The sequence below is a fragment of the Andrena cerasifolii genome, chromosome 11, assembly GCF_050908995.1.
Source record: "Andrena cerasifolii isolate SP2316 chromosome 11, iyAndCera1_principal, whole genome shotgun sequence".
In the NCBI taxonomy this organism is placed as follows: domain Eukaryota; kingdom Metazoa; phylum Arthropoda; class Insecta; order Hymenoptera; family Andrenidae; genus Andrena; species Andrena cerasifolii.
The window spans coordinates 4,237,722-4,518,786 of NC_135128.1; the positions used below are offsets into that span (position 1 = coordinate 4,237,722).

At 38.6% G+C, this 281,065-nt stretch overlaps 7 protein-coding genes and 1 long non-coding RNA gene across 32 annotated transcripts; 2 read left to right on the top strand and 6 right to left on the bottom strand.

Annotated features, from left to right (window-relative positions):
• Nucleotides 1-17,207: 17,207 nt before the first annotated feature.
• On the top strand, nucleotides 17,208-31,039 carry LOC143374554 (facilitated trehalose transporter Tret1-2 homolog). Of its 6 annotated transcripts, none has more exons than XM_076822776.1 (12): nucleotides 17,228-17,385; nucleotides 18,401-18,747; nucleotides 22,941-23,194; nucleotides 24,336-24,525; nucleotides 26,223-26,358; nucleotides 27,389-27,597; nucleotides 28,022-28,291; nucleotides 28,534-28,756; nucleotides 29,063-29,259; nucleotides 29,661-29,840; nucleotides 30,031-30,165; nucleotides 30,630-31,039. In XM_076822776.1, exons 3-12 carry the CDS (start codon nucleotides 23,178-23,180, stop codon nucleotides 30,702-30,704), a joined length of 1,632 nt encoding a protein of 543 aa, XP_076678891.1. In that variant the 5' UTR covers nucleotides 17,228-17,385; nucleotides 18,401-18,747; nucleotides 22,941-23,177; the 3' UTR covers nucleotides 30,705-31,039. The 6 variants fall into 6 exon arrangements, with proteins under 6 accessions (XP_076678890.1, XP_076678891.1, XP_076678892.1 ...); XM_076822777.1 differs by having other exon boundaries at nucleotides 23,069-23,194; XM_076822775.1 differs by lacking the exon at nucleotides 22,941-23,194 and having other exon boundaries at nucleotides 17,208-17,354.
• Nucleotides 31,040-31,142: 103 nt separating this feature from the next.
• On the bottom strand, nucleotides 31,143-31,698 carry LOC143374600 (uncharacterized). Its single transcript, XR_013086700.1, has 2 exons — nucleotides 31,588-31,698; nucleotides 31,143-31,337 (listed from the first exon to the last, which is right to left on the bottom strand). It is a non-coding gene; the product is annotated as an uncharacterized LOC143374600 (long non-coding RNA).
• A 2,705-nt stretch (nucleotides 31,699-34,403) lies between these two features.
• Eno (alpha-enolase) lies at nucleotides 34,404-38,551 on the bottom strand. Its single transcript, XM_076822799.1, has 7 exons — nucleotides 38,288-38,551; nucleotides 37,641-37,752; nucleotides 37,278-37,451; nucleotides 37,017-37,174; nucleotides 35,924-36,224; nucleotides 35,525-35,811; nucleotides 34,404-34,993 (listed from the first exon to the last, which is right to left on the bottom strand). The coding sequence occupies exons 2-7, from the start codon at nucleotides 37,701-37,703 to the stop codon at nucleotides 34,672-34,674; spliced, it is 1,305 nt and encodes a 434-aa protein (XP_076678914.1). The 5' UTR covers nucleotides 37,704-37,752; nucleotides 38,288-38,551; the 3' UTR covers nucleotides 34,404-34,671.
• Nucleotides 38,552-40,540: 1,989 nt separating this feature from the next.
• Nucleotides 40,541-42,505, bottom strand: Brms1 (breast cancer metastasis-suppressor 1-like protein). Its single transcript, XM_076822948.1, has 3 exons — nucleotides 42,340-42,505; nucleotides 41,721-41,938; nucleotides 40,541-41,641 (listed from the first exon to the last, which is right to left on the bottom strand). The coding sequence occupies exons 2-3, from the start codon at nucleotides 41,936-41,938 to the stop codon at nucleotides 41,167-41,169; spliced, it is 693 nt and encodes a 230-aa protein (XP_076679063.1). The 5' UTR covers nucleotides 42,340-42,505; the 3' UTR covers nucleotides 40,541-41,166.
• Nucleotides 42,506-44,039: 1,534 nt separating this feature from the next.
• On the bottom strand, nucleotides 44,040-53,505 carry LOC143374548 (kinesin-like protein Klp61F). The gene is made up of 15 exons (XM_076822748.1): nucleotides 53,349-53,505; nucleotides 51,289-51,439; nucleotides 51,067-51,216; nucleotides 50,475-50,635; nucleotides 50,208-50,357; nucleotides 49,898-50,134; nucleotides 49,444-49,819; nucleotides 49,106-49,377; nucleotides 47,448-47,587; nucleotides 47,261-47,382; nucleotides 46,830-47,171; nucleotides 44,868-45,095; nucleotides 44,578-44,757; nucleotides 44,279-44,501; nucleotides 44,040-44,210 (listed from the first exon to the last, which is right to left on the bottom strand). Exons 1-15 carry the CDS (start codon nucleotides 53,465-53,467, stop codon nucleotides 44,074-44,076), a joined length of 2,988 nt encoding a protein of 995 aa, XP_076678863.1. The 5' UTR covers nucleotides 53,468-53,505; the 3' UTR covers nucleotides 44,040-44,073.
• A 4,867-nt stretch (nucleotides 53,506-58,372) lies between these two features.
• If (integrin subunit alpha inflated) lies at nucleotides 58,373-224,449 on the top strand. 2 transcript variants are annotated; one of them, XM_076822718.1, is made up of 13 exons: nucleotides 58,373-58,902; nucleotides 109,908-110,029; nucleotides 122,779-122,897; nucleotides 159,572-159,743; nucleotides 184,429-184,490; nucleotides 209,786-209,834; nucleotides 211,748-211,828; nucleotides 215,562-215,737; nucleotides 216,558-216,796; nucleotides 217,916-218,531; nucleotides 219,009-219,911; nucleotides 220,500-222,578; nucleotides 222,904-224,449. In XM_076822718.1, the coding sequence occupies exons 1-13, from the start codon at nucleotides 58,727-58,729 to the stop codon at nucleotides 222,994-222,996; spliced, it is 4,887 nt and encodes a 1,628-aa protein (XP_076678833.1). In that variant the 5' UTR covers nucleotides 58,373-58,726; the 3' UTR covers nucleotides 222,997-224,449. The 2 variants fall into 2 exon arrangements, with proteins under 2 accessions (XP_076678833.1, XP_076678834.1); XM_076822719.1 differs by lacking the exon at nucleotides 211,748-211,828.
• Nucleotides 224,450-226,189: 1,740 nt separating this feature from the next.
• Nucleotides 226,190-242,469, bottom strand: Pan2 (PAN2-PAN3 deadenylation complex catalytic subunit PAN2). Of its 2 annotated transcripts, none has more exons than XM_076822731.1 (21): nucleotides 242,016-242,469; nucleotides 240,689-240,876; nucleotides 239,080-239,249; nucleotides 238,871-238,991; nucleotides 238,604-238,800; nucleotides 238,134-238,347; nucleotides 237,916-238,052; nucleotides 237,386-237,532; nucleotides 235,742-235,838; nucleotides 233,547-233,780; nucleotides 233,191-233,436; nucleotides 231,955-232,201; nucleotides 230,998-231,177; nucleotides 230,749-230,915; nucleotides 230,504-230,672; nucleotides 229,328-229,859; nucleotides 228,893-229,110; nucleotides 228,677-228,806; nucleotides 227,933-228,154; nucleotides 227,600-227,861; nucleotides 226,190-227,525 (listed from the first exon to the last, which is right to left on the bottom strand). In XM_076822731.1, the coding sequence occupies exons 1-21, from the start codon at nucleotides 242,095-242,097 to the stop codon at nucleotides 227,511-227,513; spliced, it is 3,975 nt and encodes a 1,324-aa protein (XP_076678846.1). In that variant the 5' UTR covers nucleotides 242,098-242,469; the 3' UTR covers nucleotides 226,190-227,510. The 2 variants fall into 2 exon arrangements, with proteins under 2 accessions (XP_076678846.1, XP_076678847.1); XM_076822732.1 differs by having other exon boundaries at nucleotides 231,982-232,201; nucleotides 242,016-242,468.
• A 1,997-nt stretch (nucleotides 242,470-244,466) lies between these two features.
• LOC143374653 (uncharacterized) lies at nucleotides 244,467-249,694 on the bottom strand. Of its 18 annotated transcripts, none has more exons than XR_013086723.1 (7): nucleotides 248,629-249,694; nucleotides 247,968-248,068; nucleotides 247,661-247,849; nucleotides 247,517-247,587; nucleotides 246,351-246,414; nucleotides 246,056-246,270; nucleotides 244,467-244,811 (listed from the first exon to the last, which is right to left on the bottom strand). XR_013086723.1 is itself a non-coding variant. In XM_076822941.1 (4 exons), the coding sequence occupies exons 1-3, from the start codon at nucleotides 249,199-249,201 to the stop codon at nucleotides 247,702-247,704; spliced, it is 822 nt and encodes a 273-aa protein (XP_076679056.1). In that variant the 5' UTR covers nucleotides 249,202-249,692; the 3' UTR covers nucleotides 244,467-244,811; nucleotides 247,661-247,701. The 18 variants fall into 18 exon arrangements, 2 of the variants coding, with proteins under 2 accessions (XP_076679056.1, XP_076679055.1); XR_013086724.1 differs by having other exon boundaries at nucleotides 247,517-247,592; XR_013086713.1 differs by having other exon boundaries at nucleotides 247,921-248,068; nucleotides 248,629-249,693.
• Nucleotides 249,695-281,065: the final 31,371 nt, after the last annotated feature.

Sequence of the window (281,065 nt, forward strand, 5' to 3'; positions counted from 1 at the left end):
TGCACCCCTGGCATAGAGGCTCGGCACGGCACGGACGGCCCGGTTCGGTGGCTGTATAAACCGACCTTTATACGCGGGGATATTAGGAGGTAGGGTAAACGAGAAAACTGGTACTGTACTTATTATTAGAAGTGATATAACGCGGTCGTAAACCTGCGGGAGTCTCCAAGTTTACAGCTTTGAGGTTTCTGAACAACAGGTCTGGAAACCTCCCCAAACAGTGCCAAACCACTTGTTCCAAAACCCCAAGGCTGCAAACTTTGAGGCTCCCACAGCTTCTACGACCCATCTAGGTACAGTAAGAGCACAGGACACACACAACGTAGCACAGAAGCTTGACTCTCTTATCGAAAGAACGAACTGAAATGATTCATAAAGCGTTAAGATAGCCTTTACTAAGCTAAGCTAAGCTCTATGCTATGCTGTACTTAGCTATGTTCAGCTGTGCTATAAAAACATATAAAATATAGCAGAGCTTAGCTTAGCTTTTGGTAGATACGGTCCCGTAACGCTGGGAATCCACCTGGAAGCTAAGCTTAGCTAAGCTGTGCTATGTTTTAGCTTAGCTTTTGGTGGAAATGCTTCCATAAGAATGTATTGAAGCTAATTGTGTTAAAACGTAGCATGGCATAGCATCGCGTATCGTAGCTTAGCTTCCAGGTGGATTCCCCTTCAATACATCATTTTCCACCGAAAGCTACGTTTCTCTGCTATGTTTTGCCGGGTTAGCTTGACGTAGCACGAGATTGCCCCCAGCTTAAAGCCGGGAATCCACCGAGAAGGAATGCGATGCTATGCGATGCTGTGCTTTGTCATGCTATGTTTTAACAAAATTAGCTTCGATACATTCTTATGGAACCGTTTCCACCAAAAGCTAAGCTAAAACATAGCATAGCACAGCTTGGCTTAGTTTCTCGGTGGACTCCCGGCTTAAGGATGTGTTGAAGCTAATTTTTTAAAACTCTGCATAGCATAGTATAGCACAGCATAGCATAGCATAGTTTAGCTTAGCTTTCAGGTGGATTCCCAGCTTAAGACATCGAGCATTATTAGTAAACAGTTGAGCTGAAAGACTAGTACCAGCTTCGTTTGTCGGAAGAATAAATTATTACAATGCAAAGCTTGATAAAAATATGAACTTCTTTTCATTGTTTTCAAATGCGGGATCTATCTGTAAAGTGGGTCACATTAATTTGTGACCTGCAATCAGGACACTCTGTATAATCACCTCCTTCGTGGTACAGTACCTACCTTTATGGGACACCTTTCATAAATAATAGACTTATGTCATATCATCGTGTTGATATGAATCAATTGATGCGCTGGGGTCTAACAATGCAGTGGGATTTCCTATAACGAACTGATTCGTTATAGAACTTTGTTCGTTATATCATTCATCAGTTATAGAATACATACGTGTACATATATCTATACGTATTTAAGGACAGTAGCTAGATATGTACATTGTTAATACGAAATTTGTGAAATAAAAACATGCAAATATACTTATTATAAATTTAATTTGTTATATTCAAATTTTATACATTGCTCACATTTGTACGTAGTGGCGGATTTAACGGGGGACCCATGGGCAGTTGCCGTCTGGGCCTCTACCCAGGGAGTCCCCCCAGGGCCCCATCTTCAAGAAAAAGAAAATTATGATTCTATCCAAACACTATGTTTTTTTATTCTACATCGCTACACTTACAATTAGCTTGTTTCTAGTAAACTACGTCTTCCTTCCCGAAAAAATGGGCCCTTCGCAACGTTTGCCACCTGGGCCTGTTTCCTTAAGTCCACCCACTGTGTGGCCAGCCGATTGTAGAACATATTTCTCCGCGTTCGTTGCAAGCGTTTTGACTTAATGAGAGAAACTGTTCGTTACAGCATTTGTTCGTTATAGGATACCCCACTGTAAGTCTTAGTATCTGCGAACTGGAAATATCGTTTTACGAAACACAATAGATATCCAGTTTACGGACTCGTGACATAACAGCGATGCTCTGTCAGTACTGAAAATTCAGTTCAACAGGGATGCTGCATTGTTCTGCAAATCACCAGTGGCCCTGCTTAAGACCCGTTCTATTATGTTCCTCCGAGCTGTGCTACGTACCGCACGCTACTGCTGACTGGGTACTGTCGAAGCTTTCCGCATCAGGATAAACGAGGCGACATTTTGAGAAAACCCTGTGATAACCCTTCATCGCAGCCATTACTTTGTTAAATCTGCAGAGGGTTCTTGCGCGAAGGCATCGAAGTCCAGGACAAAATATATACCTAATAAGTATGTATCTATGTACCAAGTAAGTTTTATCTAACTGCCCTGCTAGACAGTAGAGACGAATAAAAAGGTGAGTTCACTGATTCCATTGCCTAATTATCACAGTGAAAAATTGCGGATAGACGTTTTCCTATAACTTATCATCATTGGCCTCCTCACAACTCACAATCGCTGAAGTAAAACAGTATGGCTAGAAGGTATTCAAATTTCTTTAACATTTGGAGAGATTAATATAAAATTTTATCCAGATAATCGAAATTTCATCGAAAAATTTAAAACGTAAGGAAATAGATATACGGATAAGACAGGTGTTTTTGACCAATAGGAATAAAATATTGGTTACTTATCTTGATTATTACCTTCATAAGTTTCAAAAGTATTAGCCTGTAACAGTTTTAAATTTTTACCGTGTACTTAATTAGCGAATTTATATTTCACCACAGGATTGTCTCGCTCAAACAATGCAGCTAGGTCATTGTCAGAAAGGAATATGCAATATTAGCTACCGTGTAACAAAATTTTAAGATGGATGGTGTCCAATGAAGACGCTCCCCAGCTCTCGTAAGAACTACTTTTTGCACAAGGGACTCGGCATTAGGAATATTTCTTCTAAATCGTCGGGGCCATTTATCAGGACCATGTGCCAGGACCTTACTCAGGATCTTTAGGAACGCAGCCTGCTTGGTATGTTTCTTACGCGTCGCCAGCCAGGTGATGGATGATGCTAGGACGCGTAGATGCGGCTAGAAGGATAAAAGATCATTACGTGTTATCGACTCCACCGAGGGGTGATCGCTATGAGGGAAAAACTCCCCCATCTATTCCAATCTCGTTAGTTCTTAATACGACCGTTATTGGATTGCACCAGAATTAAAGTTGAACTTGTTAATAATTCTTCTCTTGGCCCAATAGTACCTATATTAGGTACATTAGGTCAAAAGTAGATTTTTTTATTTTATACTATATTATTACGATATTATTTATCCCCCATCTATTCCAATCTCGTTAGTTCTTAATACGACCGTTATTGGATTGCACCAAAATTAAAGTTGAACTTGTTAATAATTCTTCTCTTGGCCCAATAGTACCTATATTAGGTACATTAGGTCGAAAGTAGAATTTAATTATTTTATACTATATTATTACGATATTATTTATCTACAATCGATAAAAATGAAGTAAATAAAGGCATGTAACTTTTCCTTGATTCCTGAAGTAAAATCCAATTTGTTTGGAAATCGAGGTCGACAGAGTAGACGTACGACGTTGCATTCCTTTCCTATTCCACCAAGGAAAATCGGCTGCAGACAGAAACGGATCCAGGAGCCTTTCTTGAAGAGAACGAAATTTGTAAAAGTCCATGAGTACATTTTTTAACCTTCTTTTACAAGATTTAAAGTTTGATTGTAATTTATATTTTAACCCTTCGTTGACACTCTGGGTGTGAGCCACCCATAAGCTGATTTTGACGCCCTGTACCTTCTATATGCAATATAAATACCTTTTCTCCAAAGCTGACTTATAGACTAGTGTTTTCTCAAAATATTATATCTGAACAACAACTCCGTAGATTTTTAGAGTCTGATATTGAAATTTGTAAAATTTACAATTGTCTGAAGATTTTCTTCGTTTTTTCTCGACATATGGTAATCGAAAATTTTTCCACAAAAACTGTGATAAAATTTCAATAAAAAAACTATTAGAATACATTTTACAGACCTTGAAACTGACCCATGATTTTTTTCATAACGATTAGATTCTTCAGATAAGAATGACAGTCGTTCAACAATTGCTCTGGGTGTGAGCCACCCAAGTATGTCAAAGTTGATCGAAAAAAAAGGTGAGTCAACAAAGGGTTAATATCTCTATCTGATACTGTAGCCTAAATATTTAAACTCACATTAATTATTTATAAAAAAAATCTGAATAATTACAGTAGCTGCGATTAAGTAAAGTGTTTTATAAAGAAAACATGACTGTGGATCTGATCGACGTACATTTGTTACAAGAGGAGACAGGCGTCGGCTCCTAAACGCGACCGCGATGTGCACTTATTTCTTCGCACGATTCGTGATATGTAGTAGCATTGTTTCTGGACATTTTCACGCGATATTCTTGTTAAACGTTCTGAAAATTAAGCTTGCAATTCGCGAACAACTCGACAAATATACGCACAATAAGCATAAACCTAACAAGTTTTTCAGAATGTATAATTCTCACTCACATTTTGTTACTCTCGGTGCTGCAGAAGCAACTAGTTCTATTTTTGAGAATTATGGTAAAGGTGTTTTATCCGAAAGGGTGTGTCAAAATTGGTTTAAGGAATTCAAAAGTGGCGATTTTGGCGTTAGTGATAAGCAACGTTCACGGCAGAGCTGAGCAAAATGTAATCTAATTACAAATTACGATTAAAACGTAATTGTGTAATTGATTATAAATTATTTTCTGTAATCGTTAATTTAGGTAGTCGACCACAATTTTGTCAGCCACCTAAATTATCGATTATAGAAAATACTGTGTAATCAATTACATTTTAATCGTAATTTGTAATTAGATTACATTTTGCCCAACTCTGGTTCAGGGTGACTTCAGGAAATGCAAACAAACGATCTACAGATATTGTTGGGCGAAAATCCTACACAGTCGTCTTATGAGCTTGCCAGACAGTCAGAGGTTGATCATTCAACAGTAATTCAACGCTTACTGTAATAGGAAAGATGCAAAAGGAAGACTTAATGACGAAAACCGAAATTACTTATGCACCGAACTAACAACTTTCAGATGAAATAGTAACGCAAAGCTTTCTTGCGAGGTAAGTCGACTAAAGAAGGATTAGCGTAGACAGTAGAAATACATAAAGCTTTCACTAAAGAAAATAAATATTCTACTTTATACACTTGGCGTCAAAATTAAAGGATCCCGAAATTTTCGCCGAAAAATTGTCGATCTTTGAACCCTTATAACTTCGCGAAGAAAGATCGTACATTTTGAAGGGCGAGTCCTCTACTTTCACCTCCCTAAGTTGATTATCCTCGGAGACGCTTTTACCCAAGGAAGCGAGACGGGAACGTCAAGATGGTTTCTTCTCTTGAAAATTTTACAAAATCATTACGACTTTGCTGTGCTTAAAAAAAAACTTCGCGTCTCGAAATCTCAGGAATTTGAAGATTGAACCCTCCCCTTTGCAACGACACCTTAAAAGGTGATGTGCGATTTTTATTCGCCGTTTTATAGCATTTTGGTTTCTCGACATCATTCAAGTAGTAATTAATTTTACAAGAAACTACTTTTATATTATTATACATGCTAAAATTTTACAGCATCTCTTGCTTATCTGGCCGAAATTACCCCGCTCCCCCTACACATAAATAATCGCGTGTGTGTGCGCGCGCGTGGGTGATGTAGGCGTTGGAGGTGAATTTGTATAAAAGTATATTCACCCTCGCTACTTGACAATCCCATTGGGCGCTCAATTACCTTATCAGCGGGTGTCTATGTGAGTTACACGCTATATTGTCCCGCCCGCAAGTGGAAAACGGTTTTAAAGTTTTTATAATGACTCTTGTATACTTGCAAACTTTGCGTCTATTGCTTTTTAGCCAATGAGTGCGAATGTACATTTTGAGAACAATTCACACAGTAGTTTATTTTCCTTATATTCCTAAAAAATACCCGTGTTCTTCAGGCCTCCGAAGTGAAGACCCCTCAAAAAGCCCGCAAAATTTAATTCAACCGATTTAAAGCCCAAGTCGAACTGATTGGGAAAATAAACATTTAGGATAATAAATGCGGCAGCTTTAATTAATTGTTTGGAGGGTTGCACATTTTCTATTTTAATTACGTTGGCGAAACTCAATAATTAAATTCTGATAAATTGCAGGAAGCTTTCATGCCTTCGAGTCTGTAAAAAACATTGCACGAATTTAAATTATACACAGTACCAAGATTGTAAACAGGGACTGATAAAAAGCACGAGGGAATTAGCTGGCAAGGTAGAAAGTCTGTCCTGCGATGCTTTTCCTGATCGCAAGACAGTGGCAAGACGGCGATGTTTTACTTAATTCTGTCAGAGCTCCAGTAGCCTTTTACCGTTCGTAAGTCCGTGCTCGTAACAATATTTTTTATTTAACACAGTACGAAGGGAAAAATGACGTGACACGATAGAATTATTATTTAGCAAGTATGGCAAGGTTGTGCCTGAAAACACGCAATATACAATATTGCAGGCTTTAGAATTAAGAAAAAGATATTCTGAAATACAGGAACTTTCGTGTTCCAATTCAGTGAAGCAATTTTAGTGGCCAGAAATTTTAAAGGAATAAGCTGAAGTACAATTCTCATACGGCATTTAAGAGGACGTCTTAAGTAATTATAAAAGAATTATCATTAACCAAAAATGTGATGGACAAGTTGCAAAAAGTGTGAAAGAGTTAAACATTATTTCACTGAAGCGCCTAAATTTTCAGAATCACTGAAAATTTAGCAAAAACTGATTTTTATTTACTAATTATTATTGTTTATTCGATAAAAACTAGGAGGGGGTATTAAGCCATTTGCGACCTATAGAACTGTTTTGTTAAAAAAAAAATCAGAAGAATAATAAAATACTTTTCCATGAACTGTCTATTATCACCAAAACCATTATGGGTGCGATTCAAACCCTACCAGAACATTAGCTGCATACAGCTGACCCAGGTCATTAAGAGTTATTTAGTGGAGAATCTCGTGTTACGGTGTAGTTTCGGAAAAACCTGCGGAGATCTTAGAAATAATTACCCGTTGCGCCAGTAAAAGTACTGAAGAACCTTCCGGAGATTGGTTGCTCATCACTGTTACTTGCGTTCCAGCCACACATTCGTTGCACCTGTGATAATGTTTACGACCGTCTCAATATGAACCATTGCGCACCCCCAGCTGCTTTTAATGGCAGTTGGTAAAAAAAAGGAAGACTTATAGTCACACATAACTCATTTGAGGTGATTTCTTTGAAACGTACTAATAACGTATAGGTATAGCCAAAAGCAAAGCTTTTTAGAAAAATTAAAAGTAATTACATATTGATATTTTAATGCGGAATATCCGGATAAAATAAACTGTGGATGATAAACGAATTATGTGTAAAAGAAATGAATGTACAGGGTGTTTCACTTGAAACGGGGCATTTAATTATCTCCTTCAGTTTACACAATTGCTCACAAGAGTATCTGTTCAATCAATATGTAACATACATTACATATTAGATCCTAATTCACGTTAATATAAACCTTGATTAATATACTTTTATTTTGAGTGGATTCAGTTGAAAAATTTTAAACAGTTTTATAAAAAAAGTATTATAATCCGTGGAGGTAGGAAAGATCGTGCAAAAGAATTTTTTTTGAAAAAGTGGAAGCATATATTTTTACAAAACTTTTTGCGCTTAAAAGAGCAACATTTAAAGAACATTTGGTAATTTTTTCGTAGAAAAATATTTACGTTTATAACAAAGTAACGACCGACATCCAAGAAGCATTTTTAAAAATTTGAATTCGCGGCGAGCACTGCCATTCGGAACCAGATTATCTAAAATCAAAGAAGAAAAAAGATTTCGTTAATATATTAATGTATTTCCGAAATATTAATTTAAAACAAAATAGCGGTTATTTAAAGTTGAAATCATGATTTTTTCCGCGGGATTTTTGCAGGAAAAAATCAGGATTCTTCTTTTCGGCTGCCTGACTAGGTATACCCCCTTAAGTTTAATTTGTATTCCTGGTTAGCAAGCTGAAGAGATGAAGTAATAAAAACAAATTCAAGGCGGAGGCAAACTGAAGAGAATGGTGAAATTCTGAACTCAATACTAATCCTGCTTAGAAGGTGCAGCATGAGTCTTCCAGTGCAGTATGAGAAATGTGATCATAATGGTTCCTAGATAATAATACAGGGTCGAGCAGCCGCTTTAAATCCCGTATAATAGTGATCCTCGAATAGCCTCGTCACATAATATGTATGTAAGGGAATATTTAAGGCTTCTTGCCTCTGTGCATGTCTCGCGACGTTGAATTTCTTAATAGTAGGATGGAAACTGTTATAGTACATCAAGGATGAAGTAACTATGAATTCGTTGGGAAAGTATGTCACACTTTATCGTTTTTGACTGAAATGGATTTTTATTAGCTGGCTAGAAAAGTTCTTTGGGTTTATTGAACCAAAGTTTATATTAAAAGTAAAAATATGTTATAGAGTTTTTTAATCAAAGTATTTTCCCTGGCATTCTAGAACAGTTTGCCAATTACCCAGACCTAACCCAGACCTAACCCAGACCAATTTTCTGGTAGAACCACAAGTAGGTGTAGCAAAAAATGCCATTCCAGTACACCTAACATCACCTAACAGTGAGCGAACGAACTTTTGCACTGACCTAATAATTTCTTAGGTCAACAGGAAATGACAGGAACTTGCTATGAAGGGTGTACTGACAGTGCCATTAAGTATTTAACCAGCAGAATTGCTAAAGAGCTCCTTAAATTTACTACACCAGAAATTAAAAACCAAAAACCTGCTCTCTACTGCTGTAGAAAATATTTCTCTGCGAAACGACATGTTTACCATTTAAAAGAGAAAATAAAAAAAAAATAGGGATATGCTATGCTATTAATGTCTTTGTTAAAAATTGTATTCATGATCTATTTCCTGCAGATACCCCTGAAGTTGATATTTAGCGATATTAAATTGAAATTAAGGAAACTGGTTCTTAATTAAAAATTCACTTTTCTTAGGTAAAAATTTCGAAGGGAGGTGGTGTGTTTGGCGAAAATAATGATGTCTTGAAGGGTTTGCATGCGATGGTATATAAAGTGTATAGAAAGTGATTGCTCTCATACGCATTTGAAATCGTAGAAGTTCCGGAAGGAGAACTGCAGATTAATTTTCATCACCACAGCTTAGCCGCGGAAATGAGGATTACTTCCACGTTTATTCAGTAATAAGGCCGACAATACTTCGTTACTGAGAGATACAGGTAGAGGGGATTTCCCCAATGTCCTTCACTTTGAGAGGAAAGAAAAAGGTTCATTCAACTGTGGCTTTGCGAAGGGAAAATTTAATTAACAAACGGAATTAGCCATTTTTTTTAAAGCACGCATTTTATTTGATAGCTAATGTTAGTGAGAGGCATATTTTAGAACAGGGAGATATGATTAACGAAATAGGTACCAAGATACTTATTAAGAAATATCACTATTCCCTTTCAAATGTTATGAATAGCAAATATCTATGAACAATAAATTTATATTATTCATAGAATAGTATAAAAGTAAGGGGTTAAATGTTTTATAGAAGTAGGTAATGTTACTGCACAAACTTCTTCAATTTGTACCATTTTTTACGAATTAATGTAATCGTAATAATTAATTTATACATACGTATCTACTGGTATTGTTCTTCAACTTTCAAATTTGTTTTTATACTTGCGTTTTGAATGAGTGAACAAAAGTTATGTGGCATTTGGAACAAAATTTATTTGGGAAGAATCGTTTTACAAAAAGGCTTGTACTTAATAGGTACTTCAATTAATTTCGAAAATAATTTTAATCATCACTTTTATTACAAGGTCGGAGGTACTATCAGGTAAAAATGTATTTCTATTCCTCCATGTATAAGATTAATGTAAATTTTTGTTATTTATGTTCATTTGGGATGGCTTTTTTAGATAAATGGTGTCAAGTAGTATATAACTGTTGCTGAACAGACAGCCAACATTGACTCGGTATTGGATTTCGTGTATTGAAACGCGAATAAACAAATGTCTGTCTCTTAATGGCATTTTAAGGTATTTAAAGAAAAAGAAAGAAGTATTGAAGAATAATTCGTGGAAAAAATATCACTATATTAGTGTAAACAAAACGTATTTTACTAATTCTGTAAACAGAATAAATGAATAAGGCCAATATAATATCTATCATTTGTACATATTTTGAATAGATCTTGAATAATACTTCAACAACTTTTGGTTCGTGAAACAAAAGTTTCTTAAAATCCCCCATTAATCCTCTCATGTTTTTAATTAAGCTATAACTCACAAAATACAATGCAATATACTTAATAAAAATCAGCATTCTAGTTTTTGTACGCACATGTGTTCAGAAGTGTTATTTGCAATACACCCTCCACTTTGAGTTTGAAAAGTTAGGAAATACAGGCAGCAAGAAACTTTAAGGGGAAGAAATGCCAGTGGAGATAAAGAAACGAGGGAAGAAGTGGAAAGAGACTTTAAGCATTACGCCAAATGCTCAATCATTGTCAGCCTGCCTCGTGCTATCATTTCTTCTGCACTGAGAAACCACATAGAAATTTCAGAATTCAAATTGCCATTAAATTGAATTGGGAAAGTAACACTTGAGTCATTAATAACTCAGCAGCCCTTACTAAAAAATGTACTGCTCACTATTTCTTATTATAACCTTCACAGCATCCTCAAACATCGAAGTAACTCATCAATTGTTTACAAGTTAGAGTAGTCGTTGCAAACTATTTTGCAATAACAGCGACTTTATGTTTTATGCAATTTTACATTTATACGTTATTTTCCTCAATGTTTTTTCATAGCTGTCAATTAAAAGTGATTATTGTAAACTGTTTTACAAATATTAGTGAATTTTATTATTTATTTAATTTTCTGGTTATACAGTGTCCTGCTTAAAAATTAATTTATTCCATTCGCGTGATGAGTCGTTGAAATATATTTGAAGAAAAAAAATATATATTGAAATCCATTTTCGTTAGATAATTGTGCTGAATGAAACAGGCGCGAAAGATTATTCAATCTTGTTGCACTTTCACTACCCGTATTATGTAATGGAGCAGCCGACGTTCTAGGTCAGCCTCCACAACAGAAAACGATCGCTTATGCAGCTGACCGCGAACACGAAGTAGCTTCAATGTAATCGGTCAAGTTGAGTCGTCAGCCTTGCTGGCCAGTTATCTGAATACAATTGGGTCAAGGTTACCGTACGCCAGACAAATACACCCGCCTTCTGGTCGTTTATTTTTGACGACTGACAACGAGCATGTCACATCAATGGATGACAACTTGTGTTGGTGATTTTCTGCGGAGCAAGGTAGTTCAGTATTTTCATTGCCATTAAAGAAAAGTGAAATGAGGAGTGATTTAAAACTATGAAAATATGCTCTATTACATTAAGGGGTTACTTTGGGATTCTTTGGGAATTTATTTCAGAAAGTAGGGGAGACCGGGGCTAAAAGTTGGTTATTCTCTTCACTATTGACTAATTTCTTGTTAAATTTATTATATTTTCTGATTTTAAGCTTGTATTCAATATATTGTAATAGGTTTTTCATAGAAAGTAATTTATTTGTGGCTGATCGAAGCGAAACTTCTTACCCCTTTATGGGGCAAGTTATCGCATTGGGGTAAGTTGTTACTAACAAGGGAAGATCCCGAACCCGAAAATTCAAAAAATTCTGAAACTTTGTGAATATGTAGGGGATTTCCTCCTGATTACAACGCAATTTTTGTTTGCTGCCGAAGTTCACTCGAAGCGGGTGAAATTAACCCCTGAAAATTCGGCTATTTTTCCGATTTTGTGGTATATAACTCGCGAACTGTAAGAGATAGAAAAAAAGTTTCAAGACAAAAGTCACTTCTCTTAATTAGATCTAGCATTTGGTAAAAAAATATTTTACAATTCACGAGTTATAACACCAAATCGGAAAATAACCGGATTGTCAGGGGTGAATTTACACTCCCTTTTAGTGAATTTGGGCAGCAAACAAAAATTGCGTTGTAATCAAGAGGAAATCCCCTACATATTCACAAAGTTTTAGATTTTTTTAAATTTTCGGGTTCGGGATCTTCCCTTGTAAGATATAAGAGTTGCCTTTTAACGAAATATTTCATTTTCTAATGAAATAAAACAGAATTTTATTTATAATCTTTATTTATGAAGGTTCGGACCAACAAAAACGTATTATCTCTAAAAGAAAACCAAAACAATATAATAACCATAAATATTATCTTTGGTATAAAAACTTTAATCTACTATAATCAGTCTTACATTCAACTGTATGTAGGTACCTACTTATTGAGATTTGTACTTATAGCCTACTGTGGCCTCTTGTCCACATTGTAGTATTTTAATAAATCTCGGTAGAATCATGTGGCAGATATTGAATTCTCTACCGACAGTTTTTATTTATCTTTACGCATAACTTCGACTGAAGTCCTATCCCTTTCCGCCTTTCATTCATATGTTCGCGTCTTAAAGCACAGCAGAAACAATTTAAATATTTGCGGTGGGGCAAGTTTTTACGGTAACAATTAGCCCCTACCGACACATGTAGCAATTTGAAACACTATTCTGCTTATACATATATTCAAACGATAAACGCTATTACACCATGTTCTTAAATATCATTTGATCCATAAGAACGAATCAATCTATAATATCGATGTTAAATAATTTAAATAGACCAAAAAATAATGATGAAATTTTTTACTTATCTGGTACGCGACTAATAGGTCCTTGCTTACAACCACACAATTCGCTGTCGCGGACGCTATTAAAGTGGGCGACAGAGTGGCGTGATCAACTCGCACGGAAAAAATAATTTAAAGTTCAACGCTCTTTTTACTTTGAAGATAGAGCCGTCGGAACAACTTACCCCCGGAATTTTTAGCCCCGGTCTCTCCTACATGCATATTTTTATGTAATGGTTTTTGTATTCAGATGACGGACACTTTAACAGGTTATTATATTATGTTTTGGTTCACTCCTTTTCACCACCCCCTAGGGGTTTTGAAATTCTACCTGGAAGGGGGTAAAAAGGGGTGAAATATATTTTCTCGAACTCATTATTATTTCTTAGGCCCGATTAGATATCAACTTGGTTTTTACTTACAAAGGTTACCCACCCAAATGCCTAAAAACCAACTTCACTCCTTTTCACCACCCCCTAGGAGTTGATTAGGGCAAAATCCTGAAGTTGATTTTTAGGGATTTGTGTGGGTAACCTTTGTAAGTAAAAAACAAGTTGATATCTAATCGGGCCTAAGAAATAATAATGAGTCCGAGAAAATATATTTCACCCCTTTTTACCCTCTTCGAGGTGGAATTTCAAAAAATCCCTTCTTATCGAGCACCTACGTCGCAAAAGGAATACACTCTCCGAATTTCATGTTTACTAGGGTCACTGGTTTGGACTGGACGGTGATGAATCTGTGACACTATTCTATATAAATATAGATTTAATATTTTATAATATATCTTCATATATAAAGCAGAAAGCTTCTACATGCTTTGTGTTTGTCTGTCGCCTAAAAACTTTCGAACGATAAATTCTGGTATCACGAAATGTGCCTCAGCTCATTATGCCTGACTAAGCCAGATGAATGTGACCAATTTCACAAAAAAAACTAAAAAAAAAAATATTTTTTTATAAAATTAGAATCTAAATTTCGGGCGAAGCCGAGTAGTGAAGCTAGTACTATATAATTATAATGTGTAATATATTGTAACATAACTACCAAATGCAATCAAATTTGTTAAAAATAAGTTTGCACGAGTTTCTTTATAAATATGAAATACTCGGTTCGCAAAAAAATTTGGTTATTGTTCCAATAGAAACGACATATTTTTCAGCCATAACGATATTAATCGAAAGGAAATTACAATTATCGAAGCTGAACCGAAACGAAACAAAACAAAATTCCTCCCAAGTCCCTGGTTATATACCAGTTATACAGTAAATTCTCGAAACCGACGCATACCTAAATTACTGTTATAAAACCGATATATAACCGTTATGTAGAACTGTAGCTAAAATCTATATAGTCAGAAATTTCGGTTCCTTGTAACAGTTATTCAGAATATCGATTTTTTTGTAACTGTTTCAGTCAGAATCGATATACATATACCTAACAGTTTGAAACTGTCGGTTCCGACCCAGTAAATTGACTTTATGACACATTAAGGGTAGTATTCACACTATCCGACCGTCGAAACATTCTTCAATGGGTTTAACAAGATAGCATTCACATTGTTCCGTCCGGCGATCATCTAACGACCGGCAGATAGTGGCCAGCATGTTCAGGAAAAAGTTGGAAGGTGCATTGACACTAGCCGTCTAGCTAGGCGGCAGGCTATCTGTACGACAGCCTAATGTAACTTCAAACATAAAGGCCACAGGTAAAAATTTATCGCAGCGGGTCGCGGCGGAACTCAAAATAATCGGCAGACTCTTCGCTTTAAAATGAGCTTAAGATAATGATGCTCCGATCATCCCTCGCAGAGATACACCGAGTTGAAGAAATAATGGAATTTGTACAATTTCTGAGCATATGTTCGAAAGGACGTGGTATACCGAAATATTAACCGAATCGAAAAAGCAATATACGAGTTTAAAGAGGAAATTCTGATCTTTCTGTTGCTTTTTTCATGAACATCCTACGATGATTGCATCGCTTGCTAGAAGCAACAAAATTAAAAAAAAGATTTCTGCTTCAAAGTTGATTAACTCGGCCCAAAGAAATCGCGCAAGAAATTTATTACTCTGCTTTTTCACATTTTATAGACAAAAGTATGACCTTTCTATTGTATATAATGTTTCTTTGATAAAACACATTTCTCCACCGGAAAAAAATTCTTCAAATCCGTCCTACTTTTTCAACTCCTAGGTTCACGTGGCCGCTTAAATTTTTTGTTGTTTAACACGAGATCTGCCAGAAGGGTAAAAATGACTTGTTTTGTCATTTCTTATAATCATTACTCATTTTCAGTATAGGTGTCTTATTTTCTCAATTTTTTCGTCACCTTTATTGAAATATATAAATGATTCATTCTGTAAAACAGTTTTCTTCTTCGCTTGTTTTTTCTATAAAATTTACATGTACTATATCTACATATACCGAGATGAACCATTTTGACCACTAACGTAAATCTTTGATTGCAGAAGTTTCTCATATTTGCACACAGTTCAAATACTTCTTTAGAAAACTAAATACATTTCAGTGCATATACCTTCTACAAAAAATTCCAAACAATGCTTGTTTGTTCTTCTTTTACTGTTTCCATGCCTTCGCTTGTTCATAAAAACAAATCTAAAAAATTGAAATTCGGAATTCGGAATTCTATCGTGACCTGCAAAAATATTTCACGCATAAAATTACCTAGGAATTGTGGAAAGACATTCGCGAAGCGTGAAGTTACTGGAAAGAATAAATAATTTAGACGAAAAATGTTCTGACACTGACTGTGATGAATGCAATCATTAGACTGTGAAAGAGATATCCACAATCGGACAACCGGAGCAAAAATAAATCAACAGATACTGACAGCAAAATAAAGATTTCGTCGTTTACATGAAAAAGGAAAAGAGTGTGAGTTAAATAAAGCAGAGAAATATATAAAACTGCAAGTCTTTTCTTAAATGACTTGTTCCTTTCAAAAACAACTCATTTTCACCCCTCCGATACAAGTAGCTGTTTTTGTTTAAGAACATAATGACGAATCCATCTGTGTAACGGGATCATTAAAATATTATTTAATTTGGTTACACGATTTTTTTCTCCAAATCCTATTCTTTGTGCTAAAAACACAGCAAAATTTGGGATTTTTTTTTTAAGAATCCAGCGCTTCGATTCATCTGAAATTTGGACCATGTTTTGATGCATCTTTGAAGAAGCTATAGGTTTTTTTTTATTAATTTTTAACCGTAAATATAGTAGTTATGCATGATCGACCATCACGCCGCGCAAAATTCGCCGACCGTTGGTGTGCATGATATTTATCTACCAGGTAATCTGAAACAGCAAAATGAAACAGCGTTTTATTTTATACATATGTAGCTTGGAATTGATGAACCAGCAAAAAACAAAAAAAATTATTGAGCAGTGTGGAGAGTTTTCAAACTGAAAGGTCTGAACCTTTAATTTTCGCTATCCAATTTTGCGCCCATTTTCTGAAAAGAAGTACAGAACTTAGCGGTATTCTGGTTCATCAAATTCAAGCTACATATGTACAAAGTAAAACGCTGTTTCATTTTTCAGTTTCAGATTACATGGAAGGTAAATATCATGCACACCAGCGGACGACGAGTTTTGCGCGGCGTGACGCATAACTCCTATATTTATTATTAAAAATGAATAAAAAAAAAACTGCCACTTCTTCAAGGATGCATAAAAGCATGGTCCAAATTTCAGATAAATCTAAATGCTAGGTTCTTAAAAAAAAATTCCTAAATTTTGGTATGTTTTTACCCCTTAAATAGTATTCCCCCCTTAAGTTCACGAAATTCGTAAGAAAATATTTATATGCCTTCGTAATTCATGATTTGCCTCCGAGGTTTACACAGACATATGTATATGGCATGTTTCCGCCAAGTAGGGTGGTAAGCCTAGTTTGCTTTGTGCTGCTGCAATTCCACTGAACTCGGATCTCTTGAAACCTACGACATGCTAAGCACACTGATTACGCGTAACGCTGGGGACACCGTGGATAATTGTCCGCGTCTCCCGTGGGAGCGTGGGACAATTTATCCTTGTTACGAGGGATTCCTTACGATCCCCTAACTGCGAACAGGGATCGTGAATACATACCTACAGTGGCAATTTGTACGTCAGAGTTTTAAATGCTTTCTTTGGATAAGTACGATTTCTGACAAATCCACCAGAAATTTATTTCATAAAATTTTAACTTGACACTAAAATTGTATAATATTCTTATAATATGTAGTATTGAAATCCACTTGCTATTGTATCACTGTATATACGTATATATACACAGTATGCAGATGGGCAAATGTTATCGATTAGGTAACCACAAATAATTGCTAATGAAAAGTTACTGTCCAGTTTTTGTAAGATAAAACGTGTTTTCCTTCGTAGATATTGCTGATTTAATACGCATTTCCGAACAACCGCGCCGACGTAACAGTAGGACGCGCTACGTTGATGCCAGAACTGCGAGTTGTTCGGATAAAGTGACAGTGCGATGTGAGCGTGTGCAGTGCGACTTAACGCGTTACTTTGGTGCCAGAAGCATACCCATAATCAGCAGCTGTTGCTGGAAATGAGTGGGTATGTTACAAATATCACAATTGTACAAAATGTAATTAACGAATTCACACAAACACCTTGCGTCAAGTATACTACTGTAGTACTTGTTAGTCTTTAAAACCATGACTTTTCTCAGTTACTTCTGAATTATAGTAACTGTGCATAGTTAATTCGAGACTTCAGTAGTTAAAACTTAAAACTGATATGAACAAAGAGCTTTTCTGAGATATATATAGATTTATCTATTTATTTTCTTAACTGCAGTATTTTGTTTGAAATTATATTCCCAGCAAAATGTTACGTAAAATTATGGTATTATAAAAGTACGTAGGATATTTTACAAAAATAGATGCTTTGTACATTTCTTCAAAACTGAAATCAATTTTATTAATCACAGTCGTATTAAATTGTAAATTTTATTTTGTCACAGTCGTCAAGCTTAAATAATATTTTCTGTGATACATTTCCTCGCCACCTATTAATTTCGCAGATATTCTTTGGGAAAAATTAAAAAGACCACCCTCTATGTAGTATAATAGGATTTCATTAAATTTCAATTAATAATTTATATTAAATTTTACCCTTGTGCAGCCGCCATTGTTTCAATCAGTTAGTAAGGGTCGAGGGCGTCCGCAGACGTTTTTCCCGGGGGAGGGGGCAGCTTTAGGGTGACGGTAAAGAAAAATATAAATGAAAAAGAAAAATGAAACACGTGGTGCGAGTGTAGTACCCCTCCTGCTTTCTTGAACCCCCTTTTGAAGTGCCAATTTAATTAAAAATTTACAAATATCCACTTTTTTAGTATAACCTTCGTAAAGACCAGTTTTTAAAAATAAGCAATTTTATCTGAAAATCCAGGGGGCAACTACCTTTCGCGCCCCCCACCCCGGATGCCCATGGTAAGTGTTGATGAATATTCGAGGGTGGCTTGATTTAATTTTAAAAATAAATTGGCTACTCCCAAGAGGATGTTGAGAGAAACGAAAATAGAGCAATGCGACACCCTGTCGATCACAGTTCCGCAATCCCGTTGATCCTCGCTGAAATTGATCTCGAGATGTTTCCAGGCGAAGGTGATCGAGTTAGGGCACGTCGCGGCTCCGCCATCTGTACATCCGCGATCGGCGCTGAGAAAGGGACCTGATCGAAGTGAATGGCTTATAAAGGCGCGCACGGACGAATGTTTCATTCAGTTCAGCCAACGTGACCGGAGCTAAACGAGTCCCCCCCTAGTGCATCTGTACAACAAGCGAGCCGCTTGCTACTTCCCACTTTTACTACGCGTCGATAGAAATTCCTTGTGGTGCCAAGTCGGTCGAGCTGCTTCCATGACTCGTTCTCCAAGTGGTGCAAGTTCTGAATCGAGAAATCACATTCCCGTCAGCAGTAGGAAATTATTCTATTTCGTTCCACGGTAACCGCAAATTTATGCCGACTGATACCACTTTCCTTTCGCGCATAGCGAACTTCAAGGCGAAGCATTTAGCATCCGAGAAACAGTGAACGTGTTCGCTGGAGTAGGCGCAGACTTCGCGTTATCTGCTGTATGATTACAATGTGAATTATATTTTTTGAAGCAAGTAGAATACATCGTAGAGGACTCTGCTGTTCTAGACGCGTTTGACACGGTGGTAGCTTGAAATTAAAATTGGGATAAGCACGAATTCAACGCACACTGATCGGGAATATGCAAATTTCACTCCTTCCTTCGAGGAACTGATCTGAAATTGTGGCAGCTGCAACGTGGTTCTAATGATGCGAATGCTTGGGAGAAACAGCTGTATTAAATATACGTAGGAACTAGCTGCTTAGCATGTTTTGCTAAAAAATTTACGTTTCAAAAATCAGCATTGCTCTTACAAAGCAATAACGTCGAAAGTGAACTCACGTAAAGAAATGAATTGGAATTTAACAAGGTCGAAGAGCCCTCTTTTTCCTAACTACTACCTAGTCCGAAACAACATAAAGCATGTTAAAATCGAAAGTACAAGGTGCAACTAAATATTTGGAAAAGGTGGAGAAAATTTAAGTGTAAAATCGAATAATACTTTTAGATTATATTAAGGATTATATTACATCCATTACGTAAAATTAATCAAATTCAACGTAGCAATAAGATTCATGAAAATATATTACAGAGGGATATAGGATTCTTTGAATCTCCTGATTGAATCAAGTACCTTGTAGCAATCGAAAAATCATAATTCCAAAATTTCTAGAAGTATGAGATTCAAAAGTGACCAATTACATTGGGAAACGTCCTCGACTATCCTCTGTAAGTCCATAAGTGCAACATACGGAGAGTAATGAATTAACGACTGTCAAAATTGATACCTGCACCTCCATTCCATCGAGGGCTTTGACCTTCTATGCAACTATATAATCTCAATTGACGAAATTATTTTGGGCGCCGTTAAGCATTCACTGCATCTCGTAGGAAATCCATTCACTCGCGGCACATATTCTTTGCCATTCAGGCTGCCAGACTTGATCTTAGAAGTCATTAAGACCAGTTGACCCACCGAAAAATCAGTTTGCGGAAATCAATTTAATAGAATACAATCGAAAACTTTACAAACACGAAATATTGCATCGAAGTGTGAGAATTAGACTAGACAGAACGAGATAAGATAAGATAAGACTAAACAGAGATAACTAGATAAATTGGTATTCTAATGCGTTATTTTCGGGAACATTAAATTAAGGAATCTCGAATAGGTAAAAGAAAATTTATTACGCGTACGGCAGTAAAATGCTGGATCAGAAAATTATCGAAATTTTCCTTGGAAGAATTGTTTGTGTAGAATCGAATGAAAAGTCCGAAAAATGCTGAAATATACGGAGTGAACCGCGTAACATAACAACCTCTGCTTTTGTCGTTGTTAATGGATGGATAAAAATTTGTTTTATCACAGACCTTCTATGTATTTCTTTAAATAAGCTTTCAACGTCACTTTTTAACTGTTTTTATATATAACCCTGCAGGTTTTTTTGTCTATGAGTTAGGCATTGAGACAAATTCAAGGAGCTTAATAAAAAATATTTGTTTAATCCGAAGCAATGGTGGTAAAAACGTTTCTTTGAAAGACGTATGCATTCATTTCTTCATCGTCTATACAAGTGCATACTAGGGTGGCCCCTATTTTCAACCTGCGATTTATCTTGCTCTCACCTTCTAAGTGAGTTCCATTTGATAAAAAAATAGTCCCTGAAAAAGATTATTGCCATCGGACAACAGGAAGGGGTGCCGACCAGGCCTTAAAGTTTAGAATTCATGAATGGTTTGAATTTGAAGAATTTTTCAAAAATGGTAAGCCCTATCGAAATTTTGTTCAAACAGTATTAAAAGAGCATTCAATTTTCTACAATTACTGTATATATAATTTTCTCGTGCTTCCTACCGTTTTTAAGATAATAGCGTTTGAATGTAGAGAAGTCTGCACTTCGCACGTCCTATCTGTACGCCGTGACTATATATACGCGCACAGTGCCGATCGCTCTATATTCAAACGCTATTATCTAAAGAATGGTTGGAAGCACGAAAAAATTATATACAGAGTAATTGTAGAAAATTGTATGCTCTTTTAATATTATTTGAACAAAATTTCGATAGGCCTTACCATTTTTGAGAAATTCTCAAATTCAAACTATTGATGAATTCTAAACTTCAAGGCCTGGTGGGCACCCTTTCCTGTTGTCCGATTGCAATAATCTTTTTCAGGGACTATTTTTTTTATCAAATCCCATCGTCCTATGTGGTAATTTACATAAGTTCGAAACTTAATATTAGAAACATGGCATGCCATTCAGCTTGTATAATACATACATCACTTTTCTCCTGAATGTTTTTGTCGTCGTATCATCCCTTTAGATAAAAAAGAAATATATCCTATTAAATTTGTTACGTTCCGAAACCGTCTGTTGGCATTCTGACCCCTTCCGTGGTCGGGAGTGCACACGACCCGGCGCACAGTGGTCCGAATCGCCGAAAACGTGATAAAAAATCATTACGTTCACATTTCACCCTTTATCATTATGAAGATGGTCATTCCAGGGGTTTTTGGGGTCGCAAAATCTGATTCCGAGGTCAAAAATTTTATTAGATTAAAACTAAGCCCTGTAGGGGGGAGGAAATGGGGGATTTTTTATCACGTTTTCGGCGATTCGGACCACTGTGCGGCGGGGTCATCGTTTCCTACAGTGGTATAGTGCAGCCGAGGTTTTCCACGAATATTTATAACTGACAATTTTGTAGCTGCCCTATAAAAAGAACCACGGATGCATACCCGGGGACTCAAACAAAAGTTTAATGGTACAATAAGCGCGGCAAAGTTGCGTTAACACAATTTTGAGAAGAGTTTAACCTCATGAAAAAAAACTGTTCTCAAAATTTTGTTAACGCAAAATTGCAGTGCTTATTGCACCATTAATCTTTTGTCTGAAACATTTTTTTCTGACTCTTGCACTTTAGGAGTTATACGTGAAAAAATGGAAGTGGCTATTTTACTATGAGGTTAGTTTTCGCAACCTTAAAGGGCCATTGGGTACGAATGAAACATATCGTTGTTCTTGTCTTGACTCACTGTATAAACCCACAAAGTTGCGTTCCAATCGGTGGGTGTGGGTTCGCGGTATTCCCTTATTAGCCAAACCGAGTTCAATTCCCTTTCCAGCAATTACACTGAGTTACCATACAGTACGTAAAGTTGCTGTTAGGTATTATACATTCATTATCCTCTTAGGGACCTTCGAATTCCCAGTGCGTCAAAACCGAGAGGCGGAACTAGGTACCGCGACAATCACGCACTAATAGAATGTACTTTGTTATGTCTTACTCAAAGTTCTTTATTACAATCCGCACGGAGATATATATTTACCGCTCTGGATGTATCACATTATAAAGTTACGACGCTAAACTAACATTCCTAGTGGCTCCCGGCGATACCAGACACTGGTTCATCCACGACATCCACCTTCCTATACAGGGTGTCCCAAAATTGCGGGATTTCCCGGAACATGCAATATCCTCATGTAAAAAGACATCGAAAAGTCCTTTACCGTTTTGGGATCCGAGGCTTCGTTCTCGAGATATTAACAGATGAATATTAGCGGTCCAACTTCCGGGCCGCGCAGTTTAAATCCGAGGCGGCCGAGTGCGGAGCATTAACCCATTTTCATGGTTGGAACCAGCGCGGCCAACTCCACTGTGTGTGTGCGTATCTATCTACGCATGTATCCTGCGTGTGCGCGCGAGCATACGCTGCCGCGCGCTCAGCTGACTCGGCTTTAAACTGCGCGGCCCGGAAGTTCCACCGCTAATATTCAACTGTTAATATCTCGAGAACGAAGCCTCGGATCCCAAAACGGTAAAGGACTTTTCGATGTCTTTTTACATGAGAATATTGCATGTTCCGGGAAATCCCGCAATTTTGGGGCCTGTACAGTAGCTCCCGGTGATAAGCAGGCACCGGATCGTCCGTTACTAACAAAATCTAAAACTGGCACAAGTCCTCGGCTTGGCAGCCGCGATAGACAAAGAAGCTACGGTATTATACGTACTTAAAAAAGGTGAAGTTGACCTTGAAAACTTATTTAAAAAATGTATAGGGGGGGCGTAATGTCATCACCTTGAAGGACCTTCAAAACCGCATCATCTAGGATAAAAAAAAATTTTTGATTGGTCCACTAACAACGCAAATAATAGAGATGACCACGGTATGCTGTTCACTCTGCAGAAAAAGCAGAACAAAATCTGCACATAGTTATTAAATCCCGTATTCGACAACGTTAATGCACTATTAAATTAGTATTTGGAATTCGAAATTCTACCAGTCCTAACTCAACATGGCGCCTCCAGGAATGTAAGTTACTTAATATTTACCTATTATGCAAACGTTGTTGCAAACGTTGTTGTATACTAACCAAACTATTCATACTTCTTTTAAAATTTCCAATTTTTGTAATTTGATATCGAAACAGTAGAATATTAGAACAGCCCTTCAAAGTTATAAAAAATGAGGCTTTCTCAATTTTCTAATTATGTATATACATGAATGCAGTTGCAACAAAAATTTCGTAATCAATTTATTAATAGATCCGCGCCACAATTATGGAAGGACACTTTAAATGTCACGAACTATACAAATTTTATTTTCAAATTTACAATTTTAAATTCTATCACAAACATTCATCTATCACGAACATTGTCAATATTCACAATTAACTACTGCATGGCTAACAACATTCTGTAGTTTGAAGAAGAAATTATATTGGGTGTTCTATGAAGATCAACTATAAACGCTTTGTTACAAAGATTTAAACAAATGTTTAATGCAATACGAAATATAAGAAAATGGCTTTCCCACTGCAGACTCTAAAAAGTAGATTATATTTAGCGAGTTTATATATGTGAATGTTTATTACAAAGTTCATGAACAAAACGTTTATAGCTGATCTTCTTATCTCCTCTTGTAGAATAAACTTACGCAGTTTGTCGCGAAAAGCTCGGGATGCCCTGCATAAAGATATGAAAGATTTCATACAGGGTGTCCGATAAATCATAGTACAATCGACAAAAGGAGGTGATTCCTTATAAACAAAATAAGTAAAAAAATATAGAACAAAGTTTATATAGCTAGTATAAATAATTTTAAAATTAATGTTTAATCTTTGAATATTACATTATTCCTTACGAAATATGTTAGAAGAATATTATTCTGGATATTAGTAGGTAGTCTAAATATTTTTCATTTTCAACGAATAATAGTATTTTTATACAAACTTGTAATGCTTGAATCAAATTCGATTAACTGAATGAAAAACACATGAATGTGTTTTATTAATATCCACACCCTCTGAAACCTTTTATAAGATCGATTTCAATGAAATAATTTTAGTGATACTATATACTCCTCTTTTCTGTGTTTTTTATTTACGTTTATTATTTCGCACATTATTTTTTCTTAAGCTCTTTATGCAATTTATAAATTATATTCATTTTAGTGACGAGCATTTTAGTGAAGAGCATCAGTCAATGTTAGGATTCCATCCAGATGATTACACGAAGGTGGTAAAAGTTACACGTGTTTGTGAGGATGTTGAAAATAATAACACTGAAAATAAGGATAACACTTTCGATGACAAAACCGTTCTGACACAATATTCCTCGAATTCTAAAGGCGTATTTGCACAGGTAAGAGTAGGAGTAATGTACTTGCCAGAAAATATAAATATGTATCATCTTATCTGGCATGGTAAACTGAATAGTGTTTAACTGAAAAAAATTCAAAATAATGTGTTTGTTGGGAGCCATGAATATTTCAACTAGATGAAACTTACACGAAAATGACAATAATTTTGAGCATTTTTAGTACTAAGTAAATTAATATGTTTGCAGAAAAATGTGACACAATTTGTCTCAGGTTGTACGCAACTTGTTGCAATTTGTTAAAATGTATAACATGCCAATTTTCATAAAACTTTGCAAATTATTGACTGGTCCAACCTTAGAATAGTTCCATATTTCGTTGATTCTATTTTGTGACTTTAAAGGAGAAACCACATTCTTTATCCATGTCACACTTTTTACTTATGGGTACTATAAGTATAACTCTTAAGTTACAAAAGATCGGAAAATGCATCAAATAAAATTTGCACTATATTTATAAAGGCCTGTAAATCGGCGGAAATCGGTTCTCTTCAGTGTTCTTTAAGAAATTTTGAATTCTTCTTCAGGAAGAGGAAGGATTCTGTTTATTATAAAATCAAGGATATATAACAATGTATAATTAATAATTATACAATGTAAAATTATTAAATTACCACTCTAATTTTGAGTTTCTCGATGTTCCCGTTAACGTAACTCGAATAAATACACCTTTGCTTCTTAGATGTTGTGTAGTATGCATACATATAAGAGCACAGTAATCTTTTCTCAAAGCGTGGTACGAAAAAATTAATTTTATATTTTCCACTTATTTTTTCTCTACGATTTGTTACGAGACACCATGTAGATCATTTACGATACTACAATATCTCAGTGTCCCTCAAACTTTTTCAAGACACCGCCCCCTTAGTGCTATCAAATTATTCTAATCGCCCCCTGCCATACAGAGATGGGCACCTTAGAATAATTTTGTAATTGAAAATTGAAATACATGTATACATGTAAAGTACTGAATACCCGCATTGAATAGATAGATAAATTGACGAATAATCATGTAATTTCTATTCTGTAGTGATCAAATACTCAAATTCACCTGTGGATTGTTAAATACTCCCGCAATTTACATTCGACGAGTCGTCGAATTTCGAATATAATAGCATTTTCTATTGGATATCTGATTAAACAAGAAATACTTTATTCAGTATCATTTTCGAATAGAAAGAAAATTATTGTCTCAGATACGATAAGAATTAAACACTCCCCTTTTGTGTGTGTTATTGCAATCAATCACAACTTCCAATAAACACATTAATCTAAGAAAATGTTAACACAACTGCTATTCACTTTTATTACTACTCCCTTTCGTTTACCCCTGCTATTATTATCATCGTTGTTTGACTCAATGGAAGAAAAATTTCCTGAATATTATGTGCTTCTGTATTTGTGATAAAAAAAAATGAAAATTATTTTACAACAGATCAATTTCAAGAAATCAGATCGATTCAATTTTGAATGGTACCTACTACTTGTTCTTCCAGCTAGCTCATATCAGATACAATAAAATAACAGTCACGTACATGCCTCAGTTTTAGGGATATTAGTCTGCAACACTTAATTCTATGCACTGCTAATTCTTCAGTAGGTACATCCAAATCACAATCTTCTATTGGGTTGCATATTACTTCGAGTAGCTGCATAATATGTTACATAATAATCTGTTGCAGTGTTTGGTATCTGGTGCAATTTTGTTACTCGCAGCTGGTGGTGGAATGCCAATTGGTTACAGTGCTATACTTTTACCACAGTTGACTGAAGATAATGGCACAATGCACGCAGATCGAGAGCTTAGTTCTTGGATAGGTACGTGATCGCTTTAAAACTAATTTTTATTTTCAGCAGAAATATATTCCGCTTTTGTTCGAAGATCTATTATCTGTCCTGAAATGCCTGCTTATCACTTTCAGTGACGTCGGCGTGTTTCGAACATTCGCGAGCCGAACAGTTTTACATAACAAAGAAATGGACTTACAAGTAGTAACTGGCTTGAAAATTTCTAATTTCTAATTTCCAAACGTTATATTACACGAGAAATGAACATTCTATGTAATAAAATCTAATCGCTACTATATCGATTACTGACTTCTTCAGCTAATAAAGATCCTACTGTCCTCACATTCAATTTTTTTTTTAAAGTTTTCTGAAGAAAATAAAAAGGATTTATTATGGTACTTAACATATACGCTACTATTTTCCAAAATCAGATTTCTGTTTATTGCTATAATTTCCCTAAAACTGATTAGAATAGAAGGAGTTACGTATTATAATGTTTATTAATGTGCGCGGCACATGTTTCACACCTTTTTACAATATTTCGAAATGGGCGATAATTTATGCTTCGCGTAAGCGTCAATGGCGTTTAAAACCCTGCGAGAAAGTTCAAGAACCAGTTGTCAGGTTCAAGGGTACTTTGCAATCACTGTAGGATACATTACTGGTTAGACCGAGTGTGCCATACAGTGCGATTGACCTACATACCGTCTGATTGGGTAATTTTTATCAATGAGAGTAAAGGCCAAGTGTAATCGCCAAGGACTTCGCCTTGTCATTTAAACACCTTTTTTAAGTGTCACAATATTCTCGTGTTATAGTCGAAGAATATCACACAATGCAATCCCGTACGAATAATAACGTATATATGTATAATAATAATAAGAATGAGAATTAAAATAATGAACAGTGATTGTGAACAATATTAAAAATATTTAATCCTTTTTTATTTACTAAACGCCAGGCAATCGAGTAGGTACTCGAATATTCGAGCAGCTTGTGATATCTACCAGAAATGTATGTTCCATTCATTTTTTATGGATTCCAATGCGTTATTTTGCAGCTTCGGTTCACAGCCTCGCAACACCTATAGGATCTCTGTTGTCCGGCGCACTTTTGGATGGGATCGGTAGACGTGGCTCTTTGCAGTTGTCAGCTATCCCACTTTGCGCCGGTTGGGTCATTATAGGTTTCGCTAGAAGCATACCGTGTCTTCTAATAGGAAGAGTCGTGCTGGGTTTTGCTGTAGGTCTAATGGCTGTACCAGCTCAGGTATAAAGTAACAATATTATATATTTCTCACAGAACCTTTAAGTACTGAGCCCAAGCTGTTGGTCTCGGACTAATAACAAATAGGTACATAGTGGACGATAACCGATTAAGGAGATGAAGCAGAATTAGACCTCGGAAATGTAGAAAACTCTATTTTCCCTTTCTGTCGGATAGTTGTGATCAGATAGTCGGTGATCAGATAGTTGTGATCGGCGGTGCATAGGCAATAGTCTTGGATAAACTTTTTCCCAATTTACTTATTTCTACTAATCATTCAGATTATCATACGGTGTCCCTAAAATATAGTCTATACAACTGTCACGCTAGTTTAATTGATATATTCGTGCATTATTAGACAATTTGGTGTGAATGTTTAGAATATGCACTTCTCTCGAAATTCAAGTGTTGGAGTTGATTCCAATAGGTTCTGCTAGGCGAAATGGCTGATCCAGGACTCCGTGGGTTTCTAACGGGCGGCTCGCTCGCGTTTTACTGCCTTGGCATCCTTCTGATATACGCCTTGGGAGCCTCGTTTACTTGGGATATCGTTGCTTTCTGCGCTACTATACTTCCTGCTATAGCACTGATTGCGTTAACCTTGGTACCTGAGAGTCCCGCTTGGCTCGTGAGACAGAAGAAGCCCGGCAAGGCGAGAAAAGCTCTGCTGTGGCTGAGAGGAGGAAACATAGAACAGGTACTATCTTTTAAATAAATAATGAAAACAGAAGTTTACTTAGTTTTAAGAAGAAAATCTAAAAAATTTTTTAACATTAATTTTTAAATTAATAACAAGGATCGGTGATGTAAAAATTTGTATCAATTCGTTTAATCGTATTGCATACAAGTGCTATTGCCGTGTTTGAAGATGAGATGTTTTATATTACAGATTAATTCTGAAATTAAAAGTTTTGTTAAAAGTGGCGCTTTATCTCGCAGGTGAATGCCGAGGTGGCTGTTTTAGAGGCCCGAGCGAAAACGGATTTAGCGCGAACGGTCACGAACGTGTCATGGATCGAGCAGGTTTCCTCAGCGATTTACACAATCCTTGATCCGAGCGTCTTAAAACCTCTGACGATCATCAACATTTTCAACATTCTTCAGCTAATTAGTGGGACGTACGTCGTCGTTTTCTACGCAGTTGATCTCGTCCAGGACATTGGTGAGAGTAGTTGTGACATTCGAAATTGATGTAGAAATACAGAAACCAGAAAGAAATAATCCAAGTATGAATTTAATGAATTGTTTAGCTTTTGAAATTCTTAAAACTTAAAAGTAAATGTTATCGGCGCACCGGTTCGGTCTATTTTGGACCGCAAAGTAGACCGAACCAGTGCGATGATAACACATTTACTTTTAAGTTTTAAAAATTCTTTAGGGTCGAAATTCTAAATTATGTTTTGAAATTCTCGTAGTATTACAGCCACGTCACTTAATGTTATAATCTTATTAATATTGTTGTGTACAGGTGGGGATGGTATAAACAACTATTTAGCTGCTGTGATTACAGCAATTGTCAGACTTTTATTCAGCTTGGTGGCAAGTGCTCTGTTGTTAAAAGTGGGCAGAAGACGTCTGGGGATGTTATCAGCACTTGGAAGTGCCTTGGCCTCCTTAATTATTGCGGTGTACATGTTAACCAGGAAAGAATCCTCTTTTCTAGATGTAAGTTACCCATTTTTATACAGAAGCCAATATGTAAAACCTGCCGGAAAAATCGTGTTTTAATAAAATAAAAGACGATGTAATGATTCTTCGTGCAAAAATGAAGTGGAAATTTCGAAATAAATTTTTTTCATGCGAGGCTTTATTTTTGTAAATAACAACTTTGAAATTTCAATATTATAAATGTTATGATTTATGATGAAAAGTATTTTAAGGTTTGGATGTTAGATGGTTATTTAAAATTATGAAAGAGACAAGCGAGTTTAATTAAAAAAATCTGAGTGAGCTAATAATTTTATAATTCGCTGTATGATATAAGAGTTATGTTTATTTTAGGCAGAAGCTCTAAATATATTAAGTTCGTCATTTTATCAGTTTGATAATATATGTATGTATTTCAGATTTATGTTGTTGGCATTTGTCTTCTGGTATACGTGGGTGCAAATACTTTGGGACTGATGACACTGCCAGGTTTAATGGTTGCCGAGTTACTTCCACAAAGAGTCCGAGGTATTGGCGGTGGTTGTAATTTTTTCCTGTTCAATTTGCTCATCTTTATAACCACGAAAGTCTTTCCTATGGTATGTTCACAATTATATGTAATTTATAATTAATTTTACAATTAATAATTAGGTCTTAAGAAATTAATCATTTTTAAGTTACATTTCTGACAACATTAAGTTAATTCCTATTAACTTAAGTATATCGATAACAGATGGTTACGACTTTGTTACTTATGAATTTTCTGTCTTTTATTTATTATCGAAAAAGGTGAAGGAAGCAGTAGGCGTTACTGGAATTTTTACAATATTTGGTACTGCCGCACTCTTGGAGGGCGTCTTCATTTATGTTGCCTTACCGGAAACAAAGAATCGTACGCTTCAAGAAATTGAAGATTATTTTCAGGTAAATCACTTCATTTTACGTGACATTTATTATTCAAATAGTTATAATAAAAATTATTTACGATTAACAAGCACGAAATTGACTATTATAAATATAGTTCTGATTCCGCATTGCAAAATTCCGTAAATTTAACAATTTCTTTCCTATTCGTATTGAGTCCTTGCAATTATTCTAAATCAAATTTCACAACCTATCACAAAAAGAATAATTTTATTCTTTTGCAAATTTCTGCAAATTGTAGTTGCTTTATTCTGACAATTCAGCTCTGGGCATTACTGACATAAAAATTAATCTGGTTATTATAAAAATATAATTATTTGAAGATACTCCCTTCTTTTTTCCACAAAAGAAATAGAACTTATTTTTGTCTCATCGCTTTATAATCATTCGGTGAACTGTATTCGAAAATTTATTATTCCTTTTTTACTGTTTTATTAGAAATCCATATTTAATCTTTATTTCAGGAAGAAAATTTACTTTGGATTACCCGATCAAGAGAAAGGAGAAAGGACGAGCCGTTTATTATAAATAATACTTAATACTTTTCAATGTGTGAATGCAACATTTGTCTATAGATAGCTGTGATCAAGTGAATGTTACATAATTTTATATTGTTTATTGCACATATAATGCCAATAACTTGCTTGTACCATGTAATTTAAGTAGATGTAGATTTTAAGGTAATTAAATTTTATAAAAGGATTGTATAAACGACCGCTGGCCAAAAGGCACGACCTTGGTTTTGTGGGGTTCACCACGACGTCAGCGTGTCATGGTCGCCTCTTTGGACGGGGACGCAGGGGCGTGAAGGGCCCATACGCTGTCCAGCGCTGTTCTACAAGCCAAAATAAAACGAACACGAAGAATGACGAAATTGCGTTTGAGGCTTTGTTTCCGAGTTATTAATTGTTGATAATATGCGTAAGAAGCGCCTAAACGCGAGAGAATTATTGTTAAGAACATTAAAGGTCGTCGCGTATTTTGGCGAAGCGCGGTGATACAAAGAGAAAAGTTTATAAACAATTGATGACCGGGACGCAGCGACAATTAATTAATTATTATTAATTTCTTCGATTCGATTCGCTTCGCTCCAGCGCACTTCGTCAAAATGCGCGACGGCCTTAAGACTACTGCCGGTGCGCATTAGACCGCATCCACATTTGTTACCGCACCTTGCTCTGTTAACCAGCGGCCGTAGCCGTGATGGAAAACCTGTTCTCGTTAGATCACCGAAGTTAAGCATCACGGAGCGGTGTACTGGGGAAAGATGGGTGACCACCTTTTTCTCCCGGCGCGCTGCTACTGGGACCCGAAGGAGAGAGGAGGGAACAAAAAAATGGGACTATAGTTCGTTGGGCAATATAAGCAAAAATAAGCTTGAAACGCCGCCATCCTGCTTAAAACACAGGAAAACAAACAAACCTTACTCTGTTACCGCGACGTCACGTTGCCAGAAAGTGGGTTCGGGCCGTAAGTGCTCCCCCTTCACTACGAGACACGAATAGTTTGCAGGAACCCACTTCCCGGCAACGTGTTAGTACAGATCACGCATTATAACTCCGACCGTCAGCGTCCTTTTAATTCGATTCGAAAAACATTACGATCGCATAAGTACGCGTGAGTATCACGCTACCTGTTGTGTACCTTGTATGATATTCGTCCGTGTGCGATCTCATGTTTTTTGGAACGAATTAAAAGAACGCCAACGGTCAGACTCTCTAGCACGCACGGCCTATTCAATGGCCGCTCGCAGGCAAAGTTATAATGCGCGATCTGTAACACGGTGTTACCTACATAGCCATCGGGTAGAGGTAGGTAAAGACGCAAATTTTTTATTTTATACACGACACATGTCATAAATTGATCAATTACTAGCAAATTTCTTTCCTGGATGTAATGTCCCTTTTAGCGCAGGCGAATCAGAATATTTTAAAAGATTTCTTAATGAATTGAACAATCAACATATAAACCTCCTACAAGGAAAACGCTGTCAACAACAATTTTGGATGCACAATATAATGAACTTGTTAATTCTATAAGGAAAGATGAACCACAAGATGGGGTATTAAAAATTCAACAACTAATACAAAAACAACATATTATACATACATTTACGACATGTCATAAATGCATTTACGACGCGCTGTAAGTTACATATATACCCACCTCTGCCAACGGGTCATGGTAAGTAACTAATGTAGACGACGATCTGTTACTGAATACTGTGACTCGTTACTTGGTTCGGCCGTGCCGATAAATGTCGGTAAAATGACTCGCGGCAAAGGAAGCTGCACGTTACCTCTTGAACAAGTTTGGACGTCTTCGGGTATCGAGATTCGTTACCCTCCGCACAAAACGCAAACATAATTTCATCTGTGCTTTGATTGGTGAAATTCTAGTAAAGTTTTTATATTGTCCGCTAATTGTATGATATGTTAGGTCCGATAATAACGTTGCACCACTACAAACATTTCTTGTAGCATATAATTGTGTTTGCCACCACCTTCGCGATTTCTTTTTCTTATTTTCTAAGTCTAACCAATGGTGAATATAAACGTAGACTGCTGCAGCCACTTTTAAATCCATGTTTCCACTTCTACAGTCTGCAGACAACTGGAGCGCGATAAGTAACGTTGCGAGTAACAATAAACAGATTAAAAAACGAGTCCTGCAAGGAACCTCGTTACCACTAAATAAAGTAACCCGGTAACAGACCAAGGTGCGGTGACAAATGTGGACCCGGCTTTAAGCAGGTCAGGCACGGTGGGGGGCGAGAGCAGTACCGTAGCTAGATGTTATGAAAATATGAAATAATTTTAGTAACTTTTTTTATAAAACTACAGTTCAGTCTCCCAAAGTGAAAATGGCTCGGTACCGACCAGAATCAACTTTCGAATCGAGTATTCTATTCGGCTTGTCTTTATTCTCTGCCGCAGTGCGTAAGGGGGATTGAAATAAGTTGTTCTGAACAACACTCGGGAGGGCAGGTGACAGCGACAAGCCATAAATTACGGTGCCCTCTCACTCGTTTTCAGTCTCTCGCACTCGCCGCGGCAACTATAGAAGAAGCAGTGGGGATGGCGGATTATCATTCATGGAATCACGAAATGTATCAGTTACGGAGACAGCACTGTAAATGTATTTAATTTTATTTCAAACGGAATAAAAGTTTGTTTGATAACAACGGCATTGCACGAAATGACAATTTTATTAATATTTATATTAGATTATAATTTTATTTATTAGTTTCCCCTTACAAATATGACCTTGACAACGCCATTATGACAACGGGATTTGTATTTCTTTTTACGAATTCATATAAATCATGGACCTGAGAATTAAATGGACGGGGCACAAAGCTGCAGGGCCTAAGATCGTGTCAGTAAGGGGGTGTATGATACTGCGCATGTGGTGGTGGACGATCGGTGATTGGTTGATGAAAGTGACAAATCATCGGTAAAAGGCATTGCCTCTTTTATATTTTTTTATGGTTAAGTTTGTCGTTGAATCTGAAACGTTAATGCGTAATTGCAACATTATATTTTGGTTTCTTAAGACTTGGTAAAACTTATGCCACTCATCAATTGAGGGGCTCATATGTAAGTACATATATATATAAGTAATATATAAGTATACATATATATGTATGGCATATGTATATTTTTATCATACAAGGATATTTGAATACACCCTATATAAGCATTCCGTTTCAAATAAAGCGCGTCGCATGCGTACTACTCCGCCACTCACAAACCATCCAGATCCACCACGACTCTCTCCTCCCGATCGACTGGCTCGGCCCCCCTCGTCAATGTTGAGACTTTGTGCTCCGTCCATTTAATTCTTAGGTCCATGATATAAATACGTATTAACCTTCAGGCTAACGGTAATTCCTAATTAAAGTTACTGTCTGTATTACTATGCGTGACAATCATACATATAACATTTAGTAACCATCCCTATTGTTTGTCTATAATTTATTATTTGTGCTTCTAGTTTGGCAAACAGTAGGCTCTGTTATATTTTTGTATTTTTAATTACGAAATCAGACCTACCTCAATAAAGTACCGAACAGGATCCAAACATTCACAATACATATGAAAACGAAAGTGAAAATAGAATATTACACAAATTGATGTATCTCGATGATAGATACTTTCTTTGATACACTGGAAAACTGCCCGTTGTTGTGCTCTTTACTCGAAACATCAGTAAATAATAATTATTTTACTAAACGATTAAATGTTGACGAACACAATTTTATTGTGTATATTAATCTTTTGGTTACATTTCATGCCAAGTTCCTATATCTTACACTTTGTATCTGATTCTATTTCAATAATTTAACAAACTTCCATAATCCATTACGCTACGATTACAGCAAAGCCATTAGACACTATATTCCATCAGCTCAGTTTCGACTGTCGCAGAAGTATAGGTTCGATTTATAATATATAGTAAATATAACAACTATAGTCTCGCGTTGATATGAACAGGTAGAATGACTTAAGCTTGAGGATTACGGAATTTTTCGCCAGCGAACTTGGCAGCCGCACCCAATTCTTCTTCGATGCGAAGTATTTGATTGTACTTGGCCAAGCGCTCTGAACGGCAAGGTGCGCCAGTCTTAATTTGACCGGTCGAAAGTCCAACGACTAGATCGGCTATAAATGTGTCTTCTGTCTCCCCAGAACGATGAGACACCATGGTACCCCAACCAGCGCTCTTGGCAAGTTTGTGAGCCTTAATCGATTCCGTGACGGTACCTATTTGGTTGACTTTCAACAGCAGAGCATTGCAAGCCTTCTTGTCGATAGCTGTTTGAATCCTGCATTAAGATATGAATATACCGTGTGTTAATATTACGAATATAAAGCATATTACGGCAGTTGATTACCTTAAAACAGACCGACTGAATTTATAAATTAAATATTAATAGAAAAAAAGAAGTAATGGCAAGAAATAAGAAAAAGTGAAGTCATTAAACTTTTTAATTTATAATATGCTACTTTACGAAAGTGATATTAATAATAAAAGAAGTCATCCCTAGTAGCATTTCTGATCGGCCCGCAGTATCCCCAAGTTCGGAATTAGTTGGCCATCAATATGCCGACAATAAATGCTACTAGGAATGATAGTATTAACAGGGGCGGCTTTAGTATATTTGGCACCCCGGGCAAGATTATCATGGCGCCCCTCCAAGGGTACGAGAATCAATCAGCAGAACGGATATAAATGAATAAACGCATACAGCCGCGCCCCTACAGATTTAGCGGCGGTCGCCCTGCATGCCCCCCCCCCCCCCCTAAAGCCGGTCCTGAGTATTAATATTAGTAATTGTTAGCAATTGAAGCTTTACCTTGTAGGATTCGTAACAGTAAGATCATCACCCACTATCTGAATAGGCGTAGCAGCAGTTATGGCCGTCCACGAATCCCAGTCATCCTGGTCAAAGGGATCCTCAATGGAAACAATCGGATAGTTTTTAACAAACTCTAAATACAAATTCTTCAAAGCTGTTGGCTCCAAGTACGTACTGGGATCAGATTTCTCATTTTTGAAATCCAAATCGTATTTTCCGTTCTTATGAAATTCGGATGCAGCGATATCCATACCAATTTTAACTTTTCCTTCATAACCAGCGGCCTAAATTTGAAGTAATAAATAATACACGCATAAGAACATGCTAGATATTACCGATCCAAAGTAATTTATACACGGAATTGAACAGGAAGGAACATAATTGCGGGATTCTTACTTTGATGGCGTCTACGATTGTGTTCAAAGCTTCATTGTTCGCCAAAATGTTGGGAGCAAAACCACCCTCGTCACCGACTGCAGTGGCGTCAAGACCGTACTTCTTCTTAATACCAGCCTTCAAATGGTGGTAAACCTCGCTACCCATTTTCATTGCTTCCGTGAAGCTGCTAGCACCTGTTGGTAGGATCATGAACTCCTGCATTGCCAATTTGTTTCCAGCATGCGAGCCACCATTGATAACATTGAAAGCTGGAACTGGTAGGATTATTTTGTCATTTCCTGATATCTCTGCGATATGTCTGTAATTAGAAAATAATTTATATAATTGATTACTGTACGACGAACCAACAAACTTATAATCGATAGTGAATATTAATACACATATATCTATCGCTATTTCACTGAGAAATATACAGGGTGTTCCAAAAATATTGCATGTCCTTGAAAGGGCCGACTCGTGGGGTGATTTGAAACAACTTGTTCCTTAGTGAAAATGTTTTCCGAGGCTTCATTACAGAGATATTAACAAAAAAAAAAACGCCAATCAGAGCGCGAATCTGCCGGCCGAGCTCCGCGGTAGCGTGGCTTCGCGCTGCGCTTGTACTACGAAGAAGCAAATCGGCATGCATAGAAGGAAATTGCGTAGAATAGCAAATGAAAACGACGTAAATTGAACTCTTTGTCGTTGCATTTTATTTGTTACATCTTCTTCATTTGCTATTCTACGCAATTTCCTTCGATGCATGCCGACTGGCTTGTTCATAGCGCAAGCGCAGCGCGAAGCCACACCTACCGCGGGAGCTCGACCGGCGATCTCGCGTTCTGATTGGTCGGTTTTTTTTGTTAATATCTCGTTAACCCTTTCGTTACTAGGATTGGCAGGTCGTTCCGTGACGCCGGATATATCCGGCGCTCATAGCGAAAGGGTTAACGAAGCCTCAGAGAAGATTTTCGCTAAGGAAAAAGTTGTTTCAAATCACCCCCGAGTCACCCCTCTCAAGGACCAGCGACATTTTTGGGACACCTTGTATAAAACAGCTAGATCAATTATTATTCATGCAAAAGAATTATAAATATCTATATTTGCTTACTTATACAATGGCATTCCCTTTTTAGCAGCACCTGCTTTACAAACTGCCAATGAAACACCCAACAGTGCATTCGCACCAAGCTTCGACTTGTTTGGTGTGCCATCGAGTTTCAACAGAAAATCATCGATCTCGGATTGCTGTGTGACTTCCAAGTTTGCCTGAATAACAAATATTTTTTTTATCATTGATTATCCATAAATTACTGTGTGAATGAAATGGATAATTTGTAAATTAAATTTACAAATTATTCATATTGCATACCTTCAACAATTCAGGTGTAATGATTTTATTAATATTGTCTACAGCTTTAAAGACAGACTTTCCATGATACATAGATTTATCATTGTCTCGAAGCTCCAAAGCTTCGTAAATACCAGTGGAAGCACCTGAGGGTACCGCGGCTCTGAAGAGTCCATTTTCGGTCACAAGATCCACCTGTAACGAAGGTATTACATCATGTACAGTCATAGAAATATGTTCCATTATTTACTAGAAGAAGACTTCTTACATAGTGGCAAGGAGTTAAAAAGTAACAGATTATGCATATAGCATTATTCATTATATGCTAAATATTATACACTTAAAAGATAATTACACATATTGATACATTTAACATGATCTTACCTCTACAGTGGGATTACCACGAGAGTCATAGATTTGACGAGCCTTGATGCTTTGGATCGTCATGTTCTCAGAATCACAATAATTAAACGTGCTATACTTAGAGATTGAAAGCCTAAAACAGATATAAATTGCAATGACGAGATATCCTTAATTGTTGAGAAGGGATTATTCGAATCTCTCAAAATTATGCAGCCACAATTAATCCAAGGGTCTAAAAATAAATTCTGCCTCTACTTAACCTTAAGCATCAATATTAAAATGCCAACGAATTTAGACATTTCAAAGATTTGCCAGAAAATCGAAACACCGCTATTTGCAGTTAATTTTTGGACAATGTAGTGTTCGACCTTGTCAAGGTCACTGGAGCGAACGTAAGAATTCGAAAGAAAATCAAGTTTTCCTTCGATTTAAAGGGACTCAGAATCTTGAAAACTGATTGAGATACGTTCGAAATCTTAGGAGTAATAACCTTGCGGTATAATTTCGGCACGTAGCACACGCGGCACGTATTACGAGCATTTTCCGCTATTGCCAGGTAAAAATTAATTCGCAAAACTTATGGATTTTAATATTTTCTGTAACAGGAAGAGGATCTTGGAGAGGCGATTTCTTATACATCGAACGGAACATAAAGGAAATTTGCTCACCCAACGAAACGCGCGACGATCCTCTTGCAATGTTCGAAGAAGAATGAATCTGTTCTGTTCTGCTTCTGTCCTACAGTTGACCCCGAATCATGAGCTTTCGCGAGCGCTCTTCTATCGATTCTGCACACCTCACGTGCAAGTGTAATCGCAGACGCGACGGAACTGAGTTGTTCGTTCTAGATCATCGATTGCAGATGTAAATATGTATCTCTATAAGATTTCAAGGAAGGTTCTTAAACGGCTTATCGAATATAATAACGCTGAGTTTTCGGGCGATTAAATAATGAAAGTTACGTAATCCCTAGTATTTCTGTCGCCGGCTGTTTATGAGCTTCAGTACGATCTACTATCTCTGTTTTGTGTTATCTATGCTCTTTAATAACAGTTATTAATTCGCAAACGCTGTAGCTTGCGAAATATTGTTACGTTAATCACGAAAACCTGGGAATTTTTATTATAATTGCAAATATTTAATGTTGGTCATTGATGAGTAATTCTATCTCAAATACTGGTCAAGTACTATTACTGCGCGAAAAGAAGGCTCCTGGCAGGCGGTGCAAACCGCCGCTATGACGATTAGTTTTTGTCACCGATTGGTGCACACTCGTAAAGACAGGGCACACGTATATTTGTTATTGGCGGAATCGGCCACATCTACTTACTACATGTGCACAGACATGTGTATCAGTAACGATGGTAAGAAATAATATTGCAAATTAATTGTAATAAGTATATGCATATGGTTGAAACAATTTATATTATTCGGATATATTATCAATATATTTATGGTTTCTGTGTAATATGTATATGTTACAGTCAAAGCGTTAATTTAGCGATTGTATACATTTACTAATCTGCATTCCACTTAACAGTAAACTCGTTCCGCGCAGGGATATATCTCCTCTTTGCTATTACAGTGCCCCTCGGTGCCCACTACTGGCTCCTTCTGTAACCGCTAAACCTAACCTTACTTTCGTTTCTCAGAACGGGTGAACAGAAATTTATATTCGCATATTTTGCTTCTGTAATGAAAAGGTAATATTAAAATTACATACAAACACCTCTCATAGAGAAAAAAGTGTTTTGAACAGTTCAAAGTTCGAACACATAACTTAACCGCGGGAATGTTATTCAAAAAGGGCATCGTAATACGGACAACGCACTTTTCAGGGCACCGTAATTGGGACAAAAACATGTTTTTTTATTTCAATTAAGAAAATATGAAAAATAACAATTTTAACCCGAAAAAATGCCTTAATAAAGAGAAAGGTTCAGAAAACCCATATAAATTTTCACCAAGCAAAATTAAAGTAAGAGAAGTCAGTAATTAATTCCTTCATGAGCAAGTCGGCGTCAAAGCGCCGTAATCGGGACACGCACTCTACCGTGCAAGGTTGTCAGATCAAGCCTGATCTTTTGCCGCAGATTGCAATTTCGTTGAGGATTGCAGTCGGGAGAAGGAGGGAGGGGGAGTGAGAGAAAAAAAGGGCCAATAAGAAAACAGACATCTAAAATTCATTATAATAATGGCTTCTTATAAAGGAGTAATAATAATAATAAAAGTATTATAAATATTAGAATTTATTACAGATTTTAATAGTTTTTAATTTTGTATGGCATTCTACACCAGTGCAAGTGCGTGCCTGCCGAATTCGCTAATATTCTCTATTCTACCGGAGATTTTTATTGTGCCTGCCTAAGGCCGGAGACAACGGTTCAAATCCTGAGACTCCGGCTGAATGCCACAGATCTGGCAACCCTGCTACCGTGTGTTCCCCACACTAAAGGTGCGATTTCACGCTGACGCTCGACGCTCGTTTTGAGCGTTAAAACCAGTCACGTGATCGGTCCACGGGACTTTCAGCGTTGACGCCCGTTTTGAGCGTCAAAATCAATCACGTGACCGACACTCAACCAATGAACGAGCGAATCAGAGCAAGTCAGAGTGAACGAGCGTCTAGCGGAAAAGCTAAACTCGGTTTGATGCAGAAAGTCACGTGGACCGATCACGTGACTGGTTTTGACGCTCAAAACGAGCGTCGAGCGCCACCATGAAATTGCACCTTAAGGATAAACATAAAAACATTCTTATTATTGGCACTCAACAGTGTGGTTCAGCAATCTGCAGCAATTTTATTTATAAACATACATCTTTTTATAATAATTATAAATGTAGCAATTAACAAGTTATTATCAATATCTATGTATCAAGGGATATAATATAAAATTCATATTTACAAATGTTTTTTGTTGAGTTTATTAAAAAATATGAAATATACATATTTCATTATTATGATACAATTTGTACAAGGGTAATGATGTAACATCATTAAAAGTTAATTGAATTTTTTTCTAAATATGGTTTTGTAAATAAATTTCGAATTGAAGGCTTCTACAGATTTAAAACTGCTTATAACATTAAACAATTTTAAGAAATTTATTTTACAGAATCCGTAATATATAAATTCATCGAGATTAATTTCACAGGCGATAATTGCGTAAACTAATCTTTAGATTTGAAAATATGTAATTTTCATACATAGACTACAACTTGTATTCTTAAACTTGGGACTGCGATAGCTCTATCCACAATCACTTAATATCGATCAGTTCCTAAATCGTTTTCTTAAAGGCATAAATATTGTATTTTTGTGAAATTTCTCCATAAGTCACACATATTTGAATATCATTCAAACTGGTTTTCTAGAGATCAAAGTGGTATACCGAAAGGCACCCTATACAAGTACTATAAATGTACAAAACGCGCCAATGTCGCAAAATCAGTGTTCCGTTCGCCGTTAAATTGTTCAATCATCTAATTTTTTATAAAACAGCAATACATTAAGATCATTCAAATTTGGTCGTTATTGCACTTAACATTATATTATTTCAGCTTTTCGGCTGCTCAGGCTTTTCTTTATTAATGCCCAATCTTCAAGAATATCCGCATCACTAAGCATGTAAACTATATAAGGCCCAGCAACAGAAACAGCCCTTCTTCTTTCTGTGTGATTTCTGCGCCTTTTACCAGTTGTATTTAGCCACAAATCGGCATGAATATCAACATTATTTCTATCTTCCTCTAGTCTCCGAATCTTTTCCTGTAAGTCGTTATGAATACAATCCCAGATTAATTCCTTTTCGCTTTCAAAATTTTGCAGCGCGGCTTGCTCTTCAGCCAGGAATTTGTTTTGTATATTTTGTAATCTATATTGTCTTAATATCCCAGCTACTTCCATTTTTGTTTTCATATTCTCTTTCAAGCGTTCCAGGGGCACCAAATATTCCTCAGATTTTCCAACCCGAACTTCTCCTTCTTTTGTGTCTACTTGAGTAATCCTTTCACGGTAGAGTCTGAAATTTTGTGTAAATTTCTCATAGGAAAGCATACTTATTTCCTACAAAATTTTACAACAACAAGATGATTACTTACTGCTCCTTGAGCAAAGTAAATTGTCGTTCTAAATCTACTAGGTTTTCCATGCATTCATTGCGTCGCCTTTCGCATTCATCCTCATCCATTTCCGAAGAGTCATCGCTGTCGCTATGTTCCGCACTGCTGTCGCACGATGCAGAACTTTGATTACTATCGTTACTGTCGTGTGACATTTCTTCGCCTTCCGCCTCCGATTCATCTTTAACGCTTGGCATCTGTGTAGGTGTAAAGCTCACTTACATATATAATTGAATAACAAGAGTTTGGTTATGAATTAAAAAAAAAAAGAATTTCTAAAGCAGGATGAAAATTAAGTGGATATCTCTTCGTTGTGTACTAAATTTCACTGTATAAGTTGGAATTATGTTAATATAACCTCAAATACAACGTTTACAGTATGTCGAAAATATTCAAATAACGTCGAAAGGAAATAAGTAATTATAGTGCTAAATATTTATGAATCCTAGTCAAGACATTATATAAGGTACATGTGTTCTATAAGTACTGGACTTTCTTGTAGTTAGAAGTTCGGAAAGTTTCTTCCGAAATGGTAAAGTATATCATTCAAGTACACCAATAATTCTACTGCTTATGCAATAGTAATGTGCATACTCACTGTCAAGTAATTGTATGTTATTTTTAAAAAATATCACAAAATATTTAGTGCGGCAAAAAAAAGAATATCGTCTGTCAAGTCTCCCGTGCAGACAACCATTTGGATCTGGTCAACTGTCAACTGACCGCCCAAACATGTGGAGATCTGTTGAGCATGCACATTGCGCAGTGAGTTTTTCAAGCGATGAATGCGCTCTTATCGCTAAATACACATATTGATACTGTAATTTATTTATTTATATAAGTTTTGTTTATTTTGTGTATTTATTTATATAAATTATAATTCATGTATAATAATACGTGGCAGGACATTTCATTGACATGCTAGGTTGAATTTAAGCATCGCATAAATGTTAATATATACTATTATATAAAATTCAAGTTGCATACTTTGAAATGCGGTTTCTCAGTAAATATGAACTGTATCCAGAACTGCGTTACATCACTTTGTTCGCCTTGGCGAGAGGAAGGTTCTAACGTTTTTATTTTTTTTAAATAATGATTTTTAAATAATAGTAGTTCGCGACGCGACCGCCAGGCGGCGACCGAGCGAGCGCTTCTCGCTTGCGAAATAGTACCACGGTGGAAATAAGTGGCCAAGGGCTCGGTTCGAGTACCGCATGTATTCGCCGGCATTTCATTGCAGAATTCATCTTTTATATATTGTAAGCGGTCCAGAGAGTTTCATAGATCTTCTCTTAAGAAGGTAATTGAATAAACACCATTACAACAGCAGTAATTGCTCCTGCGACCTATCGTGGCGCACCATACTCGCAATTGCCGCGATAATCATAGGCTTTTAAATAACTGCTTCGCGACATTTCCTGTCGTTTTTATTATTTCACGTTTTAAATTAAATGAAGAAGTGTGTCTCACATCTTACCAAATATGTGTATGTTTCCTGATGTATTCGGAAATAATTTACTTTAATGACTTAACCCTGAATAATCGATTTTTAAATATTGTAGAATCAAAGATTTTCGCCATTTTAGAAAAATCCACTAATAATATCTAACGTTTCACAAAGTTAAAAAAATTGCACTGAAATATATATATATATATATATATATATATAGTCATTAAGTCTTAAGTTATAAGTTTGTTCCTGGTTCATTAAATTTTCTTTTACGTCTTTATTCTATATATATGTGTGTATCTACTAGCAAAATACCCCCGCGCTTCGCTTCGGGCCTAAGATATATTAAGGACTCAGCAAAAACTCAATTCACCCCTTTTCACCACTCTCTTAGGGGTTGATTAGGGCAAAATCCTGAAATTGGTTTTTAGGCATTTATGTGGGTAATCTTTCGAAATAAAAACCTAGTTGATATCTCATCGGGCCTAAAAGAGTTTGAGGAATTCGTGAAAATACATTTTACCCCGTTTCACCCCCTTAGGGATTAATTAGGGCAAAATCCTGAGATTGGTCTTTAGGCATTTGTGTGGGTAACCTTTATAAGTAAAATCCAAGTTGACATCAATCGGGCCTAAGAGATATTAAGAAATCCGTGAAAATACACTTCGCCCCTTTTCACCCCCTTGGGGATGGAATGTTAAAAAATCCCTTATTTTCCAGCACCTACGTTGCAGAAGGAATACACTCTCTGAATTTCATATTTCTAGGGTAAGCGATTTGGGCTGGGTGATAATGAATCAGTGACACAACGATTATATATATATAAAAGAATTAACTTAATTATTGTCTTACAATTAGTATGTATCCTATTGATACACGTTATGATTCATCTACTTCGACTTCTGCTGTTTCAACGAGTTGTCTCACTTCTCTAAACCTCTGAAGAATTCGTTCATGCGGAGACGTTACCGTAAATTCACGAGGGTAGGAAAATTCTTTTCTGGCAGGCGTTGTTCCTGAAAGTAGATAAGCACAACGATGTAACCTTATCCTCCTTTTGTTTTCTACTTTGCATGTCATATACCTGTCGGTACGTCGCGTTGTACATCTTCATCAAGAAACTTGTCAATTTCGGACGCTGTTGCATCTAATTTTTCAACAACCTTATTACTCCATGCATTTGATTCTGCAATTCGACTTTCGAATTCACTAGACATTTTCTGAAAAGTATCAGAAGTCTTCGTTGCTTGATCTTTCACGACTGTCACTTGTTCTTCGCTTACATTTGCAATTGCGCCACGCATGTCCTATAAATATAAAATTTCAGTCATAAATACTTTCAAATGTTACTAATAATTAGGTTTAAAGTATCATTAAATTTACATTGATTACGGAAAGCTGTTCATTCTTATCCACCTCCATTGACTGTTGCATTTCTTTAAGATTGCATTTAATCAGATCCTGATACTGTTTCGATGCACTGTAGCTTGTATTTACACGCGAGTCCAATTCGTCTAGCAGAATCTTCCCTTCCCTTTCGGTCCTATTTGATAACTCTTCATTCTATTATCGAAGCATAACATAACATGAACCTTTTGATATGTAGACAAATTCTTCTTACCGCAAAATAGGCTTGAAACGCTTAAAATTAGTAAATTAAGGGTAGATGTCACCTTCTCTGTTCCAACTGTAACAGTGGCTTCAACTTTTTTCAAATCATTGTCTGTCTGTTCCTTTAAGTTATTCCTCATTTTACGGATCACGCCAGAAGCATGCGTCGAGCGATCATTAACTTTCTTAGAAATTTCATTAATATTATCACATTCGTTTGTCGTAGCAACATAATGTTTCCTTTCACTCTCAGTTAGGCGCTTGAACTGAGCAGATACTTCATCCAGTTTCTAAAAAATAGTGCGCGTTAACCCTCGTCAGACGGCATAGGTACAATTGTAACTTTTGCGTTTTTAAATTGCGATAACTTTTTTTCGAGAAGCCGGGGACGGCTGAAGTTTCGTGACATCTCTAAATTTTTCGTCTAGATTATATAGACCAAATTTCAGAAAAATATCTCAACCCCCTTGCGAGATAAGGGGTCGAGTTGAGGGTTGCATCGATAACAGCGGCATAGGCACAATGGCGCACAGTGGTTCAGAGGCGGAAAAAAAGTAAAAAAATCATGTCACAATTTCGTATTGCTTTTTTTGGTATGTTTTTTCATCGGTTATGTATTGATCATTTCCTCTCACTTAGCCTCTAAAACCGATTACAAGTGCGGAAAAACTCGCACTAAAGAAGTACGGCCAAAATTTCTACGTATCGCTAAGTGGACCTGTTTTTTCCGGAGTAGTTTTATTACTCGTTTTTACACAGTGTAGAGCAAAAAGAAGCAGAATTGAAACTGTTGTCAGAATATAACAATATCTCAAAGAATACCGAGGCGTTTTAGAAATCACCATTTTTTTCAGGTACCTCCATCTACCTCCGCAACGAAACTGGAAAGGTTTGAAAGTACATATTTTGAGGTACAATTCCCATTAAAAAATTTCACCGTCCATCACCGTCTGTACCCTATGCAAACGTTTTTGTAATTTTTTTTTCGTAAAAAAAGGTTAATACCTAATTGCTACTGTTGACCGTCGATCCCTCCTGTGGGTGTCGCCTTTCAATAGAAAATTTTGCGCTGATTCCGAATATATACCATGTTCCTATACCTAAAATAAACGATTCATGTGTTTTTTGGCCAAAAACCATGAAAAATCACGTTTTTTCACATCTCGAGAGGCAACAAATGAGGACATAATGCATACGTTACTAATTTCTTCTGATCCATTTATATCAAAATTACGACCGGAGTTAAAAATAAGGAAACTTGCTTTGAGTGAAGAGGCGAAATGTTTATTGCAGAATTAAAACGATCAAGGTTAGTATCAGTGATCATTTTACGTATTTTGTTTCGACAAAATTGTCTAAATATTGTATAAGTACAAAACCCGTTCAAAAAACGAACATTGACAGTTAAAAATAAATTTAAAAAATTTAAAAAAACCCATATTTTAATTCTATACGTTTCTATTGGACAAAATTACATGGAGGCAGAAGAAAACTGCTCAATATCGCAAAATATGTGAATAAACGTGATTTTTCATGGTTTTTAGCCAAAAAACACATGAATCGTTTATTTTAGGTATAGGAATATGGTATATATTCGGAATCAGCGCAAAATTTTCTATTAGAATAAATAGAGAACCCAATTTTTTTCCAAAATTTCCCATTTTGGAACCACTGTGTGGCGCCCCTATACATTTTTTATAAAGATAATGCAAGAAAAAAAGAATGCGTTTTTTTTTAATGACAATGTTATTTTATTATAAAAAAGTGAAAATATAGATAATTTACATTATAAAAGAAAATTTGGGAATTTTTTTTATTGATTTTCGTTGAGTCTAAATGTTATCAATTTATAGTATAAGTTATACCGATAGTGAGAATATTCATATAAAATATGTTACGGTGCAATTGTGCTTCTGCCCCTTGTTAATGTTGTAAAATTGTGCCGTCTGACGAGGGTTAAAAATGTGTAATACTAAAAACCAATACAATATTCAAATTATAAGTAGTAATTTCTTTATTCATACCTTTGCAAACAAACGTTCTTTTTGTGTGAAGTCTTGTTTTTCCCTAAGCTCTTCGGCGGCTACTTTAATCTTATTAATGTCGGTTTTCATACGGTCGCAAGCTTCCAGTTCACGCTTACGCGCAGATTCTACCATTTCGGTCATTCGAGTTGAAGCGTGTTTTAATTTTTCATGCAAATTATTCCGTACAGTATTCATGTTCTTAGCTACTCCAATTTTAATTAAATTGTCGATATCTTGAGCCAATTTCATATGCATAGTGTTCAACATTTCATCTTTCTGTTTCATTGTGCCATAGATGCTTTCGGTTTCGCGTTTTATCGAATTTTGATACCTTTGATACTGGAATATTTCGAGACATAATTAATATTTAAAGCGGCATAAGAATGAAAAATTATTTTTGCAGATTTCATATTATATTATGCACATACACATTCACGTATACTTTTTGTTAAATTATTTGCCATTATTGAATATTTATCATCAAGATTATTTGGCATTTGTGGCATCCCAGTGCCAATACTCGCGCACTCCCTTTGGCTCGCAAGTGCACCTAACGGTGACAGAAATGTAAATCAATATTGGTAAGAATTTATATTTTATGCTAGATTATATTACCGATATCATTTTTCATGGATCCGCAAAACTGCTTCAATGCTTCTCCGTGTGAAGAAATCTCTTTTTCAATGCCTTGCTTGCACTCACGAAAATTACGTTTGAACTGTTCTTCAATAACTTTAAACGTTTCTTCTGATTTGCTATAAAAAGTAGTATTTTTGAGTTCACTCTATGAATGTACGATTACTATCTCTAAATTAAAGCCGCGTACCCACCTGCGCATTCGCCCCGAATGTGCATTCGGCGCGCACCGATTTTTTGCTCGTTCGGAGCTCAGCGCGCGTCCAGCGTGCATTAGGCGCGCGCGTTCAACGTGCATTTGGCGCGCGTTCAGCGTGCATTCGGCGCGCGTTCAGGGTTGAGTGAAATTCGCGGCGTCCATTTCATGGTATTGTTCGCACCCGAATGCACGCTGAACGCGCGCCGCGCCCCGAACACGCGCCGAACACCGGCCGAGCAAAAAATCGGTGCGCGGAATGCACATTCGGGGCGAATGCGCTGGTGAATACGCGGCTTAAGGGGGGAGCCTGGTGTAGCGGATCGAAGAAATCGATTTTTTTTTGCATAAATCAATAGTTAAACATCACGATAATATGCTCCCAAAGCAGCAAAACGAAATTCGAAAAATTAAAGCGGATATAGCCGATTTTGCTACGGAGCGCCAGGCTACCACAAAACTTGAAATGTGTTTTTCTCGAAACGACAGTTATACTTTGCGGGCAATGTACCTAAAAAAATATTCAACCAATCGACTTGGCCTTGTGCACGGATATTTGTGAACATTGTCTTCATAGTACTAAGTTATTAGTATAATGATATTGTTTAAATAAATAACTTTTTTTTAGACATTTAAGGCAAAATTTCGTTGGAAACAGTGATCTTTTTATTCAAGAGGCCGACATTTGTTCATTTTGCATCTTTTAAGTTTCAAATTTCTTCATTCTGTGCGTACACTCATAAACGAAAAGAAAATTGTTCGATTTTTGGTTTCAGATGAAACCAAAAGACGCTACGTTGCCCGCAGTGCAATAATTGCGTCGCCAACGGACCGGGCATAACTTTGTTATTTGCCGCTCTTTTTTAATAAAATTTTTTTGTTATATACCTTAACCTGTTAATACAATATCCTGAAAGTTTCAGAAAGATTTATCAAATACTTTCTTTAAAAAAAATTCCCGAAAAATGCCTCGATTTTCATTTAGTTACACCAGGCTCCCCCCTTAAGGGAGACCGCACGTCAGTCCCATAAATCGATAATACGTAATACGTATTCCAAACGAAGAGAATTCCAACGTTACATTAGTATCGTAATTCTAGATTTCATCGGAGCCTGAGAATATACTAAAGAATATAGTAGTTAGTTGAATATGCCTCGAATCGTTGTATCTATTGCACACACTACGATATCCCGATGCTAGCTATGTCAGCTACCCTCGGACATCTGATGCGAAGCTTTTGCACGCCTGACGTAACGTCGGATCACTATTCAAAGAAGATATTCGCGAACTTTATATAGTATCGACTTAAAAACTAATATCACTGTTTGATTATTTAGACAAACTCTCCAGGTTATCCAGAGAAGTAACAGAAGAGGGTAGCCTAATAATAATCAATGCCTGGACAAAGAATCTGATCGTGTACATATACAGTTATCTTACGTTTTGCGGTCAATTTTTTCATGCAATTTCAGGGAATCTGTAATTGCTGTATCTGCAACATTTAACAGGGTACGACCATGAGCCAATAAAACTTTCTCTGTAGAAACATGCTTCTCTACTAGGTACTTCTGTTCATCACGCTCTTGCGACGTCACTCTTAATCGATAATTTATTGACTTTAGAGCATCGGTAGTAGTATCTAGTTTCGCCTTAGCCTCGCGCAACTCTTCCCTTTGAGCAATATTTTCTAGTTCAAGTTCCGCAAGTATTTTCTAAAACCAATGACAGTAAAATTACTAAACAGTCACACCGATGAGAATAATTAACAAGAAATGTACCTCTCGCTCTTGCATCGTCTCTTCCAGTGCTTTTATATGATTAATCTTCTCTTCTATTTCTTTAGTCTGCTGCGAAATTGTCGCCTGCATTTCATTGTAATTTTCGTCTGCAAGATAAACGCCACTCTTTTCACGCGCTGTCAATAAATCTTTTCGCAGTCGTTCAATTTCTTCCGTATATTGATTAAGAAATTCTGTCTTTGTAAGCTTCTGATTTATTTCTGGACGATTAGTAACGTGTTTTGCGCGATGTGCGTAATCTAATGTCGACAGCGTCTCTTCAAGGTTAATACTGCCAGGGGATACAGTAGCGATGATCGAGGTTTTTGTACGACCACCTAGCGACTCTTGCAGCAGTCTCGTAAGTTTGGATTCTCTGCGGGATGTAAGAGATAAGGAAATAAAACAGAGTATTCCTCTGCTTCGCAATGCAAAAGTGAAATGTTTCTAGTACCTATACGGAATGTGAGGTGCTCTTTCAAGGAGAGCTGTTATAACTCTGCCAAGGGCTAACAGAGACTGATTAACGCTACCGGCTTCTCTTGCTCGTTTGTCAATAGCACCGGATCGCCCAACGTTTTCACTGCCTGCTAGATCGACCAAGTTCAGTTTCCCCGTTCTCAAAACTTCTTCACCCTCGATGGTATGCTCTTTCATATGCACAGTGATTGAGAATAGTGTATGGGATCGGCTGGTAATCATTTTCGCATTATTAATAATAATTTATACGGATAAAATGATAAATTTAGTATTATGATAATAACCTCGAGTGAGCATTCAGCAACGTTGCAGCAGTTTGTCTTCTTTCCGACCCCTTTTCAAGAAGTTTAGAAACCTCGCTTTTATTATGTATCGTCACTTCTTCCAACCCGTGAATGATTATCGCTCCTTTCTTCGAGGCATCCTCGTATAATCTGCTCAACCAGTATTTATTTTCGCATATTTTATACAAGCTTGTTCGAGCAAACTGTTCGATTAAGAAAATACGCAGATATATATATGTATAATTTATATAATTTCTTCTGATATACCTTATTTTAGATGCATCGTCATTAGTTGACAGAAGATCAAATAATTCTTCATTGTAGAGTTCTAGAAAACTGACTCTGACTGTGTACTCCTGTGATTCTATTAATTCCAATTTATCGAATAAATGGCTTAAAGAACGTGGAATCATTCCAGCAGACGAATCCTATATAGTATATTGTTCCAGATCAATCTTAGTAATGCTTTGTTCTGTATCTTATTTTATATCATATGCATGCATTTATTTTTCTTTATTTTATGTCTGGTGTAATCGGTAAATACAGACACTTATTATATGTGCTGCATTTATTTTTCACTGACGCAAAGAATATAGTAAAGACGTGGCATGTCATTATTATTTATCTTGAATGCCCAGTAAAATAAAGAAAAAAATGTTCATAAGAAACACTTTGTTAGTTGGGAATATACAGTATGTAACATCTTTTTAAATACTGCAATTTGTTTATTGTGATGTTAGATTCGTTAGGAAGAAATTCATTTAACATAACAGTCCTACTGCATAATAATTCTTAATAATTTCATTCGCGTAGTTTTTATATCGACAAAGGTACTCGATTGTATAAATAAGTATCTTACAGTTTGCCAATGCAAAGTTGGATTCTTGTTGATTCCTTCCATTGTGAAAGTTTTTCCTGTACCTGTTTGCCCATATGCAAACACTGTACAATTATATCCATCCAAAACTTGTTGCAATAATGGACTAACGACAGCATTATAAACGTCGATCTATCAATTAAAACATACATATGTAACGAAGATTTTGTATAAACATTTATGTATAGTAAAAAGTACGTGTACCTGCTTCGAAGAAGGCCCGAATACACTATCGAATTTAAATTTCTTTGAAACTTTATCTGGTTGTCTTTCATGTACTATCACTTCTTTACCATTGGGTGGTGTTTCTATTACATTTTTGGATTTTCTTTTTATTTCGATCTTATTTAGGGGCCTACGAAGAGTAAAGAAATTTATAACGATATAAGAGTCTTAAAATATTACCAGCAATAATGTTTTGTATTAGGATCATATAACATTTAGCAATTTCAACATATACTTTAATAAAAAAAATTCTTGTTTCAGAATAAAGTAGATAGATCTGGTAGTATTAAAATCCAATTTGATATTCTCTATAAGATTCTAAAAAAAAAAAACTGTAACTGTATGGGCCTAGAATTGAATTTTCATTACAAGCTCACAAAAAAAGTTTAAAAATCGACCTTTACTATTCTTTTCGCTATTCCAACCAAATACATTTTTTTTTCAAAACGACGAAACGCGTCAGTTAGCAAACTAATCCTTCTAGCTTCTGAAAAAAACTCAAGTTGTTTGGATCAATTCTAAAAAAGTTATGCGATTTTAAAAAGTGTCCGAATATTATTGCGAGTCACTATATGGTCTAGCAAAGCTAACAATTCCTTATGATTTTTATTCATATGAAAATAAGCTATTCCTTTTCTCTTTAAGCAATTGCTTTCTAAGCAATACATAGCATAGAAATTCATATGTCATAATGCTAGAGGTCTTTGAATGCGTCTTTGCAATAGAGACGAGGCTGTGCAACAAGTAGTATTATGACTGTAATTGGTTGAGCATGCGAAACAGTTTTGTGCAGAATAATACGAGCACTTTACGGCCATTTTTCGAATTATGAATATTTTTGTTAGAGTAGTATCAAAACATAAATTATGTTAGCAATTTTTCAGCGAATAATAATTTATGCTTCTGTTATATTTTGTATTGCGCTCCATCATACAAGAAACAATTTTAAGTCTATGCAGAGAGTAGTTATCTACTGAAAATCTTGTTGCGATTTTTACAAAAGAAAATGGAGTCATAGTTCATAAATTGCGACTGACTGACAAACAGAACAGTAGCAAATTCAGATTTTGGAAAAAGGACTTCAGCAGGGTACTTGAAGCAAATATAGAAGATGTGGTAGCAATCTGTTTAACCCTCGCATGGCGGACCGTAAAAGCCGATGGCCGAGTCGCTCGTGACCCGTAATATACACACGCCGATTTGCTTCCAACTGTAAGACAATCGCGGCGTTACCGCTACGAATGTAAACAGTCGACAACGCACGGATCTCCGGTGACCTGTCCGCCGTTATGCGAAGGTCAAGGATCAAGCTGCCAAACGTCTATATCACGAGCATATATACAATATAGAAATAGCGTAGGAGAAAACACAATTTACAACTTGACCTCTAAGTGCGTCAAGCCATCTTGTTTTTAAAATAAAACTGATATCACGCAATTCATGTAACGTGTAGTAATCCTCTAATTTCAAATGAGTGTCTGGATTTAACTTTTTCCTTCTTTAGCAAAATAATGTTTACGTAAATTAATAATGCGTAGCAACCTCTAAGAAACTTCTGTGATATTGATAAATAATAATAATTGTTAAAGAAATCGCATTTAAAATAATATATATAAAGAGCATAAGCGCTAATGGAAATTCAAACACACGGAACCTCTCATTCTCAAGTCTAATGCAGTCAGTGTAAAAAGTATTTTATACGGTAATAATTTTCTAAAAAAAAGCTATGGGACAATTATGGGATAAACTTTTTTTTTTAATTTAGGTAATCAAGGTACGCAACTAGTTTGCTAAAAACCTTGGTTTGGTTTCGAAATTTTTAAATACTTTTGTCGATAATGTAGTTACTTTCGTTTTCAATTCACTGGAAATTCAATTGGAATAAGTAACATCATTGGTATGACCACTCTGTGTAAGTGTTTCGTAAAAATTATGTGATTACCCTTACTTATTATGGTAAAAATGCTTAACAAAATTCATTGCGGTAAGCATTGCTCAACATTAATATATTTAACTTCACTGAATAATTAAGTGCTTACCGAACGCGAATAAATACTTGTATATGCTGATATTTTTCCTTTTTCCCAACTCGTGTATCACTCATGTTGCTCGCTATTACGTTGCTCACTGTACCTGGAACCACTTCCATATGATTCATTACAGTTTCATTTCAGGGAATTTAAAATGTATGATACCTGCGATGGCCAGTAGGCGCGCTGTATTCCATTCATTATGCGTAGATAATGTGAATCCAAATGTGAAAGATGCGTTTGCATGAGAATGGTTGAGAACGTGTGTATTGTAACAGCGAATTCGGTATCTCGCGCTACCGAAAAATGCATTGGTCGAATATGAACCAGAAATATTTCGTAGAAATGGGTCACTTTCGTAGGTACCTCCGCGTTGGTGTGGCTGGACTTGGTGACATTTTCCAATGCATTGCGTCTTGCAAATCGTTATCAAGCTGAAGCCTACGATCTAGTTTAAGAGTCCAGATCGAGCCAAATTTACATTGAGTGAGTTTGGTTCGGTCTAGATATTTAATCAGAATTTTATTCTCTTTCAGGTAGGTATTTCCCTGTCATGCATCTTACCGATGTTTCCATTCTCTCGTCTCTTTTATGCATCTCTACGATGGGTTTTTATGATTCATTCTATTTCATGCATTTCTTAGATGATTTTGCATGATTTATTTCATTTCGTCGATGTCTTCAATGGTTTTGAACTCTGTACGTCCTTGGCGAGGTATTCCACGTTACATCATGAAAGCATGTCTTCCCCAAATAATGTTGTTGTTTATATAAATTTATATGTTAAATAAATCTGTTTTGCGTTAAATAAACCGGTGTAGGACAGCAAGGTTAAGAGGCGTATGTGCTCTTGTTTTGTTGTGATCCTATAAAACGGTGTTTAAATTGTTACTCTAACAGAATCATTTGTAAATCGCGGGTTTCGAATGACCTAGTTTTACCCGTGGTGAATTCTAATTCCTACCACGGGTAGCGTTACAATCTGTTTCGAGACTCCACCGGTAACGTAGCACGCGACACGAAAATGGTAAGGGGTCTCGCGAGCCTCCCGAGCGTGTAACGCAAAATTACATTGCGTGATAGGTCTATCCTATACCTAGTCTGTGATTCTCCTTCCGTCTTTTGCCCAGCTCTGCAGTTTTGCTTTAACCCTGCGTCCATAAGTCTAGCTTCGCACTGTCCATGCGGCCCATGGTCTGCGCTGTAGTCGATTGCCGGATATCGGCACTGTTGATCTCTATTTGAATGACAGTGGGCATAATAGGGGGTCTTACACAAGAATGTGAGATGGAAAGCAGAACGCAACAGAAGTAAAATGGTAGAAGAAGCGAAGCAAAAGGCGATACTTCCGCAAACCGGTCAAACCCGATTGGGCTGAAATTTTGAAAATAGCTTCATTTTGCATAAAAATAACGTTTGCGAGAAGGATTTTTATGCAAAATGAAGCTATTTTCAAAATTTCAGCCCAATCGGGTTTGACCGATTTTCGGAAGTACAGCCAAGAAAGATCCTGCTTCTGTGGTGGGAGTCGTTCATCATAACCTCTCTTCTCCTATTGAGACATCTTAAGGTCTGGGCACACTTATCAGTTCCGTGACGACACAGTACCGGCGTGCCAGTGGTAAGAAGAAGAGATCCCCTACGCCTCTTCTTCTTACCACTGGCACGAGTAGCTGTGTTAGAGCTACTGCGGCGTCTAAGAAAATATATATAGACAGTATGTTGACATTACCGCTCCCCCCCCCCCCCTTCCAGTGAGTTCCAAGTGCTACAGCGAAGATTAATGAAGAAAATGCTTTCAAAGAATTCGATAAAGGATTCCAGAAAAAAATTAAAATTCTGTTACATACGAAGAAAAAAATTCAAAAGAAACCAAGAGAATGAGGAGCAGGCTATTGCTTCTGAAGAGTATAAATTTAAGGTTCCAATAGGATTACCCCACGTGTTATTGTTTGGTAGAGTAACTGCTGAAAGCATACCTGGTTATATTAGTGCATGTATGTCACCTTCAAGAGTAAAAAGTGCGAGCAGACAAAGTGGTAGGTGCTCCGAAATTTTCTGTTGAAGAGCTTAATGACAAAGAGCACAATGCATCAATAATTGATAATAAAAAAGCTAGCGATTACACAGAAAATAGCCGTATTGAAACTGTATCGTTTTAAAATTGATATTTGATGTCAAGGAGAAGATCCACTCCACGAAATAAAATTCGATTAGAGCGTACTTCGCGAAGAAGAAAAGGAGAAGGGCACAGAAGCGAGTAAACGATGATGGTACGGAAGAACTTGAGATTGTGAGTAATAACGTTCTAAATGATATGTTAAACAAAAACGAAAATAGTCCCAGCAAAGAATACAAAATACGGAGATCTCGATCAGTCGGTCCCAATGATAACAAATATACATCCGCCAAGCGTTGAGGAAAGAGAGATTAAGTCTATTACAAAAAATACAATTGAGCATCTCGCAGCAAGACGGGTGCAGCTCCATTTTTTACTGTTTCTGAGTTATGACGTGTAATATACGTAAAAAGATTCTACATCGTTTGGTGCACGTTGGGTGCAAATTCGATTTATTGCAAATAAATAAACATAGAAATATTAATATTAATATTTTTATTATAGAATATCTCTTCGCCAAAAGCAGAAATAAAAATTCATCAACTCAATAACTACTACTTATTGTGTGAAAAAATATATTTTTCGACTAGTGTTCTCTTTTTAACGTCAAAGCAATAATTTTATAAACAGTTATTTCTAATTTACTCGAAGTTGCTAAAGATGGAGCTGCATTCCTCTTGGCGCAAGGTCCTCAATTGCCAAAAACAAATGAGGATGAGAAAGCCATTATCTGTCACAAAAATAAGTCAGATGTGTAAAACAGTAGAAGCTCAGTTAGACAGTAGGTACGTCTACACGACGACAGTTTTGTGTCTAGATCAAGTGTATGCGACACTCAAAAAAATTTCCGGAAGATTGGAAACTGGCAGTCCGTGGCATTGAATTCGACCTATCGTCATGGGAGTAGCAGCTGGAGCTAGACTGAAGACACTGCAACTAGCTCTAGCTAGACCCAAAAGACACTTGATCTAGACACAAATGTGTCGTCGTGTGGACGTACCTTTATAAACTCGGATCAGACGCCAGTAAGAACTGTATTGAAACAACCAAAGATTTTATCCGAGGATGACTCTGGTTTAAAATCGACGATCATGTGCATGTGAACGAAACTCGAGTTGATCCAAGAACCACAGCTGAAACGTGGTTCAGCCGCAGCATTGACAAGAATAGATATTTTAGAGTTTGGCGGACCTAGCGATGAGGAACCGATCACCATAAGAAACTTACCTTCGACGATAATAGTTCCGTAGAGTCTGGAGATGCACATAGTGCGAAGCAATGTTGTGAATTGAAACATACTACAAATAAAAGTTGGAACAATGAAAAGTTACCGTGCCCCGATGGGAAGAAGTCGGTCGAGGAACTCTGCGGTCCGAATATCAGGCCCGAATGGTGTATCCCTATTGGCCGACGCGGCAACGTCGACGAATACAAAGTAAGCGAACGGGACACGGCCGGCGGGAGCCAATGCGAGCGAAGAGCCCCTCTTGCCCCTGTGACACTTCAACCGTCTTCTTTCCATCGGGCCACAGTAGTGTCTAGCAGTACCGGCAACATTAAGTCAGGTCACACCATTTCGATGGAGGAGCTTGAGAAGACAAAATGCTCTGAATGAAGATAAAGAAAGCTCTGACGAAAGTCCGCCTACGAATGTTGCAGCTTTTATTCCGTTCAAAGAAATTACGGGTTGCATCGATTTCAATGTACGAAAACAGAAATTAGAACACAGTGACTCATAACTAGAGTATTAGAGTCCTCAGGAATAGAAGTATTACCTTCATAAATACTCCGGAATGTCAAAGGATATCATCAAGGAATATATTAATACGTGTACAGTAGGGTGGCTCTTATTTACTCGTGGTGAAATTTATTTCAAGATTTTCTTCCCGGCACCACCCAGAAAAGTTAAAAAAAAATCTGTGTTAAGTTTGAACCCGATTGGATAACGGGAAAAGGTGCACCTGGGTTCTTGAATAATTTAAATAATTATTTAACACATCACAAATTCGATTTTATATAATATCCTCCAAGTTATTGATTAAATAAAAAAATATGTCAAACAAAAACTTTGTTGTGAAAAATTGGAAAAAAAACTTTTTCTTTTCAAATTCTGACAGTTTAAATCCTTCTCGATCACTTTTCATTTACGAAGCTGAAAAAATTGTAATTTTTATTTTCTAGGACTATATTTAAAACATTGAGGGGAGGGGCGCATTTACCGAGATATGACAAAAAGATAAAAATGTTATTTTCCATATTTTCAGTGTTTGATATGTCAGGAATGTTTCCTGAAAATTTGGGACCGAAATTCGCAAAAATATCGAAGATATAAAGTGTTCGAGAAGGATTTACACTATCAAAATTTAAAAAAAAGTTTTCCCCCCACTTTTTTGGACTTTTCTCGAAAACCCTTTGTCGCACGAGAAAAAGTAATACAACATAAATGAAGCTCCTTGCCTGGATCTACAACTTTTGTTTGACATACTTTTTCATGAAATCAATACCTTGGAGAATATTACATAAAATCGACTTTGTCAAACAATTATTTAAATGTTCGAAGGCCCAGGGGTACCTTTTCCCTTTATCCGATGGGGCTCAAACTTTGCACAGATTTTTTCTTTATTATTTGAACCTATCCTGAGCAATGCCGCGCAGAAAATTCACAAAACGAAAATAAGAGCCACCCTACCGTACAAGAATCGGAGCGGAAAGAAACTAAGACTTTTCCCTTCCTTTCCCGCCGTTTCCCTTGGTAAAAACGCTGCGCGATATCCAGCAATTAAGAAGAGCAGCGGAAAAATCGGCGGGGGCACGCGGGGCGGAGCAGAATCGGGCCGCAGTTGCGGTAGGCAGGCACGCCGTAGCAGCGCGCAACTTCGGTACCGCGTGCGGTGGGTGGGAGTCGCAGCCCTCGTGAGTCAAGAGAGTGAAGAGTAACCGAAAGAACGGACTTCTACTCAGTCTGTCCGCGACCGTCTTTCAAGCAGACGTCTCCGGCTCTTTGCCCGCCCCACTTCCACTCGTCGGTCGTTTACGGAGTCGCGTCTGTTTCGCAGTGTTCCGAGGGTCATTGAGTTTAAGCAGAGGCCACATGTCGTCCGCGGTGCAGCTGCTACCGTCACCCTGACCATCTACCACCGTCGATCGCGACGATTCACCGCGCCCTCCGCCCGCCACCGATCTCGATCGCGGTCGCGTGTGACAGTTCAGATCGCAAGCGGTGCATGAAAGCGTCCGAACGCGGGGACCAGCGGCAAGACGTGGAAAAATGTGGTTCGCGAAGTTATTGGCGGGCCTCGCAGGCCTGATCCTCGTCGGCTCGCCGCCCTGGTACTCTGACGCGTTCAACGTCGACACGAAACACTACACGGTCTACAGGAACCAGACGAGATCTATGTTTGGGTTCGCGGTGTCGGTGCACAGGGATAAAGACGGCCGAGGCTGGTGAGTGTAATTATTTTCTTGCCATGTCCGTGGGACTAAGATGATCCTGAGCGGCGAGTCATTCGTGGGCGATGCTGTCCCATCGATACTCACTTTCTGGAGCGAGGAGTTCTTCGACACTGGGATTACTTGTTGGGTTCTATTCAACTCTGTCGTGTGCTCGTTTTCAGTAGGTTTCGATTGGGGCGTATTTACGCGTACAAAAGGAAAATCATGGGGTTTTTAAAGCCTGATGGCTGGTGTTTGATTAGAATGTAGAGAAGGGAACGGCATTTTACTGAGGGTGAAGTGGCACGCGGTGGGTGCAACTGGGCTTTTGGGATTATAATTGTAATTTCGTAGGGTTGATGTCTTTGTTATGAGTAATTATTATTTATCACAATTTACACGCTGGAAGGGTAGTTAAAAATTAAAGAGAAAACAAAGTGAAGTAGTTACTTACTCACTTTGCGTTTTACTTTGATATTTTTTTTTATCAAAACACGTTTCACTGTGAGTTATCAAATTTCACGTATAAGTTTAAAAATACTTAATAATCATTTAGTCACTTTTGCAATAAGTTTGCATCATGATAAACTTATTGGATACCTAAACTGATCAGGAAGTGGGTGCTTGACGGTCCCTGGAACCTCAAAAGCCTTCCTTCATAGGGATCATCAGAAATTGGATATTTTATTCCGGTCATGAATATCTTCGAAATTTCTAAAGTATTCATTGGTTCCTTAAGACACTTACAATCACATCGAATAAATAGGCAGAGGCGGATTTAACGGCGGGCGCGCGCCCGGGGCCCTAGTGTCTGAGGGGCCCCACAGAAACCAACTTTCCACTGTTTTTTAATGACACCAAATTTGATTTCATATTGTAAGCAGATCGTAAAATTGTAATCGAGAAAAGTATAAGACTGTGCAACGCTGCGCAATTTTGAAGTAACTATTGCTAAGGAGGGCATTATGAGTACATAATCTGTTTATGTGTTTAAAAATATGGTCGACGTGATTTTATTTTTCCTGTTTTTCCCTTTTTTGTAAGGGGCCCAATATTTTCTTTTGCGCCCGGGGCCTCAACCGACCTTAATCCGCCTCTGTAAATAGGGGTTGTAATTTTTTAATTATACTATAAATAAACCAGCGGCTACAGAAAAGAACCAGTGAAAGTGTTAACAGTTAAATTGCGTAGGTATATAATTTTGGTGAATTTTCGATAAATTGACGAGGAATGATTTCGCAACCTTCAAGTGGATAACAATCTTATACAAAACCATAGTTTCCCTTTGAAATTGTACATAAAATATCCGTGAAAGGGTTCAAATCTGTATCATAAAACACGAATCACTGGGTGCGCTATTGATCAAAGACAAGTTTGTTCATCGATTTTAAGAAGATGACGCGTAACGCGATGACACAGGGAATTCTGAGAAATAGGTATAACGTAACGCGTTGACGTGTTACGCATAGGTACTGTTTACTATTCCACTGCGTATCAGACTCCCGAAATAGATATACGGAAGCTGATTGTATATAAATTTCATTACACCGATTTCCCTGTTCAACATGATTTTTTCAAAAAATCGAGGGCGATAGAGCAATTCTGCTTGCGGATTCGTGTTCAGGGCGAAAAACTCTACAAGAGCCACCCAGTAGATATTGCGGAACAGAAAAAAAGTTTCATTTTGTTGGACTGTGTTTCCCTAGATTTTTCCATGCTGTTATAACGATTCTCTTGATTAAGGGGTCATGCTCAGCCAGGAGGCCGAAAAAGGGTGGTCTTTGGAAATTTTTTACTCAAAAGCTATAACACATTTCTTAAAAAATCTTTTTCCTCTTAAGGATTGCATCTAGTACCGTGCATCGTAATTTTTTTATTTAAAAATATTTATCTATAACTAAGTTATTGTCCATCACTCGAAGGTTCCCTAAAAAAAAGGCTTCTGCGGTGACCACTGCTGATCTAAAATAAAAAAATTCAAAAGAATTTACTTATTATATTATCTAGTATTTGAACGAAGGATTTTTCGAAATATTGATTTGGGAAAAAATGGCTGATGTTTAAAGTAAAAGTTTAAATTTTTATCATAAATCGTGCCTGATTTTCGTCAATTAAAAAAAAAACTAAGCATCGGATAAAAAAATCCTTCGTTCAAATACTAGACAATATAATATAATAAGTAAATTCCTTTGAATTTTTTATTTTAGGTGATCGACTTTCGAGCAGCAGTGGTCACCGCAGAAGCCTTTATTTTTAGAGAACCTTCGAGTGATGGACAATAACTTAGTTATAGATAAATATTTTTAAATAAAAAAATTACGATGCACGGTACTAGATGCAATCTTTAAAAGGAAAAAAGATTTTTTCAGAAATGTGTTACAGCTTTTGAGTAAAAAATTTCCAAAGACCACCCTTTTTTCGGCCTCCTGACTGAGCATGACCCCTCACGAGGTAGAAAAAGAATCGATTCTTTGGGAATTTATTTCAGAAATTACATGCATATTTTTATGCAATGGTTTTTGTATTCAGATGAGGGGCACTTCAACAGGTTACTATATTATGTTTTGGTATAAAAGTATTTAGTTATTGCAAAATTACAACTGATTTCCCGGAAGCTGTTTAAGGGGTAGGTAACCCCTTAAGGGGTTACGCCACCCTGAAAGTTTTGAAAACACGATTTTTTTTTCTTTGCATTTTCTTATTACGTGAAGTTTTAAGAATAATTTAAGTCATTCTACTTCTCTTCTTTTGCGTTTTTCTCGAAACTACATTTTCAAAGATGACCTATCAAATATCTCCAAAACTATTTGTCCGATTGAGTTCAAACTTGGCACGCATATTCCTAATGGTATTATCTACGATGTAGCATATCAGTTTTTCCATCCTATACCCCATTCGTATATAATTAATAGTTTAAATTCGTTTTTTCATGTGAAAAACGTATAATTTTTTTTACTTTGCTCTCATTTATGCAATAATTTTTTTTTCTCAAATCCCTATGCTACATCGTAGGTATTTTATTAAGGAACACGAAAATCATCGGGTTTTTGATTTCAGACGAACATGTTCGTTATAATTTGTTAGGTTAGTCACGCGTGTAACGGCGGACGAGCTTCGCGGGAGAACAAATAACTCGGTCATTTTTTAACATTTTTGTACAGTATTTATACAATATATGCACTAATACATGCTCCACCCATAAGAAGAAAATAAATAATTTTCAACCTCATAGTATCAGTAAAAAAAATTCCTCTAGTTTAGCGCTGTTTCGAGCGCCTCAGGGTGGCGTAACCCCTTAAGTAAGTGAAAGCTGTGCGCGTATTCTATCACTAATTGGTCCCGTTGGTTTCCAAAAATTGTTTAGCTAATAAGCCTTGGCCTACGTAACCAAAAAAATCCGTGTACCGAACGATTCGCGGGCCTGAATCATCCTCATTCAAAGTCGTTTCCTCGTTTGACTCACACGTGCCCGTTGTTCCTAAAAGAGAGAACTTTTAATTCCGCTGACGGAAGAAGCTCTGCAACGCCACGCAAGTGTCATTTCCGTAGGTGTACCTCGCGTGTGTCTTATTCATTCCAGCGGAAATCGATGACGCCGCGGAATTACGGTGTGGCAAATGAGACGATCGTTTCGTAGAAAAATTCGCCGTGCTTGCATGGTTTTTAACGCGAGGAGTTTTCTGTTGGATAAACACATTGAAATAAAGAGGGACACGCCGCGCAAACTCTGCGCCCAGAGGCGCAGACTTTATCGAAACAGAGACGACCAGTAGTACACCCACGAGTTTAGGACGACCACGCTCTCCTTTTAAGTCCTCGTCCCAGAAGCAGAAAGTTCGCAGCAAGGTGGCTGCTACCACATCGTCGCGTTGGTTGGAGCCTCGATAATGAAATATTCACTTCCATTCGCCGGCAATCACTGTGGGAGAGCGTAACTTCTTCTTTCGCAAACGCGCGCTGGTATCGAGCGATTAGATTCGATCTCTCCGCAATCACGCTGAAATTAGATTTCCAGATAGAGTTGCGTTAGCTTCGTCAGCGACGCTCGTCTCCTTTAATTTTCTCGGGCAGCGTTGCTGGATGTAAATGAGTTGTTAAATTTAATACATGTCTGGGTAACACGATACAGGAGTCTTACAAGGAGAGTATTTTAGGTGTCCGCCTCCGATCATTTTGATTTTTGGATATGTTATAGAGGACCGAGAAATAAGAAATACGTGTTTTTTTATTTTTCCCTGTTTTCATATTTGGGGGCTGAAAACTGTGTTCAAAGTTAGGGTTGAAAATTTGTTTTTGTGGATTTTTGAAAATCTGGTGAGTCAGTCATATTTCGCATTCAAAGACACAAAATTCGTCCATTGACACTATTCCCCTATCTCTAATAGTTCTCGAGATATTCCACAAAAATTATTTTTCAACCCTAACTTTGAACGCAGTTTTCACCCCCCAGATATGAAACCGGGGAAAAATAAAAAAACACGTATTTTTTATTTTTCGGTCCTCTATGACATATCCAAAAATCAAAATGATCGGAGGCGGGCAACTAAAATACTCTCCTTGCTAGAGGCTAGCGACACATTTTGCTTTTTCCATTCACTGGCCGATAAATATAGCGTCGTGCACCCACTTTCGTAATTCACTTTGAATGATGTGTGACGATGGTGTGTATACATGTTTTAGTATTTTCACATGGTGAAGTGTTGCCGCTACAATTCCCCGTGAAATTCAGTTTAGCTGTTTCTTGTCTTCCACCAGGGCTGCCATTTTTCTAGTCTCTGCTAGGAAATTCTGAGCTTTATCAGTTGTACGAATTTTGATTAGGAGAATGAATGAACCTGTTGCATTTTAATTAAATATATTTATTGCCCTCAAAGTGATCGTGTTTTTACTGTGGTCGAATTGAAGCATAATTGTTTATATTTACACACTTCATTACAACAGGGGCGGATTTGGGATTTTCGGGAGGGGTGAATCCAAGATTTTTTGCAGGGGTGAATCCAAGATTTTTTTGAGGAAGGGAGGCGTAAGTCTGAGAAACAAACCAGGGACCTTCCCGATAATATTTTCCTGCTAAATTAAAGTGTCCTTTTTGGTATCAATTTATCATATTTTCTCTAAAAAATTGCTAAGTTAAAATAAGTATTTTGCAAATTAAAATAAGTATTTTTCCCTTGAGGGAGGGGCGCGCCTCCCCCCTACCCCTCTGAATCCGCCACTGCATTATAAGTTCCCAATCTGAAAAGATAGCAACGACACGATTTGCTATAGCTGCAGAATTCTTTCCACTTCGGTTGCTCATAAACTTCCCATGAAATTTATGCGACAGAGTTGCTACTACTTCTCCTCGCCAAGCTTAACTGCCAATCAACTGACAAATTTTGGGCATTCGACCATTTGTTACAATACTAAAAATTCTACGAAATGCAATTGCAACAGGAACGCTGTTCCCCCTTTTTTGAGGCAAACTACCTCGACCCTGTTCCATTTTTAAAACTCTCTTCGTCATCTCCAGAACTGAGAAAATATCTCAGGAATATTGCATCGAAAACGACGTTCTTCACTTTTCAAATAGGGCAACAGCCTTCGTGACACATAGCCTACTTCAGCCTTAAATAACAACGTCTCAGCAATTAATTACCACCAAGGCAATCGATATGAATTATTCGCCATTCAAGAGGGAGATCCTTCGTTGAAATGTGATCCGACCCTCACGGTCCATTTTCATCGATTTCCTACGACAGTGGCCCGATAAACAGGTGCTTCGGCGCGCTTAGAACCGCTCGCCTTTTATGTCCCCCTTCGGGACCAAGGCAAGTGGGTCTCTGCCGTTTCATCGTGTTCCTGTCGTGATCGCTCGGTTGACGATAAACTTTCATCTGTCAGCGATAACAGGTATGATCGAGGGCCGTTTCTCTTCGCGGTGGCCCCGGCCACCCTTCTGGCGTGTCAGAAGTCAGGGTTCAGCTCAGCGGCGGCCCAAAGTATCGCTGGGGGAACGGAGCTGTAAGAGAGAAGAGGAGATGAGAAAAGGTGTTCGTTCTGTCCCGCGAACAGTCTCGTGAGTCACGCGGGCCACGAATAAACGTTTCTGCTCCAGCTCCTCCGGCGACGACGGATATAAATAATGCCGACAGAACGAGGAAACGCGGGTAATGGCATCGGTTACGTCGGCCGCTCGTCCGCGGAAAAATCTGCGCGAAAGGTCAACAGGGGTCCGGCCGCGTAATTTATTCGAACTAACGGACGTTGAAGCCGATGGGCATGCCGTTCAGCTCGGCACAGACGCCACTCGCCCCTGTTCCCTTCTCTGACACGCGAATCAATCTATTCGCAGATTTTGTATACGCGTGGCTCGCGGGTACGTGCCCACGCTACCGCGAACGTGCGACGAGGAGCGAACCCAACTTCGCACAGTTGGTAACTGTTCGGCAATTTCTCGTGGTCATGATCTAGGCAGGAGCTTACGGCGTCACTTTGATCTAATAGCATGTCACGAAATATTGTAAAAATGTTTGTGAAATGAGTGCCGATCCTTCGAAGTATTTATTAGTTGAGAGTACTGTAACTTTCATTTCTGCAAAGCGAGATTTTTGAGGGCAGAAGTTAGGGCTGTTCTAAGTATTCGAATACCAGAGAATTCGAATTTGTGATTCCAATATTTGAATACCAGAGAATTCGAATTTGTGATTCCAATATTCGAATACCAGAGAATTCGAATTTGTGATTCCAATATTCGAATACCAGAGAATTTGAATTTGAGGTTCGAATATTAGAAGACCAGAGAAGTTGAATTTGAGATTCGAATATTCGAATACCAGAGAATTGTGATTCCAATATTCGAATACCAGAGAATTCGAATTTGTGATTCGAATATTCGAATACCAGAGAATTCGAATTTGTGATTCCAATATTCGAATACCAGAGGATCTGAATTTGAGATTCGAATACCAGATAATTCGAATATTCGAATACCAGATAATTGGAATATTCGAATACCTGAGAATTCGACTTTGAGATTCAAATATTCGAATACCAGAGACTTCGACTTTGAGATTCGAATATTCGAATACCAGAGAATTCGAATTTCGGATTCGAATAATTGAAGACCAGAGAATTCGACTTTGAGATTCGAATATTCGATGCCAGAGACTTCTACTTTGAGATTCGAATATTCGAATACCAGAGACTTCGACTTTGAGATCCGAATATTCGAATACCAGAGAATTCTACTTTGAGATTCGAATATTCGAATAATTTCGAATACGAATAGTTTGTTCAAATAATTCGAATATTCGAAAATTCGACATATATTACTTATATATAGAATATTCAAACATATTTACAAGCTCTAGTAGAAACCACCAAATGTGTTATTCGTTACTTATTACAGGGCTGCACTTGTTTTGTCAGATCTCTACTCACTTGTCGGCCTTAGAAGGTTAAATGTGCAAAGGGTGCGTTGGATATACAGGGCGGCTCAGAAGGAGAGTAAAAAGCTGTGATAGATGGTTTGGCAGGTCATTTTAAGTAAAGAATGTTACACAACACATGGATCGTAGTCTCAGTACTTGCCTCTGTAGTTACAACAGTTTAAAATTTTATCACATTAAATCATAGTAAAATGGCAAGCTTGAGATTGAAGTGAGCTTTCAGATATTAAATCACAATAGAAGAATATAAATTATAAAATATCATTTATTTACAGTTAAATTTGAATACAGGCATTGCATCGACGAATCAAAGAATCGTATACACGATATTATTCATTGAACCAGTAGAGAAATTAGAATACATTATTATTAATTGTTAATTCATCTTTTCTTTCAATTGTAAACAACGAATACCTAATATTCATTTATTTTAATATCGGAAAACTCACTTCATACCAAGTTTGCGATTTAATTATGGCAACAGTGGAAGTTAAACGCGAGTATTAGGAATAGTATCTATAACCATGTAACACTTTTTATTCAGAATGACCTTCCAGATAGTCTGTCGGGTTTTTGCACCCGTTCTGAATCACTCAGTATCCCTGCAACACAGTATACTGTTCTCTGCGATTAAATCAATTGGCACGAAGTAATCCATCGAGCAATAGAATTCTGAATAGTGTGACAGGTTGTTATTGACTTGTATATAGCAATAGCGTGCTCTAATTGGGGTTACGATTCTAATTTCCACCGTTTGCGCAGGGGGCAGAATCGCTCGGAATTTGGTTGAAACTACCCTAACTAGATCGCGATGTATTCCTTTACTTAGAGAGGTGTCACCTTCGACGCATGAAAATCATAAGTTTTGTTTAGAATTTTTTTTCTTTTAAATACAGCACTCAATAGAAAATCTGATTAATGGCATTTCCTATACATCTTTTGAAGATTAAAAAAATAAACAATTTTTATTTTAAGATTAAAAAAATAAACAATTTTTTTAAGATTAAAAAATAAACAAATTTTTTTAAGATTAAAAAGTAAACCATTTTTTTTAAGATTAAAAAAATAAACAATTTTGTTTTTAAGATTAAAAAAGTAAACAAATTTCTTTTTAAGAATAAAAAAATAAACAAATTTCTTTTTAAGATTAAAAAATAAACAATTCTTTTTTAAGATAAAAAAATAAACAAATTTTTTTAAGATTAAAAAAATAAACAATTTTTTTTAAGATTAAAAAAATAAACAAATTTTCTTTTTAAGATTAAAAAAATAAACAATTTTTTTAAAATCTTATTTCGATTTTCTATTGAGTACATTAATTAATAGAAAAAATTGCTACATAAACCTACGACCTGCTTCTGTAAATTTTTCTTCTTCCGTGTAGTGTATATCGCGATTCCCTTAACTTGGCGACCTTTATACTTTATCTGCTGCTCTGCATGCGCGAGGAGGTCACGATTTCAAACCACTATCACGCGTGAGCCTGAGACTTCCATGTTGATTCATATCCATTAACCAGCAGACTACAATCAAAAGATTCCTCTTTCTAATAAAGTAGTTACTAAACAACTCGTCAGCTGCTGATTTCATGAGAAAGTATCCCCAGTTTGTACAGCTCCTCCCAGAAAGTCATTTCGTGTGGGGGGTTACTGTGAAAAAGTTCCTTGCTTCATCAAGCATCTTACGCCTCCTTAGCTCTCTGCTGCTGACACGAGTCCTCGTACCTACATTGTTTTCTGAAACACAATAGGCGACCATGAGCCGGAGAAGAATAAAGGATGGAACGTACTCGCGTTCGGAATACCAAAAGTCGCAGGAAGTCCGGATTACATCGTTCGTTACGAGCCAAGCTTCGTGGGCGCTTATATTTAGGCCAGCCTGTAGAAGCTTTACGAGCGTTCGTCCTCGTTAATATAACACGAGGTGAACGTACCCGATCGCTATTACGTTGCTATCATTCGCGTTAATTCCCGAAATAGAGTGTAAACTCGATATATATTATTAAACATTGTGTCTACACGATTTATGCCCCACTATACTTCTTTAACACTTTCGGTGGCGTGGGCGTGTTTTCGCGCCGGGGGCTTTGCATCACGTGAACAGTTTTAGAGTGCCTTCGCGTCGATATTTTTTGGGAAGCGTCGACAGTAACGTCCGAGAATCCTTGACACTTTTTTGTAAAAAGAAAAAGAATGGATTTTATTCTTTTAATAAATTTTCATAATCACCTAATGAATTTTATTGAATTAGCGGTAAAAATATTTTTATCGGTTCAACTCGACTCCCCCCAAGATTAAATCCTGAGTACTGGAACAAACTAACGGGCTCGAATTTCAGAAGCGATTTTTTTGAAAGGCTTGTCCGAGTTTAAGTGGCATTTTTCAGTGTCGCAAATTGGCTTCTCTGGGGTGGATAATATTCGCGAGTTGCTGGTTCGAGAAGTTTTATAATTGATTCGTGTTCGAAGTAATTTAATAGGTGCCTGTGATTTGATGTTTGAGGTATTAGTGTCTGAACATGTCTACGTCAGCAGGGTATTTTATTTAATTTGATAGCATGGAAGATTCTAAACACAGTTTCTGGTTTGAAGTGTCATCGTTCCTTTGACTCCTCAGATTACTGATGAATGTATTTCGCTTCTGTCGCCAGCTTGGTTAATTCTGCAGAATCTTAATTTCTGCAAATATTTTGTCTCGGCTTGTGGGATACGATATTTGAAATTCAGGTCTGGAATTTTTAAATTGGAAACGTGGTATATCGTTTCAGTCGAAAATGCAGATATCTCAGAAGCTTGTCTTTCCATTTATGAATTTTCTTCTGCTTGTCTAGATGATGTATAGGCAGAGATATATAGTTAGGTGTAATGATTTAACCAGACACGTTTACTGCACTCCAAGCACGAGCTTTGCTACATCACAGTCAATCCAAGATGTTAAATCACTAACAGGTAGCTCACATTTTCAATGTCAGAAAGCTACACCCTAATTCAAAATATTAATCTGTTGCAATGTTGCAGTACCAGATATATATATATATATATATATATATATATATATATATATATATATATATATATATATATTAGTGTAGTTTAACCTAAGTGCTTTTTAAAATCTGATGATTCGATGATAAAGAAATGTAAAATATAAACTTGCTATTACATCCTAATATCAAATTTTACAAATAGGGATATCAGGGTAAATAAATATATATAAATATATATATATAATATATATATATAATATATATATATTTATATATTTATATACTCTAATATTTCTATTTGTAAAATTTGATATTAGGATGTAATAGCAAGTTTATATTTTACATTTCTTTATCATCGAATCATCAGATTTTAAAAAGCACTTAGGTTAAACTGCACTAATGCTGGCACTGCACTAATCATTGGCACTCTTGAGTAAAAAGTCAAATATTAAGAAGTACAAGCTGAGAAAGTACTTTTTTACAATTTCCTATTTTTCTTTCACTACAACACTGCAAAGTGGGACAAAGTGCTGAGTTTTAGGTGTTTTCTTAAAATTTTGATAAGGGGTAGATAAGTATATTTTGTCGCTTTATAACTAAGTAATGGATTGAAATACAGATTTCCTAAGTGTTGTATGTATTTAATAGTGAACGAAATAATCTGTTTAAACACTTCAAACTTCGTTTTTAACTACATATGTTTTTCTATACAACCTCAAATTTTAGAGTGCCAATGATTGTACTTCTATGCCTATTTTTGTTTTTCATTGAATATTTTTAAAATAAAAGACTTAATAGGTACTCACGACGTTTTATTTTAATCAGAAATCCATAATCATTGATAATAACTGAAAATGAAGACCATATAAAAACCTCACAAAAAAATATAGACATTCCAATTCGGATTTCTGCTTAGGGTGCCAATCATTGTATAGTTTTTACCCTATGTATTTTAATCCTTCACTCAATTTCAACCAACGTTTTCCTCCTTTTTTTTCAATCATGTTCATATTATACTAACATATTCAAAACGTCAAACTGTCGTGCGCTGACGCAAACAGATGTTCTTCCGCTCAAAGAATCTCACCTTCATTTCCCAGCTTCTATCGATAAAGCACGCCTATGTATAAACACCGTCGCAAACACGTTCGACAGATTCAGAGCACGAGGTTGGCTGTGATACAGGATGTTAGGTCATCGTGTTGCTCCGTTACGTGGGCGGCTGTTCGCTCTCGCTTTGCTCTGATTAATACCCGGCTAATCTCCGCGTTCGATCTACTATTCCATTGCTACCTCCGCTCTTCCTTCGATCCTCCTCAATGAACCACCTTGCCTTCCGCGCGCATCCCCGATTGCACGTCCCCTTCGTGGAACACGAAATTGGGATTCGACCTCCCGTTGCGCTCTATGCATGCTACTTGGAGCGTGCTCCGCGTAGATGCCATCTAATCTACAGTTATATCAGCCTGTACGACCGTCTGCGACATCCAGCAGGCAGGCTGATCCTCCTTCTATCTGGGCCAAACTCCAGTATTCTTACGAGCCTCGGAGCAGTTTGTTCGCGTACGTGTAATAGGATTATCGTTGTGTCAGGTCCGGGCTTTCAGACGCTCAGTTCGGGACTTCTGATCGTATGAATAGGTTGTTCGATATATTTCCCATGTTTGTGTAATTCTGTAATGCATGCGGTGGTGTAATCTTTTGATGGTGGGGTTGTCATCTTTTCCATTGCTCCGTTTGGAGGCATTGAATTTATTTTCAGTTTTTTATTTTCGTTTTCCGATTTAGCGCGATACATGTCTGACAAGGGAAGTTCGGCAACTCGAAAATTCGAAAAAAATTAGAAACTTTGCAGAAACGCAGCTCAAGTGATGCTAATAAAGTAACTACTTTTTGATTCGGCAATAAAACGATCCTAACTTAGGACTCCTAAGGGTGAAACAACCCCTTACAAAAAATTGTGAATTTTCATATTATCGTGAATATCTGTGAAACCCTAAAAGATATCGAAAAAAGTTCAATTCGTAGTTTTAAGGCTTTCGATATCTTACAATATGGTGATAAAGAATTTTCGAAGAAAAGGGTGGTGGGGATAAATTTTGAAAAAATAATGTTTTTCGCCGCTTTGTGGGATATAAAAAACCATAGAACTTTGAAGTTAACTTCTTTTTGATATCTTTTACAGTTGCGTAGATATTCACGATAATCTGAAAACTTACCCGAGGGTTTTTTTTCTCGAGGGGGTGTTTTTACTCTTAGAATCGTTTTATTACCGAATCAAAAAATAGTTACGTTATTAGCATCACTTGAGATGCATTACTACATAGTTTCAGATTTTTTTAAATTTTTGAGTTGCCGAACTTCCCTTGTGAGTCTGAAGATAATTCTTATTTTAAAATATCTAATTTAGGAATCTGCTTATGTCGATCTATTAAGCAGAGAGTTTCCCCGGGACCCTGACCATAATAACCGCGAATATGTTTTAATTCTAATGCAAATATAATGATAAAATGAAAGACAGGGATTCTTAGTTAAATAAATGACCAATTATTTTAGAAATATTATTGTTATTCAGTTTACTTTATACGATATAAGAGGCAAAGTTATTTGTTATTGCAATAAAAAACAGAAACGTGAAACGCAAGTAAAGCGGAAAAAACGTCAGAAATACTACCTCCATAGTGGGAATGAAAAATGTATATGTTGACTTTTTCCGTACGAGCGTAACTTTTAAATTTTTATGACGAGTTAATTCGTCCCGCCCCTGGTAGAGGCTTTTAACTCGCCTTCCCCAGTCAACAGGTTCAAATTAGGGCTGGGACTTTTCGAATAATTTAATATTCGAATATTTTACAAGTATTCCAATGCTACGAATAAATTTCGAATATTTGAGTATTCTAATATTATTCTTCGAATATTATGGTGTAAAGTGGGTCAAAATTAACTTACAAGATTTCACCCTGACAAATGAACCTAAAGAACATGATTTATAATTCACACCATAGTATTCGAATGCATCAGTATTCGAATACTTAAATATTCGAATAGTATTCGAATACTTGGATATTCGAGTACCTAAATATTTGAATAGTATTCAAATACTTGGATATTCGAATACCTAAATATTCGAATAGTATTCGAATACTTGGATATTTGAATACTTAAATATTCGAATAGTATTCGAATACTTGGATATTCGATTACTTAAATATTCGAATAATATTCGGATACTTAAATATTCAAATAGTATTCGAATACTTAAATATTCGAATAATATTCGAATACTTAAATATTCGAATAGTATTCGAATACTTGGATATTCGAATACCTAAATATTTGAATAGTATTCAAAGACTTGGATATTCGAATACCTAAATATTCGAATAGTATTCGAATACCTAAATATTCGAATAGTATTCGAATACCTAAATATTCGAATAGTATTCGAATACCTAAATATTCGAATAGTATTCGAATACTTGAATATTCGAATTATATTCGCCAAATAATTGAGCAACTGAAGTATTCGAATATCCGAATACCGAAAAATTCGACAAATAGTATAATAAAAGAATATTCAATGGCCTTAAGCAGTCAAATACAAATCTCTCCATCGCGGAATTAAAGTGGAGAAGAAATTACAACCACAAAAATGGTTGAACGTTACACTAACAGTTGTGGGGTCAACAAAAGGTAATTTTAAACGTGACGAACAGGTTGCGCTCTGCCGTAGGTCGTATATTTTTCAGCAGGATGTCTCGAGAGGCTGTGCAACCGAATTATGAGTCAGCCGCTCTCGCTTAAGCCTTTAAAAGACACGTTAACTCACGATCTCGCGTACCGGGATAAGAAAAAAAAAGAAAGAAAGAGAAGAACGACGCCAGTCAGGTACTAATCGAGGCATGACGCGTCTCATTGCAGCTCCTCGATGACTCGTTCTTTTCCAGGATTCGATTACTCGCGCCGAAATCGGCGAATCGAAGCGCGCGCTAAATATAAAAATTACATGTATTCCGCGAGGCTGAAGACGGCCGTTGGTCGACGCGACGATAAAATCCGTTACGACTGTCGAAACGACCGTCGAGACCGAGAGATAAGCTCGCGGCTCGGTTCCTCTCCTCTGTCTGTCGATGGAATTAATTATTATTGTCGAACGGATAACGCGTCCCCGATTGTTTCTCCTCGCGGGCGAAACTAGTTCCCCCTTTGTCTGCTAAATTTCTATTATACGAGCGCGCCAGACTTTTCCCGGAGAATTCCGGGAAGCTTGTGCTTCTTATCACAGCCCGCCTCCACTTGATAAGACCTTGTCACGGTTTGCGAATTCGCCGCTCGCACTTGCGTTCTCTGGACAGTCTTGCAGCTCGATAGTGGCAAGAGAGGAAAACTGTATCTCTGTATTCTCTCCGGCTTTATGTTCGCTTATTTCTTGGTCTTTGTTTACATCTCGCGTTCTTGGGAATCGCGTTAGTATTATGCAAATAATAGTGTCCATTTCATGCAGTAGTAATTGGGCCAAGCTGTGCAGAAGGCTACAAACCCTCGATGATTTGAAAGTGATTTTTAGTTTGAAGATTTTAATTCTGAAATAAATGTAGCATATTTTATTTTTTGTTATTATTGTTTATACTATGTTGTTTAATGGGTTATTTAATAGTGAGTTGTATAATTAGTATTATTTTCAATTTTCTGTACTTTCTGATTTTTATGCCCAAAATGGAACTGTGGCTTGGTAGTTTTAATAATTGTATAATCTAAGAGTTGTTCTATGGGTTGGTAATTTCTGCAAAATATAGATAGAAGATTATAGGATCTGTACTGGGTTTGATTCATTTTTTGTCATTTTGTGGGTTGGTATGTAGGTGTTTGCATAACTTGGCCCAATTAAGGGAATGTATATGTAGCAGAGGGCAGAAGAAAGTTTAGCAGCTATATCTTTGTTTGCAAACATTTTTTATAATTATTTTTTAATCATTTTAATTTTATAAGATGTTTGTATAAATTTGTATCAAAATCGTTTCCAGTGTGTGTATTAAATCTGTCTATATTCGACAGTAGGTGTAGTTGGATTCTATGTAAAGAAATAAGTCGAAAGTGTGGAGTAAAATTCTGTTGCGCGAATTTTCGATCTCGAGAAGATTGGGTCCAAGTAGTATTTGCAGTGGGCCAATTTGTATGTGTGTAAATATGAATTTGAAATTTCCTTTTTTTCACTATCCACTCTGTGTAATTGCCTGTAACTTTCCCACGGTCGCGTCCTTCGTAAAATCTGTTGTCCTGTAAGTGCACAACGTGTTGTTCCACGTTCGAAACTGTTGTGCTCACGGAGCGTGTCCATGAAAGAGGAAGCGAGGATTCAATTTCCTCGTTTCCGGTCGGCGAAACGAACAAAGGTTAGGGTGCACCACTGTCTATCGGCCGTACACTTTCCTGCTTTTAAGTAATTAGCCTGCAAAACGCACAATGCTCTTTTTCTTATCGCTCTTCATTCTTATTCTGCTCTATCGTTTTATCGACGCCTTCCGTGAGGTACGCGAAGAGGAACCGTACCAGGGATGTCCGTTATGAGAGACAGGCTTCTTGTGCCATTGCCAGAATGGTTTCGATATTAATGTATAACTGAAGAAAGTTGCACTTGTCTAAAAGCAGGGGCGGGTTTGTGTTTAGGTCCTAGGGCGGCAAATTTTGGGGAGTAGCGAATTTTGGGGAGTGGCAAATTTTGGGGAGAGACAAATTTTGGGGAGCAGTAAATTTTGGTGAGTGGCGAATTTAGGGAGCGACAAATTTTGGTAAGCGGCAAATTTTGGAGCGCGACAAATTTTGGGGAGCCACAAATTATGGAGCAGAAAATTTTAGGGAGCGGCAGATTTTGGGGAATGGCAAATTTTGGGGAGCGGTAACTTTTGGTGAGTGGCGAATTTTGGGGAGTGGCGAATTTGGGAAGCGACAAATTTTGGTAAGCGGCAAATTTTGGGGAGCCACAAATTATTGAGCAGAAAATTTTAGGGAGCGGCAGATTTTGGGGAATGGCAAATTTTGGGGAGCGGTAACTTTTGGTGAGTGGCGAAATTTGGGGAGTGGCGAATTTGGGAAGCGACAAATTTTGGTAAGCGGCAAATTTTGGGGAGCCACAAATTATTGAGCAGAAAATTTTAGGGAGCGGCAGATTTTGGGGAATGGCAAATTTTGGGGAGCGGTAACTTTTGGTGAGTGGCGAATTTTGGGGAGTGGCGAATTTGGGAAGCGACAAATTTTGGAGCGCGACAAATTTTGGGGAGCCACAAATTATGGAGCAGAAAATTTTAGGGAGCGGCAGATTTTGGGGAATGGCAAATTTTGGGGAGCGGTAACTTTTGGTGAGTGGCGAATTTTGGGGAGTGGCGAATTTGGGAAGCGACAAATTTTGGTAAGCGGCAAATTTTGGGGTGCGACAAATTTTGGGGAGCCACAAATTTATAGAGTGCAAAATTTTGGGGAGTAGCGAATTTGAGGAGCGGCAAATTTGGGGGAATAGGAAATTTTGGGGTGCGACAAATTTTGGGGAGCCACAAATTTATAGAGTGCAAAATTTTGAGGAGTAGCGAATTTGAGGAGCGGCAAATTTGGGGGAATCGGAAATTTTGGGGTGCAACAAATTTTGGGGAGCCACAAATTTATGGAGCAGAAAATTTTAGAGAGCGGCAAATTTTGGAGAGCGGCAGATTTTGGGGAATACCGAATTTGAGTAGCGGCAAATTTGAGGGAATCGCAAATTTTGGGGAGCGACAAATTTTGAGCAAAATAAATTGGGAAAGGTTTAGACACAGAGGCTTGACGCAACTTTAAAAACAATTCACTTCTTCCTCATACAGCGAATTAGCAATAACTCATATATGAATTGCATATTGAATTAATTTTGAAATTGTCTCGACTCTTTTAAATTAAAATATTTGATGACATTTCGCGGAAAAGGTGAGAGACACTTGTTAGCCTAGGCGCACCAAATCCCCAAATCCGCCTCTGTCTAAAACAAATACAAATTCGCTTAAAAATTAAGAAGTAGTCATATGAAGTATTTCTTCATTAGGAAGTCCACCCTTGAAACTTTGGAAATCCTTAGTGTCCTATTGCAAATGCTATTTCACAAACTAAAATACCACACATATGAAATACTTATATACAAAAAGACTATTTAATCACCGCGTCATCTTCACTTTGAAGCTCTTCTAAAATCGTATTAAATTTTCAAAAACTCCACAGAAATCCATAGTAGTATCATAAAGAAATGCCAGGAAAATCGTAGAACACTGATAGCAACTCGTCAACTTCAATCTCGCCCCCTCCAGATCGACATATCTCGAAAAGCATCAGCGAAAGTGTTCTCCGGCTGTTCGCAGTCGAGCCTCGATTCCCCAGGCGATCGGTAATCGCCCGTTTAAATTTCAGTAATGATCTTCTCGCGGAGATCGGCCCAGGTTAAATATGAACAGGCCCCTCTCGTCTCAATTTTTCGAAACTCCTTGGCGCCAAGATGCTCCACGGTCGCGGCGCAGTAAAACCATGATATACGATGATCGCGCGAGGAACGACCCGAAGAGCAGTGTAAACGAAGATTTAAACGGTAGCCGTGAACGATCGTGAGCACCGTGATCTTTCAGCCGAGTTAAGTACGAGGGTCCTCCTAAGACAGCGCGTTATTCATCGCTTTTTATCATCTCGCCGGTCTTTTCTCTTGCCTGCCGCCCACCTTTGCATACCTGCCGGCACACCTTCCAATCGGTTATCGATTCGCGCGTGGACGGCTTTAATACAGATGGATCTCGACGACGCTATTTACCTGATGCTCCGTTTCGATCACTCGCCCCGTCAGCGATTCCTGACCTGCGTCTCGATCCAGATGAGTCTAATTAGAATGGTGATTTATTAATTTAAGCTTGAATACTCTTGGGTGCTGATTGCTCTTCTTTCATTTCGCTGATATTGTAAGACTGTTGAGTTAGTGTGGCTTGTCGAAGGAGTAACATAAACAGGACATTGTAAAATTGTTTCTGCTTATAATTCTTCATGTTTCGAAAATGGGGAAGGAATAACTTTGTAGTTTAAATAAAGAAAAACGTTCCCCGCTGCAAATTTTAAAGAATTCGATTGCATAGTTTTGTAGGCCATACAAATCCGCCAAGTTTTCGTTGCAATTATTTTTTTATATCTACTATAGTTTTCAAAATATACAGGAAAGTAGGAAGTCACATATTAATGTTTAAGGGGTGTTTTCACCCTGGAGAACTGAAATAGGTCACGAACGAAAAATTACCTCATACTTCTATTGAGGTCCTCTACAAACTTGCAGGGTTTTAAAACAATCGGGTAACCGAACATGTGTGTACAAAAATACTGTAATTTTTGAAAAAATCCTAAGCAATTAAAAATATTAACAATTAAATTATACTCCTACTGAAGGAGTCGGTACCAATACTGTTTGCCCTAAGTAGATCTTGTAGAAAACACTGTGACTACCAAAATTAAACAGAAAAATTTATTGGAAAATGTTTTACGTCCCCATGGCATACTATCCCTAGTAGCACGAAATATTGAATACACATGTATCCAATATTAAAAAGAGGTTCAATAGCTTTCTAATATTTAAATACACATACAATATTTATTCTAGATTAAGAAGCAAATATTTTTTTCCAAATATACTGGAAATATTCATTTTATATTAGAAAACAATATTTTTGTCCTAATATAAATAAAATATTTATTTAATACTAGAAACAAAATATTTTTTCCCGAATATTCGGGAAATATTCATTTTATATTACGAAAAATACATATATTTCAAATATAAAGTAAATATTTATTTAATGGTAGAAACAAAATTATAAAAAAAATATATTTTTTCAAATATAAAGTAAATATTTAATTTAAATTTTTAAAATATATATTTTACATTTCCTGAATATTTATATCGGAACTCTGAATATTATTTTCACATTTCCAGAATATTTGCTTTATATTTTCTGAATATTTCTTTTATATTCCACGAACATTTATTTCACATTTTCAAACCATTTATTTCACATTTTCAGTATGTGTATATAATATTTGTAATCAACATTTTTGTCATATTAAAAAGTGTGGCCAAAAAAATATTTTTATAATATTTGGAAAAAATATTTAACCAATATTTGGAAAAAATATTTAACCAATATTTGGAAAAAATATTTAACCAATATTTTGTGCTACTAGGGTATAGTATAGAATTTGATTTTGGGGACTTACAGTGTTTTCTAAAAGGACTGTTCAATTGTTGAATACCCAGGGGTGTGTTTGGCACACAAAATCATCGACTTAATAGGTGAGCTATTAAAAAAGTCAATTGACTACAATACTGCCTAGATAAAACACGGTGGTAATCGTTTCCGGTGATGAACGATATGACTTTCGTAATGGTCGTTGGGAAAAATGGAACGAAATTGGTAGAGAGGAAGGATGGCGCGGGCAAAGTTGGCCAGGAAAAGGGAAGAAGAGGAAGAAAAGACGGAGGGGAATCGAGATAATGGGGATCGCGTGAGGCACGTGCCCGAAGCCTCTGCCTGTGTCATTATCCAGAAGAGAACCGACAGCCTGGGGCCTATTACCTTTACCTGGGCGCATGCAAACACGTGTGCAAATGCTCCTACACACGTGCGCCACACGTTTGTGCACGGCTGTTGGCCAGACCAGGTGGGAAGGCAGGCTCTGGGTGCTAAAATAAAGAGAAACAGAACTTTCGCAAATGAGTTGCCGCTTTGCCACCGCGCACAGTGCTTTTGTTCTCGTTTGCAGCCTGGTCAATAAAGCTGCAGGCTTGGAACGTTGTTCACCCATTCTCGCCTTACTTCGAATATAATCGTTTGTTAATTTTCGTAACTCGTATTGCAGAATTACTGCGGGCATTACACCGTGTAACTCCTGTTGTTACTCGTGTAACAGCCCCCAAAGTAACTGATATTTATGAATTTTTTTTTAAAAAACTATTGTTAATATTGGATTAAATTCTTTTGGGGTATAAAGAGGCATCTTTGAAGTTGTAGATTTTTTTTTATGTCGAGCCTTATTTATTGTCCAATATTTATTAATTATTGTGGAATCTTATTAACCTCTTCGACGATGTAACTCCTGTTGGCGTGAAGTATAGCGCCTGTCAGGCAGCTGATAGCAAAACGAATTTTTAAATTTAGATACCTCGCGCTGAGACTGAACCTGAAATTTTAATTTTAGTTTTTATTTGTAATACTTTTTTCATCGATATAAAGTAAATTTATTTAAGGAAAAAGGTCAGTTTTTCTTTCAGACGTTATAAATTTCTCAATTTTTCATTTTTTTTATTTTAAATTAGAGAGAATTGATGTTCTTTGATTAACTTAGGTATAGTTCGTAGATGTATTTGTTATAAATTTGTGGTACAGTTGTAAGGAAAAAATGAATTGCATTCGAATATAATAATGAATAATAACTTTTATCAATTTTATGCAGAATCATTGGAATATTTATTATTGAGTTACTGCAGAAGTTCTGTCTCTTATTGATTAGTCGCTTAATTTCCGAAAGTACCGTTTAAAATATAATTGTACAGTTTTGTCAGCTCAGGCTTCGAATATTTGAATACAGAAATTATTACTTATACCTTCAAGGACCCAGTTCCTGATCACTTAAGAGTAGCCACCGCGGATTTTTAAACGTGTGCAGGGAGAACTTATCCAAATTTAAAAGATTTTTTATATCAGCAAATCTATGTTTTATCTTTAATTTGGTATTAAAAAAAGTGCACAAATAATAATTATTTTTTTTTAAAAAATTAAAACATGATTTCAGCGCACAGTTTCGGTGAATTAAAAGAATAAAAGCTAATTTGCAAATAATATCTTTTAATTGACCGAAACTGTGCGCCGAAATCATGTTTTAATTTTTAAAAAAAAAATTTACGGTCGAAATTTCAACCTCATAATAATAATTATTTTATAATTTAACTTTGAAAGTGAGAAGTGCAAAGGGAGCAGTTTCTGATCACCTTCACACGTTTTACTATCAAATTTTGCGTATAAATGTCAAAGTACTTCATAATTATTTAGCAATTTGTTAGAATAAATTTGTATCGCAATAAGCTTAATATTTATTTTCCTAAACCGATCAGGAACTGGATCCTTGACAGTAAATGCCTCACTAACGCAGACAAACGTGTCTTTGTTTAAAGATCGATTATTTTATCGTCGATCGTTTATGAAACTCAGAATTAGTATTCTCAATGCATTTCCAATTGCTTCGCTAAATACAATCGTACATTAATTCGACGAGACGGACGACCGTGGTCAATTTCTGTAATTAATCGATGCCAGCTGATGCTCCGTAATTATTCTTCGAGACACACTGCTAAACGTGACTTAACAGATGATAGCCGGTGTGTGTTTACGAGATTTTTACGTCACGTGCGTAGCGCAGCATGTTTCCTAGTGGCGTGAGTGACGTAATGACCGGTACGTGAAAGTCATTAAGCATCGGCAACGTGAGAGTGCAATTGAAGCGGCTCGTTAAGTGATTTAGAGGCACAGGTTCTCGACCACCTTCGAGCTGACATGCCATTTGAATCGTGACATTGTCTCGTGTAATTTTATACATATATATATCTTCGAATGGAGGAATGAATGTGAATTGATTTCCCCGTAACACGATGACTAATAAGAACATTCAGGCCTGCAAAATTGCTATATAATTATAAGCTCTATACAGGAAACAGGAGGTGGTAGATTTTCGGGTGAGTGAAGTTAAACGGGGATTACGATTTCTGTGACTCACTTCTATAAGATTTTTTCAATTCCTCTGGCTAATTTTAGGAAATTGTTTGTTTACAAAATATGTAGTACTTTCAGGTCCTGTTTTAAATTAGTTCTAGAAGAATTTTTCATAAAGAAATCAATCGAATATATTGGGTAATCTTTCTTTCCTTTTTCGAATTAATTGATTCGGAAAATTCGTGGAATACGTTCGTGGGAGTCGCTAAAAAATATTTTTCTGTGCCTCCACTTATTTTTCTTTTTTGTTCTGTCTGAAAGTTTTTAAAGATAGGTATATAAGTACAGTTAAATCTATTTATAATTTTTCAAAATCTCGAACAATTTCGTCCGTTAATTGTGGAAGATTTTCAGATTTTTATTGGAAAAGTAGGTAAATTTTATATCCCTCACTCTATTCCTCAGAAATTGAGGGGTTTCCCACAATAGATTTCTTGGTACCAACACAATCCTGCGTACACATATTCTAAAGTATCACTTTCAAACTGTCCCTTACCCACCACAGTGGATATTTTTAATATCACTCTACTGAATTCCATACCAAGTTCTTTCATTAATTATTACCTCCCTAGGAAGATTCATTCATCACAGGGGTAATCTCGAAGCTTCGAGATTAGCAACGTAAACCTATTTTGATGAAATTTTCAGCATGTATAAAACTTACTTAAATCTACGAAGGGATTTTTGAATTTTCATTACAGGCTCAGAAAAAAAAGATTAGAAAACGACCTTTACTATTTTTTTCAATATCCCGACCAATTGCAATTTTTTTCTAACGCACAAGAAGAGGAATTTGAAAAATACATTAGGTATAGGTTGTAACAACATTTTTTAAGGGTTGATTTAACACTCTATTCGCGATTACCCTACGGCAGTCGAGTAATCACTAACACCAAGGGTTTTGCTTTTTCACTATAAACTTGATTTTTCTTATAATTTTTAAAAAATTCGTCACAGTAATTTATAGACGAATAGTTTAAGTACGTTTGTAAATAACAAACAAATCCATTTCTCACATAGTTTTCGTTTTCTCTGCTTTTTTGCTTAGGTGTTCGAAATTACCCCACTCTCTCTTACATATATGCACTACAAACTTTCGCAATAAATTCCATCAGAAGCGCTAGTTGCACGTAAATTGGTTTAATTAATCGTGTCTTGTCTCCCCAAAAGTGGACTCGAAGAATTTTGAAAATAACCTCGGCAACCCCGTCGAACATCTAATTTCTTTCGCCCAGTCTAATTAAATTCGCGCTTGCCCACTCCTCGAGCTTGATTTCGCAAAAAGCGCAGATCCCGCGGGGATAAGGGGTGAAACGATGCAATTAGAGCACAGTGTTTCATTCCCAGCCGATCCATTTGGACCGCCCACGCGCGTCCCCGTCGCGTGCGATCCAAGGGTGCTTCCTTCGCGGTTTTCATATCAATTCGTAGATCACCGTCGCACGGGGGCCATCCTTGCTAGTAACACGAATTGACAGCGGGTATCGCGTGTCAGTATCACGTTCCCTCGCGGAGTGATTCACGATACACTTGAAATCACAATTGCGAGTACGTGTGCCGACACAGGGGCATCATCCCGGCTATACGTGCCGCGTACAATAAACATACCTTAAACAGCCGTCGTGTGGGTGTACCGCGGGCTATTTCCATTGTGCAGTCCGCTACGCGAAGCTTTCGAATGGAAAACAATGCGACTACTGTGCTGAAAGCTGAAATGATACATAGCGCAGCTCAGATCTGGCAGTGTTTATGGGAAATGCTGGATATTTTTTAGTGAAAATGATTTGTACGTTAAGCAGAGGATTTATAGTTTGCTAATACAAATTCAGTTAAATTGAGACGCTTGTTCTTTGTTGATTGATATTTGTTTTATTTCTAACTAGCATTGCTCGTAGGATTGTTAGTTATTCTTCAAATACGGATGCTTTAAATTGATATCGTGGTGGCAGGGATTCTTCAAACCAAATTGTTAATATGGTTAAAAGAGTATTGACATTTTTGAAAAAAAAATAGGAAAAAGTAAATACATGTACTTTGTGTTTTGAACAAAATATTCTTAAATATATTATCCGTATTAATATATAAAGGTGAAACGATGTCTGTTTGTTTGTCCTTCTCGAAATTTTGAATATACGTTACATACGTTCTAGATTAGATTATGGGTTATTTTTTTAGGCTTTTTTATTTTGGAAACGTCATAAATAATTTCCGGGTGAAACCGGGCACGGGTCAGCTAGTTTAAAATATATTTCAAAAACATTTTAAGCAGTTTCATGATGTCAGGCTGTTAAGCTGACAAATATGCCTATTTATATTAATTTATTTGCTTTCTTCAAACGCCTCAAATTAAAAAGAAGGAATTAATCCACTGGGTTCTTATAACAAGCCTTCAAAAATCAAATCTTCTCTGTCCCTTTTTATCGACCTCGAATATTATGTAAAATTTCCCAGCCAGACAATTTACAGCAAATTTGCGTAAAGTTTATCGAATATCAAATCACGTAATGCAACAATGTTGTGCGCTTTGTGAGTGCTCACCTTGGCGTTAAATTTAAGACATGTAATGATGCAATTAGAACAGAAAGTATTGTAGCAATCTTTATACACTCGATGAGGATATTCTGTTCAGGTCATATTTGAATAATATTTGAGTCATGACGTGCTGCTAATATTTACACAAAATGAAAAATTATCCGATCATTCTCGAAAGCGGATTGCGAACGTTCCCGCGTCAGACCGTCATCTATTTACCTTATATTTGTGCAAAATTTACCTACGGTTGTGCATTGAAAAATAGGGATCATATTTGAATCACATTTGCAGCAATCAATGCAGCACACAATCATTGCAAATTGCCATCGTCACTTTACATTATATTTACAACATATGTTTTAGTGATATTTAGTAAATTAACATGATTCTAACGATGTAGCAATATTGATCAAACATGTAGTAAATGTATTGGTTCATTGCGTGATCAAGAATTTAACTCATGATACGATGTAAAATTTGTGTAAATTTGATGTTATATATTTATTCAAACAGAATTTACCGTACACTGCTTCAAATTTTCGATAAATTCATTTCGGCATCTCAGGACGATCTCATGAATTCACTTTAAAGTCTATCTGGGTTGCTAAAAATCTACATACTCAATTCAATATAATACGAAGGAAGATTCACTTATCCGAATCCTGCTTGCAAAACCACCAAACAAGTCGAATTCCACACAGATTCTCAATCTCTCACTGACGACCACCACGCGATATCAATTCTCATTTTTTGACACAAATAACTACAAGCACAGATAACCATTTCGTATCACACTGCACTCATTTGAATTATTAGAACGCGTGCAATCAATGACACACTATTACCATCATCTTCATCGTCATCCGCATGAGCAGAGCAATGAACCCGTTCTCCATTGCCGAGGGATTAAGTATATTTTTACGTGGTACCTACTTTTTTTATGTGACAAATAATCCCTCCCTTTTTCTTTCGTATGTTTTTGTACTAACGGACTCCAACGGACACATAATTGCAACCACGCAAAAAAAACACGTGGAACGAATAGTCCTCTTAAATCCAGGGACGAGTGTATTTCCTTTTTCTCCTGAAGGGATTGCGGGATTTCCCCTGAAGGGCACGAAATACTTGAAAATTCCCTGTCAGATAATATATTACCTACACTCGACGCCGGTAGAAACTCTCTGGGGTCCATGGATATCCAAAAATCCGCTCGGCCCAGGGGTCCCTTCACTGGGGATCTCCCAATATGGCTCTTCCTTCTTCCCTTCCGTCCACTGCTCCTCGAAGCTCGTCTCTGTCAGCGGTCCTGTCCACCATATGGCGACGAATCGTTCGCCTACCGCGCCATCCTGCCGAAATTGCATTGTTACAGCCGACGGACATAGACACGTGCTTCCTTGCCGCGGGTGCAGCCGAGTGCCGCAAATGAGAATAACGTGACTCGAAGGTCGGGAAAAGCGTTTTATGGCCGCCCGCCTCGAAGATTTATAGTTCCTCTGGAACTCTCCCTTTTTGTTCTATCGATTAGGCCACGGTTATTTTCGTGGGTGCACCGCCCGAATTCGTATTCCACGTATTTTCTGTAATCCCTAGCGGGTTGAAATAAATTAAAGGAACAGGGATGAGAAAGGAAGGAATGAGGGTGATAACAGTAGGCTGAAATTCGGTTTCAGAAGTAGATAGGTAACCTTCAGTAATATCAGAGTTGGCCATTAACTGAATAAAAAATTATTTATATAATGGGTCGAATAACAGGTTAATGTAACTTTAGATTGTACGAAGAATAAAGCTGATTTTTTTTTTATTCATATCTTTTATTCTTATATTTTTATTATTATCAATTTTTCAAGTTTAACTTTAACTTTAACTATAACTTTAACTTTAACTTTAACTTTAACTTTAACTTTAACTTTAACTTTAACTTTAACTTTAACTTTAACTTTAACTTTAACTATAACTTTAACTTTAACTTTAACTTTAACTTTAACTTTAACTTTAACTTTAACTTTAACTTTAACTTTAACTTTAACTTTAACTTTAACTTTAACTTTAACTTTAACTTTAACTTTAACTTTAACTTTAACTTTAACTTTAACTTTAACTTTAACTTTAACTTTAACTTTAACTTTAACTTTAACTTTAACTTTAACTTTAACTTTAACTTTAACTTTAACTTTAACTTTAACTTTAACTTTAACTTTAACTTTAACTTTAACTTTAACTTTAACTTTAACTTTAACTTTAACTTTAACTTTAACTATAACTTTAACTTTAACTTTAACTTTAACTTTAACTTTAACTTTAACTTTAACTTTAACTTTAACTTTAACTTTAACTTTAACTTTAACTTTAACTTTAACTTTAACTTTAACTTTAACTTTAACTTTAACTTTAACTTTAACTTTAACTTTAACTTTAACTTTAACTTTAACTTTAACTTTAACTTTAACTTTAACTTTAACTTTAACTTTAACTTTAACTTTAACTTTAACTTTAACTTTAACTTTAACTTTAACTTTAACTTTAACTTTAACTTTAACTTTAACTTTAACTTTAACTTTAACTTTAACTTTAACTTTAACTTTAACTTTAACTTTAACTTTAACTTTAACTTTAACTTTAACTTTAACTTTAACTTTAACTTTAACTTTAACTTTAACTTTAACTTTAACTTTAACTTTAACTTTAACTTTAACTTTAACTTTAACTTTAACTTTAACTTTAACTTTAACTTTAACTTTAACTTTAACTTTCACTTTAACTTTAACTTTAACTTTAACTTTCACTTTCACTTTCACTTTCACTTTCACTTTCACTTTCACTTTAACTTTAACTTTAACTTTAACTTTGACTTTGACTCTGACTCTGACTCTGACTCTGACTCTGACTCTGACTCTGACTCTGACTCTGACTCTGACTCTGACTCTGACTCTGACTTTCACTTTAACTTTAACTGTGACTCTGACTCTGACTCTGACTCTGACTCTGACTCTGACTCTAACTTTATTCAACGTCGAAGAGAGTTGCAGTTAAAATTAAAGGCAACTCGAGTTAACTTTATTCGACACATGACGAATAATTTTTTTTAACTTTTATTCGTTACACGAAATTTTGCTTAAATACAAATTTTGCCCGGCTCTGAATAATATACGTTAATCTGGGAACATTATTTCTTTAGCTACACGAATTACTTTTGATTCTTCAGTCTTCAGTGAATTTTAATTATTTCATTCTCCTCCACTGAAGAGTCTTCCTATTTTAACAACCTTGAAAGCAGAAAATCGACTTAGACAGTCACAATCTTTTCAGTAATTACAATAAATCAATCCAGTAATTAGTCTGCAACTTGATTTTTGCCTGTAAGCAGTCCCGCAGCTCGTTGCCTTATTTTTCACTGGCTCCGTGTACCAGTAAGCAAACGACGCGGAAGAGGCATGCCTCTGTAGCACAGGATGCGCGCAATCGTTTCTTCGAAATCAATAATAAAACCATCGAGTGTTTGCTCGTCTAATTGGTCGATTGGCTGATAAACTGGACAAATAAGACCGTAGGAGATGTCATACTTATGCAACTGCAATTGCATTGTCCGTACCGCGGATGGAAGTGGGTCGTACGCGTCTCGACCCTAGATGAGGCGATGCTGATTAATTTGCTCTTTCATTAATGCGATTAAGATCGGCCAATTAAGTTGCTTGTCGAGACCCAGTTCCTTCCGTGATTGATCTCGCTCTGCGAGCCCGATTTTATGCTCGCTCAGGCGTATTGCGGTCATTTATTTGTCGCACAATAAATAGACAGCACCATCGCAGAATTTATTTTCTCTTCTGACTACACAGAGATGGACAAAGTATTAATTTAAATAAAATTTCGAATGCGGACTAAAAGTAAACGATTATTCGTCACCTGTCGATTAAAGTTAACTCGGCTTAACGAACGAATGACGAATAATTTGTTTACCTTTTATTCGTTATTCGAAAATTCATTTAAATAAAAATTTTGCCCATCTCCGTTTTGTCATAAGTTGCATAGTGTTTTCTTTGTGAAGAAATGGAACGGCTGAAACTTTGGATAGCTACACGCTGAAAAAAGTATCAGAAGTCAATGGAAAAGTACTGTGCTCATATCTTTATCGCATAAAATCGAGAGATTCTTTATTAATCAATTGTAATATTATCAAGCTGGCATCGCTTGTGATAAGTAGACTCTTGTATTAAAATATACATCTTCAGCTTTCCCTCGTTCACGATCAGATGTACCACGCACAGAAATATCTAATGAAAATATGCCCGTGCTTCCAAAATTAGAAACGTTTCGCAACGTTGAAACACTCATTGTTTGAGGAATGAAATTCTGACAAGCGCTAAAGATATCTTCAGCCTGGAACACGATTTGCTTCTTCTTTGAAGCAGGGAAGAGCTCTCTCCGTCTTAAAGTACAGTTTAAAGAGTAATCGTTAAAGGCTAAAGTGACTGCGAAGGAGTCCCCAGTGTTTGCCGCGCGGATATCTTTCATTAGCGGCGAAGCTGGCGCAAACAAGTAAACGCAGCTGTCTGATAAGGACAATGCCAGAGGAACTGACGAATTCGCGGGGTTTTAAGAGCGACCACCGGAAAGGTCCCTCGTTTCACGGAGTTTTACCGTGCCTGGTTCCCACATGGACCACGAATGGTCCTCTGGCCATTCTTTCTTTTAGAAAAGTCATAGGCGCAGTTTGGAAGCGAAAGTCGTTTGTCGCCTACGCGTTTTTTTTTTAAATTTCTGGGTTTAACGTGGTGCCAGTATCTGGTAACAAAATTAACAGCTTTGGGTAATGATTCGTTGAAGAATAATTCAGGGAATAATTCCTAAGAAATGCGCAGGAGTTTGAGACAGAGAACTGACAAAGGAAAATTAAAGAAAAATTCAAGAAAATTTCAAGAAAACACTGAAATTGGCAAAATTGATACAAAAAATTGTTGGAATTTTTTGTATGTGTCAATGGTAATATTGTAGTATAGAATTTTATTTTTGACGTTTACAGTGTTTTCTACGAGGACTCTTCAAGATTTTTAAGGGGGCGATTCTTATTGTTAGTGTGAAAGTTATTGCTACTCGAAATTGTATAATATAATATGTCCCGCGTCTCTCTTTTTAACCGACTTCAAAAAGAAAGAGGTTCTCGGTTCGATGTTATGTATTTATGTATGTTAGTTATGTTTGTCCGCGAATTTCTCCGTAACTACTGGACCGATTTTCGTGAAACTTGTTGCATTTAGTTTAGCTTCAATCAACTTAGGTCATGGCGAAAGGATGATCAAAATCGGTTCAGTAGTTTTGAAGTTACATAAAAAATAAGAAATTTATTTTTAGCAAACTGTTCTTTTTTTTACGAGCAACTCCTTTTGTAGTCCTGCCATTTTTTTGTTTAAATAAATGTAGCTATACAACTTAAGTAACTGAAATGTAAAAATTAAAAATGTAAAAAAATTTAAAACTGATTTAAAAAAAAATAAAAATGCATTGAAAAGTAAAAAACAAGTTTTTTCCTTATTTAATCTATGACTCTCAATTTTTCTAAGTCGGCGCCAGATTTATACAGTGCAGATGACGAGGCCCCGACATAAAAAATTGAGATTCATAGATTAAATAAGGAAAAAACTTATATTTTACTTTTCACTGCATTTTTATTTCTTTCAAGTCGGTTTTAATATTTTCTAAAATTTTTCATTTGAAAAACCAATTGGTTGAATATGATATGTGCACGCAATTGACGAAATTGTTTTGATGATTATTGAATCTGGCAAGTTCTGTTTGCAGTTTCTCATTTCCACCTGACGATATTTATTTTGCTATCTCAAGTCTTTGCTAATTTGGTTTTGTTAGCTCGTAGCAAGCCATGGCAGGGGAAAATATCTTTTCGAAATAGATAAATAGAAATAAATATATTTATTTCTTCGAGTTATACAGGATTTGACGACTAAATTTTACTTTTAAATAACAGTTACCTAAAGAAATAGTATTTCAAGTATATATCTTAATACCAACTCATACAAATACTATTGTGAAATTAGTATTTCATTGAATACTCTATTAGTATCACAAAGTAGTATTTCAAATAATAAAATATCTGCGTTCTTAAGAAGGTAGCGAACGACATTTAGGAGATCTGTTTGGTTTTGAAATTTGTATCTCCCACATTCGAATCCGAGTGTAAATAGCAAATAGTATTTGCTCATGATTTCAACATTTAATGGAATAGAATTTTCAAAAAGTATTTAATTCCAGCATTAACCCTTCGTTGACACTTTGGGTGTGAGCTACCCATAAGCTGATTTTGGCGCTCTGTACATTCTATATTCAAAATAAATATCTTTTTCCCAAAGCCGACTTACAAACTATTTTTTTCTCAAAATATTATATCCGAAAAACAACTCCGTAGATTTTTAACTTCTAATATTAAAATTTGTAACAGTTACAATTTTGCAAATATTTTCTTCGTTTTTTCTCGACATACGGTAATCTAGAATTTTTTTTACAAAAACTGTGATAAAATTTAAATCCAAAAACTAGTAGAATACATTCTAAAGATCTTGAAATTCACTTATGATTTTTTTCGTACCAATTTGATCCTTCACGTGAGAATGGCAGTCGTACAAAAATTGTTCTTGTTTTCAAGCAGTATTTGCTCACGGAAATATTCCAGTTTTTAGTATTTTGCCCCGACCTATTTGAAATTTTTCCCAACCCTGCAGCGAGCCAACGAAAGGGAAAGCATGTAAGACGACCGTGGAGTCGTTGTCTTTGAATTGTAAATTCACGCAAGAACAAGGCACAGTTAATCTTGATCGCTAATCGAAACCGCTGAATGGCCTTGAATTCATTCAACGGCACTCGTACACCCCGTCCCGCATGCTTACACTGCCGCCAGATGCAAATTACGCTCGAGGAATATTCAGTCGGATCTATAATTGCTCGTGACCGAGATAGAGTTAAAGATTTTGCGATCCTGGAAAGCTGGACCGTGTCTAATTTCGAATGAATTTACAGTTATCGAATTAACGAGCTTCGCGAGGCTTACACGGTTTCGATTAGAATAGCATCTTTGAAGATTAGACAGCGATTTACTTGGAAGCTGAACGAGAGAAATTAAGTGGTAATGTTAATTCAGTTGCAAGGCTTGGTCGAAGAATCCTCGTGTGTGGCAATCAACAGGGAGAACCATTTTCAAGAAATGGGTGGTTATTGAATTTAGTGGTTAGGGGGTAAGTGGTCGGGGTAGGTGGTGGAGGTTGGAAATGATGTAATTGCTGTTGGGAAATTACGTAATGATTAAATTGAAGTTTAATTTTCCAATCTGTCTTGTTTAGTTTGTATAGAATAATGGTCGGAAAAAGATTTATCATTGTTGAATTAGGAGAATGCAAGGTTAACGTTGTGAAGAATCAGGGAAATGCTGGAGAAACTAGAACGAAGCTAAATGGAAAATTAAATAGAAGATATTGGACAATATTTGATGAGTTACATGGTTTGCCTAGTCGAGAAGTCGTCGCCAGGTTTACCAAAGTAGAAGACTACTGTAAAAGCAATGTGTGCTATAGAATTAACGAGTTAGGAGGGTAACGATTAAGAGTTGAAATACTACAGTTAGTAAAAACAGTGTTTTGACGCTATTTAAAATCGCATAACTTTGTTAGAATTAATCCAAACGACATGAGTTTCTTTTTAGAAGCTAGGAGGATTAGTTTGCTAAGTGAAGTGTTTCGTCGTTTTGAAAAAAATGCATTTGGTCAGAATAGCAAAAAAAAAAAAATAGTGAAGGTCGTTTTTTAAACTTTTTTTTGTGAGCCTGTAATGAAAATTCAAAAAACTCGTTTCTAGATTGAAGTAAGTTAAGTTAATGATGAAATTTTAGGCACGTATATAACTTACTTCAATCTACAAACGGGTTTTTTTGAATTTTCATTACAGGCTCACAAAAAAAGTTTATAAAACGACCTTTACTATTTCAAACGTTTAACATACATTTCTATATATATATTTTTTATTTTCAAGCAGTAAAAATACCGCTGTTTTAATAAATACGTACACAAACACGTACAAGTCCCTGTTTTAAAGAACCTATGAATTAAAAGAATAACAAAAGACCAGCATTTGGAAACGAATTTCGCGGAGCAGCTAATCATTAACTCACGCGCGGAACGCGTGAAAGTAATACCGAAATTATCGCGGTGCATCGACACGCGCGGATTGTATTCTAATTATCAGCCGACAAAGAAGCGGTTTCCGGGTGCTTGATAATTTTTCGATGGTATCGACAGGAAATATCTTCGGCTAAGGCGGAATTTCAATACTCTCTTTGACGTAGGTACGACATAAGAATGAATTCTGAACGCGATGTAGCCTGCGTGTGAATTTAAATCATTCTATTCATTTCCTTGATCATTATTTAAATCAGTTAATTTACGTTCACATAATATTTATTGCAACAGCTTTCTAATCTTCAATACCACTCCCCTGATCCCTAATTACATTACTTCTGCGATCTATTATTTAACATCAATCAGATTTCGTTCCTTCCTTCATTTATTAATTAATTTTTTAAATACAATTAGATAACCATCGGATTATTAAAAGTTACCATTTTACGATCTTCTTCCTCGTTTTTTACTTTAATTTAGCAATGGCAGATAAATGTACATTTGTGCATTTCAATTACATTGCATTCCAATTACATTGCATTTCAATTACATTGAATTTCAATTACATTGTATTTCAATTACATTTTATTTCAATTACATTTTATTTCAATTACATTGTATTTCAATTACATTTTATTTCAATTACATTGTATTTCAATTACATTGTATTTCAATTACATTGTATTTCAATTACATTGTATTTCAATTACATTGTAATTCAATTACATTGTAATTCCAATTACATTGCATTTCAATTACATTTTATTTCAATTACATTGTATTTCAATTACATTCTATTTCAATTACATTGTATTTCAATTACATTGTATTTCAATTACATTGTATTTCAATTACATTGTAATTCAATTACATTGTAATTCCAGTATTTACTAATTGAATCAATTCAAAAGTTTGAATTGTGTAATTGAGTTACAACGTAATTGAATTACTATGTAACTGAAATACAATCTAATTAAATTACGTAATTAAATTACAGTGTAACTCAATTAGCACAACTGTGGTTGAGGCACAGTGAACCTCGTGTGACCAATTTGTGATTATAAGACGATGCGACCACGAAGGGTTATACCCAAATTGATTGAATGCATGCGTGAAGTGTGCACGCAATTGGCAAAATTATTTTGATCGTTTTTGTATTTGCAAAGTTGTGAACCACACATTTTTGCAATAAATAAATTTTGCAATGCTATTTTCCTAGTGCTAATAATAAAATAGGTAGATGTTAATTCGAGCGATGCCATAAATATTTCCAGCCCTGTGTATTGCAATCTGAAACAGTATTGCTGATGCCTTCGTTGGTGGATGACGAAAAGCCCCAGCCTCTGTCAGCTGCTGAAAATCCGTGACACGGCTTTTCTCGCGGCATAAATCGAGTTAGCCGCGTGTCACGCACTCGTGTACACACGATTTCGCTTCGAGTGATCAAAGCTTCTCTCACAGTGAAAGCCGCTTGGTGTTGGTGAGGAGGTGCTCCTTATAAAGTAGCGGAGCCTCGACGTCGATACGCCTCCGTGCGCCTTGCGTCATCGACTGATCGCGCGTCGAGACGCGCGCTGCGTGTATATTTGAATTTCCATCGACGAAACTTCGGGAGTTTGTCGGGCCGCGTGTGAAATTTTCTCCACCGATTCCTCAGGAAGCAAAGGACGGAAAACAGCGGTGCTTTATCAAAATTTGACGCGTGTATTCATTAATAAAATAATAGAATCTCTGGTGGACATGCTTCTAAGGGGGATCCATGTGTTGAATTAAATTTAAAAAAAAAGTTGATATATAGCGCGTTATGTACCCAGAATTTCGAGATGCCAGTGTCATTTTTCAATCTCTCGTCTTTCAAGTAGGTTATTTTGTACTGGTCAGTTTAGAAAGTACGCCGCTCACGATGACAATTTTTTTTCCTCCATCCAGCATAAGTTGGAGCGAGATTTATCTCGAATCACATATCACTGTGCTCTACGGCATAAACAGGAGATAAAACAGTACCTTAATGCATTCATGCGACATTTCGAATTGAGAATATAAAGTGGCAGCAAGAAACACGATCATGAAATATTTCAAGGAAAACGATAGAAAAACATAATTCTCTATTGACTTTGCAGGTTTCTTGTGGATGCTTTGTATTTGTCCGTATCTTTGTTGATGGGACTAGAGCTGCCACTAGGGCTGGGACTATTCGAATAATTTAATATTCGAATATTTTACAAGTATTCGAATGCTACGAATAAACTTCGAATATTTTAGTATTCGAATGTTATTATTCGAATATTTTAGTATTCGAATGTTATTATTCGAATATTTTAGTATTCGAATGTTATTATTCGAATACTATTTGAATACATCAGTATTCGACTGAAATATTCGAATAGTATTTGAATACTGAAATATTCGAATACTATTCGAATACTGAAATATTCGAATAGTATTCGAATACTGAAATATTCGAATAGTATTCGAATACTGAAATATTCGAATAGTATTCGAATACTGAAATATTCGAATAGTATTCGAATACTGAAATATTCGAATAGTATTCGAATACTTGGATACTCGAATTATATTCGCCAAATAATTGAGTAACTGAAGTATTCGAATATTCGAATACCGAAAAATTCGACAAATAGTCCCAGCCCTAGTTGCCACCTGTACTATACTTATACAGTATTGTATTATATACTGTTGAAACAAAATATCGTACGCAAAATACTATATTTTCACACCCTAGTTAATTAAAAAAAAATTAAATATCAACCTAACTATGCTAACCGAATTGCAGCGAGTCTCAATGCTCAGAACGCACCCTTAGCTATTACGCGACACTATGCATTATTAGGAACCTTTTATTATTTATTGCTAAAGGTGTAACTTATCTTAATAACTGCTTTGACTTTGAATGGCGAGAAGAAAGGAATAAAGCTACAATTAAATTAAAAAAAAATTAATTTATATTAATATGAATATAGAATGCCGGGGATCTTATAGTTACTTTGTCAAAATTAATTCCTTGATACTGAAAGCACAAACTGACAACAAATATACTTGGAAAAATAAGTAAAATAAAAAAAAAAGGATCTGTGCCTATATTTTTCTAAATTTCCCTGGAAATATTATATTTTTTCAAGTTTCCACAAAAATACTACATTTCCCCCACAGAAGGTGGCAACCCTAGGTGGGACTCACCATTCTTCTGTTTTTAAACGATTTTATTCAGCTTCGATCCTCTGTTTGTATGTTTGGTTCAATTCTGGCAACTCAAATTTAACCAACTTCCAACTATTCAATTGTCTTGAAACTTTGCAGGCGTGCGTAGTTTGGATGATAATGCAATATTTAAAAAAATAAAATTAACCGAGAGGGGGTGAAAAAATTACCCAATCAATAAATATAACCCATAACCACAAATCAAATCAATTCAATTGACATGAAATCAGCATATTACCACAAATAAAAACTTAGCCACTAAAACGTAAATAATAAAAAATATATAAAAAAAATTGTATGTTAAACGATTTTATTTAAAATGCACTAAAAATTAAAAAACAATCCATTTCTTGTGCCCAATTTTGATGGTGTTTTTCACTTTAAATAAAACCGTGGAGCAGGATATTTCAATATGAATCAATTTAATACAGAACCAAGTTGCTGTGAGATATCCTGCTCCACGATTTTATTTAATGTGAAAAACACCATCGAAATTGAGTACAAAAAATGGATTGTTTTTTAATTTTTATTGCATTTTAAATAAAATCGTTTAACATAAAATATTTTTTTTATATATTTTTTACTTTATTCCATTCTCTTCTCTCTTCTCTCTATCTAATCATCCAAAAATCTTCAGAATTTCCCCATCAAGCATATTCTCAATACTTTTCCTACGACTTTCCTCTCTTCCAATCCCTCTACAACTTACAACCATAATCTACCTGCAACCTCCTCTCATTTTTCTATATTTCCACACCTGGAAAACACTGTGCAATATCTTAACGCTGATAGACACTTCTCAGTTCAGATTCTGGGACGAATTAAAATCAAGAACCAGTGCTTGAAACGCAAATTCCCATTCTGCTGATTGCTCCGTTCCCTTTTGTCAGAAATAGAGTTCGTTAACAACTTGCCTTTAAATATCCGTATTCTTAATTACAACTCTTTCCCCCCGCATAATTAATGGGGGTCCGAAAAGGTCAGGCAGTTGCATTTCATTAATTCTATCCGGGTAACTTATACCTACCGCGGCAGCAAATGAATTTCGCAATAATTTGGCTGGTCGCTATCTTAGCGGAGTTTCGTTATGCTCGGTGATAATGTATCCGCGTTGCATGTGCATATCGTGTGGAAGGCGTATTCCACCTGGTTTTAAATTTCCTAGCACGCACGGGCTCATTACCATATGCACGTTCCCGGAGAAGATCTCGAGTTCGCTGAACTCTACACTTTAATCGGGGACTTCACTCCAAAAATCTCTTCGACGTCCGTCTCCGACTGCGTTTGATCTTCCGATTGATAAATATTGAAGCGTCGGACGGGGGCAAGAAACTGCTTAAAACAGTGGGCCACGTTTGCCTTCGCTCTAATTCCTCTTCGAAATTCCATTTGCTTAGCGTGCAGATTAATTTGTTTCTTAAATAATTGATAGCGAAGTCACGTGGAAGTGGGAAGCAAAGCACAGTAAAAGCAACAGGAATAAAGTAGTTTGTTCACGAAAAATTTTAGCACCAGAATTGGCCAAATTTCTTTCGAAATTGAAGGTAGGGGTGGGTGAGGTATTGGTGAATTTGAAGCTGCAGTGATTTCAGGTGAAGAAACTATTTTCAGTTTCTTATATTTCGATTACTTGGGAACAGAATGGTCGCTGAGACGATACCCTTTGATGCTCCGAATTGATCTCGCGTAGCCACGAAATAAAACGTTATCTGAACTGGTAATTGAAAATAATATTGTTTATTTAACTCTCTGCTTCTTCCCATTTCTTTCGAGATATTCCTGAGCTAATGCTTGTTTCTTGACTGTTAAAGGAAAAGCTAATGGATAGAAGTAGAAATTTCTGATTGTCTCGTTAATGGGTGTGTTAGAGACGTCAAGTCCGACTTTTACTGTGCTCCTCAGGATGTATCGCACGATCGTGAATGAAATTCGTTATAACCGAGACGGTGTGAGATTTCACGTGACTTGTCGAGTTGTACGTAATAATTTCCATGGATGTACAGAAGGTACACTTCCCTTTGTAGGGTCTTAAAGCGTTACGTGATTTCCGGCTTGAAATACCGAGGCTGCATTACAATCGTGATTCTTCATGCACGTACACGTGTTTCTGCGCGATTGTAATAGTTGTAGCGGAAGTGAAGGAATCGGACGCGCGTTTCTAATATAATATTGTGACGATATCCACTTCGAGAAGATTATGTCTGGTATTGCAATGTGCAAACGTTATCACACGTTTGCTTCTCACTTCTATTTAATTTGTCAACGCGATGCCAGGTTTCTGAATTCCTGTGGAATGATTTCTTAACTCCATGCCAATACTTTAGAATTTAGGGTATCTATAAAAGTTCGCACTTCTATCTTTTTTTTTAATTTGTCAACGTGATACCGTCTTTATGAATTTCTATGGAATGATCCTTAACCCTTAACTGCTGTAGTGTTTATTTTTTTTTAAAAATTGGTATACTGGGGTCGTGACAGATAACAAATAAGAAAGGACACAGAAATTTGTAAAGTCGACACTAGATTAACCTCTATGAATATTTTGTTCTTAGGTAATGGAATAAAATAATAGAAACGGAGAAAGTTAAACTATTATTATAAAATTAAATAGAAATTCAGTTTACAAAGTTAGACAACCAAAAATTCTGCAGCGAACTTTGCGTGCTTGGGGTCATGACCGACCCCAGGATACCTGTTAAGGGTTAACTCCATGCCAATACTTTAGAATTTAGGGTATAAAAGTTTCCACCTGTATTTCTATTTTTTTTAATTTATCAACGTGATACCACTTTCCTGAATTTCTATGGAATGATTATTAACTCCTTTTCGATACTCTAAAACATTTTAGAATTTAAGGCATAAAAGTTCCCACTTCTATTTCTCTTTTTTTAATTTATCAACATGACACCACTTTTGTGAATTTTTATGGAATGATTGTTTAACCCCATGCCAATACTTTAGAATTTGAGATATAAAAGTTCCCACATCTATTTCTTTTTTTTTAATTTATCAACGATACCACTTTCCTGAATTTCTATGGAATGATCATTAATTCCTTGTCGATACTTTAAAACAGTTTAGAATTTAGGGCATAAAAGTTTCCACATCTATTTCTTTTTTCTAATTTATCAACATGATACCCCTTTTCTGATTTTCTGTGGAATGATTATTAACTCCTTTTCGATACTTTAAAACAGTTTAGAATTTAGGGCATAAAAGTTCCCACTTCTATTTCTTTTTTTTTTAATTTATCAACGATACCACTTTTCTGAATTTCTATGGAATGATTATTAAATCCTTGTTGATACTTTAAAACAGTTTAGAATTTAGGGTATAAAAGTTCCAATATCTTTATAATTTCTCACTTCTATTTCTTATTTTTTAATTTATCAACATGACACCACTTTTCTGAATTTCTATGGAATGATTGTTTAACCCCATGTCAATACTTTAGAATTGAAGGCATAAAAGTTCCCACATCTATACCTTTTTTCTAATTTCTCAACATGATACCCCTTTTCTGAATTTCTATGAAATAATTCTTAACTCCATATCAATACTTTATGTAGTGGATTTAGAGTATACAATTTATAAATTCTTTTACTTCCATCTTTTTTTTTAATTTATCAACATTCTCACACTTTTATAAATTTCTATATTTTACATCAATACCTTCGGGTTAACATTCAAACACCTCACCAACCTACAAACGAACCTCAACAGAATCTCAAACCCTCCCGCAGTCTTCCTCAGCACATCAAGCAACCCGCACCGAACCACACCGAACCTTATCCCAAACCCCGAGCCCGAAGTGGCCAGTCGAACATCTCCAAACTCCAGCAAACAATCGTCCCCTCGAAGCACAATACCATATCAGGCAGCCGCCAATCCATGCCTTTTTCGTGTCACTCTCGAAAGAATTCAAGCTTACCTACCCTTCCCACGCGTTGGGCAACGCCGCGCGTATAAATTTGTCGCGTACGTGCGCGGATCCAGCGCGTTTTCAGAGATCAAAGCTCGAGATTCCACGTGGAAACGGTACGTACGTGGGCCCCGTTGCATTGAGCAACCCGCCGCGAATGGAGCCGTCCGATTTTGCCAAATAGGGGGTTACAAATGCGCGTCTGTCCTGCGTCGGGATATAAGTCAATACGACGGTCTCGCGTGCCGCGAATAAAAGGGGCGCCGATATTCGCCTCTTCGCCGCGGAGGATTGAAGCGGAGCTTGAATCACGCTCGCCGCGACAAGCTCTCTAATTCATGGGGAAAGGATTAACCGGCCGGCGACTCTTTTTTGCCGCGCAGTGCGCGCCGCTATCTTTAACGCGAGTAGCAAAAGGGCAGAGTTACGCGTGACCGAGAGGTGTTTTTACAGGCGGAGGCTCGGTCCAGTGATCGGCGGATGGATTTATTTATGGGCTCATTGATGCGTTCGCCGTGGCCGATAGCGGCTCGAGGTTGGAACATGTTTGACGTTGTGTGTAGTGTTCCTGATTTCTCCATATTTTTTGTCTCTCGAGAAATCAGATGTGAGATCGTATTTCTCGAGAATCCTCGAGAAATTGAGAAGAAAATATTGCAAAAATTATATTTTTGGAATAATGTTGATAATATTTATCAAAAACGCAAGGAAACTTTAACTAAATGATTATTCCTGTCTAATTTATACAAAATTTTGTGTAAATGAGAAAATAGATATTAAATATAATTAGTAAATTTATTTATTTAATACAAAATTTGTACAAAGCGAAACAATACTTTTTGGTTTTAAAATTTATTTTTAAATAGCAAAATGCAGCTAATCTATTTTTTTTTTGTGGCAAAATCTGTTACTGTTATATTTTTACTTTTTATATATATCTATCTTGGCTGTTAAATGAAAAAATGCGTCTTTTGACCCTTTTGGAAGAAATTCTGGATCATGCAAAAATTTTATACGGGATACAATAGTCTTATCTCCTCTTCTCTATATTTCTTTTTTAATAGCCACAAGAAACTCATTAGGTACTTAATTCAGTATACAATTTTTCTAAAATTTTAAATAAGAATTTAAGAGCACCTTCAGCAGTTAATAATATCGAATCTTCTGTAGTGTGATTTCCTATTGGAATTCATATAGGTTCTAATGTTATTAATAAGATGATTTATAAATTGTAGATGTGTTTATACGTTCGCGATTAACTAGTAATACATTCGTTTACGAAAATAAATGAGATTTATAATATTTTTGCTAGACTTAAGTTTCTAGAGAAATTATAGTATTTCTCGAGAAATAAGAAATAAGCAATTATAAAATTTCTCGAGAATGCTTTCTCGAGGAGGAACACTAGTTGTGTTAGCTGGTGTGTTTGATGAACGCGTATAGTGAAATTTGTTTGCCACCGTTATTTGGTAGTATGTTAAATGAAATTGTTAACGAGATGAGGAGCACGGTGGAGTTTTAGGTCCTCGCCAGGAGTTTGAGAATATATCGAATGGTTGATGTTGGGATAAATGCTTTGTACCTTCTTCTCCTCTGTTTCATTGCAATATCAGATTGAGGAATATGATTATTGCTGTGATGGAGAGTTTACTTGTGAGAGAGATTGGTGTCATCGTTGAGTTACATGTTTGTGTATGAATAAAAAATATATAAACAAAATATAAAAAAATATATAAAAAAATTATGTTAAACGATTGTAGAATTGTTCAAATCAATTGTAAAGAAAAATGATGATCACAGTTTTTATGATTTTATTTAAAGTCACAAATCACCATCGAGATTTTAGTACAAGAATTGTACTCTTGTAAAGAAAAGAATTGAATTATTTTTGAGTTTTTAGTGCATTTTTAGCTTTTATTAGTTTTTACTAAAAATGCACTAAAAACTCAAAAATAATTCTATAAAAACTAGTAACAGCTAAAAATGCACCAAAAACTCAAAAATAATTCTAAAATCTAAAAATGCACAAAAACTCAAAAATAATTCTAAAATCTAAAAATGCACAAAAACTCAAAAATAATTCTAAAATCTAAAAATACACAAAAACTCAAAAATAATTCTAAAATCTAAAAATGCACAAAAACTCAAAAATAATTCTATAAAAACTAGTAAAAACTAAAAATCCACTAAAAATTCGAAAATAATTCTATTCTTATACTAAAACCTCGATGGTGATTTGTGACTTTAAATAAAATCATAAAACCTGTGATGATCCATTTTCTTTACAATTGATTCGAACTAAATATTTTACCCACGAAATTTCACCAGCACGGTACGTTCGCGAGCTAATTCAGAAGACGCTAAATCGCTGCACCTGCGAGGCGCGCGATGCAGCTGCTGGCTTTCATTAGCACGTACCAAGGTTGCAGCATCCAATAAATCTAAAGGGGTCGAACACAACTGACGTACCATCGCGCACGGGTTCTAAGTACCGCGGAAAGAGTGGATTTGCATTTCCCTTGTAATTTCACTCGGATTTCTATCGGAACACCAAGTAAGGCTGCGCGTAGCTGCATAGTAGTTTGTTCGAATGATAGAGTTACGCGGCGAACCGATATCACGTTCCGTGAACGTCATGCATATTTGCATTTCTCGTAGAATGCGTGTATGCAGTTTATTGGCATGACATATTCGCATTCCTAACATTAGTAAAGAAAGTAACGTTATTCCCGCGTTTGACTGGATTTCAACATCGTAACCTCTGTGCCTTTTAATTTTCCAAGTTGAATCTTCGGCTCAAGACACACTTTCGGATGTTAAATTTCAGGCCAATCTACGCGATATGAATTGCAATAACTGATAAAACGACTAAAGCTGCGAATCCACGATGAGATTTTACACGAGCCTTTTCTATCGCGAGATAAAAAAATCTCAGCAGCAACTAAATGTAAATAATGAAAATAGTCGTGGGAGATGAGATTTGTGAAAATGAATCGTGAAACTTGTCTCGTGACTCACGAGAGTCTAGTAATTTCGTGAAACTAAGGTGAATGTCCCAATTTCAATTCATAAAGGAGGGGTAAAAAATTTGTTTCTGATTAAAATTTGCAGAGTAATTGATTAATTCTTTAATAATAAATCAACCAGTTCAAAAACTATTTAAGAAATATATTTCAAGCTCGTGCAACACTCGCGTAAATGTTTAAATAATTTAGAATTATTCTGTTGCAATTATAGCACAAACGTAACGCATATAATAATAGGAGAAATACGAAATGATTAGAAATGGGGACGTGAGCAGAAATTGGGACATTCACCTTAATGACAAAGTAATTAAAAAAATAATAGAATAATCAAATAATTGTCGCGTGTGAGACACAATATTTTTGTCTAATCGTGGATTTGCACCTTTATGCATTAATGATTAATGTAGACCATCGATGTTACCTTGTCTGAAACTACAGCATTGTATAAAAATTATATGGAATTACGAAGCATTTTTCGACTGTGAAGAAATTGAAAATAATTTCGACGATATTCACTCAGATCAATTGAAATGGAATGCCTTATATACTTGATAATATTTTTGCTCAGATTTCACAACATTTAGAAGTTACGAACACTATTATTTGAAGAAAAATGTTTTTCTCGGGTTGCCTTTCTATTGTTCACAGTTACCTGTATGGTAACACTAGTTACCTTAGAAAATGAAAGATATTCCAAGACGTGCAGCTTCCATTAAATGGCCACCGATGCCAATTCCTTTCGAAACGGACGTTTTTATCGTCGATCGTGCCCAAGACCGGATCCAAGTGGCGATCAAATAAAAAAGGACTCTAAATTGTTCTTCAAACCTGCACTGGCATTGTAAATCAACGCATTTCAACTTTCCCTCGATGTCAAGTCAGGTTGCCAGTTCTCGTTTAACCTGCCCGTCGAGACGGACCATCTTTGCCGCCTACTGTCACAACTGACTGCCGTATTACCTCATTGAACCCTATCACCGAATCCTGTTTATGACAGCTGATAATGGCGCAACACAGAAAAGGGGGCAGGAATGGGATGGAATGGAGAAGGATTGGTAATTGAAAAGAATGAGGAAATACGAGGAAGTATGAAACGGAATGGGTAGAGTGCAAAGCTGAAAAAACACGTATAAGTTTTGTAAAAAAATGAGGAATACGAAGTTATAAAAAGACAGCATCCTTTTCTCCTTGAAATATTGGAACACTAGAACTTACAAATATATAAAAATATAATTAAACGATTTTACTAAAAATGCACTAAAAACTGGGAAATAATTATTTTCTTGTACTACAATTTCGATGGTGATATGTGGACACCTACTTTTTCGAACGTCGTTGTCACACTGGGTTAATTTGACCCTGCCGATTTTCAATCAGTTGTTATTTAGAAACTATTTGTTAAATTAAGTCTCAAAAATTCTGGGATAAAGTTTGAACATTGTAGAATACATGCCCATCGTTGAAAGTTGGCATTTAAAGTGTCATCATGCTTAAAAAAAAATTTGAAGCAATAAGAGTTCGGACAAAAAGTTTTTTGCTTAAAGAATTACAGCGTCAATTTGACCCAGTGTGACAACCGAGGGTTAAATAAAATCATACAAACTCTGCGATTATCCTTCTTTTTTACAATTGATTTGAAAAATTCTACAGGATAATCACAGAGTTTTTATGATTTTATTTAAAGTCACGTAACACCATCGAAATTGTGGTGCAAGAAAAGAATTATTTTCTAGTTTCTAGTGTTTGTGGACTTTTTTCATTATTTATTTTTTATTTATTTCTAAATTATGTCATCACACCCACGCTCGCCTACAAAGTTCCAAGACAATTGGACTGGTGGAAGTGGGTGAAAATTGAGTTGCCATGTTTGAAGTAAGTAAAATCAATTAAAAACTTGAAGCAAAAAAATTAAGCTTTTTTATGGAATCGGATTGCAGTTCAAAAAGGAAAGAAGTTGCATAAGTTAACAGTTGAGGAAATTAGAGTTCATGGATGAAATGATTAAAAACTTACAATAAAAGGTCAAGAATTAGCCTGATTGTGCAATAAGGAAAAGTAATTTTTTTCTTCTAATACGAATAATTTGCAGAAACAAAGAATCATTAAAGGAGAGAATATTAGTGACAAGGTGTAAGAAGTTTAAATTGACCTAGTGGACGGAAGAGGACAGGGAATAGGGGCATCACAGTGAAATATGAAGGGCTGAAGCTTAAGGGGTTATACCTAGTCGGTCGAAAAGAGGCGAATGTTTCTGATTTTTTTTTGAAAAAGCGGAAGCATATATTCTTACAGAACATTTTGCACATAAAAGAGGAACATTTGAAGAACATTTGGTAATTTTTTCGTAGAAAAATATTTACGTTTATAATAAAGTAACAACCCATATCCAAGAAGCCTTTTTAAAAAATTTATTTTGCAGTGACCACTGCCATTCGGAACCAGATTATCTAAAAACGAAAAAGATTTCGTTAGGATATTAATGTATCTTCCGATTGACGGAGAGAATTTTGCGAAATATTAATTTAAAATAAATTGGCGGCTATTTAAAGTTGAAATTAATATTTCAGAAAATCCTCTCCGTCAATCGAAAGATACATTAATATACTAACAATTTTTCTTTGCTTCTTGGATGTGGGTTGTTACTTTATTATAAACTTAAATATTTCTCTACGAAAAAATTACCAAATGTTCCTTAAATATTGCTCTTTTAAGAGCAAAATGTTCTGTAAGAATATATGCTTCCACTTTTTCAAAAAAAATTCACAAACATCCGCCTCTTTTCGGCCGCCTGACTAGGTATAACCCCTTATTACGTAGCGAGGGAGGCGCGACAACTGAAGTCGCAAACACAACAATTGCAGCGGTAGAGGGAAAACGAAAATATTGAAAAAGGCTCGCCAGAAGGAGGAAACAGGATAATGATAGCGAAAGAAAAGAAAGAAGTCTCTAGGCGTTTGTATTCGTGGTATCTTGTGGGACCGGTTCGCCCCTGCATTCCCGTTCTGGTGCATGCGTCACATATCGGTGACCGTAGTTCCTCGTGATTGCAAAAAAGATGAAAAAATGGAGTGGGCGAGCTTAAGTTCTCGTCAGAACCGACCCACGTTCGCTATTACCGCGACATGTCCCTGAATCCTGAATCCGCGGAACATCGAGGTCCCAAATGTATCGGATTTCGTCGACCGGCAGCTTCGCGGTGAACTTGCTAATGCGAATGAAACTTATTTCTCGTCCTCTGCTGGCCCGTTTCTACCTTTTCCGTCTTTTAATGCCTGAGGAACTTTGGATGCCTTTCAATTGCGTGGAGCTTTGTTCAGAATTTACTGAAATATTGTAACCTGTTGGCTCCTTATTGATTGAAACAGTGGAAACAATTTTAGTATGGAAAATATTTGGATAAGTGGAAATAGCGCGAAGAGAAGAATTCAAAGAATGAGGGAATACTATACTATTGCAAAACAAAGCCAACGATAAAAGTTTGATGAAGAAAAGAAATCGAAAACTCCTTTACTGTTTTCTGATCTGGGATTCCGTTTCCGAGATACAAGCAATTAAAATTGTGGGTCTTTAAACTTCCAGCGCGCGCTATTTAAATCCGAGGCGGCTGCAGGTTGTATAGTTCGAGTTTCGCGAGCTCGTATCTTGAAAACGAAGCCTCGGATTTTAAAATAGTAAAGGACCTTTCGATTTTCTTTTCCCTGGAGCAGAGATTCCCAATCTGTGGATCGCGACCTCCAAGTGGGTAGCGGAGTGTTTTCCGGAGAGCTGTCACGTTTTTTTTTAATATAATTAAGTTAGAATTATATTCTGAAATATCTATTTTCAATGTGTTTTCTTTACCTTATTAAATTTACCTTAGCTTAAAGGGTCGCAGGTTATTTGAATATTATAAAAGGAGATCGCGAATTAATAATTAATTTAGTTCAGTGTAATCCATAAATCTATCAATAATAGTTTAAATAGTTCAATATATATATATAGGAATATAAATAATTTATATACCTATAGATTATCTATATAGTGTAATATAAGTATATATAGGTATATACATAATTTATATACCTATAGATTATCTATATAGTATTATATATATATATATATATATATAGGTATATAAATTATTTATTATAATAATGAGTTATATTAGTTACATGATTCTAATTATTATTACAATAAAAAAAACTCCTTCATTATTATATAAAAATAATGTTAAATAGATTTAATACAAATATATAGTTTTTCTGAGTGTTTTAATACAATATAAAATGTACTCTAATTATAAGCATGGATTAAAAATTAATAATAAGGTTGGGAAACACTGCCCTGGAGAATTGCAATACGAAAGAAGAAGAATATACATCGTGATTCAGCTTTCGCACGCCAAACTATTAATAATATTACAAATTATGTTACTTTTTATTCGAAGCGGGTTCATATCAATCGTCAAGGAAAACCGATCGCATTACTCACGCGCTAAATAAAGAACGATCTTTTGTTTTCCATGATATCGAACAACTGTTTTCTTTGTTACATAATCACTCTTCGTCTCTTCGCTTCGAATATTAAATTTCACTTAAAATCCACCTTCCATTCACGAACTACTTATAAATTTCTGACACCTTTAGAATCCTCAGCACAGCGTTTAAAGCCGGGAAGCAACGAATCAACTGCCAACGATTTTCGCACGTACGGGACAATTAAATAGAAATCATCGGTTAGATGTCGTTAATCACGCCTCTTTTGTCCACTTTTAAAGCGCGTCTCTGGCGGAATCTTGATTAAAGACGCTTGCGCGTTAATTGACTCATCTCTGCAATTTGCCGCTCCTTGTCGTTTATTGTTATCAAAGCGGCAGTTGGCGATTCCGGCGACGTGTTACGCGCAGACTTGCGAATCGCTTACATAACTCGCATAATCGTCGCTCCTCTGCCTCCAGCCGTTTTCACGCATTGCTCTACACGCGTGTGTGACTTTTACCTACACGTATCTTGCCTTGCTGCAGCCTAGAAGCTAGAGTATGCCAAGGTTGCTCCGTAAACGATGATTTTTACATTTCAAGCTGACGGCGACACCTACCTCCGACAATTTCTACAAAAGATTCTCAGTTCTTTTCTAGTACGAACGGTGGGCATTTTATTGTTTCTCGATTTTTGGATGTCGCGTGGGTTGGGACACTCCTATATGTATCGGGGAATTGACTTTGGGGATATTTATTTATTTATTTATTTAATGAACCAGTAACAGGATTTAGGGGAGCCCCTAAATTTTATTAAAGACCTGATCAGTTTAGAGGAATAATTGCACTCCTTTTTGATGAGTTCATTCCTTTTTTGGAATAATGAAACTTTAGAAAACAGTACATGGACCATCAGAGGGAGAGTCAGTATTTTAAAAATATTAAACATTAATCGAAACTGTACTATGCTAGTACTGTAGATTTAAATTTTAAAGTCCCTGTAGGTGGATTTATAGCGGTACTACTATAATATAATAATATCATCATTAAGAGACATCAAGTTTAAACTGTTGAGGATATTGGGAACTGTGTTTTCCAAAACGTCGAGCATTTTTCAAACTGATATTTCACCAAATTATAGTTACGAATCACCTGACTTCTAATAAATTAAGTTACGTAGTTCCTTTAAAAAGTTTCCATTGCAAAATTCAACGAGTACTTGTCACTCTCCACAGTGCACTATGATTGTGCTACTTTTGCACTTCAATTTTCTTCCAATAACTTCAATAGTGATTTAGTACCAGAGCCTCCGGGAGAACGGTTCATTAGAGAACTAGGGCAGACCTTAAATCTTAAGCCAATAAACACAATGGACGATTTAGCACGCAAGATGATGATCGTTAAAATAATTGCACGCGCTGAGGCCTTCGTTAAGTTGATAGTACTGTTAAGCTCGTAACCAGAATGGTGGCTCGTCCGACGGTGAAGATAAGATATCTATCCACTGTCAATTATTCTGGCATAATGCTATCATTTTCAAACGACAGTGTCACCTCAGATCCTTTAAAAAAATAGTTTAAAAATTGTAGAACAACTACTACTGTTGCCAGCCTGACATCTTCCTTTGTTTACAGTAATAGCATCGATATCTTTCATATAATAGCGTCTGTGAAATCTTTACTCCTATTCAATTTCAAGATATCAATAAGGGAGTCAGAAGCGATAACCATATTTCATTTTGTACTACCTGCATTAAAGGGGGAATCCTATTCTTTGGTCTAAAAACATAGCAAAATTTGGGATTTTTTTTTAAAGAATCCAGCGCTTCGATTCATCCGAAATTTGGACCATGTTTTGATGCATCTTTGAAGAAGCTGTAGGTTTTTTTATATTAATTTTTTACCATAAATTTAGTAGTTATGCATGATCGACCATCACACCGCGCAAAATTCGTCGTCCGTTGGTGCGCATGATATTTTTTTACCAGGTAATCTGAAACAGAAAAATGAAACGGCGTTTTATTTTATACATACGTAGCTTGAATTTGATGAACCCGCAAAAATCAAAAAAATTTATTGAGCGGTGTGGAGAGTTTTCAAACTGAAAGGTCTGAACCTTTAATTTTTGCGTTCCAAATTTGCGCCAATTTTCTTATGTAACAAAAAAAGTATAGAACTTAGCGGTATTCTGGTTCATCGAATTGAAGCTACATATGTACAAAGTAAAACGACGTTTCATTTTTCTCTTTCAGATTACCTGGAAGGTAAATATCATTCACATCAGCGGACGACGAGTTTTACACAGCGTGATGCATAACTCGTATATTTATTATTAAAAATGAATAAAAAAAATACTGCAACTTGTTCAAGGATGCATAAAAGCATGGTCCAAATTTCAGATGAATCGAAATGCTAGTTTCTTAAAAAAAAATCTTAAATTTTGCTACGTTTTTAGCCCATAAAATAGGATTCCCTCCTTAACTATTTGTCCTTTAGACCTGTCATGCTTCTCTTTTCTTTTGTATTAAAGGCTTTATTCCACAAAAGAAAACAACTAAATAAATAAACAGTATCAAACCTTCAACCAACAACATCAGCTCGAAGCAATATTTGAAAACCTAAGTGTACAGAATATTTTTAACAATAAATGCCGATACATAATGTAAAGGACCCAATTACTGACACCTAACCAATTACTGTCACCTTAAGCTAATTTACTTAAAATAACGAACAAATAAACGTTGTAAAGTCATACACAAAAAGAATTATGTAATTCAACCTATAATCTATACTATAGTTTATTTATTCGTTATTTTAAGTAAAATAGTTTAAGGTGACAATAATTGCTTAGGTGTCAGTAATTGAGTCCTTGACCCTACAGAGATCTAATCAGATCCCTAAAATTCAGAAGTGTCCATCAAACCCACTGTGACATTTAGAAATACCAACGCACCACGTACTTCCATCGCACACAAGCTGACACTTGAGCAATCAACATGATTCGCACAGCTAAACGTTATCCACGAATCGACCTCGCGCGTTTATTTAATTTAGAATTCCGTCGCGACGATACAGCCAGCTCCCATCGTCATTGTGCCGCGCGTGTGTCGTCGGAATAGTAAAAATTGCGGTAGCAACTGCGTTACCTGGTTTAATAACCCGTCGGTTGGTCGGATCAGTTACAGTCTTGCGCCACTGTTCAAAATAGCTCGTGACCACTGACCTCGATCTCGGAAATACGCTCGCATCATCATCATCGTCGTCTTTCCTTAACGATACCGATAATGAATATCGAACGATGACCCGGTAACATTGCTGGCAAGATGAACGACGGAACATCTAGGCGTTCCGCGAGCATTTCGTTACGCGTCACCTGTTTCCCTTCCTCTTTCGCTTCTTCTATATCCAATCGTTGATCGTCGTTGCACAATTTCATGAGATTCCAACGTTTCCTTTTGCAGGGCGATCGTGGGTGCACCGGAGGCCGAAACTCGGCAATCTGGCGTTGACAGAGGCGGCGCAGTTTACAAGTGCGACATCGCAGCCGATGACCAGTGCGCGATGATCCATTTCGATACCAAAGGTGAGGATTTGCTCGTGACTTATCGAAATGGGACCCCTCCATTCATTATTTTGTCGATATTTGAGAATACTGAATTCAAGGCTTGGGCAAAAATTGTTTATGATATAAAATGAAAATTATATTTGCATTAAAGAATTATTTGAATTATTTTATTGGTTTTTGGATATGTTTTAGAGGATCGATAAAGAATAAATACGTGCTTCTTATTTTGGCCCGTTTGCATATTTGAAACCACCCTCAATGTTTATTAGATGAGGTACAAAAGTACCTGTTGTTGGTTTGTAGAATATTGTAACATTGTGTTGAATAAAACTAGATATGAAACTTGTTATACACGATGTTATAATATTCTTTAAAGTAATTATAGGAAGTTTTGTACCTCATCTTATGAACTTAGAGGGATGCTTTCACCCCCTAAATATTTATCATAATTTCGATCCTCTAAAAGATATCCAAAATCAAAGCAAATCGGAGGCGGACACCTAAGAAACTCTCATTGCTAGAAGAAGTAACCTTGCTTTGTGCCAGAGCCAACTAAATCATTTCAAAATGATTTTTTACTTTAGATAACTGTTTTAAATAAAATAATAAATGATCTTATTATTGTTCAGCCTCGGGACCATTCTGGTTGCAAACGTCTCGTTTAAAATACAACCGCAGATAAAGTAAACAATCCTTTGACTAGTAACTGAACAACGAAATAATTCCAAGAAAAAACATTTGCTTCTTCAAATATACTAACCTCGTGTATTTTAAAATAACCTTCAGTGGAATAAGATAACAATTTAATAAATGGACCGTCCTCGTAGAAAACAATGTAAGAGCTAATTAAGCGATACGTAAATGTTTCTTGACTTTCGCTTATTCCATCAATTTGTTGTTTACTTAATGCTGGCAAATTTAAATAAATGGCACATTTAGTTTTCTCTACAATTAAGAGGTGTCTACATTAATTAAAAATATAGAAATTTCTGTGATGCATTTGGGTTATTGTATACTTAAGCATATATAGCAAACGAAACAAAATAAATTTCCTAAATAATTTAAAGTCAGAGAAGTTTCTTCTCTCTGCTGAAAAATTTGATTTTTGGCACTCAGTTTTTTCTGCAAGGACTCTTCAATTACCTCTAATATATTTTATCCAAACAATGCCCAAGCCTTGCTGTGTATGATCGAAAAGGAGAGCGTTTCCAGAACGATAGAATAGAACAGACTCTGACGAGGCAGGCCAACTTGGCCAATGTCCTCAAGAAGCTATCCACCGTTAAAGTCTCTCGTGGAAACACGAACGGATTAACTCTTCCAGTCCCGATCCGATATCTGTTTTCCGGTTCTTTCTTTCACTTGTGCCCTAGCACTTGCCGTGGGCTTTGAAAGGCACCACTCTAACAGCGTGTCGCTAACTTCTCGGCCCCGTATCTTGTGTTCCACTGTGCGCAGCCGCTGACCCACATTCAGGCTTTCCACCCGCTGTCAGAGCCCTCGAGGAGCTTCGTAATCTCGGGAACTGCGAAGTAACCAGCCGACTGGTTACAGAACGGTTCTATTCTTGGCGACTTTCCACCCACCCTGCCGTTGACCCTTTCATATTTCACGGATTCGTATTCCTTGGCTGTGGGTACCGGTCGGAGGTATTCCATAACGGACTTTTAAGGATATCGCGGCTTTATTGTGTATTGAGTGGACTGCGGAGGGAGTCGATGATCGGGGGGGAAGGCTTTTTAACGAAATCGTGGTGGAAATGTGGGGGATGATGAGTATAAGGAGATTGGAGAACCAGAGATGCTGACGGTCATGCAGTTTAATTAAAGTTTATGCATTTTAATGTTATGGCAATACAATTTAGAAGGCATATCTAGGAAAGAATGGAGAATCTAATTATGTGTTTTGTGGAAAAAGGGCCTGAGTGTGTTGAGGCCGTTCTTGCATCCAACAGTACTTACTAGGGTTTATACAAAAACCGACTTTTGAAAAAACCGGTTTTCGAATTCTACTATTCCCCCAAAAAACGGTTAAACCGGTTTTCGAATTTTACTATTCCCAAAAACCGGTTAAACCGGTTTTCGAATTCTACTATTCCCAACAACCGGTTAAACCGGTTTTCGAATCCCACTATTCCCAAAAAACCGGTTGAACCGGTTTTCGAATTCCACTATTACCAAAAAGCGGTTAAACCGGTTTTCGAATTTTCACGAAAAAATATAATTAAAATAGTAAATAAATACTTGCACCTATTTTAAAAATTTTCAAGTTTCTTAATATTATGGAATTACAAAAATATAACCAAAAAATATACCCTATGTATAAAGAACCAAATAAAAAAATTATAATAACTAAAATCCGTACAAAATATAAATCTTCTAAAAGGTGGTACCCAATTATAAATCTTTATTCCATTTAGTATTTTTTTTCTGAAAATATGAACTCATGAAGAGCTGTTTTACAATAAACTGTTATCTATTACAATATGCTTGAGTCCGTGGCAATTTCCAGTCAAAATGTTAACGTTTCTAATTAAATAATTAATTCATTTCTGCATATTAATTCTAGTATATAAAACCGTTTTTTTTTTTAATTTAAAACCGGTTTTCGAATTTTACAAATTTATCAATAAAAACCGGTTTTTAAACCCGGTTTTTTTAAAACCGACAAACCCTAAACAGTACAATTGTTCTGCGACACATACACGCTTGAGATAATACTATGTAGACTCTTAGAATTTAATATACTCTTTCAAGCAAAAAGTATGTAAAGCCACTTTAGTGTTTCCGAGAAAAGCAGATTTAAATATGCAATGGTACATAAGATTCAGGGTCATTCAATGAACAAAAATATCATTTTTGACAAAGAGTGACCCAAAAATGAGGCCTTTTCGCCTCCTTTTGGTCCCTCCCATATGTCAGAAACTAATTGTCACCTCGACTTAAAAATTTCGCGTGATTGATGTCTCATCATAAGTTATCGTTTGGCACAAAATTCTGTTCCAAAATCGTGGAACCAAAAACAGGCGATTTCTTGGATCACTCTTCATCAAGTATGTAGAAATAAATGTGACTTTTATACATCGTAAAGAAAACAGTCGAGAATTATTCGTTCCATATAAAAACCCAAATTTCACAAAAAGTGAACCAGAAGCGGATTCAGGAGCCTTTCTTGGAGAGGGCGAAATATGTAAAAGCACCTAAGTACATTTTTGAACCCTCTTTTACAAGATTTAAAATTTGCTTGTAACTTATATTTTAATATCTCTATCTGACACTATAGTCTAAATAATTAAATTCACATTAACTTTTTATACAGAATAATACACAATGTCATAATATTTTTCTATTTTATTACTTTTTGGGGGTGGGGGGGGGGGCGAACACCCCCCTCTGGATTCGCCCTTGAAGTGTATACACAATATTTGTGCACTGAGTCATCGATACGGAGAATCACCTGTATCCTGGAATCTTAAAAAGTAATAAGTACTGATACAGTCGCTGTGATTCAAATACTACCATCTGAAACACGGCACTACGTATTACTTTGACTCCAGCCTACCGTGACAAATTTAACTACCACCAATCTAATCTCAGATATTAATCTAGCGCTAACCAATCTGAAATCACGTATCTCCTCAAAGCCACAGGTTTCAATCAACTCAAGCAACCCCTTCCTACTAGCACCCTCCTCCGTTCATATTTTACTGTTAAATGTACGCGATCGTTATCCCGGTTTCCGGAGAGCGTCGAGCGCGGCAGGAAAAACAGTCGAAAAACAAGGGGGATCGTAATGACTCAATCCGTGGCAAACAAGCGCCAGAGCAAGAAAACCGGGCGGCCCGGCGGAGTCACGAGCGCGCATAAATTTCCGCGCGGACAGCCATTCAAATTAATAATCACGCGGCCGCGATAGGATCTCCGGGCCGGTGCCGCGGAGGCGCAAGAACCGACGCTAATGCGTCGATGTAAATTAGTGGAATCACGCTGGCTCGTATTAGACGTGCTTGCGCACCTCGTGGCGCGGCCCCGTATCTCGATCGATCGACCACGATTCCCGCGCCAGTAATTTGCCCGCGCGAAAGTAACCGACCGGTCGAAAGCAATCGGCGAGAAATCGCCGGCGCTGATTCCCCCGCGCTTACCTCGAGCGGGGCGCGTCGAATCGATTGGTAGCGGCTGATCGAGATGAAGTGTCGATTGAGACGCGCATAACTCTTGGTGCTTTCGTTTCCTATGGTCGTGATTAGCCCCAGTGTCATGGGAAGATAGTTTGCTCGAGAGGACTGAACGATGGCTGCTTGGTAGATACTTTCTTGCACGCGCGGTTGAGACAGATGCTTGTTAAGGGTTAAAGCGGGGATGCGGTAGATCTCGGGTCGAAAATTAGGCGTTGTTGTCCGATTCTTTTCTGGCAATGTCCCGTTAACATTGACAGTTACTTGACATGTACACTGCGTTCCATATAAGAGCGTACCAACGCCCCTACCGATTTGCGACCGATCTGCGCAGCTCCCACGGATCTGGCACACGCGATTGGCCGTAGCTCTTTCGCGATTGGTCGTGGCGCTTTCTCTGCTGGTTTGCTACCAATCAACAGTGTATCCCTGCGCGAAACGAGTACGCTCTAATGCGGAACGCAGTGTAGGTATTAAACAAGGGAAAGGACAACAGTTTTGGGCATTTTTATAATTATAGTACAATCACAAATGATGCGATGTTGTAATAGGATACCTTAAGCAAATTTAAAAATGTTAAAGGGTCATTCCTGTAATCACGCCGCTAAATTTGGAAACGTTTATGTTTTTTTTTCTTAGTGAATTCAATTAATAGCAATGTCCAACTTTTTTTCATTTATTAAGCTACTTGTAAGGTATATGGAACAATTTTTTAAACACACTTTTAATTGTGTTTTTTTTTGTAATGTTATCTGCAGGTAAAAGTGACGCCTTTGAAAAGAAATACACGTTAAAAAAAATAATAAAAATAAAATATAAAAAATAGTGCATTGAACATAAAAAGAAACAAATGTAAATTCAGTTTGGTAAAACTTTAGCTGTTAGTGCTGGTTATATCACGCAGGAAGCTAATTAACATGTAGTAAAGAAGGAAAAAGATACAAATTTTATTGATTTTGACACTTATAATACAATCACAAAAGATGCAATGTTACGATAGGATACTTAAAGCAAATGCAAACATATTAATTTTTATATTATCTAGCACAATGTTAAAAAAGTTTACGGTACTGCATAAAATTCTGCGGCTTTCCGTGTGTTCATTAATAGATACTTATAGTGCAAGGAAAAAATTTAGTTTCGTTGCGTATTTACTGTATTAACACGCAGGCCAAGTGGACTGTGTAACAATTTCGTTCAACTGCGGTGTGGTGGAAAACTTTATACTGAAATATGCTAGATCAGAGAGGAAAGACTTATATTACTTATTACAACTACGGAAATTGAAAAATTTTCATAATTAAGAAGATCGCAGTGTTTAAAAAAAAAAGAAAGGTTTTCTCCTTACAAACATTCCGTTTCTTTCAAGCACCGAAGGAAAAATAATAAAAATATCATCACCGTCGTAGTTCCACATCTCTGATTTGCGGGCAAAGGAGTAGGTACAAGTCAGAATTATTAGTTTTGCAGGAAGGAAGTTAGAATATCTAAAGTGCTACGTAAGATTAGGTGTTCAATTTTGAACATACATGTTCAAAGAGACTTTTATTTTTAACTTCGATTCACAAAGAAACTGTTCAAGCTTGAGGTAAAATTTGACTTACAGTGACTCGCATTAATATTCGGACACTTTTTAAAATCGCATAACTTTTTTAGAATTGGTCCAAACAACTTGAGCTTTTTTGAGAAGCTAGAAGGATTAGTTTGCTAACTGACGCGTTTCGTCGTTTTGAAAAAAAAAAATGTATTTGGTTGGAATAGCGAAAAGAATAGTAAAGGTCGATTTTTAAACTTTTTTTTGTGAGCTTGTAATGAAAATTCAAAAAACCCGTTTGTAGATTGCAGGAAATTGTATACGTGCCTAAAATTTCATCGAAATCGGTTAACGTTGCTCCGAGCTACAAACGTTTAAAGATCGCAGAATAAGGTCGAGAATCGCGAAAATTCCCGAAATCAGCGATTACTATTTTTTTCGCTATTCCGACCAAATATATTTTTTTTCAAAACGACCAAATACGTCATTTAGCAAACTAATCCTTCTAGCTTCTAAAAAAAACTCAAGTCGTTTGGACCAATTCTAAAAAAGTTATGCGATTTTAAAAAGTGTCCGAATATTAATGCGAGTCACTGTACACTCGTTTGCCCGCCCGCCAGAGATATTCTATAAACATTGCCACGTGATGGAACCGTTTACAGGTTTCTGATGCAAAGAATTATTTATTATTATTCATCACACCAGGATTTCGTTGTGGCCAGTTTGAATTTGAGTCAGAGAGAGAGTAGTTGGTGGGGTTCAAGAAATGTTCAAGCAGACCAATCCTCTAAAATTTGAAATAACATTGATCTATTTCAGTTCCTAAAAATGTGTCAAAACAGATTTAGCCAGTCATTCCTGATAACACTGTCTGCGCAACGACTCACGTTCAGAATTCTTCTTTTAATCCAGCCTTACCATTTTCCTCCAACACTGTGTGCTTCCAATGCACAAAAGCAGTTCCTTTCAACAAGCTTTCGCAACAAGGTACCTACAGTTTTGAAGAATAGGATTCCTCTGAACATTCAAATGCAGGGATTTCATGACAAATTAGCTTTCACCTTATTTCAGAAATAAAATCTGAATTTACCCCCTAATTTTATAAAATGTCATAGACTGTCATAAACGCTGGCAAGTTTCTATTTCGAAGATTGAGGCCTCGCGGGACGAGTATACGTAGAAAATCCAGAAAAATGCTTCTCCCCTCTTCCTTATTAACGCAGTGCCAGCAGGAGTACTCTTGCTTGACAGAGAAACGTTTTCACCGACTACATACACAAGATCGTGCCCCATGCTACGTCCAATTAGTCGGCTCTCTTCCTTAGTCAACGCTGCTCGCCCGGACACTTCGCTTTGATCGATAATTAGCCTGCTCGAATGCTCGATCTTGTCTCGATCTTGTCCAATTACAGTCTTGCTCGATAGTCTCGGCCATTTATTACATTCGCTGCCCTCGCGCAACGTTGATGGGCTACCATTTTGCATTGAATTTCGTGCTCTTTTTAACCATTAAATTGCCCCGGCCGTTTAGTTTTACTTGTTTCTAATGGAACAGCCATTTACGTTAAATTCCATGCTCTCTTCGGGAATTACAGTAATCGCTTCGCTTTATTTACCCCTTACTGGACCACAAGCTTGTCAATTTCCATTTAACGACACCACCGGCTCTCAGATCTCCGCCCGGGAATTATAATTCACTGCAAAGTAGCTCATAAATTTCGCTTGTCAGCGCAGGTGTAGCTTTTAATTAAATGTCATTCCTCGATTGTAGCTTAGTAAATTGTGATGGGAGCATTACTATGTACGATATGCTTACACTGCTTAACAAAGCTTCATCGTTACGGGCAGCTTTATTATTCAGAAGTTCCATACAAGCATGGTGGTTCATTAGGAACTTGCACTTTTGCACGAATTAATCTTCATCAGTTCTTTGAGCACGCATTTAAAATTCAAAGTGTTACAGGATACAGTGCCTGCGTGGTACAAATGCAAGTTCGTCTCAATAATGATAGCTGCACTGCTGCAACAAACGCTTGTATAAATGCTTGTCTTATGTCCAGAGTCTCTACACATTTCGTTCGGATTGTGCGATGTTCTAATGTAAGAGAACTGCTTTCGATATTTCTATTAAAAGGAAAATATGACACTTGTGTGCATCATGAATTTCTTTTAATTTTATTGGAACATGCATCCGGGCTAACAAGGGAAGATCCCGAACCCGGAAGGGCAAAGAATTATGAAATTTTGTGAATACGTAGGGGGATGTCCTCCTGAGTATAACGCAATTTTTATTGCGGCCCAAATTCACTCTAAGAGGAGAGTGAAAATTTTCCGATTTTGTGTTACTAACTGTAAAGATTCAGAGAAGTAACTTTTTCCTGAAAGCTTTTTTTCTATCTCTTATAGTTCGCGAGTAATAGCACAAGATCGGAAAAATGACCAGCAAAAAGATTGCGCTGTACCAGTGGTGGGTCCGTATTTTACCTATCGTAGGAAAGTGAATTCTCCACGTGTAGAATAAGACGTAGTAAATAGCTTAACTTTATTACGTTCATGTATTTTACTGTATAAAATCATATTTTTTTTGAAAAGCAACGTTGCAGACTGTGGGACGCTAAGGTGAATGTCCCAATTTCTGCTAATTTAAGAAGTAACTCGTCATAAAGAAGGTGTAAAAAATTTGTTTGTGATGAAAATTTGCAGAGTAATTGATTAATTCTTTAATAATAAATCAACCAATTCAAAAACTATTTAAGAAAGATATTTCAAGATGTGCAGCACTCGCGGAAATTGTTTAAATAATTTAGAATTATTTTCTTGCAACTATAGTACAAACGTAACGCATATAATAATAATAAAAATACGAAATCAGCAGAATTGCAATAACATACTTATTGTTGGATGATGAATTTTTCCAACCATCTAAAAGTAGAACTGCATCTTTGGATTCCACAATGATTATTGACTTTTTGTGATCTCGAAATTTTGCGTTAAGTAAATTATTCGAAAATGTCTTTCGAGTTGGAATTTGATGAGCTGGATTCAATTTATGAACAAAGTTCCTTAAATGGCCAGATTCAATAATACTAAATGGAATGTTACATCCAAAGGAATAATAATTTCGATATATGTAAAAAGTCGAGTACCTTTTGCACACCAAAGATATGATATTTACTAAAAAATTTCAAATTTCAAATTTTTTATAACTAAAAATTATAAATAATTAATTACTTAATTACTTAATTCAATAATTATTTACTATTTTAAAAAATTATAAATAATTAAAGGAAATAAATAATCAAAGGAATAATAATATCGATATATGTAAAAAGTCGAGAACCTTTTGCTCACCAAAGATATGAAATTTACTGAAAAATTTAAAATTAAAAACTTTTTATAATTAAAAATTATTTTTTAAATTTCATATCTTTGGTGTGCAAAAGGTACTCGACTTTTTACATATATCGATATTATTATTCCTTTGATTATTTCTTTGGATGTAACATTCCACTTAGTATTATTGATTCTGACCATTTAAGGAACTTTAAAAATATAAATAATTAATTATTCATATTTCTTAAAAATTATAATTAATTATTCATATTTCTTAAAAATTATAATTAATTATTCATATTTCTTGAAAATTATAAATAATTATTTATAATTTCAAAATTACATTCCAGTCTTCCTTCTTAAAGCAATTTAAAATATTGTGCAGTAAAATTCAATGCAATAGGTAGAAGTTAATAGTTTGTATTTGAATTTTTGTATCTCAGTAAAGGCCCCGGCGCAGACAAGCGGTTTGCGGGAGTTTGCCGCTGCGTTCATTCGCGGTGAAGCAATACGTGCGTTCGTCAAAACGAACGCAAACAAACCGCCTAGTAGCCGCAAAACTTTGCGTCCCGTGTGAACTGCTTCATATTGTTGCGCCGGGGCGTTTTCACCGCAGGCCACCCCGACCTGCAAAGGAGTAGAATAATTAGACAGGCACACACGACACAACTATATTTCCGATGTACAGGGCAACAGCAATAGATTACAATGTTAAAAACGCAACCCGTACGTCCGAACGCCAGGGCGTTCGGTTCAGGACCAGTCTTCTGGTCGGCCTCCCGATCGTCCTCTTGAAGGGAGCCGACCTTCTTCTATCTTCAGCTGCGAGCACCAGCAGGCTATGCACGGGCCTATACCCGGTGCTCGCAACAATATAATTACATGTTCTGCTAAAACGCGGGCGGCAAACTGCCGCAAACCGTTCCTCTGCACCGGGTCTAAACCCACCACTGCGTTGTACTCACGAGGACATCCCCTAAATATTCACAAAGCTTCATAATTTTTTGTAACTTCCCTAGAAGAACCCTAGATCTTTCCTGTTTCCCAGAAAACTGAGTACCCAATGAGTCCAGGTTCGTTTCAGACCTACCTTACCCTCTGTTAGATCTCATAACGATCCTCCACCCCGAATCGACGGACCACCATCCCCGAAACGCGCGCAGTCGCCAAACGTCACCTATTAATCCCGTATCGCCGATTCTGTTTGCGCACGAGGAAGCAGACTCCTATCTCGCGCAGGTCTTCGAGGTCACTCACTTCTTCGCGTACTCGACCGAAGAGGTCTTGAGGAACTCCTCCAGGTATACACCCTGCAGAGTGTCGGAGTGGCGTGGTGTGGCCTGTCCCGAGATACCGGGAACCACGTACGCGCAAGAAGCAGCCTCTACCTAATACAGAAAACCGTAAGGTCGTTCTACCTACGGCCCTGCCCCGTCGCAGGGTTTGGCATTTCTTGCCGGATGCCACCTGAGGATCTTCGGGGAAGGTCGTGCGCATCGCCGCGCTACCGATACCAAGTGGTTAATTGACATCCCCCGTTAATGAGACGGGTGAAATAATTGGGCCGCGATAAACGTCGGCGTTGGCAGCGGATGATTCATACTTGGGCCCATCAGGGTCCGCGTCTCCGTAGATGTACTGCGTCGGGACTTATAGGTAAACAAGAGACACCAATTTTCAGCAAACGTCGTATAAAGCAATTATCACAGCATAGGAATTCACTAGCTTCAGAATTGACACTTTCGATATTCGAATAATTGAATGTAGAGACTAAATAGATCAGTGGCTCACGCAGTATTTAATCTCGGGGGAGCCGAGTTGAATGGATAAAAATATTTTTAATGCAAATTCTATAAAATTCATTAGGTGATTCTAAAAATTTTGAAGAATAAAATACAGTTTTATTTTCTGTTTACAAAGCTCCTTCTTTGGGGGTGCCAGTAATGTTATATTGAATCAAATTTACTTCTAATCCCCTGGGAGGAATTGAAAGTATAATAAACATACTTTGAGTCAGTAAAGAAAGAAAAATTTGGAATTTATCATGGTGTGTTATAAAATATGGTAAAGTTCTTTCTTTTAAGTCATCAGTTATATAAAGTAATTTAACAAAATTACATTCCATTTGGATCTGATATTTCTACTGTTATTCTTCATTCCAGCAATATTTCTTCAACATAAAATTCTGTCTTATATATTTCCGTAATATTATTTATCGTTTACTTATGCTTTGCTACAGGCAATAGCTAAAATCACCAGATTTAGTCAATTTTTTAAAAAATGATATTCATGGATTTACCCAGTGTTTTTGTATTCCAAGTTTAATTTATAACATCGGCGAAAATAGTGTATAGTGCAGTTGAAAATGTTGCAATTCTTTGTTGCGAGTCTGTCGATTACAGTCGAGCTTAACTGAATTGTAACACCAGGAAGATTTTCCGGTATCCCGGCATCGACACACTCGCGTACCTTTAGCAGCGTTGACGAGTTAAAGGGTGGGAAGAGAAGGACAACTTCCCTTTAAGGGCCAGGGCTGACCGATACGGCTAACGGGTTCATTCCATTGGCAAAATCGAGAAAGAAAAGTCCAGGGTGCACTTGCTGAGAATTCTCTACGATGACACCTGCTCGAAGCTTGGTTTTTAGAGGAATACTTGGATGACGCATTGCGAGACTGCGTTTATTGGAAATTATTTTACTTATTGCTCCGTACAACAATTTGATGAACGAATTTGTAACTGGTCTTTAATTACAGGCTTTAGGTTGAATGAAAAGGTGTATAACGGTGTGGTTTGCATTAGAATTCTACTCTTCTGACAAACTAGTATTTTGTATTATGTTATACCACTTTGATAACTATATGGTTTTACGTTGGAAGCAGTGGCGGTTTTAACAGGGCGGCTAATGAGCAGTTGCCGCCTAGACCCCTGCGCAGAAGGCCCCCGCAGGGCCCCTTGACAAAAAAAAAATTATGATTAGGTATAGGTATCCAAACACTACATTTTTTTTCGTACTACTACATTTGGCCCGTTTTTAGTAAACTACCTCTTCATTTTCCCCCAAATATGGGACCCTGAGAACGTTTGCCACCTGGGCCTTTTTTCTTAAATCCGCCACTGGTTGAAAGTATATATTTATTAAAGTATATATTAATATATTAAAGTATTAACGTATTAAAGCATCATAGTATCAAAGTATCAAAATATCAAAGTATCAAAGTATCAAAGTATTAAAGTATCAAAGTATCAAAGTATTAAAGTATTGATATATTACAGTATTGCTATATTAAAACACTGATATATTAAAACACTGATATATTAAAGTATTGATATACTAAAGTATTGATATATTAATGTATTAATATAATAAGGTATTAATATATACTTTAATATATATGCATACTTCAAGTATATATTTTTCTTGGAGCTGATTAATTTTTGCCCTTGAATTATTAGCTTGACCGTGAGAAATTTTTAAAAATTAAATTGTTATGCTTACAAAATAAAAACTACTATAGAAAAGTGCAATAGGTACGGGGTACAACTATAATGCACTTAATAATCTTTTGTTGTGATACACGTCACATTTCTTATACGTGTATCAAGATCAGAGTGTAGAAATCGAGTGACATTTTTTAAACCTGAAAGAAATAGTCTTCTTCACAATTGATTTGGTAATTATTAATGCCACGATGACTGATAAAAGATGATCTCTCTGTTACAGGAAACAACTATATTAGAAATCCAAATGTGGCAGGTGGTTTGAGCCAGATCGATAACAAGTCGCATCAGTGGTTTGGCGCTACGGTTTCATCTTCCCTTAAAGACGGAGGGCCTATTTTGGTGAGTGATTGATCGATACATTAAAGTAACACTGCCAAGCGTACGAAATTGTCTCTGTTTAAGTGCAGCCCAAAATAATCACCCGATTAAAATATTCTATTTAGAATAACCTTGATTAAGATTATCTATATAATATAAAATCTACTCTAATTAGTGGCAGAGGTTAAAATTAAATAATAAAATTAAAAATTTGAAAATCTAGAATCCGATTTCTGGAGGGTAAGCGAGTTCCTGGATTTTCACAAATTTAATTTATTCCCTAAAGTGGAGGTGGTCAAAATTAGTAGTTTAATTGAAGCAATAACCATTTCATCAGCAATCATTTCAAACACAAGCTCTAAATTATTCTTTGTGCCACGGAAACGCAAGGGAACGTAAAATAGACTATGGGTTCGGTGGAAAACAATTTTCTTCGGTATCATTCCCCAGGATGTGGTTATGTTTATGCGCGCAGAAGAAAGGGAAGAAGTTCTAAGGGAGGTAATAAAGGGTAGCGGGTAAATACGAGCTGTTACACACGATCCCTTTAATGCTTCCTTTTTACAACTCAAAGGTATTTATGAAGATACAAAAGGCAGTGGTTACGAATAGATGAAGGGGTTTTGTGAGAAATTACAGGCGCGTGTATGTTCCCAGAAGACCGGGCCTTCTATTTCAGGCATCGAAAACAAACGAATTCCCGTTTGGTTCTATGTTTCCGTTGCGACGTTCAAAACGCCTACCCATTATATCCAGCCATCTTGGATACTTTGCTCGGTTGCAGTGGGTTTGACCATTGCTTTAATTAGATATCACTATTTCTGGTTAATCAACATTATAGGTTGATGACCCTAGAGAGGCAGATCTGCTTTTTGTTTATAATCCTGTAAGTAACCACATTAATAGCCCTGAAATCCTGGAGCGATTCAAGTTCTACCTCCCCAGTAGAGATATGGAGCATTAGGGTGGCCCTTATTTTTTACCTGCAATTTCTTTTGCTCTCACCCCCTAATATAGTTCCATTTCATAAAAAAATGTTCCCTGAAGAAGATTACGTCACGCCGTACAGGTGGGACGCACGAAGTGCGGACCTCTCTGTATTCAAACGCTATTATTTAAAAAATGGTTGGAAGCACGAGAAAATTATATAGACAGTAATTGTAGAAAATTGAATGCTCTTTCAATGTTATTTGAATAAAATTTCGATAGGGCTTACCATTTTTGAGAAATTCTTCAAATCCAAACTATCGATGAATTCTAAACTTTAAGGCCCGGTCGGCACCCTTTCCTCTTGTCCGATTGCAATAATCTTTTTCAGGGACTTTTTTTTTATCAAATGGCACCTAGAAATACAAAAAAAAATTCTTTTACATTGATAGGCATCGCACTCTATACGGTAAACACAATTGCGTTGACAGAAGTTTACGCTCGCAAATAGACACTGTCATAGTATTGACTTTTTCGCTACTTCCTTATCTAAAAAGGGAACACCCCGAAGCCGAAAGTTCAAAAAATTCTGAAACTTTGTGAATATGTTGGGAATTTCCTCCTGATTACAACCCAATTTTTGTTTGCTGCCCAAATTCGTTCTAAGGGGCTATATTTGACCCCTGAAAATCCGGATATTTTCCAATTTTGTGTTATAACTCGTGAACTCCAAAAATATTTTTTTTTACCAAATGGTAGATCTAATTAAAAGAAGTAACTTTTGTCGTGAAACTTGTTTTCTATCTCTTACAGTTTGCGAGTTATATGTAACACAAAATCGGAAAATAACCGAATTTTCAGGGGTTAATTTCACCCCTTTCGAGTAAATTTGGGCAGCAAGCAAAAATTGCGTTGTAATCAGGAGGACATTCCCTACATATTCGCAAAGTTTCAGAATTTTTCGAATTTCCGGCTTCGAGATCTTCCCTTGTAAGTTTAGAAATTCAGTTCTGTGTATTCTGGACGATTAAGTTGCATTATTTATAATGGTCATTTTATCTCTTTCTGTCGTTTTCCCTGCTATTTCTGTACTTTAATCTTCATTTTAATATTATCTTATTTGCCCGTCCTCTACTCATAATGTTTCATTCGATTACAATGTACCAAATGGTTATTATCCGTAATAATAGTAATAATAATAACAATAATAATCATATCTCCATGGCAGGGCTTTCAGTTGAATTAGTGCGTGAACTGAATTAGGAGAAACTTCGGGCAATAAACATAAACTAATTGTAAGCTTCGAAACAGTTTCAAGTTTACGAAAATCTGCATCGCAATCCTGTCCACTAGAAACTCGTCCCGCATTCCACGTGCAATGAAAAATGTCTAATAATCTTCTCAGGGTACTAAATTTATAAACTTTTCATCAGAACCCTTTCAACGTTAAACCTCCATTGCGTTTCAATAATTCATGGATAATTAGAATGATCTCTATAGGATCTATAGATCTAAAAAAAATATTCTTCGTCTAATATTCTGCAGTTACTAAAAATTGTTCGGTGACCATTTGTCCGGCTACTATGTCCTCAAACTGTCCCCCACATACTTTGAAACTTGAGGATCCTGGCCGCTTCCATCATAGACAAATGCGATCCCGACATTTCCGCACGTGCGCACGCCCGCGCAGATGCGCCTGGCCATCAGAGCATCGCGAGTGTGGTCCGCGCATCAATCTAGCGCGAAGATCTGGCCCTTCCCGGAGGGCCTCGGCCCTTCTTTTCCGCGGGATGGGGTCGGTCTCTATGATGTGCTGTCGGCCTTATCTTCACGTGCGTTGCACTTGACTGCGTCGGCGCACGCGCAGTCGAATCTATCCCGTGCGCATGCGTGCGTGCACATCACGCGCGGTTGCGGTGCGCCGGGCGGGAATGCCGAACGAAAAGAACAGAGAAAGGAGAAGGTTAGCCGGGATTTTTCGGCCACAATCCTCCTCGACAGACTTTGTCTAGCGGCGCGTAATTGAATCCAGACGGCCTATGCTCCATTCCCTGTCGTTTGTCGGGTTCAGCTGAGCTCCTTTTAGCTGATGTTAGAGATATTAGCGTAGCAATTAGCGCAGAAAGAAACGGGGGTAATGGGAACAAGGGAATTTATTGTGTTGCGTGGTACAGTGGCGGTCGAAATGCAGCTTGAGATTGATACAGCGGCGGGGAAAAGGGAAGTTTAAGGGATGCAGGGCAAATAAAATCACGGAGATCCCTGCGCTCGGGCAGCAAACTTCACGCTCGTCGAAATCACTTTCTTCTCTCCCTTGTCACGCAACGAGAGAATACTATTATTCCTAATCCAAATGACTCTCCCCCTTAAACATTCCTCATAACAATCGTAACCAACGCTATCTATTTCTCACCGACGAAACTGAAGGGGTTGGGAGCTTCTCATGCTTCTCCAGCTTCCTCAATAAAAATCTGCCCTCGACAATTGTACACTGCCACCGTGGTTTAATTTCAATTGCACCACCACTGTCCTAATAAAATTCAATAAACCATCCACACCTGTCCGTCTTAATCCTCCACGATCCCGGAAAATTCATGTCACCCGGCCGCAGAGGGGCCCAGAAGCGGGGGCCCGCCTCTTCTGCGCGAAAGACGTATTAACGGCGATTATCGTTCCCATGCTCGTGTAATTTCCACATAACGAAACGTCGCCACCGGACATTCTCATCCCCCCTGGCCGCGGTATTATGCTGGAATTATCTACTTACTCCAGAATGCGAGTGCACGTTCCAGCGGGCGAATACCGTGCCGCTTTTTCCGCGATCACTCTTTCGCCCTTTCTCCGCTCGGCCACCGAGCCATCGTGGTGCGCGAATTAAAGATAAGTAATTACCGTCGTTGCGAGCAGGGGAAGCTTGCTTTTTTTCCATGACAACGTGAGCTGCAGGCCTACAGACTTTTCTGTGCGTCACTTCGCGCTTTTTCATCCCTCTGCTGGGCTGCTTCATAAACGAAGTAAGAATAAGGACCTGCTCACAGGAGACACTCTTCTGTCTCGTAACTGGCGCGTATTCGTAGAGCTTGTACACTTTTCTTTTCGTGTTTTAGAGCTCCATATAACATTGCGTGGTTTTGAGATGACATACATGTGTGTTTTGCATTGCGTATGCTAGTTTAGTTTATAATGGAATGTTTATTAATCCTCTATAAGGTCGTGTGACTTTCACGTAAAATATCACATTACGCGTGATTCATATTGCAGGCGTTTAATTAAAAAAAGGTCTATATTCAACTATTGTTTTATAGGAATTACAAAGCTCTATTTTACAATAAAATGTTTCTGAAATTAATTGGGAATCTGTATGTAGTCTTTAATGTCTACCCTTGTCCAAAAAACTGCGGTTATAGAGGTTTAAATGAAATTTACCACTTAATTTGTAGGGAACATTTAATGTGTATCAATATTCTGTTATATACACGGTGCCCCATGATGTATTGAACAAACTTTTCCCAGGTATTCAGCAAGTTATTCTGAATAAAAAATGTCATACGCACTATATTTAGGTCTAATTTCTAACTCCACTATTTTTCTTTTTCTTGTTTTCTTATATGCATCTGTTTTTTTTTTATCTTTTTGTTATTTTCCTAATGTCTACCGGTGCAATAAAGAATTATTATTATTATTTCGTGCTATTAATCAATTCTGTCAGAAATAGCACACTAAGTAGCTTTATCTACTTACAGCAAACGGTACTCCAGACGTCCATTTTTTCTTTTATTCTGTTCATTCTATACGAAATTTAAAGACAGCGTTCAAATTGGCAACCTTCCATTTGTTCACGTAATGTCAACCACCTCTGCAGTGAATTTAATGCCTCAGTGTATTATTTGGACCCATAACGCATATGACAAACTTTATTTAGGATGACTTGCTGATCAGCTGGGAAAAGTTTATCGAAAACATCGCGGGACACCGGGTATATAATACTTTCTTCGGCTCCTAAAGAAATTTCAATTACAAATAGTTAAATCAACGCTGTCTGCGTTGAGTGAATATATTCGAAATAGCAATCGCGAGTCGCAGAAGTGTCTCCTGTGAAAAGTTCTTAAAGATCGGCAATTTTGCTGGCTGCCCGCAGAATGTCACCATGGGTGGAATTTGGGGAACCGTTTCTATATAGAGATTCAAGTTTTTGTTAATTAATAGTGTGACCGAGTAGAAGCTCCGTCCTGTCTCCTTTTACGACCGGAGGTGGATACGTGATGGTCATGCGTAATCTTTCCAAATGCTCCGACACGTCATCTATGGCGCCAAAACCATATCGTTGGGAGTTGTTATTCTCGTCACGTATGAGTGACGTCTACCTGGCGAGTTTCATGTGCACCGAAACGCACAGATCAACCCTCGAACTGGAGACATCCCTCCATTATCTTGAGTTATACGACGTAATTTTAACACTTAACTGGTGAGGGGGAATTTTGTCACCTAAGTGGTGAGATGAATTCTTGCATAACCAATTTTTATTTGTTAAATTTGGACTTTTTCTTCGGAACAAAGTGGACCTGCAAATATTCGAATAATTCGAATAATTTTGAGCACGAATAGTTTCTTCGAATAATTCGAATAATTTTGAATACGAATAGTTTCTTCGAATAATTCGAATAATTTCGAATACCAATAGTTTCTTCGAATAATTCGAATAATTTCGAATACGAATAGTTTCTTCGAATAATTCGAATAATTTCGAATACCAATAGTTTCTTCGAATAATTCGAATAATTTCGAATAGTTTCTTCGAATAATTCGTATAATTTCGAATAGTTTCCTCGAATAATTCAAATAATTCGAATAATATTGAATAGTTTCTTCGAATAATTTCGAATAGTTTCTTCGAATAATTCGAATACCTAGATTATTTATTAATTTATTTATTTATTGTTTGTAAACGGGAAGGGATTCCCTTTAGTGTACAGGAGTAAGAGGGTGCATATTACAACTAGGGCTGGGGCTATTCGAATAATTTAATATTCGAATATTTTACAAGTATTCGAATGCTACGAATAAACTTCGAATATTTGAGTATTCAAATGTTATTATTCGAATAGTACGGTGTGAAGTGGGTCAAAATTAGCTTACAAGATTTCACCCTGATAAATGAACCTAAAGAACTTTATTTATAATTCACACCATACTATTCGAATACATCGGTATTCGAATACTGAAATATTCGAATAGTATTCGAATACTTGGATATCCGAATTATATTCGCCAAATAATTGAGTAACTGAAGTATTTGAATATTCGAATACTGAAAAATTCGACAAATAATCCCAGCCATAATTACAACAGAAAAAAAACAAAAAAAAGACATTAAGGCAGGTGACGCAGAGTACATAAAATAATTTGACTGAGAAGCTCCGGTAATCGAAGTAATCGTATTAGTAAATTGCAGAGCAAAAATTGAGAAAAGCTGATGCATATCACAGTACATTATTTAGAATATTCAGATGACGTTTGAGTTATTCGAATATTCTTATGCTTAGATTATTCGAATATTCGTTACAGTCCTAGAACAAAGCACTCAATTCTTTCCCGAAAGTGTATTAATACAAGTGATACGAATAAAATCGTATTTGAAAGGTATATAAAATTGCAATTAATTGTTTTGTACCCTTACATGAAAATAATATCAAGATAACTATATAACTGCACTAAAAACGTTATGTACTAATATTCTTGGTAATTTTCAAGAACATTAACCTTGAATTTAAAATTCTCTTCTGAGTTTTGCTCCCTGGGACTGCCTACTTTATACCAGAAAGCAAGAAAGAAGGCATCAAACCAGTCTATCTCCACCAAACACATACCTATACGTATACCATGACTGATTCCATCTCTTCTTTAATTTCATTTATCAACAATCACCTCTCCCTTCACCATTCAACTTTTTCAAACACCGCAGTCCCCCAAAACATGGTCACCACTTCCTCAGGGGTTCATTTTTAACGCCAACTAACCGTCTTCGGTACACCGTGCATCCAACGAAGTATAAAACACCGAAGCTCGCGAGGAAGATATGTCTCAGCGCTTCTTGCAGAATACCGTCGACAAATCACCTGTTTAATATGCATCGTTGAAAACATCGACAAGCAGCGCTGCGCGACGATGATCAATGGAATAATATCGCGCACGAAGGATACCGTGCAGGTTACTTCTTCCATCGTCCGTCAATCGCGGCCCCTCGATCGCCGCGGATCGCTGCAGGGCGTCCATTTCCTCGACAAAAGTAATTCACTCGGACGCATCCAGCCGCACGCAAGAACTTCTGTCGAGCCTTTATTAATACCAGCGTGAATACACGCTTCTGTTTGACAGGAATAACTGGCGATATTATCAGCTGCTCCATCGCGCCAGAAGAAAATTGTGTAATTCGCCTTCGATTACTCGCTTCAATACCTGTCGATCCGTTGAAATCTGCATGAAACCCTTTCCGAGGCATTCGAAATATATAATTGGCCGCAAGAATCAAGATGAGTGTAATGTTTGTGATGAAGAGATACTAATACAAATAGAGTAAATAGTATTACCTATAGCGAGATGGAGGGATGTGTTTTAAATTAAAATAAGAAATAGCTATTTGAAATAAAATAGTTAATTATTTGAAGTTGATATAACTTCAAATAAATCGATATTTTCTAGATTTTAAAATAACAAAATTGAAAATAACGGACCGAAATATAATATTTTAAAATCTAGAAAATATCGATTTATTTGAAATTATAGTAACTTCAAATAATTAACTATTTTATTACCTTTTTATTTCAAATTTGGAGAAAGAAATGCGAAGATAATACAACTGGAAGATTTTTGTTTCAATAAATTTTTACAGCAGTTTGCTTTGAACGAAACTCTCTCCCAAAAAAATGTATCAGTAAGAGATTTTTATCTTACATGTAAGATAATTAATTTTCAAAATTATTTCTTGAAATAAAATAACACAATTTTATTTCGAAAACGAAATAATTACGAAATAAAATAACCTGTTATTTGAAATAATATTTCAAATAATAATATTTTAAATAATATTTCAAATAATAATATTTTAAATAATATTTAAAATAATAATATTTTAAATAATATTTAAAATAATAATATTTTAAATAATATTTCAAATAATAATATTTTAAATAATATTTCAAATAATAATATTTTAAATAATATTTAAAATAATAATATTTTAAATAATATTTCAAATAATAATATTTTAAATAAAATTTCCAATGATGTAATTTCAAAAGTGCCCAGGTCTGTATATGGAGGAGTGTGTAATAGATTTTGCGACGGGTTTCGAGATGGAGCTGCGAAATTAAAGGGCCAGTAAAATTCTTGGAATAGAAGCATCTTAGGAATGACAGCATTCGTTTGCAATGATTAAATGCGTTTGATTGGTCGTTTGAAAATGTGCGATGGAGAGGTTTTTCTGCGACATGTCACTTGGTGTTTAGCTTCGGTTTCGAGAAATTATCCCAGCAATTACACGCAAAAAGTTTGAATGAGTTCTCGTACCCCGATGTTTTCTTCGTCGGGTGAGTAAACTGGCCTCATATTTCCATCCACCATTGGACTGTCGCTGGCTCGTTTTTTGCCCCCGTCCAATTCAGCGATGTTTCTTCAACCTCTTCTTCCTCCTCTTCTTCTTGCTCCTGGTCTCTTTCGCGATCCGCCGACGTTTCGAAGATACAGCTCCTTGATTGCGGCCAGATGTTTCGCGCTTCCGACCTTTCTCCTCTTCTCTCCTTTCTCCAAATAAGAGGATCGGGCTTTTTTGCGGCACCCGGGGCGAATCTTTATCCGATCGAGACGCGCAATGACAAAGTGCAGCCGGAAATATTGGAAATACATTTAAATAATTAAATATTATTTAACATATCGACTTGGGAATGTAAATACAGCAGACTAAGTAGTTGCACCTTAAAAATTATTTCTGTGCTTCCACTTGAGGATACATATTCGCCGAGACAATACGTGTCAAGGAAAAAGTGTGGGTCTTTGATAATTCTTTCCGTTTATCTCACTGTCAGTTCCAAAACCGCAGGATTAATCATTCTTCCTAAAGTAGCTATGTGACGACAGACACCAGAGATTTGGGTGGAAGTGACTTGAAATGAAGGCAGTGGCGGATTTAAGAAAAAAGACTCAGGTGGCAAACGTTCTGAGGGGCCCATTTTGGGGGGAAAATAAAGAGGGAGTTTACTAAAACCGAGCTAAGTGTAGCAGTACGAAAAAAATGTAGTGTTTGGATACCTATAACTAATCATAATTTTTTTTTTTGGGTCATGAGGCCCTGCGGGGGCCTTCTGCGCAGGGGCCTGGGCGGCAACTGCTCATCAGCAGCCCTGTTAAATCCGCCACTGAGTGAAGGGTAATATCCTTATATTTAGGGATAATAATATATTTAAATTGCTGTGTATTACTTCTATTTTAAAATTAATTTAGACAAAGTTTCAAAATGATTTTTTATTTGAAATAACTCTTTCAAATAATATAATAGATGATTTTGAAACACCTCGTCTGCAAGGCAGTTGCTTCAGAATTTATTTGCGAGATTATGTCAGAAGGCACTTCAAATATAAAATATGAAATAATTAGTCAATTATAAAATAAAATGCAAGATAATTTGATTAGTATCGCAATTTAAATTGTTAGTATTTTGTTAATAGTATGTTAGCAGAGGTACAAGTAGGTAGTAAATCAAAGTTCAGACATGAGAATTTTAATTTCCAATTAACAGAATTATAATCACAAAAATGATGGAATTTTTCAATAACTTTCGTTGGAAAAGCTCTAGATATCCAGGAACCTCATGGAACCTGAAAATGTTTGTACTATTTTGTTCTATTTGCTTTATAGAGTACATATTCACAAGTTATAGCTGCAAGTATTTGCAGCTCTACATAATTTTTGTACATAATTAAAATAATTCTATCTTCAAAAATGGCGATTTTAGGAGCTTAAATGTGTAATTTATCCTAGATAACGAGGTTGTAAACAATTTTTCTCTGCAAAACAGAGTTCATATTCGCTTTCTACATTTTAAGAGACCCCAGAATACGAATTTTGGTTTTAAAAAACCCTTGGAGGCAGAGGTGAAAGTTTTAAGGGTGGTAAAACAATGTGGATGGTGTTTGTCAAGCAAATAATAAACATTTCCACCTAACTAATGATTTATGTACGACCTGCGACTTTTGTTCCGCTAGATTGTTATTAAGTATTCATAAAACTATAACAGTAATAAACAAGTAAACTGTTAGGGCAAATGTATCAGTAGTTGACCATGTATCAGTAGTTGACAACTTTTCAGTAAAACGTGAAAAATAAGGTTTTCAGAAGTGCAACTAGGGTAAACCTACTAATTGACCGCATACCAGTGAATGACCATTAGGCAAAGGAATGTCAATTATAAATTTAAACATTATTGTATGTTTATTAATGGATTGCAGTTGCACTTTTAATATCCCATATTTTTAGTTATGCATATTAAGCAAACATTTATAAGTACAATTCTTATCAAAAGTATGCGGTCATTTACTGGGCTTCTACCCGTTTTGCATTGTACAATTGTTTTTTTTTAAATTACGATAAGAATAAGTAATTATTTTTATAGAAATTTCAAGAAAAATAAATTTAAATGCAATTTCAACAGTTGTTTTGTTGTGATACTTAAATATATTCAAGTATTAATCTCAAAGGTCCATAGATTCAACAATTCAGCCATTCACTGGTTGGTTTACCCTATCTCTTTTCAACAGCGCGCCGCGGCTCCTAATACCCACAGTTCTCCGCTTCTAAAAACCATATTTTTCACGTTTCTGTGAAAAGTTCTCAACTACTGATACATGGTCAACTACTGGCACCTTTACCCTAAGATACTCTATTCAAATAATGCCAAAGACCTAACAACAAGACCTAAACAAAACAAAGGCTTCCCACTCAGAAATAACGCTGTTCAAAGTTCATCCAAATTCCATTCTCCAGGTTAGCAAGTAGAAACATATCCCCGAACAATTAATCATCACACATTACTCCCCGGGAGCATCTAAAATCCCCAAAGCACTGGCCCCCGAAACCCCATTCTCCACCGGAGCACAAGGCACAAGACAACTTTCCAGAGTCACTCCCCCGGCCACTTTCCTCCAACAACAGAACCGTACTCTCCCGAGGGCCGCGAAGGCCGGTGAGCAACAATGAGATCGAAGAAAAAGAAGTGACCCAAGAAGGGAGCTCCTAAAAAGGCAAAAACTCTGCAACAGCCACGGCTGACGGGAGCCGAGGGGGCGGTCGGTAGCAGTGAAATACTGTCGAGTCCCCGCGATAAAGCTACGTGGCCGCGAGTCCACGAGGATCCGTTGGCCAAAACGCATCGATTAAAAGTTAAAGCCGCGCTATCCAGCCGGGAGGCGATGCCCCGACCTCGACGACCCAACCTGAGAGCAGAGTCTTGTACGAAATTCGCGTTCCTTTTCCGTGTAGCCGCGACCTTTCCCGTCCTCGTCCACCTTGGGCTGGTAGCAGGACCAGAGCGGGCTCGCCCTTTTCGGGGGGGGAGCCCGATGAAGGATTCTCGCGGCCCTGGATCGGCCGGGATCGATGGGGCCACGGTAGATCGAACGTTTGTCGGCCGCCAGAATGGAAATACCATTGTCAGAGGGAATCGACAGGACAATGTTTGAGAAATTCCCGCGGTCCGTGCGCGAGATATTGCGAGAAGCGGTTGATCATTCTGTCTCCCTGCCAGGGGGTGCGGGATCCGATCCTTCTGGTTTCTTTGGCTTCGCCCCGTGCTGCGTGTTGCCGGCCGATTCCCCGCGATCGCCGGGGCCCCCTTTGCGCTGGAATTTCGCCGTGGTTCGGGTTAGAATCGAATTTAATGCACCCCGGCGACGATTTATGATGGATGGTTGCGCGGAGTGCTTTGCTTTGGGAATGTAGGAGGATTCTTGTCGTTTTGTGGGGGAGGAGCGAGGTGATAATGAACGGGGATCTTGAGGTAATTAATTCGCTTAATTCAGAGTGTGGTTCTTGGTGTTAGTTGGGCTGCGCTCTCTAGTGGAACAGGGGAAATTCAATTTTTGGGTACTCTTCTTGGGATTCTTTGAGGGTGCGCTCTCGGTGGAGGGTTGTAACGACGTTTCGACATTGATCGACCCAGTTCGAGCACAGAAGAAGGAATTAACTCTCGTGGAGAATGAAGATTAATTTAAATTGAATTGTTTAACTAAAATATTAAGATTAGATTTAGCTATTTAGAAATATTAGATTTAGCTATTTGATAGAAATAATCCAAAAACAAAAAGCATATATGCTTTTTCAGTGCGTAATTGATTTGGAGAACAAGGGACACCAATGATCAACAAGTTGCATTGAATTTAATTATACTATCAATAAAGTAATTAAGGTAGTTTTGCAGTGGAGAAAAAACTTTTATTATTGCGATATCGCAAATAAATTTACTTGATTGTGATAGCACTAGTTTTGAAAATATAGGGAAGATAGGAAATATGTGAATTTGGAAAAAAAACGATTGTGAATTAAAAGTGTTTTTTATGAAAATATTCTAAATGTGCAGAGATACCTGCCTAAAACATTTCCTTGTACTCAATAACTACGTAAAGTAACTTCTACAGTTGTCACACCCTAAAACAAGCCCTTTCTCTCGCCCTGTAGCATTCACAAAACTGGCCATCCAGTTTTTTCACAAAACTATAGCCATCCAGTTTTCCCACAAAACTGTAGCCATTCAGTTTTCCCACAAAACTGTAGCCATTCAGTTTTCCCACAAAACTGTAGCCATCCAGTTTTCCCACAAAACTGTAGTCGTCCAGTTTTCCCACAAAACTGTAGTCGTCCAGTTTTCCTACAAAACTGTAGTCGTCCAGTTTTTCCACAAAACTGTAACCATCCAGTTTGTCCACAAAACTTTAGCCATCCAGTTTTTCCACAAAACTGTAAGCATCCAGTTTTTCCACAGAACTGTAGCCATCCAGTTTTTCCACAGAACTGTAGCCATCCAGTTTTTCCACAAAACTGTAGCCATCCAGTTTTTCCACAAAACTGTAGCCATCCAGTTTTCCCACAAAACTGTGGTCATCCAGTTTTTCCACAAAACTGTGGTCATCCAGTTTTTCCACAAAACTGTGGTCAACCAGTTTTTCCACAAAACTGTAGCCATCCAGTTTTTCCACAAAACTCTCCAAAACAGGTCTTCATACAAGAAAACATAAATACACAAAACATCCACGATTGATGACAGAAAATTAATGATCTTCACTCAGGACTTTATTTCTTCAAAAATAAATTCGGACAGCCAAATGAAGGATACATGGCGGGAGTTCAAGCGAAAATAAATATTTTCTCGTGCTTATCTCTGCATCCAACGAGTTCTCCATCTTCCTTCTGGCGAGATCCAGCTCGGAAGGAGGAGCTCAAGTAGGAGGATAATCCAACGGGCAGACAATACGCATTCCAGTCGTGTGTTTTGTCGACGGGACAAATTGCAACGTCCGTTAAACGATCGCTTTTTGCCCGCGGCGGTCTTTCGTGCCCTTAAACTACGTTCGCATGAAGCGGCTACGTTGGCCGATTCTAATTACGATTAGTAGCACCGTCACGAGATAGGAATAGCTCGAACGAGCCAGTGACGAACCGTGCTTTAATTCTGAGCCGCTAAAACGACAATGAGCTATACACTTTTCTTTAAGACATTTCCACGTGTGCGGTGCACTGCGCAAGATGTAGAATGTCCTCCTCCTCTGAGCATTGCTTTAGAAAACAGTTTATGTTAGGTCTTTCGAGTGTGTTGTGTAATTGGAAGCTGAAGAGCTGGATTTGAAGCTTATGGTCTCCGCTGTGTGCAGGTAGAAATGCATACATTTTTCAGTACAGTGGATTTTTAAAGTCTCCACACATAAGTACTTGTGGAGGATATCGATGGTACATGAGCTTGTGGAGAAGGGTGGATTTGTATAAGGGTTAAGTAGACTGTAGTCTATGGCGACTTTGGGGCGGAAAAAATGGTAGAAAAATGTTTATTTATACTGTTTTGACTGAGTGATCTTTAAACGTGGATGCCTGAGACAACTTTAATGACAATTCACTTCTTTTTTCATGTAGTAAATTAACAATAACTCACACGTGAGTTGTCATATCGAATTAATTTAAAAATTTTGTTAACTCTTTTAAATTAAAATATTTTATGATATTTCGCGGGAAGGGCGGGGCAGACGCTTGATAGACTAGGGGCGCCAAATCTCCAATTCGCCCCTAATTGGGAAATATAATTGACTCAGAACTAGCTAGAATTGAAATAGATCTTGGTTAAGAACTGAACTGTAACTGGAATTATAGTAAACTAACTCGGTAACGTGCACAATTTTTGGAGCTTCTTAGAGGAGGAGTCAGGGTGACAATGCAGTTGGTTCAGCAAGGTTCAGAGAACCCTTGGATTGCGGATAAATTCACCATAAGTTGCAAGCGAGGTTCATTTTACCCCATAGTTTCATTTACACGCACATCATAATAAGCTTTCATATGAGAATCGAATTTTATCATTTAAGGGGGAACGCCACTGTGACGGCCAGAAAAGTAAGCCATTTTAATGAATTTTTTTCAGGAATAATTTACAGCTTTCATATAAATTTTTTATTACGTACCTTTAGTACAATGAAATGTCTTAATACACGTGCAACGGAAACTATGCTCATATAGTTTATAAATAAAAATGAAATTAGATCTCCGACCTGCTGTTCCGTAGTTACACATTCTACCAGCGCGCGTGAGGAGTCTAGAAGATTAATTTATATATTAAAATTTATGCCTGTTTTTCTACTCATTTTTTTTGTATAGTCTCTTAAGACATTGTACTAAAGATAGGTAATAACAATTTTATATGAAAACTGTAAATTATTCCTGAAAAAAAATTCTTAAAAATAGCTTACTTTTCCGGTCGTCACAGTGGTGTTTCCCCTGAAATCATTATATTTTCCAAGAAGTAATATCAGTAGAGCGTGAAACATATAGTTTGATGTTTAGGAAAGGTCCAAATAGCTGATAGACCCTAGAAAATTCCTCTTACCTGTTACAATAACAATCAGTGCAACAATATCATCAAACATTTTCAGTATCAAATCTCCAAACTCTGATACTCAAACGTTATTCCCTAAGTGCAACCCTTAAAACCTTCAAACACAGTAGGTACATGTAGGTACAGTAGGCTCAAACAAACAATACAACAGTCTCCTACGTTCAAACAAACCAACACACTCCTCCCAGGAGTCACTTCGCCGCCAACACTGGCCAACAGCTCTCACATCGTGTTCCCATACTATAACCCGCTCTTTTTCATTTAAATTTATGCACAATGATCCACGAGAAACATCCTGTCAGGAATTAGAAATCTAACATACGAGCTGTCCGACTTCCACAAAACAATCCACTTTCGTTTTTTTTCCGAGGCGATAAACAGTGGAATAATCACATCTCCTGACAGTTGGGTCTGACTTAAATTTTACGCTCCTTCAGATAACTTCCTCTAGCTTCTTCCATTGCTGTACGATTTACTCGATAATTCTTATCTCCAGGAATGTGGAATCCGACTGCCATGTTCTGTAAAGAGGTACAGTCGGAAAGTCACGAGGAAAAGGGTGACTCCGAAGGGGGCTCTATACTCTACATGTCATCTTCTTTCTTCGAACTTTATGGAAAACAACTTTAAGAGTTTATTCGGTTAGCGCGCCGATAAATTCAGCGATTTTCAGGAATTTATTGCGGCGAAAATAATCATAGTAGTGGAATAAAACTTTTTTCTATTTATTAAACTACATTTCTGCAGTAAATAAAAATATAAGAGTAATAAAATTATTGCTTTTAAAATGCTTTTGAAAGCGGTTTTAATGACATGTTTAAAAAGTCATGCCTCGCTCGCGCAGGCGATTTCAGCAGTTAGACTTATCTGAACCCAAAAATCCAAACAGATTCTTGATCAGTATGTCTGTCGCTATCGCTCGGAGTATAATTAGTGATTTATCTTCAAAATTAGCAATATGGCGGGCAAAATGCAAGAAAAATGTTTTTCGTCTTTTTTCTTTTGCTAGTTTCGATTTTAAAAGTAGGTTAGACTTGATGAAAATACTTGGTTGCAGTCGCTGCGAGAGTCATAGGTGTGAAGAATAAGCAGTAAAATTTCTAACGCAATCGGTTCGATGGATTTTGAGATTTCATCTTCACGATGTAAAAAAATTACGTTTCGAGAAAAACGCGTTCAAAGTTTTTATCTATAGAGGCCGAGCCTCTGCGCTCCCTACAAAATACCTGTGTAGAAGCTAAAGTAATCGAAATTTTCCACGAAAATTTAACAGTACATTCTTGAGGATATGTACTTTCGAATAATGTTTTTAAAAAAGTCAATTTTTTCAATCCGTCTAACCGGAATGACCCCTTAAGGGGACTAGGCAGTCGAAAAATAGATTTTTTATTGCATTTTCCTAAAGTACTATCTTTTCTCAATAAAATGCCGCTTGGTTTATAGTAAAATTCGCAAAATTGCAGATTTGGCAGCTAAAAACATCAAGCGGCAACCTATAGCGTCGCCTTTGCCCAGAAACTTTAAATGCGTTTCTCTCGAATATTTTTTTCTCTTCATTTTTTCCTGATAGCGAACGAATTGAGGTTAAAATCGACTTGGAAAAAATTACAGGATATGTAGAACATGTGTCATTTCGGCGCAAACCTTTGATATGGTCCGTAAAAATTCGAGACTTTTATAAAAAAAATTAAGAAGTCACCGGATTTTGGTAGCGCACCATCATTGTTTGTGTGCTACCAAAATCCGGTGACTTCTTAATTTTTTTATGAAAATCTCGAATTTTTACAGACCATATCAGAGGTTTGCGCCGAAATGACACATGTTCTACAAATCCTGTAATTTTTTCCAAGTCGATTAGAACCTCAATTCGCTCGCAATCAGGAAAAAATGAAGAGAAAATACTTTCGGAAAATGCAATAAAAAAATCGATTTTCGACTGCCTAGTCCCCTTAAAGTTACTGGGCAAAGGTGACGCTATATGTTGCCGCTTGACGTTTTTAGCTGCCAAATCTGCAATTTTGCGAATTTTACTATAAACCAAGCGGAATTTTATTCAGAAAAGATAGTACTTTCGGAAAATGCAATAAAAGAAATCGATTTTTCGACTGCCTAGTCCCTTTAACACGTTCCGCGCGGCTATTTCTGAAGGCATAGGGTAGGGTAGGGTGATAGGGCAGGTAGTGTCGGTTTGTGTCTTATGACATCAGCCGTGTGGAATGTGTCAACCCCGAAACCTACACTTGCAGCAATCACACTTTGCCCACCCTTTCCTCATCCCAATTCCTACACCCTCCTTCATTTCACAAACCACCCCAAAGAAGAATCCACCTGCAGCATCATTGTCGCCCAGCGTTAGCCAACAGCCCCCACGTCGCGGTCCCAGAATGCGGCCCGCTCTTCAGCCGTCAAACTTTGCACGGTTCAGCGGGAGGGGGCGCGATAACTCACACCTTTCCCCCGGAAAGCCTGACATGATGCCCCGCGCGGTTGCAACCGCACGCTCAGTTCGGGACACGCATTCAGTAAACCGTGAACTGTTCGCCGCGAGTCCGCACGGTCTTTGTCCTTCTGACAGATCCTCGCCCGCATTCGGGCCAGGGATTCCCTCCGCGGCGATTTCTCGCGCGTACTCGAGCTAGACCATCGCGGCTGCCGTGTATAAATAAGGCGGGCTGAGTCAGAAGGCGAGGGAGATGAGTCAACCACGAAACTGAGGCGTTCGCCTCTTCCGTGCGAAACCACCTCCGTCGCCTCTGACGTAAATATCCGTCCGTGGCGTCGCGCTCTGTTATCCTGTCACGCGGCGGAGCTCCTGGTCCGCGGGCGAATGGGCCGAAGCCAGGTGAAAAATATTGCCGCGCGCAAAGACAAATTTAGCTGGGATATTTCATTCGCGTTCAGCTGGCTCGGCTACCTTCTTCTCGTCCCAGTCGCCCCCTTTTTTTGCTGGACTCTCGCAACGCAGGCGTTCAGCGCGGCTCCTTTTCGCTGCGAATGGAAATTCTGTGGGTGGGAGGTCGCGCGGGGGAGGGGAATGTTGATGTTTGTAACGTTGTGATTTTTACTTTTTATTTCTGTGTCATCCTTACTTTCTGGATGGGGCCTTTGCTGGGGATTTATTTTTTTTTTTGGTGGAAGGGCGGGGTTCGTTTTGAAGGATGCTTTGGGAGACTTTTCATTTTGAGGTTTTAGGGGAAGTTGTGAGTAATCTTTGGTGTAAAGCGGGATTTTAAAAGTTTTCAGTTCTGTACACTGACTGTACACAAAGGCGAGGGACTTTGTGGGAGATATTTCGTTTTCAGATTTTAGGGGAAGCTGTGACCAGGGCTGGGGAATATAGGTTGTTGAAATAGATAAATAGAAATAAATATCTTTACTTCTTCGAGTGATACAGGATTTCACAAATAAAGTTTTCTTTGAAAGAGTAGTTATATAAAGAAATAGTATTTCAAATATATATTTTAATGCTAACTCATAGAAATACTATTGTGAAATGAGTATTTCATTGAAATATTAGAAAGTATTTCGAATAATAATGTTTCAAATAATGACTGACTGACAACTCAAAATATGTGTGTAAACATTCATACCTGCGCTCAGAAATACTTGCAAAAAATACTAATCCGAATAAATGTAATCTTAAGAAGGTAGCGAGCGACATTCGGGAGATCTGTTTGTTTTTTAAATTTGTATCTCCTATTTTGCGCCCCCATTTCCTATGTTCAAATCCGAGTGTAAATAGTAAATAGTATTTGTTCATGATTGAAGCATTTAATGAAATAGTATTTTCAAGTAGTATTTGATTTAAGCATTAAATGAAATAGTATTTTCAAACAGTATTTTATTTGAACATTAAATGAAACAGTATTTTCATACAGTATTTGCTTATGGAAATATATAAGTTTTTAATATTTTGTCTCGAACTATTTCAAATTATTCCCAGCCCCGGTTGTGACTAATCTTTGGTATAAACCGGAATTTTAAAAGTCTTTAGATCTATACACTGTCTGCACACAAAACTCCATGGATGTTGTGGGAGATATTTCATATTGAGAGTTTAGGGGATGTTTTCCCTAATCTTTGGTATAAAGCAGAATATTAGAATTCTTTAATTTTTCAATTCTGCACACAAGTTGTGACCAGTTATTGGTAAAATGCACAATCTGGAAAATGTTCAATTCTGCACATTATCTGCACCAACACAAAATGTGAAGGAAATCAATTACTCCAATCTCGTGCACTGCCCTTGTTAAGTCATTTCCAGCAAAGTATTTCCACAAATAAGAGTTCAATTTAAATTAGACACGTTAAATATGTCAAGACAACGACCTACCATGGACCATCGTCCTCAAAAATCATCGAGCCTAATTGGGCGCGTTCATCAGCCGAGATTTAATTTCCTCATCAATTTCAAAAGGCGCCCTTTAATTTTTCGTACCGCGCTCTACGTCAGTTTCGTTAACGATCATTAATGAAACTCAAGATAAATAAAATGTCTCGAAGATTATTACCGTGAACCAGCACGTGACATGTTTTACGATCCACCCGTTACCGAGTATACTCTGCCTCCACCACCCAATTTTTTCGCGCGCCACTTTTCCACGCGGCTGGTAGCTGGCCTTTCCTGTCTCCGATTCTAGTTAATCCTCTCAACCCTTAAGTTTCTTCCTCCGCGGCTCCTCGGGCCGCTCGCCGGCGAGGATTACGCGTTAAATTGCGCGTTACGAGGGAGTATGACAAATCGGATTATGATCTGGCGAACGGTGGGTTCGTTTGAGACGGCAATTTGCCGTGAAATCGGGGCGTTGCGGCCTCGCGACGTGCGCGCGCGTCGGCCGCTTGTTGGATTAAAATATTGTCGGGGGAGTGGCGTTTTTATGACGTCGTGGATTTATTGCGCTGCAAAAATATCAGAGAAGAAGGAATTAGCTCTCGCGGAGTTCCACTAAAAATAAGTATTCCATTTCTATGGAGCGTCGAAATTAGTTACACGATAATTGAGAAGATGAAATGGTAAGCGATGTAAGTGCCACAAAAATAATCTTTTCAGTGGAAAGGGATGTGAATTCCATACTGTGAAAAAAGTTATAAGTGCTAGAAAAATTTATTTTAACTGTTAGGTCAATCGCGAGGTAGAGCTAAAATCGTAAGTGTCAACTTCGTTGTGATGAAAAACGACGAAAGTGCCAGCAATCTTCACAACTGTAATTTTTTTGTTGCCTCTAAATCTGTGAAGGTGGTACACGGTGAAAGTCCATAGCGATAAAGATCGAGTTGAAATAATCGAGTGATAAAAGATGTAAGTGACAAAATGAACAGACATGCGTTTTCTATTTCCCCTGAAAATTTTAACTATTGGCACTTACATCGTTTAGAGGTTTATTTTCAGTTGTTGTCCAATGAAAGATTTGAGGAACAAAGCTTCACTAATCCTTTCTACAGTCACCAAGTCCACACCATCAGTATTGAATTACCTGCATCTGAACTTTTGTCCAATTAAGGCTACTTTCACTAGACTCTTGAGCCACAGCTCACAACTGGTATCAGATAAAATTACTTGACACAGATAGCGTTTTTTTGACGAAGGTAAGAGAACCTATCAAAAATGTGAATATCTCGCTAGCATGAAAAGGACCCAAAGTTTGGAAACCAGATGATACACCAGGTCCAATCCAATCAAATGGGAACTTAAGGGGTTAGGCCACCTCGGACGAAGCGAAGTTGTAGTCATTTTCGGCGATTTCATTAGGAAGATAATGAAGTAAATGGAGAATCCAATGTGAACCTGTTACTGTACAACTCTCGACGGAGAAAGTGTTATTTTTATTCGTACAAAATGGCGTTAAATGTTTCATTATCTGTCTTAAAAAAATTGCCGAAAATAACTAGAACTGTGCTTCGTCCAAGGTGGCCCTTAAGGGGAGGTTCTGGTCTAGAGCCCCAAAAAATAGGTGATATTTAGGAATTAATTAAAGGAAAACTACTATATATAATTTAATGGGACTTGTTGCATTGTATTAAGGATGTCTTATGTTATAGAAATATATTTTTTGTTTTATAATTAATCAGTGCAAACAGCCCTGGGGAGTCGTTAAAGTTAAGGCGTCAAAAAATTGATCCAAATCGGTGGGACCTGTATCTCTAAAAGTTATTATCCGATTCGACTGAAACCTTTTTTATTTTGAAGATTATTCTTTTTTCTAGGGGGGGGGACTAAAAAAAAATTACAAAAATTACATTTTTTTTAGAAAATAACGACACTTCACGTTTGAAATCACTTTTCCCTGTATTTTTCGTCCTTTCAACGCCTTTAAAAATTATAAATTTTCAACTTTTTGTAATTTTTTTTAGTTCCCCCCCCCTAGCCAAAAGAATAATCTTCAAAATAAAACAAGTTTCAGTCGAATCGGATAATAACTTTTGAAGATACAGGTCCCACCGTTTTGAGAACACTGTTTCGAGAAAAACGCATTTGAAGTTTTACGTGAGCGCCGAGTAGCCGGTTGTGACCCATGTATTTGCCGCGACTCAAATGCCTACAACTTGGGGAATTTTACGAATTTCAACAAATCCTTTTAAACCCGTATTCCTAAAAGATTGAACATTCGAAAAATGATATAAAAAAAATCGACATTTAGACCAGAACCTCCCCTTAAAGTTTTACGTGAGCGCCGAGTAGCCGGTTGTGACCCATGTATTTGCCGCGACTCAAATGCCTATAACTTCGGGAATTTTACGAATTTCAACAAATCCTTTTAAACCCGTTTTCCTAAAAGGTTGAACATTCGAAAAATGAAATAAAAGAAAAATCGACATTTAGACCAGAACCTCCCCTTAATGCAAACATCAGTGTAGGCGTACATTGCCGTGCACAGAAATTGGCCCTCCCATTGCGCGGCAAGTTCAGCGGGATTCATGTGATCCACTCAGAGTTATTGTGAGTGTTCCACTTTGCGCCAGCGATTCTTCAACGTCACAGAAAAATGGGTGGCCCGTGGTTCCCCGAAAACCATCCACGTTTCCGCAGAAGCCGTTCCATATCGACTCCCTTAAAATACGGTCGATCTATCCTCGTTGGTTAGGTCTGAGTGCAGCCGACCCGAGATGACCTCATTCGCGCCCAAGAATAACTTATGCCCGCCTGGTCGTTGCTTCGCGAGCAATACATCGATCCTTTGCTTTTTCCTAAAAAATTTATTGACCACCGTAAAAAAAAACGAGAAGAAAAAACGAAAACAGAGGAGACGCTGTATTTTATTGCATGGACTGCTAAGTATCTTCTTTTTTTATTTCAATATCTGGGAATTGTGGATCTAGTGAGCACAAATGAAGGGAACTGTGAAATGCTTCGAAAGGATTTTTTTTGGAAAAGTTGTGTACAGAGAGTGAGGATTTATGTATTCTAAAAAATTGGTAAAATAGTTATGGAAGTGGAGTGTTCAAAGAAAGACTAGAAATACCTATTCAAAATACCTTTTTTTCTACGTAGAACCTAGCTGACAAGGGATGATCCCCAAACCGGAGATTAAGAAAATGATGAAACTTTGGGGATATGTAGAGGGTATATAGATATGTATTACGCAATTTTTTTGCTGCCCAAATTCACTATAAAGCGGGTGAAATTGTTCTGTAAAAATTCGGCTATTTTCCAATTTTGTGTTATAATTTTGCGAACTGTAAGAGATAGAAAAAAAGTTTTCAGACAAAAGTTGCTTCTTTTAATTAGGACTGTCATTTAGTAACCTACAATTCTCCTGCTTGCGATTTATAACACAACATCGGAAAATTGCCAGATCTTCAAGAGCCAATGTCAATTCCACCCTCTTAGAGTGAATTTAGGTAGCAAAAAAATGCTCTACATACATATTCCCAAAAATTTGCAATATTTTGAATTTCCGGGTTGGGGATCCTCCTTTGAGAAAACAGGACTTTATACAGCGTATAAAAGCCCCCACGTCCTGTGTAACTGTCTTACATCTATATTTAATAATACACGTAAAATGATTCACGAATTGAACATTCTTAAATTCAACATATATTCAAACAGTGCATACTGCACTGAAATAAAACGAAGATCATAGGCAAAAAGCAAAGACCAGTGTAGCCGAGTGAAAATGCGAGGGGTGGCAGGCATATTGCCTCAGAGTTCCCAGCCAGTTACAATGGAAATGCATTAAGCATTGCAGAGAATATTGTGACCGATAAAATAGTGGTATATTGTTTTAATTTACGATGTCGTTTTGTCGTGACACGGCCCTACCATAATAGCGCCGCTTGTCAGCGAGCTCTTTGAGCCTGGGGAATTTCCTGCGTGCACACGTGTGTTTCACGTTCCGAACAATAAGGGTCGAACGTGGAAAGAGTTTACGGTAGACTCGTAAGTTTTGGTGGGACAAAAGTTTCGTAAAAGGACCGATATTTCTACGGAGGCGACACGATTTTCGAGAAAAACTGATGGATTACTGTCGAGGAAGCGCGGACGACTTGCTCCTGCATCGAATGATGCTTAGGAATTCATACATGATACAAGTTACAGATTCTATTCATTGTAATCCTCGAGGCATTTTCGTAGGAGACAGTTTTGTGGCTCGCAACTGAATTTTCTTTTAAGTGCACACGTTCAAAATATCTGTGTTTTGATAAACATAAGTTTTACGTGTGAATGGAACGTCAGATAATGGGTTGCTTAATAAATGGATTGCACAGCAGATGGGATGGTACATTTTGATTACTAACGCAATTTTGTTCATGCATGTCTCAGACTTAGCTTCTATTACTTATTACTATTTAATAATGAGTAGCAGAAGTTCAGATGGGTCCTGTATTCACTAGGTGAGTGATAACCACTGTGATTATAATCTAGCCGCACTAGGAATTTTCATGTATTTTGTCTCAATTTTATATAAATGTAATATCATAATTATCCAGGAAAGAGATCCTATCAGGAATAAGAAATCTTACACACGAGTTACTCGATTTCTATAAGACAATCCATTTTCGTTTTCTTCGAAGCTGGAATCCAACTTGTGGTCGCTAGGTCCCCGGCGATAATGAGCGAACTAATCACATTTCCTGTTGATAGTCAGGTCTGACTTAAATTTTACTACTTTAGCTTCTTTTATTGCTGTACGATTTTTTCGATAATTCTTATCTCCAGGAAAGTGGGATATAAATGCCACTTCTGTAAAGAGGTACCTACACTCTGAAATTCATGAGGAAAAGGGAAACTGGTGACTCCGAAAGGGACTCCATATTTCATCTTTGTACATCGACTTCGTCGAAAATTTCAATTCAGCAATCATACTTTGCCTCACCTTTTCTATATCCTCAAAATTTCAGTTCAGCAATCACACATTGCCCCACCTTTCACCCATCTCAATTCCTGCACCTTCAAAAATTTCAATTCAGCAATAACACTTTTCAGCAATCAAACTTTGCCCCACCTTTTCCCCATCCCATTTTCTACATTCTACATCCTCAAAAATTTAAATTCATCAATCAAACTTGGCCACACCTTTTCTTCGTCCCATTTTTTACATCTTCAAAAATTTCAATTCAGCAATCACTCTTTGTGCCACCTTTCTTGTACCCCAATTCCTATATCCTCAATAATTTCAATTCAGCAATCACACTTTGCCCCATTCTAATTCCATCACCCTAAAAAATTTCAATTCAGCAATCTGACTTTGTCCCATCTTTGCTCCAACCCATTTTTTACATCCTCAAAAATTTCAATTCAGCAATCACTCTTTGTCCCACGTTTCTTACACCCCAATTCCTATATCCTTTAAAATTTCAATTCAGCAATAACACTTTGTCCCACCTTTTCCCATTCCATGTTCTACATTCTACATCCTAAAAAATTTCAATTCAGCAATCAAACTTTGCCACACCTTTTCTCCAACCCATTTTTTACATCCTCAAAAATTTCAGTTCAGCAGTCACTCTTTGTCCCACGTTTCTTATACCCCAATTCCTATATCCTTTAAAATTTCAATTCAGCAATAACACTTTGTCCCACCTTTTCCCATTCCATTTTCTACATTCTACATCCTTAAAAATTTCAATTCAGCAATCAAACTTTGCCACACCTTTTCTCCACCCCATTTTCAACATCTTCAAAAATTTCAACTCAGCAATTACTCTTTGTCCCACCTTCCTTTCGCCCCAATTCCTATATCCTCAAAAAATTCAATTCAGCAATAACAATTTGCCCCACTTTTTTCCCCATCCCATTTTCTACAACCCCTAGATCCTCGCATTTTAACCACAGCCAGTCCTTCGTTCCCCGGACCACCCCAGAAAAGTGAGAAAAAAAAACCGCCTGGAATATCGATTGCGACGCGTCGAGTACGAATCGAATAAGACCTTGTATCGTTCTCTGCGATACGCGGGCGTTGAAAGGCTGCAAAGTGGTCGGCTGAAGACATTAAAGGAACCGTGCCATCAGCCAGGCTTAAGCTCTCTCGAGTGGTCCTTTTTAATGAAGAGCGAGCTCAGATACTCTCGGTGCAATCGCGATGAGAAGAATACGGTCATCACTCGAATTATTATTGTTACCGTTCTCCCGTTTCTTTTCTCGCCAGTCTTTTTCGCGGCGCAATTAAAGGGCCGCTGCGTTTCGTTGCGCGAAAGGCCAGCAATCGCCTTATTGTCGAAGGAAACGCGTTTGGAAACGTGTCATTAGCCGCCTTTAAGTTCTCCCGGAGTCTTTTTGATGACGAGCAAATTGCGCTCGCTTTGTTGGCGTCCGAGGAACGCCGACCTTTCTGTCGTTAAACTCGCGCAAAAGTGCCACGATTATGTAAGAATCGTAGTTGCGAGAGTGCAGCGTCTCGTTCGAAGAAGCAACACGATCGAACATCCTTGGATGTTCATTTCTGGCGTGCGTGTAGAATGGAGCACTGCAGATACACGGTTTTAGTGTCTATCGAAGGCTGCAGAGCTTGTTCGACCATTCGAGTTGCGCTAACAAGCTGGATTGAGCTCGCGTTGGCTACCGATCTTTTCCAAATTCTTTGAGTATTCGTTGACTCTTCGGTGGTTTCGTAACTACATTTTTTTTAAATAGAATTTTAGAGATTTTTTAATGCTAGAGTTTTATTCGTGATTAATGTGAAGTTTGATTGAATTCTTAGGCTCACGCGAGATTAAAGAGTTGGTTGATGCTGTAATGCTGTTTGTGCCTATTCTTGTGAAATATGCAGGGTGTTTCGTAATTTCACGAGGATACTGCAGCGTAATTTAATTTTATAATTAACTCCTCAACCACACACTGAATTTTAGAAAAATGTTAAAAAATTATAACCTTTTTTTATGTCTCTATTTTACTATATAGGATATGTTTATAAAGTGGGATGAAACAGTTTTTCAATAAGAGCGTTTACTTTTTATTCCATCGAACTCCGTAATATTACGGCGGTGGAATTTGGAGGCTGTTTGCAAGAAACGTAATATTACGGAGGTGGGTCTTAAGGGGTGAGGAAAGATCAAGCTTCATTTTTCGAGATATGACAATTTAGTTAAAGAAGACGTAACTTGACGTCAGATTTGCAATTCAATATCACAAATTGAAATTCAAAGTTCTGGCAACTAATTAGTCATAGGATCTTCGTTTTTTGCTCTCTGCTTCAAATTTTCTCCCAAAGGAACCACTCTACGTATCGAATACAGAATATATCAGAACTTCAAAAATTATCAACATGAAACTAACCCTAACAAACTAAAAGCATTAGGGGAGGGTTGCCTATATCGTACCACTTAAGACATTTTACATTATATTTCATATTTGATACTAATTTGAACGCAAATGACTATTGGATATTGTAGCTTGATCTTTTAGGCACCTACTATTATATGCTTAACCTTTTGTTCAGAACAAATTAATTTGTTATTAATCTTTCTGTCGCATACTGTAAAAGGTACGATTTAGGCAACCGGTCTCCTAAATCGTACCTCCACTAAAAATAGTATCACTAACAAATAGGGAAGAAAATATTCAACATAAAGTAATGATTATTATATAGTTACATATACACATGTATATGGATCACATACAGGCCGCAATAACCTTTGTATATGATATATACATACGAGTTGTCAAATTTAGGAAACATGATCAATTTATTTATAAATATCAATTTAAACTTTATAACAAATGTAAAATATTCTACATTAAACCCGCTTAGAAAAATACAAAAATACAGAACGAAATTACATAGTTTGATTATTATCAGCTAAAATAAACAGGTAAAAAGTTACATCAATCATACCTGATTTTTCAAAATGTTTATATCACGCACAAAATAGGGTGTAAGCTCAAAAGGTTTTGTTTCCACTTCTTATTTCGCCTTTACTTGATATTTCTATAATCAGATGTCGTTTATATTCATTAATTACTGATAAATCGATGCGGTACGATTTAGCTGACCAGTACGATATTGGCAACTCTCCCCTACGCGCAGTTTATTCGAGATTATTCCAATGCAGACGCTGCAGCACACATCCAGCAATGTCTGCTGCAGTAAAACGAACTCGCTCTGATCCCTGCCCTTCTGAAGCGGATTTCTGCTCGGAGCCAGTATCGGCAACATTCACGACAACATTGAAACTATTCGCGTCAAGTCTTGTTAATCTCACGAAAAGGAAAAACGGCCCCCGAGGCCGTCCTCCTCGTTGCTCTCTCATCGTTCCGTGCTGGCTGCACAATCATCATCCACGCGTCGATCAGCTGTCGATTCTTTAATACGGTATCGCGATCAAGATAGATCCCGGGGCCCCGTGTCAAGGTACAAGATCGATTTACTTTAAAGCGGCTCGGTCACGATCGATCCGCGGGCAGCTGTGATAATCCTGACTTCCCTCTTCATTTACCCCGTTCCTCGGCCGTGCCCTGTTCCTCCTCGAGTGCTCTGCTCAACGAGGCGCATTCAAAGGGCTCGCCAAGGGACTGCTTTTATTTGGAACGTCCGATGACCAAACTCATTCTTGTATTTCTTTGCGGCTGTCCGATGCTATTATACGTTTCGGCTCGATTCGGGGATATTTTTATCCCCTTCTCCCCGCCTAGCCTGGCAGCTGTTTCGTCGGCTCGTTCACTCCTTTATTTTTCCACGTCGAGGATTATCGAAATCCTTGCGCGTTAATTCTGGGTTGTTAAGATGCATAATGAATTGATAGTGGAATGGAGTGTGAATGGAGGCTCATCTTTCAACTTCCATTCAAAGGAATAGGGTGTTTCTAAAGATACTTCTCCATTTAGTGTCGAGGTCAAAATAGAGTAAAAAGGGGCTGAGATTATGAAGGATATAGCGGTACTTCTATTTCTGTATTTTTCTTATCACTTCTTAAGGGGTTGCGCCACTCCGAGGCGCTCGAAACAGCACTAACTACTAGACGAATTTTTTTTACCGATAGTACGAGGTTGAAAATTATTTCTTTTCTTCTTATGGGTAGAGCATGCATTAGTGCATATATTGTATAAATACTGTACAAAAATATGAAAAAATGGCCGAGGTATTTGTTGTCCCGCGAAGCTCGTCCGTCGTTACACGCGTGAGTGGTATTCCAAATTATAACACCCAGATTCGTTTGAAATGAAAGATGATGATTTTAGTGTTTTTTAATAAAATATTCCTACAATGTAGCATATGGATTTGAGAAAAAAATGTATTGCACAAATGAGAGCAAGGTGAAGAAAGTTATTCTTTTTTCACCTGACAAAACAAGCTTAAAACATTTATTATATACCAATAGGTTATCGCATCAAAAAAATGATATGCTACATTGTAGATAATACTATTAAGAATATGTGTACCAAGTTTGAAATCAATCGAACCATTTTTTAATATTTTTGTATAGTATTTATAAAATTTATATGCACTAATACGTGCTCTACACATAAGAAGTAAAGAAATAATTTTCAACCATAGTAACTGCAAAAAAATCGTCTAGTTTTGAGCGTCTCAGGGTGGCGCAACCCCTTAATATAGTCATAGCAGGAATCTGAATTTCCACCCTGGAACGTGTTAATGGCAAATACTGCCAGTATCCCTATTGCGACCACTTTATTTATTTTAATAAATTAAGAAATAATTAATAAAAGCGTAACGTATAAAGAATAGTGTACAGTAATATTAATAATAATAAGAAGAACAGTCCCAATTTAATAATGCAATTTTTTGTACACTGTTCTGTATACGTTACGTTTTTATTATGTAAAATAAATAAAATGGTAGTAACAGGGACATCTGTCCTATAGGATACATATGCATTCCATTAGGTCTGCTAACGAGAAAATAAACTCAGATATTAGTAACACTTTCCCTAAACTTTTTATTTTTCCAAACTCAGAAGAGTCCTCAAAGAAATGAAATCGTGAATGGACCTTAAAAGACATCGTAGAGTTAATAACCAAAGAAAAGAGAAGAACTACTGTAAAAGATATTAAAGAGAAGAACTACTGTAACAGATATAACAAATATAATAAATTATTTTACTCTATAGAAGGAAAAAGTGTTTTTATTTTTTCAAATGATCCAAGGAATGTGTAAAGTGTTAAGATGAAATGATAAATCATTCAGAACCAACGAAAAGGAGAACCATTTCTCGCATTTAATGCTCCTGGCAATGTAGATTTGTAAAAGCAACTCAAATCTAGATTCCAGCCAAAGTACTCGAGTCGATACTTACTTCGGAGCCCTGTGCCCCCTTTCGTTTCGACAGTCTCGTACGTGCAATTCGAGGCGATGATCCTTGAGCGATTGAGCTAAACTGGCGCAATGGATAAATTGCGGTACGCATTGACAGACGCTCTTCTTTTTTCGTGTTCCTCGTATCTACTGGCTCCTCTCTTCGTCGATCGACGATGAACGGGAAGAACGACCGATCATTACGTTCAATTAACCCTTCGGCGAATATGCCTGGGTCTGATCTGACCCATGTTCTCAATATTTTTAATTTGTATTATGAAAACCAGCTCTGGAGTTTGAAATATTAATTACTATAAAGAAAATATCACGTTCCTAAGCCTAGTTCACATTAGTCAAGTTTGTATTTCAAGGCAAGTGAAGTTGAAAGAATCTCTACTTCGCTTGAGACTTGAAAGAAACATGAAAGGATATTTCAAGTCAAGTGAATAACAGGTTCGCATTGGTAAAGTAGTGCCAACTTACTTGAATTCAAGGAGCTTGAAGTCAAGTTACTTGGCTAATGTGAACGAGGCTTAAGCGACATTAAGTCACAACTCATTTCCCATAAATTTTCGTACACCAAATGTTTCTAGTAAACGATCGTCTCTCTAGTAGGGCTGGAACTATTCGAATAATTTAATATTCGAATATTTTACAAGTATTCGAATGCTACGAATAAACTTCGAATATTTGAGTATTCGAATGTTATTATTCGAATATTATTCGAATACTGCACACCGTACTATTCGAATACATCAGTATTCGAATACTTGGATATTCGAATACTTAAATATTCGAATCCTTTGATATTCGAATACTTAAATATTCGAATCCTTTGATATTCGAATACTTAAATATTCGAATCCTTTGATATTCGAATACTTAAATATTCGAATACTTTGATATTCGAATATTTAAATATTCGAATAGTATTCGAATACTTGGATATTCGAATACTTAAATATTCGAATGGCATTTGAATACTTGGATATTCGAATACTTAAATATTCGAATAGTATTCGAATACTTGGATATTCGAATACTTAAATATACGAATAGTATTCGAATACTTGGATATTCATTGGTTGCATTTCGTCAACATTTTTTCAGCTGTTTTATCCGTCAAGATTGTCTCTTTTCACAACAGTACGTGTAAAATCTGTGAAAATTAAAACCGTTATAACTCAGCAACCGTTTAATAGAAATTCGTTTAAAATTTTTGGAGCACATCAGGAAGATTAGAAAGAACAATCTCACAAATTTTCATCGACTTGGTACCATTTTTAAGATAGGTCCGATACATCCTTAAACATCGGGCATGTTAAAAATGTTAATGACCTTTTAGTAGCTGGGAAACAGAATAGAAGTTCCACTATTATTCCTGTATGCAACTAAAATTTACGATTCGACTAACTTTTACACTAAAATTCATAGTTGTGGGCGCCGTTTGTCTCCTGGCAACCAATATTTCCAGACCCAGTCCGCCACTGTGCACAGGATGCGAGTCCCAAAACCCATCGAGTGTAACAACTTCAGTGATACCGTTCGTCTCGTCATTGAAAAGTTGATAAAGCACTTTCACTCTCGTTGCTCCTCTCACCGAGTATTCACGCTCTGCACATTAATCAACGATAAAACACCGTTTCCCCCGGTCGATTCTCGCTCCAGGATCGCGCAGCATCCGATTCGCGTGGTAAAACGATGTAACGCGCCTTAATTGGCCCGCAATTAATAATGCAATGTTGCGTGCACAGGCCGAGCTGCGGCGTAACACACGATCATCCTGCATGCGGAATCAGCATGCTGCTCGTTAGGGCTCGTTTACACAGCACCGACCTTGAAAACTGATTAAAATGTTACCAGATCCCCCGTCTCTGACAATTCGACGCGCTTCTCCTCTCCCATGAATCTGCGGGAGTAATCTGCGCGAAAGCTGCAGCGTCCCTTTCGCTCTTTTATTTATTCCTGCCTTTGAATTCAACGTCTGGGGTTGTCGGATGGGATAGCGTACCAAGGCATTCATCAATATATGTTTTTTCAGTGCCTATAAACACCTAGCCAGTGATTTTTCTACGCGCTCCATTTGATGAAAATAAGGCAAATTTGGGGGAATTTTTTAAAAGCAAAGTATTGAGTGTTATAACTCCAAACTTTGTACGTTTATTAATTGACATTCGAAGAATGTGTTCAATTTTTTCCATGCAATAATAATAATTTTATTCCAAATTACAGTGGCAGTAGTAACAGGGGGTTGAAAAAATGTTTGTTGCTGGCGAACAGGATTCTGGCTGACGTAGTTATCTGAAACAAAAAACGCAAAATTTTTCTTAATCTATATGAGCGTGGCTATGGCAATAACTAGAACGAATAATAAATCTTGAAAAACAGTAAAATGGTAGCGATCCAAATAAAAAATCCCATTTTATGTAAAAGAATTTATTAGTTGTCTGTGTTACGAAACTCGAATTTTAACTTAAGATCAGAGGATTGGGGGTAGATCTCTGGAGCGTGAGAAGCTTGTGAAACTGAATGGAAATCCGTTTGCATATAGTTAGGGTACCTAAGGTATTTAAGGCATCATTTTATTTGCGTGACCAAAATCATCCCCGCGTATGGTTTAATAAACTCGATTATTCCCCGTTCCTCTCCGGTTCCGTTCCAACGTCAACACTCAGCACAGTGGTGCGTCATCTGTTTTTCGCGAAGTGGTAGTAACAGCCGGGACACAAACGCGTATTTTTGGGAATGAGGACGTCCGTTGGAGCCATTTGTCCGTGTGTCCAGATCCTGGGACAAGGTTCTCTCACGCACAATAATCGGCGTATTGCGTCAATCATCTGTACTTGACCAGGGAGCGGTCTAGCAGCTGATGACCTTAATAGCACGTCGTATAAATATACAGTGTCGTCCATAAGCATCGGGGCACCTACTGTATATGCAGAAAATATGATTTGGTACGCGATTGAATACTTCCCACTGCTTTTAATTTAAAATACCAAATCAAGTAAAATTTGCTAGACTTCTTTAATAAATTTGCAACGTTTCTTTGTCGTTTTCTTTGGGCCTACTTTGCGATTATTCTGCGCAAAGTAGGTCTGCTAATATTTATGAACGACAGTGTATGTATGCATTTATATTTATTCCATACTATTGATAAGTTCGTGTATCATACCATTTTGGGAAAATTGAAAAAAGCAAACGCTCAGATCGGTTGCAATAATAAAATATTTATTTAACAAAAACGTAAAGATAGAAATTAATAAGAAACAATCTGCGAATTTTCTATAAAGCCCCGCGCATTTTAGATAAATAAAATCGAAATTAACAACAAGTGGTATTTAGTAATTGCCATTTCTTTGAATAACATAAAAAATGCGGTTCGGCGTTGACAAAATCAAACTTTGCATTTGCAGATTATTGATCAGAGTCGCATTGAAGAGCTTTTTCTTGAAAGTTGTCACAAGCGAGCTCGTTATGAAATCTGCCACTCGTGGACTGCCACTTGTAATAAATTAAATTAATTATAGAATTCGTGGAACTTTGACCATGTTAATTCGTGCCTCGTCGCTGAGATTTATGACTCATGGTTCTGTCAATCTCGTTGGCTTTACAGCGTGCGCCTAGTGGCTTTGGCATTGTCGCAAACTGTACTCTGTTTCGTTAAACTGTGGTCCTTTGCATATGAAACGAGGTATTATGATATGTTTACTGTGGGGCTGTCTGCGGGTTTGTAATAATTCTGCTGAAATTGTTGACAGCTTATTTACAGCCCACGTTTATTGCTTGATTCTAGTTCTCTCGAATGGAGTGGTGGCAGACAGCTGCACTGTTTATAAAGAATTTTACGTAGTTTCAATTTTCAAACGCTTCCCAGTTGGTTTGTGATGCTATCAGAGTACGATGTTGCTGGAAAGTAATTCTAAAGTAGGGGCAATTTAATAAAAATTAATATCTTAATGTAGATTCGACTAACAATAAGACGGTTTAATGGGGCTCTAATTTGTTTAACCCCTCGTTGACACACCTCTTTTTTCGATCAACTTTGACATACCTGGGTGGCTCACACCCAGAACAATTTTTGAACGACTGCCATTCTTATCTGAAGAATCCAATCGTCATGAAAAAAATCATGGGTCAATTTTAAGGTCTGTAGAATGTATTACAATAGTTCTTTTATTGAAATTTCATCACAGTTTTTGTAAAAAAAATCTGGATTACCATGTGTCGAGAAAACACGAAGAAAATCTTCAAAAAATTTTAACTCTTACAAATTCCAATATCAGAAGCTAAAAATCTACAGAGTTATTGTTCAGATATAATATTTTCAGAGAAAAAATATTTTGTAAGTCGGTTATGAGTGGTTGAATTTTATATTTTATTATAATATTCCACAAGTACATTTGCAGTTTTTTAGTCATCAATAATTCGTCTACTTCCATTTTCTGTGCCACTTCAAAAACAGCATATATAGTGAGTAACGAAAATATTCGGACACTTTAAAATTGCATAACTTTTTAAAATTAATCCAAACGACTAGGGTTTTTTTGAGAAGCTAGAAGGATTAGTTTGCTAAGTGAGGTGTTTTGTCGGTTTGAAAATAATGCACTTGGTTAGAACAGCAAAGAAACATAGTAAAGGTCGTTTTTTCAACTTTTTTTCTGAGCCTGTAATGAAAAATCCAAAAACCCGTTTGTAGATTGAAGTAGGAATAGGTCGAAGTTCGTAAAATTCGCGAAGTCAGCGATTTTCGACCTTATTCTGCGATCTTTAAGCGTTTGTAGCTCAGAGCAACGTTAACCGATTTTGACGAAATTTTAGGCATGTAGATATACAATTTACTTCAATCTACAAACGGGTTTTTTGAATTTTCATTACAGGCTCACAAAAAACGTTGAAAAAACGCCCATTACTATTTTTTTTTGCTATTCCAACCAAGTGCAATTTTTCAAAACGACAAAACACGTTACTTAGCAAAGTAATCCTTCTGGCTTCTCAAAAAAACTCAAGTCGTTTGGATTAATTTTAAAAAAGTTATGCGATTTTAAAAAGTGTCCGAATATTTTCGTTAGGTACTCACTATATGTAGAAATCGAATCCTCTTATAAATATAGAAATATTGTTCTGATAAAGACCAAGTGAATCGTGGTTACAGAGTAATTATAATAGATTACAATGTGATTCATTAATAGCCAAGATACCAACAGATAAACTTCAAATATCAATTTATATTCTCAGAACGGATTTTCTGCTCAGTGTTCGTACAGATAGGTACTAAATTCCCCTGAAAGTACCAAATAGGTACTGCCATCCCTCGATCCAAAAGTAGAAAAACTGGGTAGGAAACCCCCTAAAACGAAAGTAACATATCAAGCCACTCAACCCCTCTGTCCACCCCAAAACATCTTCCAGAAGCATCTGCTTTCGCCTCGACCAAGAGGTTCTCTAAACATCTGAAAGCAACAGCAATGCGAACTCGTAATCCAGCTGTGTAACCCAGTCACCGAAGACAACCAAAATCGTAAACGCGTTTTTTAGAACCATAGTAGCTGTCATTGAACTCAGCATCCACATTCCTGCTAGCTGGAACCCTGACTAGGGGAATTGATTATTAAAGCAAGAACAAATTCATTAACTGGATAAACTGAACAATAGGGACCCTGGCTATAACTTGAACCCAGTATACAACACCCTTCATTACACTTTTTTAATTGTTCAGCTGGTATCAATTAGTGAACAGGCTGTTGATGAAGGTAGCTGCTATGCTTGTCAAATGTTGGACTAATATTTATTCTGGACCCATCTTCAAGTAATTGCAAATCTTAGCCATTGAATCGTGGATAGATGGATAGTGGATAGACAACTATGTGGGCTATTTCCACAATCAAAGAATGTTTGAATAATAAAAAATATATTAGGAATATAATATTCTTTCTAGAACAACTCCAAATAATTAAGGAAATATGATGTAGGTTTGAGAAACCATAGGTAATAGATTAAGATAAACAATAAATAAATGACCTTCTTTAAAACACAATTCTACAAACATAACTTATAGTATTAGGTAACGTACATAATAGTATCAGGTTTTAGGACACATAATGTTAACTACAACAAGTCAATGCACATTGCAACACCGTCCAATAATGTAATGTAATGTTAATAGAAGTAGGTAATAGCTCTAAGCTGACGCGACATTAAATAAATACAGGAAAACTATGGACCCCATTTTGGGCTTCTGGATTCGTTTAGGCAGACTACGAGCCAAGCTTTTATGTTATATTTAAATCTTCCTCTGATCTGAGTCTTAGTTTCTTGAAGGAATGATGCAAATGAAAAGTAGCAGTAGGTTGATACCAGAGATAGACAAAATTTTTATATAAATAAAAATTTCGAATAACGTATAAAAGTTAAAAAAATTATTCGTCATGTGTCGAATAAAGTTAACCCTTATTCGACGCTGAAGTTGAAACGTTCGAGGAATAAGAAAATTAACTTCATTGGACACATGACGAATAATTTTTGTAACTTTTACCATTTCGTTGTTCGAAATGTTATTTAAATAAATATTTTGCCTATCTCTGGTCCAAATCGACGCTACACCTTCCAGGTGAAGGCGGAAGCCTGGAACACTTCATTTGAAATAACTGTTGCACGGACGGGTTAGAAATGGGGCATTTCCACTTCACCCCTGCTATTCCTAAGCGTGATTAGTGTCTTCGCGCTGCTATTGCCTCGAACTTGATGTCGTGTGGTCACGTAAGGGCGTGCCCGGCCGTGGAAAGGCGCGATTTCAATCGACGCGCAGGTATAGTTATAGTATACTTCCTGGAGATCGAAACGAAGCACGCTTAACGAGTCGAGCGAGCCAGCTGGTCGTTAGGTGTAATTGCGGTGGAACGGTCATTAACGATACAAACGGTCCTGTTTTCTGTTCGCAGGCGTGCGCCCCCAGGTACATCTGGTTCTCCGTGTCCCAGACGAAGAACGATCTCGATGACAATCGAGGTGCCAAGGAATCGACGGGAAAAGATAAAATGGAACCCGTCGGCACCTGCTGGGTCGTTAGCAACAACTTCAACGAATCCCGTGAATTTTCACCCTGCCGAACGAGTGAGTTTCCTTCCCTTTTAATCTTTTTATTCTATTTTATTCTATTTTTCTCTGTTCTACATTATTTTACTGCGTTTTACTCTGTTTAATTCTATTTTATTATGTTCTACTCTGTTATACTCTATTTTATTTTATTCTGGTTTACTGTATTTTATTCTATTTTATTCTATTTTATTCTGTTTTACTCTGTTATGCTCTATTTTGTTTTATTATATTATTTTATTCTGTTCTACTCTATTTTATTCTATTTTATTCTGTTCTACTCTATTTTATTCTGTTTTACTCTATTTTATTCTATTTCATTCTGTTTTACTCTATTTAATTCTATTATATTCTATTTTACTCTGTTCTACTCTGTTCTACTCTGTTCTGCTCTAGTTTATTTTTTTCATTCTATTTTCTTCTGCTTTACTCAATTTTATTCTATTTTATTCTGTTTTACTCTGTTATACTCTATTTTATTTTATTATATTATTTTATTCTGTTCTACTCTATTTTATTCTATTTTATTCTATTCTACTCTGTTATACTCTATTTTATTTCATTATATTAGTTTATTCTGTTCTACTCTGTTCTGCTCTAGTTTTTTCTTTTCATTCTATTTTCTTCTGTTTTACTCAATTGTATTCTATTTTATTCTGTTTTACTCTATTATACTCTATTTTATTTTATTCTGTTCTACTCTATATTATTCTGGTTTACTCTATTTTATTCCATTTTATTCTATTTTATTCTGTTCTACTCTGTTCTACTCTGTTTTACTTCTTAGTTTTACTGATGCTACTGTATGCAATATAAGGGTTAAATTTCACCAGAAGTTCATGAAATTATTGCGTACCTGTAGCATTTAAAGGGGTACGATTTGGTTTGTACAAAGATTCTGTAATGTGACTTTCCTCTCACTTTCACTTTGTTACTTCTAGTTTTTTCCAATTTTTGCCCGAGGTGACAGAGGAGTATGTGTATATTCACTTCAATATAGAGTAACCTAGCTCTCTGATCTCCTAAATGTTTTCCTTTAATCCATGTCGAATGACGAGTTTCAAGGATATTGTAAAAGTTATTCCCTTGTTGTTTTTCTGAGTCTGCAAAAATGTATTAGGGAGTACGTTGATTAACGTGAAACTTTTACATCTGCAACGTGATCATGAATGTAGTGAAAAGCTCCTGTTTGCTCTGCTGTTTGATAGAATGCGATTGAGGGGTCAGTTGCCCTTGAATCTTAATTTATTTAAAAGAAAGACAAACTTTACCTATGAGCCTATAAGAATTTATTTCACTAATTCTATGAGAGCAATTTAACCAGATTTCAATTCTACGATGTTCTACTTGAAAATACTCCACACACTAATTCAACTCAGTCTACTTCTAAATTTTTCCACTTCAGGCTTTTCACAGAAATCATAAAAGCTTGATACAATTTTAAGACCGCCATACTTCTCCAACTTTCTCAAAATTCAATCACCCTCCAACGTAGCCATACTTTTCCCCACTGTCTTCCCTCCAAACTCAAAATTAAATTTAATTAATCACCCTCCCCGCTTTAAACCCTCAACGTCACCACCGAAATCCATACCCTGAACCTTCCTAATTCCTAAAATCCGTAGCAAGCGTCTCCAATGTTCCCCGTTCCGTTCCCCAGCTCATTGTTTTGGCACTCGAATAGAGCCAGCTTCCCAGAATTTATAGAGTATGCCTCGCTCTCGTTCCAAAGTTAGCTCGGCGTACACGGAGGGAAAAGAACGAAAGTAATCCGAAAAACAGTTTTCTGCATCCCGCCACGCTCACCCTGAGTGGCTATAAACAGTTGTAAACAGTGTCTTCAACCGAGGAACACTGTCCTCTTCACTCTCGCGTGCTTCGACTCGATGGTTCCGAGGGTGGGCCCGTTTCTCGAGAGGTAAATCGTGCATCCTGAAAGAAGTCCCGCAGGACGAATTTCCTCCGCGGACGACAAGGATCTTTCACAACATGTGGCCGTGTCCTCGGAGTGTAGCGGCATAAATACGCTCGGTAACAGGATATTTCCTGCCGTCCCATGTAGGTCTCTGCTGTGGCGTTTTAATGACGAAAGACGTATCGACTTTCGTTGGTCGGCCGAGCGGCTGCTTGTTTTACGGTGATTTAGAAGGTGGGACAGCTTGGATCACTTGCTTCAGTGGCAGGATTTAGGTATTCGTGTGAGAAGGTAATCGTGTTACTGTGGGCTTCGCCCGGGGAGGTTTTGAAATAATTATGGGAACGAATTGATGCTTGAACGTCCACAATACACATTTGCTGCTTCGTTTTGGTGGAATGGAGTGTGATACTTGTGGGTATAAAATATGTAGTGACGAAGTAGAGTGTCAAATTTTTGGAAAATAGGGGATGTACTGAAATGTATGAGATAACTCAGAGGAAGACTACTTTTTGTAACAAAGAGGGATCGAAAATGTGGAATAAATTTTTTCAGTAAAACTTACAAGGAACACTATTCAATTGATGATGGAGTGGCGCAGATTTTTTTATATAGATCGAAAGTATATGTCACAAAGGTCACAAAAATGTAAAGTAAAGATGCTCCCAAAAGCTGGTCTGACCTTGAAAAATCGACAAAGTTGGAACCGGGGAAAGAAGAAAAATGAGGGAAAGAGAATGATAAATCCGTTTGTTCAAAATTAATTATCTCTATCATATGAAAATATATTATAGTAAATTAATGATAATAGATTAATGATAGATTGTAATTAGAAAAAAATAATGATAATAAATGATAATAGGTACTAATGAAATCAAAACAGTGGGTAATATTAACCATTACATTCATGATAATCTTGTCGACAAGAAGGTTTAAAAAAGTGATTGAAGCAATAATAAATTTCACAATAACTGCAACGAGCGAACACTGTTTCTTTCATACCTTGATCAACGAGACAGTCTAAACATGTCACTGACATCATTAGTATTATCATTTATTATCATTATTTTTTTTCTAATTATTATCTATCATTAATGAATTATCAATCATTTACTATAATGTATTTTCATATAATAGAGATATTTAAATTTGAACAGACAGATTTGTCATTCTCTTTCCCTCAATTTTCTTTTTTCCCCTGCTCCATCTTTGTCGATCTATATAAATAAATCTGCGTGATTCCATCATCAATTGAATAGTGTTCCTTGTTAGTGTAGGTAATGCTTGCCATGGTAGGTACATATTTATTATGAAAATTCATAGCTAAGAATACTACTCCTTTGTAATTAATTTTAATGAAGCTGCATGGAGTTTGAACATTCGCCAAACCTTATTCTACATTTCTTATTCACCTTTCGATGGCGAATTGAAGAGTCTATGTAGAAAACACTGTAAGTGTCAAAATTGAAAAAAAAATTTTATCGCAACAAGTTCTACGTGCTAATTGTAATACTGTACCTATAGTATAGAATTTGATTTTTGGCACTTGCAGTGTTTTCTACAAGGACTTCTCAATTATGTCCATCCAGGTAGTACCGCGCATTTTACGAAGCTTTTTGTAACACTTGCTTTAGTACTCATACCACAGAATTAGCTCTATAATTAATACCTAATTATGAATTACTGTGGTCTTTATTATTTTGAAGAAAGTATATGATATAAAGTATATTCACGTGGGAAAGATTAGTTCTGGAGGAATTCTTTTGAAAGCAATATTTATTGTTGCGCTACTTGTTATTGTTTTCTGAGATTTGTCCAAATAGCAGTACCCAACGCTACAATCGGAAGTGCACTTTCTTCTCTTCGTTGCGATAGCATCCACCATTGTCAGGAGATAAGCTCCCTTGGAATGCGCTGCACTTTTCTGTTATCTGTGGGCGGTCGCCACTAGAACAGACTTTCAGCGCAGATTTCGGAGGTTATTTATGTGTGGCGCGGTATCATGCCTCTCCCACGTTGTTCAGATGTTTCGGAAGTCTTTCCGGTCAATCATCTTTTGTCGCCAGAAGAATGCATCTTTATGCGTGGCCTGCACGATTCGTGGTTATAAACTGAATGAATTGCAGAGGCGGATTCAGGAGCCTTTCTTGGAGGGGGCGAAATATGTAAAAATACATAAGTACGTTTTTTAACCCTCTTTTACAAGATTCAAAATTTGCTTGTAACTTATATTTTAATATCTCTATCTGATACTATAGCCTAAATAATTAAATTCACGTTAATTATTTATACAGAATAATACACAATGTCATAATATTTTTCTATTTTATTACTCTTTGGGGAGGGGGCGATCGTCCCTATTGTCCCCCTCTGGATCCGCCCTTGAAGAATTGAAAGATGTATTTTAAGAAAAACTAATATATTTAATAAAAAATAAATTTTGTTTTGGAAAATCAAATTTACATTTAAAGAACCCTTGTACTTGTAACAATTATCAATCTCTAGCTTCAGAAATTGATAATTGTTACAAGTACAAGGGTTCTTTAAATGTAAATTTGATTTTCCAAAACAAATTTTTTTGTTGGTATTTTTAATTTATATATATATATATAATTTTTATATATATTATATATTTTTAATTTATATATATATATTTATATTTATATTTGTATTTATATTTATAAATTAAAAATACCAACAAAAAAATTACAAAAATTAAGTAAAAAATTATACATAACTATTGCCTTTGAAATAAATTCTATCGGGCACCTATAATGTTTCGTAGTATTTTAAATATTGCATATTCTGAAAGTAAAAAGCGATTTAAAAAATTCTTCTACTCGAGTATCGAAATGTATTCAATATTCATTTACGCCAGAAAGTGCTATAAGTAACGTTCAATTATTGTACGTATATTTCTAGAAAATTGGAAAAGGGAGATATGTGTGCAGCGTTTCAGATTCCTTTGTCGTAGAATGCACTTTTCGCTGCAGCCACTGCATTTGGTACAGTCGTTGCGTTCAGTGCACTCCCGTGGACCAGAGAAACATCCTTTTCGCAGGCATAAATATAAACGTGTCAGTTGTTTTTAGTGTCGCGCACTTTCCAGCAAACAAAAGGCAAACATTCCCCCGCGAGCTTCTCGTCGTTCCGCAAAAGACGCGCTTACACGCGCCTGCGATGCATCTGCAGGCTAATGCACTTCCTCTCGCGCTTGGGTCCCAGATCTCTCGCCGAATTCCAAGTATTTACTCAAGACTTACTTGAACTCAAGTAACTGGAACGAAATGCACATTGCGGTACATATATATATATGTATATATATTAGGACACCCGCTGTATTTGCAGAAAACGTGATATTTGGTACAGATTCAATACCAAAAGCGTCACGTAAAGTAAAAAGTATTAGAACTCTTTTCAATAAATTTACAACGTTTTTCAAACGATTCTATTTAACTGCACTCCTCTGTCTGTTTGTTTCGTTTAAATCTTGTAATTCAATCTTAACTCACTTCCACAAATGCAATTCACTTGAAACTTTGCAGGTGTACGTTGTTAAGAAAACAATTCAGAATTTTGGAAAACTTACCCTCGAGGGGGTGCAAAATTCTATCCCCTACGATTTTAATCCATGTCCACAAATCCAATCGATTTGACACTTCATAAAATAATTGTAATTTGTTCGAAATCAAAATTAATTGTAATTTGTGAATGTGCAGATATAGGTGCCTATTTCTTTCAAACGTTTCCAAAGGGATATTTGAGTAGAGAATTCATAAGACAAAAAATTTGGTTGCAAAACAAAAACACTAAAAAGTGAAAAATAAAAAGTAGGGTGGATGTGCCATTTGTGGCCACTTTAAGGTATTGTACCAGTTTTGGCCACTTCTTAAAGAATATAATATTTTTCCGTGTAAGCAATAAATGTAACCTTATATTTCTGGCGGTATACTAAACAAAATATTTATGATGCAAAATTCTCCACATAATGATCCGCAAATAATTTAAAAAAAGGTAATTATGCGCATGGCCAAAAACAGTGCAATGGCCACAAACGGTACATGTACCCTGTATAAAAAAAAATTAAGTGAAACGATTTTATTTAACTTGTTCAATAATGCACAAAACAGTAAAAAATAATAGTGAGTGATATGTGAATGATAGTGATATGTGACTTTAAATAAAATTATACAATTGATTTGAAAAATTCTACAGAATGATCACAGAGTCTGTATGATTTTATTTAAAGTCACAATCACCATCGAAATTGTAGTACAAGAAAATAACTACTTGTTACTTTTCAGTGGATTGTTGACCAAGTTAAATAAAATCGTCTCACTTAAAATTGTTTTTTTATATATTTTTTTCACTATTATTCCACACAGAGTAGGTGTCCTACTACTTATAAACGCCAGTTTAACTCGGTAAATCTTACTAACTTTTTACTGAGAAGGTAGTCAACTTTTTCACCTTTGAAATAATAGATACCACCTCAAGTTTGCTAAATCTCTTCACGCGTTCTGTTATCTATTGGACAAGTATTATAAACTTCATCTCTGCACTCCTAATTAGGTATTTCATAGAAAGTAATTTATTTGTGGCTGATCGAAGCGGAACTTCTTACCCCTTTATGGGGCAAGTTGTTATCGCATTGGGGTAAGTTGTTACTAATAAGGGAAGATCCCGAACCCGAAAATTCAAAAACTTCTGAAACTTTGTGAATACGTACAGGATTTCTTCCTGATTACAACGCAATTTTTGTTTGCTGCTCAAATTCACTTGAAGGGGGTGAAATTAACCCCTGAAAAATCGGCTATTTTCCGATTTCGTGTTATAACCCGCGAACTGTAAGAGATAGAAAAAAAGTTTCAAGACAAAAGTCACTTCTTTTAATTAGATCTAGCATTTGGTAAAAAAATATTTTACAATTCACGAGTTACAACACAAAATCGGAAAATAACCGGATTTTCAGGGGTGAATTTACACTTCCTTTTAGTGAATTTGGGCAGCAAACAAAAATTGCGTTGTAATCAGGAGGAAATCCCCTACATATTCACAAAGTTTCAGAATTTTTTGAATTTCCGGGTTCGGGATGTTCCCTTGTAAGATATAAGAGTTACCTTTTAATGAAATATTTCATTTTCTAATGAAATATTTCATTTTCTAATGAAATAAAACAGAATTTTATTAATAATGTTTATTTATGACGGTTCGGATCAACAAAAATATATTATCTTTAAAAGAAAACCAAAACGATATAATAACCATAAACATTATCTTTGGTATAAAAACTAAAAACCTACCAGTGGCCTTAACCTACAATCACCTGTCTCATAAAAAGAAACAATTAAAGTTCACGGGAAATCTCCAAACTGCGAAACAACTCTCCAAGTCTCCAAATCATCACCCGAGCGTGAAAACACGCCTACGCCAAAATCAGATCGAATCGCCACGTAAGCATCAAAACGCTCCAATGACAGTTGAAAAGTGACTAAATCTAATGGAATCCGTGGCAACTTAATTTCGTTTCCTGGAGAGTTTGAGGAAAAGCCGCGAATTGGGCCGATTGCTTCGCAAGTCTCGCCGCAAGTTTCCTGGCGGAAAGTGTCGGAGTCGGCGACGTTATGAGCTCATCGTCCAGAAATTCCGCGATGCGAGCGAGCAATTAAACAATTTGTAGAAGCGACGGGAGAGGAAGGGTGGCGTTTGCTGCCGCGTTTCCCGAGAACCGTGGCGCGTTTTTAGCGTCGGATCGCTTATGAAGCCGTGCTGGTTGTCGCAACCTCGTCACATTTCTCTTTGCTATTGCACCGCGCATTGTTGCCTTTTCTGGAGGGAATTGCCTTGTTCCTCGGTCCCCTTATCCGTCTTCGTCTTCTTCGTGTCACTGGCTACCATTTGTCGGCGTTCGTAACGTCATAGGTGTGTAATTTCCTTCGGCGCGGATACTCAGTTACGTGGCTTCGTATGGGTGGTATTATGTACCTTCACCCTACATTATCGTTCTGCGTATATTTTTATCAAGGCTGTTCAGAGTAGCTATCGTCATTGGGGGGTGGTTATCAATTGCTGGCTGCGAAATAGTCTTCTGAAATTGGGAATTTCGTAATTTATCGGAAAGCTCTGGTATCCTATTTTGGAAAATTTAATGTTTCGACCTGAACCTGCTGATCTGATCTCCAGCAAAGCAGCAGCAAACTAAATTCCACCAAAAGAAAATGAATCATCTGTCAGGTACATAGAAAATTTAAAATAATGACCCAAAGTTTCTGTTATTTATGTGCCTTTGGAAGTGTTGCAAAGCTGTTGCATAGAATCTTCAAAGATTCTTGAGAGGAAATTGAAGATTGAACAGCTTCTATAATTTAGTACCGACGCAAGGGAGAAGAATATTATTATATTTATGATAGAAAAAGGGAGCGTATGTCTTTGAATGTATTCAGCAGCTGCAAGATGTTACAGTTATTTAAAAACTGTGTGTGAAACTCAATTCCATTTGTCCGTCTTATCATTTCTCGTTACATTTCTCCACGTCATGGCTAGAGTTCGTCCCCCACCTGCTAGAAGCATATTAACAAACATCTGTGGCTACGTAACCTTTATTTCCGTAGATTTGCTCATGCACACGTTTCCTCTGTTCGTAAAGAACAGTTGGTGGCACCTATATCTGCGTAGATACGCAATTGCCAGGTTTTTGCAACGACACGTTTGAACGCATTCCTCTTTCAAGCGTACACAGAGTTTAACACCTTTTGGAAGCACCTCGTAGATCTTAGTGGGAACATATTGCATCACTGCTTCACATTTGAATTATTATGTATTCACAGAAAACAAAATATTTTACTCACAATACTGTTTATGCACAGCTTAAAAAAAGAAGACATGTCTCAATAGTATTCTGAGCTGTGCATAAACAGTATTGCGAGTAAAATATTTTGTTTTCTGTGAATAATAATAATTCAAATGTAAAGCAGTGATGCAATATGTTTCCTTTTGTCTTCTTTTTCTAAGCTGCACATAAACAGTATTGTGAGTAAAATATTTTGTTATACAATACTATTCAGATATGTCTTCTTTTTCTAAGCTGCACGTAAACAGTATTGTGAGTAAAATATTTTGTTACACAATACTATTCAGATATGTCTTCTTTTTCTAAGCTGTGCATAAACAGTATTGTGAGTAACATATTTTGTTTTCTGTGAATAATAATAATTCAAATGTAAAGCAGTGATGCAATATGCTTCCTTTTCTCTTCTTTTTCTAAGCTGCGCGTGAACAGTATTGTGAGTAAAATATTTTGTTATACAATACTATTCAGATGTGTCTTCTTTTTCTAAGCTGCACGTAAACAGTATTGTGAGTAAAATATTTTGTTACACAATACTATTCAGATATGTCTTCTTTTTCTAAGCTGTGCATAAACAGTATTGTGAGTAACATATTTTGTTTTCTGTGAATAATAATAATTCAAATGTAAAGCAGTGATGCAATATGCTTCCTTTTCTCTTCTTTTTCTAAGCTGCGCGTAAACAGTATTGTGAGTAAAATATTTTGTTTTCTGTGAATAATAATAATTCAAATGTAAATCAGTGATGCAATATGCTTCCTTTTCTCTTCTTTTTCTAAGCTGCGCGTGAACAGTATTGTGAGTAAAATATTTTGTTACACAATACTATTCAGATATGTCTTCTTTTTCTAAGCTGTGCATAAACAGTATTGCGAGTAAAATATTTTGTTTTCTGTGAATAATAATAATTCAAATGTAAAGCAGTGATGCAATATGCTTCCTTTTGCCTTCTTTTTCTAAGCTGCGCGTAAACAGTATTGTGAGTAAAATATTTTGTTACACAATACTATTCAGATATGTCTTCTTTTTCTAAGCTGTGCATAAACCAGCATTACCTTTCTCATTCATTTTATTCATAGTTAAATCTAAGTAATACAGATTAGTTCGCAGAACAGTTTTACGACTGAATCTCGCCTTTACGCTTTTCTTCTTTCTCCATCTTCATTCCCTATTTTTGTATCTATGTGCAACAACGACACTTAATAATAATAGTAATATTAACATACTTCTTTAACGAATATTGCAGATTTTTAATTTCTTCTTTCCTTTAAATATCTTCACTTACAGATATTTCTTCCAAAACTTCTAATTTAAAATAGAAATATTATTATCGCAACTGCAAACATTTCTTCGCTATATTTCTTCTTCAGGTGCGTCATTGGTATCCTCTATTTGCCCTCGACTTATGCTCCAAGCTTCGCCGTTTAAGTTTAAATAGATACCGCGAATTCTTTTCTTGCACGTAGACAGATAGAGGCGATCAGTCTGTTTCCTGCTGGTGCACGGCGATAGCGAAAAATCGACTGGTCGACTAATGGCTTGTAAAGCGTTAAGTGTGCTGCAAGGAGAAAACAAGGATATGGTTAGCCGCTACTAAAAAGAGCTTTTAGAGCGACGATGGGGGTCCCGGAGTGGGCACGGACGCGACATTTATGATTCACACTCTGTCCATTACCTTCGACGTGTTCGGACAGTGATATACGAGACGAAAGCAGAACTAGTCTGATCCGCTCTTCTCGAAACCGCGATTCCGAAGAAATCGGGCTGTTATTGCGGTGTGCAGTTTCTAGTATTTCCCTTTAAACGCTCGGCGATTTTATCTAAACTTGGTGCCGAGCATGAGGCGTTTCTTTTTATGCCGACCAGGAAACTGAAACTTTTTCTGCGAACTCGCGTCGACGGATATTAATTTACGAAATGGACACGAGCGAACTTCTTAATCGTAATTACGCTCTCAACGCTGATCAGTGTATTATATTGTCGATTGATATATTATAGCACGTGGTGTACGATTTATTTTGTAAATTGCGTGCAACTTTAATTCACTTTGGCATAAATGAACTTAGGTGTAGGTAGAGATAAGGGGATATTGCGTATTTTATAAAATAATAATAGTCGCATTTTTTTAAATTTTGAGCGTTTAACTCTCGCTAGACTGATATTGGGTCTGCTTAGGCCCACCATGAATATTAAACTTTTAATGTTACTTATTAGCAGTGAAGTATTGTCATGAAGGGGATAAAAAATCATTTGTTTGCAAAATATATTATAAAGTACGAAGCTGATTATAAAAAACTATTTACATAGCTGATTTTATCGTTTAAAAAAAGCACAGTTTGTAATTTAAACTTTATGCTTATACCTAATAGTTTTCTAGATATTCAAGAAAATATGTTTTCGACTCCCAATTTTAAGAGCTGTTCTCACCCTTTCAACATGTTTGGCGATTACTCTGCCAAATTATAATGTTTGTTTAGTTGAATAAACTCAATTACTGTATTTTAAATTTACATTATTTATTAGACAAATAACTGATATGAAACCGTGCACGAACTAAAAATTACACTTCTTTATTTATTAAATAAAGAACTGATGAAACCGGGTACAAACTGAAAATTACACTTTTTTAATGTATATATAATTATAGGTATTTAAGGTATATAGGATTTTTTACAAAAATTGTTTAATAAAGAGTTAAAACAAAGTCAGACAAAATGCATCTTGAATTACACAATTAAAGCTGTCCAAGGCACTTTGTCTGCGAATACGTAACACCTGTTCTACGATACTTACAAGCAACAGGAATTTGTTTTAAAATCTAGTATCGTGGTCGAAGTTACCCCACTTGACGGTGCACCGTAGTCGTCTGAGTTGGATAATAAACGTGTCACCCGTGAGAGAACCGCGAAGGAGCGCACCGTCTACGTCCAGCGAAAGTGGCAATGAATCGAGCTAACTGCATTCCTCGATGAAAGCCGCCCACTCGTCAAAGCCGCACGTCGGGTGGGCCTTGAAGTGAAAGGACGGGAAAAAAATCGTAATTAGAAGGCGCCATCGCCTCCAGGGGCCACTAACTCGCCACACCGTTCTAACGAGGCCAATTAGCACTTGATCCTGCTTGAATTACGATCGCGTTACCGATCCAGCCGCGCGGTTCTTCTTCCAGCGCCGTTTCATTAAAACGTACCGTCGCCCGTCGCTATTATTCGCGCTGGCCAATCAAAATCACGGGCAGTTTGTCCGAGGACGGAGTATTAGGGATAGGAATGCGCCGGAGACAAGATCTCGAATTCCACGACGATCCGTTTTTATGGCGATTTTATTGCGGCATGCGCTACCAGCAAGTGGCTGCAATTGCCAGAGAAAGATAAACTCCGCGGTGTTTAATTTGTCTCGTAGCGACGCTGTTTCTCCTCGATGATCTCGAGTTGCGAATTAGCCTCGGCTCTACTGGTGACGATGTTTCGAAGGGTGGTTTTGTGATCGCTTGGAGGATATGGGGTGTATACTGCTGGACACAATTTTTGGCCGATCGGCCACGCGAAAAGTTAACCGAAATTCGGATTTTGAAGTTTGTAATGAATACAGTAAGTAAATATAACAAAACAAAGTAATAAAGTCTTTTCAGAAACTTTTAAGCAAATATTCGAATATTCAGTTTGCTTGAAATAAGCAAGGGTTCGGTGACTTATGAACGGGAGTACAGAAACTGAATTATAGACAATTTTCATATTCGTTAAATTATGTTACATTATAAATAATTTTCTTTATTACTGCAGATACAAAATTTCGTTCCATTTTTTTTTTAATTAGCAAGAAGTCATTTCGGAGGGTGTCGTTCGATGAATTGTTTAATGCAGGTTTCAATATTGAAGCTTGTTACAAAGATCGTGGATAAATTGAAAGTTTACGACGACCTTCCAAGCTTTAGCAGGAAAAGAATAGTTTCGATAGAGGGTACTTAATCGCTCATCGACACACCCACACAATTACGCGGAATCGGAATTACAGTAGCTCCATTCATTCGGTGTTACTCGATTAAGGGTCGCGTGCGCAACGCGAACGCTTTCACCGCACCGTTCTAATTTCTTTCTTAAGAATCGAACCGCTGTTTCTCAACGAAATTATCGACTTCGCGGAATAACAGTTTCCTCAAAATTATTTTCCCTCCACCATTAGATCAAATTTATCCCAATCCACTCCATACGATCCCTTTTCTATAATTATTCTTCTCATAAATATATCAGTCTTTAGTAGTATTTATTTGTCATTATCCAGGAAAGTTTATAATATAAATTGAATCGCCGTCCTTTGTGTAATTACATGAAACGAGAATTTTATTATTATCTATTTAATTACTTCAAATTATTTCTTCCTCATCTTCTAGTTATTACAGAATGGGCTTTTAATTGATGTGCAAGTTCGCAATGAGTTTTCAACAGATTTCTTTGGATGTGATAAAAAATATCGTGCACATGATGGGTTAGATTGAAAGAAGAATCTAGTTGTTATCAGACTAATTTCGAGCTGTTAATTTTCCCACTGCGAACAGCGTTTCTTGCATGAAAACACTTCTGTGGCACTTGTCGCGGGTCCAAGTTCGAGTGCAGGGCACTTTCTCACTGACAAGAATAGCACCCTCGCAAAGCATCGAGACGCGAAGGATTATAAATAGATCGACCAGAGGCGATATCGCCTAATCGAACCTGCCTTTTGTCGCTTCACACATTACGCCTCCCTTACCAGATCTCTCGTGAGCACGATAAAGTCCAGGTACTATATAACAACAGTTCGAGGTGATCGAAACTAATTTGGTAAGAAAAAAGTGTTTCACAATGGAGTTGCGACAGTCGTTCTGTAGCTCTGTCTTTGCTACATTCCGCCTATTTCTGCTGAATTCTCGTTCCGAAAAGTTTCATTCCGAACTTGAAATAGGTTTGCAGAGAAATTCTCCCATTATTTGTACCTTAGCTGAATGTTCTACCAGGCACAGTTTGTCAAAATGATTTTTGGGCGATGCAACTTACAGAGGTATTTGCTTACGATTAGTAAGAAAGCTTAAGGAACAGTGAAACTCGCAAGGGAGCATCCCGAATCAGGAAATTCAGAAAATTCTGAAACTTGGTGAATGTGTAGGGAATTTCCTCCTGATTGCAACGGAATTTTTGTTTGCTGCCCAAATTCACTAAAAGGGAGTGTAAATTCACCCCTGAAAATCCGGTTATTTTCCGATTTTGTGTTATAACTCGTGAGTTGTAAAATATTTTTTTACCAAATGCTAGATCTAATTAAAAGAAGTGACTTTTGTCTTGAAACTTTTTTCTATCTCTTACAGTTCGCGAGTTATAACACAAAATCGGAAAATAGCCGAATTTTCAGGGGTTTATTTCACCCCCTTCGAGTGAATTTGGGCAGCAAACAAAAATTGCGTTGTAATCAGGAAGAAATCCCGCACGTATTCACAAAGGTTCAGAATTTTTTGAATTTCCGGGTTCGGGATCTTCCCTTGTTAGTCTTTTAATTCGGCGGAACGCGCACCCCAATATGCAACACACGTTGTCGCCACAAAAACACCCAAAATTGAGAGTCAAACTCTACCGTACACGTAAAGCCGCGTATTCACCTGCGCATTCGCCCCGAATGTGCATTCGGCGCGCACCGATTTTTTGCTCGTCCGGTGTTCGGCGCGCATTCGGGCCGATCCGCTTGTTGGCGGTCCATCAAAGCGCGCCTTCGGGTTCGAACAATACCATGAAATGGACGCCGCAAATTTCACTCAACCCCGAACGCGCGCCGAATGCGCGCCGAACGCGCGCTGAGCTCCGAACGGGCAAAAAATCGGTGCGCGCCGAATGCACATTCGGGGCGAATGCGCAGGTGAATACGCGGCTTATCTCCTTTCCAATTGCACCAGTAACAGCAAACCACTCAATACAGAGCATCAAAACACTATTAAGTTGCGCATTCACCTGTGCATTCTCCCCGAATGTGCATTCGGCGCGCACCGATTTCTTGCTCGTTCGGTGTTCGGCGCGCACCGATTTTTTGCTCGTTCGGTGTTCGGCGCGCACCGATTTTTTGCTCGTTCGGTGTTCGGCGCGCACCGATTTCTTGCTCGTTCGGTGTTCGAACCCACATCCCTCTATACCACTTAGGGAATCCAATCCCGGGATCGTAAACCCGGCTGTTTTTTGGATTCTAAAACTCCCGGGATGTGACGTATCAAGTTATAACTTATCCCGAGATTTTCGAGAATTTTTAAAAACGTAAATTACTTTATGAACAACTGAAAAATATAAAAATGGAACCCAAAAAACAGCCGGGATCCCGAGATCCCGGGATTGAATTCCCTAATACCACTGCTACCGACTTATTCCATTCCCATTCACTACACTCTAATAACTTATTTAACTTGGTCGAACTCCCTCTCCCATTGTTTCCCTTGTCGCCTCTACTCCTACCCAACCGTCCCTTCTTTTTCCTCTTCCCAAGTCCTCATCAACTCCGTCCACGTTCCCACGAAATTAGCTAGTCTCACTTCAGTCACCAGCAACCGAACACGCAGTGCCTGAATCGGTCTCGAATAAAAAGTTGCCTATCGCTCTATTCGATGTCACCTCCAGCAACAAATTAAATCTCAGACAGCCAGCAAGCGGCAAGCCTCTCTGCAAGTCTCCCTTGCATGTCCCGTGGCATTGGGAAGATTAGAGGCCACCTTTGGCGACTTATTGTCCAATCTTATTCGCATGCACCGGGAGAAACGTCGGCGCCGATCGATGGCGCGCTTTGTGCCTCCCTTTTTCCCCCCCGATGCTCGTACACGGCTCTGGGATCGTCGTCGACGACCGATTGATGTAATTGCGTGACTGGCAGCTCGTCTAAAGTGACCGATCGGCCGTCAGGGCCCCTTCGTCGCCGCTCATAACGTATGTATACGTGGCCATGCAGAAGAAGGCATGGCCCCCACGCTCCTGGTGCGGTGTATGGTGTATCCCACCGGATATTCCTCCCATACAGCCGTCGTTTTCTTACTGGCCTGCCATGCGGCTACGCGCTCGCGTCTCGTCTACGAGCTACCCGATTAAAACGACGACGAAACACCGTCTACCGAGGCCCACCGTGGCCACAGACGTTGGAAATTGTATTTCAAAGTTAAGGGGTTGCACACCTTTGACAGGTCGGAAAATACGGTTATTCTTATGATTTTTTTTTCGTGTAACAAACGTTCTATTTGAAAATCAAGATATATAAGGTTTTGTGTATAAATTAAGGTGTATTCTCTTTAAAAAGGAATTTGATATCTTAAGGTGGGGTTCTCGTCTAACAGCCCCAAAAGTAAATGATTTTTTTTTTTAAAAACTGTTGGTCATATTGGATTAAACTCTTTTGGGATATGAGGAGGCATCTTTAAATTTGCAGATATATTTTTTTTATGTCGATTCTTCTTGTTATTTATTAATTATTGTGGAATCTTGACCACCTCCTCGACGATGGAACTCCTGTCAATTGGCGGGATTTGTAGCACCTATCACAGTCATCTTATCGAAAACAAATAGAAGTTTCTTAAAGTTAGATGGTTTACGCTGGTATTGGTCCACTTTAGAGAAAAGAAATGAAAAATTGAAAGAGTTATAGCGTTTGAAAGGAAAAGTAAGTTTTTTTCTTAGACAATTTTTTCATATTATTCTTTATATCGGCGAAAAAAGTATTATAAATAAAAACTAAAATTAAAATTTTTGGTCCAATACCAGCGTAAATTATTTAACTGTAAAAATATTTTCTTCTTTTTGCAATGGAATGACTGTAACAGGTGCTACGCCTGCCGCCAATATCGTCGAAAAGGTTTACAATAATTAATGAATAATAAGAAGGATCAACATAAACAAAATATTTTCTGGAAGCTTAAAGATGTATCTTTATATCCGGAAAGAGTTTAATGCAATATTAACAATAGCTTTTTAAAAAAAAAATCATAAATTTCGGGGGCTGCTACAGGAGAATCCCCCCTTAAGGGGTTATAGAAAGGCGGTGGAAAAGAGGCGAATGTTTGTGAATTTTTTTTTAAAAAGCGGAAGCATATATTCTTACAAAACTTTTTGCACTTAAAAGAGCATCATTTAAAGAACATTTGGTAATTTTTTTGTGTGAAAATATTTACGTTTAGAATAAACTAACAACCCACATCCAAGAAGCCTTTTTAAAAATTTGCTTTTGCGGTGAGCACTGCCATTCAGAACCTAGATTATCTAAAATCAAAATACAAAAAAGATTTCGTTAATATATTAATGTATCCTCTGATTGGCGAAGGGAATGTCCGAAATATTAATTTAAAACAAAATGGCGGTTATTTAAAGTTGAAATCCTAATTTTTTCGTGCAAAAATCACGCGAAAAAAGTCAGAATTTCAACTTTAAATAGCCGAAATTTTGTTCTAATGGACTTACACTGATTGGCTTCTGAATCCCCCAGTACAATTAGTTCATCACGATAAACGACTAACCGAATCTCAAGAAGAGAAAAAACCACGAAGCTTTCCTCCACCTTCGTCTGCAATACCTTCGTCTCTCGGACCTTATGTATTTTTCGATCAACCTCCATGAAGCACAAAGCTCGGAGGTTTCGATAGAGGGTACTAAGGATGAGGCAGTGGCACTGCGGCAGCCAATCGAGCCTCTCTCCTCGTCCCTCGACAATTCATCAATTACCAGTTAATGGGTAGCGAGTAATTATAGCGACTTGATCGTAACCTTGACGAGTTAATGGGGAATCTACCATAGAATAGCGAGGGTTTTGTTGCTTCTGTCCACTGATAATGGCCGATTGTCGGTTAATGGCAGCGACTCGTGGCGATTACGTTGGCGCAGCTTTGACGAGTGTGCACAGCTTATTGACGCTAACATCCAGTGTCAAGCCAAGATTAATCTTTCCCGCGGCGGTCACATTCGCGCGATCAATCTTACGCGCGAGTTCCAGGGAATGTGAAAGCGCGATTCGTCTCCTGCTGGAGCTGTTCCTCCTCCGTGGCTTGAATCGGAGGCATGGGTAGAGTGCCAGGGAGTTCAATTGGCACGTTTCAAATCTGAGTTCCACAGTTGTTTAAATATGGGAGAAAGGTGGTGGTAACAAAAGCCATGGCTCGATTACAGTTTTTTTAATAAACAGGACAATGTAGGTACTTCTTATCATTCCTCTAGTCGATCTAATTCGTGGTGTTATTCCTTCTCGAATTAGGCTCTTTTCGAGTGATTAGTCTTCTTAATAGGGCTCTTACTTTTCGCGGGTTTGCGGTTACCCAGGTACCCGGTTAACCGGTTTCTACCCGGTTACCTGGGTAACCGGTTAACCGGTTCCTACCCGGTTACCCAGGTACCCGGTTAACCGGTTTCTACCCGGTTACCCAGGTAACCGGTTAACCGGTTTCTACCCGGTTACCTGGGTACCCGGTTAACCGGTTTCTACCCGGTTACCTGGGTAACCGGTTAACCGGTTCCTACCCGGTTACCCGGGTGCTACCCGGGTTTGCGGGTAATACGGTTACGATTACCCGATACGCATGTTATACGGTTAATCGACGAAATACCGATTATTGCAGTGGATCGTAATAAACATTACACCTGTCTTATATTTATCTGTAATCTGTAAAATATTTCAACATGAAAGAAAAAATAGAAATTGAAAATATTGTGTTTCGTAACGTTTGTGTACAATGCACATGTAATGTTTTAATAGTAAGTTCAGTCGCTTCATTCTGGATCTTTATTCGTGTATCAAAAAATTCGTTTTTTACATACAATTGTACACGCGTTTCGTTGTCTTTTTTCTCGTAAATTTCCTTTTAAATCATATGGCCATAACCCAGTAATAGTACTTTGCGTGACAAGGGAGAGAAGAAAGCGATTTCGACGAGCGTTAAGTTTGCTGCCCGAGATGGCTGTCGAACTGTGTTACCCGTATCATACGAGTATCGAGTACCCGAAACCGTAGTACCCGCAGACCCGGGCAGACCAGGTTTAACCCGGTTAACCGAGTACCCGGGTCACCGGGTATCAAGAGCCCTACTTCTTAATCCTATCAGTACTGCAAATTTTTTTTCAGTTGATACTGATAATAATTGAAGTAGCAGTTAGTAGGAATTTGTAAATATAGAGTGCATTTTGTGGTTGAGGAGTGACGACCAATTTATTATTGCGAATTTCGGTCCCAAATTTTTAGGAAACATTCATGACATATCAAGCACTGAAAATAAGAAAAAATAATTATTTATCTTTTTCACATATTTCGGTATATGCCCCCCTTAAATGTTTAAAAAATAGTCCTCGAAAATAAAAATTCCATTTTTTGTTCGCCTTCCTAAATAAAAAGTGTTCTAGAAGCATTTAAACTTACAAAATTTGAGGGAAAAAAGTTATTACTTTTTTAGTTTTTCGGACTTTTTTCGAAAACCGTTTGTCGCACGAGAAAAAGTAATAGAACATAAAAGATGCTCCTTGTCCGGATCTACAACTTTTGTTTGACATATTTTCTTATTTAATCAATAACTCGGAGGATATTATATAAAATCGACTTCGCGAGCTGTTAAATAATGATTTAAATGTTTAAGGGCCCAGGGGCATCCTTTCCCGTTATCCGATCGAGCTCAAACTTTACACGGACTTTTTTTTTTAATTATTTGGAACTATTCTGGAGGGTGCCTCGAAGAAAATTCAAAAGTCGCAAATAAGAGCCACCCTAGTGACTACATTTCTGCATTCTCATCGTGCACATTGATGTACAGCGATGGACGTATATAAAAGAACTTCCGTACGGCTCCAGACTACGCGATAAAGTGGCTGGCACGTGAAACGAAACTAAAACTTCTTTCTCCCGACGGGGTCTTTTACTTCCTGCGCCTCCGCGCGTTACTCGGCTACCGAACACCCTTTTAGACGTTTCCCGTGATATATTGCATTTGACATTTCTAGAAATAGACCACTCGAAGTCATTGACCGATTCTTACCTACAGCCTACTGTTCTTATCCGCGGACGAATTTTGCAGGCCTTGAGTTATGATTTCACGTGGCGTAACATTTCATTCTCCATCTCATTTATGAATTAATTATACATCTAGCGCAGCGTTTCCCAGTTAAACTTGGCCGCGGAACCCTTCGAAACTCATTAAAATTTGGTGACACCCCCATCCTCGACAGTTTTTTTTTTAATACAGTCTGCTGATGACGTCATCGTTGCTTCCTCGTTGAATAATTTACACAGTTTTTTGGTATTCAAATTTTATTATAAGATACCTTTTCGCGGCACCCTAAACTCCGAAACCCGGGGGTTCCGTGGAACATCAATTGGGAAATGCTATTCTAAGGAAGTAAGAAGTGTCAGGAAAAAGTAGATGATTTAATTTAAGTCGTCACTGTTCCCTAATTCGAAGTGAAGAGCAACAGTGAATAATGATGATGTGAAAATTTGGTCGAAACAACGATAATAGATCAGAAAAATAATCTTGATTATCTTCTCAAAAATGGCCCACGGAAAGCAACACTGAAGGCCTTTGCCTGCCTCGAAAGTAACCACTAGAACCAAAGGTACAGTAGCGGACAAAAAAGTTACCACATTTTCGAACCACTCTACCTCTATTATTTTTTAACATCCACTCAAAACTGTAGCATCTGCCCAATATACATATTCTGGTAGAGAATTAAGAACTGTATAAAACCCAGTTAAAGTTGAATTTATTTAACTAATAAACAAAATCCCTACATAACATTAAACACGATAAAAACACCCTTTTAAAGCTGTTAAAAAGTTACCACTTTTGAAAAGTAATAAAAAAATCTAATATTTCGTAGGGGTACCTTCTGCTTTTAAGACGACCTTAAAATTGACCAAAACTGGCAGCTTCTTTGTCGGCTCCAAAAATGTGTTGTCCCGTTCAATGCCATAAAAAATTCTTTTTGTTAGCTAAATAAATTCAACTTTAACTGGGTTTTAAACAGCTTCCAATTATCCATCAGAAATTGTATATTAAACAATTACCACAGTTCCAAGTGGGTGTTAAAAAATAAATAAAGCAACTAGAAAAGGTGGTAACTTTTTTACAAATGAGGCACTGGGAGCAAAAACGCACTAACCCACATTGAAAAAAAAATCATTTCTCCTATTTTATAAGATTACTACAGCCTATTGGAATACTATATTGCTACTGACTCAATTTCGCAAAAACCTCAAAGCCTCAAATGTTCCTTTCGGCCCATGGACAACAAATTAAATTGCAAGCAGAGAAAAACAATTTTCTTCGGACTGAAAGTCCAGGAACTGAAGAGTTCCCGAGGAAAGGTTACTATAGGTGCAAACTCGATCAACGTAGCAGAAAAATGAATTTCACGTACGCGTCAGCTGCACCTCCCGTTTCTTCTGTCATCTCCTTGCGTGCCAGGCGCAGCCGCCTTCCGCTGAAAATATCGCTGCGAGCTCGGGGATAATCGAAGAGGCGCGGGATATTTCTGCGATTGCAAAAGGGCATTCCTGCAAGGCGGGAGTCGCGAGGCGGAAACGGCGGATTACCTGAAGAACGGCCGTAATAACCGTTGCTTTTTTCCCCGGCGATACGTAATTGCCGCTTCAGCACGTGAAATGATATCGAGCGCGAATAAAACGCTCTGTTAAGCTCGTGTGCACGCGTAGACGCGTCGCTTGAACTGGTTTACGCGGGGCGGAAAAACTGAAAATCATAGGAAATCGCGAGATAGCGGCGGCAGCGATAAAAATGATAATCGTGGAACGAAGCGCGGATGCGATTGCGAGAAGTGGAGATGATAACTGTGAAAAAGTTGATCGTTGATCGATGTGGATGAATTATTTATCGAAAAGCCCGCCGATGTAATTCGATCACTGTGACGGCTTTGTGCGTTGCTTCTGCAAGAAGTGAATTGTTTTAGCTTTGCATCCCCTTTGCGAGCGAGTGTTTCTTGCAAAGTGGCAGTGTACGCAGGGGTTGTACTGAAACAGGTGTCGCGTGGATTAATTTGTTGAGGATGAAGGGACAAGGCGTGTCGTGAGCTTCTTTTGTGACTGTTTAAGGTTTGATATTGTTATTTGTGCTTTTTAATTTGGTATTGAAAGTAGGGGAGAAAGCTAGTTGACACGTTTTTCAGCTTTTCAGTTTTCAATGCTTTTCATTTTTGTTTGAATTAATTACTTCGTAACAAATATGCTAATATATACTTCGGCCCTTCCTCTTTAATATGTTGCGAATGAAAAGTTGAGAAAATACATACGAAATGAATGAAAAAATGTTATTTGGACGAAGATAAAATGTATTAATTTACCCCACTGCGGGGCTAGTTGATACGTTATTCTGTTTTCAATTTTTTTCATTTTTGTTTGAACTAATTACTTAATAACAAATATGCCAAAATATACTTTGGTCCTTCCTCTTTAATATGTACTAAGCGGAAACTTGATAAAATACGTACAAAATGAATGAAAAAATGTTATTTTGACGATCAATTTGGATGTACCAAAACTATTTACTTTTTCTCTATATAAACGAAAACAGTTAAAAAACGATTGTTAACGTCAATGTACACACACGTACAATGGATCGTAGGAAAGAATTGAACAACAATCTTCATATATCTCGCTCAAATGGAGCTACGCATACACGGTGTCGAGATAATTCGTCTGTATCAACTTGCCCCCTGTATCAACTAGCCCCGGTCTCCTCTAAGGGTTGCAAGATAATTTTTTAATTATCGTTGAAGGGTAAGGTTTATTCTTTGGTATAGTTCTTATCAGATTCTAATTGTAAGTGAGAAAAGGTACAGTGGATGTCCAATTTATTATACTCAAACAAAAAGGTTTTAGATTTTGTAAGTTTAAGCGATGGAATGGCTGTATCTTTGCGAAAAATGGTCGCAAAAAATATTTAAAAAACGCATTTTAGCGCTTGGAGATTCTAGTTTTTGAATCGAGGACTCAAATTTATTTTCATTCATTATGATACAGTTTCGTCAAGATGAAACGTGGGAAACGAAGTTGAGAATAAGCGCACATACCGTACGTCTTACTCCCTCCTTTGCCTTCCCAGAATCCGCAGCAAAAGATAATTAAAGATACATTGACACCCAACAAATACTTCGTTACTCTAAATTCTAAATTAACTCCGCCATAAATCGGCCGTCTTCAAATCACAGTTGAATTACAATTAAATTGAATATCGTTCGAGTGACGAGCGCCAAGATGATTTCCTAGAAGCGACACCGAAAGGGGGGCTCGTCCGAGAGAAACTGATGGATCGATCCCTCGATCCCGCGAGCTGAGCGAGGGAAACGAATCGCGAAGGCGTCACGGCCAGAAGATCGATCCGGGATTAATGATGCATGCACGTATTCCTCGGAGTTGCGCGAGAGTGCGTAGCAATAGGGCTTAAAAGCGATGCCCACTCGACTTCCTAGTCGATAACTCGACACACGACCCCTGGTGCCACGGCACAAGACGTTCCTCGAGCGTACGCGCGAAATCTTTCGCTCTTATCGAGGAGAATCCTCGTTCCCTAACGGAATTACAATTTCCCTCCTTCCAGATGGTAAAGTCGTACATACTCATCACGAAACTGAACGTTTTTCTCTCCATTCGTGACTCATAGGGAAAGATCCCCAAACCGGAAATTAAAAATATTATGAAACTTTGGGAATATGTAGAGGAAACATAGGTACTATATGTAGTTCCCGAGTTACAACACAAAATCCGAAAATAGCCGGATTTTCAGTGGACAATTTCACCCCCTTACCTATAGTGAATTTGGGCAGCAAAAGAAATTGCGTAATACATACACTAGGCGTCAAAACGGCTTCCCTTCGGAAATTTGGCAACGTTGCATGTCACTAGGTATAACTCAGCGGTTTTAGTGACATGCAACGTTGCCAAATTTCCGAAGGGAAGCCGTTTTGACGCCTAGTGTATGTATTACGCAATTTCTTTTGCTGCCCAAATTCACTATAGGTAAGGGGGTGAAATTGACCACTGAAAATCCGGCTATTTTCGGATTTTGTGTTGTAACTTGTTAACTACATATAGATAAGAACTATAAGTTATCAAATGATAGTTCTGAGTAAAAGAAATAACTTTTGTCTGAAAACTTTTTTCCATTTATTACAGTTCATGAGTTATAACGCAATTTCGGAATATAGTCAAATTTTCGGGGATCAATTTCACCCCCTTAGAGTGGATTTAAGTAGCAAAAAAAAATTGCGTAATACATACCTATATATCCTCCACATATCCCCAGATTCATAATTTGTTTAATTTCCGAGTAGGAAATCTTCCCCTATTAGCCTGATAACTGGATCAGTTCTCGTCAAGAATCGTTTTATTTATAAATGACAATAATTCGCTACCTGTGTAAAATTTTTTACGAAGTTTTTTATCTTCGCCACGAGTCCACTTATTCTACTCAACGTGGAGGAATTTTCTAGCGACGAGTTAATTCGTCTTCGCTGGTTAACAAGTTAATATCTTGTATCAAAGTGGAAGGTCGTTTTTGAGAAAATTAAAATTCGTAAACTGTAAGTCACTGGAAATAATAGAACACCAGTTTTTATTTTATTTCTATTCTGAGAGACCTATCTCTCAGAATAAAAATTATCCACCCAGAAGAAACGTTGTTCATTTTCAATTGAGTTTATTCACGTTACTCGAATTTTATTGCAACATTGCCGAGCTTCCGATTGACCCTTCCTTTTTGGTGTATTGGTGCAGCTCTACTGCTGTGCGAGTTAGCTCTCATTTGATCAAATCTTACTAAGGCGAGGGGTCACTCAGGGGGGCGGCCTCAATTATCGGGTGCACCCGTTACGTGGGCAAGGGTCCGTTGAAACGAAACGGCCGAGATATGACGTCTCTGTTTGGAATACTGAAGGACGACACGGTATAATTGCGTGTTTCCGTTTCAGGGTACGGGGGATACCACAGGCAGGGTTGGTGTCAGGCTGGATTGGGCGCTGCCATGTCCAAGGTGAGTCCGCAGAAAAAATCCTATGCTACCGGAGACCCAAACAGTCGACTTGCAATACACACCAAATACAGAAACCTAACCAACACGGGCAATCTTTCATTCCAAAGCGTTTTTGAAATCTATACTTATTTTGTATCAGTTCAAAGTTTAAATACTTATGTTGGAAATTAATCTCTTACCTTCGAGGTAGTAGATAAAACTAACCTAAAAAAAGTTTCACTTTGCGCCCATACTTGCTACTTTACCGGAAAATTGTTCCTGTGTTTGAAATATAATTTTTGAGACTTCTGGGCACCTAAAACTAAAGCCGAAGTTTGAATATAGTTTCCTTAATATATTTAAACTATAGTTTCCTATCTTCTACAGTTTCGTCTAAACCCGAATATAGCCTATATTCCAATAATTATTCTCGACTTGCCCCAGAAGACTAGAAAACACCTCTTAAGCCTCTGTTCCTACAAAATCATTAACAATATTTGCGCACAGCTCTTAAAACGTTACACCCCATTCCCACGGCACTCGAACGCAATCATCCAATCATTCCACCCCACTACGCCCAGCAATGCCCAATCTGGGCCCATTGAAACGGTGCAAGAAAACCACCCACTCCCTGCCAGAATCACGAAGCAGTTGAAAAGCGACACCCCGACTGCGCATGCCCGCCGCGCGACAAAGAGGCTCCCGGGGGCCTGGTGGTGGTAGGGCGGCAGGATTAAAATTCAGACTCGGGAACTATTGAAGTCAACGAGAGAAGCCAAATACGAGGTTTCCGTGGGCACGGCCTAACTGTTTAAGTCGACGGGTAAACAGGGGACTACGGGGGATATAAATACGGTAACCCCACGTGTCCCGGCGGTTGCCGCGTTCTGAAAGAGTTAAGAGGCGACACACGAGGGGTCGGGCCTCGGGAGGCCGAATATGGCCAGGAATGTGAATTCCTGCCTTACGCACCTCCGACCGGGGGACATTCGTATTCGTGGTGCACGCGAGGTATAGAGGCAATCGGCTGGCCGCTCGTATGGGATTGTCTTGTCGAAAGCTCGATTTTCTGGCCCGTCGGCAGATCCCGGGGGCCGATGGGCCAGGACCCTGTAGGCGTCGGCCACCCTTTTTACTCAATCCCCTGCGAGATGCATCTCTCGACCCTGCGCGGACCTAAAGGGCCGTACGACTTGTTCGCTGCACCTGCACGATCCGCCGTTGATACCTTCTTCGCTGGGTACCCACGGCGTCGCGATAAGGATCAGGAGCAATAGGTACGAATTCGAAATTGGTATGTCAGTGGTTTATTTCCCCACTGGTGAACCGGCGGCGGGCGGGGAGCACCGCGTACGTGGAACGTATTAAGAATGCGCTGGCGGGAGGTGCACGATGGGTATGCGGATTCTGGGCTCCCTTCCCTTTATGGCTTTTGGGAAGGTTTCTTGCTTTGTGGGGGAAATGAGGTGGGTACAGAGTGTAGGTAATTTGTTAGGGGCTGGGTTAGTATTTGACTTGTAATAATAATACCTATTAGGGGTTAGTATTGATCGAGTGGTGTTTGCTTTCTGTTTGTTGGGGTCTGTTAAGGGGGTATACCCCTTTGAACCCTCGGGAAATGTGTACATTTTGTGGATTTTTTTACAAGTCAACGGCTCGATGAAGATTTCCCGTTTTTTAAATATCTTTACATAGTATTATGAACTACTTAAAAAAAAAGTTTCAGTTAGAAAGCTATTGTTTTTCGGAAGGTATGCATACATATCCGAAAGTCTCTCGATTTTAGACAGCTAAACGGTGGGCCTGAAAACAACTGTATGTCGTGTCTGAAATCAAAGACAATAAAATCTTCTTCTAAAGTATGTCAATAGGTATCGTCCAACGGGGCCGATTTTGAAAATTTTTAAAAATAAAGAAATGGTGAGGGTTCAAAGGTAAAGTTACATTTTTCTAAGAGAAAACGCCACCTTTTTTCTTTATAAGTAATAAACGGGGAGTCGGAATAAAAGAAGCCCTCGTTGCATGCACCCCTCTGAATCCGCCACTGTGCTGTGATTTTTGTTTGCAGTTTGAAGAGAAACCAAGTAGGTATCTTTAGAGAAGATAATCACAGCGTTTGATTTTTGTTCGCAGTAGGAAAATCGAAATTTGGTAGTGAAAGTTTGATATTCTAGAGTCTACTGATACATTTGTAGAGAACATTAAAAATTCTAATGAACGTTAATAATGCAAATGTGGCTGGGAAGGAATTTATATCATGCATTTTGGAGATGTTACGGTGAGTTACCTGTTGATAGGGATTTTGGGGCTGGGGACTTGGGAAGCAAATGTAACCAGGAAGATCTTTGAGAGGTACGGATTTGTAGCAGTGAATTTGTAGTAGTACTAGGGATTGCAAACCGGTAAATCGGTAAATCGGTTTGAAATTTTTTTTCACTGATAACGTAGTAGAAGTCGACGGAATTATGCGCTATATATATGCGCTACATTGCTATACATACAATTTTTACCGGTAATTCGCCAAATTTTTACCGAGAATTCAATAAATTACGTATTTCTCGATATTTACCGGTAAATCGATTTACCGGTAAATTATGTATTTCTCAATATTTACCAGTAGATCGCGAGAAATTTGGCGAATTACCAGTAAAAATTTTACGTATAGCAATGTAGCGCATATATGTAGCGCATAATTCCGTCGATATCTACTACGTTATCAGTGAAAAAAGCTTCAAACCGATTTACCGATTTGCCGGTTTGCAATCCCTAAGCAGTACCGATTAATTTTGCGTAATACAAATTAGCGCAGTAATACTCTTCTATTTAAAAAGTAATTTCAGGTATAATTAATTCCTATAGTTATAAACTGTGTAAATTACATGAGTGCTTCATTCTCCGAACTGTTCGATTATCCGAACAATTCGAATTCCCGAACCACCTGGGTCCCAAACAGTTTGGATAATCCACGCTCTACTGTACTCAAATTTCTATTTAGTGTCACCCGCGACCTCGGAGTGTCAGATACGCTCTAAAACTGTCACAGTGTCGTACCAGAGTCAATCCCCTAGCACCCATAATTTCCCTCGTCGCATCGGAAACGTCATTCCCCTCGTCGGTGTCCTTTTCCCTTGAACCCCACGACTCGGGCCTCGATCGAATCTCCGCGCGGGCAAGAAAACGCAAAACGGTCTGGCACGATGCTCAATCCGCGCGAGGGGGTCGCGTTATCGCTTAGCGGGACAGCTTCGATTGCCAGCAAAGAAATAGTGGGACAATTCCGCGGCCACTCAGCCGGCTATCTCTCCGCTGGATGTATAATTCAGAATTGTCCGGCTATATGGCATATGTTTAATGCATGCTGCGGTCCGTGGCCGGTTCTAACCTCGCCTCAGCATTCAATGTTAATACCCCACCCCCGCGCTCGAAAACGCTCAATCGCGGCTTTACCCACGGTCCACTGTAGTCCGTGCAACGACGCTGCAGCAATGGTTTTAGGCAAATTCGATTCTTACTCGCGCTTCTTCCACCCTTCCCTCCCCCGCCGCCCCTCCTGGACTCTTCGATACCTCCAGAGGACTCCTGGTGTCTTTTGTCCTTCAGCCTTTTGGGAGTCGCGGCTCCAACAGCTGGGGAACGCTGGCGAATTTTAATCGGGTGTTTAACTCTGGATGAAGACGTGCGTCCTTTTCGGCGGAATTCGCGAAAGCCGTGGGATGCACCAGGGGACAGCAGAGTGGCACTTTAGTTGAAGGAGATAGGGCATTCTGGTCTGGATTCTCTTTGGTTAAAAGCAGGGTTAATATTTTAGATAAAAAAATATTTAAATAACAGATCGAATGAAAGTTACTTTTACTTTAGATTATTCGACGGATAAAGTTAGTTTTTTTATTCGACGATAATTTATTCGTGGCAATTTTTTTCAATAATAATTTTGCCCAACTGTGGTTGGAAGTTGGGTTATTAGTGTGTGTCTTTTCATGAGATTTTTCTCTGAATTTGATTTCTGTTTATGTGAAATAAAATGGGGGAAGAATGACCACTTTTAAAATTTGTATTTCCCTGATAATGTTAAGTTGAAAAGGTCAGTAACACTGTATTATAGCAAAATATGTAAGGAACAGTTGGCCTTGCTAGAAAGCTAACAGCAGCAGTGGTTTTTACAGAAACTTATATTTCATAATTAAACAATTCATTCACACGCCACTTCTCATCCAGTCAAATTAACAAATTAATATTTAAATTATAATATTCACAGTCTTCCTACAAAACCAGCTAAGGTGGATGTCCCAATTTCTGTTCATGTCCCCATTTCTGATCTTTTTTTTTATTATTATATGCGTTATGTTTGTACTATAGTTGCAACAAAATAATACTAAATTACTTAATCGCTATTTTTCATGAGCAGAAATACGGACATTTAGAGCATTATATATTTAATTACAAATTACTAATAGTTAAACATCTTGAAATATCTTTCTTAAATAGTTTTTGAATTGGTTGATTTATTATTAAAGAATTAATCAATTACTCTGCAAATTTTCATCACAAACAAATTTTTTACACCTTCTTTATGACGAGTAACCTCTTAAATGAGCAGAAATTGCAACATTCGCCTTATCAAACTGAAAATATCTCTCCTTTCTCAATCTCTGCGTACACAAAACTCGTTCAGAACTCTATGTAACATTAGGATGTCTTAGTGATGTTAGGGAAAATTCGCTTTTATGTGCAAAATATCGTGAATTTTCAGTGTTTTTTTTTCATTCAACCCGACCTGCTGTCTGTTCGCCGATTGAATTACTAGAGGAGCCCTCGCGTGCACTAAATCTCGAGGACGGTGATTTAGAAGCATCCCCGACGCCACTGGGAATGCAATCGACCATCGATCTTCGCGTTAAACCTCCGCTCCTGGTATCTACCTCTGTTGTTCCTGGTACACCCCGCGTTATCCTTCGATCTACAGAGGATCTAGTCAAGATCGATTGATATCCGACCGATACCGATCTATACGACTCGGCTGCTCGCATCGATCCTCGTTCAACCGAGCGCGTATCCTCTGTTTATCGGGCCGAAAATAACTCTGGGAGGTCCTCTCCTGAAATCTTAATGTCGCAACGGAACTCCGGCTTTGAGGAATCCTTTCAGATCCAGTCCGATAAAGATTCATCGTTCCACGTCCGATATCCTGCTGGATATCGGGTCAATGTATAGGCAAACTGTGTATGACGCTGATTAAAAAGTTGTGCTATTTTTGTTTGAATGGTAAAATATTCTGTTTTGATAATGATTTTTGAATTTAGAATTAGAGGTATCTGGAGGTCTGTGTTGCTTGTTTGAAGGGGACGGGAACTTTGCAGGTTAATGTGTAGTGCTTGTGTTCCACTTATTATAAATGATAGATAGTTAATTTGGGCGTAGTTATGCAGAAAGATAACAACCCTCAGTGATCTGAAATTGAGTTTTAGTTTGAAGATTTTAATTGCTGAAGAAAAGTAGCTTTATTTCTGTTGGGTATGTTTTATTTCTTGTTATTGTTTCACAGTTTTTAATGGGTTATTTAATAGTGAGTGGCATAATTATTTTAATTTTCTGTAGCTTTTGTTTTTTAAGCCGAAAATGGAACTATGGCTTGGTAGATTTAATAATTGTATAATGTCAGAGTTGCTCTGTGTTGGTAATTTTTGTAAAATAAAGATCACGAAACTATGGAATCCGTACTTTGTTTAACTAATTTTTTGTTATTTTGAGGGTTGGTAGGTTTCTCCATAAATAGGCCCAATTGAAGGTCTTCTTTTCCTCGTCGTTAATTCTGTTCTCAATTTTTTTTTTTGAGGTCGTTATTTTATCGTTTTTGAATATTAGAATATAGAAAAGTCTGCTGACAATCTCCTCAATTCTCGACGAAAAGCGGAGGTCAGGAACTCGATAATCCTGTGTGACAAAATAATTATTACAAGATTATTCTACAGGTAGCTGATGTTTCCCTGCGAAACTCTACTCTTCTGTATCTAAACCATCTTTCTGCCTGAATTAGAGCAAACATCAAATTAAGAGTTTTAAAAATTTCTTTCGAGCAATCGCTACTGCTGGGGGGCAGAAAATTGAAATTATCTACAGAATTATTGTTTCACTGAACGAGAAAATAATCTCGAGTAAGTGGAACATTAATACAAGCATAATTACCTCTTAAATTGTTGAGTTCAACAATCGCAGTGCATATTATCTGAACTTCTAAAGCATAACCACATTCCACCTTTCGAATATCTCGAACCACCCTCAGAACTTTTACGATATCGTGCTGGAAAGGGACTCTCGCTTTCGCGACTCAGAAAAACTACTTCCGCCCGAACGGCGCTTTCGTTTTCCTCTTACGAGTGCAACAGCCGGCTGCTTTGTCTGTAATCTGGGCCCGTTTCTTGTCGGGCGTTGGTGCAGTCCCTCTCTGGACTGCATTCTGTATGCACTTGATCGACGAGAGCTCTCTAGTTGCACGATATGCACGCATTCGCGTGCGTAAGGTGGTCGTGAAGCTCCTGGACGAGGTTGAGATTCAACGATGGAAAAATTCTTCAGGGAATTCTGTTTCGAGTAGTTGGAGGAACCTCGAACGAGATTTTGTAATAGTTAGAAGTGTATGTGAAGTGTGATTTAAATAATTTGAAATAACGTTTGAACAGTGGCAGACTGGCTGGGGTTTCAGCTTGCCCGATGGCAAGTGGGCCCTGTGGGCTACGGACTGCAATTTTACGAAATTTTTCAATTACTGGTAGTTCGGTAAAATTTTCAATCAAAACCGGTTTACCGGTAATTGACAGGTACTTTTTTAAGGTTTTGAAAATATAAGAGTAAACATTAAAAAAATTCTCTAATCGAGCATTATAAAAAATATATGCAAATAAAACTGTTCTGAACATAAAATAATGATATAACACAAAATAGATGTATTTGTATAACTATTGACAATACTTATTCATATGGATCTTCACCACGAAAACAATGAAGAGGATCTTAACTTACAGACATAAATAAGTAGTTTTTATTTAACATTTTTTTTTAACAAATAAGCACGCAAAAAACATAATTTGTCCAAACTTTGGTCTCCTGATAAAGCGCTCTCAGATTCTACACTAAACTTGTGGGTCGAGTAGTCAAGAAATCATATGCCATTTGTAGATATTTTCTCTTAAAATTTTACTTTTTCTACTTGAAAATAGGTACGTCTATTTTTTTATGGCTTGATTCAGATTTTTAGTTTTTTTTTTGGATCAGAGTTGGTTCTTCATGAGATTCTTGGGTTTTCGTCTGTATTAATAATTGTAGTTGTTTTCACTGATATCGACGGAATTAATGAACGCATATATATGCGCTACGTTGCTATACATAATTTATCGAATTACCGGTAAAAATTTTGCGAATTGCCGGTCAAAATTTGAGGGTATTTCTCGCGATTTACCGATATTGCAGTCCCTACTGTGGGCCCTTGATGAAGTGGGCCCACTTAAGCATCAGACAATATGTTAAAAATGTTAATGACATTTTAGTAGCTTGAAAATATACTAGAAGTTCCAATATTATTATTGTATGCAACTAAAATTTACGTACTATTAGTACTATTTAAAAATATCCACCATTTATTTAAAATTAAAAAAAAAACAGTTTAAAAATTCACTTATAACAATCTGTATGTACATTTACTATCTACTGTATACTGCGAGTAATATGTACAATATATGTGCACTGTAATTACTAAAAAATACAATTAATTCACAAATATTTTAACTGTACTTTTTTGCCACTTATGAATTTTTTGGAAATTTTATTTATTTTTTATAAGCATTAAATGATACCCTTATAGTTGTGGGTGGCCCCCTTTATCTCCTAGCAACCAATATGTTTAGATACAGTCTGCCACTGGGTTTGAATATGCTAGTGAGAAATTTGCGAAAATGGCGGTTTACTAGTCAAAGTATATTTTTAAGTGAAAAAATGGGTAGATTAAGAATAATCAGTGAAAATAGGTCAAAGATAGAAACACATAATTAATTTCCAACCAGACTAAAGTCTGTCGCAAAGATTATAAATATCGAATTTATTAATTATTCTAATACCAACCAATATTAAGTAAATCTTTCGAACAAAGGGAAACCTATATAAAATCAAAGCAAACTGATCTCGTTTCACTCTATTTCATATAAACCTTGTATCCTATCTCTGTCCCTTAAATCCCTCCTTAAAATCTACCTAGTATTTTGTCATTTTTCAAGATAGGTTCGTTGAAATATTTGAATTCCCCCACGTCTTTTACTTTTAAGTAAAGATAAAAAAGAGCCTACGTGGTTCGTAAAGATCTAGAATCAGTCTAATGTATTTAACCCAACTGCTTTTCAGATGGTTAAAATATCCTGTCTGAAACATTTAATTAATTGCTACGTTAATAATTAATTATCTACCTGTACACCTATTAACAAAAAATTATACTAGGCTGTTACGAAATAAAGGCACCATTTTTTAAATTGAATCAAGAAAAACAAGGGCGACACGAAGAAAATAATAAAACTTCAGTTTTCTCGGTTATCTCGAAATCAGCTAGGACATTCTAACTAAGAAAGGCAGTATACACCCTCGTACTCCCAAATCCAAGGCACCTATATCATTATCCCATTCATCATAACTCACCCTGCACACACAAGCATTATCCACCACACAGCGACGCCACGTTTAGGCAATACAGGGACAATTTAAAAGTCAACCATCCGAAAAAAAACCCAGCCAAGCCCATTTCCCTCTATTTCAGCTCCATTATGCCGAGATGAACGTCACGAACGTCGCTGGACTTCTTTAGGAGTCGCTGAAAAGTCTGCGGAGAAACTTATTGGGCCAGCCCAATACGCGGGCGCTTATACGCGCTGTGGCATAAATTTCAGTGTGGCCCCATCCATATTTGAGCAACCGGTTATATTTCAATCTCGTATGGCCGTTTCCTCCCCCTCGCGATCGGCGCCGGAATACAACTCGTGCCGGTCGTGTTGTCCCGTGTAGACGGGCCACAGTACGGCCGCCATTGTCTCGGTTGCAAATTTTTCGCGTGTAGAAGCATCGGGGGCAGCGCTGCTCCGTAGGGGGTACATCGTGTCGGTTTCTCCTCTTGTGCGCACGCTGCGGACCGCTCCTGTGTCCCGGGCCGTGTCGTACGAGCTCCCTGGACAAATGCACGTATTTGCTTGGCTACCGGTTCGCTAATGCCCCTGGTGTAGAACCGGCTGGAATTAGGGCCAGGGAGTTGCTGCTGCGCGAGGTAAAGCCAAGAGGGCACGGATCCTGCACCCCTGTGTGCGTGTGCTGGAGAAGTAATGACATAAAGGGGGCTGAAGGGGGAAGTTTATGGTTTAGAGTAGTGATATAGTAGGTGTGGGAAATAGGTTTTCTTGTGATTTGTAAAGGGGGGTTCTGGTGGGCCCAGTACATGGTGTTGTGGGAATATAGGTACTTATAGTGGTTATGGTTGTTGCTATTTTACTAGGATCTATGAAAATTATTTTAATGTTTGAATAGTATTATTCAAATTGGAAGCTACTTATATGTTTGCATACATTGAACAGTGATGATGATACTGGTGATGTATTTCAGTATGTTTTCTGGGGGTGCATCAGTATCTTGTGGGGTGCATTGTGATGAGTATGATCGGTGGACGTTGGAAGAGGATTAGGTAATTTATAATTTCCATTATAGGTACTATTGGAATGCTAGCAATATCCAGATACTCGATCAGTGCGCGGAATACTTAAATGTTCAAGTATTCGAATTATATTCGACGAATATTCAAATACCCAAGTAATCGAATTACATTCACGAAATATTCGAATACTGAAGTATTCCAGTTGTATTCTCCACATATCCGAATACTCAAGTATTCAAATTATATTCCCCGAATATCTGAATCCTGAAGTATTCAAATTGTATTCCCCGAATATTCGAATACTAAAGTATTCAAATTATATTCCCCCAATATTCGATTACTGAAGTATTCAAATTATATTCCCCCCATATTCGAAATCTGAAGTGTTCAAATTATATTCCCTGAATATTCGAATACTCAAGTATTCAAATTATATTCCCCGAATATCCGAATACTAAAGTATTCAAATTATATTCCCCCAATATTCGATTACTGAAGTATTCAAATTATATTCCCCCTATATTCGAAGTCCGAAGTGTTCAAATTATATTCCCCGAATATCCGAATGCTGAAGTATTCAAATTATATTCTCCGAATATTCGAATACTAAAGTATTCAAATTATATTCCCCCCATATTCGAAGTCTGAAGTTTTCAAATTATATTCCCCGAATATTCGAATACTCAAGTATTCAAATTATATTCCCCGAATATCCGAATGCTGAAATATTCAATTTAAATTCTCCGAATACCCGAATGCTGAACTATTCAAATTACATTCCCCGAATATCCGAATACTCAAGTACTCCAAATTTATTCGTCACATATTCGGATACTCAAGTATTTCAATAATTGCATTCTCCGAATATTCGAATACCCAAGTAATCGAATTAGTTCATCGAATATTCGAATACCGAAGTTATATTCGCCAAATATTCGAATACCGAAGTTATATTCGCCAAATATTCGAATACCGAAGTTATATTCGGCAAATATTCATACAGAAAAAGTCCGGTGAATAGTCGCAGCCCCAACTCGTGCACACAGAGGGGAGGGGTGCGGGCATCGGGCGTGCATGTGACTCGGTCGCGCGTTTGACATCGTCGGCGGACGTGGAGGATCCATTGTTCGTGCACCGTGCGAATCGCCGGCCCCACAAATAATAACATTTTCGCGGGACGATAAATAAAAGCGGCCCTCCAAAGTGCACACGAGGACTGGCGCCACTCTGGTAGCAGTCGGCGCGCTGCACACGGAGTCTGCATTCTCTCGTACGATGCACTGACGTAACCGAGATGCTTCGCCGATAGCGTCGCGGACTTTATGTCATAGCCTCGAGTGCCTGTGCTCGAGGAGGGAATCGATGGGCCACGCTCGAGTGTATTGAGTGCATCGAGCTGGTGGAGCAGATCTAGTAAACCTGACGCACTTGCAGCGTCGCTCTTGGACATCAGTATTTTGAGGCCTTGGGTGCACCAAAGTGGTTGGGTGTTTTCGATCTGCGGCGCTTTGTAGCGAGTGGGGAAAACACATCAGGTGGATGTGGGTAGCCTTGATTCTTCATCGCTTTGCGCACGATTTCAGCGAATTTCAAGCAATTTCCTAGTGTTTGACAAATGTTTGATGTACATATACATATACACGTAGAATTTAATATTGAAGAATTACAAGAGCTTTGTTCAACAGAAATTAAGAGTATAATGGGCAATTCTGTAAACGATAGTAAGGAAAATGTCCCAATTTCTACTCATTTAACAGGTTACTCGTACTAAAGAAGGTGTAAAAAGTTTGTTTGTGATAAATAATTTGCAGAGTAATTGATTAATTCGTTAATAATAAATCAACCAATTGAAAAACTATTTAAGGAAGATATTTCAAGATGTTTAACTATTAGTAATTTGTAATTAAATACAATGCTCTAAATGTCCTCTTGTTTTCAACATTTTTCGTTGCTCATGCTGTACTTTGTTTAGCCCTAAGCTCGCGCAATACTCACGTAAATGTTCAAATAATTTAGAATTATTTTGTTAGAACTACAGTACAAAACGCTTAAAATAATAAGAAAAATACGAAATGAGTAGAAATGGGGACATTTACCTTACTCTCTTTACCTTACCTCTTTACATTCGGTTTTAGAACTTAAATTCTGCACTTAAATATCTGCGGGTACTTTATAAAATAAACCAGAGACGTAGTCACGGTACCTAAAGCCTCTAGCCTTAAATTTATCAATTTATCCATACACAATCCTCACCAATCTTAAATTGTCTTTTTATCACGACTGCGCATAATCGCATTTTGTAAAGAAATAAGATAAAAATTCATATTTCAATTTCACAAGAAACTTGAAAGAAAGATTGCAATTTTATCTTCTTCCTCAATTTCTGAACTACTTCATAACCACTGATACCGAGAGGAATATTACAAACAATCTCCCACAATTAAAAACACATAGCCAAAAGTCACAGGACGAATAAATTAATTCTCCACCACTGCCGTTTTATTCCACCAAACAAGTACAGGAGGTTCAATAAAATTTTTCACGGTTCAGGATAAAAAGTGAACGCATCCGCGATTTAACGACCCTGCGTATTAATTCCTGCTTCGTTCTCGCGTGGCGCATTCGCGCGCAAACGGATCCAATTATAGAAATCTATGCCATAATAGTCGGCCGGGCCGCGGGAAAGAAGCACCGAATGCAAATGCAGTGACTCAACGGCATAAACTCTGCGAACCCGCAGAATTACAGCGCGAAGCGTGTCGTTTGTAACACGACAGCGCTTACAACTATCGTCCGCATGGGTCCTAATGGAGCAAAGATTACTTATCGGGGGAGGCAGTGAAAATGCATTCCTATTATTCTTCCTAGGCTCTACATTACAGGGCGGACGTGCGCGAACGATATCCCCAGTGTTTCCTATTCCGTGCACGTGAAACTCTCGCTTCCACGAGTTAATGGAATATACAGAATTACTCAAACGCACCGATTCGGTTTATCTATCTTCTTTATGAGGATTGGTATGCTCCTTGTGCAGAATATTATATTGGAATTAAAGCTACTGATTAGTGTTAAGGGTCGTAAATATTATGAGGATGATATTGTTTGGTAGAGGGTGGTTTAATGGAAACGTAATTCCTGCATGAGTTTCTTAGTTTTGCAAGTGTGAGGAAGGGTTCTGCTCTGTGAACCTTTTCTTTCTCTTCTTCCCCCCCCCCTGCTACCCTAAGTTATCTACTAAATTAGTATACTTCATTTTTGAGTTGTTTGAAGTTTACAAAGTTTACAATGTATTTGTAATGAAATTCGAAGGTTTAAGGATTTTTTTTAAAGAAGACGCTATTATAGGATTTTAGACATATTTTGCTGGATGAAATGGCCCTCGATTAATAAAACTAGAATAACAGAGATTGCGTTGCAATAAGACACTAAGCACTCATGGCTTACTTCCCCAAAATTTACGAAAAAATTCACTTTAAATTTTTCTGCTCATTGAAACCTGTACACAAATCTACACGTACTTCGCAAAAGTATTAAAATTTCTTCGAAATTTTCATTACCGATTATTTTAGGAAGAACCTGAATCTGAATACCCGAATTCTTGAAATCAAAACGCTACCCTGCTGTGAGAATTTTCGTGCACAGCTCCGTAATTCGAAAACCTACGCTAAAACGCAAGCTTTTCGTTGAGTAATAAATATAATAATTTCATATTATAAGTTGCGAGAAAATAATTGAGGACTTGCAGCAAGAGGGGTGCAGCTCCATCTCTACCAACTTCGAGTGAATTAGAAAAAGCTGTTTATAAAATTATTGCTTTGACTTAACATTAAAAAGAGAACACTAATTGAAAAATATATATTTTCACACAATAAGTAGTAATTATTGAGTCGATAAGTTTTTACTTCTACTCTTGGCGAATTTTTCAAATCTGGGGCTGCTCAGAACAAAAATATCACACAAAACAGGTTCAAAATTTGCAATGAAACTCTCATTTGTTATCGGATTTGCATTAAATGATGTAGAATTTGTTCTACGTATATTACACGTGATAACTAAAAAAACTATCAAAATTGGAGTTGCACCCATCTTGTTGCAAAGTCCTCAATTGTACTTCAAAGGTGACTCCGAAACACTGCCCTCCCCAGTTAAACTGTCCTATCTAGCATTTTTTCATTTTCCGAGATATGTTGAAACATTTGAAGTTCCACGCGTCTTTTACCTTTTACGTAAAGTTAGAAAACTCTACGTGCTTCGTAAAAGTTTATAAACAGTATAATGTATTTAACCTAACTTATTTCCAAATGGTTATAATATCCTATCTAAAACAATTAATCAATTGTTACGGTAATAATACATCACCTACCTATTACAAAAAATTATATCAGGCTGTTACGAAATAATGACAACACCTTTTAATTTAAATAAAGGAAAATAAGGACGGTACAAAGTAAATGATAAAACTTCAGTTTTCTCGGTTGTTTCAAAATGTTAGACAGGACATTTTAACTAAAGAGGGCAGATACACGTTTATACGAGATTTCGGTGTGGGTCAGGAATGACCCGGGTCCGTCTTCCAAGGATTACCCACGAACTACTGTACCTATACTACCCAATACACGAGCCACATAAGTGTCCAATGTCCAGCGACGCGTCCAAAGGAGAATAAAGGCGGGTCCACGCGTATCTGTTTGACATCAGTGTGAGTGTTAAAAACTATCGTCTGCCTGTTTCGGGATGGAGCAGTTCACGCCTGTCCGTCCCAGTTACCAACGCTGACAGAAAGACACCGCTGGCACCGAGCCGTCGCGGAGCTGGTACGCGTGAATCCGCCTTAAGATCGATTCCAGAGACCTGGATAACGTGCCCCGTCAGCGGGAGAGGCACGAGAGGGTTAATCGAGCCGCGCCTCGGTATCGAGGGGCGAAAAATCGTTGATCCGCAGCGGCGCGTACACCCTTTGTCGCGTCGACGTCCGGCCGCGTGTTCGTAGCGCGTACATACGCGCGTAATCCTGCCGCGGAAAGAGATAGCCGCCATTCAGGACGGAAAAAGGGCGGTCGCGACACGGCAGCGGCGAGCAGCAACAGCAACAGCCAGGAGAGAGAGTCTCAGGTGGCCATTTAAGGCAGGGACATTTCGTTCTGTCACCGTGTTCCGTGTTCACCGTCGGCCAGCGTTGCGAAGAGGCCACCTACGCGCGCCGGTGGTCCTCCTCCCTTAGCGGTTGCATTGTTTTATAAACGGCCGCCATTTCTCATGATAAGCAGAGTAAAACGAAGCTAGACACGGGCACCCCTCTCCGCGGCCCCTCGAACCTCAACGGGGGGAATCCTGTCGTCGTCACATTTTCGCGTTTCTAGACTTCGACTGACTTTACTGGTCCTGATTTCGGGGACAGCTTTCTTCCTCTGCTCTTTTTCTGGCGGGGTCTCAGTGGCGCTGGGTTTGGGAAGATTGATACGGGGCAGTCGGGTGGGTCACGCGTTGTGTTTAGATATGCAGTGGGCAGTGGTTGTACTTGTTTTAGGGGTTCCTCCTTCGAAGCCTCGAAACACATGGGTGTTTGCGGGAGTTTAGGGATAATAAACTACTGGGTGGGTTGGTCTCAAAGTTTACGTACAGGATATTTCACTCAACTTTATCACCTGAAATATTTCTGCTTTACCTATTTAAAGTTTCGTAAAAATGTTTACTGCAAGAAGTTGCATAGTGTGTAGTAATAATAGGTTTAGTTTGTTGGGAGGATATAAGGGAGGACACCTGGGTTAGGGCGCTGGAAAAGGGGTTTCCGCGAATTTTTTTAACATAGAACAGTAAATTCGATCTTTAAAAAACTTTAAGGGTGTTTTAATATATTATAATACGATATAAAGAATAAATTTAATTGTAAATTTTAAAGTTTCCCGCGCCGAAATTGGTAATCTCAGGTACCTTTCTCTGGTAACTCTCTGCTAGGTACCTATCTCTGGTAGTTTTCGCTCTTGGGATCGTTTTATTGCCGAATCGAATAATAGTTTCCTATGTCAGTAGTGTCACTTGAGCTACATTTCTATAAAGTTTCAGATTTTTTTAATTTTCGAGTTGTCTCAGCCTTATTTTTCATATTTTACAACAAATTTTCCCCATATTCCCCGGACGTCATCTTACACAACCTGTCTCTCTCATGCAAGATTATTAAATGAAAATTTCGTCGGTCAACAGAAAACGTCTCTCAAAGGGGGATTATACTTTAGGCAACGCTAAAACAGGCCGATTTTGGGATTTTTTTTCTGGAGAAATTATGAATGAAATCATTTTGAACTTTTTATGGCCTCATATTTAACTTGTACAGATACGAAAAAAAATGTTTATGTTAGAAATATGCATTGTAGATGTCGCTGTCGACGCATCTCGCTACAGCGTCGCCGCCGAAGTTGCAAAACGGTGGGGGTAATTTCGAGAAAACTATTCAACCAATCGTCTTGCCCTTACACATACAACTAGATAATTCCAAACTATTCCCAATGAACCTCAAAAACGGAAAAAAAGTTGAGAATTGACAAAATTGTGGAGCTTAGAAAAAGAAGTATGATTTTGCAGGAAATTTTTTATCTATTTATGCGACATTGAAGTATTCAGATTAATTTTTTTTATAATACTAGAGGTCCATCGGCAATAGTTTGGAATTATCTAGTTGTATGTCTAAGCGCAAGTCGATTGGTTGAATAGTTTTCTCTAAATTGCACCCACCGTTTTGCAACTTCGGCGGCGACGCTGTAGCGAGATGCGTCGATAGCGACATCTATGCATATTTTTAATATAAAATAATTGTTTTCGTATCTTCAAAAGTTAAATATGAAGCCATAAAAAGTTCAAAATGATTTGCTTCATAATTTCTCTAGAAAAAATTCTCCAATACCGGCGTGTTATAGCGTTGCCAAAAGTATAGTCCCCCCTTAAAACCCCCCAGGTCATCCACACAGCATAACCATAATCAAGCACACCAATTACTAGTCGTTCATTCCATTGAAATTATCGTCATCAAATAATTCTACGAACCTGAGGATCGTCCATTGTTCGTCGCATCCGAACAAATCCCCTTCTGGATTCACCCACCAATCATCTCGAGGGGTGGTAGTAACTTTCCCCACCGTTTTTCTCGCATCCTCCGCCGGGTATCCGCCGTATTTCCGCGCTTCTCGTTCCTCGCCCGTCCCATGGAATCCCCGTGGCCTTTTATTCCTCGCGGAACGCTCTGCGCGCCGTGGTGCACGCGTGGGCGTTGGACTGCGCCAGCGCGCGTAGGTGCATCGCGCCGACATTGTCCCGCGATTAACACTTTGATCCCGGTGATATTTAAGCGGGACCTTGGCTGGTGGTAACCTCTCGCGGAGGTCAATGCGGCATGTGGTATCGTAAAAGGTCGTGAACGACCGATTCTGCATGACACGCTGGGTCTAACGAGCAGCATTTCGTATCGCGCCTCGCTGGGATGTAGTTGCTAACTCGAAGGCACAGTCGAGTGGTGTGCGAAGCAATATTCGCGAAGGTACAAGCTGCTGAATGGGGTTATTTGCTGCTCATTACTGGGCTACATATATTTCGTCACATTTTTGTGTAAGCTCGACCCGGGCGAATCGGATCACTTTGTGTTTGATGGTAAAGAATAATGGGTAAACATTAAAATACTAGTTTTGTATTATATATTTGTAGCTAGCACCCCTTTGGCTTGAACGTTAATAATAAAAAGGAAAATCAAACTTAAAAGCCTTTCTTCTGCAAATAATAAAATAATTTAAAGAAAAATTAAAATCGACTTAAAAAAAATAAAAGTACACTAAAAAGTAAGAAGTAGTTTTTTCCCTTATTTAATCTATGAATCTCTTATTTTTTTTAAGTCGGCGCTAGATGTACACAGTGCAAATGGTGAGGTGCTGACTTAAAAAATATGAGAGTCGTAGATTAAATAAGGGAAAAAATTATTTTTAACTTTTTCGTGCATTTTTATTTTCTTGAAGTTGGTTTTAATATTTTTTAAATTATTTTATTTTTAACTTTTTAGTTCTGTATATATTGACACACCATGCCGAGGAGATCTGCGCGTACGTACATAAAATACTAATACTTAGGTGACAAAGTCTTTTTATTAACTAGAACTGGCAAAATATTGGGCCAATATTGGTGCAGTGTAGGATGTAATCACCATCGTTCTGTTTCGAATAAAAAAAAGATTATCAAAATCGGTCCATATGCTGAGGAGTTATGCGGGGAAAAACATAAAAAAAAATACATACGGGTCGAATCTATAACCTCCTCTTTTCTAAAGTCAGTTAAAAAATCAAAACTCGAGGCGAATCTGATAATCCAGAAATCTCTGAAGAAAGCTGAAATTTTCATAAGAAAATCTTTAGAATCAACTTAAACAAATCTAATTTAATGACAGTGGAGTCAAGTGACATATTTCGATGAGATAATAAATAAAAACTCGACGAGCTCGCCATTTATTATCTCTATATCTCAATTAGTTCCTCGTATGCGCTGAATGTTCCTTTCTTTGTCTTGTCATTGAAAATTTACTCGAAGTATGCGCAGAATTCACGCCAATTAACTATCCTTTCCAGCATCTTAGCAAGCACCTGAGCAGTGTCTAGCCATTTCTATGTATCTGTCACCACTAATGTCTGAAGAGAATGCTGAATATGTCTCTGGGAGATCTGACTTGCCTGCGAGATACTTGGGAGTGTTATTGATATGCATCCTGTTGGTTGAATGTCATCGAAATACCTCTGCAAGGCAGAGTCTGTCTGTGTTCCATGTGCACAGAAGCTCGTTATGCAATTAGAACATGTCGTATCTCCTGTGAAAATTGTGAGAGAAGTAAAGGTCAAGACGTGTAAGAATGTCTATCTTCCTGTGACTTTTGTTACTATTTAAAAGTGCAAAGATGCACCTGCAAAGTTCAATTGTACATACTGTTTTTAGGTGGAGTTGTGTAACCTTTTGAGGCAGATTTTTGTCTACTCTGGATGTTCTGCACCGCAGAGTGAATCTTACAAGGGGAGGACACCATGAGGTAGGCACCGATTTTTATGAGCTTCGGCACGCTGGATCTATGTCGAAAATAAGTAAATAGGTGTCCGAGCGTTTCAGCCAATAGGCTTTAATAATAGAGATATTTACATGTAAATTATTAAAAATTTCAAAGTGGCCGTGAGGTTTTAGTAGGCGCGGGAGATTCCCTTTTGGAGGCGTCGGGGTGCCTTTTGAAGATGTCTCCAAGTTAAAAAAAATATTTATAAATTTTTTTTTATTAATTTTTCTTCTTTAATTTTTTTTTTTAATATGGGGAAATCTTCAAAAGGCACCCCGACTCCTTCAGAGGGGAATCCCCCGGGGGCGCCAGGGTAGTGTGGGATTTTTACCCATTAAAACCCCACAGCCACTATGAAATTTTTAATAATTTCCATGTAAATATCTCTATTATTATCTCGGACACCTATTTACTTATTTTCGACATAGATCCATCGTGCCAAGGCTCATCAAAATCCTTGTCTACCTCATGGTGTCCTCCCCTTGTTAGTCTCTAATTAATAAATAACTAGATATTTCAAATTTCATAATGATTCAAAATAGAATAGTTTTTAACGAGAAGTCTTCTTACAATTATTTCTATTACGAATTATATCGTGTTTCATACGTAATTTCCCCAAATTTCAACAACATTATTCAGTATAAATAAGAATTCTTCTAGTTACTTCAATCAATACATTTTCAATAAGTTAATCGATTCCACATCGACTGCCATTAAATTCACTCTCATTTCTGCAACGAACTTCCAATCAAGAGAAACTCTTGCAGTGGCCTTTTAAATATTTAGTAATTAAAATTTTTCAATTCCCTGTCTTCGTTTCCCTTCAAACCCAGTAGAAACACCGTGACCTCTATCAAGACGAAAGAAACTTTCATTTATCCAAAAGAAGAAATGCCAACAGGGTTGCAAATAAGTTGCTGTTCCCAGAAGAAAATCACACGATTTTATTAGTTGTCGGCATCAATCAAGCTTTCGCGAAACTGTAATTTAAAAAAGAAATGCCGTTTCTCCGGCTGAGATTCCGCTCCAGACTCATTCATATTGCATGATATTATCGTGAGTCCTGCTCGAGCATTCAGCTTCTTGCGATCATTCATGTAGACCGTTGATTAATATGTATGCGAGGCATAATCTTTACTACTGTCGCATCGCCGTTAGATAAGACTGTAGGAGGCTTACCGTTACACAGCGTGTAGAAACGCACTCGTACCGCGTGCAAGGATGAGTCCCCTGTGCAAGCTTTCGTCCTCAGCGAGTGCTATAATAGATCTGCCGCTAACGAGGCCCGAGCTCATCGCGAGGCGCCCGATGGAATATTAAGTTTCAATAACATGAATGATAATTCGATGCACGCGAGATAAGTGGGAGTACACAGTTGTCACTCTGACTTTTGGCGACAAGCTCGCGACTGGTTAGAAGAAAAGGAGAAAAAAAATGTTACTTGTGGCAATTTGCACTGATAAAAATTATTATTAGAATTTCTTTCAATGAAGATAATTTTTGGATGTAAGTTGATAAGAAAGTCTGATAAAAAAATTGAACACTTTCAAATGAATTTCCTTTTTCATATTAATCAGTATTAATAATTGATATCCTCACCTAAATTCATTAAAAACACTTCACTTTTGCATTGAATTAGGTTGATATCAAAGCCAGTGATATATCTAACCAAATCAGTCTTAAACAATATTTTACAAACTTTAATTTGAGAAACAAGAGGAAGGGCAGCATAGTGAAGGTAATTTTGAACACCTGTATTTGAACAAAATTTTTACTTTCTGTGATTCTTCAGTTAGACCAAAATTTCAGGTAATTTTTGTTTTTCATTATTACTGAGAGTCTGAAATATAAAAGTTCATTAATTTCCCTATGATATTATGCGGTTATATTTGCTCCCATCCGCTGTCGTAATTATTTACACATCTTAAACAAACTGGTATTCCATACATACTGCACTTCTTCCACCATTCGACCTACAAAAAATTTAATTTACAAACTGAGGGACTTCATATCTTTAAAACAACTAAGTACTTTCCAAATACATCTGTTCGTTCTCCAATTCTTCCTACACTCACAAAGGTGTATAGCTGCAAATTATTTACACCCCAGATGCCTTGTGCGGACGTAACAATAACAGAACAATTTTCCCACTGCTAGTTTCACAAGTCATCGTTCATTTTCTGACACGATGGGCATGACTCGAGGCAATGGTGGATGTCATTTTTCTCACGCGTCGCGCTCCGCCACAAGTAGTATAGGCCTGTGCGTGTCAGACGAGTGAAACCTGCGTGAAAGTTCCTTATGTTCCGCGCATGGGAACGACCGATACGAGGGATCGAAACGCGATAGGTATGCCGATGATTTCGAGTGGCACTCGAGTAACTCATGCACCGATTAAGTGCTGCTGGGACTCGAGGAATCGAGGACCGTGCGTGAGCTTGGTCGGGAGTGTTGCTTTATCGCTGGCCACGAATGTTGCGACACGTTTCCCAGTCGATCCACGCTTCAAACATATTTGATATCGACGTCTCATCGACCGTGTGCTTACTTAGATTCTCACGAGGTTTAAAATACTGTCGCAATCTTTGTGCAATTACCAACAGCGATAGCGATGTTTCGGTTTGCACATCGCGTTACGGTTCGTCTCAGTGGAAATATTACGAGTTGAATATAATTTATTAGTCAGCGAATTGAATACTGCATTGCACTGTTTTTGACCACGTGCATAATTATCTTATTTTTAAATTGTTTGCAGATCATTATTATGTGGAGAATTTCACATCATAAATATTTTGTTTAATATACCGCCAGAAATATAAGGATACACTTATTGCTTACACGGGAAAATATTATATTTTTTAAGAGGTGGGCAAAACTTGTGCAATACCTTAAAGTGGCCACAAATGGTGCATCTACCCTAGAAGGGGGGTTTTATTTTCAGTAAGAAAATTTTGAGATTAAAGCTGTGGGAGCTGGGTATTTTTATGATTTTTAACTGGACACTGGCTGGTAGTAGAATTATTCTCTGGTTTGGAACAACATGGTTGCTTTTTTTCTGTGGATAGTGTTGAGGTGGAAAATGTGAGGGGTAAATTAGCTTTCAATGACACTCAGGGAAATTGTTTGTGATAGCTGGAGGGTATAATGCAAGAAGTTTCTGAAAATTATTTTCTTTGGAATAGTAGCGTTAATAACATTAGGACTGAAAAGTTGTCGCTATACTTGTTACTTTGTCATGAAATTAATGCATGTGTTTTGCATTGTACTTATGCGTAATCTCATGCAGGAATGCAGCTAGGCGTTTTTCGAGTCATTGAACAAATCGAAATTATTGACAATAAGTCTATCATTTTATTTCATTAATAAGTGAATTTTTGTTTCCTCTATTGATAACACTACAGTTATCTCTAATAAATTATGAATGCTCATATTTTCATAGTATTGTATTTGTAGTTGCCTAAAATTCAGAAAGAAAGCTCAATATGAATGGAGTAGGAAATTTTTTTCCATAAATTACATACTTCTTATCTGCATTATCTTTTATTCTCCAACAACAATGTTTTTACCGTAGAAGTAGCAGTGAAGCTTCTAAGACGTTTGAAATTAAATTTAAGAAGTGTATATGTTTGCCTTGACACACCTTTTTCATTTCTCAATCGTGACATCATGGATTTATGATGACACGACCACTTCCTTGTTCACATAAAACTCGAATGAAGTAAGCAACGGCGTTGAAATCATCGGAAGTGCCGTTCCCAATGTCATCAGTAATTCAAATAGTAAACCAATTTTGTATTCCATTCGTCCAGGTCTAGTACATAATGCTATTTTCAATGTGAATGATAAATTAGATATTTAAATGTATTTTACATATTATCATGAGAATCGAACTGTCACTATTTCCCACGTTTTCAATATTATTCATTAATCTGTAATTATACTATTACTACCGTCAGCGATCAACTCATTTAGTTAATATCATAAAATACATTTTTAATGTAAAAATGTTAGCCTCCACTCACCCGTACCACAATTTTGTTTTACTTTTTTGTATTATATTACGAGAAGAAGTCATAAGAAAAGTTTTGTGGTTCCATAACTGTGGGGTACTTCAACAAAGGTCGATATATATTTATATCAATTGAGTAGACTAATTAATTTAATGTGAATCTGGTAAAACATAGGTAAATTCCAGAGAAATCTACTTATTGACTTAATTTTATTCAAAAACAGTACATCTGAGGAAATATATGGGATATCATTGATACATTATTAACACTTCAAACATAAACTGCAGTACTCATAACGGTATGTGGATCACAGAATACTCCATAGATGTATCTATCTCTCATAAACATGTTCATACGTACACATTTGTGCATTCTCTGATGAAATGACCACTGCATAAAAGTATCACATTTGTGCATTCTGTGATGAAATGCATACTGCACAAAAAAAGTATTTATTACGCAATCACTCACAAGTTCCTCCACATAAAAGAATAATTGTGAAAACTGTATTGCTGCTAAGGTGAACGTCCCAATTTCTGTTCATGTCCCCATTTCTGCTTATTTCGTATTTTTCTTATAATTATATGCGTTACGTTTGTACTATAGTTGCAACAAAATAATTCTAAATTACTTAATCGCTATTTCTCATGAGCAGAAATACGGACATTTAGAGGATTATATAATTAATTACAAATTGCTAATAGTCATCTTACAAATTACTAATAACATCTTGAAACATCTTTCTTAAATAGTTTTTGAATTGCTTGATTTATTATTAAACAATTAATGAATAACTCTGCAAATTTTGATCACAAACAAATTGCGGACCCCATTAATCGCGCTATGAGTGAGTTGGACCAGTGCCCTGCCAATATTGATTTGTGTTTGGACTCCCTAACTAAGTTTAGGGCCATACTTTTGAGGAGTCTGTCATCTCCCCTATCTCCTTAATGTCCGCTCATTGTTTTAGTCTTGTTGCTTGTTTGTAGACTGTTACGTTTGTGTTCTTTATATCTTGTTTTCTTTATCTATATTTTAATTTTATATTTTATACTTCTTGTACATTATGTTTATATTTTGTAGTCTAAAGGGTTCTCCCGTTTATATAATAATAATAATAATAATAAAAATTTTCTACACCTTCTTTATGACGAGTTACCTCTTAAATCAGCAGAAATTGGGACATTCACCTTAGCCACACTTTCATCTGCATCGCCTTAAATTTCTACACTCAACATCTAGTTCCTCCAATTCCAGCATGAAAAATAAAGCTACCGATATAATCCCGCTGTGCGAATGCAATCTTCGTCAACAAATTTCTGAGTCACTGTGAATCAAAATGAAATTTCAAACGCTTTTTTCCTGAAACGATCAGAACCACGTACGAACGATAAAATGTGTAAATCAATTTCACTGCGTAAATCAGAACTTTCGTGAGAATCAATCCCGACCGTGCACAAGTCACCAGCCGTCCCCTAGACGATCATCGATCTTTTTGCAAACACGTGGAGATCGTGTACCAAGAAGCCTGCACCGCGAAGGCCACTGCAAAACAGATTTAACATGCGTGCAACGCTGCGATGCACGCGCCAGTGCATAGATGCACAGCCAGCATTACGTACGAGCAGCTGATTTATCGCATCTCGGGGCCTGGTGCGCGAGCCGTCCCTTATCTTCCCCATTATCTTGCGAATTGAAGAAAAATTGAACTTTCGTGGGTGCGTCCGTTTCCTGGTTGCATCGCCCGCGGCTGGGAAAAATCACGGTTCGATAATCGCGCTCGAGGTTTTCTCACTGCCGCGCTGCACTCCCCTGGACTGCAGCACGTGGGAATGTACAACGAAAATTTTCACCCTCTAATATTAAAGATTCTGAAATGGAATTTCCCACAGTTTCAATTAACGTCGGTTGGACGATTTTTTCGGGCGATTTCATTATTTAAATTATTAAAATATCTCTCATTTCTATATTATTTTTGGATTCGTGTTTTTAGCGATGTTACTGTTGATTTTTAATTTGTGTTCCTTGTGAAGGAACGGGGGAAAGTTTTTATCATGCGCTGTGGCTAAAAATAGGATTTATGGTCGATTATGCATGCATGGATGCTGATGCAAAATTTGCGTTTTTAAAGAGGTGCAAAAATGTGAAACGTGCTGAATGCTTTTTGCATCGTTATTGCAAGCAAACGGAATTTTTCTGCGATGATAAGAGGAATCGATGAGGGAAATTTTCCTGCTAGAAGTTTCTTCTTTTAATTACACTGTAAACAGTGAAATTTCCTGTAGTCTGAAGAACGAAATGGAAATCAATTCGTATTAATTGTGAATTGCTTTCGAAATACACCTTTAAACCAATTCTCGAGAATTCTCATTGAATGTAGAAAGTGAACTTGTGTTATGGGAAGAGTAGTGATCAGGAAAATGAATTGCTTGTCGTAATAAATCTATCAGGGATTAAGCTGAAATTTCACAGATAAAGACGATCAACCAAAGTGCTTACCAACGTTAGTTCCTCGGCGTCGACTCATTCCCTTAATGACACACCTTTCTATTTGTTTCAGAACGGTGAGAGGCTCTTCATCGGGGCGCCAGGAAGCTGGTACTGGCAAGGTAAGATTCCTTCTCGATCCACTGCCTCCGAAGTCCGATCTAGGTCGAACGATCGTTTCACAATCTTTTACCTGAAAACGCGACACCTTGTTCGATATCGCTCGTAAATATGTATATTATATCTCGTCTCGATTTCCGGTTAATCGAGTACCGAGTAGAGGGGAAGGCTGAACTTTTTGAAACGTAGCTCCCCGACGTCGAATATTAAACCTTGATGTACCACAATCTTTTCGAAGAAAATTAATATGTTAACGGGGAATTGCATCACGATAAATTTAATTTCAGTAGATATTTAAGTTTGAAGAAAATTTGAATAAAATACAGGGTGCTTCTAGGAAATAGTATGAGCTATAATGTTTTTCTAGATGAAGGTAAACAAATTGGTGGAAAGAATATTGTATGGATTATGGAAGGTCTTTTTTGGGGGTAATAAAAAAATTAATAATAGGAATAATTTTTGCTTCAGCATAGTTTTCCTTGCAGATGCAAAACTGCACCGAAGTAAAATTGAAAATTCTTTATTGGGACTGATCAAAAGCAGGAAACATAAATGATTGGATTTTGTTGGTTCTATGAAACTTTTTGTGGAGAAATTCTTTACGTTTCAGTTACAATTTTGGGATGGAATTAATACTGTTAAATTTGTTCTGGATATGGGTACAATAGGAATTGAAAACAATTTCGAAGAGTGTCAAGTTATTATTAAATACGTCATTTTTAAACCACGATATCTCATAAAATGTTTATTTTTTGGCTAAACTAATATTTGTATATGCAAAATGGTAAAAACAATCGATTTCTATAGAAAACTTATGCAGTTCCTCTGAAAAAAACAATTTTCATTGCTCTTGACAAGTGCACCCTTGCATCTGTGGGGAAAAATATTTTCAAAAATAGATCTGCTTAAACCATGTAATATTATCTTCCTTGCAATATTCTCATCTTCATACAAATATCGATAGCTAGCTAAAAATACAAAAATTTCAAACGCGATGCAAACTCTGTAGCACAGCAAGTAAAATCTCCAAATCGTAACATTGACAGTACATAGCATAAAATTGCCAAGAATTAAAAAATTGAAATTTTTACAGCTGCGACACTTCTCTTTACACTTATTCCTTCCGCAGCATCATTAAGATGAAATTTCATGGGACCTTGGGGGACTTTCAGCCACGCAGGGGATTGATACTAATTACAATGGGGTCTCGAAATAAATTAATTACTACTATAACCATAAACGATGGGTGTTCAAATTCCTCCGGAAATAATTGGGCTTCTCTAAATACTCGCAAGGAAACGATCCCAAAACGAAAATTCTGATCTAATGAAACATCGTGTGGATTTCTTTTCCTGCGGAAATTCACTCTGCAGGGGTGAAATTAACCCTTAAAGTTATCGCATTTTTCATTTTTTTTAAACAAAAAAAAACTAACTTTATAATCGTCAGAGATAGAACTTTAAGTATCAGAATTGTACAGTGTTTTATCCTCTATCGCACTACCAACAGAAAAGTAAAGTAAAGTTATACTACAGATCTGAAAAAAACGCGATAACTTTAAGGGCTGATTCTACCTCCTTCGGAATAAATTTCCGCAGAAAAAAAATTGCTCCACGCACAGGTATTCCAATATGCTCCACATTCACGCGAAGTTTTATTAAAATCAGAATGTTCGGGTTGGGGAGGTTTCCTTGTCAGTCGAACCACACACAATCGCATCAAATCTGTCCCTCACTAATCGAAAGGTGAAAAGAGTATTACTCCACTAATACACGAAGGAAAGAAAGTATCTACGAGCTTTCATAACGCCTGGGTACTGAAACCAACCACCGATCACACGGTTCACCGCGACCACCCCCGTGCTCTGTGGATGTTGAAGTGATTTTTAGAGGAGACTTTCGTTAAACGATTCCAGGTCAGATATACTCGATCAGCACTGCTATGAGGCTGAAGTTCTTAGCAGCGATGTCGGTCTCGCCCGAGGCAGAAGCATCAGGTACCGCGTATTTGCAGGCGTCCCTAATCAAACATACCCAAGCAACGCCGTCGTCTGAAACCATACGCCCCCTGTAAACCTCTAATCAGCTGCCATTCTCTTAACGACGGCTCCTCATTAACAAGTGTTGCTTGATGCTCGAGAAATGATGTCTGAGTTACGCTCGGTTTCAATGTGCGCACGGAATTATCCGTCGAACTGTGGAGGATACAGACTGGGTGGGAAATTGTTTCGATTTGGGGATGGAAATTTGAGGTTCGATTTCAGGGCTTTTGTGAGACTAAGGGAATTTTCTATGGGACACTTGCGTGGCTTATTCTTCGTTTGGAGGATGCGGGGTCAGTTGTGACCCATTCTAAATTACACGTGTTACTTATTGGCGAAGTTAAGAATTTTAGATCATCGCAAGATCAGATTCCAACGTGAAAGCTTATTCTGATGTGACCATGGATAAAATTATGGGATAAAATTGAGTCTCCTTTTGACGCGTGATTAGTTATTCGCTGTGCAAGGGGTATAACTGATATTTCAGGGATATTCAATCGGCAATGGGGCTGCTGGATTACAAAACGCGTAAGGGGGTTTTGCGTCTAATTTTGTAAACAAAATCGTGTGAGGCCTCTAAATGTTTATTTTTGCGGGAGAAACTTCTGTGACTGATAACTAATATTTTGGACACTCGGCCACTCGGTACACTATTTTCTCTGTAATGGTACTTCAAATTTTTAATTCAACACGATTTATCCAATATACATAAATTTTAATTATTCTCTGCAACACAAGTGTCAATATTACACAGATGAGCCTTCAAAATTGATTTTTCAAAAAACTGTTATAGACAAATCATGCTCCATGTAGGTATCCGAATTCTTTTTACTCACAGAAGCACCCCCTTTGCAATTGCCTCACAAATTACACCTCACTTTCTGAATACCTGCACATAACGCGAAACTAAAATCTCTGCAATGGCCCGACTCGAGTCTTTTTCACATCCTAGGCTAACTTGCCAAATTGAGGTTTTCGATGACCTTACTCTGAATTTTTATTCGTAGCTTAAAGCATTTATAGTACAACCCGTAATATTTCATTTAAAATTTTATGTTAAAAAATGTCAAGAATGAAAATACCATTTTGCGTCCCTTGTCAACTTTGCGCCTAGGCAGCTGCCTAATTTTGGTGAAATTCAAATCCACCACGATGCTTTCTGTGGCAAATCGAATAAGCACGAACAACCCCTTTGCATCTTCGACAGTTCAGAGCCATATTACGTGCGCATCCATTGAAACCGAATACACTGTACGTTGACGTCCACAAAAATCCACGTCGAAGGACATCCAACGCACGTCGACCGTGCTCGAAGTTTGCCGAAGGCAATGGGACACCATACACATCTGCTTGGCAGTGGCCCCGCCCAATTAATTTACCCAATTAATCGCTCGTAATGACACGGTCATATCCGGCTTCCACTCATGCGATTTCATCGCGATTAACAACGACGCCTGTGATTAATAACGAATCCGATTGAAATTCCGCTGAACTGTCACGCTCAAGTGTGAAAATCGCGGGAAACACCACCGGGGCGACTATAGCAAGTCCTTTTTGCGCGGTGCAATCAGTCAGAATCGCAATCTTGTACGCTTGACAGTTTGAGGTCCTCTCGGACGCCTCGCGCCCCTCCCCCTCAGTGATTAATAACCGATTGATGATTAATGCACCGTGTGCTATTATTATATTTATTAATTACCAGCAGGTGAGTCGAGGGTGGCGATGTTTTAACGTGGTGCAGGCCTGCTTTCTTTACAGCTTCGCGCCTCAGCCAGTGACGCAGTAATCACGGGGCCAGCTATCGTAGTGTCCTAATCGACTTTCCAGTCGACGTGAACGTTGCTATTTAGTTTATAGTGTGCCTGGCGACAACGAACGGGATAACGCTGCCGTCGTTGTCAATAGAATCCCGCTTAGAAGCTAGATTAATAACGACGAGGCGGCTTACCATTCACAACAGTGTATTTTGCAAACGTCCCCTGACTACGATTGTAGCTGCAATTTTGCGGGGGATAGACTGCGCGTGTTTCGTTATTGGTTTACTTTTGGTGATGTATGGAATGTCCACTTTTCAAAGCGTCAGAGAAATACGTGGTATTCTTAAGGGGGAATCGTATTCTTTGGGCTAAAAACATAGCAAAATTTGGGAATTTTTTTTTAAAAATCCAGCGCTTCGATTCAGCTGAAATTTGGATCATGTTTTAAGGCATCTTTGAAGAAGGTGTAGGTTTTTTTTTATTAATTTCTAACCATAAATTTAGAAGTTGTGCATGATGATCCATCACGCCGCGCAAAATTCGTCGTCCGTTGGTGTGCATGATATTTATCTACCAGGTAATATGAAACAGCAAAATGAAACGGCGTTTTATTTTATACATATGTAGCTCGAAATTGATGAACCAGCAAAAAATGAAAAAAATTATTGAGCAGTGTGGAGAGTTTTCAAACTGAAAGGTCTGAACCTTTAATTTTCGCTATCCAATTTTGCGCCCATTTTCTTAAAAGAAGTACAGAACTTAGCGGTATTCTGGTTCATCAAATTGAAGCTACGTATGTACAAAGTAAAACGCTGTTTCATTTTGCTGTTTTAGATTACTTGGAAGGTAAATATCATGCACACCAGCGGACGACGAGTTTTGCGCGGCGTGACGCATAACTCCTATATTTGTTATTAAAAATGAATATAAAAAAAACTGCAACTTCTTCAAGGATGCATAAAAACATGGTCCAAATTTTAGATGAATCAAAATGCTAGGTTCTTAAAAAAAAATTCCTAAATTTTGCTATGTTTTTAGCCCATAAAATAGCATTTCCCCCTTAAGGAGTTAGACCACTTGGCGCAGGTCAAGAAATACCACATTTTGGGAAATTGATTAAATAGTGACAAAAACACTTTTTCACAACTAAAATTGTTGAATAAAGATAGACATCTTTGAACTTCGAATAATATATACAATTTTTGTTTCAAGTTTCCTTTAAAAACAAATATAGTGGTCGAGAGTAGGTACCTGTACCATTGCGTGTACGATTGGACAGTGTGCTGTATTTCTGATGAACAGATTTCTGAACCATAATTTTAATAATAGAATATTAAATAAAACTAAGTTGTCTTTTGGCCGACATTCAATTTTTTCGATTTTTTAATTTTCACCTGTCTTTTGTTTACCTACTGATTTTCTTACACACGAACCTGAGTTTGCTTCAAAGTGTAGCTATTATTTTGTTATTTTTTAACAAATGAAATCTACATTTCACCAAAGGAAATCTATTCTTGATTAAAAGGTAACACCACGATGATAGCCTAAAAATGGCAGGATAACTTTGGAGGTGATTTTAACGAAATTTATATACTTTATTACAAATTACATATAATAAGAACCTTATGTTACATTTTGAATAAAGTTCATAAATTTCTTTAAAAACACCTCCAAAGTTATCCTACCATTTTTGGCGTACTATCGTGGCGTTAACAGCACGGACATTTTATACGCCACGACTCGATAATCAGCCACCTTTTATATTAGTATGTATTTCATAGACCCTTGTTCTTAACATTTATACGCGGTTTGTGAATGCAGACTCGTGATTTCGATCGTAGTCAGGGACGAAGACGTGTTTGGGAAAGAATGTGTCGAAATTCACTGTGTTAGTTCGTCGACTTCATCAACGGCTACTTGCTGCTTTACAGGCCAAGCGTTTTCACAGCCGTTGAACAGCCGCGCGAGGATAATGTTCACCAAGGAAGGGCCAGCTATCGAGGACGATAGCTACATGGGATATTCGGTGGCGACTGGGGACTTTACTGGAAACGGTGACAGCGGAACAGCTGTTGGCGTTCCTCGTGGCTCCGATCTCCTCGGCAAAGTATGCTCGTGAAACATTAACGCGTAATTGCGAGGAAAAGTGGAAACGCTCGATTAAAAATTAATTTCCCACGAGAAAGCAGCATGTCGAGGGAAAATTTATTGCTTCTTCGGAGAAAGGGTTCTGCTTGAACCAAATCCATCCTTCCGCTTCTTCTCGCCGTTGTTTACGAGGGATAATTACTGTGCAGATCCGAGATGCTTGTAATTTATATTTGAGATTAGTTTAAGGGGTGAAATATTACAATTTTACGTGATGCTCTTTTATGGTTGTGTCAGTCTTGGACTAATCGACTTCAAATTTTCAGAGTACATGTTACGATGTATTGTTTATTCTGTGATCGTAGCTTTCTACAATTGAATTTGTTCTTATTTTATTATGTGTCAAAAATAGTGGAAGATGGAAATGGAATTCTCAAATTTAAACAGCAGTTATTTTATTATAAATTATTATTTCGCAAAATGCCGAGATGCTGGCACAGATAGCACATCTTAGAATGTATTTCCAAAATTTGAAATCCATTTGCCCATTAGGTCCCGAGAAATTTTGACAATCACAGAACAACTTGTTTTCAACTCTCTTTGATTAGGTCGGCTCATTTGCAATAGATTGTTCAATTTCTATAAAAAAAAATTACTGAACTCACACGTAAATTGTAAAGTGAACCTGCTTTTTGACTTTTACTTACAACCGCGAGTTACTATATTTATAATGTTACTTCGTAAAAATTACATGGCGTTTTCTCTGAAAATATTTTTAGATGATCCCAAAAATAATAGAAGGTAAGAGGTGCAGTGATTTATGGATAAACTGATTGCAGGTGATCCTTTTCACGTCGAACATGACAAATCCTCGTAATATTAGCGGGGAACAAATGGGAGCTTATTTCGGTTACGCTGTTGCTTCCGGTGATATCGATGGCGACGGCTTAGACGATCTCATAGTTGGCGCGCCTATGTACACAGTGCCAGATAACCCGGAAATGACCATCGAGACCGGAAGGGTGTATGTGATCTATCAAGGCGCTGGACCTAAAAAATTCCACAAAGTCGACATTAAGTACGTTACTATTGTTTAAAAACATCCATTATTAAACCCATTAGCTACATAATTACCTGCACATGCCACTCGATAAACACAGTAAAAATAATATAATTATTTGGCCCCATATCATTTAAAAACTGAACGGACTACACAGACTTTTAAATTACTTGCTTCTTTAATTGGGATATTTTAATTGACGTCACTCAATTCATTTTTAAAAAAGTTTTGTAGCTATATAAAGGCAGACGTGATGTTTTGCTATTATTAAAAAGGGCTAGTTAAAGCTATTAATCCACTAAATAAATATGATTGTTGAAACTGCATCGGTGGCTACATTATTTGATATTATGCAAGGTGGATATGCTAATCCTATTTTGAAAGGTGGATTAGCCTTTTGCATAGTAACAAATATCATAGTTAAAAAAAATCTAATCTCAGCTCTGACTCTAAATTAAAAGAGACAGATAAGGATTTCTACCACCATACTATCATTAAAAACTAAATAGCTACAATTCATGCAAATATATATTACATAATAAATAGTAACTCTTTTTCGGACAGCATACATGTTGCACGAATAGTCCAATTAACATAACATGCGAGGGTTTAATTCATAAACCAACCATACTACTTACAGCTACAATTCTGGAGTGGAAGTACTAAAAAGGCCAATTACCAAAATTAGACAGACTGGATTCTACGTGCCATTACGAACAACCCTACAAGGAAGCAATGTTCAATTCCCCTGTGATTGAAAAATGTGCTTGTATTTCGTCGTTCCTTTTATAACAGCAACTTACAGTATAGTGGTTAAAAGAAAGTTGAGACTGTCGTAGTAACAGAAATAAAATTAATTTCATTATAAGGAATTACATCTTAAAATTTGTATCCCACTTGTTCCTATTAATCTACTTGTTCAGCAAGTGAAAATATAAGTTTCAAATTTTCTCATGACCACCGCTGTAAGTCAAGTGCTTCCATTTTACAATTAACTTTCGTACTTCCACTCTGCGATCACAAATGAGTAAAATGCATCCCATGTATCATGACTCCGATAAGAATCCCCAAGAAATCGAACAGCATCTGAGTACGTCGACCGTTGAACTCTGGCGATAATCAGTTATCGTTGCACAGGGACGGGGAGAGCAACCGCGGACGATTTGGATTGTCACTGTCCTCTCTAGGGGACATCGACCGTGACGGTTTCGGGGACTTCGTCGTGGGTGCTCCTTACGGTGGCCTCCACGGTCGTGGTGCCGTTTACATCTACCACGGCTCCGCCGCGGGTGTCCTCGAGAAGCACTCGCAGGTGATCTACGCGGAGAACCTCGAGGTTCCAGTGCAGACCTTCGGGTTCTCCGTGGCTGGTGGCCTCGATCTCGATGGGAACCACTATCCGGACCTGGTGGTCGGTGCCTACGACTCTTCTGCGGCGATGCTCTTCAGGTCCCGTCCCGTCATCAAGATGGACTCGTACGTGACGTTCGATCTGGAATCGAAGCTGATCTCTTTGGACGACAGGAACTGCACGCTGTCCGATAGGAGCAGGGTCACCTGCCTCACGCTGAAAGCATGCGTCCAGTACAGCGGGGAGGGTGTCTCCCCGGTGCAGGTCTTCAATGTCCAGTACGTTCTGGACGTGAAGAAGACGAAGAGCCCCAGGCTGTTCTTCTTGGAGCGCGAGGACAAGAACACGATGAACCGCACGTTCTCCGTGAATCAGCACCTACCGTCCTGTCGCACGTTTCAGGTTGGTGGAGGATAGTTCTTTGGAATTTGAGTGCGAGTATTTTGTGAGTTAATGGATTTTTGTAACGTTTCTTTCGGAGCTAGAAATTTGATTCTGATCTTGACGCTGTGGATGTCATTAGGGGAGTGTTAAGGTTGAATTTACTATCTGTTTGCAGAGATTTAATTGAATTAAGTATATGTTCCATCTTCTTTCCATTGAGATAAGGCAATGGGTACAAATTTAGTAGATCAAAATAATTAGTAGTCCAATTTTCCCTAATAAAAGTATTCTAATAAGATACTTGAGGTGTGTTCACTTCTTCGGAAGTATATTGCAAAAAATGAACGAAGCTCAAACCTAGAAACTGTCTCATTGAACATAGATTCTCAAACTAATCGTATTTGGAGCAATCTCCAAACAGTTCCCTATATATTTCACATCAATAGAATCCTGCTTCTCGCTTTATCACGCTAAAGTGTCTGACATCGGCCACAGGTGTACGTGACACCGAACATCCGTGACAAACTGACGTCCCTGGACGCGGAGATGCGTATAAGCCTCGAGGAGGAGCGCCACGAGGCCAACCAGCCAAGGAATCCCAGGGTATTCCTGAAGCCAGTTCTGGGCTCGACGACGTCCAGGAAGGACTCTCTGTCCATCCGGAAGAACTGTGGCCCCGACAATGTCTGCATACCAGACTTGCAGATGAACGTGACGTCCAACGTGCTCAAGTACCTGCTGGGCTCCGGGAAGCGGTTGGAGCTGGATGTCCTCGTGCAGAACATGGGCGAGGACGCGTTCGAGGCTACGTACAACCTGAATCTGCCAACTGGCATCGATTACATAAAGGTGGAGAAGATCGAGACCATGGGCGTGCCCGTCCAATGCTCAGCCCCGAAGCAGTCCAACAACAACACGCTTCGCTGTGACATAGGCAATCCTCTGCCGAAGAATGGCCTGGTGAAGTTCAAGGTGCTGTTGCAACCAGTCACGTCGCACGGGATGAAGCCCGTCTACGAGTTCCAAATGGGCGTGAACACCACCAACCCGGAGAATCCGTTCACGGTTGACGACAACACGTACACTCTGATGCTGCCCATTTGGATAGAGACCGACTTGAGAGTGGACGGCGAGAGCAAACCGAAGGACCTCTATTATAATCCAGATAACTACACCAGCGAAGTGAACGCGACGACGGAAGCGGAGTTCGGGCCAGTTGTCACGCACAATTACACGATTCGGAACCAGGGCCCGTCTGACGTCATCGAGGCGGATGCTATTCTCATTTGGCCCGCCCAGACATTGGCTGGGAACGAGTTGCTGTACTTGCTGGAACAGCCTGAGACGTCCGGACCTATCGCCTGCGAGACTGCTAATGCGAATTATCTGAGCCTGAAGGTACTGTGGAGTGGGATGGTTTTAGTAACTTCTGTTTAGAGAGTGTCGAATTAGGGTGGTGGAAGAGCAAGGGGAATTTGATCTGAAATGTGTGGATGCGTTTGTTATTACATGACACATAGTTGTACCATCTCGATGTGGCACTGATAATTTTCTACTTTACGCCGATGGAACAAGGCCCTTGTTACAAGGGGGATCTACTTTTTTGACACGTTAAAATCTGATAGATTCTTTAATATCCTTTTTGATTTTAGATTAACACGACATTTGCAATTAAAAAATTTTATGAACTTCAATAGTAAACAGAAAGACTGACCAAAACTTCTTTTCCTCAGGCGTTAATCATCCTCGAGGACTCATCCCCACATATCTACTACCATACACGCTTCATAGTCATCTTTCAGATATTGCAATGCACAGATCTCGAGACCTTCAAGCACAATTCTTTCACACTTGCTCTTTGAAACTTCTCTCCCTCAATATATACCATTATCCCTTCCAAAGAATCTTCACAATCTCGTCTATACCAAATTCCCCAACAATAGAACCATCTACAGCCAATCACAACATCATTCAAACTCGTTACAGTTGGAGCAGAGGAGAAGAATGTACTCCCTACATTCAGACCCTTCAGGAGTAATCCTGGACGAGTCGCAGTCGGGCGGGACGATCAACGTGCAAAGGGGATTCGACATGGAGAGGAACAAGGCCAGCCACAAGGAAGAGACCGAGATCAACAGTGGAGACAGTTCAAGCATGCAGAAGACGCGCCACCACTCCTCTTCCTCGTCGAACGTCGGCACCAGCGAGACCAGGAGGATACAGTTGTCGTCGACCGGAGACAAGCCAAATGTCCTAGTTACCACGTACACAAAGAACACATCGGGCACCAGCTCCCTCAACACCGGTGACCTCTCTGCCGGCAACAGAGGAGTCCTTTTCCACCAAGAGTCAGGTGGTTACGGCGAAAGTGGCACTTTGGGCGGTGGTTTCCGCAACGGCGATGGTAGTACCTTGGCCTCGAGGTACCCAGGTCTCGGGGAGCACTCAGAGACTTTTGAGAACCGCTGGGGAGAGACTGGTGTCTCTGAAGGGCAAACAGATTCCTCGTTGGATACGGTGGACCCCGAAGTGGACGAAGGTCAGGGGGAGTACGAGGAGGAATTGCGAAGGGTGGAAGAGGACCGGCTGCAGCAACAGAGGGAGCAGGAAGAGCGTCTGACCCTGCTGCGACAGCGGGAGGAACAGGAGAGTCTGCTTTACCAGAGGAGACAGGAAGAGGAGCAAAGAAGGCAGAAAGAGGATGAGGCACGAAGACGACAAGAGGAAGAACGCAGAAGGCTGCAGGAAGAGGAGATACGAAAGCGCCAGGAGGAAGAACGCAGGAGGCTGCAGGAGGAGGCGTACAAGCTCGAGCAAGAAAGGCGTTACAGCACCTCTGGGGTTAGGGGGGGTCACCGTGAGAGCTCTGAAGGTGGATTTATCACGGGTGACAGAGAGGAGACTGTTCGGGGCGGTGATTTTAGCTTCCACCTGCGCAACGTCAGCTCTGCGCAGGAATTTGAACGGGTGTTCGGCTCCTTGTCGAAGTCAATAACTGGCTACCAGCTGTACAACCGACAGGGCAGGCATTACGTTCAATTCATGGGTCGGTTCAGAACTTCCGCTGACAGGAAAGAGTACATAGAGTTCCAGGACGGCTCCATGTTCCCCCTTCAGGATCGCTATGGGGGTCAGAGCTATGTCTCTGAGGATGCCGAGGCTCGAGACAGTAGATTCTTGAGGATAGAGGGTGATCTGCTGGTCGATTCCAGCGCAAAAGGCTTCATCGTCTTGAAGGACGGTCGCAGGTTCCCTCTGCAAGGGTCGTTCAGCTACAGCGAGGAGCGCACCTACACCCTGGGCGATCCACGTGGAACCCAGCAGAGTGGCAGGAGCTCGAGTGACTACGAATCGAAGGGCTACAGCAGGTCCTGGAACGAGGATCCCGGCCACACTGCCGAAGTGGGGAAGGACTATGAGTCCAGGTACTCGAGCACCCACGAAGAGAGGCGGACAGAGGACAGAAGAGTGACCAGCAGGGTCTATGGAAGGGATAACCGTGAAACTCTCGAGGAGGATGCAACCACCAGTGCATCGAATACTGGCGCAGCACCCAGATTCAAGCGTGAAAGCGACATGGTTGATGTGGGGGAGTTCAAGAGGTTCGAGAAGCTTCGTAGACGTCCCAGGGACCTCGAGGGGGATTCTCTGGCACCTGACTCTGAAGTCGACGAGAACATGGATTATGGAAGCAACCTGGGGACCCAGAAACTTACTAGCCCTTGCGATACAGGGAAATGCGTGATGCTAAGATGCGTCCTGGGACCTTTGAAGAAGGATCAGGAGGTCTGGATCGGAGCTAGATATAGAGTAGACGCGAGGACCTTGAAGAAAGTGGCCGTCCAGGAGAAGGTCAGGGTTTCTACTAAGCTGATAGCTCGCGTCACCAAGCAACCGTTCATCGGTGCACCTGCCGAGCAGGTGATCAAGAGTCACGAAATCAAGACGAACGTTGAGCCAAGTGTAACACCATCTGTACCGGATGTTATCCCACTCTGGGTTGTGGTGCTGTCAGCCTGCGCTGGAGCGATCATCCTCCTTCTGCTTATCTTCCTGCTTCACAAGGTTTGTTTATGTGTATTACTAAAAAATTATCAATTGATTAGATAGACTTGAAATTTTACTTGAGAGGAAAAGAAAACTTTGTAACCTTATAAACCTCTAACAGAACTTGAGATCTCGTTTAATCTGACATGTAAAAGTATAATTTCTATTAAAAACTATTGTTTTTCATCTTGAATTTCACCTGGACATCTTGAACTGCGGATGTTTACACGACGCAAGACATGAATTCTCAAGTTCTGTCTACTGAAATGGGAAAACATGTCATCACGTGCACATTAACAGACTTAGGGCCCAAATAATATCAACATTCAATGTCTATCCACAGTGCGGGTTCTTCAAGAGGAACAGACCGTCCGACGCCCCAGAGAGGCAGCCACTCAACAGAAACGGCCACTTCCAACACGGGGATGATCACTGAAAAAGAGCACACCAACGATCCCTTCGTTAGAAGAATTATTTCGAGTCGAAAACTGTCGAACGACATCGATCAAACGAACGAACCACGAAGTGCCTTAATCCTCGGGAATCTCTCGAAGGAGCAGGAATACCCACTCGCTGGATCACGTTGATGGAATTGCAATTGGGTTCTGTCGCGAGTAACGAGCATAATTTTACTTAACTTTTGCGAGTGCCTTTGCCTCCAGGCCACACGAGAAACTGCTAAAGTGAATCGTAAAGATTCTGGAGCGGTTCTGCGACCCTTCTACTGCCACTCAATACTCCTTCCAGCTCCTGCAGCTCGACCATGCAAGTTTCTAGTCAGGAGATGTCTTCATTTTCTTTTCTTTTTTTACTTGTAAATTACTTAAGCCACCCGTTCGTGGACAGAAGCGAGTCGAAGCCACGGTGAGCACAGTTGAACAGATTTTATTAAAGGATAGGACATAAGTGTTCTCCAATAGGTATGTCTTCGCATTCGCAGAGAAGAGATTGATTTTTTCTATCTTCTTTTCTTTTCGAAAGAATGATTCATTGATGGCAACTTTCAGGAAAAATAAGAAACTCTAACGGGATTTTTTACTTCAATTTTTAATATCATTCGATGAGAAACTTATGATTTGCATGTTTTATGAGTGAATAGGACAGGTGCAATTATCGAATAATTTCAGGATGGTTCGAATATTCTTTGCTAATATAAATATTTAATTCTACGATGTAAATATATGATGAAGTGTCTCGTGTGTGTAAGTGCAGCCATGAGATGTCAGAGGCTTCTTTCGAATTCGCGAAATATTGGTCCTGGTGTCTCTTCGTATCTCGAAGAGAGAGGCAGTAGATCCGGATACTCGAAATTCTCCTGTTTTTCGCGAGTATATACGATGGAAGACTTTGAAATTTCGTGGTTACTTATGCGGGACATTCTGCACGCTTTCTTTGCAACTCTTGCTGATAGAATATTTGGAATTTTGATTGAGCTGTTCTATTTTTTTTTTTATCAGGCAAGTGTCTAATTGGCTCGAATGTTTCGACGACTTAAGGATTTAATGTCGATAGATCTCATTCGTTTGCTATTCTCCTCTCATTAATAAGTGAAAGTGGGCTCGAGAACGGGGACCTTTGATTATTTATTAAATTTTTACATTATATATGTACATGTAACGTATGATAGAGCGCCGTTAACATGAACCGAGGGCCGCCTCGGGTGTATGTGTGTACAGTCTTGTAAATTATTAATTATGTTACTAAACCTGTTCGGAAGAAAAGCAACAAAATAGCTAACGCAATAATAATTATGTAGGAAGTAAAGGAATTCCTGAGAAAGCGGGAAGGTAGAACTGACTTGTACATACAGACTTAAGATGTAATATTAAAACAAGATATGTATGTATAAATAATATTATTAATATTAAAGCTGAAGTTTTATTTGTGGACGAGGTGGTAAAATACTGCTTATGGATTTCACGAGTTTAAAATATTGAGGCATCTGCATGCAAGATAACAGAGTTCTCGACACCAATTCCTTTCCAACATTATGAACATTGAAGATAAATTGAAGTCTTTGAAACAACACTTCGTGTCACCCATTAGCAATAATTAAAAGGTAAATGTGTCTGGCATTAAAAAACATTTATGGCATGCAGTATACGATAAATTATGTAGTATAAACAAATTATTGAAACGATAGATTATTTCTTTTATATTCCATTATTTATTTAAGATTACAAAATCATGCGCAACATTCGAATAGAAAATCTATTTGGAAACTGCGCACAATTTTCAATGAATCCCTCATAAATTAATGGAGAAGAATTTGACAGGCCATTTGACCATCTATTTTTCATTATTTGCTCATCAACTGATGATCCGTTCTCTAATGTAGTAGTATAGTGATGATATAGTAGAAAGTGGTATTGAAACTTCTTCGTAACAACATAAAGCTTGTGGGACGGTTGAGAGGGTCAGTGAAGGAAGAAGTGATGAAATGTCTACGACAGTAAACACAAGGGGCGAGTCTTCAGTAATGTCGACGAATCCTGGTTAGTTTATGATAAGCTCCCGAGGAAGAAGCAGTGAAATTGTAGAATACTTTGTGGATTGAGCTGCTAAATACCAACAGAACAGGAAGCAATCTGCGTATGGTGGGACAGAAGAGAACTAATGAGGGAAGAGCTTATAGCCTGTGACTACCAGTTTCCAGTTAAAGCAATTATAGATAAATTAAGAGAATGGGACCATTGGCACCTTTTGTGGGTTATTTTGTAGAATAATATTAAAGTAATTATTTAGAAGTTGGTCCTTCTCACTGATTTTAATGACCTTGAAATATGTTGTCAAGGTCATCATTCTGAACAACTTTTCCCTATACGGTATACATGTTACCACCGCTCGGCCTTAGTTCCCGAGATATTTGCGAAAAACTTCTGTTGATTTAGTCCGACACAACGCATTCCACTTTCCAACTTGTCCCGGATATTAGTATAGGTTGAGGTTAGATTAGTGCCGCGGGGGCCAAAAGCATGGTAGCGAAGCGATATGAGTCAGAGTGTTGATGGGAGCTCCCACACACCCAACAGGTGCTCTCGAAAGCACCTTCTTCCTAGGAAAAAAATTATGTTTTAGAACTAGAGGCATCCTAATATCCAGCGCCGGCGCCGCCGAACAGATTCGGGGTTGACGGGCATCCGCAAGTTTCTGATTCAGAAGTTGGAAAGTGGAATGCGTTTGTCAGAATAAATCAACAGAAGTTTTTCGCAAATATCTCGGGAACTAAGGCCGAGCGGCGGTAACATGTATACTGTATAGGAAAAAGTTGTTCAGAATGTTGAGTTTTACAACATATTCCAAGGTCATCAAAATCGGTGAGGAATACCAACTTCTAAATAATTACCCTCACGACAATTATTTGGATGGGTCACCTGAAAATTTCTTAAATAGAAGAAATTTGATGAATGACGAGTAAAGTATTGCGACAAGGAATAATTTTTATTTTGATACCTTAAGCAAACTACTTGCAACATAGAAAAAAGATGGCGGATAATGGTGAAAATTATTTTGTAGTAGCTTGATAAATCTGAAACTTTGAATTCCGATTATTATGCGAAAGGAAATTGGTTCCATAAATTCAGGATGATAAGTAGAATGTAGAGAAATAAGTAAAAACAGGTAGAAGATTAACTTTCCACACAATCATTTATTGGAAAATCATAATGACGTGGTAGACACAAAGAAATGCGTGATTACTGTTATGATCGTGTGCTACTGATTTCGTTACATCAACCGTATGGATCACGTTTCCATTAGAATCAACGTGTAAATTACGCCGTGCTCAAAATGATAAGAAGATTCATCTGGATATAAAAAAATAGACGCTTCAATAATGTCGTTTCGGTCAATAGATTTTGATAGTATCTTCCCTCTCCCTCTCTTTTTTTTGACATTGGTAAAATGTATATAAAAATAATCTATGAGTACAATCGTTTGTAAAATATACTACCATCTTGTTAATATCTTTTTTTGCGTTTCGAGAGCTTCGTAGAAAAGGAGCGTTTTAGAAAACCTTTGGTTCTTTAACCCGCGCCAATCAATTGAAAACGGCCTGCGTACTCGTAAGAGAAGTGAAACGTATCGGGGTGAAGTAAACACTGTAAAAACATGTCCTCTGTCCTGTTCTCGCGAGCTGTCGTTAGACAAAGTGGTACAAAAGTTGATACGCTAGAAAAGATACGTATAAAAGGAAGTCATGAAACGTTTCCTTCATACAGATCCCTCGTCCAGAACTGTGAATTGTTAGAAGTAGGCTAGCTATTGATTATATACACGTACAGTGATGCAGTTACCGAGCAGGATGGATTACGTTGTCTTCCGCGTGAAATACACCGAGAAATTAAAATAAATATCGATACATGGTCGGGGCAGTGTGGGATTGATAGTGCTCTCCAAAACGCTAAATGTGCTATCGGACAATATGTACAGAAATCGCCACAGTCCTGTGGCGTACACGCGACGATCTTCCTAAAACCACGATCAACAAGAACTTCCATTTCTTTCGTCCCGTTGATAATTTACATGATCGATTAAGCGGAGGTGCAGTATGATTAACGATCCACGTATAACGATTCGATTAAGCGCGTACTCCGCGCCACGCATACGATGAGCGATCTAGCAAACAAGTGTTGTAAAAAGGAAAGGAAATATTAAACAAAATGTCAATGTAATTGTACCCGTACTCTTAACCTTCGCGACAGCATCACCACACTTGACCCTTCAGAAGCTTCCCTAGTTTCTATCTACCAGTAATTGGGCTTGCCACAGAAACGAGGAGTCCATGATTCTGTCGCAAAATGGAAACTCGAGGCACCGGCAGCTCCGGTGACGTATTTCAAAGCATATTTCCAAATTATATACAGTATGCTTTGAAATCGTCATCTAAGCTTCGCCGTCGTTGCCTGATGCGACTAAATCATGTACTTCTTCGTGAGGATCGTCCTCGTATCAGCTGTCCGGAACCTGAAGACAGGCAGAAATTGATAGTAAAAGAAATTCAACGACCTCGTGTTATTAAGTACAAGCGTTCTCCTTACTTTCCACTGTAATTGATTGCCAATGCTGTAAAGCTCTTTCAACGATTCAGCCAGCTTCCGAGAACCTTCTAGCTCTTTGTACTTGCGATATAATTCGAGAGCAGCGCGTGCGTCTTCGGTCGAGTCGTGCGTTTCAGACTGAATCTTCTTGCCCAGAAAGTGCCACGTTAGGAAACGCAACGACACCATACGGTGATGAGGTAAGTGGAATAGCAATACTGTGTCTAGGATTTGCTCTGGAGGCACGACCAAGTTGATTACCCTGTAAATAATCCACAGTAAAATTAATTGCACGGTGCAACTGTTTCCTATGAGACCCAGTTGATTCGTCACCTAAAGTCGTTCTTTAAACCGTGGCCAACGAATATTATCCCGTTGTCGACCAGGAACCGGACTTTCTGATACGTCGACTTCAATGTAGTCAAATGTTTGCTGCTGAAATTAGCATCCAAATCCCCAGGCTGAATGCCACTGAATTTCGTCAGGTAATCAACCACTTGCTCCTGAGTGCTTATGTAATCGTCTATGAAGGGAGTGCCTTCCAGAGGACCTTGGCTATTTGTGACATGAAAAATATTGAATTTTGGGAAAGACTTCTGGCTACTACAAGAAGCTGAAGAAAAGGAAGGACGTGAGGGGTAGAAACATGTATTGTTTAATATAACCGTAGAGGCTATGATTTCTAGTTCTTATTCGTAACACAAACACGAGGTTTTTCTTTCATTATTCTTTAAATCAAGCGCTTTTCGTGTCTGATATTAATATCATTTATACATTGAAATGCAAGTCCACTTTTGGATTATATATCATCGATAGATTAGGTCTCGATCTAATATCGAGGACGCGAGTTTGATCAAAGAAGTACAAACTCTTTAATTTCGCTACCCCACTAATTATTACTACTTTATTTACTGACTGAATCATTTCGGTTTTCGGTTTGCTTTAATAAATGGAGTTAGGGACACAGTACAGTATTGGAGATTGGATCAACGAAGTAATAGCTGGAAAAGGTAGAAACAGGAGTTGACAGCAGTAGGCGCCAGCACATTCCAATGATTAATCACCAATTGTACGCACCCCCGTATACAAGTGATACGCGCCACAGACATATGGCTAGGTTTTATAGTGGACATCTTCCCATCGCTTCGAAGTTCAGACTCTTCTTGATTCAAAGTAACGAATTCTGCATCGATTGCCACCAGTTCTCCTGCAATAATAATTTCATTCATGATAATCATTACTCCATTGCTAAAAGAGATTCCCTCCCAGAATCCAATTCTCTTCTTTCTGAACCTTTCTTCGGCATTTCGTCGGATGTCAGCGGGGTAAATGTGATACCCCTGGTTCCACCGCTGCGGGCAATGCACTTATCTTCGCCAAACACGTCGTACGTAAGGGGGCTGACAAATGGGGCTGGTTCAGGTGCTGGCACAGCCGTGTAGTGAAGAACGCACGGTACCTTCCAATCGAGATTGAACCACACTGCCTCCTGCGGCGTCACTGCTGATATGCTGCATCAAATATGCAAGTTTCACGACTAACTTGTAGTATAAAAGTTTACAAAACTGTTATGGAAATAAGTTTTCAAAAATATTATCTTCATTGTCCTCACGGATTTGTCTTTATTCAATGAAGAAGTCACCAATATTAAAATTACAAAAGATCCTGTTTAAATGCAACGAAATTACTCTAGTTCATCTATAAATGAAACAAATTCTTGTCACGTACCAAAAGTCATTGAAAATGTACCACTGCGACACTGCACTGCCAGCTGATCTTTCGTGATAATTTGGTCCAACTCGTAGCAGTGCAACAATATTCCTCCTGTCTTCGTTGCTTTTGTCATCGATGTAACAAACAACAGCACTAAGGCTGTATTGCATTTTGCTTATTTTATCGACAGCCTCGTCCGTCGCATATGCATTCTCGCCATCCCCGTTGTCTGGTCCCGTGGTAACGTGATTCTCCCTTTCTTTTCCTTCAGAATCTGCCCCAGAAGTCTCTAAATTTTGTCGCCCTTGAGCCTTGCCATCGCCCTGGCCATTTTCTACGATGGTCTTCTCCGTCACAGGCTTGTTAGTCTCCGTAGAATCGCTCTTTAGGCCGTTACTCTTTTCCACAAATAATTCGCCGCTACTGTTCAGAGAAATCTCAATGTTGTGTGGAATCCACGAATGAGAATAGTACAAATGGCTGGGTAGCGTTGCGACAGGCGTCGTAGTAGTCGTGGGGGGTGTGATGGGTGACGTTGATACGGTTTCTATCAAATAGAAGGGGCAGAAGTTCATGGCAGATAGTTTGAGTACGATGTGACAGTACACTATTAGAAATATTTATTGCATCACCAGAATATTTAACATGTTACCACTTATACCTCACTTAAGGGGTTATACCTAGTCAGGCGGACGAAAAGAGGCGAATGTTTGTGAATTATTTTTTAAAAAGCTTAAGCATATATTTTTACAAAACTTTTTGCGCTTAAAAGAGCAACATTTAAAGTACATTTGGTAATTTTTTCGTAGAAAAATATTTATGTTTATTATAAACGTAAACGTTTTTTTTAGTAATTTGGTAATTTTTTCGTAGAAAACGCTTACGTTTATAATAAACGTAAATATGTTTCTACGAAAAAGTTACCAAATGTTCTTTAAATGTTGCTGTTTTAAGTGCAAAAAGTTCTGTAAGAATATATGCTTTCGCTTCTTAAAAAAAAAAATCACAAATATTCGCCTCTTCGGCCGCTTGACTAGGTATAACCCCTTAATACTAGTTCTTGCAAAATATTACTGCGCGATTGTCGATACACCAAATTTTGGTCAAAGAAAGTTGGGTACCAATTACCAAACACTTTATCAACCAATCAATAAATATGTCCAGTAGCGTATACATTGTCGACGAGATTACCTGAATCCCTGCCAACGTGCCTGAATCGACAGCCAACCCTGGTGCAATTGTTACCGTATCGACAGGGCTTTATGGTAATTGGGACGGGACTCGAAGATGGACTACTTTCCTTCCCACTTAATATCTTCTGAACGACGATATCCATCTGCGTTTGCCAGAATACTTTATCCTAAAACGATGTTCATTTAAGCAACCGAAGACAACGACGGAATTTTCTGCCACAGAGGTCTACGACTCTCAAGTACCTGTTGCGTATCTAAACCGCAGTTGAGTGCCAATATTTGAGGTAGCTGAGTCAACTGTCGAGACTGAAGGGTGGGTGTAAATTTCTGACAACTGTCACACCATGCGGGCGTAATTTTCTCGGGTCTTAAACTGCGGGCGAGGACACTCGTAAAGGGCACCTCCTCTGCTATAAAAGGTAAAATTCGATCGTTTAAGGCGCGAGGGTGATTTCTGGGATGCAAGGGTCACGTGATCCAACAGTGGCTTACATGAGTGCGTTAATTCTGGATAAACTAAGTTGCACAGCAACATGATGGAATGTTTCGTGGCTTCTTGCCCACATTTCAGACAGCGATGTATGTGCATTTGCTCGGACCCAAAAAGTCGACTGACCTCTGTCTCCTCGTCCCGTACCTCGTTCTCTTCGATAGACTTTTTGCTGTTCTTATCTATGCGTAATAAATGTTCGTTTAAGGCGAGAGCGAGCTGGGTATACTAATACTTAAGTACTTCGCCATGTCAACGACGATAATGTATGAAAAATAATACTCTTATCGAAGGATCTCTTTACCAGCATCTTGGTAAATAAATAATATTTCGAGGAGGGGATGTTAATTGTATCAGCAGTGCATTACGAAATACTTAAACGAATAACACAATTTTGATCAACTATAGTGGCTATTGATTGCGCTCATTTATGTTCGGATGTGTTTTCTATCACCAATGATGGGCATACTTAGATTGATCGTATTATACGAACTACGTTGTTTGAAAGGGCATAAAACAAAGTGTTGAACGGTTTTCTGGATGGAGGAGGGCTCTAAAGCATTGCCGATACTTATTTTAACGAATAGGCCATGCATTCGCGGAAAGCAATGTCTTCTTTCCTATAAAAAAAAATAGTTAAATAAAGTAAGTCAAAATGCGGTCGGTCAAGCATCGGAAAAGCCTTCATTTACGAATGTAACACAGTCAGAGATTGGAAAAATGTGGTAACTGCAATATCCTAAGAATACAAGAACATAGGCATGTTTAGGTTTACGTAAAACAATGTCCAATGTCTTAAAATATGCAACTAAGAGAAGAGTTAAGCTAAATTGGTTTTTAGTATTCTTTGGATATATCTCGCAATGATTGCAGATTAAGTGCAACGTACAATCGGATACAAAATGAAAAATAAACACAAAGAGTGCCCAATGTGAAGGATACACATGAATTGTGTTTACCTTTCGATGTGATCCACATATATTTACCATCCTCCTCTTGCTTCCTCCTCTTTTTCCTCTCTTCGTCGTGACTTCTGTAACGAGAACCGATGTTCTGCAGAATGCTAGGGAAGTCTTGCTCGTTATAAACAAAAGGTGCACATTTGGGGCCCGATTTGCGACGCGCTGCTTCCTCTTCTTCCTGCTGGCGTTTTCGTGTTTCCAATATTTCGTAATGGATTTGGTGCAGGATGAACCTGTTCCAGCTCTGAAAGGAAGTTTCAAGTGATCATTGAATACTAACAATAAAGTGTGCCCAGCAACATACTTTTAGCAGTGCATGACTCTCACACAAAAGTGAAGAAAACGTAGTACTCCATATAGATGGAGGAAGATTTGAAATGAATTCAATATTAGGGATAATACGTATATTAAGCACTTGTATCGGGTCATTGGAAGAACATTATGGTTCCTATTTTGTAGCTCAAGTGTTCACATTCAGGTAGACTCCTCACTACGCCTTACCTCGGCTCATTTTATTCTTCCTATGCTATTCTTATGTAGTTCGACAATTTGACTCACACTGCGCCTCGTCTCGGCGCGACTCCGACCCACGGATTCCTCCTCGAGAATATTTTGAAGAAGAGAGGTGAGGCGTTGTGTGAGCCTACTGAATTGACGACTGCACAGAAAGAGGTGGAGCATCTGACCAAATACATGAACCGAGGCAAACCCATGTAACTTCAGGTACGGAAAACCGAGGCGACGCGAGCCTAGATGTGAGTGCGAATAGAAGTTGGGCCGAGCCGAGGCGAGGTGTAGTCAGAGCCTACCTTTATAGTTTTCAGACTCTTTCTTTAATTCTAACAAAACATGCGCGCGTGTTTGAGTGTGTGTGAGTGCATTTGAAGGAAAAGGATATTGTTTCCAATCGCTTAATAAAAAATTATACAGTTGACCTATGTGGTGATATATTTATGAATATATATTATGAAGATCTACCCACCACCCCGTCTTATTGCTCTTTTACACTGTCTATAATGCATAATAGTTTCCAAAATGCTACAGGGAAATGAATTAAGTATTAGGGATAGAAGGGGTTGTGTATATTTGGTGTACAAGTCACACAACACATCCAGACTTTTAAAGTAAGTACCGTTTCCCTAAGCCACTAAACTATTTGGAACAGGAGATCCTCCGCCCATCACGATTAATACATTTCCTGCCTTCAACGGTACCCTAAATCCGCGATCGTACCTGTATCAGTCTGATCAGATTCGTTTTCCTTTTCGCCTCTGGGTGCAAGTCGCTCAATATAAGCCCCAGGGCTGCTGCTTCCGGGACAGTCCTAAAAGCTCGTAGGAAATTAGCAGCTTGGCAGGGTAATCCCCGCGACGTGTCCAACATATGAAACAAGAATCCAAGTTCGCAGGACAGGCAGAATTCTCTTTGGCACGAGTGAGATAGCAAAGCTGCCTTCACAGGCTCGCAGTAGTAAAGTAACTGGAAAACATGGATACACATAAATCTCGTGACGGAAAGCTTGTCTTCTTCGAGCAGAAGGACCATTTCAAAAGCAAATGAATCTCTTGAGGAGATCGTGGTGCACTTACCTGCAGCATAGCATTGCAATAACTGTTGGGAAGGGTGGCTTCCAGCCCGCAGAAGCTGGTGCGATTATACTGATCGAAATCGAACTCATCGTAACCGAGACGTGAATATTTCACCTCGATTTTACGGTAACGCTTAGGTATGGCCACAAAGGTGCCGTCGTCCGTTTTGGACCGTGAGTCCCCCGCGAAAAGCTTGGCGACTACGCCGCGTCGTTTTTCCAAATTGTAAGGTATCTGCAAAAGAGGTATTATTTATTTTTCTTCAATCAGTCGAATATCTTTCTTCGCTTTGCTTTGTCTTTTCTTAACGTCTTTAATAGTAATCGTTGTACAATTCGGCGCTACCGTGCGAACGTAATTTGGACCGTGAAAAAATAAATAATACCTATTGAACGCGCGTGGGACCGAGCCAATAAGCTAGGCTTGCGTGTATGTCTTACAACCTTTATTTCACTTAAGTACAACTTTAATTATACATTCTTTGAGAAACATATATTATAGAGATATTAAGCGTACTAAGACTATCGATTATTGAGCACAGATCATTGAACGGGGGCAAACGAAATGCATCGATTACAACACGCATTGTGCTTTAATAGGTGGGATCAAAGGCAAATAGTTTTCACGCTGGTTCCACAAGACCACAGAGCTCCGAGATTTGAACAATCGATACGGAACGGTGATTCTCTCTTTCGTAGCATTTGCGAGCACCGTTGTTCCGTATTCTTTCCGTAGTTTTCGATAGTTGAAAGGCGTAATACTTGATTTGCACTTAAATACTTTTCAAATAAATAATTATGCATGCTCATCACGTTCGTACTAGTAAATTACAGACTTTTAATGACTGGAAGTTAAAAATCACAAATTTGGTGAAGCCTTGATAAGGCCTTGATTATTTTTTTTTTCCTGTCTTCTGTTTCTAAATATATTGAAACTCAAGTGATGGTAGACTCAAGGCTATGCATGCTTTTGAACATCTCATACTGCATTGTACGTTATGCAATGCAGTCATGTGCATAACGTTACCGGAGTACGCTTATCTTTGTCTAAATTGGCACATTCTTGATATTTGTATGGATAAGGCCTTTGTAAAAAATTATTTCTTTCTGAAGAAATCAAGGCAAATGCAATACCTGCACTTTCACGCAAGCATTAAGGTACTGTCCTTACGTGAAATCCTAATTAGTATCTCAGAAACTTGCGAATTTAAATGTATTCGTTTAAAGAACATTATCCCGAGAACTTTGCTAATTCGAGCAAATGAAAGACTTACGAATACATACTTAGTACCAAAAACTTATAAACTTTATATTTCTTACTACTTCAGTAGTGATGAGATCAATTAAACGTACTTTCTGCAGACTTCAAGTCTCGATTTTTTATGTAAAATTTTTTTTAAAAATAATTTTATAACCGAAGAACAGAGTAATTAAAATCGTAAAAGAGAGCTTTAACATTGCATCAGCACGCGTTTTCAGTGTTCCATTTAGGTCTCTTTCTCTCGCACATTAGATGCAGAGGAAATTATTAGAATACTGTGGACTAGTTTATGAAAATATATCACGTTTCCTTAACGTTGTTTAGGGACTACGATATTTATCACGAAACGTTATCAGTCTTAATCACATTATAGTATTCTGGTTCTTCTACAAAATTAGAAGCTTCAATCACATTGAGCTTAACTCTTTGTCGTAATTATCGTGATTAACACATCGCTCTGATTCATCATATCGATTTAATACTAGGATTATACCACCGCAGCTTTGACGAAAACACTAGTGGAGCATTACCTCTCAGGTATTTAATACAATTAATATCGTCTGCGTAACTGATTCAATTAATAACACACTGTGTGTATCGAAGTGTATCGAGTGTGCAGTCGCTGCAGATTCCAAACAAAGTAAACAAATCACAATTCCTCAGAGGGAGCATAAACTCTTAAAATTTAAAGATAAATTGGACTGTGCACAACTTTTAGCACTAACGATTCGTTGTGCTCCATCACTTCACCTGTGATGCACCTAACGCGGTGTTCGAACAACAAGAATAACAACAACTCGTTTTATGTAATTATAATTGGGAACCATGGGAGACACACGTAAGAAGGAAATATAGGAACGTTTGGAGGTTCAGGAGAGTTTCGGGAGAGTTGCAGAAGCGTATTGTAGAAGAGTGGGAGAATATTGTTTCCTCACTTGATTTCTGCGAAATGCCTGAGGATTTGGGGCATAACCTATTGACCCTTGCATTTTCATTGTGCGTAGAATTTCTGGATCGATCGGTGGCGTTTTCCTGCGAAAACATACAACAGCATTTTTGCATAATTGTCACATAAACACAAGTTTATACTCCTTCGTGGTTATTCCATTTGATTCGACTTAAGGAGGTATTCTGGGCTAGTGGGTCCACAGAAACGATTTTAGGATTACATTTTTTCAGATTAATTTTGCACATGTGTTTGTACAATATTAACCCTCGTCAGACGGCATAGGTACAATTGTAACTTTTGCGTTTTTAAATTGCGATAACTTCTTTTCGAGAAGCCGGGGAGGGTTGAAGTTTCGTGACATCTCTAAATTTTTGGTCGACATTATATAGACCAAATTTCAGAAAAATATCTCAACCCCCTTCGGAGATAGTTGTAGGGTTGAGTCGAGGGTTGCATCCATAACAGCGGCATAGGCACAATGGCGCCCCCATATATTTTGTATGAAGATAATGCAAGAAAAAAAGAATGCGATTTTTTTTTAATGATAATGTTATTTTATTATAAAAAAGTAAAAAAATAGATAATTTACATTATAAAAGAAAATTTGGGATTTTTTTTTATTGACTTTCATTGAGTTTAAATGTTATCAATTTATCGTATAAATTATACAGACAGTGAGAATATTCAAATAAAATATGTGAGAGTGCAATTGTGCCTCTGCCGTCCGTTAACGTAAAATTGTGCCGTCTGACGAGGGTTAAGACGAAATTCGAGTTCTTTATACAACCTGCTCTTCAACCCTTATTCTTATCGACTAATAGCAGTGGTTCCTTTCTCTATGACCTTCGCCCCCCTCTGTAAGATGATACATAGCAAATTACTCCCGAGTTTCAATCGAAGCAGATACGTATTTTGCGAAAATGGAGGGGAACGGTATAAAATACAATCATGCTTGTCTGATGCAAAAGAAGGAAAGAAACTCCTACTTCTAAAGTAGCAAAGTAGTAAAGAATATCTCGACATTTTTTCTTTGACTTTCTTGCGGACGAGGAAGGTTCCCATTGTCGCCCTAGTAGAGCAATTAACAGTACATGCCATAAATCGATGGCTACCCACTTTGAAACTGCACGAAAATCTATAAATGTCTTTCTCTGAAATGGACGCTTAACAAATTGGCAAAACAGTTGTCTCAGAAAGCACTGGACCGATTTACTTGTACTATTATATTGCTGCTAAGTACAGCGATACTTTTTCTTTTACGGCTCACGAAAGTTTAGATAATTTTACCTTATCCATTTTATTTCAGACGATAGTCAAACTCATAAACTAAAGAAACTTTAGTTGTTTCGTGTAACTAGGAAAGGACCCCTGTGCTGCCATTTCGGTAGAGGTTTCGAAACTCAAAGTCCATCGATTTTTTACTAGTAAAACATTGCAAGTAATTACTTAAATTTGTTTGCAGCTAGTTGAAATACCAATAGACACATGTATACAACCAAAATCTGCATTCGTTTAGTAAGTTTCCTTTAATTCCTGAGAATCACCTCGGAAACGATCGTCTAGGCCAGAGTACCACCTTAAATGTCACCAAGTGGCGAGAATTCATCGCTGGTCGATTGCTGTTACCTACCTATATACTTTTTTCAGGTACTCCTCGGGCCAGTCGCTTAATAATGGATGGCCAGTGTACACAATGGGTATTGTACTTAGTGGTGTAATATCATCATCGAACGGTATAGACTGAAGCGATTCAACTGGGTCAGCAAATTCTGTTGGCCTAAAGGAATGAAAGCACATTTCTTTCTATTGCCCCGCTACTTCGACAATTTCGCATTCTTACACTCCAATACACAGGGGCGAATTTGGAGATCTGGCGCCCCTAGGCTAACAAGCGTCTGCCGCCCTTTCCGCGAAATATCATCAAATATTTTAATTTCAAAGTGTCCAGATAATATAAAAATTAATTCATTATGGCAACTCACATATGAGTCATTGCTAATTCGTTACACGAGAAAAGAAGTGAATTGTTTTTACAGTTGTCGCAAACGTTTAAACCTTATCCAACATCTTTGACCCAAAATTTGTTTGCTCCTCAAAATTTGCCGCCTGCAGCCTACTTAGCCTACACCCAAATCCGCCCCCGCCACGGCATTTACTAACCGAGAGAATGTATTAAACTGTGGTTCCGGTGTGTTCGTGGACATAAGATGTATGGAACCTGCCGAGTCCCCAAAGCAGAGGCACTGAGATGTAGAGGATACATCGAATGATAATATCATTGCACCGCCGGTAGCGACCTATCAATGCAAGGAGAATCGTGTGCACACAATGTAATTGGAGACTTCTTACCAAAGCAAACGTTCCATACGTGTGTTTACCTGATACAAGCATGTCATGGGTGGTTGTACATTAGCATAGATAGTATCGAGAAGTTGCATTTGTCCCAATGGCGATACAACGGCTAAACGACTGGAATAGCTGGGTAGGAACTTCAATAAAAGAGGATACACTGGTGTCGTAACTGGACTTAATGCTCTCATTTGTCTCAAGTCATACGCCATTAAAAATCGATCTATTGAGAGCCCCTGGCGGCTAAACCCACAAATGCAATTAATAAGAAATATTACACACTAGGACGGACCATCCTGGGTCTGTTCAGACCCATAGTGGCTGTTCTAGTAAACACATTTTAGAGAATGTTCCTCTGGTTATATAGAACCATTTATTTCTTCAATTTCAAGGTTTCCTATATTACTATAAGCATTACGCTTGGGTCTAAACAGATCCAGTCATCATCGGCCTAGAGTTTTAGCTCTTATAGCCTGTTTCTGATTACTGCGAGGCTTACCTGTTACTAAAACCACAAGTAACAAGGTAATTTCCTTGGACATCAAAGTCACTGAGAGAACCGCTGTGGGTATCGAAAGTATGTTCTATTGACAAAGTATTTGGATCCCTGAGATCAATCCTCCCCGCAGGATTACCAGCACATATTAGTCTACTATGCTGCCTTAAAATTGCACAACCACTTTCCCCTACATTCACCTGAAAGTACAAGAAGGTACTAGCGTGTGCGTGTAAGGCCGTGCTGCCTTAGACGTGTACAGAAACTCACTACTCCAGTCTCTTTGCCTCTGGTCAGATTAAAATCAATTATTTTCTCCTGATGCCCCCCCATAAGTAGCCTTGTTGGTGAAATCTGCAGCATGCATTGCATGTCTATCATATTCGGCGACCTATAATAGCGTTCAGACTCGTGTAGTTCTTTATTTAAAACATCCTCGATTCATGTATACTTCTGCACATAAATCAAGATTAACATACATATGTGTAAATATTGGTATGCCTCTCCGCAACTGACATCTTAGCAAGCTTTGCGTCAGGATTAAAATTCCCTCGTCTAGCGGATGAATATGCCTCACTTCTTGAGTGGCGTGTACTTGGAAAGAGGTATACTTTTGCAAACCAGGCCCATAGTAAGACGTCACGTGGCCCTATAAAGCGTTACTTCTGGTCAATGCGTCGCCCTATTTACATCGCTTTGTGAAATCTTTCTCCATTAGTATTTCTTTCCATCTTTATACATTCTGCTGTATATACATCAACAAACACCAAAGTATTTGCAAGCAGAGCCTCCGCTCAGCAACGTACTTTATCTTGACTTAAGGGGGTATTCCACTGTGAACGGTCGAAAAATTGAGCTATTTTTAAAGATTTTTTTCTCAATAAACACAACATATAATGATATAAATTTTTTTGATATTTATTAAGCTACTGTTATATTATACCAAAAAAATTAAAAAGAATATTTTTAATTTGTTTTACTTGTTTTTTACAAAGCGTCAATATGGCACCTAAACAAAAACGGTATGTTCGTGGTGCAGGTGATTTCCCGGCTTAAGGCTGCCGTTCCAATGGGCGACTGGCGACTGCGGCTGGCGACGGCCCCACTAGTGTAAGGGAGAAGTATGTATCTGTTTCTCCCTTACACTAGTGTGGCAGTCGCCAGCCGCCTATTGGAAAGGCAGCCTTTAGGCTTATCTGAAACAAAAAATTCGAAAAGATTCTTATAGCGAATTCGGTATCTCTCACTGACTCTGTGCGCGTGCCAGAAAATGAGTTGGATTGGTTGTTACTGATAGAGACGAATGTAGCTCTATAAAAATCAACCAATTCAAGTAATTTTCTGGCACCAGCTCGGAGTCAGTGCGAGATTCCGAATTCGCTATTAATCTGTATGAGTGTCGCTATCGTCCGTAGCTCAATTAACAATTTTTGTTGAGAAATAACAAAATGGCGCCGAGTTGAAAGAAAAGTTCCCCAAAATGGTCTTTTCTCGAATGTTCCCCGAGAAAAGTCTCGGTTATTTTTCGACAAAAATTATTAATTGAGCTACGGGCGATAGCGAAACTCATACAGATTAAGAATCTTTTCAAATTTTTTGTTTCCGATAAGCCTAACCCAGGAAATCACCTGCACCACGAACATACCGCTTTTGGTTAGGGGCCATATTGACACTTTGTAAAAAACCAGTAAAACAAATTAAAAATAATCTTTTTAATTTTTTTGGTATAATATAAGAGTAGCTTAACAAAAACCAAAAAGATTTATTTCATTATATGTTGTATTTACTGACAGCGAATTCGGTAACTCGCGCTGACTGCAGTGCTGCCAAAAAATGACTTGGATTGGTTGATTTTTATAGAGCTATTTTTGTTTCTATCAGAAACAACCAATCCAAGTTATTTTCTGGCACCAGTGCAGAGTCAATACGAGTTACTGAATTCGCTGTGAGAATTTTTTTTAAAAAAATAGCTTGATTCTTCGACCGTTCACAGTGGAATACCCCCTTAATAATGCGGATCAGGCAGACAAAACAAAGAGGACAGAATAGATAACTAATCAGTTGCACCTATAACAACAATTATTATACCCCTTGATTCCCCATCCACATAAGTTCTTCGACCGTATCGAAAGTAACAGTGGAAACTCCAAACCTATCCCCCCCGTCGGCAAGTAAAGTGCGAGTTTCGTGAAACTCTGCTCCAGCAAAGTCCTCTCCAAATTGCTCGGCTGCAGGTACATATTCTTCAGTAGCTAAGACATAACTTGTTTCCTCCCCTGTAATAAGAGACATAAATCCACAATGAACTCCTCGCCGCTTCTTGCCATCGCTAGTAGCATTAAACATTCCTCGCAATAATGTTATCGGGTCCAAACTTAGATGAAGTTTCTATGCAGATTAATCGAGACTGGTACTTTAAAAGCAAAAGTGAACACATGTAATAATTCACGCGTAGCATGAAATCTCAATACGCAGTTGGCGGAAGCCAGAAGTTCACGTAACCATTCGAAGCAAAAACTTGGTACTGTCGTTTGCAGTAAAGAAGGCGTCTTTGCAGGGCAAGAGAGCTACTTTGCTCGCATCGGCTCCCACCGATTGTGTCCCTTTCGCTTACTGCGTATTGGTCGACATTGTGGCTTTGGCCAATGCGAGCAAAGTAGCCCCTTGCTTTGCATCCAGGCGCCTTCTTTTCTGCAAACGACAATAGTTCAATTAGAATGATCGAAACACGAAATGAAAAGATTTTATTTCCATTTACACTTTGATAATAACGCATGCGATATCTTGTCTCCAATCTCTAATAGCAAATTCGGAATCTCGCACTGACTATGAGCTGGTGCCAGAAAATGACTTGAAAAGGTTGATTCTTATAGACCTATCTTCGTCTATATCAGAAACAACCAATCCAACTGATTTTCTGGCACCCGCGCAGAGTCAGTGCGAGATACCGAATTCGCTATAAGCGTTTGAAGTATGTGAAAGCTGAAATACTACTCCAAACAGAACATCCCAAAGTGAATGCGAACACACTATTTTAAATGCAACAAAACAGCTTGCATTCGTAATATGATATTTTGAGTTTCAAAATATTTATGTTGCCTCTTTGAGGGCATCAAGTGAAATAGATTTCTTCTCCAGTTCTGCATTGTTTAATGATGCTATTGTTACAACGTAATACCATGTACGCATTATTGTCTGAAGTAGTATTTGAACCTTTGCTCAGCTCTGGTAGAAAGACACCAGATCGCGCATAATCACTCGAGCAACGAGCGTCACGGTAGCGTAGTGATTTCGCGCCTTTCCGAATGCTCGAGCTCTCGATCGAATAGATCGCATATCGACACGAGGGGGGTGTTTTCTTTTGGCGCCTCTGCGAGAAGGAAGGAGCGTCGAAAGTCACGCGAGATGTACTCACAGAGGAGATCTTGCTCGTCGCCGCCGCTCTCGGCCGTGGCCTCTACGGACGGATCGTAGTGGCCTAAAACCGGGTAGTCCATAATATTCCCGTCTTCAGGCGGCTCGTTTTTCAAGCATGAATTCGCCGTCAGTACGAAGGTAGCCGTGAAATCGCCGTCCAGACGTTCGTTCGCTTTTCATAGCACAGTTTCACGCACACGCACGCACCGAACGCACGCACCTTAGTCGCCTTGGCAACTGTGCAACAAGCGAAACACTTCCCCGCGGATATTCACCGTTCCCGGGCGACTCCACGGTCCCAACGATCGAAATCGCGCCGAGTAGAACGCTTTCCGCACCGCTTTATCCCGATACGCGACCTGGCCCGTCCATCGATATACCTTTAATTCATGATTCCACTTTTCTACGCGTTTCCCCCCGTGTAAGGTTGTACGACGGCCTTGAAGGTGGCGACATCTGCCATCTGCGGCTTCGCGCGTCCGCCAGTTGTGCCAATGGCAGGAACGTGAATGCTACTAGGTCGCGCCGTTCCGTGCCATTCGCTTGGTTATGTCGCGGAGAGAAACGATGGCGCGAAAACGAGTTCAGAATTCTGAGGAAATTGCGGTGAAATGAGCTGCGAGACGAGGAAATTGCGTTGAAATGAGCTTCGAGACGTGGAAATTGTATTTCTCGTGCTCGGGAAGTGATTTAATAGGTACTGTGTCGGTGGACACCTTTGAATAAAGGCTCCCCCAAACCAACGCGAATATACGCTCCGCTTCGCGGATCAGATAAGGCAGCAGTTTTTATACGTGGCGGCTTATGGGCAGTGTTATCTGATCCACGGCGGATCCGCTCCGCACCGCGAAATTCGCGTTGGTTTGGGGAGAGCCTTAACGCTCGTTTACATTCGCCGCGTACTTTTCAAATACATATTGAAGGAATGAATGTTTTATGATATGTCGAGTTGGGAACATATTTGAAATGTGCTCTGTACAGTTGTTATTAAGCTGCTGCGAAAAGGTTCAGAATTTTTAACCTGAAATTTGTTCTTTCGCGATCAGGGACGGATTTAGGATTTTCGGGAGGGGGGGCACCGGGGCAAATCCAAAGTTTTCTTGAGGGGGGGGGGGCGTAGGTGTGAGAAATAAACCAGGGACCTTTTCGATATTTTCCTGCTAAATGAAAATGTTTTTTTAGGATCAATTTATCATATTTTCTCTCATATTGCTAAGTTAAAATAAGTATTTTGCAAATTAAAGTAAGTATTTTGCCCCTGAGGGAGGGGCGCCCCCCCTCTAAATCCGTCCCTGTTCGTGATGTGATGTAGATTTGAAATTGCATGACGCCATTTACCTATTCATGATTTCTTGGTAGAAATTCTGCTCCTAAGAACGAGGTTACGCTAATTTTATTTTGTATCGAGTTGAGCGTGGTGATTCTAAGCATATATGGCGATATTAAGGATTTTTGCATTATACATACTTAATATTAAGTAATATTAGAGTGTTTAATATTATTTGTATGAGAGTGCCAGGGCCGTTCCTGGGTTTTGGCCGTCCAGGTGCAAAAACAATATTGCCGCCATTATTAATTTAATATTTTTTAATTAAGAATTTGATATGCAGTGTTTACTTTTATACCTAGAGAGCAACGTTAACCGATTTTAATGAAATTTTTGGCATGTATTCAACTTACTTCAATCTACAAATGGGTTTTTTGAATTTTCATTACCGGCTCAAAAAAAAGTTTAAAAAACAACCTTTACTATTTTTGTTGCTATTCCGACCAAATTCATTTTTCTTCAAAACGACGAAACACGTCTAAGTAGCAAACTAATTCTTCTAGCTTTTCAAAAAAACTCATGTCGTTTGGACTAATTCTAAAAAAGTTATGCGATTTTAAAAGCTGTAAACTTTCTTTCGTCCGCCACTGTATATACATAATTTTAAACAGTTATCATGCAAAACAGTTTCGATTGTTATTCTTATTAGTCAAAACTTTATATATAATAAACGGCCTGCGGCCACCCTTAAGTTTGGCCGCCGAGGTGCGGGGGCAACTTCTGCACCCCCGCCAGGAACGGCCCTGGAGAGTGCTATAATATTATTAATATCAGAGGGCTATAATATCATTAATATTAGAGCGCTATATTATTTATATGAGAGGTTAATATAATTATTAATATTAGAGTGCTGAAATATTATTAATATTAAATTATTACATAACAGTGAACACTATTGCTGAATAATTTAACGTTTAAGTATTAATATTTTATTTAACGTAATTTTGGTACATAATATTAACATGTTAAATAATACTTAAAAAAAAGTATTTGATAGTTTAATACTAAATATGTCGTGTAGATACATATATTCTAGTTTGTCGATCAGAGTATTATTCAACATTGAAGTATTTCTTTTCAAAATGCAGTTGCAATAAATAACGGAGGTAGAGAATCACAGAATTTGTTTACTCTATGTATATATATATATATACGCACATACATATATTTCACAAGTTAGAATTAACGTTTTACATATTACGTGAGAAACGATGGAAATCACAGAAGTGTTACGTGTACGTTGTAAGAGAGGTACGGGTAGTTTTACGAAAATACGTTTAAAATGTCGCCCTTTCGAAAATACATTCATCTTTCGGTACTTTTACGTTGGTCTGTGCGTTGCATTGCGATATCGCAGATGAAAGGATACGAGCAAGCGAGGATGTGTAAGCTTTGTTCTGTCGTTTCCTATTTCGAGCGCATCTTGTAGTTATATATTGGCACAGTAATTTTCTACAATTACGTCACCTGAAAAGAGAGGAGCAATGTAATCATATCGATTAGGTATATTACTAGACATATACAGGATGCCCCAAAATACGTGGTAGAAACTGAGACGAAATAGCACCCCTCACGAACAAATTAAAAATGTGAAATTAAACTTTTTCATTTGAACCTTTATTTTTCAGAAAATTAATTTTCTAAATGTATGAATGCGATGGTGCTCGCTTATTTAAGCTTCGATGTACAAATTCTATAAAAATGTTGTAGGTACTTATAAGGAGACCCAATGAATTAAATTCGAATCAAGCACGCGCGCAGCCATGCATCAAGTTCAGCTATGCAATTTCAAGCACAGGTTTCTAGGAAGCGGAGGTTTGCATGAACAGATTTTATTCTCCATTTTCTATTTATTTTCTCCAGCGAAATCATTGCCCATTTGTTCGTATCATATACTTTGGTGATTCAAATGTATGTATTCATGTGTTTTGTGTGTATATGCGAGATAATTCAAAAAATTTTGAGAATTTAGGAAATATAGTATTTCAAAACAGACGAAAGATATTAAATTTAATATGCATAAATCCGCAAATTCATTCTGATGGAGTCATTTTTTACTTGTGATGATTACATTATTATAATACTGTAATTATATGATAATACGACACGACAATAATTATTAATGAACAGAAATGCAGAAGATAGTTCAATATGACTTGTGTTAATTTTCCTTTTATCAGTACATATACACATGTAGTAGGATCTTTTTTCATACATGCTCCTAAATGCTCCAAATTTTTCGATTATTTATTTTTTTTACTTCACCTATATAGAGTGCATCCCGAAATCAGGAATTGCATCTTCTGTTTGATCAAAGATGATCGAACAGAAAGTGTTGCATAACATTGCATGCTATAAAGTGCATTCTAATTTTTTGTAGATAGAACTGTATATTATATTTAGGAAAATCAAATGGACTGAATATTCTGTCTATAAAAATACTTTTATACGCAGAATAGTTACAAGAACTGATTCACTTAAAAGAAAATACAGAGTCTTATTAAGAAAGGAAAAATGCAGTTGCACTTCGCAGCTGCACAGTTGCAATTACGAGGAAGATCATTCCATGAAGGCATTATATATAATTTAACACTTTCCCTTTTATCACTGATTCCTGTCTTCGAGCAAATGAGGAATACAATTCGTCTCAATTACGTTACTCACCCTGTGTAGAATAACATATCGAAGTAAAAACAATTCATAATAATTACCTCACGGGCAGAGAAAAATTATTGTAGTTAGCAATAGCAAAATTGTTGCTTAGTATAACAGCGTGAAACTTTCATTAATGCAAAGTTGCTAGTAAAGTTGTCGGAGTTGCAAAATACGAGGTGGAAGAGAAGCTTCTTCTGTAGAAGTCCTTTCGAGTGGAGGGTTTCCAAAGTATTAAGAATTTGTTTTAAAAACGTCAACACGACTGTAAGACCTGATAAACAATTTCAAATATGTATTAGTTCTTCCATGACTGTTTTCGGAAATATGTATGTACATATGTTATTAACCTACTAGCAGTCTGAGACGCATACCCTGTTGTTAACGCGAAAGATAGTCCAAATATTGACTGGTGTTACTGCAACGAATGTAAAGAGTTCAGTTAGAATGATTGAAATCGTGCTTCACGGGAGTAAGTTAGCCGTTAAACACTTGAAAGTGTAATTGGCAAATGCAAAGGGATTAGTATTGAATTGAGGGATGGCTGAAACGCTCAATTTCAAGTCAAAGGAAATATTATGAACATAGAACCATGAATTATTAGAAAGCAGGCAGCAAAGTTGTTTATACTGAAGCTTATTCAATGGTGAGTTGATTTTCCCTCAATTGTCATTTCGATTTTGTTTCAAATTACTACATATCAAATACTAAAGCAATCCAAATTACTCGATGTGTGTATTTGGTAATGATTTAAGTTTAGTTAAGAAGGGGATGGCATCAGGGGATGATGGATATTATCTTTATAAGAAATGATTTTAGATATTGATACCTCCTTAACTACGTTAGGAGTTAAGTAATTTACAATTATTACCATAATTAGAGTGGTGTGTTTAATTATCACTAGGAAATCCAGGGTTGAAATTTTGAAAATGGAGTTTCTTTACTTGTTCTCTATATAATCCTTCCGTTTAGTCAGGTTTTCTAGTTTTCAATTAAACACCCTAATTTGAAAACACATTGCATTTGGAAATGAAAGAGTTTACCATTCATTTAAATACTCATATCGTATTCTTTCAATTTCCAAAACTAATATTTTCTATATTACTATACTAGACTGAAAATCATAAAATCTAGTTAACGATAGTACACAAACCAACAAATGTCTTGTAAGCAAGAATTCAGAAAGCATTCACACTTGGTATTCCCCAAAGATCACTTTACTTCTACTGCAGTTAAAGAGATCTAACCCAGACCTAAGAGATCTAAAGATCTAATGTGACATAAGAGATCTAAAGATCTAATGTGACCTAAGAGATCTAAAGATTGAATGTGACCTAAGAGATCTAAAGATCTAATGTGACCTAAGAGATCTAAAGATCTAATGTGACCTAAGAGATCTAAAGATCTAATGTGACCTAAGAGATCTAAAGATCTAATGTGACCTAAGAGATCTAAAGATCCAAAGTGACTTTTCATAGAACCAACTAGTTGTTACAGCTCAATATTCAGAAACCTCTTACATTCATCATCCCCCACATTTCCAGTTCGATCTTATCCCCAAAATCGTTGATTCTGATCCCCCTTCCACATCCTTCCCTTTGCAAATATAGTAAGAAATTAATTTCAACCTGAAACTACAAATTGTCTAGCCATGCATCCGTTACCTTAGTGTCGTCGTATCAGACGGGTACGGTGGTGAAGAGTGCTAATGAGAGCCCTGATATCTTCGTCGGACTCGGCTGACTGTCGTCGGGACATCCAATTTTTCGGTGTGCCAGTTAGCGAGAAAACAGTTTGCTTGCACGGTTGCGTTGGAAATGATGATCGTCGAATGAGTGGCGGGGGTTTCGCACCTACGGTTCGATTTAGCCATTTACGCACGGTACTTTTATAACTCGGCCGAGCTGATCTAACTATGTGCTACCTAATAAGCGTAAAGCAGATCGATGCATGCCTTGCATTTCAAAAGACCTGTGACTCAACATCGGTTGCCTCGGTACGAAGCGTCTCTGCACGGGAAGTTCGACCGTGGATGCTTTTCTTGAACTGGCCCTACCTGCCTTAGACGAGTCCTTAGGCGTTTTTCAAAAATATGCACATGTTCGTATACTCGTGTTGTCTTTGTGTGTGTATGTGTGTTTAAATTTCTTTTCTTTACTCGCGAATTGAATCAGAATCGGTTTCGTTACTGGCAGACGTAAAATCAATCAGTGTAAAGCATCCTCACATCGTTTCTTACAAAAATATATAACCGTCCCTGATCAAAAAATATAACGTACCCTATACACTATACAAACAATGGTATTCTATGTAATATTGATCTAAGGTATTTGTAATCTCGTTAGTTTGCGCCTCTATCTCTACTAGTATCACTTGTATTTACGGCTCTCCAAAATTTTATACTTTAATTGATCTCGAATCGCTACTACCTCTCTCTCTCCCTCTCGCTTATTCTATCGTACGGGTATCTGTGCGTTTTGTTTTCTGATACGTGGCTAGCGTGAATCTACATTGATTGGATATGCAACCACAAAGCTATAACTCGTGAAAAAAAATCGTTATTATCCGTTAATCTGCATCAACTGTTAATCTGGTTAAGTTTAGGTAACTAGTGCGGTCGCCGCTGTAATACCTTGTCTCTAGCGAAACGTATTCGCAACACTTCAACGAGAGCAGCTATCGCCGAAATCAGAAGCATCGTCACGAGAATATGTCCTGCGACTGGAACGGATTTCATTCGACGATCTTTGCCACTATCCTCCGTACTCTCTGTCAAGTTATCACCGACGGTCTCCTTCGTAGCCTTCGACCTATCCTCGGCATCTTCGCTGCCCGTCTCATTTCTGTCCTCTTCATCATCGTCCTCTATATTATCGCTCGCATAAGCTCCCCTATACGTACAGTTTCCATCGTAATCGCTGCGAAACACCGACTTCAGGCGGTCCTGGTACTGGAGTCTCGGGCAACGCTTCAGCTTCCTGTGATCCAGCGGGATCACCGTCGCCTCCTTGCTCGTAGCGTTCCCCATTGCTTCCATTGCCAGGTTCTCATTCTCACCGGTCTGATTTCGGGTGTAGTAGTTGGTGTTCATCATCAGCCGCAACGGCAACGACAGCAGCACTCCGAAGATTATCAGTATGACGAGAATGCTGACATTGATCCCCAGCGAGATCCGCTTCTCAGACATGTTGACGAGACGTTGCATAATGACGCCGTTCACAGGTCGGTTCTCTTCGGTGTACGTTGGATCTCGATTGGTCGAACTGCATAGCACACGGGTACCAGGGTTTTCACATTCATGTCGGCGAGCGATCGCGTGGAGCGCTGGTGGCTGTCGGATGGTGTCTCCTTCAGCTTCACATGGCCGTTGCTCGTGACGGACACCAGAAGGAGAACTTTCCAATCGCTATCAGTGGAACAATAGAACGAGCGGCGATGTATCTTTCCCTATCTTTCGTTCAGGCGCAACTGTTGCGCATTCTGTTGTGACTGCAGTTCGAAGTGAGCCTGGACGTCGGCTGATATTGATTTCCAGGTAGAGCAGCCGCGTACGCGCAAGTCTCACCGCTGCCACTTCTGCCGAGGAAGCTACACTTGGCGGTAATTAAATACCGTTTAAATTAAGCTCGCCGTAAAACAATCAACGCCTGCGACGGAACCGCCCTTGTTCGAGCTGGTGATAATGTGCAATCGATACCACGCTTAAAGTGTCTGTTCGGCGAGCCTTGAGCTCCAACAATCGGATGCTGCGTGGTGCAGTGTGTCACATGAATAGATACTATGTTATAAATATGTGTGGAGTGATTCTCAAATGGGCCAAGTTATGCGGAACGCTACCAACCCTCAATAATCGGAAATTGAGTAAATTTAGTTTGAAGATTTTAATTGTTAAAGAATGTATTTATTTATATTTTATATCCTGTTATTGTTTTACAATGTTTTTAAAAAAATGTAAAAAAATTATGGGATCTGTACTGTGTTTAACAAATTTTTTTATTATTTTGAGGGTTGGTAGGTTTCTGCATAACTTGCAAGGGAACATCCCGAGCTCGGAAATTCAAAAAACTCTGCAACTTTGTGAATATGTAAGGAACTTTCTCCTTATTACAACGCAATTTTTGTTTGCCGCCCAAATTCACTCTAGGGGAGTGGAATTAACCTCTAAAAATTCGGTTATTTTCCGCTTCTGTGTTATGACTCGTGAACTGTAAAATATTTCTTTTTACCAAATGATAGATCTAATTAAAAGAAGTAACTTTTGTCTTGAAACATTTTTCTATCTCTTACAGTTTGCAAGTTATAACACAAAATCGGAAAATAGCCAAATTTTCATGGGTTAATTTCACCCCTTGGAGTGAATTTGGGTAGCAACCAAAAATTGCGTTGTAAACCGGAGGAAATCCCCTACATATTCAGAAAGTTTCAGAATTTTTTGAATTTCCGGGTTTGGGATCTTCTCTTGGTCCAAATGAAGGAATTGATGTGATTGTATATCAAGCTTGAAGAAACTAGGGAAGGATGGTTCCAGGATCATGAATTCAATTCTTCTCCTTTAGATGAAATATATTTTGTATTCTGTGCAGTAATGCTTAATTTTAAAGAAATATTTAATATGACAAACGTGTAACGCGAAAATTTTGAAACTACATCTTACGCCGCATTTTCTGAAAGATTATTTTGTATTTGGAACTTTCAATATCCTCGTCATGGGTCATTGCACATGTTTCAGTATGATTTTCTTCAACAAGCACAAAAAGCTTTGGAAACAGTGAAACGTTTTAGCAACATCAATAGAGATTCTATTTATTACACAAAGGTACTTGCAGAAGTCTTCCCTATAAGTGGTGCGAGTCTACCATTGGTCAGTTTTGTGACTTTAAGAATTTGAATTCAGTTTTCCAGTGGAAGCAACCGTAAATTTTTCACTTCGCTATTTATTACATGAAACGACTTCCCAATCGTCACTATTTATGCGAGGATCTTGTAATATATTCAACGAAAACGTTGCCGTACCGTATACCAATCGTACCGTAGCCTCCATTAGTGATTATCTGAATCTCCACGTATGAATATAATTTCGAAATACCCGAGCCTTTCACAATCCGCAACTCTTGTAATTAAAGCTATTAGAACCTTTCGACTGTTAACTGCCTTTTGATCACCAGGGCTATTAAAAGCTACGGTTGGTAGCCAATGATCCGTAACTTAATAGACTACAAGCGGAAAACCTATTTCAGTACCAGTACCTTGTCAGATTTCTGATAGAGCTAGGTGCCATGCTGGTTAAAATGTTGACGTCACCTCCTTAAAGAGCATACCTCACATCCAGAAACCTCTAACAATTTCAACCGAATGAGAAGCCCTAAAAAAATGTTTGCTTACTCTTCCTGTGACCCCTTGGACTAGCAGCGTTTGGAAGTGACCCACGCGCGTTGAAACACTGCGGGCGTTTGAATCAAGGAAGAAGAGATTTGTGAATAGAGTAAAGGAAGCATCCGCGCGGATCGAGGCTTGCAGGAGCTCGCCGCGCAGCAGTCGATTCATCGTGCAACGAGGCCTTCGACTTTCGCGTGGAAAGGAAGGAAGCGGTAGCGCGGCAAGGGTGGCGAGGGAACGCTTTTGAAATGGGGCAGGTTCTCTAGCGTGTGCATACATAAATAATATTAGACAATATCGAATTAAAATTCGCATCTTTCTGCGGCGCAACAATGGACCGTGGTGCCCCAACAAAGGGAATGCCCGCCGCGGTGGTGGTTGGTGGCGGTGGTGGTAGCATCGACGGCGGCATTTATAAAAGTAATAAAACAGTCGAACAACAACTCTCCTGAAGTGAGTAGCGCCGCGAGAGGAAGAGAGAGGTGGAGGAAGGTGGAAAGGGCAAGGGAGCGGGATACTCCTGGAAGGTGAAAAGAGGAGGGCGAAAGGAGGTACAGAAAAACAGACCAAAAGAGAGAGATGAAGCACAGGAGAACAGCGACCCGACCCGACCGACCGGTAGCCCAGCCAGCACACGTATATCTTGCTCTGCTACACCGCAACGCCGATTCTTCGAGGTTCTCATTGATGAATTCGTTCTGTTCGACCAGCGAATCGCTCGATTTTTCATCCCTTCCAGGCGCGCCAGCTCGGCTCAAGTGAAACCACCGACAGATCGAGCCACCACGTAATAATCACAACATCATTCATACCTGGTAACGTCTACCGAAGTCTCCCGAAAAAAAAAAAGGAACAGAAGGCTACCGAGATTCCAGCGCGATCGCAGTCGACATTGGCTCAGCGGCCGGTTTCTTGATTAGCACAATTATTAATCCATCACCCCGCGCGTTTATGCCCCCGTTAAACCCGTTCCCCTGCCTCTCCAATCGGTATCGAATCGCTGGAGCATCCGTTTCGCGAATATCGCCAGCGCTAATTTAATCCCGGATACCAGTTCTGCACGAGGGAATCCGCGCTCCCCGGCGAAACCAGTTCTCTAAACGAAGCTTAATGAGATTAGCTGGCGGGCAAACATCGAAAAACGATGTCGAACGGCTGGTGTATACGTGTACCGTCGGGCAAGTGGCGCAGGTGCCCGCAGCCGATCATCGGGAGAACCGGCGAGAGATGAGCGAAGGTTGAGAGCCAGGGTATGTAGAGCAGATGCTCTGGCCATGGCAGTGGTGGCGGGGTGCGTGATTTTTCACCGCCGACAGCTCCTCCTTCGAGAACCGCGCATTCCACCTCCTTCCTTCCTTCTTCTTCGTGCCCCTCTTGCTCGTCCGGCGTCGGTCTCCTTCATCCTTCACTCTTCGTTCGCCGTCCAACCGCCGCCCGTCTCGCTCCTTCGCTCCGGCTCCCCGTGCCGTCCACTTTCGTCTCTCCCTCTCGCTCTATCCCTTCGGTGGCGAACATTGGCAACGTATGCCGCGGACACGCCACTGGACACCAGTTGCACGATCTTAGATTTGCTGATCTCGCATCCCGAGTGCACCGACACAGGGATGCACTCGGTGCAGCACACGATACCGCGAGGGGCACGCCTGGCAGTGCATCCTTCGGCTCGCGTGTGCGACTGCCGGCGTGCACATCCACGCACGCGATGTACACAAAGGGCTGGGGCCCAGCTATGCCCGTGACCGTTCCGAGAAATGATTTTCAATAATCGACCAGTGGGGAAATATGAACGCCTGTCCAACAGGGGAGCCCCGTGTCACGATCTATCGGTAATTTTGATTGATTTCCCGTGTGCGGCCGCGCGCCCGCCGCTGTCCATCACCGCGCAACACGCCACGTTCTTGCCTTTCCCGAGAAATAGTTGGATAACGTTTTGCGGCAACTGTTACGTCACTCACAGCGGAACTGGGTATCTTATCGGCCGTCCCAATTTCGCTGATTGTGCCTGAACGTGAGTAGTTTCTGGAATTGATTGCGTTCTAGGGTCTGGTTTAATCGCTTGTTTAGTTTGGAGCTGGGTGTCTCCAGGCACCTCTTGCCGCATCACCTTTCGAGTTTCATTGATCAGTTTGATGAGCTGGTGGGATCAATGGTCAATTTCTATCGCGAAGGTGAAATGGCACTTTGCGTGATAGTTGGCGTTGGTGGCACAGTTGCGCACTCAGGATTTAATCTTGGGGTTCCCCCCAGGTGAATAGATAAAAATATTTTTAAAATTCATTAGGTGATTATAAAAATTTATTTAAAGAATAAAATCGAATTTTCTTTTTTCTTTTTAAAAAGTTTTTGAAATACTTCAGTCGTGGTTACATTAATCCCCTTTTTCCTTTTGCTTTTGGGGTTGCCAGTGTCCGTTGGTACTGTGGTGGCATATAATGATTCTTTAAAACTTCATTTACTTTTGAATGAAATTCTGTACTTTGTAGGTATGGCACTTAAATCAGCATTCCTCCGAGGTAACTGCAAACGCAACTCCCGAATTGTTCTAACGCATCGCAAACATTCAGTAGTTGATAACTGGTGTTGAGGATATATTCACTGAACAGAGATTCAGCTTAATCAAAATGATAGATAGAAAACGTGTGAACATGGTTCGAGTACCAGTCACAAATGGCCGCCCGTTTTCACCACTCTTTGCATGCAGATACACCTTTCCCTTCTCGCATAAAACTTACATTCTTCCTGTAACAAGTTAGACCAGAACGTCGCTTGCTACGTGGCCAACACTATACACCTGGAATGCAACAGAATTCATCTTGTTTTACACGCTGCCGAACGTTCCCAGCTCAGAGCTGAAGCTGCTGTACTCGCTACTGTTCCCTGTTCATCGGGAACAACGGCCCTGGGTGTCCAAAATCGCGAGGGGTGATTTACAGGCTCGCGATTGAGGCGATCTCCTAGTTCGGTGGCTCGTATTTCGCGGATAAACTCGCCTGCTTACGATTTACAACGATCGTACGCGGCGGGCCGCCGCTCGTTAAGCTTGTAATTTACATTTGCCAGCCGGCCGCGGAACATAGTCGAACCGCCCGTTGAATGGAATCAACACTCGCGAAAGAGCGTTCCCCGCGGAACGAGTGATTTACGTAATCCCCGCTCGTGCCTGTGTGCAGCGCTGGGTTCGGTCGCGCATAGAAAGCGAGATCGACTTGTAAATCGGATCGCCATTATGCAGATAGCGAGATGCACGGATCGACCGTTACGAGAAAAAGCGCGCTGGCCCCGTATCCGCGCCGGGCCCGCTGTTCCCTGGGCCCGGGGATTTACAATCGACGGGAGATCGGAAATCACTGGCCAGGGTAGGCATTAGCCATCAAAGGTATCGAAGGCGCGAATGCAGCTAATTGGCGTAGCACGAGCCGCGTACGGGTAGCTCAGGGGAGCCGCATAGCTGTGAAATTTCCATCGAAAGCGTTTATAAAGCACGGACGGGGGACGATTGGACGGGCCGCGATGGGCAGCCGGGAGAGTCGCGTCTCCCTCGTAGCATGGTGGCAGGCTGAGAGAGGAAGGGGGAAGGGGTTAGGGATCGCAATTACGCAAATTGCGGCTCTGTTCTCGCCTCCTTCGGGGCTCGCTGGCCGCGGAAGGGCATCAAGACGGGCAGCACAGGCTTGAAGGATGGTGTTACATGGAATGCTCAACGTTTCGCACGTACGGGCACGTATACACAGGAGCTCGAATAGCTGGTACTCCCAGCCGATCAGTCCCCCGTTCGGACGAGCAATTTGAATGAACGACACGAGCAGCGAGTTTGTTGTCGGGCAGATCCGAAAGGGGCTACCGTTTCCAGCCGCGGCGTGTGCATCTCGCCGAGGTGGCGGGCATCGTCCGGTATCAGGCCTCGCTCCGGAACGAGAGGAATCGCTTTAAGAGCGATGAAAAATGCTGTTTATATCGGGGAAACTGGTCGAACGGCGTCTCGACTCGATGCCAGGGAGCAGCGCGTGCCTGCTGCGGTCTTATTAGCGCTGATCAGCCCAGCGATAAATTTATGTGCCGGGCCGAGATATATATGCCGCGAGGCATCGTCGCGATGGCTAAAAAACGACGCCGTTACGCGGGATCCCCGTAGTTTCTGCCGTAGATTCAGCCTCCACGGCCATGTCGCGGACGTTTTTGCCTCCGCGATGGCTGCGCGCGGCTGACAGTGCGCCTAACAGAGGCCGACAGAAAATCTATCAGGCTTTCAATGAAACCACCAGATACGCACCGCGCCAGGAATTTCTAATGCTGACGCGCGCCAGCTATGTCGAGCACGACGATTGGCGAGAAATCGTTTTATAGTTTGTTACTCCGTTTTTGCTCGGACGAATCTGTCTCTGGTCGTCCTCCTCCTGCTCCTCTTATTCTGTCGTCACGAAAGTATCCCACTTCTTACTCCGCGGAGCAAGAGCTATCTTTTTCGCTGGTGGGTGCCTGCCAGATAGTCCAACCCCGGTGACAGGCAACAGTCTCTTTTCTTGCGTTTCCATTGCTTCGGTAAAATCCGTTAATTCCTTCATTTGCAGTTATAGGTTAGGTGATGAGTCTCCAGACCCATGAGGGTGTGATGTTTTTACGCTAGCTAGGTTAAATGAGTAGATTCCTCGTGTCTTCTCAGAAAGCTTGCGACTGTCTCATTTCAGGACGCGAACATACCGACTATTCAGAAGCCAGGGTAAAGAACTGATAATCCCAATTGGTATCGAGGCTCGGCCGACAGATAGTGTCTGTTTCGATCGCCAGGAGTCGGGGTCGCTGAAAGAGGAGCGCTACAAGCGTGAACCCGCTCACCAGGGGCGTATTAACGGCGGTGCTATAACTCGGGCATTTATTTCTCTATCGGCGGCATCCGTTGGATGCAGCGTGCCGCGGCCGCAAGGAAACGATGGAAATTTATACGGGGCCGATAATTAGCGAGCCGAATCGGCTCCCGGGAGGGAGTAGCTCAGTGGCCGCCGGTAATCGCCGCAATTTATGCCCGCTGCTCAGGATATAAGCTCGTTGAGATAGGCCAGGAGCGTAAAAAGGCGCACGGCGAAAATGTCGCCCAATTAACGGCGAATTGGAGCGGTCGAGGTCGCGTGTACACACGTCCGTCCCTCTGTGTTCGTGCTCATACACGTGTTTCCTGAGTGCACGCACCTATACAGGGTGGCCAGGTACGATCGAATCGCCGCGAGAGAATTGCAAAACGAGCGTCGCCTATGAATCCCTCCAATTCGTTCATTCCCTCCTCTTTCTGGCCTTTCGATAAGGTATCGTCGAAATGGCCGCCGTCAGAACGACCATCCTTCCAGCAGAAAACCCGTGGCCTGCTGTAGCCGCAGGACGGCGCGGCCTAGCGCTAACGCGGTTACAGTTTTAACGACGTTATTCCCCTCCCTCCGGTGTATAATTAAAATCGAACACCTTGTATATAAATACACGCGGATATTCTTAAGCGTTCTTACGCGCGCGGAGATGGTACACGCGCGGAGGACGCGGCGGAAGAGCGGACGCTTAACGAGTCGCTCTCTCCCGCAAAAGCTGCCGCTGCGCCATTAGCGAGCGGGCAAGTGAGCCGGGCTTAAATAGCGCGAGCGTTCAACCGGACGGCGGAGGCCCTGCCACGGCCGAGCCGCGCCTCCCTTTTGAACTTCGAGCCACTTTTACGATTTTATTATTGGCTCTTACGCTCGCGATATTTATGCGACGTCGCGCGATATTTTCCACGGCGCAACGCGTCGACTTTAATGGTGCCCGCCTTTAGCCCTCCCCCCGTCACCCCTTTCTGGAGACGATCCTCTTAGGGGCGACGCATTGCGCGGTGCGCTAATAACGCTTCGACCGAGCGGAACTTAATTAGGAGGCTACGGACAACGACGGCGAACGAGCCACTTTTGCGCCGCGTCGTTTACCATCCGGGGGAATACTTGGAGATTTCCAATTCCACGGGATTCCGTGCACCCATTCCCCGCTGATAATTTAGTTGTCTCTGTTCCGCCGTTCATTAAGCCGCGGCCGGCCGCGCCAGCCGGCTTGTTGGGCTTTTTTTTTAGCGGGCGCTTCTTGGATCAAATTAGGCGGCTGTCGATGATTGGTGACGGTATCGAAGCGAGGGTATTGGGGCTCGCGTGCGTGCATGGGCGAACGGATGGTAGTTGTAGAGATGTTTAAGTAATGTCATAATTGGAGAGAGCTGCGGACGCTTTGAGAAGACCCTCTGCGAGTTTCTACGAGTTTTCTTTGGGTGATGTACTTGGTGCGATATGTAAGGGTCTAGGAACATCTGTGGGATCGCTGCTCCTTCATATCGGAGTCTATATAGAGACAGCTGGGATCGTTTGGCTGACCAATCGAAATAGATGTACTTTGGTGTGGTACCTAAAGGTCCAGGAACATCTATAAGTCAAGCCGCAGCGGCAGCTGCTCTGTCACAGTAGGGTATATATAGAGTTTGCTAGGACCTTTTCTACGCTTCTCAAGCTTTGGCTGACCACTCGAAGTAGACGTACTTGATGTAACAGCTAGAACTCTAAGAACATCTATAAGTAAAGTTGTAACAGCAGCTGCTCTTTCACAGTAGGATGCATATAGAGTTTGCGAGGACCTTTTCTACGTTTCTGAACTCTGGGTGGACCACTGGAAGTAGAAGTAGTTGATAGAGCACTAGGAGATGATCATCGTAGGAGACCAGGTGTATAGAGTTCTCAGAAAAGATCTTCAAACTTCACCTCCACTTGATTGGTCTCAGCGAATCGTGCTCCGCGAATGGCACTTGCATCGGTGTGTAAAGTTTCTAGAGATGCGACTACAGCTACAGTAATCATCAATTAACATGCCTTGCCAATTCGATCGATAGTTTTACAGAAGCGTTCAGTTAATTACATTGAGCAGCTATTCAGGTTATGCACATAACATTATTTCACTCATAGAAAACCAGCTTTCAGCCTAGACTTCATTACTCCGCCGAATGAATCAGTGAATATCGCTTGATGAAGATATGAGCTCCTGTCAGAAAGGTATCCATTGATCGGATGACAGGCTGTAAGAAGGGCCTGATATGATCTTCCACGTCTATCGGATGTTAATGACCCTAATAAATGTAACCGGGGCGAGCAGGAGAGCATTGACATTGAGATAAATCGATATATCTACGCATCCCCGTTGGCCACTCCGGTTAATATTTATTTATGCATCTCAACCGGCCAGCTTCAAACTCGTTTGGCGACGTAGGACCTTCCTCTCGCCTTCGTTCATAAAACGGATGAAGTTTCCAGAACTCTCCTGTGCATCACCACGATCCAACGCATTACTTTCCATCGATAATCGAGGTTTTAATTCATCATCGAAGAAAGACTGTTCGCTCGGAGAAATCTATGGAAGACCCTCCTATGAAAGTTACATGCTAATTACAAAATTTGAGTTTGATGGACACTTCTACCAGGCTTTGCTAGAAAGTACCAGCCTCTGAATAATTTTAGATCGGAATTGGATTAGGTCAGGTTTAAAAAAAACGAAGAGGACATGTCACTAATCGTTAGTAGTTAGAGTAGCACGCGATGAAGTGAAGGTTCACGTGAAAGTGTGGCACACTTGCCAATTGCACTATTTTTCGAGCTTGGGATACGACTTTTTTCCGGGCAAAAACCGCAGCAGTTTCTGCTGGAGCCGAGCGTACACCTTGACGCAGCCGTTCGGATACTTTTGTCGTGGAGATCTTATCGCGAGCGTGTTGCCTATGGTTTTCACAAGCAGCGTCCGTATATGCAAACGAACGAATTGCACGTTCTGTTTGTTCCCTCGCACACGTGTGCGTCCGATTCTCTCGACGGTGAGGCTCGCAGGCAGCTGCAGAAGGGACCGTTAGAAGTCGATAACGATATTTAAGTAGTTTAAAGGAGGCCTAGCCCCGTTGCGTGCCGATCGTGTCCATTTTACGAGGCGCGAACGACAGCCGGCGCTGCGATCGGCCATCACACTGACAGCGCTTCGAATGTTCCCGACAGCGGGGCCAACGTGTACCAAACTACGTGATTTTCGAATTCACTGGCCAAGTCTGTACAACGGCGGGGCACAGTCTGCAGACTTGCCTCCAGGCGCATTGACGACACTGAACTAGTTTATTCAGCTTCGTAACTTGTGGTAGGGTAAACGCACCAATAAATGAACACTTAAGGCTAATGAATGAACACTATTATAAAATTATGTTTGCAGCGCGATTGACTCCACGTGCTGCAAAAATTGTTTGGATCTGAAGCAAGAAATTACAAGAAGTCTCTAATTAATTAGTTGCTTCTTTTAATAACTTATTTTACTCATTTTAATAAAAAATGTCCATTCACTGGTACGTGTTCATTTACTGGTACAGCCACCCTACCTGCTCGGTTTAATGGTAAATTCCTCTAAACCTTCGCCTAATTTTCACGAAGCTGATTGTAGAAAATTGAAGTCAAAGGGTCGATTAACAAGGGAACACCGCGAACCCGCACTCGTCGATTCGAACGCAACTTTGTGGGTTTATAGAGTGACTCAAGGCAAGAACAACGGTATGTTTCATTCGTGCCTAATCGCCCTTTAAGTGTGTGAAAACTAACCTCAATGTCAAATAGGCACTCCCACTTTTTCGCGTATCACGCCTAAAGTAGAAGGTACAGAGAAACAAATTTCGAACGAAAGTTTAATCGTACAATAAGCGATGCAAATTTGCGTTAGCTAAATTTTGAAGAGTTTTAAAAAAATACCTGGCGAAAAAACCTTCTTCAAAATTTTGTTAACGCAAGTTGGCAGCACTTATTGCACCATTAAACTTTTGTTTGAAACATTTTGTTCTGTCTCGTGCATCCTGGGAATTAAACGCGATAAAGTGGGAGTGCCGTTTTGACTTTGAGGTTAGTTTTCATATCCTTATAAACGGAACATACCGTAAACCGACGAAGTAGATTTCCAATCGGTGAGTGCGGGTTTGCGGTGTTCCCTTCTAAGTGCTCCTTGAGTGATCTAAGTTCTTGCAGTCGCATCTTTCAGGACTATCAATGTAGAAGAAACTCTAATGAAGCTGTTAGTAATGATAGTAAATTGTTCAGGTCATTTGTAAAAAGAATATGATTACGACTAGCATCAAGCATTTTTATCAGCTTTAACTCCTTGCATATAGTTGATATTCTCACTTATCGAAGGATTGCTAACAGTTAGGGATGGGAAAGGAATTTTCCACATTAGTTGTTAAGCGATTGATTCTATGATATTGGAAATAGTTTCGATTGCAACAAATTATCTTATTCGCCAGTGAGGTTTCTAAGTAACCCCAGGTGTACATTTCTGATTAGAATTACCATCGTCCTTTCAGTGTATCCGCCAGCGAGATTGCAAAAGGAAGTGATAGGGGGCGGATCATTGCAACGCGTACAATAACAACGCCTTGTGATTCGATCTATTGCTACCATCGTTCGGAACGTGAAAACGTGGAAGTCGTTTCTGCCACCATTCCGCATGGTTGCCCATAGCTATGCCACCACTACTATTACCCGATCAACTGTTTCGTTCGTGGCTCGCGATAGGCGCAACGCGATTTGAATTCACCGCGAAAATTCTCGGGGGAATGAACAATTCGTGTGCAAATGTATATCTAATAATTACAGAATTATTCTATCCAAGCGACCTTATCGATCTTTAAACCGTTACAAGGTGTACATTGAATGCTTCGACATAAGTTTTACATTTGGCATGAATATCACACTTGTTTAATTCATTAGCTTGTATTAGTTGTTTTTAAATTATTTTACTGTCGAGAATGGTGATCAACATCGTAAATACTCTTAACATGATAAGATGTTAGAAACTGGAATATGTGGAGAGAATAAACTGGATCTTATTTCAGATGGTTCTTTTTCATTGCCTAATAGACGTTGGACTAATGAAAGTAACTTTTATCAGCTCACTGTATACTCTTTAATCAGCATTTGGAGCTAGTAGATATCTTCTATCTTCTATTAGGTACCTTGCAAGAATCCGCCTTTTTGCTACCACTGTTTTTTTGTCAATTAAAATTGAGGACCTTGTAGCAAGAGGGGTGCAGCCCTATATTTACCAACTTCAAGTAAATTAGAAAAAACTGTTTTTAAAATTATTGCTTTTCACAGAATAAGTAGTATTTACTGAGTTGATAAGTTTTCATTTCTATTTGTGGCGAAAAAATATTCTATAATAAAAATATTAATATTGATATTAATATTAATATTTCTATTTCTATTTATTTGCAATAAATCGCTCATTTGTTATCAAAATTTCATCAAGCCTGCACCAAACGATATAGATCTTTATTACGTAGGTATGTTACACGTCATCACTAAAAAACTGTAAAAAATGGGGTTGCACCCCTTTTGCTGCATTCCTCAAATATTCAGACACTTCATTAACAGATCATTTAATTTTAGTGCCATGCTAGATCGATACTCTATATGTTCGTCGAAGATTAACAACGGTGTTTACACGCAGTACACAAAAAAGATCTTGAGAGAAGTCAAGTAACACGTTTTAAGATATGTCAGACAGGTGCCCTACCATAATAAGCTGTAGAAACTTGCGATACACGTAATATCGATACTTCTAAACGAAGGGATGTCGTGGAGCAAGAAACAGCTTGTAGCTACAGTTCCTAGTAGCAGCAAATGAAAATGCTGCCCCTATCAGCTTCTCTGTATAAGGCTCTCCACGCAGTTTCTGAAATTTCCTCGACCGATACTGGTCCAGCAACATTCGGAGTGACTCAGTGTCTCGCGATGATTGAGTATTCGAACGGCAATCCGCTCTGAATGACTATGGCCAGTCGTGGCTCGGTGCACCGTAACTACCGTAGTACGCCGGCGAAGTTCGTTTTTGTAGCTCGTGCATCGCGTTCCTGTCACGACAATCGGTGTTAACCGGCAATTCAGATCTCGGCTAACGACTAGCAATTCCAACGCGCGTGTGCTCATGCTCGCACACAGACAGGATGCACGTCGAATCCTAAATATTTGGAGATCCAAAGCCTCTTCGCACGAGACACTTCTATGGGTGGCATTAAAAAAAAAAGTGAAAGTGTGTTATATACAGTTGCTCACGAAAGTATCCGCCCACCTTATATGTAACATATTTTACACATTAAATCGACTTCAAAGTAAGAATTTGCAATTTTAATTCACAGTAATATGCACCTTGATTAACACACTTTTCTTTTGGATGCATTAAATTGAAAAATTGTGCACAGTTTGTTTAAAAAATATTATCCGTGGAAGTAGCAAAGATCGTGCAAAAAAATATGCGCCGAAATTGAATATTTAATTTATACAAATATAATTACAATAAGATAATATTCTTCTAATATTTCTTTAATTTTATTATAAGCTTTAATCTATTATGCATAGATTTAATTACACAGTTCGACAGCCATCTGGAGTTGTAACATTCAATAGCCGTTTCTTATAGGTTCTCGTGCGCTGAAAACGAATCCGCAAACCGTTTGTCGCCATCACGCTCAGTTTTTTGAGAAATTCGATTTTAAAAAAAAAAGCAAATTTCCAACTTTGAACATCTCTTGTGTCGAAAGAGTAATGGTTATTCGGTTGCTTGTTCCGTCAAATTATTCTATGAACCCTTGCGAATACAACGATATAAGTTATTAGTGTATTATGAACATTTACGAATGTTTAAACAACGATCAAGGAGAAAAGAACACGCGAAATGCACCCATTTTCGCAGATATCTTTCAATTTATTTCCAAAACTGAGGGGCTAGGAGAAAATCTGACTACTCCAAGCGATGCGGCAGACATTTTTCCTTCGGAAAGCGTCAACAGAAGTGGTAAGTCACGTTTTGTTTTCAATACAGAAACGAAATAGTTTGGCAAAATGTGCGCCGTCGACAGTGGTGCTCAACGCCGGCCTGCGATCCACTGCCGCTCAGCGTAACACAATCGCTTAACGCGCGTGACTACCACTGCCAGCGCCGCACATTTTGCCAAACTATTTCGCTTCTGTATTGAAAAAAAGTGACTTATTCTCGTTTCATTATTTCGCCTAGCTGTAAGAATGTTTCGCGGATTGGAAACCCTCTAAACATTTGACGAACGTTTCTACACGCGATGAAGATTTCTAACAGTCGTGTCGATGATTAATCGACTCTGCTTAACATTCTTGCAACGAGCACGTGCACTGCAAGCAGCAACGAAAAGTATCTGCATGGGGAATAATTTATTACTACTGTTGTGCATTTTTGTTGGTTGCAGTTGATTTTCTTAGAGCACCAGGTTTCTAGTAAGGATAGGGGAAGATTTTTGCATTTAACTGTTCAAGTATTAGCAAAGAGTTAATGGATATTAACTTAGTTGGAGTATTTGTAGTGAATTGAGTACTTCAATGTTTCCATTAGCTACGGAATTTGGGATAACATCAAATTCAAGTAGCTTGAGTAAAAATTGAGCGACTCAAATCATTGACTATTCGAACAACTTTTGTTTCGCTAAATTCAGTGCTAACTTAACGCGGAGAAATTTTGTGTTCCAATCTGCAACTTGATGTTAAAGGAATTTACGTACTTTAAGGGGTTACATACGTTTAACCGTGGCGAAAATGATGATTTTAGGATTTTTTTTAGGGGTTTTATAAAAGAAAATAAAATAAAATACTTATTACACGAGATTTATTAGTCCATAAAGTGCGCGAAACAATTTATTTACAATAATTTTGTATTCAATTATTTATGATTTTTGAGGTTCTTTCGACCACAGCAGAAATAAATTCAGCATGATAAACATCGATGGATCTGAAAAATAAAATGATATTCTTGTAAAATAATGTTGCCATTATGGGCTGAAATTATACATAGTAAGTATTTTGTTTTATTTTCTTTAATACAACCCCTAAAAAAAAATTCCTAGAATCATTAATTTTCGCTACGGCTAAACTCAGTATGTGACCCTTTAATTAAAGAAAGGGCAGTGTTCTATGAAAAAGATGAGACCTGAAATGAGATTTTCATAAGGAAGAAGGTTAAACACACAATTTAGACACTAAAACATCGAATTTATTTCAATACATATCTCAATTAAAATTCATACAACAATAGCTCTGAATATGTATTGCTATAGCAAGGAGCAAAGTGTTCAGATCTATTATAGACTCGTATCTGGTTGATCGATTAAATTCACATATCCTTCTACGGCCGTGTGCCACTGTCTGAAAGTGGGTATTCAAGAATTCCTGCCTTTGCCTGTAGGAATTGCGTTACGCATTGCGTATCAGGAAGTATCGAGCGCGGTATCTTTATTTGTATAGTTCCGATAAATCAATTACTGGTACCGTAGCATTGATAATTTATAACTTCTCCCTCTTTGTTGCTCGAACGTTGCACGGTGAATTGCGTACGGTCCACTTGCGTGCTCACTGTTTGCACGCTATCAGCAATGGCGTCGAAGATGTTTTACGACTTTAATCGCTATTACGATACAGTCAACACACACACATTTCATGCTTTATCTTTCCACAGATGATCTGCTTTCTTTCCGGCTATCGAACACGGGCTATTCACTTTCAAATTCCACTTTACGAAATTCGATACGTTCCGTTCTTTACATGAATTGTTCGAAGTGTCCAACCAGATCTTTCAGTGAACTATTGCAGGCACCCTAACGGAATTCTGTGTGTAGTTTATTTATGCTCATGGTGCTTGATTTTTGCAAAATATTCTGAAGTTGAGGTATACAGGTGGTTGTTAAAGGAATTCGTATTTTTTCCTCGTTCCTTAGTTCAAGTTATTTCTATTGGGTGTTCTGAAGCGTGATTATTGATTAGTATTTTTTCAAAGATGGAAGAAATCAGTGTTAAAAGATGTTGTAATGAAATTTTGGTTATAATGCATAGGCTCTTAGTTATGTAAGAAGTAGTTCAGCTTACCATTGCAGGGTTCGTGAAAATGATGAAGCTTAATCCTAGCTGTAATCTGTACAAATCAATGTGGAAAATTTCCTACTCTTCTTTAAGGAATTTTTCGCGTAAGCCTCGCCTTTGTTTGCAAAGGTGTGGAAGGCTGGATTAAAGATACATCACCTCTAATATCGATAAGTTTTTCAAAATCACTATTACTTAATTAAACTGTTAGTCGTGAAGTAGTCTTCTTTTTTCATTCTTTTTATCAAGATATAGAATTTACGGATAACGAAATAAATCTGTCTCATTATCTACTTAAAATTGCTTAAACGTAGAGTCATTCTTCATACCAAAGGTGAATCATTAACAGATGACACTCTAGAACCTCTTGGTCTATCAACAGTCCCTACATTTCAAGCTTAATTTCATCCATTTAGCTGAGCCATACTCTAATACCCTCCCTTAATATAAACCCTCTATGACACTGTGTGACTTTAAGATAACATATCACATTATCTATGTTTTATGTCGTGGGTACTATCTCACAACAGATCCATATTCCACTACTATCACAAACCTTTTACATTAAAATGTTCACGAAGTGGAATTAAAATGTACCCGTTCGTTTATATACAATCTCTAACCCCCATCAGTGTCTTAAGGGGAGAAGTCCGCATAAACAGCTTATTTTTTTTATCAATTTTTAGGAATTTTTTACAAAGATACTAATGCGCTAATCCTTTTGGAACTTTAACGGTACTTTATTTAACATTATAACAAGTAAAAAAAATGGTTTGTGGCAGTAAAATTATGATAAATATCAAAAGAAATAGGTAGAGCAGTATTTTAAATTGTTTTTTTTTTCGAGGTGCAAAACGACACTGATTAGTAGCATCACTGATAGTTATGTGAAACCGAGCAATACAATTTTTTTTTCAATGCATTTAACAACTGTAAGACCATGAACCTAATATGGTACATAAAAATTGCATACTTTAAAAATAGTGGCACTTCAAACAAGTATGTATGATTTTCGCAAAAAATCTGCGCTTTATTGGTTTAAAGAAAGTAGTGAAAATTAATAATTTGGTTAAACATTTAGACTCATATTCTGAGGAATATTATAGACCAAAAGTGTGCAAATGTTGAAGTTGATCGGTTAAGTAGTTTTTGATTTATCCGCGGCGCCAATTTTGAAAACGTGGTTTCGAGAAAAACGCGTTTTAAATTTTAGTTATGCTAGGCACCCGAAGGCGCGCGACTCACCAGGCTACAGTACCGATACGGAGTTGAATTTCGGCCTACAATTTTGAGAATATATTTCTGACATGTTTTAGAAGCAATTTTTGTTTCTATTTTTCTTCTCCCCTTAACCATTTCGGTTCTACAGGGTTTAAGAGCGTCCATGTCACTCGTTCATTGCACTGATCCCTACAGCAGCTAATTATCATCTTACTTCTCACTTCCCACAGCCAACCACCCATTTCCCCAACCTCCCACGCCCGCGAAATGCCAACAATTTCCTTTTTCGCGCCTCCACCAAGCCCGAGTAAATCACTCCCGCTCGCAGATTGCACAGCTCTGCCCTCGCAACGACAGAAGACAAAGGTCGGCAGGTCCATGAATCACCGCTATTTTGACAGTTCGAATAATCCAGCCCGCGCCAAAATAATTTGGTTCGGCGGTAGCGCGCGCGGTTCCGCTTCCGCGAGTGGCGTGCCTAATCCTCATCGTCGTTTCTTGGATCGGCGCGCACACGCGTCATATTCACCCGGTTCTATAATTAAAGCTGCCTCGATTCGAACACAAACCGTCCCGCGTCGCGGCCACGGGGCCAGAAAGCTCGTCCGAACCTCTCTGATAATCGCGTCGGCTCTAATCAGAGCGCAATCGGCGAGGCGCGCCGCCGGCCCCCGAGCAAAATCAAATCGAGCGTCGCTGGTCGTGTCCCGGTGCTCGGAAGAGTTCGTAAAGTTTCGTATGAGCGGTACATCGTGCCTGTTTGACCTGTACATCGAATACAGCCGACGCGGCAGTCAGCGCGACAGAATCGCTTTGTTTACACCGCCGTCCGCGACAACCGCTCATAAATCGATACTCGCGCCCCGTGCACGCTTCTGCCGCTGCGTGTCCACCCGCGACACCGGGTCGAATCGGCCATGGCCGATCGACGCGTCGCCCTCCGCCGGTTAAAATCGCGCGTGTGCCCATCCGTTTAAAGATCGCCGGGGAACAACCTCTCATCATCCTCCCCCGGACGAAGCCAGGATGAGCGTCACCCTTCACCGTCCCGAGTGCAGCCAGGTGCGCTGATCAAGTGGCGGTTTGTTTTCTGCAGCGTGCTCCATTTGCCGCTAGTTTACGGCCGATTCCACGGACCACGCTGACGACAGTGATCGTTTACGCGCCGACACGCCCAGTGATTAAAAAGGTGAATGACACCAGCCCGGTTCGGCACTGTTTACATTGAGCCGCCGGGTCCTAGTGGGACAGGCTTTGCCTCCGATCTCTCCCAGGTTGTCTTTAGAACCGCGCAAAAACCCCGACTTTATACGAGGGCGCAGCGTGAAGCAGTCGGGTGGAGATTAAACAATCTTCCGCGTCGTTTATAGCTGCTGCAAGAGCGCAGAACCAAGACCCGGGACTCCCCGCGAGTGCAGCTGACCCGTGGTGCCGAGCATTCGGCTCGAACGCGTGCGTTATGCGCGGACGATTGAAAGAAACGTGGAACGTACTCGCGCCACGACGGCTCCACCGTGCGGATGTACGGCTTCGTTCGGGTAGAGGAGTAACCCGCGCCCGAGGCCGCTAGCGCCCGAGCGGACCGTGTGCAGCTTTGTTTACGCGGCTATCAACCTGGACAGGAGGCCGATGATCGGGGCGGACGGCTCCTCGTGTATCATCGCCGTGGCTGCCGTTATCCGCGCGCACCTTCGAAATCCCGACCCGTGTCGGGCGAGTCGCGCGACTGGCGCGCGTAGTCGCTGAGATTCCGCGCGCGCGACGGGCATCGCCGTCGCCTCGACGAACGCGTGGCTCTTCAGGTTCGCGCCTCTGAATCACCCGTCGCCTCGGCGCGCCGTTGCGACTCCGCGGGTTCGTGCGACTGAGTCTGGCCACCTCGACGACCGCGCGGCTCTTCAGGTACGCCTCTCCGACGGGGAAACGAGGCTGCGGCCGTTGCCACGTGCGTGCGTCGCATCGTGGGTCCGATCGCGACCGATCGCCATTCACGTGGTTCCACTCGAAAGATCGCGAGCCGCGCTCGTGCGTGTGTGCCCGTTCCAGTGAGCCTCCGCGTGTGACCTACCCTGCACCAGGGGGAATGAGACGGTCCGGTGTAAGTGACGCGATCCGAGGATCCAACTGACGCTCAGGGCCCAGCAGCGAGCCTTCGACATCGATCCCAGTAAGTCTTTCCTGCTCCTCTCGGCCGTTGGCCAGCTTCTGTCGCGTTTCCCGGAATTCCTCCCGTGGCCGATTGTTTTGGAGCGTGAAAGGTACGCAGAACGGCCTTCGGCTGGTGGATATCTGTGTCAGCCGTCGGCCACCACGGCGGAAATTGTTACTTGCGCGTTGCCCGTGGAATGTTGTACCTTCTCGACCGCGTGCTTCCAGTGTTTTGTCAATGGCCGGACACCTTTGTCCGGTTTGTTGACTCTTTTTACCCTCCGGCCAGAGGGAAGGTGTCTCGTTGCGCGGTGAACGTCGACCTGCAGCGCGTGTAATTTAAATCTGTTAACTGGCCCGTTTTTCCGAATGGACACGCGGCTCTGCTCCCTTCCGAACTCGTATCTGGGAACCATTATGAGGGAATTTGTTCTTCCTGTAGCGATTTTTCCAGGTGGTTTAGTATAGTTATACCTTCGCGTGGAGGGTGACTTGTCTTCCCCAGGTGACAAGTGAATTGAATTCGATTGGTCAGAGTGTTCTCGTTGGTGTTTCGGATTTATTCAGCTGTTTTGAGAAGGATGGAGATGTATATCTGAAATGCTAGCAGTGGAACATAGTGAAGAGGCCTTTGGTACCTAAGTGTCGACGAATTAAAGGCAGAATGCTCGCGTAACGAATTCGCTGCGGTAGGAATCTGCTCGTTGCTACTTTATGTAACGTGTGCTGTAAGGTTACAGAGATAGAAGCGACTGCCAGCCGGAAGTACAGGCTGCTGATAGCGGAACTCGAGGCGAATATGTAGTCGCACAGTACACGTACATTCCGGTGGAAAAGTTATTTCGGTGCGGGGGCCTCCTGGGAATCTTTCACGCTTCAAAGTGACGCAGTCGCTTTCGTCAACCGAAGATTAGGTTTCGTTAGCTTCGCTCGTTTCACTGTCCGAGTGATTCGACGGCAGCAATGTCTCCATTTGTTCTTTGGCAAATGAGCGTACTCGAGTTTCCGATTACTCAGTGGCTCGTTGGAGACGTGGATTGTTACTTTGGTGACGGCGTCGGTTTCTTTTATAAAAACGCACATGTTGCGGCGCAATAAATTGATCTTGGGGTGATTTCAATAGCTTATTTTCTTGCTCGGCTGAATTTTCATTTGCAAATCGTTCTTCGCATTGCTTATAATTCTGGTGGAAGATATTTGTGCTTAGTGATTCTTAATTTCATCTCAAGGAACGTGGAGCTGTACACGGCAGGGTCAATTTTGGAGTTCTCAGGAATTAATATGATCTGTGGTCTCTTCGGCATAAATGAGTAGGATCAGTTATAAAATGCCTAACCTTCCACCTCATCGATAATAGAAAAGAAATTCTGTTATTAGTAATACCACTTTAGGTTGATCCACGACGTTGCATACGTAGTACCCAAATTTCTTTAAAATATCAAAACTCTAGCTTTACCTTCCAAAGTACCTATTGGCATGAAACTATGAGTTAGTTCGTATAATCCAGTAAAATGTGTAATTAACATTGCATTCCAGCATGCAGATGCATTCAAAATGATGTTTAACCAATGACCAGTGACAAAAATACAATAATATACCAAGAAATCTAAAAAAAATTGAATTTATCAGTTATTTTGTATTGCATCGATTACACAAACGCTCAATTCTAAAACTGACATAGGCCACTTCCATAATCATCGGCACATGTAATCAGGGAATTCCCCAAAACATATCATCTGTCATCTCAAAATGATAGAAACATTTCTTTAAGCTTATTCATTGACATATAGGTACAAAGATTTCAATTAAGCTTTCCCTTGATAACCCTGAAAATGGTCCCACGTACCAGGAATTTCATAACCTCAATTCGCCAAACAGATATTCAAATCCCTACCACCCATAAACCTACTTAATAATTTCCTCAAATCCCCAGAGACTCTACAGAATGACGAAATAAACTACACCCCTCATCCACAGTGACTATACACAACATATGCACTTCGACATTCGAATCCCGTGGACGCAGTGATCGAATCATCGCTTCCAGCATTTCCCTCACGATCTAACCATCGGTCGTCGATGGTAAACGTCTAGAGGACGCTCGGAGCGCGTAGCATTGCCCAGGAAGGCGAGGCTGGCCAATGAGCGGGTTTCGTGCGTGTCTATCTGGTCGAACGATGATCGTTAGGTCCGCCACGATCGACGTTATAGCCAGGACACGATCGTAGGAGCGCAGAATCTAGCCCGATGCTCTATCGGGCGACCGCGATGTATATCGGAGCAGAGTGAAGCAGATAAGATAGCGGCCGGTTATCGACTCGCTTACACTCGGTTCACCTGCGTCCCCAGGTACCCTTATCTTGGCCTTTTATCTGTGACCTCTGGTCCGTGCGGCGCGGCTGGTATCACGCGCGAGACACGAAACGTCTGGCCCGTATGCACGAGCACGAAGACGACGGCGACGCTACACCTTCGCTATAATGTCTACATCGGAATGGTGCACCGACCCACCTACCTTTACGTTCGCTCGTTCCAATTTCCAGGATTGGCTCCGTGTCCTCGTCCACCGACGTTCTCCCCCCCCCTCGGCCTCCCCGCGCCCTGGTCGCTGGCAGAGCCTTATATTCGCATTCCCCGCCATGCAGATCTCTCTTACCTTTCCCTGCCTCTCGCTCTATACCCCCGGCCCGTTCCTCTCCTCTTCTTGCTCCGCGAAGATGCGATCTTGTCCACCGACCACGCCTTCACGGCGTACAGAGAGCGCAGCGCGCGCGTCGATCTCGTCCCGAGACCTGGCGTGTGTCGCTCCTTCTTATTTTCACGGTGAGGACGGGGCGCGGGGAGGGGAGGCCGAGCGACAGGGGAGGAAAAGGAACAAGTATCGAGGCAGCCGGGCTACAGCCGCGCGCGCTCGCCAGAGACCCATCGCCCGGTGGTTCTCTTCGTCGCGGAGGTCCGCCCGACGCCCGACACTTCTCCGTGGTAAATCTCGTTCGGTCGCGAGCGCCATCCTCCACCTCCTCTTCCATTTAGTGGGAAGGACTTCCGTCACCGTTGACGGACCCCGTCGCGCTTCGGTGCACCGCAAAAAATCGGCTGCGCTCGGGTGGAACGTCATAACCGCGCGCCTCGCTCTGCGTGCTTCTTGTCCGGCTAGGAGGACTCCTCGCTCCTCTCGTCCCGCGACGGGTCGCGCATGTTCCCTATACATAGACGAGTAAATTGTCGCCGCGACGGTGCACCAACCCCCCCGCCTGAGTATGTACTTCTGCGCCTGCGAAAGTCGGTGGAGAGAGGAGCACACCGTGCACGCGTTATTACCACCTCGAGCCTGATAAACGTGATATTTTGATTTGGTCCGCGTCGCGGCGACAGGTGTGTGCGCTCGCCAGAGGCTCCTCGTTGCGAACGCGATCCACCCGGCTAGCTCGCCTGATTTTATGGTAACATTGATAATTTACGATCGCGGTGGAAAAGCTGCGAGCTCGCCGAGTAATCTCGCCGGTTGCCCGCGAGCCAGGAAAGCTTTATCGGTCGTCGCGTCGCTTATCCCGGTGCGTCATTACCTTGATAGCCGTGCGTGGCTCGAGAAAGAAGGCTTATCAGCTCTTCCAGGAAATGCAGCGAACACGTGATAGCCGGGAAATCAAATCGTATCAGATCGTGGCTCGAATGGCGCTAACTCCCTTTTTCTCTCCTCCTTCTTCCTTCCTCCTCTTCCTCTTCGTTTTCTTCTTGCTCCGGCAGGGTTCTTGTTGCCGGGACTCGCGTGTATCGCGTATCGCGACGCGCTCGCGTGCGTATCGACAACGGGAAAGCTCGATTGACAGGAAAGACGGCCGTGTTTGCCTCGCGCTCGCTGAATTGCCCGATCGATCGGGCCGGAGTAATTCCGCCGAACCCGATATACGACGGTGATACAGGGCTTTTTTCTCGCGGGACCGTAACTCGCGACGCGATAATGCAATCAGTCATCGGGTCGTTGTAGATGAAACACAGCGATACACGAGAGATGTTGTTCGGAGTTTGTTACGATCGGAACGCGTTAAACGGCCGATCGGTAGCGAATACGTCGATGGTTTGATGGTTTCAAGTTTTACAATCATTTAGCGGGACAGGGTGCGCTGATTTATGCTTCCCGAGTGGCGGAGTGTGGGGCGCTGGAGAGTATCGAGAGTTTCTTGTTACGAGCTGAGATACCGTGTAAAGCGGCGGTAAAGTTTGTTTATTAGACTGTGTTTCTCTAATAATATGCTTTCTCGTAGAACTTATCTGTGGAGTAGAAGGTACACTGTTGGTCTCAAGTTTGAAATCATCCTGTGGTGAAACTTTAGAACTAAGCATAGGGAAAATGGCTCCAGCACCAATTTTAGTGTTTATGTATACCAAATAATGCTCCTTGGCTAAAAGTGTAGTGGAGCTAAAAAATACCTACTAGGGTAAACTGTACAATGATTGGCACCCTAAACGGAAATCCCAATTGGAATGTTTTGTTTTTTTTGCGAAGTTTTCATATGGTCTTAATTTTCAGTTATTATTAATGATTATCGATTTCTCATTAAAGTAAAACATCTTGAGTACCTATTAAGTCTTTTATTTTAAAAATATTCAATGAAAATCGAAAATAGGCGTAAAAGTACAATTATTGGTACCTTAAAATTTGAGGTTATATTGAGAAACGTATGTAGTTAAAAACGAAGTTTAAAGTGTTTAAACAGACTATTTCGTTCACTATTAAATAACTACAACACTTAGGAAATCTGTATTTCAATCCATTAGTTAGTTATAAAACGACAGAATATACTTACCTACCCCTTATCAAAGTTTTAAGAAAACGCCTAAAACTCAGCCCTTTGTCCCACTTTGTGGTGTTGCCAGATGTAAAATGTGTGGTTCAACTACTGGGATTTGCAGTGTTGTAGTGAAAGGAAACTAAGAAATTCTAAAAAAGTACTTTCTAAGCTTGTACTTCTTAATATTTGGCTTTTTAATCAGAAGTGCCAGTGATTAGTTCAGTTTACCCTACGTACACTTTGAAGCATTCAGATATGTTAAGTAGATTTTGAGAAAAAAAATGGTAAAGTTTAGGGTTGTTATCCCCATATCACCCTAACGAGAGGGAGTAGAGATCTGAAATTTCTCTCAGCGGCTTTTTACTCAAAGAGCTTTACTCGGTATACCTAAATACTAAAATTGGTGCTGTCCCTGGTGTTTTCCCTATGCATACCCGGTTGGACCCTTCCTGTGAACCTTTAAATTCCGTTTTCCGAAGCTTTAAATGTAAAACAGAAGAAACGACCCCCAAGGTAGCAGATGATCGCCCCCATTAATTCCACACACAGCGATTAATGAAATCAAAAATCCTCAGGAATCCTCACCTATTATGCAAAACAACCTGCCAGTCCAGTCGTGCCGAGCAATTAAAATAAATTTAATTCACTGGCCCAAGTAGTACTCCCTCCGCGGAGCTTAATGTAACGCTTCAGGTTCTTCCCTGGCATTAAGATATCCCCCGTTATCGGGCCCTGTATAACCCGTCATAGGACGGCGCCTAATATCACGGTAGGCCCGCGAAGGGGTCTAGAGTGGTTAAGGAGATTTAAAAAGGAGGGGGGTTCCCTTTTTCCCCCGACGTGTCGGACACTTTTCGTACACCGTGTGGTACCTCGTGGCCGATGGCTGGCCAGTAGTCAGCAGCCTCTTTCGGTGCTGCTGGTACAAAAGGGGGACAGTGGTGGATGTTGAGTATGTATGGCGGCAGGCAAACAAGAGGGGCAGGTGGACGGTTGTGCAACCTGTTGCCCCGTTGCTGGGACGAGAGGCGAACGAATGAACGCACGAACGAACGGTAGGATGAGAGTCGTTCGGGTTTGGTTGCGGGTCGGCATGAAACGGCATACACCGGAGGAACATTCTGCCCTTGGGTATAGCAATCACAATGGGGCGAGTCTCTTTCTCCTTGCTCCCTCTCCCGGTGATGTACGCTCTCGTTGCTCCATCGTTCTTGGTCCGTTTCTTCTTCGTGCTCCTCTTCTTCTTCTTCTTCTCCCGCGTCTTCTTGTTCTTCCTCTTTACCCTGCTGCTCTTCCCCTGCCCCGGCCCTCCCCGCCACTCCTCTTCCTCTTCATGGACGTCGCGCCCTCGGGACACGATCCCGATCTGACGCGATTTGCATAATTCCAGTATCCCCGCCCAGCCGTTCAGCTGCTCAATTATTAGCTGGAATTTAAGACGTGTTTAAGAAAATAGCTCGACCCGGCTGCTTTTTGCTTCTGCCCGGTACGAGTCCGCGCGGTCGATTCGTGCTTTTGCCATTGCGGACGAAAGTCTGTCGACGCCGAAAAGTGAATTCGCTGCTTTCTTGCTGCCACGTCCACGGGCAGCGCTCCCTTATACGGTCGCGTATGAGTTTTAGCGCGATGCTTAACACGTCATGCGTGCGTTTCTCTGGTAGCTGGATTTCAGGCTACCGAGACGCGGGCCACAAATTTTGGGACTCGTTTTTACGTCAATCCTCCTCGTATTGTGGCTTTCTTCCTCTTTTTGCGCGTGCTGTCTCGAGGCATCCTTCACTGTCTTTGCTTTTTAATGTTTATTCAGTGGTGCCCAATCTGTGGTCGCGACCTCCAAGGGGGTCGCAAAGTGTTTAGTTGACGATTCTTAGCACTTATGTATTTTAATATGGTTACCTTGCCGTATTCTATTCATGATGTAACACTGATTTTTCATAAATCGAAAAGGAAAAAGCTGATTATCCAGATGCGAGCACAACCATCACACTAAATAAGATAATTAAGTATATTAAATATCTTTAAGTATGTTTAATATATTTAAGATAATATATATAAGATATTTAAGTATATTATAGTGTAATAAGTGTAATATATTAAATATATTTAGCGTTATTTAATATATTAATATATTAAATATATTTAGCGATATTTAAAATATTAATATATTAATATATTAAATATATTTAGCGATATTTAATATATTAATATATTAAATATTTATGATTATATTTAATATATTAATATATTACACTTATTATACTATAATATACTTAAATATCTTATAGATATTATCTTAAATATATTAAATATATTTAAATACCTATTTTTAATGTTTTCTTAACCGTATTAAATTTACTGTACCCTATATTTTGGGAGAGGGGGGGAGTCGCAGGTTATTTGAATATTATAAAAGGGGGTCACGACTCAAAAATGTTTGGGAAACACTTGGCTGCTTAACTGACTACTTAGTGTTGATATTAGGTTCAATGATAGCAGGTGTACTTCATTTTTTAAGTATTCCTCAATATAATACTGCAATATTTCTTTCCTTTTATTTGCCAAGCCGTAAAGTTTAGTAATTGAGACTTTGAAGCAAGTGTAATTTGTCTATTTTGAAATATCGATACTTAATGCAGCATGTTGCAAATCGACTTAAGGTAGTTTTTCAAGATGTTTCTAAAAGTCTGACTGCCACCATAATGTATAAGGCTGTTTACTAAACAAAGCCTTGAAATTCCCTTATTTATATGTCGAAGGGGGTGATGGAACCAGTACCTTCACATTCCTCAAGCTTTACGAGTTCATTCTCCTCCCCGGATGGACGATACGGTGCACACCTATGAGAACGCTTATCGACGCATCGCATCATTATTAAGCGTAAATAACATTTGTTGCCAGCGACAGAACGAACGACACTCGTGCACCGTTATCACAGAACACGGTGTTATCAGCGCCCCGATATGGTAACGAGGTCTGTACCCACGGATGTCTGTTGCGGTTTTTCGCTCCACATCGCGAAGATTTACTTTGCGCGGCAGCCTGCGGGTCTAATTGGCCGGCGCCGATTAAAACGTTTATGCCTCGTTGCTCCAAAGTAGCCGCCTCCTCCCCTTCTATCACCGGTGACAGAAGACACTGTCAAACTTTGAATCCGCAAATATTTATCGGTCGCTGAACAAAGTAGATTAGCGATCAATGTAAGCTTTCATTTGCTCGAGAGTGCAAGCTAACTTAGCCACACAATCGTGACCAGGAACCCATCTGCTCCCTCCTGATTACAAGATGTACCTATGCCTTATTAATCCAAGGCAACTAGCAATAAGTTCTTCCCACAAATATCCATAGCTCACAGAAGAAAGTAGATCGTACGATGTAACTGATCTATCAAATTCCCCGCAGGTTTTCGTTTGCTCGAGATCGCGAGGTTACTTAGTCGCGCAAACGTGATCAGGAATTGATCGTCCCTTCGACCCTCTGCTCTCAGCACGAATGTGCAGCGTCAGGTTTATGTGCTCGCCAATTTCGTTGATTAAAGCGCGCCTTCATCGGTGATATCCTCCATTAATCTCGCATCGGGCCGAGCACATCGCGGATCGCGCTCCTCCACGGGCGATGTGTGTGTCTCTGGGGGCCGAGAAGAATCGCATGCAACGTGTTAGGGCACATTCCCACTGGTCAGTCATCCACGAAGCGTGGACGCGCGTAGGTAATATCCTGATCCATCGCGGATCATTATAATTCATTTTATTACCGCCCACCTGTACGGATGCATCCTGTTTATACATTCATGCATCTGCGCGTGCATCCTGCTAGGCTGCTCGGTTTCTTCTTGTTGCCGAACATCAGATTATTCTCCCGATAATTTCGCGTGATACATGGCAACGCGAGTCGCGCTCATCGATATCGTTTAATTCCTTCCTCGTTCGACCCCATCCTCCTCCCAATTTTTCCCACCGACGAATACGTAATTGCGGCGTTATCCGGGCTTCGCGGTCCAACGGCGGCTGAACGATTCCGAGATTCGCGAGAGTTGTCGCGACGCTTTCTGTAATTCCTGATACAGTATCCAGGTGGGGCGGCTTTTGTACAAGAGGCTCGTTTATTTCCGCGGGCTCTGATATCTCAATTTTCTGACTTCCCTTCGACCGCTGTCCTCCTCGGCTCGTTTGTATTCGGTGATCAGCTTCAGCATTCAACGGGCCGTACTCATTTTCTCGCGACGAATAAGGGAAATGTCCTCGTTAGCGACCACGTCTCCTTTATCGAACAGCTGCCTTTATGTTTTCATTAAGTGTGACAAAGGAGTGAGCGTATTGAACGAGAATCTTGGGAATTAACATAATTACGTGTTATTTATGTTGCGGGATTTCATGTATCTTCAAATTCGGTATTCTTTGATAAAGAAAATTTTAATACAGTACGAAGATAGTATTTGAGTAGTCTACTGAGATTGATAAACAAAATGCAGTTAAGAAATTAATTAATAGGGGCATAAGGTAAGTGGTAGGACCACAGGGATGTTCATAAAGAGGGTGGAAGATTGAATATACTTTTGAATCTAATTTTCCTGCAAAAATTCAAAAACATTAATTCGGGAGTCAAAAGAGCTAATGTTCTCAAATATTCAATTTTTCCCTATAATTTTTCTTACTTTGAAATGACAACGTTGGCTTTCAAACGACTACTTATATCCCTACCTATCGAAGAAAGTAACCATTTACCTTAAAATGGGACCGCTAATTATTGAAGGGGACTTTTATGAACTTCTTACAAGAAGGGGTTATAACTTATCCTAAAAAATGTTTTTGGCATTTATTGATACACTCGTCAGAGTACAAACAAAAATTTTGTTTTATGTTTTCGGTGTCGATGCATTTCCTAGGTGGCGCTTACTGCAGCGCTGCCAAAAAGAGATGCCTAAACGGTAACCATGAAATTTACTCACAGGATCGTCCAAAATCCGAAATCCCAAAGATTTCTTAAAATTTTGTTGTTGCGGCAGAAAGGACAGAAACTACGATGGTTGGAGTACATTTGAACAAAGTAGTGAAAAAAGCGGGTAATTTTCCGCATAAATGTGCGAATAAAAAAAAAACTGTGTTCCAAAAAATTATGTTATAGGATGCTGCGATAACAAGTCCAATTACGAATCAAATGCCTCAAGGTGTTTTTTAATCGGTTCGTTAGATCTTCTGAAATCGAGGTTACCGTTTCAAAATATCGTGTTTCGAGAAAAAAGTGTTTAGTGTTCTCGATTCATACCAGCGTTCGGAGTTCGAATTGGTTATGTGACTGTAGAATTGAATTTTGGTGTAAAACTTTCATCAGGGTATTCTCAAGATGCTATATATATATATTTTTTGAGAAATTTTAACCGCAGGGTCCCCTTAGAGGGCTGGCCCGGTCTAGAGCCCATAAAAATAGGTGACTTTTAGGAATTAATTAAAGGAAAGCTACTACATATAATTTAATGGAACTTTTTGCATTGTATTAAGGATGTCTTAAACTATAGAAATAATATTTTTCTTTTATAATTAATCATTGCAGACGGCACTGGGAAAAAAATTCAAAAAATTCAATCAAATCGGTGAAACCTGTAGCACCTATTGGTCTGAATTTGAAATAAAAACAATGCCAGATTATTAAAGGGCATAAAAGTGGCTCGTGGACTAAGCAGTAAAAATGACAAAAAATGACATTTTTTGAGAAAATACCGACACTTGAAGTTTGAAATTACTTTTTCCCCAATTTTTCGTCCTTTCAACGCCTTTAAAAATGACAAATTTTCAATTTTTAAAATTGGCTTGGTTTGTCCACGAGCCAGAAGTATATTCTTCAAAATAAAAAAAGGTTCAGTCGAATCGGGTAATAACTTTTTGAGATATAGGTTCCACCGATTTTAAGAACACTGTTTCAAGAAAAGCGCATTTAAAGTTTGACGTGAGCGCCGAGTGGCCGAGTGTGACCCATGCATTTGCTGCCACTCAAATGCCTATAACTTCGGGAATTTCACGAATTTCAAAAAATCTTTTTAAACACGTATTCCTAAAAGGTTGAACATTCGAAAAGAATAAATAAAAAAAATCGATGTTTAGACCGGAACCTCCCCTTAAACGATAATTGAAAGTCTAAATAAAACGAACCCTCAAAAATACACTAAAGAAATCTGCTATCAGTCATTATATAATGCCATGCACATAAAAGTTCGACTAGAATCCCATCGTTTCTACAAAATTCCCAAACTTTCCGTCACTCAAAAGATCCAAAAGAATAATCCCACCATTTAGCTAAAGTTCACCAGCAGAAACGTCGTCAAACCTGAGACAATTTCGAAATGGAGCAAGAATGCACCACAACCTTCTCGCCCACTGGATTAACCAGTAAGCAAAATACGCACGCGCTTAGGGCATCGCGAGAAAAGTTGGCACCATAGAAATGTCCTGAATTTTAAAATCTAACTTTTGTTAGAAACACTCTTCAGTGAAATTATCGGAAATGCCTAAGAAATCGCAGATTGCGTTGGGGCGTTGATCACCCTGTATAAGGAGGCCGGAAAATCTTTTAAGTGCTCAAAGCCTCTGAAGGTCTTAATCCGGTTCTGTGCTCGTTGGCAGCGGATGCGAGCAATTACCGCAGGGTTCCGCGTGATACTGAAACGCACGATTCCGGTGGAAACGCACCCTTATGCCGGAGGCAATAGAAGAAGCAGGGCGAGGCGCATCGTATCGCATCTGCGTGCTCTGTTTAAAGGCGTTGGCCGTTCACCCCGACCTCGCCAGCCCGGTGCAACTGGTTCAAATGCATATTGCCTAGCGCAGAGGTGCACTACTGGTAGCGCGCCCTCTCCCTACCCCTCGCCCCTGTGCCCGCCTAATGGAGCTTGCAGCGACACGAGCGAACAGCGCCGGATCTCGTCCTGGCAAAAGCTGCCCGAGTATTTTGACGTTCGCTATCTGGCCGCTGCCGCCTGCCATTTTCACGTAGACGATGGGCTGACGGCGAATCAGACGGCTGCGATAAACGGAGACACCGACCCGCTAATGTCTCCGCGTATCACTCGATCGCTAATCAATAACTGGCTGGCACATGTCACCGGTCGACGTTTGTGCAACCGCGATCGAGCTGCGCGTACCCTTTATGATGGAATTTTAATTGGCAGCCGGGCTCATTATCGACAACGTTTTAGCGGAGCGTATGATCGACGAACGACACTTTTAGTTAGCGTTGGGTGGTAACTCGGACGGTGATTGGGGATAGGGGTGGGAGGAGTGAAGAAGAATTGTGTGACGGGAAGCAGTGGGGTGAAGATAGTAATCTTGGGTTAGGGAGGGATGTTGGAAGGTTGTTTAGGGGGATGTGGGAATTGTGAAGGGAAAGTGGGGTAGTGATGACATTTTTCGTTTTATGGGAGAACTTTTGTAGTACATATGTAGGAAAGAAGTTTGTTTATTCCAGGGCTTGAAACGGCTTAAAAAATAACTGTTTGAAACTGTTACATTAGCGGACCAAACAGTTACCACTTTTTCGATTTGTTCTAGTTTTTTATTTTATTTTTTAGCATACATTTTGGACTGTGCTGTGTTTA

What these genes read in the sequence shown, in the direction of transcription:
- LOC143374554 (XM_076822775.1), top strand. Translation starts at nt 18,662, where the DNA reads ATGACTCGTTCTCCAAGTGGTGCAAGTTCTGAATCGAGAAATCACATT. An exon ending in CTAAAGGCGTATTTGCACAG is followed by an intron (nt 24,526 to 26,222) that starts GTAAGAGTAGGA and finishes AATCTGTTGCAG; the next exon opens with TGTTTGGTATCTGGTGCAAT. An exon ending in AAATTGAAGATTATTTTCAG is followed by an intron (nt 30,166 to 30,629) that starts GTAAATCACTTC and finishes TCTTTATTTCAG; the next exon opens with GAAGAAAATTTACTTTGGAT.
- Eno (XM_076822799.1), bottom strand. Translation starts at nt 37,703, where the DNA reads ATGACGATCCAAAGCATCAAGGCTCGTCAAATCTATGACTCTCGTGGT. An exon ending in GTGGTAATCCCACTGTAGAG is followed by an intron (nt 37,452 to 37,640) that starts GTAAGATCATGT and finishes CCTTCGTTACAG; the next exon opens with GTGGATCTTGTGACCGAAAA. An exon ending in TTACACCTGAATTGTTGAAG is followed by an intron (nt 37,175 to 37,277) that starts GTATGCAATATG and finishes TTTGTTATTCAG; the next exon opens with GCAAACTTGGAAGTCACACA.
- Brms1 (XM_076822948.1), bottom strand. Translation starts at nt 41,938, where the DNA reads ATGCCAAGCGTTAAAGATGAATCGGAGGCGGAAGGCGAAGAAATGTCA. An exon ending in TTTACTTTGCTCAAGGAGCA is followed by an intron (nt 41,642 to 41,720) that starts GTAAGTAATCAT and finishes ACAAAATTTCAG; the next exon opens with ACTCTACCGTGAAAGGATTA.
- LOC143374548 (XM_076822748.1), bottom strand. Translation starts at nt 53,467, where the DNA reads ATGAATCATATGGAAGTGGTTCCAGGTACAGTGAGCAACGTAATAGCG. An exon ending in TTGCTGAATGCTCACTCGAG is followed by an intron (nt 50,135 to 50,207) that starts GTTATTATCATA and finishes AATGATTACCAG; the next exon opens with CCGATCCCATACACTATTCT. An exon ending in AGACGATGCAAGAGCGAGAG is followed by an intron (nt 49,378 to 49,443) that starts GTACATTTCTTG and finishes CATTGGTTTTAG; the next exon opens with AAAATACTTGCGGAACTTGA.
- If (XM_076822718.1), top strand. Translation starts at nt 58,727, where the DNA reads ATGTGGTTCGCGAAGTTATTGGCGGGCCTCGCAGGCCTGATCCTCGTC. An exon ending in GATCCATTTCGATACCAAAG is followed by an intron (nt 110,030 to 122,778) that starts GTGAGGATTTGC and finishes TCTCTGTTACAG; the next exon opens with GAAACAACTATATTAGAAAT. An exon ending in GCCCGAGGCAGAAGCATCAG is followed by an intron (nt 211,829 to 215,561) that starts GTACCGCGTATT and finishes GCTGCTTTACAG; the next exon opens with GCCAAGCGTTTTCACAGCCG.
- Pan2 (XM_076822731.1), bottom strand. Translation starts at nt 242,097, where the DNA reads ATGGACTACCCGGTTTTAGGCCACTACGATCCGTCCGTAGAGGCCACG. An exon ending in ACTTGTGGTTTTAGTAACAG is followed by an intron (nt 238,348 to 238,603) that starts GTAAGCCTCGCA and finishes TTGTGGGTTTAG; the next exon opens with CCGCCAGGGGCTCTCAATAG. An exon ending in ATCTGATCAGACTGATACAG is followed by an intron (nt 232,202 to 233,190) that starts GTACGATCGCGG and finishes ACTTCCTTTCAG; the next exon opens with AGCTGGAACAGGTTCATCCT.
- LOC143374653 (XM_076822940.1), bottom strand. Translation starts at nt 249,201, where the DNA reads ATGCAACGTCTCGTCAACATGTCTGAGAAGCGGATCTCGCTGGGGATC. An exon ending in TACGTTTCGCTAGAGACAAG is followed by an intron (nt 248,069 to 248,628) that starts GTATTACAGCGG and finishes AAAACGCCTAAG; the next exon opens with GACTCGTCTAAGGCAGGTAG. An exon ending in ATCTGCTTTACGCTTATTAG is followed by an intron (nt 247,850 to 247,920) that starts GTAGCACATAGT and finishes ATCGAACCGTAG; the next exon opens with GTGCGAAACCCCCGCCACTC.